This window comes from Pezoporus occidentalis, unplaced genomic scaffold (assembly GCF_034315485.1).
Source record: "Pezoporus occidentalis ecotype Australia unplaced genomic scaffold, CSIRO_AGI_Poc_V1 ctg54, whole genome shotgun sequence".
Taxonomy (NCBI): Eukaryota; Metazoa; Chordata; class Aves; order Psittaciformes; family Psittacidae; genus Pezoporus; species Pezoporus occidentalis.
Genome location: NW_026915877.1, coordinates 4109054 through 4397411, shown reverse-complemented (window position 1 = coordinate 4397411; position 288358 = coordinate 4109054). Strand labels below are relative to the sequence as shown.

The 288358-nt window shown below is 43.4% G+C and overlaps 2 protein-coding genes and 2 long non-coding RNA genes across 21 annotated transcripts; 2 read left to right on the top strand and 2 right to left on the bottom strand.

Annotated features, from left to right (window-relative positions):
* Positions 1–38131: 38131 nt before the first annotated feature.
* On the bottom strand, positions 38132–52663 carry LOC134173627 (uncharacterized). Of its 2 annotated transcripts, none has more exons than XR_009968322.1 (3): positions 52469–52663; positions 40387–40589; positions 38132–38356 (listed from the first exon to the last, which is right to left on the bottom strand). It is a non-coding gene; the product is annotated as an uncharacterized LOC134173627 (long non-coding RNA). The 2 variants fall into 2 exon arrangements; XR_009968323.1 differs by having other exon boundaries at positions 40392–40589.
* A 34971-nt stretch (positions 52664–87634) lies between these two features.
* PRPF40A (pre-mRNA processing factor 40 homolog A) lies at positions 87635–114340 on the top strand. 9 transcript variants are annotated; one of them, XM_062637785.1, is made up of 26 exons: positions 87653–88338; positions 89667–89804; positions 92655–92735; positions 96202–96232; positions 96491–96513; positions 98536–98637; positions 98741–98854; positions 99303–99423; positions 100860–100884; positions 101252–101557; positions 102412–102520; positions 103446–103510; positions 104139–104303; positions 105020–105128; positions 105849–105999; positions 106746–106879; positions 107260–107374; positions 107521–107624; positions 107805–107921; positions 108429–108566; positions 109250–109345; positions 110325–110411; positions 110498–110594; positions 110694–110755; positions 112398–112532; positions 113376–114340. In XM_062637785.1, exons 1-26 carry the CDS (start codon positions 87976–87978, stop codon positions 113466–113468), a joined length of 3081 nt encoding a protein of 1026 aa, XP_062493769.1. In that variant the 5' UTR covers positions 87653–87975; the 3' UTR covers positions 113469–114340. The 9 variants fall into 9 exon arrangements, with proteins under 9 accessions (XP_062493768.1, XP_062493775.1, XP_062493772.1 ...); XM_062637787.1 differs by having other exon boundaries at positions 87654–88338; positions 107533–107624; XM_062637790.1 differs by having other exon boundaries at positions 87655–88338; positions 98560–98637; positions 107533–107624.
* A 1757-nt stretch (positions 114341–116097) lies between these two features.
* FMNL2 (formin like 2) lies at positions 116098–262927 on the bottom strand. Of its 9 annotated transcripts, none has more exons than XM_062637797.1 (28): positions 262666–262927; positions 184514–184597; positions 175565–175645; positions 171894–171970; positions 170471–170554; positions 168484–168636; positions 158343–158451; positions 157031–157107; positions 154165–154258; positions 141763–141837; positions 137811–137921; positions 136356–136505; positions 134324–134425; positions 133043–133358; positions 132390–132593; positions 131136–131156; positions 128690–128814; positions 127848–128050; positions 126515–126749; positions 125823–125891; positions 125577–125657; positions 125100–125229; positions 124779–124942; positions 124410–124511; positions 123824–123922; positions 122794–122917; positions 121032–121165; positions 116098–118223 (listed from the first exon to the last, which is right to left on the bottom strand). In XM_062637797.1, exons 1-27 carry the CDS (start codon positions 262780–262782, stop codon positions 121074–121076), a joined length of 3279 nt encoding a protein of 1092 aa, XP_062493781.1. In that variant the 5' UTR covers positions 262783–262927; the 3' UTR covers positions 116098–118223; positions 121032–121073. The 9 variants fall into 9 exon arrangements, with proteins under 9 accessions (XP_062493781.1, XP_062493780.1, XP_062493783.1 ...); XM_062637796.1 differs by lacking the exon at positions 121032–121165 and adding an exon at positions 119630–119723; XM_062637799.1 differs by lacking the exon at positions 121032–121165 and adding an exon at positions 119677–119723.
* On the top strand, positions 225022–225680 carry LOC134173584 (uncharacterized). The gene is made up of 2 exons (XR_009968304.1): positions 225022–225485; positions 225613–225680. It is a non-coding gene; the product is annotated as an uncharacterized LOC134173584 (long non-coding RNA).
* Positions 262928–288358: the final 25431 nt, after the last annotated feature.

Sequence of the window (288358 nt, the reverse complement as noted above, 5' to 3'; positions counted from 1 at the left end):
AGAGCAGACAGTGAAGCTGCTGAACATTACAAGACAAAGAAGGTGAAACATTTTTTCCCAAGAGATGGGGTTGATGCTGGGGAAGCGACCTCAGCCTGAGATCTGCTCCAGGTAGCCCATGGCACGCAAACCTGGTGCCTGAAGTTGCCACTTTTCAGTGGCACACCTGCAGGTGAAAAAGTGAGTGCCAAACACCTCACATCCACCTTCCTGGCATGATCTTTGAGCAATCTACCCAGCAGAGCTGAAGTACCAGAAATCAGTCAAACAAGGAAGTATTTCCGGGAGCATCTCTTGTTACTTTCAAATGTAATTATAGAACCCTAGAATAGTCCTGGTTGGTAGGGACACCTGCCATGGGCAGGGACACCTTCCACTAGACCAGGTTTCGCAAAACCCTCTCCAACCTGACCTTGAACACTGGCAGGGATGGGGCAGCCACAGCTTCTCTGGGCAACCTGTGCTAGGGCCTCACCACCCTCACAGGGAAGAACTTCTTAGTATCTAACCTAAATCTCCCCTCTGTCAGTTTAAAGCTATTCCTCCTTGTCCTGTCACTACCTGCCCTTGTCAGAAGCCCCTCTCCAGCTTTTTTATTGGCCTCCTTACAGTACCAGAAACCTGCTCTAAGGTCTCCCCGGAGTCTTCTCTCTCTCTGGGCTGAACAAGCCCAGCTCTCTCCGCCTGCCTACACAAGAGAGGTGCCCCAGCCCTTTGAGCATCTCTGTGGCTGTCTCTGGACTCACTCCAACAGGTCCATGTCCTTCTCATGTTGGGGACACCAGAACTGGACACAGCACTGCAGAGGGTCTCACCACAGAGGAGCAGAGGGGGTGAATCCCTTCCTTTGACCTGCTGGTTACACTGGTGGTGATTCAGCTAAGGATACATTTAGCTTTCTGAGCTGCAAGTGCACACTGACAGCTCATGATGAGCTTAAAGAAAGCATTTGAGTACCTGAGACTCATCCCACTGCAATTCAGAGCTATAGGTGCTTAAGGGGCATTTCTACACAACACCAAGAGACAAAATAGCATGTGCACAACCTTGCTCGCCCAGGTCAGAGTGCAAGCATGGTTGGCCGAGTCTGACTTCTGCAAAGCTTGTAAATCCCTAAATCTCTTGGCTCAGCTCCTCTGAGGCACTTAAGAGCTCAGCTCCAGCGACTGCAACAGATCCATTTAAAAGCAGACATTTACCCTCTTCAGAAGATGTTATTCTGTGTGGGGTGTTCACAAGCTAATGCAACCTCTCTAGTGGCTCTCCAGGAGGCAAGAGCTGCTCTGCCCCCAGGCTCCCTGGGGGTTTTCACCTAATGGAAGTCTGGGCTCAGGCCAAGCTCCACTTTTCTAGTAATTCTTCTGCAGAAACCAGAAATAAAAAGTGACAGCAACGGAAGAAGACCGGACGTTGATGAGAGGACCAGAGCAGCTATTCAGAACAGTTCACCTCCACATTCAAACACAAGCCTTTCATGCTACAGTTAGCTAGGATCCCATGAATTACTCATCTTGAACCTGCCTACTACAATGAAAATTATGTTTCAAATGACCCCATGCTGTGACCTGCTCCTTTCGACACAAATCATTAAAAAAACAACCCCTGTCAAGACATGGGCAGGACAAATGCAGTCACCACAGCTCTGCTAGCCCTGGCTTTGTGCTCCCACCCGCCCAAACACCAGCAACCTTGCATATCATCAAGGGAAGGAAAAGTCCATGAGATCTCAAAACCTCAAGTAAAGCTAGCTTTTACCCAAAATGCCTATTTTTCAGCCAGGAGTTGTAAATACAGCGTTGTACCTATTAATCATCATGCAAACATACCTGCAAAGACTTGATTTTAATACTTGCATTCAAACTGGGAAAAATCTTGCTTCAGATGACATACTTTGCTAACTGGGCATTAATTTCAGAAGCCCTGCTTCAGCACTTTATTAAGCTATCTGCTTATATCATCATCAAAGCAAGGTGAGAAATGCAAAATATTGCTTCAAACCATCTACCTCTAACTGACGCCAGCTGTTCTTGTCTCAAACACAAGTTTTAATGAATGTCAGCCCCACTGGGGAGCCCAGGGATTTCATCATTTCCAAACACACAAGTCCCCTCAACAAGAATATGTATTACTTATTTTTTAGGTCCTAAACACTATCTTGCACATGCCTCACTGTAGAGAACTAATTCATTCTGGCAGAAAGTGGGTTGAAAGGCCAAAATAGTACTCTTACTTTCATATTTATACACAGTATATTTTTTTGTTGTTCTTAGATGCCAAAAAGATAACTAATTGCACAGCAAAATCGTATTCAGCATGAATAAGGAGTTTAATATTTGACTTGATTGCAAAACTTTGGTGAAAACTAAATGGAAGTGGCACATGGCAAGATGGGTTCTGAATCCTTAGGCAAACCAAACTGAGGGCACTGCTGAGGTAACACATTTGTCTGGTTTTTATAGAGTAATAACCTAACATTATTGACTCCCATGCTAATCCCAGATGAATTATTTCACCAGACGTACCTTGCAAAAAAAAAAAAACAAAAAAAAAACAAACACACCAACAATCTTTCAGATGGCAAAATTTAGATTTCCAATGAAACCTCAGCAGTGCATTTTTGCTAGAGAACTCCCTGGAAGCTGATTCAGTGGGATGAAACTCAATCTTGTGGCAGGCACTCAATCTTGGTGCTGCTAAACCAAACCCAGAACCCATTTTGTCATGGCTCCTGCCACTCAGAGAGGACGTGTTTGTGTTGAAAGCTAGCACAGCTACACTGGGGTGAGCCTCTGCCAACCTGGCTGGGTTTCCTCAACTTTTTTTGACAGTGAGCAATGAAACTCAAGCCAGCTCAAATTAAAATATTTATACTTTGATATGAAATGTAACAGCTTTCCTATAATGTTTTATTGTTTTATGTTCCCCTGTATGTTTAAAGGCAGAAGTCTAAATACCTGTCACCAGGAATGGCAACTTGCTATATATTATAACCACTAATGTTTTGTCCTTTCCGCAGCATAGTCAAGTTTTAAGCGTGCTGCCCTCCCTGAGCTCTGCAGTTAAATGCAATTTATAAGTTTACAGGTGACATCACGATTTCCCAGTGTTTCAGAAAAACAACCCTGCGGTGTTGCTGACCCATCCAGCTTCTTAAAACCCCAGTCCTGAGCAGGTAGACTAACCTGTTCATGGCAGCAGGGAAAACCACATCCCAGAGAGACCCTGCTATCACCCTGCCCTCCATCATGGCACTGCATGGACCAGACACTGAGCCTAGCTTATGGTAAGGCTTGGGTTTAGGCAGATATCACCTTTCAGACACATTTTCTGCATGTTACTTAGAGCTAGCAGGGCTAAGATGAATAAGAAGATGGTGCTGCCTGTACCTCATGCAAGGATACACCTCCCTCCTGACCATGCCCCTTGTGAAATAGTGAATTATTGAGTCAGTGTGGGATTTCTGGCACACCACTATTGATCCTGCATCAGGCCCCCACACCAGCAAGCCCCGCCTGCCACAGCAGCCCTATTGATCTGGCCGTGGTGAGATAACTGCTGCCCCTCAGCTGCCCTTCCCTGCCCCTCCATTAAAAGCTATGCTTCAAAACCAAGGCATCTTCCACCTCCAGTGGCAACTTCCAGGTTTCCCCTGCCAGCTACAAAAACTGCACCAGGATTACACAAAGGAAAACATGATGCAGCAGCACAAGCCGCCTCCAAGCATGGAATGCAGAGATTTCCTGGGACAGGGGCTCCCCATCACAGGGAACCAGAACCGGAGAGGGCAAAACAGCAAAAATATACTTGCCCTGATCCATGTGAGCATCCAATCCCACCCTGTATTCCAGACAGAGTACTGGGGAGTTATAAACAGCCTTTCTCTCTGACCTAGCATAATAAATGAGATGTTTCAAGGCTGCAGGATTGATTTAGAGGATGGTCACAGTGAGCCTGCAGACTGCAACCAGACAGGAGGAGACGGAGGTTTGGTGCCTCCGGGTGATAATGCGGATCAATGATGCTCCGGTTTCTGGAGTACATCCTGGGTCCTGGCTGTCAACTGCAGCTGATTTATGGTAAATAAGTGTCATCTGTAAGAGCTCATATTGAAAATGAAATGAAACACAGGATGAAGTAGTGAGAGGAGGAGGGTTTCTGAAATAAAGTGGGCAAAGATAGTGTCAAAGGTGTTTCTGGAATATGCAACATTTGTTTTACATGTATATTCTTTAAGCAATTAATTCAGCTGCAGAATAGTATTTACTGACCTCATTCATCTCCTGCATGTTATGTTTCTGTATAAGCAATATTTTCAGGTTTTTTGTCTTGTTTCCCTTTGCAGGGCAGGTTAGGGGCCAGCCGTTGCTTCCTGATGATGCACAGAGCCCCAGCAAGCAGGCAGAGGTAACCTGACCCTCCTGCTTCCTTTGGCCAGCTTTCACTTGGAGATTTGCCTTCTCATTCTCTTTGGCTTATTTGGATGCCTCCCCATCCACCCCCTCGAACCTCCTCCCACACCAGCTGCCCCAGCATGATGGGTGTCCCTTGGGATTTCTGTCCAGTGGCTCCTGAAAATGCTGCCCCACTAGGATGGGGGGCACCAGCTTCCTCTTCAAGCTGCACTCCTCCCATACACGCTGGCAGAATAAAGTTTAATGTTAGTATCAGCAACCCATAAGCTTGCAAAAGCTGAGATGGCCAAGCATTTGTGTCCTCCCTGCACTGGCCAGGTTTTCCCTCTCCAATTTAAGCTCATATTGCCCTGCATCATGTCTTTGCCTGGAAGGAGTAAAACATCTCTGGGTGTTCCTAGAGTCACTGCTGCAAATGAGGTTGTTATCGCCAGACAGCAAGGAAGCATGCCTGAACAAATGTCCAACCAACCTGTTTCAAAACAGTTACACACATGCAGGAGAACCAGCATGCAGCTCTTAATATTACCATCAAACTTAAGGGTTTATATTTCATGTACTGTAACACTCAGTTGGAAATAAAATCACTTGGTAGATGGTCTGAACATAAAGACAGTACAGTATAAAATATTTCAATGTTTGCTCCTTTTCACAAAGTAGCTATTTCTATTATTAATTGTTAAGCAATTGAAACACCATTTCTCTGGGAAAAAAAATACGTAAGAAATGCAATTCTCCTTGAGTGATGCCCATGGAAAAAAATAAATAGTGTTATGGAAGGCAGAAGTAACAGATGTCACTCAAGCTCCCCTGTTCCCATCTCTAATGAAGTTAGGAACCAATCAGCTTTTCTTAACACAATTTGTTTTTCAGTAATTTTTCCTCTGGTTTAAGACCCCCACATTGCCCACATTACACCAGCACTGACTGCTCAGCACTGTTCAATTGTCAGGACTATCTATTTGCATACTTTATATATTTTGTTAAATGATTTTGTACGGTTTTGCTACACACTGCAGAATGAACCACCAGAAACAAGGAGCAGGCAGCAGCAGTGCAGCATCTCCACCCCCAAGCAGCAGCCTCACCCAGGGGAAGCCTCCGTGAGTCATCCTCAGGCATGGGGGAAGAGCTCAAGTAACCCTCTTGTTGCGGCCATATGCTTGCATATGCTTGGATCAGTTGTCATGAGAGAGTGGGTTTAGCTGTCTTTTTTTTTCCTAGGAAGGTTGAGGGGAAGCAGACTTGTTTGCATGAACGCTGTGATCATACCTTTGGGAAGGGTCACATCTACCTGATGGTTTCTACTGTCTGAACTTACTCCAGCAGGATTCCACCTAACTCCCGTAAGGAGTCAGTGGAAAACTAGCTGGTGGGTGCCAAATACTTGGTGATGTGAATGCCATAATCAGGGAAACAGGAGGAGAAGGATGAAGCCATTCTTTAGGAAGAGGAAAAATCTGCATATAAAATCTCATTATATACCTCCTGGGATAGACAAAGGGAGCTCAGCACCACAAACCAAGGAGAAAAACTCTCCAGGAGCCCAGTCCACTGCATGCAAAGATACGTTTCCGTTTTGTGAATACTCATCATATGTTATCCCATAGTTCAGATGGAACCTCGAGACACTGCTAAGCAGAGCAATAAAGCCCACTGCAGCACAGAGCTGGCTTGGACAGCCACATATATTGTTAGCTTCCCATATTATTTTTTCACACCCCTTTTACTCCTCAGCCACATTGATTGCAGTTATACATGTGCATGGCTTTGCAATTAGTGACAGGCAAACAATCACAGGTTGGAATGAAAAGTTAACGGTATTCTGACATCCATCCAAAGGAAGCAACAAGGGTCAGCAAGTTTTTGACATGCCTTCTTACAGCATTTGAGAAGCCGTGTGCTGCAGAAGCTATGACAACGCAGACAAGATCCACAGGAGAGAAAATCATCTCCAGAGGCTATGCTTCCAAAGATCACAAATACAGCTGCTGGAAGCAATCTGATTTTACTGCTAAATTAAACATGGTTACTGCCTCAGGGACATCTCTGTAAGAGCAAGGTAAAACTGTCATGTTTCTCAAAACCAAGTATATATGCAGATTTGAAACAATACTGCAGAAATTAAATATTTCTCCCCCCAAAAAGAAGAATGCTCAAAAAAACAACGAAGCTGGGCTCCTCCTTTTTTTTTTTTTTGTAGCTGAGAGCACCTGTATTCGGAGCCAAAACTGACATCACCAGTACCAAGATATCACCCAAACCCCATCACCTCACCACCTGCCCAGCCCACAGCCACGATGGGAACAGTTCCCACACTTTTCTGGCTGCAAAACAGGGGCAGCAGGAACCCCACATCCCCTCTACATCTCTGCTGGTGCTTGTTTTGTTGCTGTGAAGTTTACCTCAGGGATGATGGATATTTGGTGGTTCCCCCCACTGCTATTGGAGACCATGCATGTGCTGACACATTACCAACCAGGTCTTTATGGCAAAGGGGCTGCAAGGGAGAGAAAGCACCAAACATGAAGATGTGTTATTTATTAAAACATAGACCCTTCTCCCCCAGCATTCTGCAGGCTGAAGAAGAGCCACAGAAACCACTTTTCTGCCGAGTGCTGGATGATTGCTGCTGAAGGACCTTAAGTGAAATTTCATTGCTCTGCTTCCCAGGGGGAGCAAAGAAATTAAGTCACTACAAAATTATGCATGTTCCTAAGGTGAAACTGAATTAAAATGAGATCTCCAAATTGAATAAAAACCCAAGTAAGGCAGAAAAAAATGAGCAAACCTTTCCAGAAGCTTTCTGAAGTCCTTGTCAAGATGGTCAAAAGAAGCAATAATGAACAAAGGAACTGCAGTTTATGGATTATGCCTGAAAAAATTGACATGCACAAATGCAATAAGCAAATGACAAGAAGAAAAGGATGATTAACAAGAAGCAATGACAAAACTAGCTAGAAGTGCAACACTCAAACAATAATGTGGTTCTTCTGGGAAAAGTAATTTATAAACAGCAGAGAGGAAAAAGGTGAAACCCCTCCATCATTCTCCACTTCTCTCAGCCAAAACATTTGCAAACAAGTGCCGAGAATGCATGTTGTTGGCATGCCTAGCTACCCAGAGCAAAGAGTAGCATGTTCCAAGCCCATGTTATAGAGAGTAAACTTCTTGTTAGTGGGGAACAGCAACAACAGGCTGCTGTGGGCACAGCTAGAGCCCAACCCTGCTCCTGCATCCAGCGCTGGCCAGCAGCTGCTTGCATGCACCCACTGTGGAAAGGTGTAGAATGCAACTGGTTTTGCAGATGCTGGCATAGAGAGAAGACTTACAGTTGGGAAAAAATGGGATAAACATTGCACATAATCAAGAAATTAAAGTGCCATAAAATGCTTTCCCTTGAGAACAGTAAAACTACCAGCAAAACTCTCCATTGGGCAGAGATCATTATTAGCTTACTTTTTGCAGCTGAAAATGTCCAGATGTAACGAAAGCAACACAAATATCTTGCTTTAAAATTATAACCTTTTCATAGTCATTACTGACTGCATAAAATCTGTGGGAGGCATGCCAGCAAAGTACAAAACGGCTACAAAAACCTTCATATTTATGTAAACAGATAGATCAGTGGATTCAGCAGGAGGATTTGCAAGTAGTTCTATTAATAAGCCTATAATACAGAGTTATTTGGTTTTGGATAGTATCATTAAATGTTATTACATGGATCTGTAATACCAATTTAATGGTATTATTCAATTCATGAAACACAGACCTAGCAGCCAATAAATAGAGCCGGGACCCACAGGAGAGAGGCACAATGCTTAGAAAAGCAGCTGGCACCATGGTGAGGAGGACTCCACACAGGGATGAGGCACACAGGAGTAAGATCCCACACAACAGCACTCCTTAACTGCATCCCCAGTACCTGTTAGTACTGCTGCTGTTAGTACTGCTGCTGCATCCCATCCGTCAAGAGGAGATGGTGGATGGGAGATGATGGAGAGGAGGGTGCTTTCAGCCATGCTTGCTATCAGGGGCAGCCCTGCTCAGTACAGGAATCCATCTACCACAGAACATCAAAATGCCATTTTTAAGTGTCTGTCTTATTTAAATCCCATTTTTCAAGTTCCCCCATACTTGATAAGGGAACATTTCAGCTTTGTCTTCCAGTTGGTGTTAGGGCTGGCCAGTGTTGTGCACAAGCTGCACAGCAATATATTCTAAAACATGGAAGTACTAGATTCATTCAGGTCAGTGGCTTATACTAGAAGGTGGCTTTCTAATGAGAGGGTATTACTGAAAGATCCATTTCTCCTATTTCAAGACAAAACACTTTTCAACAGATATTAAGATTTCCTACTTAGTATTTTGAGTTGTATTTCCTTTTAAAATATTGTTTGTTTGGAAAAGTCTTAGGAAAATCTTGCAAATCCCACTTCTGCTAATGTGTAATTAGACAGGCTGATTTGAGAAGAAATGTTGCCCAGATCGAGTTCCTCATAACATAATGGATCGTATGGCAATTTACTGTAGCATAGTATAATTGCTTGTGACAAAGTGCTTCCATGTGTCAGCACATAATGCTGTATCCCAGGACAATTGATTTTAGATAGGGAGAGAACCTGAGTTTATGTAACAGTCGGATACAGTAGTGTTTCCTACACTATTCAAATATCCCAGATTTTCCTCTGCTCTTTTACATACCAGTTTTAGCTTAAAAGAAACACAGAACTTGCTTTATCATGCAAGCATTTTATATTACCATACAGTCACTACAGCAGAGCCTCATGCAAGAAATATGACACTATTTTGTGCCCAGTGAAATAAGCAGATTTTTCTCCCTTGCCTGCCTTGGAGTTGCACAGAAAAATCCATTAGGTTTCAATATTGCTGCAGGGCAATTACTTTTTCCAGGGTGCTCTTTGGTGATGCCCTGTCACTGTGGAGCATCCTTGTTTCACTTGGACATTTTGCACAGTTGCTGATGCATACTTAAAAAAACCCAAGTGACCAAACACTGACCTGCCCCCCAGTCTGTGCACTAAACCTCCCGAGACCGCTGAGGCTGCAGACAAAAATGCCTCCATAGATACACAGCTTCTGAGCTCCATCAGGACTTGAATCATTAGCCCTTTCCTGAGCTGCCCCCCCCCCCCCCCCCCCCCCCCGAATTAGGGTGTGCCAAGCAAATTGCTCTAAACATTATTGATAAGCCCTTGATTATTTTTGTTAAGTAGTCAGGTTACTTTAATATTATCATTCTTATGTGAAGTCTCATTTCATGGTCCTCAACCCAGTCACTTCAACCATTTACAGTATGGTCTCTGCTGTGTACTGCACTCCCTTCCCAACCACATTTCAACACCCCAGACATAACAGTGATAGACATCAGCAAGAGGAAAACCAGGTTCCTGACTTTTTTATTAGGTTCCAGATGCCTGGGTCCAGCTTGATTTTGAAAGTAGACTGTCACCACCTTGCATTTCTTGTGTCCAGCTCTCTACACCAGACTTTTTCCTTAATTATTTGAAGAAAATATCGAAGTTCAGTAAGGATCTGACAGCCATTCCAGTGCCCTGATGGGAAAGCCTCAAGATGACCATGTTAAAACTTAGATACCTCCATGCATCGGCTGGTACTGCCCAATCTGTATTCCTTCACCAAAGACAACTGAGGAAGTGAAAATCACCTTCATTTAGGTGGGAAACAGTCCTTCTTGAACAAGGATCTACATCTTGGCAGCTATCAGCTTTCAGGGCTGCAGCACCATCTGCCAGTGGGGGCATTTGGGTGCTTCCCGTACCCCCAAATGAGGCAGCCACAGGAAAGCAAAACAATCCTGGCCCAAGATGCAGCTCCTGAATCAATCAATGAAGCATTTTAAAGACACACACAAGAGCAATATTTTGACTAGTGAATCAGAGGCCACCCAAGGATACCTGAGAGTTTTTTAAAACAAATCCCCTGGCTGTTACTGCTAAAGATAATTCCTTTAGTGGCATTTGAGATGTACAGTATTCATTAAAAAAGGCCATCAGCCTTAGGAAATGTATAACAGTCATCCACAACCTGACTTCTTTATCTTTTAAATTATTTAACCTGTGTTACCAGTGGGGTTCAGTCATCTGATGGTCCCAGACTGCTTTTTCCATGACAAACTCATGTTCTGACAGATTAACAATTTGGAAGTCCAACTCTTCAACAAAGAGCAACAAAATCAATAGCAAACAGCATACTGAAAAAGACCATAACTAAATAAAAAGAGACTGCAAATTCAGTAATTTTCACATTCCAGAGAAAAAGAAGTCAGTTTCCAAGAAAGATGTCATTGTCACTGCCAGAGGTTTGCTTTAAGAGATGGATAATGCCACTGGCAACCTCTCATTGCCCCAGGTCTTTGCTTGTTCCCCATAGACAATAAGGAAAAGAAAAACAAGTCTAACCACAGACAGTTTACAATCTGCACTTTAATAATAAAGTTTGCTGTTCCCTCTTATTGCAGGATCTGCCTTTGACAACTCTTTCTGCTATCAGTTAAATGCCAGAGCCCCATGTTGCACAAGAACAGCAGGAACCAGCGACAGGGATCTTGGTACAAGTTTAAATTCATATTGATTTATTTTCACCTATATTCCATGACTGTAACAGCAACAGGCACAGACAGTGCAGATGAAGGTTTCCCAAACTTGAAGCCTGCACACACTGAGCAAGGTGCAGCATCCTGGGTCAGAGGAGCTTACACAGAGAACAACCATCTTTCTTTGCTAATGCAATGGGTTTTGCCATCAGCAGAGACATAAACCACAAGTAACCAGGCTTCTCCGAGACACTCACAACTTAGGCACACAAGACAGATGGTTTGCTAACAAGGTTGCTAACTACTTCAAAATTTCTGCTCATAATCTTGCTTTTAATACGCAATATCTGCATAAAATGTTAAAAAGACTCTCACAGCTATGTATGTTGTGATGCAGATTTAATGAACCTAATTTGATAAATATAAGCAAAACATTATTTTTTTCATCATTTCTATTTTTTATTTTGCTTCGCAAATTTAAAGTATTAGAATATATTTAAATATTGTTTAGATCAAGATACATGGGTAATTTGGAAAACTGTTTCCCCTCATTTTGGGGCTGAAGTTCAAAAAGCGTTTGGCCTAGTGTTTGCCTGTAGAAAAGACCAGTTCTTTGCTAGCTTTGAAAAATCTGACCTTTCCTCCCAATCACAAAATGAGAAGCATGAGTACTTATCACATAAATGGGTCTTAAAAGATATCCACAGAATAGAAACCTCAAAATGATGAATATTAACACTGATTTCTGCCTCAATTCAACGATAGCATGAAGAAAGCGACATGGGAAATTAAAAGATGTTTTATATAAATTATCTAAATACATCCAAAAAGGGCTTATTCTGCCAGCAAAAATACAGGCATTATCCCGGCAAGGAACAGCGAGACCTCTGGCAGCTGCTGAATATTGAAATTAATTTTCTAGAGGTGACAAATTATTCAGATAGCAGTCTTTTGCTGAGCATGGGAGCATCATATTAGCCTCATTAGAGCTTCAAAATTAATTTGAAATCCTGCAGTTATGACAGGTTTACTGCTCGCCCATGGAATTCGGAACAAAACCGGCAAACAGAGCATAACACAACAACAAACAGGCTAAGCATACACCATGCGTACATGGGCAGCAGTGGCTGGGGAGCAGATTGTACGTTAACCTGCCTTGTCCTTTGTGGACAAGGCTCCGTTGTCCATACAGACTAATTTCTGGTGGTGGAAAACACTGTTACTGTGGAGCCCTGTTTTCCTTTGCTTCTTACAGAAAAAGTTTGTGACCTGTTGCCTCTTTGCCTCTGCTAAAACAAAATGGGAACATGCACCCAGAGCTGGAGAGAAGCTGGACCTGAGGGGAAAGCAATGAGCCTGAGCAGGACCAGGCTTGGGAGAGGAGCAACAGCCAGAGGCTGAGGAGAACAAACAGAAGAGCAAGCACATGTTTTTGATTGCATTGGACACCCGCAACACTTGAGCACCTGCCAAGAGTGAATCTAGAGGTTGGTGGGATAGAGCAAAGTGATCACCAATCTTTTTACAAAATTATCCTACATTAAGCAAGCAAAAAAAAAATAAATTTCTACATATCTGGTTTGCCCCAGTAGAGCTTCATGCTTTGCTTGGTTGTCTGGAGCAGTGCTCATACCACCAGTGACCTCACCACTAAGCACAGGTGAACACCCTGGTGCCTCCTGCTTTGTGTAAAACAAAGAGAGCAAATGGCATTGGCATAATACAATAGAAATCCGACAATGTGAAAGATGGTTTCACAGAGTTTCCAATAACGTCCTTTATTTAATGGCATTTTATGAAATAAACAGTGAAGAGCAGCGCTGCAGTGCTCGGTCTCATACTCGTAGTCTTATGAGCCAAGGTCAGATTTTCTCAGAAAATTCACAGGAACAGTCCCCATTTGAGCACATTCAAAGAGAAAACAAACCAGACTTACTGCTCTAGTTGCATGTCCAGAACCCCAAAATGCTGTTTAAGAAAGGACTGGAGAAGCCATAAGGTGAATTTTTTTTAATGTTTCTTATAATAGTTCTTTCCCATAAAAAATTGCATATCCAAAGCTAGATGCAGCAGGCTCATTCCTTTGTCATTTGAGGCTAGTAACAAATGCCCAGTTTATCACCATTTTGTGATAAACAAGGCAACACATCGAGCCCAAATTCCCCAGTTTCGCTTTGCTTGAGGAGTAGCATAAAAACATTACTTTTGTTTGGAAAAAATGTAGCACCAAGATCCTGAGTTGTCTATCGCCCTCACCCCCTTTTCAGCATTTGCTTTTCTTCATATGTTCATATTCCTGCTGCAAAGATGTGAAGATACTGCAACTCTGCCTACCTTCAACTGATACAGCTCTCATTTACTTTCTGTAACACCCTAGAGAAGTCCCACTCTCCTTTGGTAAATTTGATCTAAATGCTGATTAATTTAACAATAGAAATGAAAAAAAATACAGCTGCTTCTAGAGCTTGTTCAGTGTAAGACCAGAGGGATCAGGCTGTGGCAAGTCTCCATTAGATTAATCTATGGAGAATGTCAACAAAGAAAATTAAAAAAAAATGTCCTGCTTGGAGTGTTCACTGCGGGGGAAAAAAACATTCAACTGCTATGCAAAAAACCTCTGGTGTGAAAACAACTATTTATCATGCTTATCCTCTAGCAAACTAGAATCAGAAATGGTTGATGGAATGGGGAAGTGTTCTGCCCACCGCCATCCTCAACCTCCCTCCTGCCCCTGCAGGTGAAAATGCAGGAAGGCTGCCAAGTTCATTCCTGGAGTTATACCCAGCACGAAGACAAATTTGGTGGGAAAGATCCTATCCCCTCTTTAATGCAGAAGGTACCACAAGGCAGCTATGCTTGTTACTCAAGAAGACTAAAGACTCTTCTCAGTGATGGAGCGGGAGCTTCCATTGCACATAAAGGGACTGGAGGACTCTAGAATGAAACTCAGTTTTACAGACAGCTGTGTGAATATAGCTGCACCTCCATAAAATAGACCACGCCGACATAAAAAATAATTTAAGACTTCTGAAAGCAGAATATTAACACACCAACACCAACTACTGCCCCACGACAATGCTACCCATGGTGCTGACATTAGCAGGGTATTTCACACCCAGTATGAGCTTTCCCCTTAGTTAAATGTTGTTAGCTGTGGAGATACCATGGGTCCATCAAGTGCTAATCTCCAAATATGGATGCTTGGAAGAACACTGAAAGTAGAGCAAAAAAGAACATGTTTACATGACATTAAAAAAATCCCCAGTATCTTAAAAATAAAATGTATTTTTAGAAAGTCTTTACATTTGCATAGTGCAATAATAGTCATTACTGAAAAAAAATAGCCAAAAACCCAACATACTTCTAAAGTGGTTGTGTTCAGCTTCTCAGCAGATCTCTGAATAGCATAAGGCTTTAACCTTGACTTCAGTTGTTTCTACAAAATTTGCTAGAGAATTATTTGTGTACTCTCAGTAAGTTTCTGAGCTGTTAGATAGGGCGACTTGGGGTTATTTGAGTTTTTTGAATGATTGTTTGGGGTTTTTAATCCAGTATTAGTTTTTTGTTTATAAGAGTGTTGAGTGTAATAATAAAACTGAAAAAATCCATCACTAGGCTCAGAAGGTGAAAAAAAGTCTAACATCCCTTTCTACAATTGTTGTAATTGACTAAAAGTAATATCCCTTTGTGTCTTTTATTCAGCAGCAGCTATTGTTTGTGGGGTTGAAGACAACGAATTAAAGTTTTAGTGCTATATTCAGATAAGCTCATTTCTGCTTAAAATGATTGAATTTATTTTAAGGTCTGGAGGAATCGCTACAATAATGTTATGAGGCTTCTTGCTGGCTGACATCACAGTAACTCATCCAGCATCTGCCCCAGCAAGACCATGATTTTGTTAGAGCTCATGTTTATTACAGAGGGTTATCTAGTCCTCATTTAGGTACTTGGAAGGTTTACATAAGTCACCACATGGTGGAGGCTAATTATACTGACTCCTAAATGTTGACACTGCTTTTAATGATGAATTTTCCATTTCCCTTAATTTCCAAACAGAATTGCTTCCTGAACACCCAAAGCCTTTTATGCCAGTATTTTCTCATTTTACCTGAGTCTGTCTTTAAGGAAAATATTCATATTTAAAATAAGATAAAGTTAAATGAATATTCCTTAAATAGAAATAATTTGGGCAGCTAAACAGCAGTTTAGCAGCTTCAAAAATGAACAAGCAGGAGGAAAAAATGTGCTATTTTAAGAACCGCTCTCTGTGCTTCGATTAAGGCATAATTTAGTCTTATTATAAGACCAAGTTCTTATCATACTTCATGAAGATTTTGAGAAATAGTTGGATGACCCTACCAATTTCCATTCTAGCCTAATTGCTAAGCCAACTGTGTTTATTTCAAAGACTTCATTTAAATAGTCATAACAATTAGTTGAATAGGAGTGAATCAGACGTCCAACTCTGTGCTGACACACTAAATAACAGCTAAACCAAGAGCAGGTCCCCATGTCACACTGCACACTACCTTCTGGCACCAGCTGTTGAAGGCAGCCAGAAAAAACTCGTTACCAGTGAGGTCTGGGCCTCAGTTTCCATTTGTACAATAGCAGAAAGAATAACATCAGCCACCTCTGCAAAATGAGAATAGTGAAAACACTGAGAGATTAGAGGTAAAAATATTATTATTTAAATGAGTTAAGCACAAAAATATACATGGTAGTGTTGTACTTAATTTACATCTCAGTTTAGATACAAGAGGAAGCAGACTGCAGTAGACTGGCAGCGTTCAAGACCAGGTTGGACAAGGCCTTGGGTGATACGGTTTAGTGTGAGGTGTCCCTGCCCATGGCAGGGGGGTTGGAACTAGATGATCTTAAGGTCCTTTCCAACCCTAACTATTCTGTTCTAATTCTATTCTAGTCTAGTCTAGTCTAGTCTAGTCTATTCTGTTCTATTCCTATTCTCTTCAAAAGACAAGAACAAAAAAAATGGTTTTGTCCTGGCACGGATTAACTTTTTTACCTGTTTTATTTGATCTGAATACATTTTGTTTGGAAAATAAACATTTGAGTTTAGATTAAAATGTTCATACTCTCTATCTTAAAGAACCAATTGCCAGTGTATATCAGGCCAAAGTTTTCAATATGGCAAGCCTTCTGAAACCCTCTTTTATTCTTTAAATCAGTACATTATTTGTTGAAATAAATGGAATAGATTTAGTTCTATTTTTGATTAATTTATATTTAATCCCATGACTAAACCAAAATTGTCTGGTCAATGGAAGCCAAGTTTCCATGAGGAAATTTAATGCATTTGTACACAAGTTAATACTCACTCAACTCGTGCCCAAAAGCACATAGTTGCTTCTCTTCTTTTGGCAAATATATTCTTATAAAAAGACAATTACTACACAAAGGTGACCTTCATCTCTAGAAGAACAGCTAGCAGTGAGTTTGAACGTCATAGAGCTCCCAAAACCATGCAAAGTGCAGCTAAGCAGCCTCTGCAATTGCAGCAAGACCTGTTCCCACACCCCACCACAAGCTCAGCCCACCTGGTGTGACGCATCCGCTTTGCAAGCACACCTTGCACAGCCCTTTCTTCACACTTGCTATGGCAACATTGCACCCACTGTGCAAAAAATATGGTTTTATTTCTTTCTGTGGATTTGTGATACAGGAAAAAAATCAAAGACAAGGGGGCCAGAAAGACCAGCATCTCTGCACACCTTGCAGACAAATACTGTTCACCCTCCCAAACATTATTTCCTTTCGGGGAAGAAGCTTGCCAAAACCCCATCTTCCCCCTCCACTTGCAGTTCCTGGCAGCCCACAGGCTCTTTTGGGACAAGCCTTTAATTTAATTTCCATAGTCAGTGCCAAGCTGAAATGATGTAATAAGACATAAGAGCCCCAAAACTGTACCCTGTTTTGCAAGGCCTGAGGCAGCAGAGCCCTGGGAAAGTCAAATGTCAGTCCCACCTCTTCTCTCCATCCTTCTTTGTTATAACCCAGTAACAGGGCTTCACACAGGTAAGTTGGAAAGCAATTTATGCAGCTCTTCTGCCGGTCTATTATTCATTGCTTATTGGATAGAGGGTTATACAACTCCGTAGCCTCAGGTAGCTTGCAATACAATAATAAAATACAATAAACTCTGTAAAGTACTTTTCCTGTCTCACATCCCAAGGCACCATACAAATAAGATTTAAGAGATAAGGTCCATCATGGCTTTATGAGGAGAAAGTACAGTAAACCGAGATTAAAATAAGAACCATGACACCAGCCATATTTTAGTCTATCTCTATATGGAACAAAGATTGGGTTGTGTTCTAAAATACGTTTCAAGTTGTTTTGTTTTTTTTTTCTGCTCTTTTTTCTTTAAATATATAATCCTGGGAAAAATTAGGAATCCAGGCTAACCAGCGCGAGATTGCATCAACACACAGACAGCATAAGTATCTGACCACATAAGAAACTGCTCAAAACTGGCAACATTCCCAGGTATAAAAATAAATTCTTCAAAAATTGTCAGTCAAGTCTGAGGGCAGAGAGGGGCTGATAGGACAATAGCTAAGATGCTAACTAGAAAAAACAGCTTTATTGAATTGATCTCCATTAAAGAGAAAATGACACCTCAAGGGCAGCAGATGTGCAGCACCGTCTGCAGCATGGCTTTTTTCAGAATTAGCCTTACCCAGTTTTGAAACATACAGCTCCAAATGTCCTTGAGCAGACTTTCAGTGTTTTGATGCCACCATGCAGATTAGCCAGGAAGGTTGGACAAACTGAATTGTTAGGGCTTAAAAGTCCATACATGGGTTACAATGGGTTTCCTTTGCAGGGGACTAGAGCAAAGGAGTAAAAAAAAAATCCCTCAGCCTCCAGTGGATAGGAGCTTTGTAAGTATTGTTTTGAAATAGCTGTCCAAGTGAGGTGGGAAGGAGTTATAAGTGTGGCTTGGTACATGGTGGATAAGCAAAGCCAGGTGCCAGGGGCAGAGTCCCAGGGACATGGAACAGCTCCAGCATGAGCATGCAGGGTATGCTGCAAACAGTAGCACAAATAACCAAGCCTTAATTAAGAGCAGTACCAATGGAAGTATCAGTTTTACAGATTCATCCCACAGCAGATACTTAGATAGAGCTCTGAGCAAAATCCCTACATGGAGTAACAGACCAAGCTGGGCCACAAGAAGACACCTCCCTAACTTTAGAACTGCCGCAGTGTATATATGAGGAGCATGGCACAGGGATGGATGCCAGCAGGTACACAGGAATCACACCATGAGGATCAAAACACAAATAACAGCACAAGAGATTTAGGGCAGTAAGAGATCTAACCTTAGCACAAGTAGCTCCAGCACACAGAGTAGCATGTGTAGCAGGGCTTCTATCACCTGGCAGTTAGCCAGCTTTCATTTTTAATAAAAACTATTATCTTTGAGAAATGCACATCTTTTTAAAATGGGTCTAAATTTGGACTATGTATCCAAATTAGAGAATGAAGCACTGAGACAATATTATCCTACTTTAAGTTCATCTGAAAAGTCATTAATTTACAAGACACAGTACAAAAGAACTGGGCTGGTTTCATGATATCAAAAATGCTGCACTACAGTTTTCAATGTAGGTTGTTTATTTTCAAGTTGAACTTAATGCGTGTTCAATTTTAATAAAACATAATGCAAAAACAAACAAACAAAAAAATCACATGTGAAAACACTGCTCACCTGATGCCTCCAACGCAAGGCATTTCTGTTTTCACCAGATGCAGACATATTTTACATCTATTACTATCTCTTCCACGGGGTGGCTTGGATGCTCTGTGTACCCCATTTATATAATTAAGGGTGAAAGTATTAGCAGGATCCTTCTGTCAGAGGAAGAAGGAATTGCCTCTCAGCATGGAAATGCACAGCACATCTCCCAAACAGGTACAACTCAAAGCTTTTGCCATTTATCTCCCTCCCCTCATGCTGCTCACTACAACTCCACACACACGTTTTTTTTTAAAAACAAACATCTATGCCCTTGCTGACATGGCCGCACTGTAAACTAGGTTGCTAAAGTGACCCGATCAAGGATAATAATAGAAATAAAGGAGTGAGAGGATCAGTTCCAGCCACTGGACAAGATGCTTCTCCTCACTGCACACCATCATGCTCCATGGCTACAAAGCTGTTGTAAACTGTGGAACACAAAGGGACCAAACTGGGGACAAGGAGACAGGACTGATCTGATGAAAATATCCTCATCTACATTTACGACCACAGAAAATAACGAGCTTCATGTTTGTTCACATAATTTCACATTTAGGAGCAGATTCAAAAGCAAATTTAATAAATCAGAGCTCTAATTCAGGATTAATGATTTTGAGCATAGTGCTAATAAAACATGCAGAATTGTGAAAGATGCCCAGAGAGATTTAAGTCAGAAATGGAGACTGGCCTTCAGCCCCCATGCTCTGACCACTCAACATATCTCTTGAATGGACTTTTTAACCAAATGAGCCCAGCCTCAAGTCTTTTTTAGGTGTTTTTTGTAAGTATGGAGGTGCCAGCACCAGGGCAGAGCACACCTCATCACTCCTTGTCTCCCACCTCAGAAGAGCAGGTTTCTGAACCCCCTCTTCTAACAAAACCAAACCCCACAGCCAGGGACTGTGCTTTTTTGCAAGGGACTGTATTTGAAAGTGATACTTTTCCCCACACACTCTAGCACAGGAGACTGAAATAAGAATAACAAAAGCAGCAGAGTAGTAGGCTTTCATTGCACTCATAGGATTTGATTTATATTGCAAGGTTATTATGTACATTGCTCAGAAATATGTGTAAATACAACTTAGTATTGCACTGCAAAACTAACTGAGCAAGAAAAAAAAACCAAGCACATTATCAGAGCTGCAATGCATGCTGGCATTACACCACTGAGAGCAACTTAAAGATTGATACTTATTTCTGTCAGTAAATAAATTACATCTTGGGAGCAAAAAAGCTTTATTACTTGGGAGCAAAAAAGTTTATTACAAAGACATTGTAATAAACTGCATTTTGTTCTGACTACTTTATTACCTTTAGAGGTGAATAAAACCAGAAAGCCATGTTTTATTTTCTGTATTATAATTTGACTTTTTTCTCAAGAAAAAAAAAAAATCAGATCAGTTGATACACTTAAGAGCTATTCCCCTCCTACAGTGATTTCTCTTTTAATAACATTCACAAACATTACTCATGTCTGGCTGCAGGAGCATAGTATGGTAATGTTCCTGCTGTCCTGTTTAAATGGCAAGGTTATCTTTGATCTGTGTTCTTCAAATTTAGCAAATCAACAATAAATACCAGATCAAGTAGTGTACTGTTACTACAGGCTGCCTCTTGCACCTCTGCTGAACATCACATTTCAGGATCTTTAGAAATTACGGGAAGTTAAACATGAACCAATATATTTAAACCCTAATACAAGTCTGGTTTGACTCTTCTGAGTCACCTTCAAAGTAAGAAGTCTCCAACGAAACCCTTTGCAGCGATATTTACTTCCAGTCAAAACTCTCTCAGCCCTTCAAAAATGACTTGGCACCATCTTAGCCAACTTTTTAACAATAGCTACTAGACAGTAAGAACAGGATGAAGTATATTTGCCCAACGAGGTGCTAACAGACTCTCCAGGCAGCCAAGGCACATCAGAAGAAACATTTATGGTGAGTTGTAATTGGAGCAATTTGGTCTCAGCCCCCCCAGCTCTCTCTTGCCCGTTTTCCCAGGCAGCTTTGTATTAAAAGAAGTTAAGAACCTTCAGGGATTAGGATCAAAACTCCACTTCATGCATGCAGCTAGTGAAGGACTCTGAGACAAGATCATAACAAGCAGACAGTAAGCACTGAACAGGACAGCCACCTTTTTTAGTGCCATCAACCATTTCTGATGAATAAGGAGTCACAAATATTAACTTCTCTTCTGTGAGAATATACTGAACATTAGCTTCAGAGAAGACAAATCGCACAGACCAGCACTCACATGCAGCAAGAGGCATGAAGTAAATTTTCCTCCACATATGTCAGTGAACATATCAGTGCTACCTGATACGGGTTTGTAACAGGTGTTTGTAAGGGATCAGAAACCAGCTCAAATGAGCACTCTGCATGGGGTTTTGAGTCTGGAAGAGGGAGGAGGAGACAGGAGGGCCATCTGCCACCAAGCACCTGGCTGACCTTGGACCAACTCCAGCTGTGAGAGCTCCCACTTTGATATAAACCAGTATCTAACGATGAAATTATCCATCCATCAGGCTTCCCCCACTAGTTTCCTCATTTCAAATACTTTCTTTATTCCACTTTTATAACACTTTTGGAGTCTGCCTTAGACAATGCCAATCATCTGTCTAAAGAACTTCTGCCACAGTTCTGCTTCTCATGCTGGCAAACCAAAGCCTTGCTAACAGACAGAGCTGCCAATGTCACAGCCATAGCGTGACAGCTTCCAAACCACCATTGCTGCAGCTGACTACAGGCAATTTACCTCAGCATAAATCAGAACAAAACTGTACAACTTACAACTATCTGATGAGAAACATCATATTCCAGTTTTACATCTAAAGCAGTCACTCATCCATTCAAAGTCTCCCAGGAGCTCCAGTTCACCTGCTGAAAAGCCATCTTAAAGCTCACAAAACTGACATATTTTGGTTTATTAAGCAAATTAATTTGCGTTTTTTCTACCACCAGGTCCAGAGGGTTTTAGCCTAGGAATGATGAAAATTTAGTTCAAAAACTTTGTTATGAACCACTTGTATTTGAATTAAATCTTTCTGATACATAACATTTTCAGTCAGAAGAAACAGATGTGTCAAATTTGACATATTTAGGGAGAGTTCAAAAGACAGAAAAAAACAAATCATGACAGCTCAAAATCTGCCTTTCTTAGAAGCTGAGAGTTAAGGCTACAGGTTATTTCAAAGGCCACATTTTAAAGTAGAAGTCTCAAATTTGCATCTTTATTTGACTTTTTGGTCACAGAATGGTGAAATAAAGACAATAAATCCAAAATGAAAGGCATATGAAGATTAAAACATACTGAGGTACTACACTTTGACATAAAAAATGGCTGACTGCATAATATTGGTACATTCACCAAATCAGCCTTGCTTCATGAGGACTTCACCACATGATTTTACTCCTAGCATGGTTCAGGAGGTTGGTGTTCGGCTACATGCACAGACAGCACTGTGTCCTGAAATAAGTAATTTTATTAAGTTGTTAATTAGCCTGAGAAACTTGATACACTGTTGCTACACACCTAAAAGAGGCAGGAGGTATCCGAGGGGATACCACGCAGTGAGGGGCAAGGCAAGCAGCTGCTGGAAGCACTCAGGAAGAGCTGGGTGTGCTCACCCAGTTCAGAAACACCCAGCCCTTCTGCAGCATACTAGTGTCAAACAGCTCACAAACACAATCAGCACAAGCCATCTAATACAGCCCCCACTTAGGAGCCTGGTTAACACTCTAAAGACATTCATTAGAAAGGCTCATTACATTCACTCTTGTCCTAACCTGATTTTTCCATGTCCACATTTACTTCAGATACAGACACATCAGTTGAGGGTTTTGTGCTCAGCTCAGATGCTGGAGGATAAAAAGCTGCCATGCTTGTAGGGGCATCACCTGGTAATCAGCATCATCTGAAGGGGAAAAACGCTGGGTCTCCTGAACCCAGGGCAGATGGGGAGGGAAAGCCTGGGTTTGTCAGCATCTGCTGCCACTGCATTCCCACAGAGCTGGCAGTGATAGAAAGCAGTAATGGAGTATTTAAAGCCTGATTTATATTACAAACTGCCAAACCCCTAGAAGCAGGGATGCAAGCCTACCAAAGCATGCTTTGTTTGGACCAACACTATACATTACTGCATCCTCTGACATTTTTCATCTATTCTCTGCCAGGTCATTGTTTACCAGCATTTATTATAGTTGCTGGTCATGGTAAAGGGTCACACTGAATAGAGGCAGAGATTCTGCAAGCAGTTGAGAAAGGAATTCTTTGGGTACTCTAAATCAGGCATTCCAGCCCTTCTCCCACACACTGCAGCCTTCCAACCCCAGCCCACATGACCCATCACTAACCAGGCACAGTCATAACTTCCTTGGGACAGAGGCTTAAATCACCTATTTTGCAGCAAATCAAAGTTACACAAGGTGTAAGAGCACATGGACTTTTTTCCTACTGATGTGAAATAATTTACAAACACATTAAACTAATTTCTTAGTCAAAAATCATTACAGCACTTGAGCACCCATCTCTAAGGTGGTCCAAACACACTCTCTAACTGCAAGGAGGCCCCGGAGAAGTCACTTCAGTTTTCAAAGCTTCTTCTTAAAGCAAGTGACTTAATTAACACCTATTAAGTATCCAACATCAAATTGACTAACAGGAGCTGTTCTCTCCCCACACAAGCCTGCAGTGCACTGTCCAAGTACACCTGTGCACATCCCTTGGTTGCTCAGCAGACAGCACAGTGACAACATTTGCAGGGGAAGCAAAACCCACAGAAAAGGCATGGAGGAAATAAATCCCTCCCTGTAGCTCACCGGGACACTTTGCACAAAGCTTTACGTTTATGTTGAGCAACACATTATTGTTTAAATAGCCATTTTTCTCTGAAATCAAGGATGCTGCTCAAAGTAAAAATATTGCCCAGCGCAAGGAAGCATAGTGAAATCTTGTCCAAGCTCAGCAAATGGGGCTGTGTGAACTAAGACACCATCCGTCAACACTGTGTGGTATCACACATCACCTGTTAATAGGGTGTCAGGGTCCTAGTGACTACCTGGATACACAACAAGAGGCAAAAGCAGCAAAACATTTCCAGCTTCATTTCAGTCTTAGTGTTTCTATTGGAAGGAGCCCTTGATGCCCCTTCCATGGAGAGGAAAGCTGTCACAGGTGGGGCTGAGGGGAAGAGCAGTCTGGGGAGCAGAGATTAAACAGCAGAGGCTATTTAAAAGTGCAGTTTTCAGCTGGTGCAGATGCCAAGGGGTGATCCAAAGTCGACTTCATTTTTAGAAGATACAAGAAGGAGGAGAGAGGAGGCGATAGCTGTTGACTCATTTTCACAGTTTAATTAAAACGAGAATACAATTCTTCAGAGCTCAAGTCATCTGGTCCATTTAATTAATCTCTTTGGTCCTACCTTGCAAATGAGCAATCATTACAGCAATTCCAGATTTCAGTCTGAAGAGTTGCCAGCTAGGTTATTCCTGCATTGTATCTCAATGAACAGAAGGGTTATGTTTGTAAAATGGGAGCCCTTGCAAAAATGTGACCTACAGAACATAAAGATGACTGAAGTTATTTAAAAAGTTGAATTGTTTTTATCTGACAGGGACACATCTTCGTTGCCAAGATTATGGAGGAAAAAGGGCTTCCAATCATTTTAATTATGGTACTTCTTACAATCTATTTTTGCAGTACCAGAAGTATTTCAAATACTTAAAAAAAAATCACCCTCTATCATTTCAATGAAATCCAATTTTACAAAGCAAATGCAACAGCAAAATGCTAGGTGCTATATAAAAGAAGCTGCAATAGTAGAAAACTGCTAATTATATTGTGTCAGTGCCTAAAGGCTCAGATCTGCAAGGTCTGCTCCACTGTGCTAGGTGCTGTACAAATACACCAAAACAAGCTCATGAAGAAGCTATAATTAAAAATAAAAAAAATCTTGGGGTGAACCTCACTGGTTTGTAGTTAGAAGTACAAAGCAACTGCAAAATTAACTTTGGTATCACAAGATTCTGCCTGTTTAACAGCTTGAGGGGGGTTACAGGCTTTCTGGGAATTGTAAATGGGAGGGGAAAGGGGAATGATTGGGAATATGCACAGCCTAGCTCTTCCAAGCGGAAGAAAGTACAGGAGCACATGTACAAAGTGCATGCTGCAAGAGATGCTCTGGGGATTACCACCATAAGCAGGGGCAGGCACAGCAGTAACAAGGTAAGGGGGGGAAAGAAGCAGGCCCAGCAGGACCCCAGTAGTAAAAAAGGAGCATGAATCCACATAGTGCAAGCGTTCAGACTGCTGCTGCTGGTCGTTTGCAGAGACAGCAGGAAGATGTGCTGAAGCTCAGCTTGGGCAGGAATCATGTTTGCCACTGACACAGACTAAACCATTTTGCAGCTGGGAGATGTATCCATTTTTCACCATTGCTAAGACAAGCCTGGAGCCCAGTAATCTGGCATAGAGCAGTGTGCATAACTAGTACCCTGGAAAAACTCCATTAATTACCAAAAACTTTCAGCTCCAACAGCAAACACCAGTTTGCATACCAAGTTGCCATGGGATTTTCTGGAAGCCACTGCTGTCAAATTTCCCACTTACTGCAAATGTAGTGCTAAGGAAAAGGATCATCAATCCTGACCTGTTTTTGCAACATAAGTCATTTTTCATCAGACACAATGGGACAGGAGTACTACACAGAAGCGTGAAGAACCTGAAAAATGGTGTTTCATCTTCATGGCCAGCAAAGAGCCATGGAGCTTCCTTGCCCCTTGGCTGGAAACAGCCCCCTTTTCTTCCCTGGAGTGCTGCATGGTCTTCCAACACAAGCACATGAGAGCTGGATGGGGTGGGCATAAAAATACACTCAGCATGCTCAGATGAGGCTGTATGCATTTGGCTAATTTTAGTTTCATAGAGCACTTTAAATCCCTGCTGGGTTCAGCATAACACACCAGCGGTCTTTCAAACCAGCTCAGTCATTGCATCTTATCAACAATTACCAAAGGCCCCACAGGACCCTGGCCAGCCCTCTGCAGCTCAAGCACCCCGCTCACAGCAGGACCCACATCCCACCAAGTCACTTCAGATCCTGGCCTCACACACCCCACCCTGCAATTGCAGCCATAAGAAAGGAAGTGCAGGAGTGTGCTGGTCTCATTTTCATCTAATGATCTTGGTCACGTTAGGTAATTTTGTTTCTGGCTTGAGACAGAGCTTCCCCATGCAGAGGATGCCTTGAGGAAACTTTTGCTATCATCAGAAATTATTATTTAAAAAAAAAACCCAATCCTACTTAACCTGTATTATTCCTGCCTATTAACATTTATCTCTAAGGATGAATGATGGAAATAATGCAAGAGTCCATGCCTTGAAGTCATTTCCTACAAGGACACTTGGACATAGGAAAGCTTGTTGTTTTGGAAAGATACTCTCAAGAGAATATTTCAAGTTAATATTAACAGAACAGAAAACCCTACTTGAAAGGCAAGTTCTGTTCCCTCCTTTTCAAGAATAAGCCAGTCAACACTACTTTTTTTTTCATCCCTGTTTCTTGAGATTCTTGGGTAATTTGAAACATTAAATAATTTCAGATAAATTCATAGAATCACAGAATGGATTGGGTTGGAAAGGACCTTAAAGATTATCTACTCCTAACCCCCTGCCGCGGGCAGGGCACCTTCCACTAGACGAGGTTTCTCAAAACCCTCTCCAACCTGACCTTGAACACTGCCAGGGATGGGGCAGCCACAGCTTCTCTGGGCAACCTGTGCCAGGGCCTCACCACCCTCACAGGGAAGAACTTCTTCCTAATATCTAATTTAAATCTCCCCTCTGCCAGTTTAAAGCCATTCCCCCTTGTCCTTTCACTACTTGCTCTTATAAAAATTCCTGATGCCTTGAGAGAGTCTTCCCTTTCCTTACGCCCTTCTTTTTGTCCCCAGACACCTGGGAATAGAAATCACAGGATTAGGACCAGAAAATTAGTGTTATATTGTTCTGAGAGTTTCTAGTCATTAATGCCCAGCTAGCCTTCAGGAAGGATTTGAGTAAGCCTGCCCCAGATGTTGCCCTTTCCCCTGCTCTGCTCCTGCCTATGCATAGGCAAAGCTGAGGACAGTGACATTCATATTACACCAAGAAATCATTGACACATCCAAAACCCATTTCCAAGGGGGCAGAAGCAGAACAATACTCTCTATATTAAAGCAGGATTTTGGCGGTATCCAGCCAAAGTGAAAATGTCAACTATTTAAGGATGTGAAAATTAATAGATGAGTTTAACGTGAACTTCTGAGTTGCTGAGATGGATTTCTCTGTTCATCCCAGCTTAAAGGCTCAGAGAGGTCTGGCTGAGGCATCACACAGGAGACATCAAGCAGAAACGGAAAGAACAAAACAACCTCAAATCAAGGGACTAACATCTCAACTTGCTATATAAGCAAACCTTGTGTATAAAAGACAAACTACACAAAACCAGATCTATGCTCTACATCTTCATCTAGAGCTGATGTATTCATTATTCCAAAGGGGAGGAGAAGAGGCAAAGGCTTCATGGTGACAGCACTAGGCACTGCTTTTCTTTTTGGCTTCATTTTTCTCCCCGCATTCTGCAAAAGGATCTGCTGAATCCACAGCTGCCGTGTTGCCATCCACAGAAATGCTAATATCAAGTAATTTGTGAGTGCTGATGATGCTATAATTTATTGTAATTCAGTGTTAGAGGAGGGGGAGAAAAGGCAAAACAATGAAATCACACAAGGAAAACAGCAAGCAGAAGTCTTAAATATACTGAATATTTTAAACACACCTGCCTGCTGGTCCTGAACCCTTCTGCTCCTCTGTGTCCATGACAGAGCTGCAGAGGAGTTCAGGGCTTTACACAGATAAACCAGCAGGTCAAGAGTATGGACAACTGCTGTGCAGGGAGGGCACAATCTGCCCACATCCAGCAGAAGCTATTGATTGATGTTCATACATAACCAGTGATACTGGTTAATGACTTCAGGGCCCATTGTCCATTGCAAGGGGGAAATTCATTAATGGTTAGGACATTACAACTCCAAACAGTGCTGCCCTCTGTTGAAGTACAAATGAAATAGCTCCGCATTTGATAGCCCTCATAACAAAGAAAATCTTCCCCTGGCCAATAACCCACATTTTGGCCCCTGCAGGGACCCTCCTGAAGGTTTCTGTTGCAATGGACTCGGAGTCACCTTGTGCCCCAGTATGAGGCCCCTTTTGTTACCCAACAGACAGGGACATGTAAGAAGAATCCGAGATGTGGGGCTGCCCGCCAGTTGGCACTTAGAGGGACGTGAAGAAAATGTGCTCTTTCATAGCAGATCTGTGTAACATCACCACTGAAAGATATTTAGTGAACATAAACATAAGGAAGTGTCCACACTTCTGAAATGTACCTGGCAAAACAACTAGATTTAAGAAAAAGAAATCCTTCCCCCCGCCCCCAACCTGCAGATTAATGAACAGAGCACTGCAGGGCCAGCTCCAGGGCATGCTCCTGGTTCCTGGCTTGTGCTCCCCACCCACCTCCCCTCTTCCAAGCATGGCTTGGGAGAAACAGTAAGAAACATGATGTGTAGATGACTTGAAATCAATATAATTCACCAGTAAAGAAGGGGAAAGACAAGGGAAATCAGCTGTCACAAAAAGCTTGCAGAGAAGTGCCAAACAAAATCAGTGGTTTGGCATGCTATAGATGAACTAAATATACCACTGCTGACCTGAAAACAACAGATTTCTGAATATAAATGTTTACCTTATGTTGAAGGATGCAAATGGTGACCATTAACGGAGATTTCACAGATGCCACTAAAGAAAATAAGCTTGAACAATACTTGTTACAGCACCCAAATAAAGGAGTGCAAGCACCCACAATACACTTACAGGCAGGGAGGGCTCATGGCCTGGGCTGGCAAGTTATTTGGTCATACCATAGGGCCCATGAACCACCAAAGGGACAGGGACTCAGGGCAACCATGCTTACCATTCACAGCGTGAAAAGTCAGCTTGCCACAGCAGCACATGTAGGGATGTGTGGAGACAATATTACTTCTCCTCAGTGATTTCAATACCAGTATTTTTCCTCCTGTATTATGTGTTCTTCTACCTGGTTTGCTTCGGAGTTTCAAGGACAGCAATGACTATGTAACACCATGGAAACTATTATTTTATGACCATACGTTCCAGAATACTATTTGGATAAATTAAGATTCATCAGTCAAATGGACATTTTAGTTACAGAAGTGAAGATAGGTAAACCGACCAGTACATCCTGCTGTTTTAGAGCATCTAGAAATTATTTCCACATATTCTCATTTCAGAGACTATATTGCAATTTGTGCCTTGAAAATAAATTTATTCAGAGCATTCTTTTAACAAAATTCATATTTGACAGTGAGTTGTCCATCAAAAAATGTTTTCGGCTGCAACAATATCATGAGTCACGCAGCAGCCCAGAGATCCTGACTTATATGTGTTTGTTTTTCAGTCTAGTCAGCTAGCAACCAGCTCATTCGATGGTCTGCAACAATTTCTAACAGGAAGGCAAATATTTTTTTAGATTGCTCGGAAGAAAAGTTTTTAATCAAGACGTAGCATAAAAATATTTCCTCACTCCTCCCCATCATTGCTTAGTTTTGATTTTTTACAAATTAGTTGAGATCTAGGCAATGTCAAATCAAACAACTAAACTGAACATGAAGCAACACATTCTTGGGTAATTTGTTCTGTGAAGGGAAGGAAAAATCCCTTTTACACTGGAGTCAAATGCAGTGATCATGAGTTTTCTTAACCGAGACTGAGGAAAGACTGGGTAGGATCAGATAAAAACCCACTAGACTTTCATTTGGCAGAACTTCATTTGACAACCCTTAAGAAATACTGACCAAGTATGAACTGAAAGGCAAAGGGTGTAAAATGCTAAAGTGACCTATCCAAGTTTAAAAGTAAAAATAAGGCTTAAGTCAAAAAGTCTTAGCTGGATGGAGAAGGGTAACTCCCCATTAGATTAGAGGTAGGTATAGGTGAGTTATTGATATGATAATCTGACTTTTTCAGTATGCAGCTCTGATGGCTGGGGCTTATCCCCACATTTATTATAGAAAGAAAAGAAAATGAAAGAAGAAAATACATATCACACCCCAAAACATTCAGTCAGTCAGGAATATTAAATGCCAAGCTTTTAAGCCTTAAGTAAAAGGCAGCTATTATCTTCCTCTTTATTGATCTGGAAGTTTTCAGTATAAATTTAGTTCCCAGAGGTTTGATTATGATGATTGGACACAAAATCCCTTTGAAGCTGGTGACAATCTCTGTGTGGTTGTAGAAAATATGAGAGCATACCTATGTAATGTAAAACTCACCATTTTGAAAGTTTCACTTTTCTACATACAGACTGTCTTATTCTTCATTTCTATCAAGTCTGAAAAGAAAGTGACTTTTTAACTTTACAGACAGGACATTTCATTTGGTGAGCAACAGTTTGTGTGTATGTGTGAGATTGTCAATTAAGTTGAAGACACTATTAAGGAATTCACAAAATTGACAAGTCATTGCCTCTGCAAGGCTGACATGAATAGAGGTCTCGGGTCTCAGATGAGCAGCGCCAGTGGGATATCACTGAAGGTGCTCATTTCTAATCGGTTCCGTAAGACTCATTTGCAGAGGAAATTTTCCACTTTGGTAACCATACAAAATGTCACATCTTTCAAGAGAGCCTTCTCAGAATAAAAGCAACAAATGAAATGCCGAATTCTGACACTGTGAAAGTTCACTGAATTGAAAGCTGTATTTCATCACTACCTCCGAAAGTAACTATACCCAGACCTTTAATTATAATCAGCTACAAACAAAAAAAGGAGACCACTGTCAACGAAAAAGCTGTCATGGGAATACGCAGATGTGATCCCAGAGTTCAATATCCATATCCAGGGGTGGAGTACGCATGTGCACAGCCGAAGATTTATTTATTTATTTTATTTATTTTGAGTTCTGCCAGCCCAATAGGTTTAAATTGTTTAGGTATAAGAGAGGCACTTGGGAAAAGGTCATACTGACAACAGGTTGGTTTCCCCAGTAAGGGCATAGAGAAGTAAGGACAAGAAGACCATGATCAACTAAACCAGCTCAAGGTCAATAAAGTAGTTACAGAAGTTAAGGAGTCCTGGTCCTGCCACAAGCGAGGCTGAGGAGCCCTTACCTGCCCAGCCTGCTGAATCACACCCAGCCTTCAGCCCCTGGTACTTTATTGTTCTAATTCAATTAGACCAGAAGAATTGTTTATTCTGAAGCCTGCAGGCATTAAAAAAAAAAACAACAAAAAACCAACCAAAAGACCCAAATAAAACCCAACAAACAAGCAAAACAAAAACAACACAAAACCAACAGAACGCAACCCACGCTAATAAAATAGCTTAATGCTGTGAACATCTTAGTAGCCAAAACTAATAATTATTAAAAAAAAAATAAAACCCTTTCTACAAACTACTGAGGAATCTAAAATACTGCCTAACAAGATTTACCAAACACTAGGGAAAATGAGAATTATGTAGTTTGCCAAATTGTGTCCTCTAACCTTTGACAAGACCATTCTGCTTTTATTCCTCAGCACAAAAATAAGCCTGCGACATAACAGCAGAACATTTCCTTGAAATGAGCAATTGCCATCATCTCATTAGGGTCATTCAACAAAGCTATTTATCTCCTGAAACATATAATGAGGCATCTTTGCATTTTGGCTCAAAACAGAGAACTAATGATGATACACAGATCAAAAAACCTGCCCCTGCAACAACCAGCAGACACTTCACAACCCCTCTTCAGCAAAGCCATGGCAACAGAATCCATCACGGTTTACAGAGACTGAGAGGATCATTTGAAAAAGGAAAAGCCTGAAGAAATTTTTATTTTACTGGCATCTGTTGTCCCTATCCAAGGAAGTCTTTATGCTAAAGGCTGAAGCCACAGTCTGTAGTATCTCATAAACTGAGAGGACTGGTGGACTCATTGTTTACATAAGTAATGAAAAAAGTGATAACTGCATATAAAATGTCACTGAGGACCTACCTTTGCTGATCTTTGCAGGGGGATTGGAACTGGATGATCTTAAGGTCCTCCCCAATCCTAACTATTCTATGATTCTATGATAAAAACAGAGGCTGACAAAAACCTGTCCCATACAGTTGCATGTCTTGCTAAACCCCTCTGTCTATTGTTTCCTATCTATCAACTTTTATTAACTTTGTTACTATTTATTCATTTAAAAAAATGAGACATGGATCACAGAGAGCAATAACATGTACGTAAGTCCACTTTTCCCCATGCATACAAAGTAGATTTGTGCAATTTTAACATTATGCTTGTTGATGATAAGTACAGCTGCACACCCAGCATCACATAGAGGACACACCCTTGGATCACCCAAGCTGCTTCCCTTTTCTTTAGAAACAGCACAGTAAGTGGTTTAACATGCATATGAAAATATAACATTGGAAAACAAACCTAGCAGCAAAATATCCACTCACTATAATATGCCTAGAAGCCTTGAAAAAATATAACGACATTGAAACCATCACTGTCACAGATGGGAGCCCAGCAGGGTCAGACTTCCAGAACCAACATCCAGCTGCACCACAGCAAACACCTCCTTGGCATCCTCTTGCAGCACAGCTTTAGCTGCAAGTTATTGAGGTATCCACACTAACATCTTGTTTTTATCAAAATCCTACCTTCAGCAACACACTGAGGATAGCAAGGCCTTTTGTCATTTCAGCATGGATAAGAAGTCTTCTTTCTTGGCGCTCACAGAAAACCAATGTTTCTCTTATGCTTTGTTAAGTAACTGAACCTTTTCCAATTTTATTACAATTACGTTTTGCTCAAATTAGAGCTAGGTAGAGCCCCGCATGCCTTTTGAGCATCTTGTCAGAGGCTGGTGCTCCATTTGTACACAACAAACAAGGCAGAGATCTAAAGTTCATTTCTCAGGCTGTGTTCTCTCATTTAAAGCCTCACCTCAGTTACATATGTGTCCCCTCCCAGGCCTCAGCCAGATCTTTCTCACAGTTAGGTTAATCAATAGCACCAGGTTTAATAAATTCTTAATTATGACTAAAGCCATAAGAGGTCTACACATCTTGGATAGGAATCGTGTCATTGTATTTAACTGTTATTTACAGCCTGTTCCTGCTGGCAGGCACCCAGCCTTGCATCATGCACAGCTCTGCCCACATCCAATGGAAATAGGCATCACCACCTCATAACTGCAAACGTTACACCAACACATACAAATTTTATTCTTACTCAGCTATAAGGAAGTGTCTTTGCTCTTAAATCCCCGTAATGCTACTATCATCATGAGACATTGGAGAGAGTAAACCAAGACTGTGCCCTGCAGTATTTATAGCCCTTGCTCCCTTCAGAGAGCACATATACCTAATTCGGCTACAACATTTGGACAGTTAATGAAAAATAACACTCTTTACTGCCTTAATTCTGAAAGTTAGGATTTATCTTACTATTTGGTTTAGTCTGTAATATGTCTGGCTCTGTTAGTTTTATCAGGCTATATGACGCTAAGAGAGCTGAGTAAGTACAATTTACCCACAGCACATGCTGATGATAAACTGTATCCTGTGTAGCTTATTCAGACAAATTCTCATGAATTTCAGATCAAGTTTTGACCAAATAAGGTGTTTGAATCCCAGCGACAGCTAGCCTGTAAACCTTATGATGCCATCTTCTCATCCCATTTTCCAGTAATTAAAAGATGACACACAAAGTTAGTCTGCTGCCGATTTATAAGGACTACTGTGCACTTCACCAGTGGAAGAGTTGTTTCTCGTGAATAGATGGAACAGCTAAAACATCTGCTGTGGCAGCAGTATTTATCAGTGGAGCCCACAGGTGCTGTAACCCTCCTCTCACCAGGACCCCTCCCTCACAGGCAGGGCTACACTTTCTTAACTGCATCCTTACCAAGCAATTAGCACACAAACAATTTTAAGGAAAAGAGTATCACCTTCCTAAATCAAACCAGAAAAAACACCAAAACCAGACAAACCGTAAATCAGAGATTGCTACAGATGTACTTAGTGTTGCAAGTAAGGACAGCTCAAACTGAAGGTCTCTTTTTTGGCATGTTGAACTTAGAGTCATGTCTAGCTCAGGCACACCCATTAGACTTGCATACAACACATCTCTATTTGTAGCCTACAAATTCAATTAGCAAGATAGCTGACATACGTGCCTTAATTGCACTTTCCATCAGATGCAGCAACTCTCTCTTTTCTGGCAGCACAGTCAAGAGCTGTGCCCACTCCCTGTGATGTTCGTTAGCTAAAAGCCCATGTGCCAAACACTGGTACCGTTAGTTTTTAAACAGCTGGGCCCATGGCTAGTGCCCTGCTAGTCATCCACGTGTCTGCAGCCTCTGTCAGCCAAGGAGCTCCAGGCTGCAAGTTTCCCTGTGACCTGACCACACATAGGCACTCCAACCCCAACAGCAGAGGTTTACAGACTCTACCTACTACTTAACATTGCTCATTCCCCAGATAAGCTGCTGTAAGAAAAATCCCATTAACTCCCCCCTCTCCCCCTGTAATCCTCAGTATAAATTCAAAACAGCCTGGAGGAGTGAGAGGCAAAGCATCTTTTAATTACCTGGGAGCAGTCCCTAAAGCAATTTGCCCAAAACTCTCCCACAACAGCAAGTCAGAGCAGCTGAAGCTTGTCAGGAGCTGTTTAATAAGCCTGGATTGCAATAAGAACAGCAAAGTGCATCATCTCCTTCCATTTCTAAGCCATATTTTGAAAGGGAAGCAAGAGAGCCAGTTTCTAGAGGATAAACACAGAAGAACTTTAGATCAGAGTAATCACTTTAAATGGTGTGATTTTGCTCCATTAGAATACTTATATATATATATTTCAATGCACATAAACACAGTGAGCCCACAAAAATAACCCTCTTTCACACCTTTATTAGCTGCACCAGCTGCCACCAGGCAGCATGATGGGCCCCAGAACCCCAAGCAAAAAGCCACCTTCACACAGTCATTTATTCAGCTCATCATTTGACACCACAAGGTGACAATTCAGTTTCTTATTATACCACCGTGCAATTCCTCCAAAGACAGTGCAGCTACATGGCTGAAGGATGGGTTTGTCCCAGTGACTTGCAATTAGTTTGTCCCACATAACTGATGCTGAGGGGTCATGTTGTACCCAACGTACATGGGGCTTCTCCAATGTACCATTTTGTGCTTGCTAAGCCCAGATGTTGCTTTCCCTTGAACCTGAAGTCTCCCCAGCCACAGGCACACCTCTGCTTCCCAGAAACTGCTCCAAAGCCACTCAAGGAAACTTGATCCTTTGCTCTGCAGTGAGACAACTGAAAACCATTGCTGTTCATGAGGAAACAGAACCAACTAATTGCGTGTCACCACACTAAGATGCTGATTCATAGTGAATGTAAACACACAAGAATCCCCTTTAAAGCAGGTGAGTTGCCAGAGGTGGGGGAGATGGGTAGGACAGGTTGGATTCCCAAATCACCATCAGGTCTCCCTGCTCAACAGGCTCTGGCTCCTCTAAGTGTCACATGTGCTGCTGACCTTGGGATATCATGCTCAGTTATAGATGCTACTGATCTTGGTTTTCAGAGTGCCAGAAACTAACCTGACTAAAATCAAATCATAATAATCAAAAGAAACAAAAGAAGGAGAGATCTGGAAAGCAGTGAAATATTTGAATTTGAGCAGGCCTCAAGGAAAGAAAGAAATTAAAGTTATGCATCAAGAAGAAAAGCACTGCATAAAAACAAGTGACCTATTAAAGCAGGAAAAGAAAGTTAAATTGAAAGGTTTTATAGGCAATGCACAATAGATTACACCATATTCCTTTTGTGCATTTTAAGAAGTGCTCAAATTCTGGTGAATTTTAATAAGCACCCTTATAACTTTCATTAGGGTGTGACAGAAAAGTCATATGCAGCCCCACATGCAGGTGTACCCATAGGGAGGACACACTTCACCATGCAAGCATCACCCCAAAAATAATTAAAAAAAATAATATTACAATACACAGCCCACTCCCACCTGAAGTCATCTTTGCCAACATCAGTCCACTATTTCTGAAGCAAAGGAGTTAAAGAGCAACCACAGAGCAGCTCCAGTAAATTACCCTAAGTTGATCAGGACTGACAAGCAATCATGAAATAAGGCTTATGTTCTGGTCACACATTGAGTTCCAACACTGCCAGATACATCCCTCAGTTAAAACTGATGGAAGTATGTGCACTGTTGTCTTGCAGAAGAGTTTACTGGTAGAGTGTTGGTTAAAAACATTGACTAAGCAGATATTGTTCTCTAAAAAACAAACAAAAAAAAAACCCACACACACAGTTTACTCATAATTTCATTGAATAAATTTTCAAATAAAAACACATGAGTTTGATGTGTTTAATGGTTTCAACAGAGAGGAGTTTGGGATTGAGCACACAGTAATGCTCAAAAAAAAATGATGTGAATATAGAATTGAAATATAATCCACTGAATTAGTTTGTAATGTTCTCCAGGCATTTTGTCCTTTAAATGTTAGTTTTGGCCATTAAATGATGTTACAGTGCTCACATGGAGTGCTTGGCTGTGGCAGGCTCTTGTTTGACCAGGGTCCATGGAGCCCTTCAGGTGGAAAGTAAGCACCAAGGGTCTTCTTGTTCATTATCCAGGAACAGGCTGAACAGTATAATGGAAGGATTCAGAGACTTTGTGTTAAGGAAGAGGTAAGTTTTAGAAAAATAAACTAAGCAAGCATCAAAAATTTCTGCTCTTAATACCATGTTTAAGTTGGCATTCCTATGGCAAATGTTGATGTATTTGATAACTTTTACATTTTAGGTAGTCTCATTTAAATGTAATTTTCACAGCAAAGCATCATGGTGCTCCAAAGTGGAGTACCATGCAGAAACATCCATGTGATAGTTATTTAAACTGGCAGTGCTTTGCTGTTGTGTCTCATGTTCTGGTAAGTTCTTCTGTTACTAAAGTCCTAATTCATTTAGCATTGATGCTAAGAAGTGATCCCTCTCAACAGCACAGCCTCAGGTCTAATAATTCCCAGCAGGAAAAGTTAATTGAACAGCTTTCAGGCCAAGACAACATTTGATTTACCTTTTTTAAAACCCATCACCATCAGCAGGTGTTTTGGTCACTTTCTGGGAACAAGTAAAGGGAAAAGTGATTCCATTTCAGAAAGACACATTATCTCTGATGAAGAACAATTTGTAAAATGATGGCAAGCTTTCGGCTAGAGCAGGAAGTAAGGAAAAGTGTGATAATAAAAGCCTGGTAACCTGCAGGCTGTTCAAGTAGACCAAATGTTATTGGCCAAAGGAAGTAGGCTCAATAAGCTAAAGACAGAGTGGAAAAAAAAAAGTGAATCTGCTTCCAGATGAGACAAAATGCAAACTCACTACATTGAAAAGCACACAGATCTTAATATCTGATTTTTTTATTCCTGCTATATCCTTTATTTAACACCAATTCAGAGCTGATGGTGTTAGTTCCACTTCCATGGCACCCATATAAACAATGTCCATGCAGCAAAGTAGAAGCAAAATAATATATTCAGAGGTGATGATCTGAGAGGTTTTGAAGAGCAATTAACTCAGTTCAGGGATGTATTTGTGTATGTTAGCATATTACGATTTTCTTTCTACATGTTTTTTGGAAGATCACATGATGTTGATTATTACTCCTAACATAGAGCAAAGAACCCTGATCATTAAGCTGAGAAAGTTCATTTGCAGCAAAATAAGAAATATTACATATAAAGTAGTTGAAGCTGTTTCATTAAGGATATTAAAAATATGCAAACTGGAAAGATAAAATACTCTTCTGTCTTACAGAGAAATTACCTGAGGATCAGTGATTTACTTTTCCCCACACACACCTCTTGCCCCATCTTGGTTTACAGACTTGGATCACTTAGATCCTAATGTCCCTTAAAAAATTGCATTATTTCTCATGGCAACAGTGAATAGTCAAGATAAATAGCCTTTGCAACGAGTATTTTAGCTACATAATAAATAACAAAGTAAAAAAGGTGCTTTGGGGATCCAGCACAACATACACCATATAGATAGGCTCTTCCTCTCTTTGCAAAGAGCCATCACAGATGAATATAGGATCACCCAATCAATCTCCACAGCTCCACATGTCAAATGAGACAGATCCTCAGGACAGAGGAGCTCCATTACTGCAGGACCAATGCTTCAAAACTAACTCTTATCAAGCTCAGATGCCTGTGGCATCATGATGCTTCAAGCCATGACCCAGCACACACACACACCCCCACCTCCACACTGAGCTTTTCTGGGTACCAGATGGCTTATCTTAAGTATCCAGACTACTCAGCTCTCTGCCCTCATACTCAAAAAGAAAAATGCATGACTTATTCTTGGTATTTATTTTTCATCTGTAAGTATCTTCTGTTTTGTCATAAAATAAATTCCACATTAGACTCAGACATTTCAAAGCTTTGCATCTTCTGGGGAACATATGAGATTAGATGCTTTTCCTGGGGAAAACAAAAAACTGCTTAAGAACTGAATTAACTTGTGAAACTTACTGTCATTAGAGATGATCAAACATAAAACTGACAAGACTCAAACAAATGCATACTGTCATATGACTAAGAAAAGTCTTCTCAAAGTGCTTGAAGCATGTAATGCATCATCCTGTAATAATCATAATGCACACATATATGGTGCCAAAGCAGATTTACAAAAATAAGATTATTCCTGATATTTTCCAGAGAAATTTCTGTGTCACCCCACACAACCCAAGCCCATAATGCCCAGGTGCTCCATGGCCAGGTTCACTTCCACCCAAGTCCTGCTGCTTTCAACAAGGACTTCAGAACATAGGTACTCCTGCAACATGTTTTTATGTCAACTGACCAAACTCTAATAAAACCCCATTTCAGCCAGAATTGTTATGGCTGCCTCTGATCTGATATCTAAACAGGATGTCCTTGTCCATGCTTACTTTTTCCATTGATTCAGATTTGATTTTATTGCTCACAGTAAGTGCCAAATGGATTCCTGAGACAATGTGAGACTGCTTCCTTGTCCTGGAACAGAAACATGCAGAGGGAATCGAAGAATGCAGCTTTCCAAGTTTTTAAAAGAGAAAGCTGCATTTGGTATGCAGTTTGTTTCCATGGTCCATTTATCCTTGGGCCTTTCCAAGTACAAAAGTCCCAGCAGACACAGTGAAGGATAGTTCAACTAAGACTAATTCACAGCTTCTGGCATTACACAAAACTTGGGTTGTTACAAGAGAGCACAGGAGTAAAAAGCAGCAGTTTCTCTTGTTGAGTAACATCTTCCTTACAGATGTTAATACCCAGGACTTCAGGGGAATCCTAAAGAAGTCACAAAAAGTTATGTGAATTTGAAACATCAGCAGGTTTTGCCTAAAGCTGTTGAACCACAAATACTGAATCAAAGCCAACCAACATCAGGTAGAGCCTGTGTGTTAGGATTAGTTTACACAAGGATCAATTCATGCCAACATTTATATTGTGTTCTAGAAGTTTCTGTAACCTTATCTTCCTCACCCACATCCAGATGGTCATTAGATGTTTCCCAGTGTTCCCCAAATGAACACCAAGGTACCCTGGGAGGACACATCCAAAGGCTGCACTGCTGCTGAACAGACAGCAGGAGCATTGGGCAAAGGAGACTAACCAGTAGAGATACGATTGATTGTAAGATTTATTTGGTTGTAAAGATACAGGGCACCCACAGCTTCCCTTCTGCACCATTTTGCTGCCAACGGGTGCGGGCATTCCCAAAGGCAGAGCATGAATTCAGACTCCCTGCACAGACATATCCATCTGCAGTTTGCCAGCTTTACTGCTTTCCCTCTCCTGTGTTGAGCAGAGAGTTTAGAAGAGAAAACAAAGCTTCTGGGAGTATTCTTATAATTTAGGCTTCTCTAGAAACCTGGTATCAGTTACATCTGCTCACTAAAATATAAAAATAAAAGATGCCTGTTACTCACATAGACTGAGTAGATAGATTAAGCACTATGTCCCCTCAATCATGGAAAATTCACATTGCTAAGGCTCAAAGCATCCATCTCAAATTACTCTGAATCATTTTTCCTTCTGGGAAAGAAGAAAGAAAAGGCAGCAACAAAAGTAACTATGCAATTATTTTCCATTTCTTTTTTATCATTTCACCCTTGCCACCTGCTATACAATATTTTATGCTCCATTTCTTCCAGTTAGGCTATTTTAGGTGGAAAAAAAGCAACTTATTTTGTTCAGGTATGACAGGTATTTGTGTTTCATTCTACAGTGATGGACACCTATGAAATCTGAAGAATAAGAACACTAGTCTAGCATGAGGGACATCAGCCCTATAGGCAGAAGAAGCTTTAAGGAAGCTATAACCATTCTCACCCCGTTTCACTCCAAGAACAAGGATCACCTTTATGATTTCAGGTAAACAGTATGAAGACTGAGACTATGTGAACCAACACAGAGGAGCATGCATTGATCTGTAGCTATTCCAAAACAATGTCTTTCAAAGACGTTACCAGACCATGATGCTCCTCTGACCCAGGACCAGCTGCAGCTGAGGACTCATTTTCCCTTTTTGGTGGAAGAAAGGCTGGCAGTTGCAAGACTTTCCCCTGCTATTACATTGAGCAAAGCTTCAGGGCTGCACTGACTTTCCTTCATTTCCAGCCCCAGTGATGAATCTGATGCCTGAAGCCCAATTTTCTTCTTTTTTGGACTCCTACCAAAACAAACTCCAGAAATCCTGTTACTTTCCTCATAACCTCAGAAGAATTATTACAGCAGCTGCTAACTATTCTGGGACACTGATACAGTTCCTCAAAACTACACATTAATCTTTCCAAGAGAAACCTAATGACTTTTTTTAATCTAAGCAAGTCTCAGATTCAAAAAGCTTTTTATTTAACAACAGATATGTAAAATGATAACCAGCCCCCTCATCACACTTCATGTTTCTAAAAATAGAGGCTGTAGAGGCACCCTGCCTCTAGGATGGCACTATTAGACAAGTCCACTCCTGCTCATAAGGCTAATGCAGATGCCCCCCACAACAGTCCACACCACAAACGTGATGCAGAGGAAGGGAGTCTCAGCCTTGGCATGACATTTTACAGAGAAGCAGATGAACTCACTTGGAGTATTGTGTACAGTTCTGGCATCCTCAACATAAAAAGGACATGGAACTGTTGGAACAAGTCCAGAGGAGGGACACAAGAATGATCAGGGGACTGGAACACCTCCCATATGAAGATAGGCTGAGAAAGTTGGGGCTGTTCAGCATGGAGAAGAGAAGGCTGCATGGAGACCTCACAGCAGCCTTCCAGTATCTGAAGGGGGCCTATAAGGGTGCTGAGGAGGGACTCTTCATTAGGGACTGTAGTGACAAGACAAAGGGCAACAGGTTCAAACTTAAACAGGGGGAGTTTAGATTGGATATAAGGAGGAAGTTCTTTACTGTAAGGGTGGTGAGGCACTGGAATGGGTTGCCCAAGGAAGCTGTGAATGCTCCATCCCTGGCAGTGTTCAAAGTCAGGTTGGATAGAGCCTTGTGTGACATGGTTTAGTGTGAGGTGTCCCTGCCCACAGCAGGTGGGTTGGAACTAGATGATCTTAAGGTTCTATTCTATGGTTCTATAACTGTCAATTGCTTTGCAGTCATTTAATTAAATCCCTGAAAGGGGATAGGTTTTCTCTTTACATACTTTACACAGGGACCACATTGTTGTAAACATTTGTACTTATTTCTCTAGAGACAACAGTATTCCAAGTAACAAAAGACCATTTTACTGGCTAATTTCTGATGCTGTGATGTTCACTCAATATTATCCAATCCCTAACTCTTCCAGGATGTGGTAGTTAATGTAGCAACAAAAGAGTTAAGTGAACAAGACAAGCTATCTCTAATGCTTTCTTATTGACACTTCTGATGCTTAAACTAGTCAGCCTTCCCTTCTGCTTGCACCAAGAAACACTGTACAGGAAGCACCAGTCTTTGACTATTTTTGTTATTACTGCCTAGATAACCATCTTCACACAGTAGTTAATACTAATTACTCCCCTGGGTTTTTCTAGCAAGGTGCTGGGTAACCCTGCAGAATGTCAGTCTTACCTTTCTGGTACTCCAACAGCAGGCTCCGAGACCTAGTCTCCCTGGTTAACCAGAGGGAGAAATGTTCACACCAGCCCTGGCACTCGTAAGGTTGAAAACAAAGTCCACTGATTTGCAGATTGGAAGCAAGGGATATTCAAAAACCTTTGTTTTTGGAGATCAGACTCAAAACAAAAAGACTTTGGGAAAAGGCACTTATCCCTCAAAAAAATCCCTGTAAATTCACTTAGGCTATAGGTAAGGGTATGAGTTACACTGAGCATATGAACTGAGTCTAACTAAAAATTTTACATTCATATACCCTAAAGCAAGTAACTCACAGCAGGTGAGAGCTAATGCTTGATCAAAGTAGTAAAGGCATAGCCTACATCCCAAAGTGATAAAGAAATGAGAACTTGAGATATCTCAAATAGGATGAAATACATATGTTATACCGGATTTGACATACCCTGTTCTTACTGAAAAGAAACTCTCCCAAGGAACTGATATTTTCTGTGATGTACTTAATTTCACCTTCTGTTTGGAATCGATCAGCAGCCTCTAATATTTTGGACTAAATGAAATGTTATTGTGCAAAACCTCTGTGACCAATTTTTCTTTAAACTTTTGCTTATAAAGGTGGATCTTTTATTTTGCACAACTCCATTTTTGCTGTCTCCTGTGACCTAAACTTAGCTAAACAAAACCTTTTACGCATTCCTTTTGCTTTTCTTCAGACTGTTACAAACATTTAAAGGTCACTTATAGCTGTGATTTAGAAATAACACCACTCTCCAGCTTTCCGGCCCCTTTGTCATGTGCCTGACATTTCTCAGATGGATTTTGTCTTTTGTGCCCTCTGCTCATTTTCTTTGCCATGTTGCCTCCTTTGGTGAAGCAACCTGTGTGTTAAAGCCAAAGCACTTCCCCAGGAGTGACTGTGGTGATCTTTGCAGGCACTGAAGGAGCAGCTTTGGAGTGCCAGTTTTGCTGAGCCACAAGCCAGCAGAGTACCAAAGGAACTACAAAACCCCCTCTGAAGGTTACTGAAATACCTTGGGTAGCACACCAGTTGTCCTGGGTTCAGCAGTAGCAGTCATTTTTCTCCTTCTTAGTAGCTGCTGCAGTGCAGTGTTTTTGACTTTCGGCCTGGGAACAACGCTGATAACACCGATGTTTTTAGTTGCTGGTCAGAATGTTTACTCTGACCAAGGACTTTCTGAGTCTCCTGCTCTGCAAGGGAGGAGGGGAAGCCGGGAGGAAGCAGAGACAGGACACCTGACCCAAACTAACCAGAGGTATTCCATACCACAGCACGTCATGCCCACTGGATAAACTGGGGGCAGTTACCCAGAAGGGTTAGATCACTGCTTGGGTCAGGCTGGGTATTGGTCGGCAGGTGGTGAGGTGTTGTATTCTCTCCCTTGTTATTTCCCTTATCATTATTATTATTGGTGGCAGCAGTAGTGATTTGTGTTATACCTTAGTTACTGGATTGTTCTTATCTCAACCCGTGGGAGTTACATTCTTTTGATTCTCCTCCCCATCCCTCCGGGAGCAGGGGGGGAGGAAGGGGGGGAGTGAGAGAGCAGCTGCTTGGTTCTGATTTACGGCTGGGCTTAAGCCACAACACCAGTGAAGCTAGAAGTAAGCAATAAACCACCAACAGGGCCAGCAGAAAACAGCAGTGCAAACAGTTACTGAGCTTGCAGTGGGGTCTTGCAAAACCATACTGCAGCTCACCAGCCCCAATAGTGCCTCTGCCATGCCAGTATCTTCCAGCAGGCTCCATGCCAGCCTTTAGTCTCAGCACACACACAGACACATGGCAGGCAATCCATCTTCTGGCATCCTCTCAGCTTCCCTAGCAAGCTACCCATTTTTGATTTTTGCCACAAGTGGGACACTTGAGGTCTCTGTGGGTTGACAGGAATATTCCTGACGTCTCGGGTATAATTTATAAGCAGCCCTGTTCTAAAGATAAACCCAGCCTTTGAGCAAGAATGACTTTTGACACTTTTTTTTAAGGTAGTTAGAAGGTTCTATTTTCATTCTTACATGGAAGGAAATAATGATTTTCAAAATCTAGGTGGTCACTGTGAAACCACACTACTGTCCTTCAGTTAAAGGTGCATTTTACCCTTGTCTGTGGGCACAAACCACTTACAGACCCTTTAACACACGCCTAACAGCTCCTGCCACCTTTCTGACTATTCATTCTTTCTCTTCTATTTATTGTTTCTGAAATCTGGTTGCTTTATATTACAGGCACAGTAAGGATAAATACTGAGAGTTTATTTTTGTGGGAGATAAAGGAAAATAACAGGAAATTGGCTTCTATGCAGCAGGAACTAGGCTGCAAGAATGCAGAAAAAAAAATAATCAATAAATAAAACTGAACATTTCCATCACTACCTTGATACACAGTTGACCAAATTACTTAGTCTCACTCTCCCCCAGTTTTCCCTAGATCAAAATGGGAATAGTCATCTATCCGACCATGGTTAGCACACCCTAAGACAGTATTTAACTTAGTGGCCCAGATGATAGCAATACCAACTTTTCCTTGGATAAAATGTGAGAAAGTAGATAGAAGTTATTGATTTGGACAGAGCAGAACACAACAGCAATTAACCATTCATCCCCCAGGGACCTACCCAGAAGAAACACTTCATTTTTCCTTGCCTAGTTAGGAGCACTATAAAGATCAGCTGTGCTGTTTGGCACTGCCGTGTAACTTTTTCATCCTTCCAGTCAGTGCCTTTATCCCAGTCACTACCACCACGAGACTTCTGGGATAATCATCTTGGAAAGCATCCCAAGGTGCATGACATGATGTCTGCAAGAGTCCTGCATGACCTAAGAAGAGCAGAAGCCAGGCAGACCCCCACCACCACTGGCCATCAATCTAAGTTTTATGACAAGAGCAGGATATCAGGCAGTTTTACATCCATCAGCTCATCAGTTACAGACCTGAAATCACAAATTTATTCCGGGGAGTGGGGAAGACAGTTCAAGAGCTCTCTGCCTTCTCTGCCTTTTCCTTTCAGGTTTTAAAAAATTTCCACTGAGACCATCACAGCATCTTCTCTTAGGCTTATTTTTAAACAGCTCTGACAGTACACGCTAACTTGACACTGGTGTTTCTCAACAGAAAGAAGTATCACAAATTGATGTGAATACAATTTTTTAAATTGGAAGCTAATACAGATTTCACATCTCCAGCAATTCAGTTACCCAGTGATGAGCAGTTAGCTCACCACAGCCAACCTGCTACTTCTCTGCAGCTTCCCTAACAAGAAGTAAAAGGGAAAATAAGTCTGGTCTCACCTTGTAAACTCAAAGTAGAGATATTTAGCACAACCAAGTGACATTTGGGGTGCTTTGCCACAGCAGGCTGTAGTCAAGAACAACAGCTGGATATTAAAAAGATGCAAACTAATTTTACAGACAATAATGAAGCATATATTCATGCATGCTAAATTGCAATTAAACAGAAGAAAATCACATCTCATTTCCGTGCGATAATTTACCATAAGGGTGTAAGGGTGAAGAATGAAATTTTATTTCTAATTCACTGGTTAAGTAGTCATTGCTGGAAACAGGTACCCACATACAATTGACAGATCACAGAATGGGTTGGGAGGGACATTAAAGATAATCTAGTCTTAGCCCCTGTCGTGGTTTAAATCCAGTCAGGTAACTCGTTCACTCACTCCCCCCCTTCTTTCCCTCCCCTTACTCCCAGAGGGACAGAGAGGAGAATCGAAAAGAATGCAACTCCCACAGGTTGAGATAAGAACAGTTTAGTAACTAAGGTATAACACAAATCACTACTGCTACCACCAATAATAATAATGATAAAGGAAATAACAAGGGAAGAGAATACAACACCTCACCACCAGCCGACCGATAACTCGCCCCCCAGCCCGACCAAGCTCTGGCCCATACCTCCTCCAACCCCGCAGTCTCCCAGCCCTTCCGGCTAACTCCCAGTTACATCCTGGGCATGACGTGCTGTGGTATGGAATACCTCTTTGGTTAGTTTGGGTCGGGTGTCCTGTCTCTGCTTCCTCCCAGCTCCCCCTCCTCCCTGGCAGAGCATGAGGCTCACAAAATCCTTGGCCAAACCAAAACATCATTGTTATCAGCTCTGTTCCCAGGCCGAAAGTCAAAACACTGCACTGCACCAGCTACCAAGAAGGAGAAACATGACTGCTACTGCTGAACCCAGGACAGCCCCACTGCTGCAGGCAGGGACACATTCCATTAAACCAAGTTGCTCAAAGCCCTGTCCAACCTGGCCTTGAACATTTCAAGGGATGGAGCATCCACAGCTTCTCTGGACAACCTGTGCCAGTGCCTCACCAGCCTCGCAGGGAAGAGCTTCTTCCTAATATCATTACAGCTACACACACCTCAACTCCTTCAGCCCCCCAACATTTCAGGCTGACAGTAAGGTACTGACACACTTGCCAAATCCCTGTGCCTCAGCAATACTGGTATTTGAATAACTTGGATAGCGGAAGCAGGGGCTTATGAAGCAACAATAATCAGCAGCAAAAGGTAGTAGCAAGTAGGAGAGCTGACCTTTTAGACATGTGAGGGAAAAAAGCCATGAAATCAATTAAATGATTCCCAACAAGTTCAATGGGATTCACACCAGTCCCAATCTGAAAACAAGTTATCCAAATGCCATTAAAACAATTATAATCTGCCCATGCTGTGTCCCCCAGGCAACAAATGAAAAATAAAACGGTAATTCACAGAAAGCTGTTTTTCTCTGTGTATTTCAGCTTCAAAGGTGTTCAGGTTGGACAGAGCTTTGGATAACATGGTCTAGTGTGAGGTGTACCTGCCTCACACCACACCCTGTGATATCACAGATGGTTAAAATAGAAATTAATTGTGCCCCAAGCACTGAACTTGCTTGGAAGTATTCAAGAGCAGTGGCAATATTTGTATGACTGATCTTAAGCTATTTAATCTAAAGGCTGGCAATGTGTGGAAGTTCAGGGAATCTAATGGTATCAAGATGAGCCTTTCCTCGTCATAAAAAGGAGGCATTTAAGTGCTGAGACTTTTTTTTAAAGCACTGTTTAGGTGAAGCCCAAGTCCTTGCCTCTGCATAGAAATCATCAAAATAATTTGTCCCTGCCCAAGGCAGGGGGTTAGAACTAGATGATCTTTAAGGTCCCTTCCAACCTAAACTATTCTAGGATTCTATGAAAATAGAATCATGCAAGTATTACAGTTAGAGTGATTCGGAGAAAACTCCAGGAACAAACTTGCCAGCAGAGTTTCAAGTTGACAAGCAGGTATTCTTTATTGCGGCGCCGGGAGACACGGGGGATAGCTCCTCCTAACGTGTGTCCCCGAATTGCTCTACAGGTCATCCTTATGTGGTCACTGAGCATATTACATCATTTTCCAAAAAGTTTCCGGCATGCATACAAAAATGTGGTGGTCTTTAAGGGTCGTTTACTTTCCCCAACAAGCTTAATTAACATTACAGACATAGCGATCATCCTGGCCTCTACTTATCAGTTCGTTTAACTGCTCTCATCCTAGGCATCTGCTAGTCCAGGATACTCCCTAGTAGATGCTTACACCAGTTTAATGGGTTTATTAACACCCCAAGCATAGCGATCATCCTGGCCTTTTACTTATCAGTTAGTTTATCTGTGCCCACCCTGGACATCTGCTAGTCCCAGGTACTCCCCATCCCCAGGTCCTGTCCTTCTATTCTGCTTTTCTCACACCTTTTGTACTGAGGGCCTGAAACTATGTCAATTACCTTCAAGCACCGCAGCTGTTTTCCATTACAAAGCCATCAAACTTAACATTACTTAGAACTAATTACATTTTGTACTTTTGTGCCTCCTTGTCAGGAAGAGCAACTCACCCACTGAAAAAGAGCAAAGCCAGATACCGTATTTGCGGAGCAGACTCCACAGGCTGTTAGCAATCTGCAGATGATTTACACAGCATGCCAGACTAGGACCTCTGCTTTGCTAGAATTCAACGCAGCCACAAGGGAACTCAAACGACCTTTTGCTCTGCACAGAGAGGAACAGCAACGCAGCATCGTCATGTCTGCATCCTCAGATCACCCAGTAGAAAGCCTTGTGTGCTACAGCCAATCAGGTTCTGCCACCATTATGAAGCACCCAAGGGAAACACATTTTTGTAAGCACCTATTGACAAGAATGTTGGTTGTAATAAGTAAACAAAATAATACATCTCATTTGCACGTACCTGATGCCCAAGAATGCCCCTGTAGAGTTGTAGCCTATTGAGTGAATAACATAATAGGCTAGAATTTCTAATAAATATCCACATTTTTGGTTAAAGAAAAGCAGTATTATAGAAAATAGTTTATCTTAACTAGAAGCAAAAGTTGCTGATCAAAACAAATGCTCTCACCACTGATGTAGAGTCTTGACCAATGTACAAGGGGGTCTTACAAGGGGGGATAAAGGAATTTTGCCTGTTTAACAGAAAGCATTGTTTGCAAATACCTGTCAAGCTTGACATGCAGTACCAGGACAATAGGCTATTGATAAGGGGAAGAGATAGACTGATAAGGGGGAGGAACAGTTACTTGGTTACAGTGAAGATCAGCTTTGTGGTTTGGACTTTGACCAGATTCCTAAAGAGCATGTGTGAGGGCAGCTAGAGGTGAAAAGCTCAGGCTCAAGGAAGATTCATTTACTTCATCTTGAAGACCCCTACTCACAAGAGGAAGACTCATAAGACTCATTTACTTCATCTTGAGACCCTTGCCCATGACCGGGGGAGGGGGGGGACGACGGACACTGCGCAGGCACAAAGGACCTTCTAGCTCATTATAATACGAAGTGGGGATAGGACATGAATATGTATAGGCATACTGTGCAACCTTATGAATATATATAACTTTAGAGAATAAATGTAGAGGGAAACAACACTGAGGCATGCATGCCTTTAGAGGAGCTATCCCTCATGTGTCTCAGCGCTGAATAAAAGCATACCTACTTTACAACTTTGACCAGTTGTGGAGTCTATCCGCGTATCACCACCAGCCAAAGCACCTGCTACATCTACACTTCTCTAGTGTTCTGGGATAGGAATCTTAGATCTCTATCTCTTCCAATATGAAAGATACATGGAAATTTTGACAAATGTTATGGAATGGAAGAAATCACTTTTGCCACACAGAAATGCATTTACCATGTAGAGTTAAATTGGTATCTAAAAAAAATGATAACCTTATTACATGGACAAAGTGCTATTTAAATAACATTTCTGTAAACATCAATTGGCAGCCCACTCAGAGAAAAGTTTTCTATTTTTTCACAAGATCTTTATTTTCCTAATTTCTTTTTTTTTCTACTTCATAGTGACCTCTTGCATAAGTACACCTCATTTTAGAGAAATGGGTGCTGAATTAGCCTCTAGTTTTATCTTCTGGAACATCAAATCTTGTTTTACAGACCTAGTACTCTACAGAGGCATGACAGTTTAAGAAGGTTAGCAACAGAAAGACAAAGTGATAATGCATTGGCAGTTAAATAGTAGAAATGAAGAGAAACTCTGTATCAAGAGATACATCTAAGCAGATTTTCTCTGAAGAGTTTGATGTGTACTTTAAAAAAATCTTGCCTTATTATAAGCTAAACTTAATTGGTAGGTAATCTTTAAATTACTGCAAATGAGTAGAATAAAGTCATACATGAAAACCAAGGAGCACATTGTAAATGCCATGTGTCTTTGCTCCAAAGACAATTAATATTCATGTGTGGCCTCTTAAAACAGACCAAATCCTCCTGCACTGAAATCACAAAATCTTTATGGATTAATACCACTCACAATAGCTGAAGGGTGCTGTTAAATGTGAGAATTGTAGAGTGCATGAAGGCTTTTATCCCTTTTGTGCACCTGAGCACCTCAGCCACAAAGCTGTCAGGGACTGTTTAGATTCAACTAAGAAAATGGTCTAAAACCAATCCTTTCCCTTGCAGATAACCAATGCTTCAGCCTCTCAATCTGAGCTATCAGAGCCCTGAATCTCCACTTGGACAATGGAGCCAGGCTGGTTAAAAGGAAGCCTTCAATGGCAGGATTAGCACTTGACTCACTCATTTCAACAGTTTGTCCTTTACAATGGGGCTTACAGTGTCCACTTTAAATTCTGATGTTGTTTGTGTCACCATGTTACTTCTCTTTTCTTGACTGAAGGCTATGACCACCTCCATAATAGAGCAAGAAACCAGAGCTTTGCTTTGGAGAGGACACTTTGGGAGCAGAGATGCAGAAAGGATGATGGCACACAGACACACATTTACGTCTTTTCTGCATGTGTCTCCTCATTCATAGCCATTTCTATCCTATCATGCCATAGGCAAGAACCTTTGCAATTGCTCTAACTTGAAACATTTTTAAACACCTTCCCATAACCTATGCTACCAGGCAAAAATCAGATGATGGTTATGGGCATGCAGTCACTCCTCTCAAACTGAGCTTGCACAAGAGAAAGCACAAAATTTTTAACCAGACCATACTAGGAGAAGGACACACCAAGTGGTATTTGCATATATGACAGTGTGACCCAGCCTACTAATAGTCATCTCCACTTGTAGCCTTACTTTTTTGTTTTAGCCTAGCAGAACTAATCAAGCACATCTCTTGGAGATCATTTACCCCCACTGATGCATAGAGGCATTCCTTGTTAAGGCATTTAGGAAAAAAATTTGCAACAACTTTGGGTCTAAGACCACTTGTCATCCATACACCCCTTCACCTAGCACAGGAAACCAGTACCAGACTACAAACTGCATTTCTTAACCTAAGTTTGTGGTTGCATGCTGGAAATAACACCTGATAGTTTCAGCTATTGGGTAGACAGTATTGTTAATTCCCTAGCTCACAGTGCAAGAACACAGTAGGTAGTTATTTTTCATGAGTCCAGACATACCAGATTAGCCATGGTTAGCCGAGATATGCACTGGTAACAGAATAATGAAAAATTAACCAAACAAGAACTCCCTCCTGCCATACATGCACTCTCATTACTGTCAATTCAGCATTTTGCCTCCAGTGGAGGTTATACTTTGAAATACACCATTTCCAGTAATCCTTAAATCGTTCACAAATTCAGCTGCTATTGGCCTGTCAAAAAAGCAAATAAAAGTCTGCTTGAGGGAGCAGAAGCTCCTGTGCCAGCATTCGAGAACAGCTATAGATGAAGCAAAGTAGAGAGAGCTCCTTGCACACCAGGTTCATACTCCATGCCTCTTCTATGCAAGGTTAAATGCCAAGCTCCCATCTCCAGAGATAGGCTACCAATCAACATGAGGACCATACTGTGGAGCAATCAATTCCTTGCCTTCAAGGGGATTCAGATACTCCTGCTTCTCCTGAAGACAGTTACTAATGTGACTTCTTCTTCTAAATATTTCCTAATTACATTCCCTGAAATATTGCACTTATTTCACAAAACCTCCTTTAAATCTATTTCTTCAATATTTTGGCATTATAATTCCTTCCACGAGAGGCACAGTAATATAAACCAGCAGAATACATATAAATCATCTCAACACCTCCTCAGCACTCAAGAGATCAGCTTCAATATTAACAATCTAATAATAAAAGGAGTTAACAGACTGCTGAAAATGATCTGGTTATGAACAGCATATGAGCTTTACACAGAGCATCCATGAAGGCTATCAAGGATGACACAGGTTTTTCTACCTTTATCAACATCAAAAATCTTCATACAAACAAATGAAGCCACAGAGTACTTCATAATTTAAAACAGTGAATTAAATCTTAATGACACACTCTAGCAGGAACAATTTCCAACCTCTGGCTTTGTTACCAGAAAGGAAGATATTGCATTACAGAAATAAATCATTACAAGCTGTAGAGCAGACAGTTTATCTCCAATGAACTTCCCCATAAATTTGTCAGTGACAGGAATATTTGCAGGTTTTGCTCTGTGAAAGCAAGAGGTCCCATTGCCCACGAGGAATGGTGCAAAAACAAGCAAACACCAAAAAAAAAAAACAACAAAAACAAACAAAACAACCCAACCAAACAAAAAAAAAAAGGGAAGAAAACCCCAAAACAACCACATCCCAAAAACATCAAACAAAAAACAACACCACACCCAACTTGATTTTGTGGCAAGTGTATTTTGATTTTGCTGCTTTCAGCAGCTTTCAAGTCACCAACACAATCCCATTCTATATGAGAGACTTAGTGCTGTACAACAAAAACATAGTAATGTTAAGGCTAAAAGTAACCCCCAGAGCCAAAAAAGGTTACCAAATTCATGCCAAACTAGTCAGAACAGTAACAGCCTACCTCAAACTGCAATTCTCATTCTTACTAAGCAGTCTAAGCTACTATCATACCTTGTTAGACCGAATTAAACTCAGAAACAAAGGAGCCACAAGGCAACATTATTCAGGGAAAGAGTGCCTAATAATGGAATGAATTGGACACATCCCAGAAGCTTAAGCACTTACATACACTTCCTCCAACTCTTGATGCCTCCTTTCCACCTTGATTTCTAACTTCTTATCTCTTATCCAGTGCATGTCCTAACCTGACGATTTTCTATCCTAGACATCTTCATTCTCTAAGCCCCCCACAAATACAGAACAAACCTTTAAGAGTGCTGATTTTAAAAACCTGTTTCAAAAGCCACATCCAACCTAACCTCCCAAGAGCCACACCAGCCCACCTACGTACGTACCTACCTAACTTATATACAGAGGAGCTACTAACAGAGGTAGATAATGACCATTCCAACCTGCTCCCTGCAAAACTGAGTCTGGGAGAACAATATTAAAAACATTATAGCAATTACCAAAGCCTGACAAGTAACATCTGTGTTTCTGCAAAAGATACCTTTCACCACTTCAACCAGGCTTTCCTACTTTGTATTTAGAAAACACACAGTCCTGCTTCTCTATGTTCCCAGCTCAAGCACTCAAAAGGACATGAACATCATCATCATCTTCAGTCATGGTGAAAAAAAACAACATCCAAGATGCCTGTAACTTCAGAACTGACAAATCCACATAGTATTTGTGCAGGTGATTAATCATTAGCAAACAACTTGTTAATTAAGATTTCTGATTAAAAGATGCAAACATCAAAGCTGCACCTGCTTTCTAAATTGATCTCTGTTAGAGTGTAAATATTTTATCTATACAAGATGGGAAAACAGAATGTCACCAGTGTTTAATCTGTACCATTCATTACAGATTCATATTAACCTTTAAAAAAACAGTGATTATATCCCAGCATTCAAGATGAACCACTGTTAAGAATAAGACCCAAGTCAATTAAAAATTGAAGGATGGTGCTTTACTCAAGGACAGCTGATGCGGACGATAATGATTATAGCATTGCAACAATCCTAAAACTACAGTTGGAGCAGGACTTTCCTCTGGTGTTATATTGTCATGTAGATATAACTTTAAGTTAAAAGGTAAAGCTTTAAATCTAAATAATAACATTTGGGTTTAGCACACAGGGAAGAAGTTTGGTCAAACTATGATCATTTTAGACCACCCCAAACAGAAATCCCTTTACTCTGGTGAGTTTAACAAATCTTTAAAACTTTACAATAGTAGGATGTAACAGTACATAGAAAATACCTAAAGCCAGGGGATCATATTAAAATAAGTATTAATGCACAGAAACAGCACTGGTGTATTTTGATCCTTTTTTTCACATCCATATCAAGCTGATTCCCGAAATAACTGATGGAAACCAAGGAGGCAGAGAGACACAAATAATATTTGCCAAAAAGAAAAACGAAGAACCAATAAGGCAGACTTTTCTGAGTTTGTCAGTATTTCTAGTCATGAAGTCAAGATTGAGCCACAGGAACTAGGACATTTTTCAAAATCAAACAGAAATCATAGTTTATAACATCTATATAATTGTGCTATTACATGAGGTGTGGAGGAAGCTGGTAAAAAATACTTCATGCACAATTTCTAGATTTCACATGGCAAAGCAAAACAAAGTTAAGGACCAGTGTGACTGCACAGGATTTGGGGATTTGACATTGTTCTGATGCTACACTTCAGTACACATAAAAATGAAAAGATGCAGGAATGAGAGAGTAGTATGTAATTATTATGTCAGAGGTTAAAAAATGCCTAAAAACACAGGCTAAAATGAGTACTATTGCCTAGTACATTATCGTCAAAACTCAAAATGACAGTAATTTTACTGCATAATTGCATTTTTTTTTGTTTTATTGCACTCATTAAGACGAGCAGCCTTTCTCTCTGTATTCCTTTCTGACTACTTGTCTCCATTGCTCCTGGCTGCTGGCCTAAATCACTCATCCAAACTTATCTGCAGAACTGGCAATGGTCTGGAAATAGCTGGTTGGTCCCATGGTGCATCCCTTCCCACTGCCCAGATGTTAACGCTTTTCAGAGTTGGCTTAGCAGTCTCTGACAGAGGCCTTGGCACTGGTTTCCCATGGAGCTCCCGTAACTGGCATGAGGAGGTCATTCCTGTACTAAAAGGAAGGGAAACGGACCGTGCAATGAAGAAGGTAGGAGGCTGTAACCATGGGACTATCACAGGTGCAAGGCTTTCACCACTTGAAAGTTTATTTTTGCTTGACACTACAAACTTCAAGATATGTGCATGCAAATTGTTATTAATCTCTGTATGTCCGTAAATCCAGTGGGTCAGCTCAGTTCGTGACTTTCCTCTTAATTTATTTTCTTCCAGGGCATATTCCCTTTGGTATTAGCCATGTACAGCTAACTCCAGCACATGTAGTATCGGATGGTGTAAATGGCATGGTATTCATGCACCTAATTTGGAGTAAGTATCTGCTAGGACTAAAGTATTCTTGCCTGTACAAAGGTAAAATGTAAACATAACCTTTGAAAACAGATATATCAAAGACAAAGCTGACTTGCTGTACCAGACTGGTAAGAAAGAAAAGCAATCACGGGGAAAAAATAAAACAGCTCTCACCCTCACGTCTTTGGATAACATCACAGACTAAAGCCCCTAACCCTGCATTCAGTGAGTGGGATTTCAATCAAAATCAGTGGGATTTTGCTCAGTTTTGGCAAAATTAGCTGATCCTTCCTGAAAGGCCATGTACCAAACAAGCAGGAATCACTGCAGGCAATAATAACTGAAGTTGCAACACACTGGCAGAAGCATGTGAAACACGTGCTGATCAGAAGAATGGCTGCCACATAATTAAGCATCATTTTAAATGAGACCCAGACCAAATCTGGATGCACTAATGAATAAAAAAATGACGGACACTAAGTGCATGGCTGCACTTGTTCCACTAGTCTTGAGGGTAAGGTTGCCAGAGGGGATGAAGAATCACAGTTTGTCTTTTGAGGGCCCATTATATGAGATGCAATGCAGTTATTTAAGTGCAGGTCACACTGACTTTGATTGCACTGTTTACTGGGGAGTTACGTACATGCATAAGGAACTCATAAAGTTAGACCCACAGGCTGCCCACTTTTAAAGGTGAAGCATGACCTCTTTTTAGAAAGTTCTCCACACGCACAGTGGAGAATATTTCCCATAAAAGATGGTGTCTTTAAACTCTTGATGATCTCCAAGTTCTTGTGTGTTGGCAGGGTTTGAAGAATGAATGGCAGAATAAACAGACTGGTCACCTAACACTTCCAATCTCAGGGTCCCAAATTGCTTTGCAGGGTAACTGGGTAGTGTTAACTACCCAGCTGCACAGATGGGGAAGCAGGAAGGAGGTCAAGCAGCCACACCAAGATACTGCAGTGAGTCAGTGAGGCAGCTGAAAGGACCTCCTGACTCCCAGCCAGGGTACTGTGCCCTAATATACTTGGTCTTGCAATATAATATTTAAAAAGAGTCACTCCAACGTGCTTGAGAGTAGGGAAGTTGATATTAGGGACATCAGCCAGGGAAGCAGCAATACATTATTCAAACAGTTTCTTCATCATTCAGATCTCTGCTAGATGCCAAGACAGCTCTCCAGATTTTATTTTTTCAATTTAGTACAGGAGCTGCAAGAAAGAAAAAAAAATAAAATGACTGGAATCAATAATCCAAAGCTATGCTCTCTGCTATTACAATGAGAAGTCAGAATATTCAGAATACCAAACTTGTAAGTCATTTCAGGCCCTTTTGTTAAGTTTTGTCTTAGATTTCAGGTTCTCTAAATGGTGTGCAGCTCTCCCAAGAGCTCAATAATTCATTAAGAACTGGTACGGACTTTCAAGACTAGTAATTCATATTTGACAGCCCAAAGCCCTCAGAGACAGTCCTCAAGAAACATGGGCAGGTGGAACTACAAGGCAGTGTTAAATCCCAAAATTTTTAATAACTAATTGAATGTAATAGCTTTTTTTGCTGATGTCAATATATTCAAAGCTTTCCAATTAAGTGTAAAAGAAGTCAAAATCAAACCCAAAACAAATAGCTCACTAAAAGCCAGCAATGAAAAAGACTACAGATGGAAAATAAGCAGTCATAAGCCGATCAATACCATAGAGTTACTTTCTGAGATCGTGGATATTCTTGCATAACTTTGTCAAAATGTATTCAGTAGATCATTTTACTCACTTCATTTGCATGAATTGCTGAAACCAAACCAGACATTCACCTTCTTCCCACATATCTCAAGCACAGACCTGTGGCTGATGTCCCTATGGCAGCAGGCTTCAGGCATGGCTTCCCAGTTAGGCAGTTTGGCTATTGGGAACTCCTCCATCATCAGGAACTGGGCACAGGATGGGGACACACATACACTGCATGCCATGCCCAGTTTGGTTGCTGTGCCAGCACCAGGTCAGGATGCAGTGGGGTCAGTTTGCCGTCAGCTCTGCTTCCCATAGCATTTCTTGTGGTTTAAAAGAGCTGCAGGAGAACATGATCTGGGCAGGGAGTCAGATTTAGCAGGCTGTTTAAGTCAACATCCATTGATTGCAAAGACTTTTAAATTTTCCCATCTGAAGGGAGAACTTAATCCAAACTCTCTTATTAATGTAGCTATATTGTATATTAAACATTATGATATTTACATATACCATGCATATATTGTATTCTCATATAAACGTATATTCATGTAACTATACGAAATTCTTCATTATGAATCTGGAAGATTAAAAAAGTACAAGCACATGCCTAAAATTAACTGAAGCATTTGTTTTCACCATTAAGTCAGTTGGCAATGTAAGCAAGAACCAGGCTGTACAAAGGCACATGGGAACACATTAGTCCCACAAATAATAAAACATAATGATAATGGTGCTCTGAATAGAAATGATTGTGAAAGCAGGGCAAGCACTTAGATAATTTCATGCCAGACAAATAGCCTGCCCACAATAAGATATTTTCACACCCAAATACTAATTGAATCAGTCAGCCAACAGAGAGTGGCCTAAAATATTTGTTCTGCCAATTTTTCAAGTTTCTAATTTTCAATACAGCTCTTCAAATCCAAACATTTCATTGAGCAGGATCCTGCGCTTCTGCAGGCAATGAGAGATGGCAGGAGAAGAAAAGCTGGGAGACTGATAGCAGATTAGGAAGCGGTGAGCCAACACCACCCAAAAATGTGTCATGGCCAGCTTCGCTTTCAGCAGGAATTAGACTTCCCTTGTTGGGTCTTTTTTTTCTCATTTCTTTGTTTCTTTTTGTCCCAGAACTGCAGGCATGGCACACCCTGGCTTCTGGGAGGGGGCTGAAGGCATGCATTAAATGCTATGAGAACAGATAAAAGAAAATGCTATTATCAGTTTGCATTTCAAGGCAGGTTAGTCTTGGCAGAAGGAGACGTTTCTTTCTGTGTTTAAAAGGCTTGGATTCCTCCTATTTCTGAGTGGGATGTGGTTATGCCTAAAGCTCCTTCCTCTCCTCACTGGAGATAAGCTAACCCTCAAAAATTTGGACAATGAGCAAAAGAGCAATGATGATTTTTTTTTCACTTGGTTTCTCTCTCACTGACAGGTTTCTCTGCTGCTGCTTCATGACAGAAATCCCAGCTGTCTGCTTGCAGCATGTGTGCACAGAGAATTCCTTGGACTGAAGGATGGAAGGAAGAAACTGCATGGAAGGAAATCCCAGTGTAGCCATCCTGGCCCCATTTCTTATAATTCCCATGAGCTGAGCTAACTCTGCTCCAAGCAGAACTGCCCGTAACTTCCCCATGCCCAGGACCAGGTTCCATTTTTCCGTTCAGTGGTTGTCAGTGCTAATGCAATTTAAAGGCATTTTTGTTATGTTCACAGGATTTTTAGCCGTGTTTTCACTGGGGTTTGTGAAAAGGCAAGATAGCATTCTTGCAAAGGTGGATGCTAGCAGTCACCTGCGGCAGGCAGGTTTTTCAGCACCAAGGAAGGAAAAGACAGCTAATGAGCTCTGATGAAGCTCAAGTCCCCATGCATGGCTCTCAGTGGGCTCCGGGAGTGTGTCAGCTGCTCAGAGGAGCAGGAGTAGCCTGAGCCTGTCCTTCAGATCCCTGACTTGTGAGTACAGCACCGCAGTGTGTGCTCAGCCATGAACACTTCACTGGCAGTTTATCTCCCAGTGCTAATCAGGGAGTGAATAGTGTCCAAGATGTTATTTCCTTTTGTCCTCCTCCAAAGTCAGGATGCAAAGAGCTCCAAACCCCCTCTTCTGCCAGACACAGCCTTCAGACCTTGATCTTCATCTCATCTAAGAAGAGGCAACTGCCAGAACAGCATTTATTTCTCTTTCATGTGTGGTGGCATCAACATCTGACAGGAGCTGAAATCTTTGCCTGAGCAAAGCAAGTCCTTGGCAGAAGCTGCACATCTAGTGACAATTCATTCTGCTACCCTAGGACACACACACAGGAAATGTGGGATAAGAGGAGCACATACAAACCTGCCATAGAGCGGGACAAAAACCAAGGAGACAAAAAGTGAACAGTGGGACACCAGCAAAGACCTTAATTTGGGAAACACCTTCCTGAGGACTAACAGAGAGCAACCAGCATCACCACCTGCTCTCCAGAAATGCTGTTTGGGACCAGGGTGGTCAAAAGGAAGTGGGATTGTAGACTACTCCATGCCCAGGGCCTGACCTCACAGTGGGCACTGGTGGCTTTGACCCTTATGTCTTTTAGGCTGGCAATGGACAAAAGGCCATTACGACCACTGTCATGTGAAGAAGAATTTGATACAGGCAGTACATGTTGATAAAATCGAATCACACCTTGGGAACTGCAAGGGACCCAGTGTGAAAGGCCATTAGTTTTCTGAATGTTGTGCACTATCAGTGAATATATGAGCCTAAATGCTCAAACTAGTATGAGAATGTACAATAGAAGAACTTGAAGGTGCCCAATGACATGTTTCTCAGAAAATTGCTTATGGCATCTACCATCTGCCAGGTTTCTTGGATCACGTTCTTGAACTTAGCTGTGTAAACTCCAGTCAAATTGCACTTCCTGGATCTCATTCCAGAAGATTCCAATCAGTGAAGAATTTAAACTTGGTGTGCAAGAGCCAGAGACAGAAGGATCACATCACTGGTGGTTTTCTTGCTTTCCTGCCATTGTTATGTAAAAGCAGCATTACTCTCCCATAAATGGGCTTTCCAGATACAATATTTAATTTCCTCCTAAAGATTCCATCTGATCAAAGTGCTAGAGATGGATTAGCTGGAGGAGAGTGGCTGTGCACTCGGCCCTGATGTCCCAGCTACCACACAGGGATGCAGTGAGCCCAGGTTCTTTGCCTTTGTTCTCACACACCTGCATATTTACACAGCATCTAAGTCCCAGCTAACAAAGTTGGCATCTAATGCTATTTTAATTAATATCCTTGCTCATAAGGCTGACAGTGTGGCTAAAGCGAACTTGGAATATGCCTTTAAGGGTATATTTGTACCAGACCATGGGTGATAACCAAAGCTGAATATGCAGCAAGAGCAGAGAAAGACATGACTCGTGGCACACCAGATGCTCTGCTGATGGACTTGCTGTGTCTTTTGACCACTTTGACATGAGAACTAGCAAAGTGACAAAAACCCCATCCCCAACATCACAATTGTCCTTGAAGATGTGAATTGCTGATACTCGTTTAAATTAGGACACAATTCAGGTTATCAGTAATAAATTATGCACAGTAATGAATGCTATGAACCACAACAGCACTCTTTGGACAACTCAGCTGCTCCAGATGAGAACTGTTTAACATGGGCTATGGACAATCTGTTTTATTCTTTAGATAATCTTCAAATAAAGCCCAGATTTGACTGAGAGTACTTTCGTTTTGTAGCATAGGCTCCTAATTTGTACATAAACCACTTTCTGAGAGATATTCATCAGTAAATGGATTATCTCTACATTTATCCCTATAACCATTTGCAGTTCTGACTGAATTGTCAACATGTTTAAGAACAGTGTGAGAAAAATTCTCCAGCCCATCCATTGTAATATGGGAAATGACAGGATGCTATTCATCCACCTTCTCTTGAATATCACACAGAGGATCTTCCTGACAGCTTGGAGGAAGACAAAAAAGAAAAATATGGAAGAGGAGAGGGGAAAAAAATCTCCCCATGAAAAATATTTTTTAAGAAAGATGGTAGGCTGAGTTCTTCTGCCAGGACCCAGCATTCAAATCCTTACTCACCAGCATACACTGAGCTACTCTAACAAGCAAGAGTGGCACAACCAGAGAAACATGGACCCAAGTCCACTGCATTGCCTGAGAACCCACTAGAACTCTGCAGCCCACATTTTTAAGCCCTATTCTGGAGGGATGTAAAAAGTTGTTCACCACAGCAAAGTGCCCCAAACATCAGGCTGTGGAGGAACCTGCAGTACCTTCTGCCAGCCACTTCTCATACAGTTGCACTCCACAGAAATACTAAGCAGCAGTTTGAGCCCAGCTCTCTCAGCATCTGTCACTTCCAGATTGCAAATTGCTCTTTACAAGTCAAATCAGACAAGACAATCACAACAAAGAAAGACAGACATCCTGCCACCAAATTCCCCAGCATGTGGGAATTCCTTCATTTCCATCTACCAAAAATTAACATTTGGAAATCTCACCTCTGGTTCTCCTAACTCCTGCCATGATGGATCTTTCTATGGCTGTCGCTTGTTTTTACAGGTGGTTCATGGTCTGCTCCAACAGACATACTCCAGATTCCCAGTCCAGCTCCAAAGCTCTGCAGGCATAACCCTCAAGCATCAGGAGCCTAAGAGGCAGTGGAAAGCAACTACAAATTCTTGAAATGCAACCAGCTTTTTGCCTTATGTAATTATAACAAGTTACATTTTGTCAGAAAACAAGTCTATGAGGAACTTTAAAATCCATTCTCATTTAAAAATTACTCATTTCCACCATAAATTCCATTTATGTGTTGCATTCTGAGAAGACTGAAACCCAGCAAGTGATTGTCACTGGGCTATCTAGGTCTGAAAAAACATCAGCAGCATTTGCCCCAGAAAAGTCCTTACTTTTCATATCAAAAAGTCTGCTGCAGTCTGCTGCTGAAGGCTATTTTACAAGAGCCACTTCCCTACATCTTAATCAATGTTTAAGAGACCACGTTAATATCAGCCCAGGTAATTAAATTAGACATCACAAGAAGTGCAGGAGATGCTCACAGTGATGGGAGGATGATCCCCATTTCAAAGTAACTCACTTGAACAGTTAAAGGGGATTTTTTGTGATTTGGAAACATGAAATTCAGCAATACTTGGGTAAAACTGAAGCACTGTTTTTACTAATGATTAGCTGCTTCTTTTAAAGCAACTGCACTTTAGGTGGACAGCACATTAAACTTTGCCATGAGTGTTTTCACCTCCCTCATTTTCTACTTGTGGTTTGCTTCTGTTACTTTCAAATATATTTTATGGTTTATTATACAATTGGATATACTGACAGTGTTTTACTTGTGGCTTTTTAATTTCTTTTGTTTAGATTATACGGAAGAAAATCTATGAAGAGTAACAGTAAATTTTATAAGAAGAATAAAATTTTAGGGCTTTTATAAATGAGATAGATAAAAATAAAAGAAACAGATAGGTTTCTTTTGCTAAGGACTATAGCCAAGCCTGAGTATGAAGTTCTTCAATAATAAATCTCTATTGTTTCCTCCTGGTATTTACAGCAACAGAAATGTGGAATAAGTGAGAAAATCTGCTTATTATTGTGTTACCTTACGTTATTGTCTATGCGAAGAAAAGGATTAAACAACTTTTGATGATTATCCCTCCTATGAGTATTTTTTCCCAGGATCAAGTGATTTGGCTTGCTCTAATCATTTGATACTGTTACAGTCAATTAGGGAGGCATTAAGACATGCATCATCCACCTGTAAAGTGAGATTTATTTTGGACCCTTTATGTTCTCCATAGCCCAAAAGCTTGCTGTACATGCTAAACAAGTTCCAGGGCTATTAATGGGAAACTTTTGGGAGCTTGTTTTAAAATGCAAGTATTGTGCATGAGCAGCAGCCATGCAATTAAAAATAAATAACTACTTTGCAGGCTATGTAAAAAATTTTAGAGGTGCTCAGTAGAGCGTCATGGACAACACCCTCATGCCATATAAATCAGCAGCAATATTCCCAGACATTTCAACAGCTGTAATAATTGCTTCTATTTTCAGGAATTTCTTAAGTATTTTTTTTTCCCATGCAATTCATAAATCTCTAGTGGTTTAGGCTGGAGCTGCTGTTAGCAAAGATGTTGTACACCAGGAGACATCAGTTCTGACCACAGAGTCATTTTCATAGAATCATAGAATAGTTAGGATTGGAAAGGACCTTAAGATCATCTAGTTCCAAAAACCCTGCCATGGGCAGGGACACCTCACACTAAACCATATCACCCAAGGCTCTGTCCAACCTGGCCTTGACCACCAGGGATGGAGCATTCATAACTTTCCTGGGCAACCCATTCCAGTGCCTCACCACCCTTACAGTAAAGAACTTCCTCCTTATATCCAATCTAAACTTCCCCTGTTTAAGTTTTAACCCGTTACCCCTTGTCCTGTTACTACAGTCTCTAATGAAGAGTCCCTCCCCAGCATCCCTACAGGCCCCCTTCAGACACTGGAAGGCTGCTATGAGGTCTCCACGCAGCCTTCTCTTCTCCAGGCTGAACAGCCCCAGCTTCCTCAGCCTGTCTTCATACAGGAGGTGCTCCAGTCTCCTGATCATCCTCATGGCCCTCCTCTGGACTTGTTCCAACATTTCCATGTCCTTTTTATGTTGAGGACACCAGAACCGCACACAATACTCCAGGTGAGGTCTCACAAGAGCAGAGTAGAGGGGCAGGATCACCTCCTTTGACCTGCTGGTCACGCTCCTTTTGATGCAGCCCAGGATACGGTTGGCTTTCTGGGCTGTGAGCACACACTGAAGCCGGCTCACGTTCATTTTCTCATCGATCAACACCCCCAAGTCCTTCTCTGCAGGGCTGCTCTGAATCTCTTCTCTACAGATTTTCAGAGTACATTCAGACTCCCCCGTTAGATGAAGCTGTACCAGTTCACAGTATAACACTACTCCTGGTACATTTTGTAGACATACACCAAGTATGATGCCCATGTTAACAGCCTGGCCTAAACTACGATGCTATGGCTTAAAATGGGTGCAAGCATGATGCAAATATTGAAGATGTGCCTCGGCTCATCACTAGGGGAAACAAGGACTCATACAAGCATTGCTGCGTCCTTCAGCATCTCCCCTGCCACAGATGTTGCTTCTCACCCCTGCCCTCCCTCAGTCTGCTTGGATTATTTTTGCTTTCTCTATTTACCCCTTGCCCTTCTCTGCTCTTGTGATCAGTACAACATTTTTTCCTGAGTTTTGAATGATGAGATCCCAGCTGTGTATATTCTGGGGCTGGTATCTGAATGGAATATACCTTCAACAAACAAGCACACCCAGCCCTGCCTGCCATCTGTCCCCAGCTCTAGAGGTGTGAGAGAAATTATAATTGTTATTCTCTGCAACGAGTATTTGGTATTTAATAATGATATTCTACACTCCTTGTGATAAAATAGCATAAGCCAAAAACAGAACCTGTATTCTCTGATTTAAAAGCCCAAGCATACAGGTACCATCTCTGCAGCTTAGCAAACCAAGAATGCACAAAAAGCCACTGAGCAATTCATTACAGAAAGCCTTGTCAAACACAGTTTGGGGCACTTTGGATGCCTCATTTTCATCAGAGGTTAACCCTGCGGCTAATTGAGGGATCATAACTCGACTTTCTGATTGTTCTCTGTAGGACTTAACAACCCTGAGAATATCCACTTGCATCATTTTGATGACACTGAGCCTTTTAATCAGGCACCACAGTTTGTAAGAGCTACAGTGTTAGTTAAATAGTTCACTGCCAAAAAATATCAGATCGTTTCTGCAATATTTATGGTAAGAAGACTTAATGAAATGAACATTCTGGCATTAGCAGAGGAGCTATTTCAAAAAGGGTGATCTTCAGAAAGGTTCAAGGTGCTGTAAACTGTATGATATGCTACTTAAAAATATATAATCATTATTTTCCATGTGTAGCAATGCCTCTGATGCTAATAGAAGCAAAAATCCCTTGATTTTTCTGCCCTACTGTCATTTCTTAATTCTGGAGTTGCCCTGTGGGAGTCCCTGCCAGGGGGAGGGCTGAACCAGAGAAGAAGGTGATGGTGTGGCAGCTGCAAGGGCACTAATGCACAGGGGAGAGTATGCAGGCATGGCTTTCATAGCAAACTTTACTGCCAAATTACTTGGATCTTTTTCAGGGTTTTTATTTGGATTCAGAGGTACTGCAATTGAGACAATCACATCTGTCCAGCTCAGTGGGTAAGATACAGTCTTCTTTGAACTGATTGAGAGAAATTACCATTAATATTGATATTTGCTGTTGACTTCATATATTTCACATGCAGCTTATACTTTTGGGAAACAGGCTTGTGCTTTATCACTCAAGTAGACAAAATTAGTTTGGCTATACATCTTAGGAAATTCTGCTTAGGAAATAACACTGACCAGATGACAAAAGATGTAAAAGATGAGTATATGAATAAAAAATGCCAATCTGCAAGATAAAATATTCCTAACTATAAATAAATAATATTAATCCAGCAAAAATGGAAGACATAAGTGGGAAGCATTATTAAAAAGATGGCTATTAGTCTTTATTTATCTCCTTTAGCATGATAAACACTCTTATTGTCTCCTCAGTCTACCTAATTGCAACTGGAAAATTGTTGCCATGGATGCCACCAAGGTATGCAGATTGATAGTTTCTATTTTTTTAATGTTTCAATGGTTCTTTGTACGATACGAGTGGAAGCACTGCCAGAATTCAGATCAAAACATGCAGTTAGCTGAGTGATGAGACTCAGCCACTTCCCAAGTGGACAAAAGCAGAACACAATTGGTTTATATCACTTGCAAACCCTTTCATAAGACTTCAGCTGCTCAATTAGCACACAATGCTCTAGGGAAGGGACAGGGAGCTTTGACGAGCTCACCTCTGGGGCAAGCGGCATTGCGGATGAGGGGTGACCTGCCTGCACCCTACGGCAGTGGCTGCCGCAATAGGATAGCATCTTGTTTCACCATGCTCTGCCACCAGCCCACAAATCTGGGCTAAGGAAAAGCAGGCAAGTATTGTAAGCAGCAATCAAATTGTGTATTTAGCAAAATCACCACAGGTTCAGCTCTTGAACTAAAACTCAGCGCTGGACAGCAGTCATTGTCTAGAACTGTGTCAGTCCTCAATTTTCCCAGTGATGTGCCAAATGAAACTCTTGCTTCACCATCCACCTAAGGTCTGCAAATGCCATTGACTCATAGTAACCAACCGTCCAACCACAAAAAAGGAGGGACTTTTAACAAGGGCAGGTAGTGACAGGACAAGGGGGAATGGCTTTGAACTGACAGAGGGCAAACTTAGGTTAGATATTAGGAAGAAGTTCTTCACCGTAAGGGTCTGGCACAGGTTGCCCAGAGAAGCTGTGGCTGCCCCATCCCTGCAATGTTTAAGGCCAGGTTGGATGGGGCTTTGAGCAACCTGGTCTAGTGGAAGGAGTCCCAGCCCATGGCAGGGGGGTTGGAACTGGATGATCTTTAAGGTCCCTTCCAACACAAACCATTCAAGGATTCTATGCAACCAGTCAACAAACTTTTCAAAAGTAACATTATTACAAGCAGTTTAGTTTGTCAGAGAAGGAGAGAGAGAGAAAGAATGGGAGAAAAAAGAGTGGGTTTGTATTTTGCTTCACCACCTGCTTCTCATGCCTTTCCCACAAACTGTTTACCTTTTCACAGAAGAACATGCTGCACAGACCTCCCCAAACTAATATTTTTAAAAGATTCCTAAGAAATCAGATTATGATCACAATAATCAGACACACCACTCCCTCACAGTCCTCTTTTACAGATTTGCAAAGAAGAAAAACTACGTGTCCTGGCACATCAAGGGATGTTTCCCTGTAAAATGATGCTCTTCATCTCAGTTACAAAATCTATTTCTGTTACTCCATTCAGGACCAAAGAGGAACAAAATAAAACTCCATTTCCCAAGAAAATCGGTAGTCACGCTGGTGACACACACTTGGTTTACTCTCCCACCCAGGCTTTTCTGAGCCTGTCAGCCCCACCAGGAGTGAGCAGGGCTGTGGATGGCAGCTTGGGCTACTAGGGACCTGTTGGGGTTTCTGCATGTGAGCCAGCAGCCGCAACAGCACTTACAAGGTATTTCACAAGCCTGTTGTGACCATTAATTATGCCCTATTTGCAGAGAGCTTGGAAGATACTATTATGTGAGGAGCAGCCTTTAGGAAATCATTTAATACCTATATAAACTTCCACACAAAGTATTAGTTAACGTTGATCTACAAGCGTCAGTACTAAAATCTATTAAATGCCAGTGGCACAAACTAATCGCTTTCTCACATTCAAAAATGCTAATATATTTAGATAAAAGCCCAGAATAATAGAATTTTCTATTTATTTATGTCAAAAGCGTAACAAACTCAGCAAGTCATATTTTAACTACTGAGTTAGATCATTTTTAAATCATTTCAGATTAATAATCCTCCAAGTTGAATTCAGGCTTTCAGCAACCTGGTATAGTGGAAGGTGCCTCTGCCCATGGCAGGGAGTTTGGAACTAGATGGTCTTTAAGGTCCCTTCTGACCCAAACCATTCTGTCATTCTATGAATAGTAGAATTCTCTTAGCTGACATTAAAAAGATGAGAAGAAAGTATTTTAGTAGGGCTTCTTTAACCTCTTTTTACTTACTATTTCAGTCTCTGTCTTTGATAAAATAAGTAAAAAAATACAAAATTAGTGCCACTGCAGGCTGTGGTTGAAGGTGCATGGTTTCTTTACAGAGCTTTCCCCACTACTGTCCCAAAGGTAAGTAAAACAGTAGGAAAATGCATGTTGCAACACAGAGACTGCCTCTAGGTCCTGATGTGACCAAAGTCTGCATTGACAAAAGGGCATTCAATAACATATGTACACATTATTTTAGTCTAGCAATCTATAGTTAATACAATAAAATTTGGCAATAGAATTATATGTTGGCGCCTAGCAAGAACAAAGACTAAAGCTCTCTGGGAAAAGAACTGTATTTAAGCTGAGTCTCTCCTAGCCTGTGTTAGCTCTCTTGCCCCAAGGAGTATCAGCAGTGGCAGATCGACAGCTGGTGTTTGACCACTCTCAGAGTATCAAATGGGTGGCATACTGCTCAGAGCAGCAACAGTGCAGAAAACATAATCAGTGTCATAAAAACAAGACTAATTTCTTTAGTGCGAGGCTGAACTGAGCAGTTACACTCCTTGCAGTGATGCTAATCCTGTCGCCTGAGTGTCTAATGCCAAAGGTAGTTCCAGTAACATCAGCTGGCATTCTCATGCCTTTTGGCTTTCTACCATCCATCCATCCCCAAGCACAGCATAGAAAGGACTGCCAGGTTCATGACTAACAGCTGGTCACAGCACCAGTCAGGAGGCCTATACTACTGGCAAAAACCTGTGACAGCAGTAGTATTCATTTTCTAACAAGAGCAGAAAGAGAGCAATGGGGTTTGACAAGTGGTTCTCACTGCCAGATACCTGTATCACCCTGTCAGGAGGAAAGTAAGACTTCATTTGGTTGATCAGCACTGCTGCCTTCTCCCATCTAGAACTATGTTTATAGATTCCTAGACTGGTTTGGGTTGGAAGGGAACATAAAGGTCATCCAGTTCCAACTCCCCTGCCAGAGGCAGGGACACCTTCCACCAGACCAGGTTGCTCTAAGCCCCGTCCAACCTGACCTTAAACACTGCCAGGGACAGTGCAGCCACAGCTTCTCTGGGCAACCTGTTCAGTGCTCTTGTTTTGTTCCCAAGATTTTGCACTAGATGCACTGGGTATTTTTGTAATGCATCTTTATTGCTAAAAAAAAAAAATCAGCAAGCATCTCAAAATAGACATGCACAATATTTCACTGCTGAGAAAGCAGGACAGCAAAGACCTGTTTCGAATGGCTGAAAGAACAAGAAATTTTCATCTAGCTTGCAGTAAATTTGCAAAGAGCTATTTGATGACTAAATTAGCTAAAACAGCATCACTTGCTTTACCTGCATCTTTTGAGGGCAACTTGTTTGTTCCCACGTGGTGTAGTCAATTATAAAAATGCAAATCAAAACAAGTAATAGGCTCTGTTTCCAAAAGAAAAAGAAAAGTCGAGTAACATTTAAAAGTCCTACAAGACCCAAACAAATAGTACCTGTAATGGTAATGGTCTATTTAAAGAAATATTTTACTAGAAAGGCATTTGCTTCCCTTCCATTCTCAGTCCTTTGCACAGGCTCCATCAAAGCAGACTGACCACTAGCTTGCCAAGTTAGAAACTCATAGGTGAGCCCATTTCACAACAGTTAAGCTCATGGTTCCCACAGTCTGTATAAATTGCTGTACCAATTCAGTATCTCTAGGAAAATGCAGACATCTGCAGCAGTAATGGCTACAGGGACTAATGCTTTGGAAATCCCTGCTTTGCCGCTGGCTGGTGAGGAAGACCACTAATGAACCCAGCATTTCTGGGGCTCCAGGAAGAGTTAGGAGTATCTGGAATGCTGCATTAGGAGCTGAGGCTGCCCAGGACCAGTGTTCCCAGCAGGTGCACACACATCACCAAGGGTGAGATGGGATTCTCATGGATACTCCATGTTTCTTAATGGTGGGGTTGATCAAGGTGTCTTGTTTAAAACACCTTGCCTAGTTTAGCTCCTCTTTCTCATCAGGTTTATTCTTTTAAATTAGTGAAACAAGCTAAAGTAAAAATCTCTCATCTCCATTACGAAACACATAAACCAATGCCTCAGGAACAAATGTGTTATCCTCACATAAAGCCAACACAGTCCTTGGACTGAACCATTCTCCCTCAAAATCATAACAGCTTAGTCTGAGATGTATACTTATAACTCTTCTAGTTTTGTAACATATATTAATATTTCACCAGTAAAGAACTGGTCCTCAGGCATAAAGTTTGATCCTGTTTTATGTACTCATTCCACTAGTGGCTGAAAACTTAGATACATAAATGCTGCAGCATCAACCTCTTTTCCAGTTGCTATTCTTTTATTCCTTCTGAAAAAAACTTCTTTCCCATGTCCATTATAATCTGAGGCAGAAAGCAGAGACTCCATATGCAACATCTTTGTGCATCATTCAGTTATGGTAACCATTTTACCTTTACTGCCTTTTCTCCATCTTCTGTGGTTTATTTCACGTGATTTTATCTGGCCTCCAGTAGCCCTTTCCCCTACCATAGCACAGGTCAAGTGCCAGAAGGGGAGGAACGATGGGATCAAAAGCTCAGTCTGGATTTCCGAAGCCACTCTTGCATCTACAGTGTGTGTGAGCATCTGAATAATTCATTGCTTAGGATATTATAGCACTGTTTTTGTAGGTCATGGTTTTCAGCGACAGACGTTTAGCATACAGCAACTGCTTTAAATTGCTACACAGAGTGAAATTTAATCCAAATCTGTGAATTATTTGGAAATGCTAAAAATAAGCTTAAAAAAACCCTAGTGAATGTTATGTGTGCTCTAGGAAGCACAGGCAATGATTTCACACACTATATAATAAAGAAATAGCAAATCTTCTGCAAATGCTAAAGATGTTTTGGACACATTCAGGGGGATGACACTGTGTGGAATGACTAGGGCTGAAAGATTATGTTTCAAACCACAAAAGAGTAAAAAAGAAGCCATAAGGTATAATGCCACCCAAGCACAATTGCATTAACTCTCAACACTCAGTGACATGGAATTGGACTGTATTGACCATCATTGCTATGAGCTCCCTGAAAGCTGAGTGGTGAGAGAAATCCTAAAACTATAGCAAAAATCTGACACTGCTCGGAAGGAAGGGTGTATGCCAGGGACAGGCAGTCTCTATCAAATGCAGCCACTGACCACACAGCAACCTTCCAGTCACTCTGTAAAAAGATCCAAACTCTCTACTTGTGTGCTTCAAGAAAACTTGATTGAAAACCACCATGCAGCATACTACCCTAGCGAGCAGAGACATACCACGTGTCACCTGCTTGCCAGCCTCACATGCACACAGAGGGGACTTGTCTCCATTCTCCATGAGAGCACTGCTCCCTTCCTCCCCACAGCAGAGCAGCTCTTTCCCCACCAACTGGGCAGGACTCTGCACCAACAGCCCTTCCAAGTTTCAAAATGCATTTTATTTAATATTAATATTTCCTGAAATATCTTAACCAGACCCTGTGGAACCCTATTAACCATAGATGGTAGGGTTTTTTTCCCTAATTCTTCAAATCAGTGATAGTTAAAAGAGACTTGGAAAGGGAGCAGCAGTTTGCTTTCCCACCCAACAGCTGGAGGAGGAACAGGACAGACCTTGTTTGAGTGCTTTGTATAACAAGTATAAAAACTTGGCATAAGATTTCACAGATGTTGCATGCATTACTAAAAATGTATTTTTATTCATTTTTAATTTGAGTTGTCAGTCATAAAATACCTGCTGTGACTATGGCTGCTTTTCATTCACGTATTTGAAGAAACCTGCTTTGACAGGCACATTTTTATGGTTATGCTGCAAAGCACAAAGTGTAGCTTGGATGACAAGCTGGATGGCCAAGCTGACAGGCAGGGTAAATGATTACAACACCTTTCTCAGTGGGATCTGGTGCAAGGGAAGGGTACTACCAGCCTAATTCAAAGAAAGCTCACCTTTTCAGTGAGCTTGTACTCAATACAACTGTGATCCATTCCTAGGCACTTTAATAAAAGCAAAAAATCCAGCACACTCTTTTGATAGAAATTTACCCTCTCATGCAGCTGCACTTTAAACAAGGCTTCTTTTCCAGATCAACCACCTTATTACACAGTGATACTCATGAAGTCCACTTCATCCATGTACTTTTCTTTTTCCTTCTTTCTTGAACTGTAATAAAGTAGCATGTAAAGAAGGACAAACATGTAAAGGATTGCTCTATGACAGGGCACTTTTGGCTAAAGCTGTCTCTGCCGACCAGATTTTTGCCACTGCTCACCTTTTGAAGGAACTGTTCTTCACTGGACAGCGACAACAGGAATGCAAGAGGACACTGAGAAGCACAAAAGGAAGGATCAAACCTATTTCATGTGACAGTAGAAGGATGTGGATGGTTCGAGAGGAGGAAAGTGTAACTTACAGAGATCTCGCTTCCTTCTGAGCTTTTCACAAGACAAGAAAAGGCCTGACTCTCAAAGAGCGAGTATTTCTGTGTGAAATACATTGGAGAGCAGGATCTGGAGTGTGCCCAGGCTCCCAACACCGGTGGGATCTCAAAAAGAGCTGTCTGCACCATGTCCAGACAGTTGTGAGAAGAGGCCTCATCTGTGTTCACATCAGCATTTCAGGTAGGCACCACACTTCGCTGAACAGGCTGGGGGTCTCAAATACAGGTTCTGAGTGTTACAGGCTTTACCAGAGCTCATGCTTGGTCTCTCCCTTACATGTGCAACAGACAGCACATACCAACAGCAACAGATAAGGTCCCTTTCCTGCTGCTTGCATTGGGCATTCCAAAGGGCTTTGCAGGTCATGCCTCCCACATCCAAAAGGATCTTCTTACTGGAGTTTTTTAATACCAAACTGGGTAAACACTGAACTTTTAGATGCTGACAAGCAGATCAGAGAAGCAACAATGAGTTATCTTGCCTTTACTCCAGGCTGTGGGCAAATTAAGGGGTATGTTTTACTCGTACCTGGATTTCAGCTGCTGTACTCAGCTATGAAGTCACTGGCAAGCTGGCACCTGGCAATCATCCATGCCAGCTAGTCCATCAGTAGCTGCACCAGCTACAGCACACAGAAGGAAGCACTAAAACAAACACAAAGTCTTCCAGACCCACTCACCCCCATACATACATAACGTATCACAGACATATTTATCCTATTTTATACAGACATTTTAATCAAGTGTAATACAACTGAGGAAGACCACTTTACATGCACCAGCTGAAGAGAATTGTGTTAGACTTTCCAGAACCAAAGACAAACACTACCTCAATTAGAATATGCTGCATTCATAGACCCTAATTCTGCCTTAAGCAGAGAACGTAAGAATTATGGGCTTAAATAATTGAGACAAATGAGTTTTGAACTGAGGAAAGGTTCACATGGTTAAAGAACACAGGTGAATCGTTCCACCTGCCACCAGTGTTTGAAAAAGTATGCACAAACAGGCCAATAATATGCTGCAACAACACAGGTAATAAAATATAGGTTAAATGTAGTAGATTAAAATGTAGTATTTTAATCTACAGTATTTTCTGTGCAGTGCAAAGTGAAAAAAGGAAGACACTGCATTTGATGACAGCTATATGTATAGGTGTACATAATGAAAATTCAACTGCAAATACATGTGTTTTCATACAGAAGCAGGTTTTAGAGTATAGTCAGCTACTGTGGCATTTATCAAATCAAATATCAAGACTATAAGTCCTTAAGGATATGGACTTTAAAAGTGTATACATTTATTAAAAGTGAATGTTTCATCACAATTTTAGTTATGACATAAAACCACTTCACATTTTTCTAAACCAAACTTTTTTCCTGATAAATTATATTAAGCAAATTAAGTGAGACAAACCAAACTCCATAATCTGTTGCTTAACCATATGTGACTGCAGGCCCAGTCTTCTCTAAACACAGAAGAAATACTGCAGAAAAAGAAAGCAGCTTTATATATTTTGTAAAGACAAAATCCCGCATAATATTTCCTTCTGCAGTTCTTCTATGTGTACATCTGCAACACTAATATAGATCAGAGGGAAGTGTATAAGAACACAGCAGCATTTTAATCTTTCATTTTCTGTCAAAGTTTTTTATATTCCTAGTGAAATTACTTTTGTATAATCAGTAATGGCAGCACATAGCTGCATTTCTTGAGGGTAAACACCAATTAGTTTACACACAAGACTGAGATAGCTTATAAAAAACCTAGGAAACAGTAACATCTAAAATCAGATATAAAAGAAATCATGTTTTCTCCAAATCAAATAAAAATGCTTAAATAACTTATTCCCCACACTGTTAGAAAATAAAACAGTGCCGTACAAAGAGAGCCCAAGTATTCCATCCACTATATGAACTAGAAACTGCTGATTTTTATTAGGTGTAAGTTAAACGGCAAGAGCAGTGGTAGAAAAAAAAAAAAAGGTTACTGGACTTTGTTCCATTTTTAACTGCACCTTAGTTCTGTCTCCTTTTACCTTTGCCCCTAAGGCACAGACAAAAATACTACAAAAAAAAATATTAAATCAGAAAATATCCCATGGATTTGAAACATTGTTTTTCCAGAAGACAGTCACATCTTGTATGTAAGCACATGTCACCTTTCCTTTTTCCTTACACATAACACCCACCAACTGTAAGGCTTCCCTGTAGATCTGAAACACAGAGGGAACAGCAAACTATTAAAACCTGAACCACCACCAGTCTCTAAAGTGTTAAGACCTCAAACTCTACCAGTAGGCTCTAGGTGCATCTTCAAGGAAGCATTACCAAACACCATTGATCACCATGCCAGCCACAGCAGGTACCATAAAAACACAAGAGTAGCCACCACATTATTTGGGGCTGCCACTGTACAAACAATACAGAAAGAATGTCCTGTTGGTCCTTGCAGAAGGAAATTAGAATGCTGATTAATAGAGCAAAATTCCTGAAATTAACTCCAAGTTTTACCTGTGGCAGACTCCTCCTCCTTCTTGAGAAGACTAAGGTAAAAGGTAAAGCCATAAGTAAGCAGTCATATCACTCTGTATAGTGTTACAGAACCCAGCAGGTTGAGGGAGGAGATTCTCCCCATCTACTCCACTCTCGTAAGACCTCACCTGGAGTACTGTGTCCAGCTCTGGGACCCCCACCCATTCTGTGACTGTATGACTCCTACAAGAATGTATGATGTGAGATGCTCTTCTGAGATACATATCTATGCATAACAGAGGGCAGACTCTGATGTTTTCCATGGGCATTCATACTGTTTCTCTTATGAATTTTTTGTTCTGCAATAAGGGCTAAGATCACCTAACAGTTTTCCCTTTGAGCTGGGGAAAAACACTGGCTCTTCCACTGTTCCCTTTTCTTTCCCACCCCTTTTTTCTGTCCTTCCAGTTTTGACAAAGGTGCCCAGCAGGCTCCAAGGGTCCCTTCTGGGTGGTGATGGGGAACTAAACACGGAAGAAACAGACAGCATATGCCCTCATCTCACAAGCTCCACTTTACCAGAAATGAAGCTAAAATAACCATTATCTAAAGGCTTTGTAGGATTAGGAGTTCAGAAATCAATTCGGTTGCTCCAGCTTACAGGGGACTTGCTGGCTGCAGCCACCAAACCGTGATTGCTGCCCAAGTGCAGCCAATCAGAGGGGCACAAAGGACCAAATGGGCAAAGGCACTTCGGACAGTAAACACCTTGGATTATTGTTTTAAAGCATTCCATAGCAACAGCAGAAAACCCACAAAACATTTTTATCCAAACAGAAAAACGTTCTCAGATTTCTACAACATGCCCTAAATTCAAACTCCCTGTTAGTGGATGCTATGTTTCCACTGGAGCTACTGTGTAGCATAGCAAATAAATCTAAAATAAAATTTGAGCAAAAAAGCACCAAGAGAACCTTGCATGCCAACGTGATCAGTACGTTGACAAGAACAAACATTAACTAAGCTCTCCTTCCACTATCTTCCAGACAGCTGTAGGATCCATACTGAGACAATTTGCAATCATTTCAGCTTTACAATTTAGAGACTATATTGCCAAAAGCCATTAGCAGCAATCTTTATATAACATGGTCAGGATCCAGTCTTCCATACGATCATATGCTGAAACTTCAGAAGAATTTTAGATGTTTATTTATAACATATTATCTTCAAGGTCCTGCAGTGTACTTGCACTCTCCACTCCTTCCCAGTCTCTGCTAGAAATAATAGTTCTGATATGCAATCAGCGCTGCTCGCACTCGCCAGAGCCCTGATGGGGATGTATGATGATGACAATAATTCAGAAGTAATCTTTGCAGAAAACACATTTAAGCTGCAAACTCTTCGCTATGGGATTCAGGGAGACGTTCTGGTCAGGAAAAACTTTTGGCTTTTGAAAAAAAAAAAAAAGTGTGATTGGTGCAAAAGGAGGAAGGAGGAGTCCTAAAACTGGAACACAATTATGAACAACAAGCTTGTCCCTGCCTCTGCAAGCACCTGAGCCCACACATCACTATCAGGTAAGTGCTACAACTGCTGTCAGCTTTGCTCTGATCTAAAACAGCTATTTTAATGCTATAAAGCATGAGAAAAGGCACCATTCCCACATTAGCTGTCCATAGTGATGAAATAGCTATGCATCAACATCCTGCTGTTGTAGAAAGTGTCAGTTATCACAGTACTAGCTCCCTGTGCAGCATCTCCATGGAAGAAGGCAGCTAACTGCCAGTTGCAAGACCTCCACCCTGGTAGATGCTGGAACTCCGTGGGACAAAATCCCCAGTATGGGAAGCTGATCCTCAAGGGCAAACCCACAGCTGGCTCTGCTCCAGTGCTGGCTTGGACCAGGCAGCCTAAAGGGACTCCTTCCTTCCTCAGAGATAGATTCAAAGGTGTTCATGAACACAACCAATCACATGATTGCTTTCTGAAGATATGCAAGAACTGTCTCCAATTAAGATTATTTAAGAAGTGAGAGGGAAACAATGAAAATGGACAGCAGAACTTAGGCCCAGCTCAATACAGTAGACACTGCCAGAATTAAAATACAACATACTTTATTTGCATTTTGTATACAAACTGAAAATAAAACTGACCATATCCAACATCTTTAAACATACTTAAAAATATGCAGAAATTCTTCAAGAACTCTCTCATAATCATGGCCAACTCCATAAGCATATGAAACCGATTAATTACATTTTTTAATGATGACAGTAGGCTTTGATCTGTCAGGATTGCCCATCTGCAGAATCAGCCAGTCATCAGGACATCCCCCTCCTCTAACTCATCTTCAAACGCTTCTTCAAAACCAGATATTGGACAAGGTGGTGGCCCTGTGGACTTCTGCTCCCCATGAAAACGCACCATCAGCAGAAAGCGTTGGCTGTAGGACACACTGTTCTGCTCTCTACACTGCCTGTGCTGTGAGCACACCCGGTGGGAAGCAGTGTACCATCAGGAAAATGTGAAAATTTGACTAAAACTTTTAATTGTTGGCATTATTAAAAACGTTGCCTTACCAGACTTTCCCATTGCGCATAAGGAAGAACAGTAAAGCTGCTGAACGGTGCCAAAAGCAAGCAGGTGTACAGATAACATTTGGTACTGTCAAACTGATTTCATTTTCCATTAAACACCATGCAGGTTGCCAGTACATTTGAGCAGGATGGAAAAAATAAGCAAAAACACTTTACAGCAAGGCAGGCTGAACTTTTCTCTTTATAAAAAGGCCTCCAGAGCAAGAGGCAGCGGTTGCAAATATTTAAGTCAAAGTCAAATGAAACACTAAAAAGTTCAGTCATTGTAAAAGCCATTTTAAGCTGAATAGAAACATGTCGGGATGACCAGCCAGGAAGTGCTGGATTTTTTCAAATGGATTACTGAAAGAGACATTTTCAATTTCTCCATTATTTCATCCTGTGAGCATTTGCCAGTGTAATTAAAAAGCTTTTTTAAGTGACTATAGAGAACATCACTTTGGAGATGTGCTCCTAACACCTCTGTGACAGGGCACTTCAGGTGTGTGACAATTAGAAAAGGAACCACTTTCCCTATGTGCCTATACCTCTGCCCACATTCAGCTCATTTCCCACGTTCAGCATCAGCTTAACATATTTATTTTAGTTCTTTTGTTCCTCTCATACAATTATTTGCAGGGTTAAGAGACAGATTAGAAAACACCCATTCAACAGGATGGTTTCTTTTAAACATTTAATCATGTGTAGTCTTGGTAACTTTTGTTACCAAAGGTACTCCTGGACCTTTCCTTACAATGAGCTCAGAACAGGATGTGCTGCAAAGTAACACCAGAAGATTTAGCTAAGGCAATCCAAGCAAACCCTCCCTGCTAAGCATTACCTCATTTTTGAAACACTCCAATTTTACACCCTTAAGGAATTCATCTCAACCTCCATGAAAAGCTCTTCAACAACCAATGACTTTCACATTGACTGTCACGGTAAATCGCCATCCTACGAAGCAAATAAAACTAACAATAAGATTAAGCTTGGTTTTATGCAACAGTATTACAGATAGTAAAGCCTACTTCCTGTGACCCATTAGACCAAAATTTAACTATCTATTCACTTATACCAATAATACTCATACCATGTTTAGGCATGTAAGTACAAATCAAGGCCACCAGAAACAAGGAAATACATTTTCATCAGAAAACTGATGAACAACATTCTTCTGTGTGGCCAAGCTCCATTTACCCAGATCTTCAAGCTTAAATTCACAGAAAACAATTAACTGCAGAGACAACTTCCTGGATCACAACAAATTGACTCATTTCTCAATCAATCAAGAAGTTTCCCTAAGAAATAAACTCCAGAAGCATAATAAAGTATGTAAGACTTACTTACACTTGGGGGTGGAAGGAAAAAAAATAGCATTCAGGAATATTACCAAAGATTTCATTTGCCTTCCTGAAGGAGAGGCCACAGTGGTGTAATAGAGCAAGCTGCACCTCCACAGCTAATTCAAAATATAACCTTCTAGTGGTTTTGCTCTGACTTTTCCATCACAATTGACATTAAGTTGAAAGGCTGTCCTTGTTCTTCTCTCAACTAAAAACCCCTCCTGCTGACAGGTGCCCTGAAATGAAAAAAAAAAGCACCTTCAGAAAGAGGAAGAATACCTAGGCATTATAAGATTTTTCTTCCTACTGCTAACGTTGTGAATTAAATGTAGCTCTATTGCCCTTTAAGCTTTAGCCCTACGCTTTTATCTTTACCTTCATTAGTCTCTTTAGAACACATTTCAGACAGGCTTCAAAGCTTTCCCATGTAGAGAATAAACATTTCCAATAGCCTGGACTACTATTTTATTCTAATTTTTCTCACACACTGCTTCACTCTCACCATCCCCCCTTTCATTTCCCATACTTAAAGGTTTTGAAGATTCATAACTGCTGGTTTAGAGGGCTGGATGCTATTAAGCAGATGTCATTACTCTCTTTGTTTTTTAACATTTCGCTCAAGAGATTTTTTCCCCCCCCAACTTTAATCCTCTCTTACGACTTCAGGATTTGTTTCTCAACCAATAGTCCAGAGCACATTTTTATTTCTAGCACTTGCTGGTAATGAAATACGGATTATTTGTCTTAAATCCATGAATTCATCAGCTATACAGCAGTAGGATCAAGCAACAAGCATTACTGATCCATGTTTCAGTGAACGATTTTATGAACCAAAACAAGCATATGAAAACAATGAAGTGGGATACGCAATTATTTAGCATAAAACGCCTTATTAGCTTTATCAAAATCAATAATTAGTCACTTGCAGCAAATTTTAACTAAGACTCTGCTGAAAAGCAAATCAAGTGGAAAAAGTCTAACATTTACCATACAAGACCTGCAAACATACAAATTATCCAGCTCAGAGTGAGATTTCCCTTGGGCATAACACGCAGCCACAGAGCCATAAGCTACCCAAGGTGAACATTAATTTCTTTTTAATTGTCACATACTTTTGCTTTGCATTTTGCCTTAACTTTCTACAGCTGCCTCACACCCTTCCTTCAGCACTGGTTTTAGGATGCTGCTTCTCACAGCACCTGACACTCAAACTCTAATCTTCCTGGGATGACTGAGAAGTAAGGGCTCAAATGATTTCCCCAAAACCTGAGTTTCTCAAGCTCCCAAATTCCCAAAAAGGATCTCAGGAAATGGACACCTCCACGATCGAGATGCTCAGAGGAAGTTTCAGACCCCCCCCCAGAGGTGACACCTCATTTACATTTCTTCTGCTATCTATGACTGTAAGCATGCCCTAGAAATAATGCTGTATTCATTCTTAGCTTTAGACTTATTTCAGGGAAAAAAAGTCAAACATGCTGCTGTTACTCTTCCCAATATTGGACTGATCTGAATCCAGCCTGCTCCTGGTCTGACGTTTTCCATTATGACAGTGCAAGTAGAAACAGAACACCATCACAATAATATGCCACAGTAATGTAGCACCCAGCATAAAACACAATCCCACTCTTTATAAAGCCAAGTATATAATTGGAAATTTTAAATTCATTTTTCATAGACTAAAGAGAAAAATTAAGTAAAATTATTCAGAGGAAGAAATAAGCTGCTAAGAATACATTCGAGCATGGGAAAAAGCTCCTCACAACTCTTTTCAAAAGAGACCAGGGATATGTGCTGAATACATCTAACTGGAATATCTTGGACTTCCCTGGGACTCCTTGCAAGAAGAAAAAACAAGCCAAACTCACCCTTACTACAACATCAAAACTGCATTTTTAAAAAATAAAATCAATTCTTGAATAACTGATAAAACTCTAATGAGAAAAAAAAACATAATCCTTCAGTATAACTTAAAGCACATCTGTTGTGAAATAATCAGACACACCAGCAAACCGGAAACACAGCTATCGTCACACACAACAGGATTTCATCTGTTTGCCTTTATTTTTTAATGCCCATAGAGATTTCTCTAACTCAGTGTGTTAGAAACCAACAGTTCTAATCTATCCAGAAACTAACACCACAGTTGCTAAGGCAACACTGCATTTTAGACCTGCTTGCTCTTGCTTAATATGCCAACATCTGAAAATATTTTACCAGAGCATATGAAGCAGGATAGAATTCTAAATGGCACTCCAAAATAAATACTAATTTAAAAGAAAATAATCTTACAAAGTTTGTTTTCTTCCATAACAAGCTGCTCCTGTTTTATTAACTGAATCTCAAGACAGACAAGCAGGAAGGTTCGCTGATACTTCCTTTTAGATTTCCAGTCTTAAAGCTTATTCTGTGTACAAGCACTCTCCCTGCTGGCCAGACAACAGAGCGCCTGTCTCGGAAACCACCATGTTTCCAGAAAGTAACCATCCCCACAGAAAATGACAGACATCTAGAAGACACTGGAGAGTAATTTTTAGTTCATACATAGCAAATGTAAGCACATTTCTAAGAGCAAAAATAAAAGACCACGGTGTATTTAAATATACTCTAACTAGTAGTGCTGTCATGCCATTGTAAACTTAAGCATTCCTCCTCCCTCTAGCTGCCTATGAATTCTGTATTTCAAAATATAGACAGGGGACCTTGAGATAGGACCAGAAAGGAAGGAAGGGTGAAAGATACGTGCTCTATTCAAACATATGAAAACCATTGCAAAAAGCTAAAAACTTCAGGGAGGGTGGGAATCACTTCACTTAAGACTTCTTTTAGGCAGCAATGCTTAATAACAACAAAAAAAAAAAAGACTGGGTTGGAACTAGATGATCTTTAAGACGATATTACAACCCAAACCATTCTGTGACTTACGACTGTAAATAGCAACCTTACACCTCAGGATAACAAAGCAGCTTTAACCCTCTCTTGAAGCTATGCTCGAAGTGCAAAACCCAAAGCAGACAAACTCACCTCCTCTGAACACCAGTGTAAAACCTATCTCATCAGTCCTTGGACAACTCGGGCTTTGAAATCAGCCCAGGTTGGGTGGTTTCTGTAGCAAACTGGGGAGTCTCACTTCACATGCATTTGAGTGTGCACCCGAACAGCAGAGAAGGCGAAGAGCCACAGGGTGAAGGAGTGCAGCAGCCACTGGGAGAGTTACAGCCAGAGGATGCAAAAGCACACAAAAGGGGTGAAGGACTCACATGAGAGGAGCAGGGTGTCTTTCAGGTGTCCTCATCTGGGAAGATGCAGCCAAGAAATGAGGAACTGCACCTACAGCTTATAGTGACCAGTGCCTGAACCAATTGTCAGTCATAAGGCTAAGAAGAGTGACTCAGGGAGGGCTGGCAGAACCAGAAGATGAAGCATGCACCTTTGGATTTAGAACAGGACCCCTTCTTTTCCTCTACAAGGTGAGGAGATCTCCTTTGGACAGGAAGACACTTCAGGTTAATTTTGATGATTAAGAAGCACTGCTAATTCTAGACAACAAATACACAATTTTAAAATTTAATTTCACCATGGCAGAAAAATCTGACACAGGACTTCTAATGTTTATATAGAGAGAGATGGTTAATTTGAATTCTGCCAGAGGAGCAAGGATTATGATTTACAGTTTTAACTCTGATTTCAAGATATGTATGAATTTCATAAAATAGTGATCGAGGAGCTATTTCACACAGATCGGTATCTTAACCCTGAAATGGCAGAATGGGCTTAGTGTGACACTGGAAACAGGAAAAGCACTGCCTGTTCAATTTTAATACTGTTACAACATTTGGGTTAACTGCCCCCTGTTTATAACAAATCTTAAAAGCTGAAGAAGCAATGTCTACAAATGGGGTAAAATTTGTTTTCTTCTACAGCACTGAAGGGTAACACCTAGTTCAACAGCAAACATTAACACCCACATCAGAGATACCACATAAATTCCTCACCAGAATACCATTAATTCATATACTGAACAATGTGAAATCATAAAATCACAGAATGGTTTGTGTTGGAAGGGACCTTAAAGATCATTCAGTTCCAACCCCCTGCCACAGGCAGGGACACCTTCCACTAGACCAGGTTGCTCCAACCCCCATCCAACCTGGCCTTGAACACTGCCAGGGACAGTGCAGCCACAGCTTCTCTGGGCAGCCTGTGCCAGCACCTGACCACCCTCAGAGTAAAGAGCTTCTTCCTAACATTTCATGTAAATCTCCCCTCTGTCAGTTTAAAACCATTTGCCCTTGTCCTGTCACTACCTACTCTTGTCTGAAGCTCCTCTCCAGCTTTCTTGTTGACCCCTTTAGACACTGGAAGATGCTCTAAGGTTTCCCTGAAGCCTTCACTTCTCCAGGCTGAACAAGCCCACTTCTCTCAGCCTGCCTCCATAGGACAAGTGCTCCAGCCCTCAGAGCATCTCTGTGGCCTCCTCTGGACTTGCTCCAACAGGTTCATGTCCTACTTATGTCGGGGAGACAGAGCTGGATGCAGCATTGCAGGTGGAGTCTCACAAGAGTGGAGCAGAGGGGGAGAATCACCTCCCCTGACTGGCTGGTCACACTGCTGGTGATGCAGCCCAGTATATGGTTGGCTTTCTGGGCTGCGAGGGCACACTGCCAGCTCATGTTGAGCTTTTCATCAACCAACACCCCCAGGTCCTTCTCCTCAAGCCTGCTCTCAATCCAGTCTCTGCCCAGCCTGATTCTGTGCAACATATAACACATTCTGTCAACGCATATACACACGTGCACAGAATTGAGTGAAAATTTTACAAGCTGGCTTCATTTTTAATCTCTTATCCACAACTTAAGAACTACAGTGGGTATTCACAAAGAAATTTTCCTTGACCCCACAATCCAAGAAAGATTAAAATGGCACTCACAGTACCCTCCTACTTGGTTCTGGCTGGGTCATCCAGAACTGATGAGCTGCAGAGCCATGCTAACAAGCCGGCTCATTTCCCCATTTGTGGTGGCTCAAAGCTGCTGTCTCAGTATCTTAGCTAAAGAAGCTCAAGTCTGACTGCAGAAAAGGGGTTTAAATATCTATACCCCCAAAGTGCAATATGAATAGTGTTTGACCATAATGGTGGAAATCATTATACAAGCACAAAAATAAAAACCACATCCCTGAGTATCTATTCTCAATGGAGAAGACAACGTAACATGAGATACGCAATGGGAGGCTATTAACTGTGAAACATTAAAGTTTGGCAATTAGAGGAAGTACATTCCAGTTACAACGGTAACACCACACAGGGATTACTCCCAGGATATCTTTAACTGTGTTCTTGTGAATTTCAGGACAGCACTCTACAGTTCTGCAGCACCATGCCACTGTTAACTCACTGCACTCAACATCCTCAGCCCTGTCCTACATCACTGCTGCATCAGCTGTTTCCATGGCTGGACCTTATATCACAGCTAAACCTGCTGTTTCAATTAAATGTCACAAAACAAAATTATAAACTATTTGGAATTTTTCTACCTTTATCACCCCTCCAGCCCTTCTCCTGCTCTTTTCAAGTATCTATCCCACTGACTAAATTCAGACATTACTTTTAGTATTAAGGTCATATGAAATTATTTCTTACACGTGCAGTTTTGCCAGTACATTCCTATCAGATTCCCGTTTTCTCTAAAACCAGAGCATTTTGTCCAAGTTTAATGAGCACATCATATTTTAAACAATACACACTGCAGCAATAATCATTTGAAAGGCTGCCAGTTATTCAGTGAGCCCACATGGACAGCTCTACATCACGTCAAATCAACAGGGCTTGTTTCTTCTGAGACCCCTTCTCAGTGGTTTGCTACTCAAGCTGTCTGGTGAATGGAGTGTATTGCTGTCATCAGCAAGGAAGAAATCCACTCACTTGCCCTCTGCAGAGACTGAGAACACAGAACAGCTGCTACACAGCTGGCCCTGTCCTAACAAACTGCTCAACTCCCTGCCATGTTTTTAAACAAGAGATTAGGTAAATTCTTCAGGCAAAACTCTCAGCTTCATTGTCTATTGGACACTGTCCCCATCTCTTACAGGCATCCACCACTGTTGTCAGCTTTGAGTAAAAACTGTTAGTTTTTTTTACCGTGAGTTCCTGTAACTGCCACAAAACTTGCCGGAACAAACAGCTGTTGCCTTTGCCAAGGGCACAGCACAAGTTCAACTCTCTCTGGAACAAAGAGAAATCATCCAGGAATCCATTCACAAACACAAACCTGTAAAACTCAAACTTTGTTTCCTATCTTGCTTGCTCCCCCCATAAAAAAAAAATAAAAAATATCATAAACCAAAACTCATGTCTGAAATTGTTTTGCCAGAGGATTAAAGCCAAACATCATGTTTACTGAAGGCAACAGTGCACTAACAACGCTGAGCTTTCCGTGTGGAAAGCAGGAGAGTCTCCTCTTCCAGCTGCTGCCACCTCAAGGGGGACACATGGCAAAGTCAAGCCGACCACAAAACCCATGGGCCCCGCCAGGGTGCAGATCTACCCCACTGTTAGCACCTCCCTCTTCACAGTTGTTATAACCACATCTTTAAGACAAACCTGGTTATAAAGGAGCAGGATTTCCACCGCTTTTCTGACACAGACAGTAGCTTTTCATTCATTGTTTTATCACAGGGGCAAATCAGGTGAACAGCACTGATAATCCATCCGGTGAGACCCAGGATTTTGCAGACAGCAGCAATTCCTTCGCAGGATGAACGCCAGAGATCTTTTGCCAAGCAGTGTGCTGCCTGCAGCTGCATTTATGCCATGCAACACAGCTGCACCTATACCCTATTTATACAGAATCTGGCTAGAAAAGCATACATGGGTCATTGTGCAAAATACACAAATTCCAAAATAATCGATCTTCAAATTTACATCTGCCAAAATGGCAGTGATTGAGATACATAATTTTGCATTTGAAAACATACTGAAGCCTAAGAATCAAATCTTAAGTCATGCAGACAGACACAATGAACTGTTAGGAAAGGATGCCAATTTTATAGACCAATGAAGATAAAGCAATTTTTTGTAAGACGGAAATCAATAACCTCTCCATAAGCTGCCCTGCTTTATGACATGGCAACACACCTGTCCAGAACTTTGACTTGTTAAAAATACACATTAAAGAAAAGCGCTGCTATAAATCAGTAACTCAATTCTTCCGCATTATCACTCCTGCTTTTTAATTTTCTCTTTTGGTCCTGGTAAAAATTAACATCAGCTTGAGCTAATTTAGCAAGTTTCTTCACAAAAGAATAACTAAGAGGCAATCAAAAAGATGCTGCAAGTTAGAAGTAAGGTATGTAGTTCAATTACTTGCCTAGTGCTTTTGTCTCCTTGAAGACACAAATGTGAAGGTTTGTTTAATGTGATTAACTTTCTCATAATTCACCTACAAAACCAGCTGAAAGCATCAAGATAGTGCTTATCTACAGTCATCTGACAGAGAAGCACATTCTGCTCTCATTGGAGAACTAGTTGAGAATACCTTATTCAGGTAAGAACTCTTAATTAGAGCCTCTCACACAAGCCCAGTGACATCAGACACACATTCTTTTTGCCTGGATATAGTATTTTATTATAGTATATATTATAGTACAATATAGCACATATCGTAGTAATTACAGAGTTCTAAATCTGTGCACGTCACACAAAAGAAATTAAGTTTCAATATGTGTTTTGCTCTTTATTAAGGGACAACAAATGGATTTGACAGGCACATTTGGTATAGAGTGAAACCAGTGGCAGAACTAGAAATTATTTCTATCAGCAAATTCTAAGTTCCACTCCAAGCGTATCACTAAGGTAGGATGATCCCATTGTACGGTCACACAGACCAGAACTTTGGATCTTTGTAGGATCACAACTTACACAGATCCTACTAGTCATTACATGAAAGTTATGATTGCTACTAAACAGACTTGTGAAGCTACAGGAGTACAAAACACTTCCTCCATTTAGAAGATGGCACACCTATTCCCAGGATCAAAAAAAAAACCAAGCCAAAACCACCTTCCACACTATTGCATCTAAGGATCCATATAGGCTTTAAAAACTTAAAAAAATATGTACCTTGTGGTCACCTCTAAGTTACAGATACTGAGGCATAAAACACTGAGTTAATGTTACATAAAAGAAACATACAATTTTTACTACAACAAATTAACTTCTCTCTCCACACCGGAAACTTTTCAGTAGGTGTACATATTCTTATCAAAAGCTAGCTAAATACCACATGCGAAAAAAAAAAAACAAAACCAAACCCAGATCAATGCAGTTTTTACCGTTTTATTGAAAAATTAAATTACATTTCATACTTAATTTCAGTTCAAGATACAATGAGTTTTAACACTGGGTCAATTTTCAGCTCGCCTTTTCTGGCCTCTCCTCCCTGACCCCCCTCCCCTCCTCCCCTCCCGATTTCCAGCATTGAACATCATCACAAACTACAAGGGAGGCAGAAGGACCAGGACAGTTTCTGCTGCAGGACTGAAGTGGTAAAACACCTTCTGATCAGAAGCAAGGCAGAAGTTAGGAGAGAGAAAACACAAAACACAGCATGAAACTGATGCCTAAGAGAATCTGTTGGTTAAAAGTCAAGCTCTATCTAACCCAGATTACCTAAATAAATAGCATGAAATAGAGGTTTTTCGTAATTAAGATTACTTTGAATCCATATAAATACCCATCATACTATCTCTAAGAGCGTTTTACAAAAGTTTCCCATTTACAGTATAGGGAGTTAATGAAAAAGCTGCACAGGACCCATGAAACACGGACACTTGCAACATCACACCTTGTCCAGCTGAGCTTATTAATTCTCATGTGAGGCGGCTGAACAGTACCCCTAAAAAGGACAAAACCTTTCATTTTTTTTCCACAAGTGTTCTTGGAAAAGGTCAAAGGCTTTAATACTCAGAAAAGCCCTAACTTAAACAGCGTTCGACAAGATTTTTAAAGGCCGTCTACCACAACAGCGGTTACCTCAACTTAAAGACTAAACGAACTAGCGATAGGAGCTTAAGGCAAGACACTTTTCTCCTATGATGAGCTGCAGAGCTGCCAGCGCAGGGCTTTTCCAGGGCGACAAAGCTCCACCGCACCGTACGGGACAGCGCTATCAGTTCCTCTAGCCACACAACTCCTCCGGCGGCCTACAGCTACCCTCCGGCCCGGAGCGGCGCCGCGGGCCCACCTCAGCCTTCCGGCCGAGCAGTCCAAGGCTCCCGCTCCCAACTGCGGCCTTCCCCTCAGGCGGCGCCCACCACCACGGCTCGGGGCGGCGGGACGAACGCTGCCGCCGCGCGCCTCCTGCAGCCCGCTCCGCACGCACCAACCCGGATCTGCTTAAGGGGGGACTGCTGGGGAGGAGAACAATGAAGTCAAACCTCCAGGAGGGCGCGTACCATCTGCCGCAGGATGGAGGGGAGCACGCCTTCCACCTCCCGGCGTACTTGAACGAGCGGTGAAGAACGCGGTGGGCGCCTTCCCCCCCTTTTCTTTAGGCTCCCCTGGTGCCGCCCGGCTCCTAGCTCCCGCCCCCGAACCACGTGAGCCCTTTCCCAGCATCCCCTCTGCTCTGCCCCCGCGGCAGCCACTTCCCCCCGCGCGAGCTCTTCGGCCCGTTGGGCCTGAGCCCCTTTCCCCGTCGACAGCGGCCCGTTCTCTCCGGGAGGCGTCTCTGCTCGCCGCCGCCGTGCTCCCGGCCTGTCGAGCCGCCTTTTCTTTGCGGCTCCCCCGCCCCAGCGCGGGGCCTTTCTCTATCCGCCGGGTTTTTGCCGCCACCAGCGGTTCCGGTCGCTGACGCTAAGAGAGGCGGAGAAGAGCTTCTCACGGCTGGGCCGGCAGCCAGGATGTCAGGTGGGGACTCAGCGGCGGCGGCGGCGACCGCCTCCCCGCAACCGCTCCCGTTTTCCTTGCCGAAGCCCCCTCCCCTCATGCAGCTGACGCCGGGGGACGCCGTCCGCCCTGTAGCTTCCGCTGCGGACCAATCGCCGAAGAGCGCCCGACTGGCGGGCCGCCCGGATTGGCCGGCTGGGAAGCCAGTCAGCCTGCTGGCCCCGCTACTCCCGCCCCGCGGGGAGCCCGAGCCGCTCATGCCCTTTGGCCCTTCGTCGCGGCAGCCACTCAGAGGACGGCTTCTTGGCAGGTGCAGTGGGGGCAGCCTGCTGAGCCCCTCGATGCGGCCCGGTGGCGTCGACCGCAGCTCCCTCATGGTGAGTGCGGGACGGTGGAGAGAGTCGGGTGGGCGCCGCCGAGCTTTGTGGTGTAAACGGGGCAGAGCTGCGGGGGCACCCGGCGCGGGCTGGCTTCCGCCTCCGGAGGCGGCGCGTTGCTGTGGAGCCCTGCGAATGGGTGTGCGGCTGTGGGGTGTGGAGGCTTAGCCCTTCCCCCAGTAAGAGCCCTCGCTGCAGCGACCGATGGGGAACGGCGCTTCGTTGGCGGGTTCTTCAGAAAGTAAAAAGAAAACGTGGTTACACTTAGTGGAGCGGCTGAGTGGATTCTAAGGTTGTTTTTCTTCACCATGAGTTACTTGGGCAGTGCCTGAGACTCAGTAAAGGGGCGACCTGCCTCTGCGTGTCTTGTGAGACTCAAGGATGTGGTAGGGAGGTCAAGTGCTAGGTTCAGAAGCTTCAAACATTTTTAGTTGATTGTGATTTAGGTGAACCAGCTTTAGGAAGTTTTTTGGTATTTCAAAAAAAGAAAAATTCCTTTTAAACATAAAAAAAGTATTCCCTTTTTTATCTGCTAAGGACCATTTTAAAGTAGTATTTTTGCTTAAAAATAGTTCTCAAATTATTAAATTTGTGCACTTCTCTGACCTACTTCTTTCTGTGTGTGTATTACGTTCTTTGAAGTAAAATGGTTTGCAGGGTTTATTTTAAGGTAAAATCTGTCTAGAATAGCAAACTCTTAATGTTTAATGTGTTATGGTAATAAAAAGGTAGGGAAAAGTAGGAAAAACAGTCCATCTCCATTTTCATACTAGCAGTGACTGTGCCAAACATTAAAACAGCATCAGGATTCATGTTTTTAGGAGAATATGGACACAGGGGTGGTAGTTATTGTAGAAACTCTTTCAAAGTTAGACATCGGTAATAGAAAGTGGTGTGTTTATCTGATTGACTTCTGTGCCACAGGATTACTTGAGTTAATTGTCCTTGTTTGTAAGAGTGTTCCTGATTTTTTTTTTTTGTGACAAACCATAAGATGAAATAGTTTGAGGGTTGGGTTTGTTGTGGTTTTGGGTTGGGTTGGGTTTGGGGGGGGGGGGGGGGGGGGGAGTTAGGTTTGTTTGGTTTTGTTTTTTTACTTGGATGATGGTTTTGAAATTTTCAAATGGTTGTGTTAATTAGGATTAACTCTGGCTTTAGAGGATCTAGAAGAGTGAAGAGGATCTTGCTTGCTGAGTTGTGATACCAGTCTAAAATTGCCTAAATAACTTTCAATTCAGTGTTGAGCACTGCTTTGTTACTAATGCTTCTGTGGGGGGTGCAGGTGGTTGGCTTCATGCTGATTTTTCTTGCTGGTTGCTGTCTTGCAGATGGGACACCCAGGCATGCCACATTATCCTCCCATGGGGATGCACCCCATGGGTCAGAGACCACCAAATATGCCGCCAGTTCCACACGGAATGATGCCTCAGATGATGCCTCCCATGGGAGGACCACCAATGGGGCAGGTAGGGCAGCTTTACAAAAAGTTTTTGTACTTACTTCCATAATGATGTCAGGTAATCCTTGAGGGAGGTGAGTCTCATGCAGTAGCTTACAAATGGTAAGGTTAACGATTTGGGGTTCCTATCCATGCAAAGTCTTCTCATTTCTAACCTCTTATGTAACTTTAATTGTAAATAGCTGTTAACACAGTTCCATAATTTGTTTTTTTATTAAAGCTTTTTGGTAGTTTTCTTTAGATTTTGAAGAAGTAAGATCTTACTAATGCATACTAGAAGCAAAAGTAGTGTTTTTTTTCCAGAGGTGGTAACAGTAGAGAACTTCATGTTTCTTTAATTCTTGTTTCAATTCTTCTTTAATTCTTGTAATTAAGTTCTGAATTTCTGCAGAATTCCTTCTTGAATCCTATGGAGTGGTGTATAATTCTTCATACACAGTTGTTGCTAGAGCCATGTGATTGAAAAATGGACTTGGCCATTTAGATTGACAGGTGGCAGCCTGGGTTGACAGGTAGAGTAGCCCTAATCATATCTGTGTTTTTTGCAGCTTTAAAGCTTTTATTTTCAGAGGTCATTTCACGTGTGGTTTCTAGTTAAATTCTGAACTTCTAAAAGAAGCAATTATCTTTCTGGATGTAACTAAACATTTTGGTAATGCTGCTTGTGAATGATGATTTACATAAGCAGAAATGGAGTGTCATCAGCTAGATCAGGAGGATGGAGTAGACCAGAGCAGACAGAGGATGGCAAGAAGGATAAACCCTTTGAGAAGAGCCCACTAGGTTATGCTTGACAACTCAGTGTCTTTCTTTGCAGTACCATGGGTAGAGCATGTGTCTCTTTAAACTGGTGTATAAAGCCTTGGTAGGAGTCTATTCAGCATGTTTTTTTCAGCCTGTTAGAACTGCTGGTGTAAAAATAACACAATTGTAAAACATGAGGATTGTTAATAGCCGAAGCTTTTGTGTTTACTAGGAACTTAAGTAGCAATTCTATTTTATTCCTCTACTTAACAGTTCTTTTGTGTCTTCTGTTCCACTGTTCTCACTCTCATGCATCGAATATGTCAATATTTAATATTTTAGTGTGCAGTATAGAGAACTCGGGACTTTTTGGCAGATGTAGAACAAAATAAATGGTATGATAGGGAGTCAGAGGCTCAGTTACCCGACAGCTTCATGGATGAGGTAGGATGGTGACCAGACCTATTGTGCTGGAATTACCAGCCCGTGTTGGTTTGTTTCCTTGATCAATAAGTTTTTTCTTCCAGCAGATACCAGAGGTTTATCTGTGAACCTTTGCTGGGCAGGATGTTTTGTAGCTTGTTTTTCTCCCTTCTCAAGTGAACCCCTATAAGACAAGTACTTTTCACAGATAATAGCAACAGCATCATTCAGAGGAAGGTCTTTTGGAAAAGAATTCACTCTCATCCCCATTGTTTTTTCCTTTGCTGACTGGCTTAGTGTTACGCAGAAGCTGAGCAGTGCTCGGGGTTTCTTCAGTACCTGAGTCAGGGCTTTTAAGGAGTTTCACAATCTCAGAGCCCCCTTAGTCACAAGTAGAGGTGGGGCAAGAGTGCTTTCTTCTCCTGCTTCTACAGGATGGCGAGAAATAGGAGGGGCCGCCTTCCAGTCTTTCCTTCCTCCCTTGCTCTCCCAAGAAAACCTTGTGGATTTGAGGGTGGAGCAGTAGCCCTACCACATATCCCTCTCTCCGCATGAGATGCAAGATGAGAGTGGTAACCTGATGCTCCCTGAAGATACAGGGGGATGGGGTCACTTGGCCAGCCTGCCAAGGACAATAAAGGTAAAGGGGCATAATGGAAAGGTTGAAGGGGGTTGGCTAACCTCTTTGGGATGAGTGGCCAAAAATTTATGTTCATAATTACCTAAATTATATATTTGCTTATTTCACTACCTTTTAATGTTAGTTCTTAAAAGCCAGGATCAGCAAAATGTAGTGTGAAACGGGCAAGGTATTAAACACTTTAAGTAGCGTTTTTAACATCTTTTCAGTGCGTTGCTTCAGTGATGCATAACTTGTGCATAACTGTCCCTTTGAGACTATAAGCATAAATATTTGAGCAAAAGCTGCCTTATCTGAGCAGCAGTTCTGTGGTTTTTTGGTCTCATCTGACCACGCAAACTCAGATACAAGTCTAGACTCAGACATTTCACTTTTGTAGCATGGTATGTCCCCATTTACCAAGTTCTCACTGTACATACTTTGTTAATATAGTAAGTCTATGTTAAGTTTCTTCCAGTCCTTTTTAAAAAAGTTCAGAACTGGTTTAAAGGTTTGATTATTTAAATTGAATTGAATAGCTCTCTTTACCTTGAAGTTGTTTGCAGAACTTCATTTTTTCTAGTGTCCCCGTAAAGTGTTTCTTCCTATTTGCAGAGGTAAGAAGAAAGGGAGACATGTTGGAAGTTGTCAAAAAATGTGAGCAGAAGTAATCTTGGGCTTTAAGTTTAACTTTCCTTTGTTCACTTTGTTCCATGTGGTCTTGGAATTTTGCAGAAATCTTTCCCAAGCTTTATTTTTCCTGCTTTAACTCAGGATTTTGGTAATAGCTTATTAACAGATCATGCATGGTGTCTTTTATAGTTTAAATGGTTGGCTTATTAATAGATTTCATATCAGAATTTGGAATGCTGTAGATGTGTTATTCCTAATGTCACTTTTGTGGAGTGTAGCGAAGGGAATCAGAATTCTACAAACCTGTCTTTCTTTGCCAAGGGCTTTTTTGGATTAAAACCTAGTACCAGATAATAAATAAAAACAACAAAAAATAAAAGAATCTTCACATTTGTTTAAAATATCATAAAATATATCTAAAATACTTCTTAATTATAGATGCCTGGAATGATGCAGTCAGTAATGCCTGGAATGATGATGTCTCACATGTCTCAAGCTGCTATGCAGCCTACAGTTCCGGTGAGCTTAACTTCACTTTCCTGGTTTTTGAAATTTCTTTGTGTCAGTTGCTGTCATTAATTCAGTCTGGGGATGCCTTTGCTTGCTTGAACTGGATTATGAAAAAGATACTGCTAATTGCAATGAAGTATCCAGTTCCTGAATTACTGTAAAAAAAGAAAGAAATTATGTGAGAAGAACTAGTGATACTTGGTATCTTGTGGATTTTCAACAGTCTTTAAACTCTTCTCTGTATGTCTTTGTTTTTCCCTTCTGTTTTCTGTAAGGATTCTGCTGGCTACTTCCCTTGTCCCTCACCTGCTTATAGTTTGGCAGGAGCCCAGTGTGGACTCTGGCTGTTTGGAGCAATAGCTGACTCTAATACCACTCTGTATCTGATTTTTCATAAATGCTTCTGAAATTCAGCATATTTGAGACCTTGAGTAAAGTTTGCTGAAATCTTCAGAGGTATAGAGAAGTTATTTGGGTGGAAATAGAGAGGGTGGAGTTAACAAATTACGGATGAAGTCTCTAAAGTGGAAAAAGCTACTTTTCTGTGAACATAATCTTTTAGGAGATTTAAAATAGCTATAGGAGACCCACTTGAAAACAGTTCTAGCAGCTTAAATTTAGAAATAAATTAGTTTCTTTATTTTCTTGCCATGCAGATACTATATCCCCAAGTTCATCCTTGTAGAACTTTGAATTTTTCTGTAGCACTAAGCACAAAACTTTTGCTACTGCATTTGTTGATTATTTTTAAAAATAAATTGGTTAATACTCCACTTTTTTTTCTTTGTTTAAGGGTTTGCTGGAAGAGTTCTTTAATTCATCTACTAAATAGTTTGTGTGTAGCCAAATGTATTCTGCTAAACAGTCCATCTGCCCTCTGGACTAACAAGAGAAAGGTCACAAAGATACAAAGTTTCTGTGAAATAAATGGGGAAGGGACTGTTACGAAAAGGATGTAATGTCATGTCAAACGTTGGCACATGCTAAATGGCCAAGAATTCATACCAGAGAAGGGACATTGTCTTAACAGTGGAGGAGAACTTAAATTTAGTGCTTGGGCTTTATCAGACAGTAGAGAATCTTCCTGCTGGTTACAAGTTTGTTTCTCAGTGCTGGTCTCTGTTTAATGAGATGTGAGCATATGTTGCAACCTTAATGAAATTGAAGTTAGTAACTCCTTAGGGCAAATTCTTGGGAAGTGAGGTTCATTAGTTTTTGTGCTCACATAGCTACTTTCTAATGCACTGAGTAGTTTAGAAGCTACTGAGTAGATGGTAGTGATTTTCCTCCACTTCTCATACAGAAGTTGTTACGAATTTCTGCCATGTGATGCTCATAAAAAATTTTGAGATCATTTTAGACCTTAAGAGGAAAATCTTAAAAGTGCTATGGCCAATTGAGACTTAAAAGGTGAGGGAAACAGTCTAATCTTGAATTTTACTGTATATTTTAATGTATTTTGGTAAGAAGGCAGATAATTTGGCTTTCTAATACTGGATTAGGAATAATTTTTGAACTGAATCTGTGGATATTTAGTATTTGGGAGGCAAAGTTAGCACAGTGGAGGGCTCCAGCTTTTAACTTTGCCCTTAAACCTTTTTGTAGTGATGCCAGGACTTCACACATTCGCTCATGTGTAGAAGGCATTTGTCTGTCATGGCAGCATCCTTGTACCTCTCTGGCACATGTGTACCACAGCCTGGAAAGTGCTTTAGGAAGAAAAGAAGGATTTTACCAATTCCTAATATAAAATTTGTAGATGTGTAAAAATTATTGTGATCAGCTTTGCATCCATGATTATTTGCTTGATAAACCTCATGAGATTATTGGCTTGTTATAAATTTGGCTGCCTGATGGAATATATGTTCTCAAGTGAAAAATGTAATATACAGCTCACTGAGGCCAAGTGGATGATTTGTACTGGTGATAGGGATCTTCGGTCTAGGCCGTTTCGTCCAAGAGCTGTGGTCTTTCAAACCACTCCTGTGCAGGTTCACTACCTGTTGTGATCTACAAAGTGTTTACTTCCAGAAAGCTGATTAGAATCGGTGTAATTCCTAAAAATGCTTATTTCAGTTAGTGTTCTTGTGCTACACAAATGAGAATGGAATTTGGAGAAGTAAACATAGGCACAAGTAAAGAAATGTGTTGGAAGTATTAGTTACTGGAGACACAAAATTAACTATGGCCTTACTTAGCTGACGTTATGCTCACAGGCGTATGTGCACACAGAGTTGCTGAAATATTTAATATACAAAATGCATTTTAAAGGTGTAAAGTTTGTTGACAATTCATCTGGTTTAGTCCTATTGCATAATATCACATATGATTGATCCAAGATAATTTCTATTTTTAACAAATTCTGCTTTTTTTTTACTCCTCAAGGAGTTTTCAATTAATAGCTTATAGAAGAGAGCTGAAAGACTAAACCCTAGCAAGAGATAAACCTGTAAGGTATATTCTTGCTTACAGAAGAAGAAATTGGGAAAACTATTTGAATTCTGTTAATCTTTTTCCTTAGGTTGAAAGAATTTCAAGAAGGGCATCTCTAAGAGCTTTGGTTATTTGCTAGAAGCCTTATGAATGCAACACCAATACATTCAAAGGCTTAAGCCACATGATTATAACAGAAGCCTACTAAGCTACTTGAGCAGAAATTCAGAATCTTTTTTCCTCCTAACCTGCTCATTTGGACTCATAGAATAGTTAGGGTTGGAAAGGACCTTAAGATCATCTAGTTCCAACCACCCTGCCATGGGCAGGGACACCTCGCACTAAACCATGTCACCCAAGGCTCTGTCCAACCTGGCCTTGAACACTGCCAGGGATGGAGCATTCACAACTTCCCTGGGCAACCCATTCCAGTGCCTCACCACCCTTACAGTTAAGAACTTCCTCCTTATATCCAGTCTAAACTTCCCCTGTTTAAGTTTTAACCTGTTATCCCTTGTCCTATCACTACAGTCCCTAGTGAAGAGTCCCTCCCTAGCATCCCTATAAGCCCCCTTCGGATACTGAAGGCTGCTATGAGGTTTCCACGCAGCCTTCTCTTTTCCAGGCTGAACAGCCCCAGCTTTCTCAGCCCGTCTTCATACAGGAGGTGCTCCAGTCCTCTGATCATCTTCAATGGCCCTCCTCTGGACTTGTTCCAACAGTTCCATGTCCTTTTTATGTTGAGGACACTGGAACTGTACACAGTACTCCAGGTGAGGTTTTGGAGATGAAGATGGGTACCGCACGCATGGCAGAGGACTCCCTGGTGTAGTTTGTTTTTATTGCCTTTTTGAAAAGTAGCTTAATGTTTTAATCACCTGTTTAAGAAGCAGTGATAATTGACAAGAAGCTAGAAATCCAAATAGAAGACTATAGAGCATTTTGTTGCTAAAAGCACTCAGTTGAGTATGTGCATTGTTTATTGATGATTTAACTACAGTTGCTCTCAATACTTAAATGTTGATTTTTATTTTTTCTACAGCCAGGAGTGAACAGCATGGATGCACAAGTAGGTAAGTAGAAACAATTTGTTACTATTTCAAAATACGCTACCAGAATTAGGTGAAGTATTTAAAAAAAAACAAAACACAAAAACCCCAACCAGATGAAAAATAAAAACCCTTTTCTGTAAATTGTCATTTAGTGTTTCAGTAGCTGACATCTTCATTAATTCCCAGATTTTTTTCTTGCAAACATTGGTTAATTTGAGACTTTGTATAGAAAAATAAAGCAACCAAACCCTTTTAATTTCATTTGTTTGTTTTCTTTAGGTGTAGCACCTCCTGGAACTCAGGTATGTGAAAACCAAGATTCTACAAGATTGTAATGGCAGTGTGGTGGTATGACTTTAGAGGTTTAAAAGAAAACCCTATATCTTGGTTTTCTTCTCATATAGAGCTTCTCTGCTTGTTTGACTGTTACTCTGTAAGTAATGTTAATAGTTAAAGTAGATGTGTTTTCTGTGCATTGAAATCTATTTGTTTCTAGTTCTTCCAGTATGCAGGTCAGCAATATGGGATGTTTCTTGTAATGTTTGTAGGTCTTTTTGTCCTGCCTGAGAAGCAAGTGAGTTGTAGCCTAGAGACCTCTGTTACTCTTAACACTGACTGTTTTCAGATTCAGATCTTTGCAGGTGTTGGGCTAGAGTTACTCAGGGTGGATCTGGGGTGTTACATGCGCTGAAGAAGACTGAAGGTTGTTCCTCTTACTATGTTCGTACTTTTTACTATTTTTTTCACCTTCCATACCAGTGACCAATTCATAAACAGACTTTTATTCTACTTAAATTTGGGTAACTTTTCACCTGTTATAAATATGAGGTTTTGCTTTGGCAGTTCTGATGTGTATAGCAGAATTTGGCAGCCAATGATTAAGTCTGCCTTGCTTTTCCTTAACTCACCTGCACTTAGTAGGAGAAACAGGTCAAAGTTCTGCTCAAAACTTTGTTGAGTCTCATGAGGCCTACTGGAACCTCTGTTAGCGTTTCCAGCTTACTGAGAATTTTATTACCAAACACTTTAGCAATAAAATGAGTAGTCTATCTAGTTATCTCCATAATAATTCTGAAAGCCTTGTGTTTTGTGAAGAATATAAATTACTAACCTCAAAAGAATGGTTATTACCACCTCATCTGTTTTAAGCTAAATTGCCAACAAGCAGTAACTCTCTTCCTTCTACCTCAATGTCTTGATATTATTTGAAATTTGCCTCTCTTAGTGTCTGTGTCCATGTTTGTGAAACATGTTATGTTTGTTAACATCTATCAGTAGCTTAAATAGGAAAAAAAATATTGGCTAGGTTGCATGAAAGGTGATTCAACATAGAATGAACTTGTAAACAGGATGGTGGTATGCAGGCCAGACTTACTTCCTTTGGTGATTTTTCAGTAGTTTTTCACCTTTCCACCAAATGGATGGGAAAAATCTGATGGAACAGAACTGATGCTATGTATCTTAATAGTGAAATTTTTGGATCATGAAGCAAGGTAACTTTGTATTGAGGTAGGCACGTCATCTGGAAGTAATCTCGAATTTGTCTTTCATTAAATGATGACAAATAACTTTCAGTCACTATCAAAATTCTATTTAAAATTTTGTAAATATTTAATTACTTCCCTAGAAGATATCCCAGAAATTTATCTTTGAGATTTTAAGATGAGGAAGAAAATAGTTTAAATAACTAAGAGGCAGAAATCTGAGAAAATAAATCATATGGCCTCAAAGATACCCTGCTGTAAGTTTTTGGTTGTTGCTTTGAAATTTGAGGATCTTGTATCTAGCTTAATTATTAAATATTGGTGAATATCAGTTGACCTTTTATTGTATGCTGTGTAATTGAAAAAGGCAGTTGAACTTATAGGAAAGTTGTTTCTCCTCAGCCATATCCAGTAACTGACATGGGGTAGATGGCTAAAGCTGCATTCTGCCAGTCCTTATTTCAGTGAGTTTATATAAGCTGTCACTGAAAAGCAGTAGGAGGGTGCTCCCAAGTTCAGGCCAAACTCTTGAAGTCAGAATCTTCAGACAATTTTTTCTTAGTTTTGAGGACAGGGTGTGCTTCTGAGACTTTCACTTGCAGTTGTCAGGACCTGACTGCATTCACTTTTGCTTTCTTTTCTGATGGTAATTATCTGCCTTGGATTGCTGAATGAGGGGGGAGAGACTCTTAACTCTTTGTCACAGTTTCTTGAAAACAATACTGGATTAAATGTGTTCAGATTTTTGTATTGCTGTCTTTCCTTTGCTGGTAAATTACTTAGTATGTTTAATATACACATGCAAACGAAAAACAAATATTAACAAGAATGTCTTTTCAGAGCTCTGTTTTGTTTCGCCCTCAGACAACACATCCTGTAGTTTGTGCAGCCCAGCAAACCACCACAACCAACAGTTCTGTTAGTGAAGAGCACTCTAAACAGGTTTATCTGCTTTCCACTTATATTTAACCTTTTAGTGGCTTTTGATAACATTTTGGTCAGCAATTATTGTTCATCATTAATGATGTCTTTTATTTTTTCCTAGAAATCTTCTACGTGGACAGAACACAAATCGCCTGATGGAAGAACGTATTATTATAATACTGAAACTAAGCAGTCTACGTGGGAGAAGCCAGATGATCTCAAAACACCTGCTGAGGTAAAGTAAATTCAGATGAAGATTGCTGTACTGTGAGTATGTGAACGCCAGAATTTGGTAGCATAGGTATCATGCGTGAGGATAGCTGTGCCACTAGATCTTTTTCTAATGGAAACAAACTCTTCAAATAAGAAATGCTGCAGAAATGTTTATATCATGATTCTTATGTTGCCAGTACTTGAGGCTGCAAAATGGACAAAACTCTCAACCATTTTCCTCAATCTTTTGATAAATTTTCCTTATGAAAAATATGCTGTTCTTCAATTTTTACGTAATTAATGTGTGCATTTACCACTGGCAATGATTTTCTTTGGAAAGTACATGCCTCGTATTCATTGGTCCTTAAGTTATTTCTTGGTGTAGTGTTTGTGTCTCACTTCTGGCTATCCTTTTAATTTTAGAACACCTTTTCAAGTTTGATTTTATGTATTTATTTTCTCTCCGTTAGCAATTGTTGTCTAAGTGTCCCTGGAAAGAATATAAATCTGATTCTGGAAAACCCTACTATTATAATTCCCAAACAAAGGAATCACGCTGGGCAAAACCGAAGGAGCTTGAGGATCTTGAAGGTAACACTAGCAAAAATGAGTAGGGAGGGTGGCAGTTTGCTGCAGGCTGTGCATATCAAAGCATATCAGTCAATAAATCTGCTGAAATAAACTGTATATAATAGAGTTAATGCAGCCTGGGATTTTAATAGAGTACTCATGTCTCTTGTGTCGTCATCACCATCCCTTTTTCCATTATACCCTTAGTTCTTCCTTATGTGGCAGCAGCATCGTTCCCCCTCATGTCCCTTAAGCAGGAACAGGGTTATGATGTAACCTGTTGTGGCTTGTTCCAGGGCTTCATGTATGCTCTCCCTCTGTTAGCAGTAGGTAATGCTTCAAGTCTTCATTTTAGGGCTGTTGTGGAGTTTGGTTCATACATAGCCGCCAGTCCTTTGGAAACTTGCAAGAACTTAGTAGGGTTTGTGATGTGGTTAGGGTCAATCAGGGAAGACAAGAGGCAGAGGAGCAGCTGTACTAATCCTCAGTCACCTCGGATAGTAGGGTAAAAGGTTGATGGACTTCTGTGATCCAGTATAGCTTGCAATAGAGTAAGAATTGCTCTTTGTTTTGGTGTCTTGAAATAATTTTGGAAACAGCAATGTATTTTATACTCTAAGCAGTAGAGATACTGCTGCCCAGGTGCAGAACCTGGTGGTGAAGGTATGCCATGTAGATGCTCATGTACCCAAGTCGGGCCACTGAGGAACACCAGAACAACCAACAAGTGGATAAAGCTGCTAAGATTGAAGTGGCTAAGATGGACTTAAATTTGCAACATAAGGATGAATTATTTTTGGCTTGGTGGGCCCATGATGTGTCAGGCCATCAGTGCTGGCTGGCTGCTGAAAGGCAAAAAGTTGTGTGTAAGGCTTTGCTTGGGTATCAGTTCACTTTTAATTTTTTACAGTAGTTATTTGAGAAACTATGGTGTGGCACAGATATTAGTAATTTTTTATTGCCCTTCTGTATGATAAAGGCAGTGTCCCCTTTCGTACAAACTTCATTCGATGTTCTGGTCCTGGTTTTCCCTTTTTGAATGGTTTTGTTTGGTATTGTAAGGTGATGAAAAGTCTACAATGTCAGCTGGGGTAAGAAATTAGTATTTTTAGAAAAGTACTACAAAAAATAAGCACCAGTGACTGTTAGAATGAAAAAGGAGAGGTCTGATTCAGTGAGCCTGACTTTGTTCTTTAAACTAGTCTTTTAAAGTTGAAATAATTATTCTAAACCAAGAAGTTGTTCATTGTATATCCTGATCTTTCTTCAGTGGGATTTGTGTGAATTTATTTCAGTCTTTAAAGGGTGCAAATATTAAAATTATTAATAGTAACAAAACTATTTAAAGCTATGCTTTTATTAAATAATGTTAACAGTAATTTTTTACCATGCATATATAAACTGTTTTAGAAGCTATATTTTGATTGTTTTCTCCCCCCCTCCCCTTTCTCCTCTAGCAATGATAAAAGCTGAAGAAAACAGGTATGTTTTTAATGGTATGCTAACGTTTTTTACATTAAGCTGCCTTTTGCTTAAAAACAGAATTGCGTCCTTGAACCTTATAACATTCTTCTTGCAACTTTTCATTCCAAATAGTGGCTTAATATATAAAACCTCAAACAATGTATTCTAGGTTTCTTTGAACTGACTCATCTGCGTATGTGCAGTTTCAGTAAAGCATTTACTTCCTCTGAGTCAAGATTGTTTTGTGTTCTTCTGAGAAAACTTTGTCACTAGACCTAAACCTCTCTTCTTGTGCTTAATTAAATTACTTAAACTATGCACTTCCCTAAGCCGTTAAGCTGTCCCATGCTCATATGTGACTGTTCCTGTTTTTTGATACCCATAGCACAAAGACTGAAGAATCAACTCCGGTAATATCCACTCCAGCTGCTGCAGCAGAAGTGACAACCACCACAGCCACAACTGCTGCTGAAACTGCTGCAGCCGTTGCTACCACCACTGCTGCTTCTGCAGCAACAGCAGCCCCTGAAGCAGAAACTGCTGCATCTTCCTCTGGGGTAGAAAATGAGAGTACTGGTACAGGCACAGCTGAGGAACAGGGACAAGCAACTTCTACACCTGCTGTGCAGGAGCAGAGTGCAGAAAGTGCAGCTAACACAGATGACTCTATCAAGCAGGAGGCCTCAGCAGAGTAAGCATGTGGCTTTGCTGCAGTTCCATATTTTTTAATAGGCTCTCATTAGTCTTCAGTTGTAGGTGGCCAGGCTTCTTTGACAGTTGGCATTTCTGCAGCAAAATGTGAGCATGAATCAGTGGTAGCAGAAAAGAATAATCAGTAACAAAGAGAGGAAGAAGTATTAAATATGCTTTTAGAAAAATGAATGCCCTCCCCTTGCCAACAGTCTCCCAAAATTCTTAAACCCTGCAGAGAACAGTAACATTTGCTAGATTTTTGATAGCTCTAATAGTTTCTCAGGGTAACATAATATGCTTAAATGTTTCTTCTTCCTGTGCAACTGGCTGTTGGTAGAAGAAAATGCAATACTAAATAGATCTGTATCTGTTCCAGCAGAAGCGAGATCCTTTGTTATTTAATAATGGAGAATTAATTATGTGGAGAGTTAAGCTTATGATTTTTATCATTCAAGCAAAAAGAAATGTGCTTTGGGGGATTATAACCAGCAGGAGATAATTAAGGGCGAAAGGCATATTTTTAGGAACTCCCCTTTATAGTTTTGTGTAATACATATATAAGTATTCCCGCTAAATTTAGTTTTGTGAATCCTTTCTAGATAACTTGAGCAGGTAGCTAATTGCATAAGTGGTAATAACTTTTCTGAGTGAGTTTGTTTGGGTTTTTTTTTCAGTTGTGTATGGTGTCTGTAAGGAAAAATCTTGTACATATTGTGCTCTTAGATGTCGCATTATTATTTTCCTTTGTGTTGCTGTATAAAAAACATACTCTGATTATGATGGTTTGTGACTCTTCAGTGTCTCTAATTGAAATAATACTTAAATGTTAAAATTATTGATTTCTGTATATAGTGCTGCTTTAAAGAAGGAGGATGATGATGCCCAACCAGTTAAAAAAACCTACACATGGAATACAAAGGAAGAAGCAAAGCAAGCATTTAAAGAACTGTTAAAAGAAAAGGTATTTTGGTCAACTATTCTTATTGCATTACTGAACTGCAAAAACTGCATTTGTCAGAATGTTTTTTTGGTGAAGAATTCTTCACTGTTGTGGAAGAGGACTTTTGTACTAGACAAGAAATGAGGGAAAGAATACTACAGTGAAAAAATACACAGTTTAAACTTTTTTCCAGCTCTTTGGGTGAGTGGGGAAGTGCTGAATTTTCATCAGGGCTCTCAGTTCATTTTTTTCTTATTTTCTTCCTTTTACATGATCCCCATAGTCATGCAAACTTGTAATCTGGTCTTTGTCAAAAATTCAAACTGGAACAGGGAGTGATTTGATGGACAGCTTCACTAGATGCTTCAGGGACAGGCAGTGTATAGGTCCATATAGAAGAAGGATGAAGTGTTAGATTTAGTTTCCATGGCTAGCCTGACTTTGAGACATATTTTTTTATTCCTATGAAGTAGTAATTCTAAAACTGTATTTAAAGTGTTGCGGAAATTATGGTTCTTAATATTTTTGCCTGACAGTGAGGTACGTTTCTAATAGAAGTGTCATCTGATCGCTCGAGACCTCAATTTCTTACCTTTGTTCTAAAGATGGAGATGAAGTGAGAGTAAAAAGAAACTGGGCTTAGGTTTTCCCTCAGGTGTATGGGGTCTGTTTGTGTTCTGTACAGTGAGTCAACATGGTTTTATAGTAGACAAAATTCCAGAAAAAATTATTGTGGAAGTAGCAGTAATCCCAGAAGTGCCATGTTTCATTTCCATGTTTGCTGTTAATAAAATCAAAAAAAAAAAAAAAAAATTTTCCAGAGTATTGTTTTAACCTCAACTGTATAGTGCTTTTTTTTTCCCCTGAGGGATTTTTTTTAAAGGAATTGATCATTGTTGGATGTTCATTTCAGATGTAATTAGTTAATGATTTTATGTCTTCACAGCGGGTACCATCCAATGCTTCTTGGGAGCAAGCTATGAAAATGATCATTAATGATCCTAGATACAGGTACTGCTTGATTCTTTCCTCCTTAGATTTCTGACAAATACTATTTTAGGTAGTTTGACTTCAGTGACATAACTCCTGATTGTTTTAATAGGTATTTGTGCATTTGTGAATGTGTACCATTGGCAGGGAATTTTGTTCCTTTCCTGTGTAAAGAAATGCAAGTCCCAGGCTTAATTTTTCATCTGGAAAAGATGTGGCAGTTGTTGGTTGTGTTTTATATGTATTATTTTCATTGGAATAAAAGCATATGTTTACAAGGATGGAGCTGAAGAGTTTCTAGGTTACTTTTGGAAATGAGTGACTGCTATAAAAATTGGCAGAAAAGTGGTTGATAATCAATGGTAAAAATAGTAATGTGTAAATGTAACCTGAAAGCATGATAGTAGCTTGTGTTTTATTATTAACTGCTTTTATTAGTAAGTACTGGTTTTATTGTTTTTTTTTTTTTTAAATGATTTTCCAGTAATCTTGAGGGAGAGACAGGATGATGACTGGCTATTTAGGTTCTGTTTTGTTTTGTCTCAAAAATCTGGTTTATTAGAATCTGTTATTTCTTGGTTCTTTGGTTTTGCTTTTCTAATTTAATTCCATTTTGTATTATTGACATTGTTTTCCTTTTCACATGAAGTGCTTTGGCAAAATTAAGTGAAAAAAAGCAAGCATTTAATGCATACAAAGTACAAACAGAAAAGGAAGAGAAAGAAGAAGCAAGATCAAAATACAAAGAAGCTAAAGAATCCTTCCAGCGTTTTCTTGAAAACCATGAAAAGATGACATCCACAACAAGATACAAGTAAGACCAGTATTAAATGAAGTTCTAGCCTTTCCTAGCTTGCCAAGTTAATAATCAAATCTTGCTGGCTTGCTCTTAGTGAATGTTAACCTTAGTATGTGTTTAGCCTGGAAAAGGCTGTAACTGAAATTCTTATATGAGCACAAAAAGTCTTAATTTTCATAAAATGTGTTTTAAGACCCAGGCAAAAAAAAAAAACAATTCATGAGTGGTGTGCTGATGAATAGTGAGTTGGGCTTCTCGTAAGTAGAAATGAAAGATGCATAAGAGATGAGTTTTGTATTACACCTGCCATTAAGAATGAAGTAGTTCTGATAACTTCTTCATGGAAGTTCATGACCAAATGGATATATATCTAATAAGCTTGCTGCTGAAGATTCTGTAGCTCTGATCTCATAGGATGCTTGCTAGGACAGTAACCTGAATATGTGCTCCCCCTCAGAAAAGGTTCTAGTGCAATGCACTGCAGGTGAACTTCCACTGCTGTGGAGAGGTGTGTATAGTGGCATTGGCTTTAATTTTTAGCTGTTACCTTTGTTAGTAAGAGATAAAAAGGTGTCACAGAAAAAGTTTCCCAAGAGAGAAAATTGGAGAGGTGTCATACAAAAGTATTACTGCTTAGAACAGAGTTGATTAACCTTATTGTAAGCTGATGGGACAGTTTAAGTTGGTGTTTACCAGTAAATGATTGTATGCTTTTTCTTCGTTTTGCACAGAAAAGCTGAGCAAATGTTTGGGGAGATGGAAGTCTGGAATGCGATATCTGAGCGTGATCGTCTTGAAATTTATGAAGATGTCTTGTTTTTTCTGTCTAAGAAAGAGAAGGTAACTTTCAAAATTGTTATCTGTAAGATAATTTATACCTCTTAGTAAAGAAATCTTGCAAGCACTGCAGTTCTGAATGTTGTTCAGAGACAGTCAAAATGCTCACAGCAGGGGAGGAATCTAGGAAAGGCTTGGAGAGCCAAATGAGAATGTTTCCGTGTTGGTATGAACCAGGTGCTGCTCACAAGTTCCAGGGTCTGTTTACTCTCTCTCCAAAGGATGTGAGAGAGAAAAGAACTTTAGCAAGATGTGATGGGGCAAGGGCACAAGTCAAAAAGCACTGGTGGGCTCTTGGAAGCTATGACTTATTTTGTAGGTGTGAATTTAAAGACAGATGTGCCATATTATTATACAGTATAAAAGGGGTGTTCAGTAGAGTTCGCAGGCAGGTGATGAATCCTTACCTAAGCAAGCTGCTGGAAGTCCTGTTCTTGCACAGTACACAACTGAAGATGAGCTCCATTTCACGAGCTTTTCACATGTTTCAGGAACAGTCAGAGGTAACAGTACTGAAACAGTCTGAAACAGTTTATCTCTGGATGCAAGCAGTCATAGCATGTAAAAATTCCATGTAGATCCAATTAGTATATGTTGCTTTACATATAAATGAAAGGTTATTATTCTTTTGTTTTCTTGGAGAACAGACTTGAGGGGTCATGTATTTTTGCCTACACAACCTCATATTTAACAATAAAAAAAAAAATCATGTTTTCTCTTCAGGAACAAGCCAAACAGTTACGAAAGAGGAATTGGGAAGCTTTGAAGAATATACTAGATAACATGGCTAATGTCACTTACTGTACCACTTGGTCAGAGGCGCAGCAGTATCTGATGGACAATCCTACATTTGCAGAAGATGAGGAACTTCAGAGTATGTAGAAAGTCTTACATGTTTCTTTTAAAAGGGGGAATGAATTTGTCTTTAGCAGTAAGGACTCCTGACTGGGTATGGCTTGCTCTTGCCTGCTTCATAACTGCTCTGAGCAGCCTCTGTAAAGGACCCTGTCTTGTTCCATTCCTAGGAAACAGATGTCAGCTTCAAAAATCCTTACTGATTAATCTCAATGACTAAACAAAGGATACCTTTCTTCAGGAGGGAATTGAATTGCCCTAGTAGTTGTTAGCCTTTGAAATTTGAAGTATTATTTGACAATGTAATCTGTGTTACAGGTACTTGACTGAGTGAGGTTTCTGAGAAAAGTAATTGCTTTTACTCCTCTAGAGTAAGAAGGCAGTTTTTCCATTATGAGCACATTTTCTCAAAAATGAATTGATCCTGTATTTTAAGAGCAGCATAGCTGTTTACAGAGCTGCTAAAGCATTTGGCAAAGATGCTCTGTGTTCTGTGTTTAAGATGTCTGTGGTAATGTGGGGAGATAAACAAGATCTCCGATACTTTTCTTATAAATTACCTTCTGTGTTCTTTATTGGCAATGTAAATTTGTCCATGTTGGGGGAGGCTTAGTTTTGCTACTGCACAGATATTCATGCATTTCAGTGCTCAGTGAAGCTTCTATTCACAGCAGCAATCAGCAACCGTTGTAGTAAGAAACTCTTTACAGTTAGAGGGAAGAAATGCCTAATTTTTATTCTCATCACTCTTGTTATCTTTTCTAGACATGGATAAGGAGGATGCACTGATCTGTTTTGAGGAACATATCAGAGCATTGGAAAAAGAGGAGGAAGAAGAAAAACAGAAGAGTTTGCTTAGAGAAAGAAGGCGGCAGCGTAAAAATAGAGAATCTTTTCAGGTTGGTGGACTTTGTTGTGTCCTAGAGGTGTTATGTGGTTAGATATTCTGTGCAAGCTTTTAATTTCTTAGGGTGGGCTGACAGGTGCATATATGTCTTTTATCAACATTGTAGCATTTTGTCTGCTGTGTAATACAGTTGCTTGCCAGAAAACTACAAGTTTAGGGGAAAGGAAAGTAGGTTAGAATGGAAAACAAATGCAATTGGAACATTGTAAATGGTGGAGGAAGGCCGGAAGAAATGATGATGTATAGAACGATTTTTTAATTGCATTTTTAACAAAAATGGAATTCTAGTTATTAATAGGATCTATTCCAGCTGCTAGCCAAGTAAAAGGATGATAAGTGACTACAAATTTCCATTTCATTTGTATTTTGTAGCTATTTTTAGATGAACTGCACGAGCATGGACAATTACATTCAATGTCTTCTTGGATGGAGTTGTACCCAACAATAAGCTCAGACATCAGATTCACTAATATGCTTGGTCAGCCTGGTAAGAGTACTGTCTCTTGCAGCCCTGTAGAAAGTAAGGTAAAGGTCTTGGATTTGGGGTAGTCTAGAGCAGGGTTATTTGTATATTTTTCTAAGTGTCTAAAAAAATGCAGCTCTTGTATTAGAGCTAGCTTTTGACTTATCTAGTTTTTTCATCAGGATCCACAGCACTTGATCTTTTCAAGTTCTATGTTGAAGACTTGAAAGCACGTTACCATGATGAAAAGAAGATAATAAAAGATATCCTAAAGGTGAGAGGGGAAAATGCTCCTTTAATGTGGTTTCTTCTTTTAATGTCCAGTTCATGATTCAGATGAGCTCTTTGCTGTTCATTTGGGATGTGATTTCACATTGCATCAATGTCACCTGCATTAGCACTGAAGTGAGAGTTCCTGACTTGCCTGATGCCAAAGAAGTGCTTTTTCTTACAGGATAAAGGATTTGTGGTTGAAGTGAATACTTCCTTTGAAGATTTTGTTACGGTCATCAGCTCAACTAAAAGAGCTACTACTTTAGATGCAGGAAATATCAAGCTGGCTTTCAACAGTGTAAGTACTAATATATAGGAATGTTCAAAAACTTGCAGTACAAAATCTCTTGTTAAAACAAGAATTGGCACTTACTTTTACTTAGACTTCTTTCATAATACTTGAGAGATGCTGTGCTTTGGAGTTCCTTATCCTCATATGAGTTCCCAAAATAAGGATTGCAGAGGTATATCTTTATTCAAAACATAGCATTACTTAATTCCTACTATGGAATTTCTCAAGTTGAAATGTTTATCTCATTTACTTTCCTCATGAGGGAATATTTTTGTCTGTGTGTTTCTGTAGTTCTTGTTTGCATGATGGGTTAACTCTGAGATTCTGTTTGAGAAACAGCAGTTGCATGCTTTAAAAATAAATAATTGGTTAATTTTCCTGTGAGCCCAAGTGACTAATAGAAAATTCTAAAGGCGATCTGTCACCGGGCTTTCCAAACCTTGCATGGAACTGAATTACTCATCTTTCATTTTGGTATCTTTCAAGCAATCTTATGACTTTTGTTTGATACAGCTGCTAGAAAAGGCAGAAGCTCGTGAAAGAGAGAGGGAAAAGGAAGAAGCTCGCAAAATGAAGCGGAAAGAGTCAGCCTTCAAGAGTATGTTGAAGCAAGCTACTCCTCCAATTGAATTGGATGCTGTCTGGGAAGATGTATGTATTGTCACTGAGTTCTGCAAGTCTTTCCAAATAGATCTAACAGGCTGTTGCATCCTAATGCTTTTACAAGTAAACCTGGGTTCTCTAAGCTCAAGGTGCAGCTCAGACTCTCGTAAAAATTGTCTTGCTGTTTATTCAGTAAAAATTGAGATTTGATGGGAATAACTTTATTGACTGATACTTTCGTTTGGATACAATTTATAACAAAACCCCTCAAAAGAACTAAACCCAAACAAAAACCCCCAAGCAAACAAGCACCCCGAACAACAGCAAACAACCCAAAAATTAAACCCAAACAAACCCTTAAAAAAAGGAAAAAAAAAAATCACACAATGTCCCAAACTTAAATTAAATGGAGATAAAGCACTCTGCTTGCTTAGAAATCTGTAATCTTGTTCCGGTTAAGATAACTTTTAAAAACCTCTCCTCTCAAAGTGTACGCTGTATAGAAAATACATGCTGTAACAAGCGTGTGGCTTAAATGGCACATGCCAAAAGAACAGTCTAATTCTGGCTACAGTCTCATAAAGACTGGTTTTGAAGCTGGCATAAAACCCCCAGTGTTTAGCCTTGTAACAGTACAGTGGCTTTTTCAACTGGTGAACTTGTGTCTCTGTTATTTTTATTTCTGACTGGGTGTATTTCATATTAGTATTTCATTGCTGCTCTTCTTACAGATCAGAGATAGATTTGTGAAGGAACCAGCATTTGAAGACATCACTCTGGAGTCTGAAAGAAAAAGAATATTTAAAGATTTCATTCATGTACTAGAGGTAATTTTTATTTTATCATGATCAGAGGGTATACAAAAAGATTCTTGATTGGTTGACTCTTAAATGGTGTAGGAAGGGAGAGGGATTTAACAGAATTGTACTGATTTCTGTTTCAGTGGACATGGTGTATTACCTAAAAGTAACAGATATTAAAACATCATTGTAAAAGGAAGGAACTGAAGAAATGTGTTAAGAGTTACTTGATATTCTTTAATACTTTAAATCTGCTTCCCTACAAGAATTTTCAGAAGTTAACATCAAGATTTCCTGGTTTATTTTTAGAAATATTGTTCAGTGCTGTGATTTTGTACAAAACCTGATGAAATAGGAAATAGAACTTCTGCAGTATTTTGTTCACTGCATATCTGGAACTTCAAGAGCATACTAAGCACTGCAGATGTACTTTATTTTAGCAAATTTTTGCTGATGTCCAAAATGGGTGATGTAGTTCAGTTTCATTATTAATTTTTGGGTAGCCACAGTAAGAGTTAAGGTGCAGAAGATTTGACAAGCCATTCTTGTTAAATAAGGTGCAGTTTTCTCCTAGATAATGCTAGATTTGGTTTTGCGGCAGGTGCTCTGTGGGTTTTTTGTTCCAGTTCCTGGGGTTTGTAAGAGGGTTTTTTAAATGGCTTAATTTCAGAATTTCAAACTTGGCAGAGCAAGGCATGCGGTGTGTTCTAGGCCATCTTGAGCAGTGGTTTTAAATGGGAAACATTGAACAGGCTTCTAGGTAATAGAAGCTGTGTGCATCTGTGCCTGTACGTTTCCTTATTCCTGGATGCTTGTTCAGACAGCTTTAACGTGGGAATACTGGTACCTCTTCATGGGGTTTGTCACAATAAATGTGTTATTGTGTGGGAGTTTTTTAACCACTCCTAGCCATGGATGCGTTTGTGGATGATGAGAAACATCGTTAAATTTATTACTGTGTCCTGTAGACAGAGAATGATAACATTTCTCTTCTCTTGTCCTCTAGCATGAATGTCAGCATCATCATTCAAAGAACAAGAAGCATTCTAAAAAGTCTAAAAAACATCACAGGAAGCGATCGCGCTCTCGCTCGGTAAGATGCTACACAGCTTAAAATCTGCTTCTGTAACCATCTGTAATGCTGTGTTCTTACTGATCGCGTTGGGTTCATGTCTCAAGGGCTCAGAGACTGAGGATGATGACAGCCATTCAAAGAAGAAAAGGCAGCGTTCAGAATCCAGATCAGTTTCTGAGCGCTCTTCCAGTGCAGAATCTGGTATGAGATTTTTCTTGTTCATTTTGAAATTAATTTTACTTTTATTCTGAGTCCTTATAATTTTGCTAATTGTGATTGTGCTTATTTCTGTGTCTGCAGAGAGAAGTTACAAGAAGTCAAAAAAACACAAGAAGAAGAGCAAGAAGAGAAGACATAAGTCTGTAAGTACAATTGACTTCAGTTGGCTAATGGACAATATGACACCTTATGGTTTCAGTCATCATTTTTGGGTATCCAGTCAACTCTGGTGAGACCCCCATTTGGAGTACTGCATCCAGCTCTGGGGTCCCCAACATAAGAAGAATGTGGACCTGATGGAGCAAGTCCAGATGAGTCCACAAAGATGCTCTGAGGGCTGGAAAACCTCTCTCTCCTATGGTTACAGGCTGAGAGAGGTGGGCTTGTTCAGCCTGGAGAAGGCTCCAGGGAGACCTTAGAGCAGTTTCCAGTGCCTAAAGGGTCTGACAAGAAAGCTGGAGAGGGCCTTTTGACAAGGGCAGGTAGTGATAAGACAAGGGGGAATGGCTTTAAACTGACAGAGGGCAAATTTAGATCAGATACTAGGAAGAAGTTCTTCCCTGTGAGAGTGCTGAGGCACTGGCACAGGTTGCCCAAAGAAGCTGCGGCTGCCCCATCCCTGGCAGTGTTCAAGCCCAGGTTGGATGGGGCTTTGAGCAGCCTGGTCTGGTAGAATGTGTCCCTATCTGCGGCAGGGGGGGTTGGAACTGGGTGGTCTTTAATGTCCCTTCCAGCCCAAACCATTCTGTGATCTGTAATCATCCAGCTGCCTTTGTAATAGAGACTTTGTGAGATCAGGCTGGAGGGGAGGGTAACTTAGTAGCTTTCTGTTATATATACCTTAATATTAAGCCATTTAAGATTATTAAATTGGGGTCTTAACTGCAACCGTGCAAGCAAGGTGTAAAGGATTGCACTAGCAGCCTGATATTTGCAGTTTATCATGGCAAATCTTGGTGTTCACTTCTACTGTGGAGACCTGTGAAGGTACCCAGCCGTCTTTACCTTCTGCCTAATGCTGGGCTTCATTCCTTTTGTCTGCTTGTGTGTCAGGGTCACATTAGAAGTTCTGGATCATCAAAACAATGTGAAGAGCAATTGAGGGCAAAGAATGTATTTTTTTCCTCAGTAAAGAAACCAACTTGGGTCTCTGCTCTCACGTTGGCTGCAGAACTCTTTAGAACTGGTCAGTTCTTTTGTGCCTTTCACTTACAAGCAGTTAGCTGTACCTTTCAGCAGACAGTGTCCATAGCGAGAGGGGACATTAATAGTTACCTGTTGAGTAAGATATTAGTACTGAAGGGTTCTGAGACAAACAGGTTCACATAAGCTTAGCGACACTGGGATGAAATGTGGAATAAAGCCACCGTTGTGCCACCTGATCCCTCCCAGTATGGTTAATATCCAGAAAAAACCAATCAGCTGTGTGACAGAAAAGCGTTTACCCAATTTCACCTTTCCTGGAGATCTTGCTGAACAGATGACAGTTGTGCCCAGGAGAAATGTGGCTGTACCTACCGTATGGCATCCAGCATGCCCCGATGCTACACTGCACTGGGAATGTGAACATTCTTTGGTATTGAACAAACTTCTCTCCTTTTCAGATCACTTCAGTGACCTTTCTAGTATTACTTATTTCTATGATGGTTAATAAGATGTACTTAATTAGTAATCACACAGTTTTCCTAATATGGTCTATACTGATATGAAGTCAGCCAGTTTAGAGGTGTGGTTATTCTACAAATAAATATAAATGTATTTAATATTTCCTCCTTGTTTACACAGGATTCACCAGAATCAGACATTGAACGAGAAAAGGACAAAAAAGAAAGAGAGAGGGAGAGCGAAAAGGATAGAGTTAGGCAAAGATCTGAATCAAAACATAAATCTCCTACTAAAAAGCGACCTGGAAAAGATTCTGTAAGCTTTCCTGTTTCTTTTTCATCTGGTGCTTTACAGGCATAATGTAAGGTGCTAGAGCTTTATTCATGTCCTGCTTCCATTTATATATATAAAAAGTGCCAAATGCAACACCTGCCCTCTAGAATTTTAGTAGCTGCAGTGCTGGGCTAACACTGGGAGGAAATCTCAGTGGAAGAGAGTTCTGCAGCCCTTGCACTTTTCAAGCTGGCAAGTCCTGTGGGAGCATGTTTGTGATTGCAGTCCTGCCTTTGGCTGCCATGCTGTGCTCTCTGGCTTGTTTTGGAGGGGTTTACAAGAGTGTTTGAGAAGATGCATACAAGTGTTTGAATGAAAAAGGCAAACTGCTTGTGGTTCAACATTTTTTGGGTCTCTTGGAGGGGGAGTTTTTTGCCTCTGGTTGTTTAGATTGTGGTGGTGGTGGCCTCCTCCTGGGTAAAAACCCATATATTCCACCTTCAAGTTGAGATGTCAGGGCAGGTGTCTACTTCTTACGTTATTGTCTTAAAATAAGCTGCTTGGGCCTCCAGCTGCCTTTGGAAAGTGCAATGACTTGGCCTAATGTGGGCATTTCCTGAGAACTTGGGTTTGAGCTTGGGTGTGATAGAGCAGAGTCTACAGGAGGACCAGAGCTTAGCTTGCTGTGCCTCCTATGCCCTCCCCACTTGTTCTGGCTGCCACTGTCGGGGCTCCTGAGCATGATACGAGCAGCCTCCTGTACCTTGTGTTCCTGTATTGCTGCCATGGCACTGGGATAATGTCTGGGCACAGGTGGCACCACTGATGACCAACATGGCCTGGAAGCCCCATCGTTCCAGCCACTAACTTTGCTTCTTTCTGCAGGGGAACTGGGATACTTCTGGCAGTGAACTGAGTGAAGGGGAGTTGGAAAAACAGAGGAGGACTCTTTTGGAACAACTGGATGAAGATCAATGAGAGCATTATTTATACCAAATATGTTTACATTGTGGCATAATAAAAGAAACCAATGTCTAATTCAGGACGCGGGTTCTGATATCCTGAGTTCCATTGCTGAAATAACAGTGGGTTTTAATTTTACCACATAAATGTATTTGAGTACTACTATTATGGGCTGGCATCAAATCTAGAGAAGCAAATGAAATTCCAAGTGCAAAGCCGAGTGTCCGTCCTGGAGCTGCCAGGCAGCGTGGGTGCTCTGCTCACCACGGAGGGAGTGCTCCGCAGGGAACACTGCCAAGGAAGGCGGCGCGGTGCTCACTGGATCTTGTCTGCAGGCCCAGGGAAGTGTTGGCTCCTTCCTAGCAAAGCATCGCCTCAGTCCGGTCCTTCCTAGAAAGGTAGTAACACTGGTCGTCTGGTCCGTGTAGGCAGGTAAAATTTCATTTGTAGAAAGAGATTCTTAATATAGTTTCTTGTGGTTTAATTTGTTTGATGGATTTGTGCTTATTTTGGGGAGGGGAAGGCAATGGGAGTAAAGGATCCAGTTCTTGACCTGTACCGCTAAAACGTACCCGCTGTCACAATTGCTCTTTTGTGAACTGCGTCACTGGCCAAGCCACATGTAAGCTTTTGTACAGACACCTGACATCTGGCTCAGGCTTGAGTCTAATACTGTCTGAGTGAGTTTTTCCTGTAGATTTTCAAAGCCCTAGACCTGCAGTTGATGGGGATGTTGACTGACCCTCCCTTGCGGTGCCAGCAGGGGGGTGCATGCCTCACAACTGCCTTGGGTTCCCCTAACACCCCATTCCAAGCAGCCATGGGCATTACATCAGTGTTTATCTCCACATGAACAAGATCTAGTAATAAAAATCACTGTAAATTAATCTCAATGTGTTGCCTTAAGAACCTGCTGAGGAATGTGCCACCACCTTGGGCTGCTGCCCGGCCCCCTTGTGCTCATCCCTGGCCAGCTGCTTGAGGGGGGAGGATTCCCAGCCATACCAGGGGAGTGGTGGCTACCAGGTCAGACCAAGGTCAGAAGCTGTTCCCATTGGTCTATTTTTGTACATTTTTATTGATGATTAAACCTTCTCTTCCAGTGTGTACTAGTACTCATTTCTACTTTTAAAGGCTCTGTACAGCTCTGATAGGTTATTACCGTCTTCCACATTTTGGATTTAAGCAACATAGTCGCTCACACCAACAAGGGGAAGACGAGTTGGAGTTCAGCTTCCTTCACTGCATTTTTTTAACCCTGTTACCAGACAGCAGTTACTAGTGCATAAATCCCTGAAAGGCCTGATTTGTACAGCATGCTTTCCTGGGCCGGTTCTGATTCAAACTAAGAATGCTACTGCACTGAAATTACTAATTTGCAATAGGAAATTCTGGTGATGGATGATCCCTGTGGATTGGCAGAGTAACTGATAACTTTGGGCTTCTCAGGAGGCTCCATGTGCCAATATCGGCGTTTCCCCTGGAGTGAAGAATACCTGAGTTTGGTCAAACAGGACTTGAGTAACTGTTATTGTGTGGCATAAAGCTGGTGGTGGCAGCTTTTCCAAGTTCCCCCACTGCAGAGCAAGTGGCTCTCCTGTGCTGGGGAGGGTGGGTAGCACTTGATCCTCCCAGGTCTGCCACCATTTCATAAGTGTGTGTTTTGTGAACTGTGTAAATTCCCTTTCCTAGGTAGAGATTTAAAATGGAAACACACAGCTTGTGTAGCCCACAGCACTGCCTGGGTGCAGAACAGCTCCACAGGGGGGTAATGGCGTGACGCAGGTGACACAGCACTGGGCTGCAAGGAACAGCAGCTGAGTGCTGAAGCTGTCAGCTGTAAGAGTTCGCAAATGTGTTAGAACTTCTGCACAGTATTTTGTTACTGCCTTGCATTTGTGTAACCACCCTAAGGAAAAAGTGTTTCTGAGTAAATACTGCTTTTAAAAGGTTTGCCTTTATTTTTCCATTAAAAATAAAAAAAACCCACAACTATGACTTTAAATTACTCTAATGGGTTTTTTTTTTGTATGTCTTTAGCAAAATCCAGTTAAGAAATGCATCTTAAAACAAGACTGCTTTTAAATAATCCTAGCAAGGCCTAGTTTAGTTTTTTAAGGGAAATGAGTTTGGACTTTTGTGTAGGTTGTTCTCTTCAAGTTCAGGCCTTCTGTTTGTCCAGTTGGGGTTTGTTTCTTTATGGCAAACTACTTACTCGTTGTCACTCACTTTCACAAGGAGGGGTGGCACCTGCAGCTGTGCTGGGCCTGCAGGGCTGTGTTCCAGTGCCTGTTGTCTCACAGTGCAGGCTTTGACCAGGGATCCAGAATTCATCCCTTCTGCCTCCTGTGAGTCAGGCTGTGCTGTAGCCAAGGGTGAACTAATGGTGTGAATGACCTGGAGAATTATTTCCAGCATTTACCATTGGTAGTGGAGCTCAGGAAGTGAACTCTTGGATCCCAGTGCGTGGGGGCACTGCTGGGGGATGTCTTCCTCTCCCAACTCCAACAGCCCCAAAGAATCACACTGCACTGCCAGCACAGTCACTTCTGCCCTGCTGCTGGCTCCCAGCCATCACCTGGCACATGCCACCCTTTGTTAAAACATGAAAGTGGCCCAAAAACCACCCCTCTGGATTACTGTGTAGTAGTGTAAATAGTTTATTTGATCTTATGCCAGGAACAGACCAGGAAAGTAACATGAACTGCTTTTATAAAACACTTCTAATATTGCTAAGAAGCAGGTCTATTACTAGAAAAATATGAAAGAGAACATGCCAGCATTATATTCAAGCTGTATGATAAATTTTGCCTTCAATTAAAAAATGACCTTTGAGCTTAAGCCTGTGAGAACAAGTGCTTTTAACCCTTTGTCTAACGATTGATTAAATTAATGGTCAAATTTTCTTATGCAGATTAAAATACTCTTCTGTCACTGCCCGTGAAGAAGGAGGTGGGTTGGCATGTTCTCTTTAGCTTGTCAAGTACACGTTGCTGTAAATGCAAGAAGGTGGCAGTTTTCAAAGTAAACTTCCTGTAAATAGGTAAGCAGAGGTCAATGTGGTAACTCTGAGCCCCAAACTGTCCATTTAGTTAAATATAAAAACAAAAACTATAAGTTAAAATAACATTCAGATTGTATAGCACAGGCTGATGCATTTCTTTTTAAACAATATTTACAGTATTACCCAGAGGCTAAAGTGGGAATAAAAGAGAAGTGTAAAAACCATACAAAACTGCACCAATTTTGTAGCAAAATATCTGTACATTTAAAAACAGATTATCATATAACTACACATTATCCAAGAAAAAAAATGGGACCTTCACCAGTGGTTCACATAAGCACAACATAAAAGAAAAAGAAATTCAGTGGTTAAATACTATACAATAAATTTTACAATTAACATGTTGATGCGATGAGACCAGGCAAGGTAAGCTGTAAGCAAAATGTATCTTGGGAAGTTCAGTTCAGTCCAGTTCTTTACGTGTGAGAAGATCGCGTGCCCTGCCAGCACGAGCTCAGCTTTGTCTTGCTGCTCAGGGATTCTGGTGCAGACCAGCAGTGCGGGGCGCAGCATGTGGCTACAGTCACTCTCACGTCCCTTTTCTCTTTAAAAAGCAATGTAGAACCTACAACCTAACAAGATTTTTAGGCTGGGCTTCCATTTGCTGACCAATGGTCTGGAATTTGAACCAGCCTGTCCAAGGAACTTTGCATTGGAGCAGGGTGTTAATCCAACAGAGCAGGGCAGAGGATGGTTCTCTGCACAAGGAACTGAGCCACGACCGTCCTCAGAATCCTAATGCTGATTATTGAGATGTTAATACCTTAGTGCTAATTAATAAATACACTGTTATTCCAAAGCTGATGCTAGCTGGAGAGCCTTTGCCACCCTCCTCACCCTGTGCATTCACCAACGCATTTGCCCCCAGCACCTCCAAGGCCTCAGCCCCGCACTGCACACCACAACCACCGCAGCTGAGGGGTGAAAATTCGTGTCCGTTTGCTGCACACCTGATGCTCACTGATGTACCTGGTAGCACAGCCTAGCTACAGTGGCACGGACTCTGGGTGGTGGAAAAAGGTACGGGTCTCTTCCTGGAACAATTCTGTATTACCTATAGAAAGCCCTTAAATGTCTTCCCTTTTTTTTTGTTGTTTGGTTTTTTGTTATAAAAAGGAAAAAGCCAGTAAGTGTGGCTGAAGCCAAGGTTCACCCCTCGGTGGACAGCACAGGAATGCATTCGAAAGCAGAGCAAGTCCAGGTATTCCCTGTTTACAACTGGTCGGGATGCAGGTCAGGTCCACAGGAGACCAGTCACTAAACTTTTTTATAACCAAACCAAACTAAACACCCAAACCAACACGGTATTTTACATTTTGGTTAAAAATACTGAATAATGTATTGGTGTAAAAAGATACCCAATCAAATCAAGTCCTATTGCTTTGATCAATTTGAGCAGGTACTTTAGGCACTTGTTAGCTACAGTTGACTGGAGAGCCCATTACTGACGGTCCTATGCATTTTCTAGGTCTTGGAGCCCTTTAGAAAGGAAATTTTACCATTCCCCAGGCTGTAAAGGAGTGGCAGAACATAGAGCTGACACGGACAAGGTATCATGCAAGCACCCCCTTTCCTTGACACCTGCAGGCCTCCAGCTCACATGGTTATCTCAGCACCGTTTGCAGAGCGCAAGTTCTGATCATCGAAGCGCCGCCTGACACTTCTCCTCACCGCGTCGGCCCGTCGGTACGGCTGGTTTCTAAGATCTGCAGAGAGGAAAGCGGCGTTCGTGAGCACGCACGGCTCACCCCACCACACACACACACACACACACCACACACACACACACACACGCAGTCTAGACAAGGAAAAGTCCTGCTGGAAGCCAATCAAAGCAGCTTGTGTAGGAACAGGAGAAAGGACTTCACCCCAACCAGAGCAGAAGTGAGCAAATACTGACGTGCCCTTTTACTACGCCCCCAAGCAGCGGGTAATACTGGTGAAATGTGCCAAAATGCTGGCAAACTAACTGGAGTTAGGCTGACAGGTTGGTCTGACCGTCTCCCCGCCCAGGGGCCATTACTGTTTGTTAATGTCAGTCAGAAAGGCAACATCAACTGAAATCAGTTTGCATGATACACATCTTGGTCCTTCACACAGCTTCTCAAACACCAGGGTGCGGTGAAGGGGATTTCTAGGGCAGGATGACATGTGACACACTGGAGACGTGTGACCCATTGTACAGTGGTGCAAGTCACAGAGTAGATCTACAATCCCTATGTACCCATTTATCTAAAAGAGGGTGCCCTGAGATAAAGCAGCTGCAACTGGCTTGCAGAGCTCCAGCTGCCATCCTGCCCCACTGGCACAATCCTGCCAGGCTGCAGCGGAAGAGCCAACCCCCTCCCTCCTCCTGGACCCAGCCTGCTGCTGCTGCTGTTGCTGCTGCTGCTGCTGCTGCTGCTGTTGGGAGGTGGGAGCTCAGAGGGAAGAATAGGTGACATGAAACATGCAATGGACTGAAGAGTGGAGGAAGCTGGAGATGGACATATTGATGAAAGCCTGTTACATGTGCTGTTACATGGCTGGCTAGGCTATAATAAGCACATCTGGGACACCTTAAGACTAACTCAAGCTGGAAAAGAAATTTGTGTTGGACTTGGAAAAGCCCTTAAATGTTTTGGTTTTTTTTTTTTGCATTAGACTGGGCAAACCCTCCCTCCAATTTCCTGGATGACTTATGCCTTGCCTAAAATACAGCTCCCAAACTTGTCAGCTCTTGGTGTACCTAGCAGACAGTGCCTCTTTTCGAGGCTGCCCTCTCCAGTCTCCATGCTCCAAGCTGCTGGCTGTCCATCTCTCCTGCCCTGTTCAGTGGCTGTAGTAGGGCCAAGACAGGGGCAGCAGAGTATTCAGGGCTAATGTGGGTCTGAAACAACCTGGGGACAAGACTGCCTACCTCAGGCTAAACTAGGAAGGGCCAAAATGGAAAGAGCGTGAAGACGGTCCGCAGCCAATGGCCTGTGGAATCCCTGCACCACAGAGGGTGAAAATAAAAGCCTCGGTCTCCACTGGCCCTTAGGCTCTCACCAGTATTACGCTTAGCCACATCTACCAACAGGCTGTCTGGCAGACAGAGAGAGGAGGAAGCTAAGTAAAAAGTGATGCTTGCCAGCTCTGTGTATCCTCCACCACCGGTGTGCTAGAAGAAATCCTTACCCTCGAGTGAACATTTGGAAATTTAGTGATATTATTCTTCTTTAGGGCTAAACAGAAAAAAAAACAAAACAAAAAAAAACAAAACAAAACACAAAATGATGGTTAAGTAAAAAATGGGATGGAAAATGAAGAGCAAGTCAACTCAGCATTCAAAACTCCCAGGCACATTAGCCAACAGAGCAAGAGGGGGGAGGCCAAGGCTATAAGAGGAGGTTAGACACAGAGAGGAAAGGACAGGAGGGCCACCCTCGCCTTTCACTAACCAAATTCCAAGCTGCTTTGAAGATTGGCTCCAGGAAGATAATACTGCAATTAACTTGAAAGAGCAAGTAACTGTTGAGCTGATAATAGTTTGCAATTTTATTAGAAGCATTCATAAAAATACATATCATAGAAGTGAAACACTGTTGTCTTCTTAAGCCACAGAGTCCTTAATTCAAGACAACAGTGTTAAGAGACATGCTGGGTTAAACACACCCTTCTTACACTTTACACCACATGATGTAAACTGCTCAGTTCCATGTCAAGTTTTTCATTGTCACCATTTCTGCAGTTCTGGCATGTACCAAAGTGTTTTCCCAGCTCTGCTCCTTCTCTCTCCCCCCTGGATCACATACCGAGCCCAATGCCAGCACTGCCAAAAGTCCAAGTGAATTGGAACTGGTTAGCACTCAGTGCACACTTCTGATTTTCTTTAGATCAAGTTGGCATGGAACTGAAAAGAGTTAATTATGGATGTGACCAAATGAGAGAAGATTTCATGCTGTTTATTTTATCCTATATCTCACATGCAGACAAACATGCAGGTGTTGGTTAAGAAGTCTAAAATGTGATACTCCTCACAGAGGACGCAGGTTATTGCAGACAACCCTTCCAAGACAGAAAGCCAACCCCAAGAAAGTCCCACTTAGTTCATGCCACTTGTAATTTTGCTTTGGCATATAGCTGATGTATTGCATGCATTTTACATTGGTAGACTGGCAGACAGAGAAAGATCTGTAGGCCAGAAGAGATGACATAGAAAAGCCAAGGGAACTGTCACTTCTTGACTGCATTTGATCTCCTAAGTCTTGTGAACTGTAGGAAACCTGCACCACATCTACTGTGACTTCTGCCACTTGCTGTTCTATGGTATTTGTAATGAGGGTGAGAGATGCCTTTGAAACGCAAGGATGGCCAAAAGCATCAAGTGCAAAGTTGATGGGATGGAATAAAAAGTTACTGAAACACAGACATGCAACAGAGGTGATATAAATACAATTTCAGGTGACGCTGGACATTACTATACACTCAACATTCACATGATCCTGGCTGAGATCCGTACAAATGGAGAAGTGTCAAAAATCTACAGCAACCTTTCTTTTTTCTAAGAGCATCAGATGTGAAAGAGGAATAGTTTAGTAATGGAATTCCTCAGTGAGAACAGGTTCGCAGAAAAACCGAGAGCCCCGCTTGGCGGTTCGAGCGGTAAAGGGCACAGTCTTCAGCACTGCATGGGAATAACAGCCAAACAGACAAACAGAGCCATGAGAAGCAGATCTATTGCATTAGTACAGTGTTAGTGCTCAGTTACGGACACCCAGGGAGAGTTTCACATGTTCCTAATAGTTCACATGCCTAATAGCACTGCACTTCAGTGGGCTTTCAACGAGGCAGTTGCAAATCTTTGAATAAGCATTTCTTATATTACATCATTTTCAACTAGTTTGAGAGACTACTGCTAAATGTGCCCCAGAAAAGGGTGTGGTGCTAGACAGAGCTCTGCTGTGAATCAGCAGAGCTTTCTTGTGTATCCTATGCACAACACTTTTGATCATTTCCATACCATTGACAGGGATCTCACAGGCAGTATTCACCTGACCTCAGTCCTACCTGACTTTTTGTGCCTTTTAGTATTACTTTATTATTAGTCTGGCACTCCCCCCACTGGACTGCCTTTAGAATGTGGATGGTCTTGTGCCACACAACCTGTTTCTCCCACAAAGCAGAACACTTTACCAATTAAACAAGCTTCCAGGAGTCTGCAGGAGTTGTAGAAGCAGTAACAGATTAGATATTATAGCAACTCTGCCCCTTAAATTAAGAATAGGATCTTAGGAAGCTATTAATCAAGGTTAGAAAGAGTTGTGAAAGCTTCAAGCATTTCAGCCCTGTCATCCAGTTGGGCAAGAATTCCCTGGGTTTCCTTAGTCAGTGGTAAAACAGCTCTCCTGTCCTCCTACAAGAAAAACTTTCAGGAGCAGTAGCCAAGGAAATCCTACCCAGTGAACTTTTTTTGAGCTTCTGTGGCAACAAATGACTGTTAAGCTACAGAAATATTAAAATCCTGCTCCTTCCACACCACAGGTAAAGAACACGCAGCAAAATCATTGCAATACAGTACTGCAATCAGAGCAGCTGTACAAACTAAAAATTATCTGATTCCTAGGCAAAATGCAGTTCAGAAGGTGTCTCTTTTTATCAGCAAATACTTGCACCGAAGTCCTGACTGTGTTGGGCTCCAACAGTGGGTTCTGTACCTCTCCCTCCAACCCTGGGTTGGGATCAGTGCAGACTTTGCCTACCAGTCTGAGAAGCAGTAAAACCAGAAGCAGTTTAGGGTCATAAATCATTCAGGTTTGACTAAATGATTCGCTGTAACTGTGCAATAATGCGGTGCAATTACTGTTAGTACATTTTAATGAAAATGTAGGCTCTTAATAATGTTAAACATCTGTCATTCGTTCCATTTATGGGGAAAAAAGGTTTCTGGGAAAGATCTGCACGGCATGCATATCCCCATCGGAGCATCTGCTGAGATCAGGCACTGAGCTGGCTACTGTAAAGATCAGTGAATGAGTATGACCCACATGCTAAAAGAGAAGAACTAAGAAACCAAGTGTGTGTCTGAGGTGTGTGCACTGGCATCGGATACCTGAGGGCAGGTTATTGGGGTTTGTTTGTTATGTACCATTAGCAAAGGTTTCTATGCTTGCTTCACATCATATAAACACTCTCCTAAGCTCAAGTAATGGTTTTTCAGGAAGTAGAAGAAGCACTTACAATAGTGACTAGGCAAATACACATTTTTATCCACTGTGAAAGGGCCTCTGAGATTACAGAACAAAAGGCAGTTACCTGTTATAATATCTTCAATAGCACCATCCTTCCCTTCATATACATGTCTGTTATCCTTGACTTGCCGCCGCCTGAGCTCTGCAATCAGCTCTTGCTGCTGTCTCTTTGTTTTATGTGAAGGAGACTGAAAGAAAAGAAGAGAGGATTTGTAAGGCCTGACCTCCAGCTATCCTGTTTCTCTTTTGCTGAGTGTGAAACACCAGGTGATTGCACTGGTAGCAACAGAAACTGCCAGTTTTCTGCCCAATTTTGCAAGACCGGGAGAACATGGCAGTTAGCTCACATCCCATGAAGAGGATGGACAGAGTCACAAGTTAACCTGGCTGCCAAGCTTCTTATATTTGTAGCCTATTTCCAAGCCTTCTCAGCTTGGAACTGGAGCTTCAAGCTGTCACCCCTGAAAAGCATTAGGGGAATAAGGAGAACCATCTTTCCTTCTGAGGGAAAAAGCGTGGCTGGAATTAAAGATCCCAACAACAGCTGCTGGAAGCAGCACCAGCTGATAAAATGTCTGTTTTAGAGCCATGGGAACCTCCAGCAAATCTGAAATGTTAACTCAAAAAAAAAAAAAAGAGGAAAGTCAGGAAAATACCTACAAAACAGTAATGTGGAGCTCACTCCTGCCACCAAGCCCTGACAGGTTAGGACTGGGGAGGATTGTTCCTTGTCCCAGTAAGCGATGGGAAGCTCTGCACACTGAACACCCGCTGGATTTAACAAATATAAGGCCAGAGAAGAATGAAGTTTAGTTAATGGCAGTGTGGACGAGATGACTTTCTCAGTCATTTAATTTTATTTCATTCAGTTTTTCTTAATTTTGCAGACTTCAAAAGTAGCAGAACCATACACCATAACGCTTCCATCTTATTTCAGTTCTCTCTATGTAAGAAGAAAAAGTCCACAGACCCTATTTCTAGGGAGCTGTAAATTGGGCAACTAAATTTCTTACACAGAGATGAAGTTTCTGAACTTTCTAAGAAAAAAAATGAGATGGCTCCTGCCAGTTAAGATGTATCTATCTGTTTCTTACCTTTTGGTCCTGTTGCTCCATCAATGCTTCCTGCTCCATAAGTTTTTCCATTAAGGCCTGTTCCTGCTTTTTTCTCAATTCATTCTCTTCTTCTGCTTGCTATTTATCACAAAAAAACCCAGAGGTTATAGCTTTCAATTGCTACAGGGAACCTAAAAATTACAAATTAGTAGCACTATCACTTGCTACCATGGGGCTTTCCAAGGAAGAAAGATCAGGCACAGCAACTTAGCTGCCTTTCAACACAGTCTGAAATCACTAGGCTGGGAGAGACCTTCCTAGGTTGCACAAACCATCCTCTCCCAGTCTCAAAAGATACGTATTCAGTGTTAAAGGTGTAAGCTGCAGCCACTCAGACATTCTGAGGATTCCTCCAGTATCCCAGACAGCCCTGTTGTCTTTCAGCCCTGAAAATAATCCCAAAACAACTACTTGTGATGCCTCTGGCTGTTGCTGCCGTGCTGTCAGGAATAGTTTACACTGCGTCAAAGCTAGAGGGAGCCATAAGGTGGCTTGTTGGGAGTCTGGAGCCGTGCAGGTACCAAATTGGGTTTGGAGGGACCGAAGAGGACGATGCTCCATTTACCTTGTAGGCCTTCACAAACCGGACAAACACCGGGAAGAAGACAGAGGGGGGTGTCGTCTTGGGATTCTCCCCGAAATACTTCACAGCATCATCAAAAGCGTCCTACAAAAAGCACAGATTTACTGCATAGCATGTATTTCCAGATAAACTCCCCATCCATTACTGCAGTATTCAGTATAAAGCATCCAGATTTCATCTGCATATGAAACCCCTGGCTCAAACTAGCACATCTACATCTAGCACTTGAACACAAACCATTCTACAATTCTAACATTGCTGCACCTTCTCATCCCTGCTGTATATATAAAGCACTTCCAGTGACATGCTACTATTCACTGTGTCACTTGCACACTAAGAATAAGTAAATACCTGGGCTATTTTGGCGTCATCCTGCAGTTTCTTTAGCTTCCCTTCATTGTTCTGAATGAACTCCTTCAGCATCGTGTTGTGGTCATGCATGGTGTACTCACGCTTTGTCAGATCCAGGCCCCTCTGCAGCTCCTTCACATCCAAGAGGACATTTTCAAGAGACACTGGGAAATGAAATAAAAATGCTGCATCATTCCTGCTGTGCAACTGCCTGAAGCTTGAACAATTCCCCACCAAGAAGAGCTCCCATAGTATGAGGTGAAGTCCCTTGCATGGCATGCATGCCACCACCACTCATCAGGGACAGAAGGGTCACAGTACCTGCAGCAGCCTTCTCCACGTAATGAAGCTCATTGTAAAAGAGGGATACGTGTTGGTACTTCTCCTTGACCACATTAGAAATATAGTGCAGCAGAGTCTGCTTTCGGTCTGTTGACTTCGTTTCTAGAAGCTGGGGAGAAAAGGCAAAGAGATTGTTGGGTGGAGGCACAGGAGGCTCCAAGCAAAGGGACTCAGCCAGAGCTTCTCCATCTGATAGGCATGGCTACAAAAGCTCATTCAGCTGTTTAGGAGGTAGCTTTCAAGCTGTGGTCTGCAGGGCCTCTGAAGACATGCGCCTTCTCCTAAGCAGCCCCCCAAAATAACAATAAGCAAAGCAAACTTACACCCCCTGTCAGGGAGTGCTTTGCCCGCTGCCACGGTCTTGTCTTCACCATGTGCCCCCAGAAGCCACTCTTGCCATGTACATGAAACGTGTTGCCACACCCAGTGCCCAAAAGGCACCTCTGGTTTACTTACCAGGTCTAAACTCTGTAGCTTAAATCCATACACAGCTCCTCGTTTACTGCTGTTCATGTAGTTTCCAAGAGCCAAGATTATCTGCCAAGATAGAACAGAGGATGAATTTTCAGGACAAATGCATGGTGCTTTAAAAACCTCTGGAAGGAGAGCTTCAGTGTCAGCACTCATGTACTGTTTCAGTACATGTAAGGGGACACACCAGTGAGTGATGGAGCCATTGAACATATCTAACATCACACCTACCTCCAGTATTTTCTTAAGCTTTTGGGATGATTTTATGGAGACAGATGCAGCTATTACTGCATGAAGTTGCTGCAGGTAAAGACAGGAAGTGCTTTGGTTAATGCATGTCCAACCCAAGAGTAAAATTAAAATCTAAAAAACTCTGAAAAAAAAACCTCTTGTTTTTCATGCATCCTGTGGGCCCTAGCATGAATGTTCTCCTGCCCTGACACATCAGGATTTCCAACAATTCATTTGCACCGCAGATTTACCACACTCAGATGCAGTTGGGTAAACCCATATTTACATTTCAATCCTCATGACTGTGAAAGATGCATCAGGCTGGGTGGTACACACTTCAAAGAGCCCACGGGCCAGCACTGATGATAACTTTCCCTAACAGCCCAGGCTATAAGCTGCTGTACAAACAGCCCCTGGGATACTAGAGTCACTGCTCTATGAAAATAGAGCTAGAAAACCACTTTTTCATGACTGTGTTTCTCATTCTGTCCCTGTCAGAGCTCGCAACTGCCCCACAACACTTGGAACAATCTCCATGTCTTAGAAAAATTAAAATCTCTATAATTCTCTCTGACCACTCTACACCCTGTAACGCTCCCCACAAGCTGACCCATGCTGCACAGCACAGCTTTCAGGCAGTGGCTGAACCCCATGCATCACCCCGGTGTCCCCAAGGGTTGCCCCTCACTCACTGGGGTCAGCATCTGGATGCTTTCTGCAAAGTTGCCTATGAACGCCATGATGGTCATCTTCTGCATCAGCCTCTCAATCTTGCTGAACTGCATCATGAACCGGTCTTCGTCAGACAGGTTCTCGATGGGTTTCCTTTCCCGCTCATAGAGCCGCAACACTTTCACTTCGTTCTCGGTGGGCAGGAACCGCATGAGGCATTCAACAAAATCCACCGGCAACGTTTTCAGGTCAAACCTGCGTGATAACAAACCGAAAAAAGTGGTGATAGGACAAAGCTCTACATAAAATGATGGAAAAGTAAAAGAAGAGAGAAAGCTGCCAAAGGCAGCTCAGCTTCCTACACTGCTCAGCTGCACATCAGCCTGAGTCAGTAAAGCAATAGGAAACTATGAAGATGCTGTGAAGTGACTCTTGCTCTTGTTGCCCTGGCTGGGTCTGGGGACACAGTCCTGCATGTGAAGCTCTCTGCACATGAAGATGTGAACAAGATCACTGTGCTGATGTGAATGGTGCTACTGGGCACCCTGTTTCTGTTTCCAAAGAATTTTCATCAGAGAAGATAGGCAGGGAGGAGCAAACAGCTGTTTTATTCAATTGGGCCAGAGCCCTGTAAACCTCAACAGCCAAACTGCATCAATCTGCAGCAGGTTTGGGTCACCCTCCTCACCAGATCAAATTTAACAATTGTGCATCCAAACTTTGAAGATATTCCTCACTGGAGAAATGGCAGATGTTTGTCATGGCCACAAGTACTAAATGCTTTTGGATGGATTCAGGATCAGCCCCACAGAGCAGGTATACCTGAGACCTACTGGAGTCAGCTGGCAACAGTCCATATCAGCATGGGATGAGACACACCTGTATTACATTGGGGTTTGGCACTGCCTGCAGCCATTACATAAACCTAATTCTATGAAAAACCTTCTTCTGCACTTGGACTAAACTCGTGCTTCATGGAGCAAAACTAAAATAATTGCCTCTTCCTGATACTCTGGCTTTTGAGTGTTCACTGTAACAGAAAATACCGTGCAAACAGAACAAGAGATGCGGTATGTAGTGGCATACTCTGTATATATATGAATTTGCTTCTTTAATAAGAGAAGTGTTAATTTGATAAGCCTCAATAGTGATACAGTGACATAAAGCTGCAAGTTTTAACTTTTAGTTCAAGGGAATCTGATTTCTGGGAACTCAGAATGGTTCCATCCTTACTCCTGGATTTTCTCCAGATGCAAAAACATTTACATCAACTGCCGGTTCAAAACCATTCCACTTACCAAAATCACAGTAAATCTTGAATATGATTTCTTTGCTGACAAGTGTTTTACTTACACGTGAATAGCTTTGCATATTTCATCTGCTGTCTTTCCAGCTTTTCTTAAAGTAATAGCAAGATTTTTTGCCCTGTTGGCATCCAGTAATGTGACTTTGTTTGACCCTTTCTGAGTTATCTTTTGCTTGCTTGAAGTAAGATCAATGGCTGGACCTTGGGCTTTTGTTTTAAATATTTCTTCAAATTCATCCACATTTAAATCCTAAAAAGGAAAGAAAATGATTTATCCCTCCTGCAGCGAACACTAAAACCCATGCTGCCTAATATTGTGCCAAAACTACAATAAAAACCTTGCGGTGGCTGAGACTATAGCAGAGTATTTCAGTCAGGGGCTGCAGATGAAACCACCATGCGTTCCTGAGTTACTGATCAGGAAATGTGGCCTCTTCCCCCAACAGCCCTATACACGTTCAAAAGTTCAGGAAAACACTCATGTTAGCACTTGTGCTTTATCCAGCCACGTGGATCTTCAGGGCACAAGGAGCATGCAAGACCTGCATGCTCAGCTCTGCTCTCTGCTGCTTTAGGCTTCGTTCCCTGGCATGCAGCCACCACCCAAGCCTAACTCCTACAGACTGATCAGCAATTTTAGGCTGGGAAAAAATAAATCATTCTCATCTTGGATCATCTGTTTTAAACAAATGCACACAACAGGTATGCACCCTTTACTATCAGTACCACTAGCTACCATCCCTAATTCTCAACCAAGGCACTCATGCTGACCCATGGGGCACCAGGGCCTACTGGATGAGCCATCTGGCAACACAATTGCTGGAATCACCGATATTCACTTGTGTTATGGACACAAGTAGGAGCAGAAGGCAGCAAGTAGCATTCATACCTCCAGAATCCTTTCGTCATCTATTTCATTGAAGACCGTCCCATTAATCTGGTTGGGTTTGAGGGCAACCCAGTTGAACACTGGCATGCGGAATTTGGTCTTGATTGGCTTCTTGATTTTCACAGCTAAAGATACCAGAGGAGAGGAAATGACAAATTCTCCCAGCAAAAACACCCCACATGCCTAGACTGCACCTTTTGAGTCGGGATTTCAGCACTGGAGGAAGAACCGGCCAGAGCTAAATTTTCACACTCAAAACCTGGAGAGATCTTGCTGCCTGGATAGGCAAACAGTGCCGAAAGGCTTTCATCCAGCCCTTCATCTCTTTCAGGCCCAGGCTCTGCAGAACAGGACTAAATGCCAGACACTGTGACAACTTCACTAAACGAGATGTGTTATTAATTTATTACTGCATGATGATGGATTGATTTAAAAGCCTGGGCTATATTTAAACACTACAGAAAATGGAAAGAGTGGTCCAATTTAACCCTGTCCTGCTTGTTGCAGAGCCCACCCCCATGTGAACTGATGCACAGGCATGCGCAGCTGATCTGTCACCTCTGTCACAAAACTCAATGCAGAATAGGTGCCAAGAAGGAAAGAAAAGCCCCTTTCCTAAGGTTTCGGCATAGGGAGCAGCCCCTCCCATTGCCTGTTGCAATGGGGCATTACTGCTTCTCACCAGGTTTGTCTTTTCAAGCAAAAAGAGGTAGGCTGCAGCACACATGAGCTTTAACATGGTTGAAATAACTGGTTTAATAATCTTCCTGTGCTGTGCAGAACCAGTAAACTATTTAGTAAGTTACACAGATAAGCTATGAATACTGACTACTCATCAAGAGTACAGAAAAGTGATGTCACAGCAACACGTTTCTATTTCTATTGCAAACAGGTCTGGAAGGCACATGAATAATTTCTGTAACTGAGTTCTCATTTCTTTGTATCTTGATGTAAACATGAAGTTGGTAGTTGCTACAAAACCAGGTTGCTCATTAAAGTCATCAATCAATGTTTTGCTTCTGAAGTACTGAGAAAATAAACTGTTTCTTTCCAAGCTGCAAACATGAAACAGAAACCCTGGTTCTTCCTCTCCATTGCTGGAAAAAAACAGCCATTTGGTTGGTGGCAGAGGGGAGGCAGAGGTACCCCTGCCGGGGATGCCCAGCCCCGCAGCACACCTAAACAGGTTCACCGCTACCCCCAGGTGAGGATGGATCATGTCTGGTTTTGTGCAGTCCAGTGTTTGCTCCTCACTTATGCCTACCCTGCACTTGTAGCATGAGTGATCCTGCCAAGTATTCCATGCTTTGTAGGGTTGCCAGATTTTTGTCCCTCCATTTCAGAAGATTCCAGGTTCTCAGGTTGCAAAGCACTTGAGCAAGTAATCATTTTACTTTTCCATAATGATTCTGTGTGCATGTTTTCGCCAGGACAGAAACAACCTACTTCAGGACACAGTCCCGTTGTGCACTGGAGTCTGGTGAATGCTGAAAACATTTCTCTTGCTTTGTCATTCCACTTTAAAAACAAGAATCAAGTTGTGTGTCCATGTCCCTTTCATGCTCATGCTCATTTTGCAGGGACATCACAAAAAATAAATTACTGGCAAGAGTATTTGCTTGAAACAAAGAACCATAAGTGAACAACAGGGAACATACACAATATTCAGCTGTGTATTTTGGGAATTATGCTTATTCAACTGGAAGACACGAACACACGTGATCGACTTCTGCTCATCTAAACTAAACAGAATTTTACTCTTTAATTAATGTGGTTACTTCAGAATAATCCCTAAAATGAAAAAAACCTTGCTTTTTCCATCTGAAACAACCATTGAAAAAAAAAACAGAATTTCCGCTTGCACATGTATTAGAATAGATTATTAACTGCTTCTGGGTTATTTTAGGACAGGAAAGGAAGCTAACTGCCTCATGGGCCAGTTCCTGATATAGCTAATCAAAACCTCTTAAAATTTCCCTTCCTCCTCCACTATAGAGCCCTGGCAAGGTGACATTCCCAGGAATCGTGCTGCTGCCAGCCATGCAGTGGGAATACGGTCATGCTGGGGACCAGGCCCTGCAGAGGGTACTCGCCACTGGCAAGAGCTGCTGCAGCTTCACACTTGGCCTCCCTGGGAAAAGCCCATCCTTGGTGTGACCAGTACAGACAGCTTAGCTTGAGTGTGGCTCAAAAGAAACCATGTGTCTTAATTACTTGCTGAAGTGCTTTGATGAATCAGGGTCTCCTCGGTGCCAAATCCTGATGGTTGGCAGCATATCCAAAGCTAACACATGCTCTGGCTTTGGCCAGCAAACCCCTGCATCAGCCTCCCCCCGCCCCTCCACTCCCTCCCCATTGCAGGACGCAAGTCCACAGGCACACACACGGGCACAGCACAGAGGGAAAAGTGGAGAGGTAGGTAAATACTTAGCAGAAAGCAACCTACAGAAGAGCTTGATTGGCCCGTCTTACCAGGAAGCAGAAAGAACAGAGAAAAAAATGTTAGCAATGGTCAAAAAAAGCAAATTTGTTCTTTCACTGACTCCCCTCTGACCCAGACAAAGTTCCTGCCCTGGTTTCTGTCAACGCTCCTTTCTGTGCAGCCATTGGATCAAGACAAGGCACTTTCCATCTCCTTCTTTCTCCTAACCCACTGAAGAACAAAATATCCATCCCACCTGGCTTTGGGCATCTCACTCAAGCACCTAAGAGAGAAGCTCTTGCTTCAGGGCTTGCCACTCGCCACTGGTGCAGCTCACAGGAGCCGTGTGCAGAAGCAAGGTTTGTCCCAGTGCTCCCATACCCAACTAATGCCACAAGGATGTGGGGCTAAAGCTTGACATCTGGGCACCTGGTGGCACAACCCCTGTTGCATGCAGCAGCTCCTGTGCCCCCGGTAGCTGAGTCCCGAGCCCCACCATGGCCACGTCCAAGCACCCCCTGCCACTGTGCACTGCTTGCCAAACAATCACTGCCTGCTCTGCCAAACCCACCAGGGAGGATCAGCCTGTAACCTCAGCTGTGTTGTGCCTTCTGTGGTTTTTCCTTTTTGTAATACACTCTGGGACCCTGGAGTTCCATGATGCTTCTAGCTTTCAGAGGAAACTTGAAAGGCTGGAATACTTAATCAGTTTAAAAATTAAAAAAATCCCCACCCTATTAATCAGAGCTCCTCAGTCTCTCTTTCTGGGCTCAATAACATGCTCTTGCGAGGGGGAGTGGCGTGATGCCAGTTAGCATTCACTTGCTGCCTGAGATGCTTGGCATACGTCAGAGTGCATAAAAACATGATCAAAGATGGTCAAGTAAGTTCTTCCTTCCTTTCAAAAAAATTCCCGTTTGCTTGCACAGATATTTCTTCACAAAATTCTCAGAAGAAATCAAAACCATGAAGCTTTGTGTTTCTTTCAAAACCATGTTTTGTTTCCTTAAAGCCAAAAATGATCATGTTTGAAAAATATTTCTGGCAATAGCTTTAGTTTCACTGAAGAAGGCATCTCTTCCAGACCAAACCAAAACTGTCTTCTTGATATATGCTCTTTCCTTTTATAAATCCTTTCTGCTATAATACCAGTAAGAGATAACGGGTGACTAAGTCCCACCTTGGCACCCTGTCCACTCTAGCTGATGTGCCCTGACTTGCCTTTGCTTACTTTGCCAGTGACCCACAGCATACCAGGAAAATGGATGGGTGTTTTACCTGCAAGCCCTGAGTTGAACACCACAGTGGGAGAGGCTGTCCCGGGCAGCGGGGGTGCTGATGGCGGGGGCGGTGGAGGCAGCGGAGCTGCAGGAGCTGTCTCCAAAGCTGGACCTGGGAGAGGAGGTGGTGGTGGTGGTGGTGGAGGCGGTGGTGGAGGTGGTGGTGGAGGTGGCATCAGCACTGACACAGGACCATTTTGCACTACGAGATCAAGGAAAAATTAGGCATTTCAATGAACACAGACTGAAGTAGTACAAGAATGCTTACAAAATGTCACAACATCCACCTTACCCCCCTATACATCTCCTCCTTCACCAGACTGGCCCAAGCACTAGCGGACCCTTCCCCAAAGTACTTCAGTGCATTAACATGGGAGGAAACTACCCTAATGAAAGAAACCAGCATTTTTTAATGTTGACTGAAGGGCTCAGAAATGGATCAGACAAACACGGGAGCTACCCAGAGAGTGAGAGTGCAAACACAGCTGGGGACCTCAGCATCCTCAGCTCCTGCAAGGTGTCATGACCTGCAGGCTCATTACAACTGAAGGTGGTTTTATCGGCACAAGGCTGCTGTGACTGTCCCCAGCACAACAAACTCCACTTTCAGCTCCCAACCAGCCCACATCTCAGGGACAAAAGGCTTCTTACCTGCCTCAGATGCCGCTGCTAAGGTGGGTAATGGTGGTGGAGGTGGTGGCAATGGTACTGAAGATGTAGCTCCAGCAACTGGTGCAACACATGTTCCAGACCCAGCCTCTGACCCTGCTGGCACCATCCCAGAGGCCAGAGCAACAGGAAGGATAGAGATGTCACCATCACCTTTCTTTTGGATCTTAATGGTTCCCTGCTTCTCCAGTTCATGGATCTTTTTCTCCAGTGTTGACTGTCGCTGGATGGCTTCTTCTTTTTCTTTCACCATTTTTCTCAAGGTATGAACCTGGGTATTTGCATCTTTGTAGATTTCCTGAGAATGCCACAGAAACAAGGAATTTGCACTTGTATTCACAGAACAGAATACCAATGTCAGAAACAGAAGAATAGCCTGACACTGGATGGTCACTGCGCCAGGCTGTATCTAACACTGAGCTCTGATGCAAAGCAAGTCTTCAATGGTGAGGAAGCATTCATTTTGTGTTTTTCCCAAGGTAGCAGCAAGGCTGTGTACAATACTGAGTCCTGGGAGAAATCTCACCCGTAGCCACCAACACCTGGGGGTGCAGAATTTCTCATTTTTCCATGATGTCTCTCATTTCTTATGCTAGTCTTGAACATGTACTGTAGGTACACCACCTCAGTTTTGACTTCAGCAGATTATTTGCCACCTTGTTGGTTGTTCTACCTATAAGCAGATGTTGGGCCATACAGGGAAACAGGAACAGAGCTCCTGATCTAGAGAGGAGACTATGCCTGCACAAACCCAGGGCAGACCCTCTGAAGGAATCCTAGAAGCAGCCACACTTTCAGATGGCATTTAGGCTGAAGTTAGTTAATATTATATCAATATTTTTGTTACTAAGTTTGTATACCAAGAAGTAATGTCTGGATTGTTCACAGAAAGCTGGCTGTGCTTGACAGCACAGACACAGGGCACTTGCTCCTGTGCTGCAGCTGCACAGCCCAAAAAGGACTTCAAGTCTACCTTGAATGCCCCTCCACAGCCAACCACGTGCAAAGCTCCAAATAGCGATGTTACAGACCAGAGCAATAGGATGTACCATACTCACTGATGTGCTGGCATATTCAAAAAGCTTTTATGTTCATCTTCGAGTTCATGCACAAGTAACTCTACTTGAAATCTGTCCCAGGTTCAGAATCAGGAAGCTACCAGAGGTCACTTGTGCCAGAATCATTACCTCCCATACACCAAGTGCTAAGAAGATTGCTCCCCTGAAGCATGGCATCCAGCCAGAGCTTTCCCACTGCACTTACCCGAATCACATCCAGTTCTTTGTTTCTTTGCATAAGCTGTTTTTCCAGTTCCACAATCTTTGCCATGGCTTCATTCTCCGTATCTTGGAGTTTTTCAGATAACTATCATTCAAAAAGAGAAACAGATTATATAAGTGGGTAACAGTAGCTTTCTCAACCAAAATGTCAGGAACAGTTGGAGCAGGGGTAGATGGTAAATTACTGATCTTCCACCAAATCCTCTGCATGCGGTCAGAGGGCGCTGAGTGTCCTGCTGAAGGTTCTTCTGATGAAGAACCCTATCCTTCAGGTATTACCAGCAAAAAACCTGGCTGGAATGCAGCTATGAAACTGTCCAGGTTAAGAAAGCCTATTCTATAATAAAGCACTTAAAATGCAATTATTTCCATACACACTAAGTCTAATCTGAAACCCCAAAACCTCACAGAATGTCACAATGGCACTGTTGCAAAACGAATAGACGCTGAAATGGTGGAATGTGTAAATATCACCTCTCACAAGGAAGTTAATTTGATTATTTATGAATTTATTTTCTTTTTTACTTCCACTGTCTTCTGGTTCATTTTCATTTTCTGCCAGCCCCACAACCCTGAGATCTGAAAGCCTCACAGTTCTTGTTGGCTTTTCCATCACCACCATTATCACACTTCCTCAGGCGAAGCTGCAGTGGTGAGGTGGCACCAGTTGCTGTGTTTTTGAAATAAAACTTCTATAATTCTATTACTAGCATTTCTGTCAACACATGACAGAAAATGATGTCCATGGGTCCTGGGATGAGTACAGTTTATGTAACTAGATCAAAACCAAACCCCTAAAAATGTGCCACCAGAGTAAGCCATTAAGTTTCCAAAGAGCTAGAAGGAGATCTATGAAGCCAACACTGCCATTTCTACTGAATTATCTCTCACAGAGAGGCACCTCAAAGGGGTAAGTGCTGAATAGCAAGTTGTTTTAAGAACATTTATTCTAAGTGATGGCAATATAAGAATCGTAAGAGAATGATGAACCATTTATGATTTTTTAATGTATGGAAAAACATTTTGACTTTAAAAAAGCCAAGCCATGTTTTCTGGACTACAGTAACTGACAATAAGAAGGTATGGGACAGAAAAGCCGTGAACAAACAATGAACTGAGCAAGCACTAGCATCTCTTTTTCAGTCCCTTCCCGCTTAAGCCCACTAATGTGTTTTAAGACACTGATGGGGGGGGGGGGGGGGTGTTATCTGCTCTATTTACCAGTACTGCATTACTAATGAATTTGCAGTTTCTATGTAAATTAGCTTCCCCAGCTTATGAAATAACCTTGCACAGAGGCTCTGTGTGCCAACTGACTCCACCTGGAACTGCAACCAAACTGAAGCTGAAGCCTCTGAAGCTGCAAACCTGCTGCACCAGGGCCTTGGGGACCTCTGCTCCGCTGGCCCCCAGGCACAGGGGGTCATCACCTCCCAGCTCATAGCAGCTTTTGGGGATAAACTGGCTGATGCTAATGAGGTGTGCAAGCACTTCAGCTGTGTCCATGTGAGCAGTCATACAGGCAGACACTGCGGAGCACAGGCTAAACTATCCCTTGATGTACACAGAAATGCTGTGTCAAGCCCCACATTAACAAGGCAATGCCATCCTTTGTAAGAAGCTAGGGGTTGCATCAGATAGGATAGTAAATAAAATGACAGAATAAGACATTTTCTCATCAGGCCAATAAACAGTTTGTGAACAAGCCTTCGTAGCAAGTGGAGCACACAGAAAATTAAACACACAGAATACGAGGTCCAAAATACAGCTTGAAAGCACCCAGGAAGTTTACCTGCCCGACATCTCCCAGGTTCCTTCATTTGCCAAATACCTGATTATTCCCCCAGTGCAGAAGCATAGTAGTCCTAAGGCTTTTTCTAAGTGAACCTGACCCGAAAGGCGGTAGCCCTGCTGTGTCTGTGCTTCCACCTCCCAAAATAGGCCATAGCAAAGCCCATGTGCAGAGCGGGTTCCAAACTACTTCAGAGGCAAAGGTGATAAAGTGTGGTACTAACATGGGAAATGTTTTCTTCCAGTTCTTCAACTCTTTCCAGGGCTGCATTCTTGGTTTCAGCATCCTCCAGTAAAGCTCCTACATCAAAAACGTTATCCAGGTAAGCTTGAATTTGCACCTGCAGTTTATCACTCTCCGTGTGTTTCAGTTTCTGCAAATCCAAGAAGACAAGCGTGTCACTCAGCATTGGCAGCCATTCGCAGCAAGAGGGATGCAGACAGCAAATGGGGTGGGGAGAGCAGTGGGAGCTCAGGCCGCTTCCATCACCCAGAACACCACAATCTAATGTTAGCTGGGGTCATAAATAAAAAAGTCATTTTTTTTAAACCAAAAATCCAGACCTTTCAAATAAAGCTAAGCAGCATCTTATCTTGTGCTACTACAGAGGATGTTACTGCTTTCTTCTGTGCTTGCTCATTGACTGTGGCAAGCTCTGAATGCCATGTCCCAGCTCTGAGAGAGTGCAAGGCCAGGGAGGCATGCAGCCGGTGGGGCTGGCCCTGCTGCTGCCCATGGTGGTCACCAGCTCAGTGTCCAGTAGGCAGAGATGAGGCCTGTGTTTGGGTTCAAAGCAGCCACATGGCCTGGAGCAAACCGTCCAATTGCTCCCACTGACCTTGCGTTGGAGTTTGCTGTGTTCAAAGTGATCATGCTTTATCTCCAAAGATAACACCAGAGCACCAGTTTTGAAGTGCTCTGCCTGTTCCCAGGGGACTGCAGGGTTTGTGCCACACTGGGTCCCCAAACAGACCTGTGTTCAGTCTTGCAGACAGCAGAAAACCTCTCTCCTGGTTACTGCTGAGCAGAAGTCAACAGGGACAACTCAATCCCTCGTCAATACGAGTACCATGTTCATGTGCACTCCCAAGGGCAGGAACAGGGAGAGAAAGAAAAATACAAGAATGGGAAATACAAAAGCAGCTTTCTTCTGAAAGCAAGCATTTCCCTGAGGACACAAGAAAACACCTGGCTAACAAGAGAAAACTCAAAGGAGGATTTTTTTCATGCAGAGATGGAGGGGGCCCTGGCAGTATCTGAGCTGGAGTCAACACAAGGCTTGTAGCCCACAGCTAGAGGTCAGGGACGTGGCATGGGCGAGGACGACTGCGGTTCATCCTCCCTTTGTTATAAGGCAAAGCTAAAAATTTAGCTCCCAGTCTGTAATTGCAGTTAGTTGCAGCTGATTTTTCTTCTGCAGGGTTGGCTCCAGGCCACAGCCCCCAGTCAGCAGCCAAGGCATGGCATTTTTAGCAGAGACCATGGGACAACCGCGCTCTGCCCTCCTAAAAGCTCTCGGGTGAGGGCTTTAAGGAGGTTTAAGGCTAGGCCGGGCAGTGGCAGAGCTGAGGGATGTGGTTGGGACCCACCATGGCTGTAGGTGGGCCTAGCTCACATGTGCCCAGCCGTGGGGAACAGATCTGCGCTGCGAGGTGGTGGAGACCCAGATCATACTCACATCCAAGTACTCATCCAGGCCAAGCTTTGTAAATTCGTACTGCAGGTGGACTCTGAAGTTCATGTCCTCCACTGAGTGGACAACGATGTTGATGAATTGCATGCAGGCCACCTGTAAGGAAAACCACTGCACGTGAGAGGAGGCGTCAGAGGATCAGACACAACAAATGACAACATTTCCTTGCAGAAAGTACAAGGGGAAACTGTGATCTGCTGTTCTGCAGGTCTTTTCCAAGTTGGTGCTGGACTTGGGCTTACAGAGCGTTCATCTGCTGTGATAAAGGGAAACATGGGTTCCAGAAATTAGTCATGTCTGCAGTCTACCTTTCCTGTGTGGTGGTGAACACAAATGCTTTCCATGCCAGCTTGCATAGCCAGACATTGTACAAGCACACAAGCTCTTTAAGAAAATAACGCCATTTCTACAACAGCTTGTAAAAGTGAGATTAATTTTGCAACTGGAATCCCTAGTTTAGGAAATGGGACTTTCACAAAAGGCACTTTGTTGTTTGCAAAAAGAATATTTCCAAAGCTGTGGTTTGGTAACTGAACCAGATCATAGGAGTCGGCATCCAAACATGTCCCAAACAAAGAAGGAAAGGAAAAGAATGAAGCAGGTTGCCAGTGGTACAAGCAGTGAGGGAAACCTCCTGCACAATGGCAGGAACTGGGCTACAAATCCCAAAAGGTTTGCCCTTTACTTGAATGTATGGCACAGCCAAATCCTGCTCTGCACAAGTTTCCCCAGCCCTCTTTCAGCTCACAGATCATGTCTATGACCCTCTGAGCTGCTTTAAGAGAGGGTTTGCCTGGTCCTTCCTGGGCTTCTCAAGGGCATAACCCTACCCTACTAACAACACTGCAACTGAGGTAGTAATGTAGCTTTTCAACATCTACTGAGATACTTCCCAGATTTCCAGAATGAACCTGAGAAGATAAAATAGAAGCAACCTGATTTTACCTGCAGGAAAAGTCTCCAGGAGAGGAGACCCCACATCTCTGGATCACTTTTTGGGAAGAATAAACTGAAGGCTACTTGCTGGATCACCAGTTTGATACAGGAAACTGGCCAGTTTTCTGTGATCTCTTGCAGGGCCCAGAGGATAAACTCATAGGCAGGCATCTGCTCTACTGGGACCTTTGACTGCAACTCTGGCTGGGATGCCCAGAGCTGCTCCTTCCAGCCAGAGGTCCCAGCAGCTGCTGAGCTGCCACAGAAACTTTCCCAGCCAAACTGTCCAGTACCACCCAGCTTTGGAGGAACTGGGACCACAAGGACCCAACAAAGGTCAGTCAGAATATTTCGGTTACATCTTCCCATGTAGAACTGACTAACTTAAACCATTCTGTTTCCAAAAAGACTTCAGTTCTAGATAATGCAAAGCTGTGAGACTCATAACACAGATAATTAAGATAATGGTCTAGAGACTCATTGAAGAACCCCTGTGATATCCCACCCCCACCTCTCAGTGTGTATGCATCTCTTAAATGAACAATCCAGTCCATGCAGTTGGAAACCTAGCTCCAGGTTTCAAGTCTTTGCAGGACCTTTTCCAGTTCTTGTGGTGAACTCTATTTCCTCCCAGTGCTGGTACTGGCTTTAGCCAGCTGAACCTTGCTGTCCTGTCGTATCACCCAGAGCCAAATTTCCCTATTTCAAAAGTGCTTTTGTTATACTTGCTTTGGCTCTCACAACGTTTGGGCCAAATTCTCATTTCCCTTCTCAGATCCTTACATACACAACTAAGGAATGTATCAAGTGAAAGAAAACTAATCTAAGAAAGTTGCTTTTAAAATGAAGTAAGTCAATGTCAACAACAGGAACCTTCTCTAGAATACTTTTGCCTTTTTGCCGCTCTTCCCTCCCTCTCGATCCATGCAATTAACCGCAGCGCCCTCCAGCTCCAGTTTCCCAGACAGCTCTTGCCTTCTCCATTTAGGGCAGCATGAAAGACAGGTCCTGAGAGAACAGGTCTTTGTTTATGTTCAGTCGCTGCAACTCCTTGAATTACTTGAACTTTAATTTAACATCTGGGAGCCTGGGCTACAGCACCCATTTTACCCTGACCTGCGTAAAGGCATGATGCCTGCCCTGGGCACAGCTGGTGTGACCCGCAGGCTCCCGCAGCGCCAGGGCCTGCAGTGCTCCCTGTGTGCCCCTGAAGTGCGCCCGCCGGCTAGTGCCTGCCGAGCACAGCATGTGGAGCTCATTAGGGCCAGATGGCGACAAGAACGAGAGGACCTGCCAAATCGCTTGTCATGAGCCCTCTCTTCTAGCTTTAAGCTTGTCACAGAGTCAAGCCCCATAGCTGGTGGAAGCAGCCCAAAGATGCAGATTTTATTAGTATTTGGGCAAGACCTAAAAAACCTGTATTTATTCTTTTTCAAGCAAATTTCATCACTACTTTCAACCTATGGCCTAAGAGAACCAGGAAATTTTCTTAAATGCTGTCTGGATGCTGACTATTTACAGGCTTGTACAGACACACACTCACATGCATATTGCCTTGTATAGCCTTACAATACTCTAATTAATATTTTAAACAACAAGGAAGGATTATTTTATTTTTTAAAAGGCTCACAGCAAGGTAGCTGGCTGCAGGCTGCTGCCATCCTCTTGCTTCCAGGCTGCTCCAAGCTGTACTATTCTCCCACTCACCAAATATGATTACCCCTCTCTGTGAGCATGGGAGAAATGACTAAGAGTGGATGTTGAGAACTGACAAATCTTTCTGCTACATTATAGACTAAACTGTATGCACATCTGGGAATACTTAATGTATACTGTGACTACCAACATGTCCTTACTGGGACTGTGGTAACAAGGAACAAAACCAACTGTAATGTGTCAGAATTACTGACAGCAGCTTGCTAAATTGAGTAAAATTGCAAGGACCACTAACTTTTTTTTTTTTTTTTTTAATAGAAGAAAGAGACCATTCTATCTTACTCATACCATCTCCTTTTTATTCTGCTGTCCCTTCAAGGGTGTGAGCCTGCCCTGGCCATCAGGGCTGCAAGACACTGACACTGGAGTGTACAAAGCCTGTAGGAAGCACCACACTGGACGCTTTAATGCCTAATTTCTGGCAGAAGGAGGTCTTTAACACAAAGCTCAGCAGTAAAACAGGATGAAGTGTCACACATGTTTAACAGAGGCTTCCGGGTGGAAAGCCTTCCTGCTTTGCTCTCACCTCAGAAGAGGATCACATCAAATCTGAGGCACTGAGCATGAGCAGCATAAGGGAGGTTGCACTGACTATGCCAGCATTTGTTTTCTAATTAAGAATAGGACTTAAATTTCTCACACTTCTGACATGACTTAGACTTTAAAAAAAATGGATACAGAAGTATTTTTGATACCAGACACATAAGCAGCTGGCTCATCCTCACTGTCACAACCTGTGCTTTTCACGCAATGCCAACATGCAAGCTGGCACTGGTGTTTGTGGGTGCCAGGCAGAGCTTCCTCTCTCGCTGTTCCCTCTTGTGCTCCAGGGGAAGTGGATTTGGTGAATAATCATGCATATGAACACTGAAGAACTAAAAGTGGTGCAAACTAATGCTATATTTATCAGCAGATAAGGACAGACAGCAGCTGCAGTGAGTCTCTCCCACACTTCCCTGTCTGTGACTCTGAAGATGTTGGCACACAGACAGAATACATATCTTGATATTGCAGAAGCTGCTGCTTTGCCACAGAGAAATAGCACACATGACCAAGAGGCTGCTCTCCTCTTACCTTCAGTATGGTACAAGGCATGTCTTGAAGACAATTAAATTGAACAGAAGCTAAAAATGAAACGTACATTATATAGGTTGGAATATAAAAACATTTTACTGTGTTAATTTTAGGCTAAGGACAAGAAGACAGATACATCTCTGCCTATGACAGCATGACCAGACATAGTACACACTAAAACCAAAGTTTGCTGGTGATAAATAGCGCTCACCATGAAGTCTATATTGTTGTCTTCATTTCGGAAGTGCTCCATCAGCTTCTCAAAGCGCTGTTTCTCTCCACACACCTACAAAAGAATCACCATGTGTTAAACTACAGCTTGCAAGAGAGACCACGAAAAATGTTTAAAAAGCAAACACCATCTCCTTGCTCAAAATCTCTCTAACAGGTCAGGTACAATTATAAACCTTTGTATCTTTTCCTCTACAAAATTTAATCATACTCATTGATGGTACAAACATAGAGTTGCACTAGGCTATGTCACAGGAAGACTTGGCCTCTCTCACACTTCAGACTGTCTTTCCACTGCAATATATTTTAAGAAGATGACCAAACTACTGGGAGGAAAACCAGAAAATTTTCACCAGCTAAACAGGGAGTGAAATACATCAGCGTAACTATCAGCTGGTCAGAATTACAGAGCTGTAATACAGGGGTGTTGGCAGGAAACACAAGCAATTGGAGGGAGAAATAAGATCTAAGATAAAGCAGGATATTGTTAAATCTTACTACTTCCCAGTAGCTTCTCTGGCTCAGTCCTACTTTTCTCAGCACACAATTGACCTAGAGTAATCCACACCAAAATCACAAGACATTAAGTCAGAAAGCAGAAGGGAGCAGAGATGAGCACCAGGAGATGCATCCATCCCCCATTCTCTCTACTTAGCAACTGCAACTCCTCCCTCTGTGGTGCATCATTTGGGATATTTTTTCTGTCCAGACACAAACGGACTACTCCAAACACCTAAGCTGTAGGTCTAGGAGCCAGTGCAGGGAGCTACCCCACACACAGCTGCCCCAGCATGGCCAGATGCAACACAATGGGAGAAATGTGAAGTGTTCCACATGTTCCCAAATTCACTGAGAGCTCCCTCATACCCTGCACCATGAGTTGACTTTTCTCACCTGCTGGATTTTCCTGTCAAACTGAGCAATGAATTCAGGAAGAGCACAGGCATGCTCTTCTGAACAAAGTGGTAACTGCCTGGGTAGGCACATCCGTGCACTAACAGTGTTCAATGCTGCTCCCAGCTTCACCCTCCTTAGATGCTGGCTGCTTACAGACAGACAGAAGGAGCTCTGAAAGAAGCCATTTTGCTCTTAAGGGTCCTGAAAAAGTCATCTGGAGAACTGAGACTTCCCTTCTACTTAGGAACAAAACCCTCAGTGAGCCCAAGGGGCTCCTTCCTTCCTCAACCAGATTTCACTGAAATGTCCCAGGAGCACTGGGAGATACTGACCAGGAGCAAGGGACACAGCAGTGAGACCTCCAACCCAGGCTGTCTAGTTAGGGTTGACTGGCCTCTGAGCAGCACACCCCTCTAGACATCAGCTGCTGTTTTCCTTAACAACCAGATCGTGGCCCAGTTGTTATATATTAGACAGTGGATGGTAATTAGGGATAAGAGAAAGCACTGTTTGCTGCTTCTTTAGAAGCTATCCTCTCTGGGGCAGGTACCAGTTCTTTGTACATATTTCTATGTTTGTGCCCTCCACAAGGAAACCAAATTCCCAACTAGGGTTTCTACATACTCCCAAAACTTTACAAAGTACGCATTATTATTACTATTCCTGTATCACCTTCCTCCTTGTAACTATATCTATCCTACAGTTCACAAAGTTTAAGGCACCGAGCAGACCTCACTGAAGTCAGAGTTTAGCAGCACCTAAACTGAGCTAATCACAAGATTTGCAAAGTCCTGCAAGAAATGGCTTGTTGAGTGACTTCTTGCCATGCTTCTGCTGTTACAACCGAATAAAACATACTTGTGGTGTATGTGATACAACTTCTGTCGTTCCTAAGCAAAATTGCCACAACTGTGTTATTATTCAGGTATTTGTGGTCAGTACCTGACGTCAATGGGAATTCTGCCACTGGATCTCTGTGAGAGGACAGGGAAACTGGTTATGATGAACTATCTGATAACATTACCATCAATATTCATGGCTATAATCCCACAAATTGCAACTAATGGGCTCTGTGTGGGCTCCACAACCCCTACTCACATAGCTCCTGCTAGGAGGGTGCTGAAGTCGCACACAAACACTTGCTGAAGTTGTGTTTAAATGTGTCCAACTTAACCTTAAAGACACACAATGTAGAATCAACACAAATAACAAAGCATGCACCCTCATGAAAAACAGATTACACTTGCTGATCAAGCAAATTATCATGATCTTAAACCCAAAGGACTCAGGTCTCTCTGCAGTCTATGCCATGAAAGTGGTTTTGAAAGTTTAAACACCTTCACAGGGGCTGTTCTTCATGGCTCATAAAACACACATTAAGGTCTAAGAGTAAAATGGAGCCAAGAGAGACCCACTCTTGGATGGAGCAAGTCTCTTTTGTATTACCTAGCCTGCAGTTGTGCAAGGGGTGAAGCATGCACGACCTGTCTCTGCCTAACAGAGATGGGGGGCCCGGGACATGGAAAGGATGGGGGAGTTTGGAGAGCCACTGCCATTCAGTTTCGGGATGTAAATTTTCAGTTTAATCTCGAGCTTTTCCTCTTAATGCTTGCAAAGCCTCCCTGTAGGGTCAGGAATCACCTCGCTGGGATATCAAAGCCCAAACACTGCATGCAGACTCCCAACAGAGCAACTTCAGCAGAAACTGAGAGCAAGCGAGCCAGCCCTTGCCCCAGCCTTCCAGTGTGCTGCGCTTTTCAGCAGGTAGCTTAAGACTCTGGTGAAGAGTCTTAGGCTCTGCAAAGCTACCAAATGTCCAAACTCAAATCCAAAGTGGCCAGGAGCACCCTTGGAAAAACAGGGAGAAGGGAGACCATCATGAGCATTTTGGCATGGCTACCCTGGTTTCACAAGCATGCAGTTAAAAGCATGAGGTGGGATGAGTGCACTTAGCTCATCCAGAGCATCTCCACACCAGACATCACCAGTGCCTGTTGGCATCCCATCCGTCTCCCCTGCTCTCTGCATCCATGACCGGGAATCATTTTGTCTTGAAGAAACTCAAGTTCCTTGAACACGCAGCAATGTGACCTACTCCCACCACGAATGCCCTACCAGCCACATTCTTACTCAGGGCCCACCAAAAGTGATCCAGGCAGGGTATAGCCTGCAGGCATGCAGCTGCATACAGCTCTGCTGTGGCATATGTCCCTGCCAAGACACACATGCTTCCATGCAGGAGCAACACACTCTTCAGGAGGGAAAGAGACGAAACTCTGAGAAAAGACCAGCCTCTGTCAGCAAGAGCCAGAGAAAACTAGAATCTGGCTGGGTTTCAGGAACCTACTGGCACTGTAGGGATCAAAGGCAGCAGCTGCCCACTGATATAATTTGATTTTGGAGGCATACGCTGGGCTTGATCCAACCCTTGCTCAAAGCAAACCCCAGCAACCATCTCCCCTTGCATCATGGGCTGCTTAGGTGCACTTATCCTTACGTTATCATCCCAGGCCACTTTTTTTCCTACCATAGTAAATGGAATGCTATTTCAGTTAGACCCACTGCAAGCTCTGCCAGCACTCTCCATACTCTCCCCTCCCCACAAAACAGTTAAAAATCAACATCACGAAAGAATAAAGTAGGTTCATCTCAACTTTGAGCTCTAAACAATAGCATCTCTCTTGTACCCATTTCAGAGAAAATTATTTGAACAAAATCATGTATTGTGGAAAGAAACATAACAATGGTGCACGCAATCACTTAACAATAAAAGCCAAAAGGACTGATTTCTAATGTAAACCATTCCACATGGATGAGGAAAGCTGATATAAACAACTACAAGCCATTTATGGCTGATTAATTAAATCAGGGAGCAACCTGAAGTGATACAGCCTCAGCAGAGAACTGCTGATCCAGGAATGCAAGCAGCCCTGGCTAGCTGGAATACAGGAGCTTATTGCAAGAAGAAAAGCAACAACAACCTGCGGCTTTCAGTGGCTACTTGCAGCTATTTCACACTATCATCAGATGAGTCAGTGCATTTCCAGAGACAGGGAACTGCCTTTCATGAAATGATATAATTTATCCTGGAAGATTAAAGAGAGTGAGACTATAGATGAAGCCTACAGCCTGAAAATTGGCCAAAATCCAAGATGAATGCTGAAATCAAATCCCACCACATAAAACCATATGTTGCCATTTATATTTGAATTAATTTCCAGGGTCTGTCATTTGAAAGCATGGCTGGGACTAAGAAAGGCTGATCTTTCTTTTATTAGCATTATTCGGTGAAGAAGCAAGATTAAATGGGTTACCACAGCTATAAAAAAACCTTCTGTCTCTACTTACACTGTGAAAAAACTTTTTAGGTTGCATTAAGCCCATGTCATTCTAGAAGAACAATGTGGCCTTATGGAAAACCACCCACGATGGGTCCTTTCTCTGGAAAGGCTTTGGGTGCTAACAAAGTAAACCCATCACAAATCTATTACGAAGGTAAAATACAATCCTATAAGAAGGTAAAAAGAACCATTACAAAAATTTAGTGACAATTATATCCATATCCACCTGGCATGCAGCTCAGGTCATATACCTCACATCCAGACCACCCAAAAGCAAAGTTCAACTATGACAATCCTTGCATTGCTCCTGCTCACATGGCTGTGTTACTGTAAGATGCTCCAAAAAGGCAACGTGGACAGACAGCAAAAGACAAGAAGGGTATTTTGGAAAAACTGAAGATGTTTTCATGTGCAGTGTCAGGCAGAAAGTGAAAATGCAGGCTGACCAAAGCATGTCCATTGTCCTCCTACCTCAAACAGCTATCTAACAACACAAAGCACCACTTCATCTTGCTGGAGAGTGCAGCTCCTAACTAACCTCACCACAAGCAAAGACAGCATGCTCAATACGGAGATGGCAGCAAACACCAGCAGTATTTAAGGCTTTGGAGCTGCAGCCTGCTGGCCAACAGTACAGAACGCACACTACGAGATGCAGCTGCCAGACTGCTCTCTTCTCCACATCCCAAATTCCATACAGAAAATTAAATCATTTTGGCTGTATTTACACTTGAGGTGAATGTGTTCTGGCATGGCAAAGGCAGTTAACAGTGATCTCAAGGCAGGGAAAACAAACCCCTTAAAATACCTAGACCTTAGGAAAGGCTTTGCTACACAGGACATTTTCTGTCAGTGCAGATGTTAAAATGACTATCTATGTGTTGCCCAAAGGTTATTTTAAGCTGCTCTCTCCTCCTTCAATAACTTTTGAGTTCTGTAACAGCAAGAAGTACCAGCACAATTTCATAGCAAATATGCACTGTGTAGATGAACATGGCCCATACTGGCTGTGGTGTTATAAACAGGCTGATGTATACACAACCCAAAAATATTCATGGGACCCTTTGTGAACCTTTTCTCCTGTCTGTGCTCCTTTGTCTGGAGGGACAATGCTGTCTTTCTCTCCCCCACAACAGCCCACTGTGATCAGCAGATCCCACCACCGCCAAGCAGCACTCCACAGGAACACTTTGTTTGGGCTGACCATGCTGACATTTTTGCAGTTTGCTGAAGAACAAAAAATGAGTTTTCCCGTAAGTTACTGGTTAAGTAAACAGTTATTTAATACTTACTAGGTTAAAATACCCTTTACTTCTCTACCAGCAGGGTTAAGACACTCTCAAAATACTGCAGCGCAGAAGATAACAAATGCATTTACATTTTCCAGCACTTACAGTTTCTTCTAGTACTGAGTTATTGTAATGGCTGGTAAGAATAATTCAGAACTGCTGTTTTCAGTGCTGCCATTCATCATTCAAATAAGATAAATCTGACTTTGAATTAAGCATTGTGAAAATTAAGGGGTGAACAATATTGTCTCACTTTGCCAGAGTGAAAACAGGCGGAGGTAAACAATGAGGTTCATTTGCCACGCCTTCAGGGTGTTGCCCAGCAATTCAGATGAACCCTCTGAATTGGCTTACAGATGACCTCTGTAAATTCATCATTAATAGTCACAACTGGGTGATGTGTGATGGGATCACAGTTCTTCTCACCTGTCAGATATTTTAGAGCAGCAAACATGCAAGTCAATTAAACTGATGTGAGAACAAGAGGGAGCACCATCGTGCCAGACCCAGCTCCTCTCTCATCCCCTGGTCTCCAACAAGTTAGGTCAGCTCTTCTCTCCCCAGCACCTAGGGAAGTTCAGATGCTGGAATAACCACCAGATGATGAGATTTCCCAAAATTTTTTGATTGCCTGAATTCCAATGTATTTTTTTGGCATTTCTTTTAGTCTTGGAGCAAAAACAGTGCTTACACTCACCTTACTGAATTCAATTATTCTGGTATATGCTTGTATAATAAGCAATTTAACTCTTTTGCTGGACAAGAGCCAAAGTAAGGAAGTGTTTGCTGCAGACAGCCAAGATTATTTCTGACTGGATGTCTCACTACAGATCTCAGTCAATTCTTTTGCCTCCTCAGTTTGGATTCATTTTAAAACTACTATTGTGCTTATTAAAAAAAAAAAAAAGGAAGTGGAAGAGTCCTCTGGTCTTCTCCCAGAAATACTGAGTTGTAGTGAAAGTAAACTTTGCTATATCTAAAATGGAGATTAACAAAAAGCTGCCTAAGGATCTAAGATTGTCCTCCTTTAAATGTTAGTCCAGAGTGCTGTGAAGTATATTCAGAAACTGTCATTTTCAGATCTTAACTAAAGATGAGGAAATAAATATTTGCAAAACAACCCAAAACTTCTTTGTTTTCATTATGCAACTGCATTAGTGCTGTTGGGTTATGATTTTTTTCAACATATCTGTAAACCTATTGAAGCTATTCATTTATTGGCTGCTATGCTTCCAGTAAATGAAAACCATGTAAATCATGTAAATAAAACAGCTAACTAGAAATGCCACAAAAAAATTCAATTTTGAAGCAAGGCTGTAAGTGAGTTGGAAAACACTCATAGCCTCAACAAGCCTTAATTCTGTTGAACTAAAACTTTTGTGTTACTTCTATTTCTGGATGTTCTCACCTACTTCATAACCTGTCCACATGATTTCTGTGCCTCAGGAGACACCCGCCTATGGGGATTCCTCCCCTGCCTTGCAGATGGGGACAGCCAGTAATCAACCATTTATTATCCCACTGATGAAGTCAAGCCACACACATCTGCAGTGTGCTGAAACTTCCCCCTTCAGCAGCTTGTTACATTTTTATTTTCCCCCAATTCAAAATGCCAGCCAGGTAGAAAGATGAATTTTCCCATACATTGTTTCCTGGACCAAGACCTGGCAGGGTTCAGCTGACTGGGATTACAGCTGCACTCTCGGATGGGAAGTGCCTGGGTTTTCAACCTACGGCAGACACCTTTATCTCACCACAGAAATTTTGACACAAGAATAGCAGGTCTTTTTTGTCAGCTCTGTAAAATACACTTTTTTGTCAGCTCTGTAAAATCTTTTTTATCTTCCAACCAATATCAATTTCAGTAAAACATTTCCTGAGTATTTTGCTCTTGGCATACAAGTTACATATTAGAAGTATCCAGTCCATGGCAGTGGTGATTAAAAGATCTTCTCAACCTGTAGCATCTCATCAACACAAAAACATCCTTCCTTGACAAGGCAGCTATGAACAAAAGCAGTTTGATTATGGCAAGATGTCAGTAAACAGGCACCAAGGGCAGCTTTGAACAATGCTCATTCTGGGTTCTGAGTGAGTTACCACCTCATGGTTATGCTGTGGTTTAAGCAGCACTGTCTCTATGCCACATCTATGTGAAGTAAGCAGAAGGGAGTGTGAGAAACCACACACTTGCATCATGCTGGCTCTCGCCATTTCTGATGGCCACGGACAGATTTACCAGGACACAATCATGTCTAAGCTCCAGTAGTGCACCTCTGCAAATTCCAAGCAGCATTTCCAGGAAACAGTAAGGGGAGTAAGCAATGAAATAATGGTAAAACAAAGGTTTATTCTTGGTGGTAAAAGACCAGCTTAATTCTCTGTGTTCCCACACAAGCAATCACACTATTAAAATGAATTAACCACTCTGAATAAGCATTAGGAAAATACATTTTATTTTCCAACAGTGCCCTGAGCCTGTTTCAATTTAAGTGGGGCACAAGCTCTTAGCATCTGGTCTGTGACTCTTGGAGCTCCTCTAAAGCTGTCTTGCAGCTAACTCTGCTCTCCTTTCTTCCCCTGGCATTCTGCTGAAATGCATCTGCTTGTCCTGTGACACAAATCTGAGGTAACTTGGATAAAAACGTGTAGCCAGTTCTCACAAATCCATGGAAACAAGCACAAAGGACCAAGACACTGCTGAGGAAGCCCGCTGGCAAGTGGGTAAAGGCAGGGGTTGTGGCTATGCTGAGGAGCTCAGCCCGTCAAGGCTGCAATACCCCACCTCAAGCAGTGTTTGCCTTCAGCGCAAGGTGCTGGGAATAAGAGGTGGCTGCAAACAGAACCAACAGCAGGCCACAAAGGGTCAAAAAGATAAGGGAATAGCAAACACCTGCAAGTTATGCGTTACCTGTGGCACAGTAACTTCAACTATTTGCAATAAATACAGGAGAATTCAGTCCAGCATCACTCCAAAAAAGGAAGTTTCCCAGGTGCAGAGTGCAGGCAGCTGGAGCACGCTCAAAGCCACTTGCAGTAGTCAAAGGCAGTCCTGCTCCTGGCAATGGGGCTGAGCAACAGCCTCCAGCACCACCCCAATGCTCTGGAACAGCTCAGAAGCTGTTTGAGGCCTGATGACACCCAGAACAGCTGCAGCTAACCCAAAACTTCTACTGGCTTCCTGGCTAATCAAGCTCCTCACAAGCAAGACCTGACCATCCCACAAGTACAAACTTAGCCAAGCAGCTGAGGCTTATTGTCACATAATAGACAATAGCTAAGAAGAGGCTAAGAAGCACCTAGACTTCAAAAATGATGAGAGTTATGAAAATAACATCTTCAAAAGAGAAACATGGGATAGTGTAAAAATCCACCTTGCTCAGGGACACATAGTGTCAGGGTCTTTGCAGGTTAATTTGAACTTTCTTTCCCATATAGCAGAAGACTTCCTGAAAATGGATAGAGCTGAATTCAAGCTGGAAACTGAGCATGATTCAACCAACGTCAGCACTGCTCTGCAAGGAACAACCAAACCCAGAAGGTGTGAGTACATTTGGGGCATCTCTCTCTCATAGATCTGGAAGCTGCTTATCTGTTAATGACAAATACTTCCAAAACGTGGAGCAGAAAGCAGACATGTGCACTAGGAAAGAATGAGCTGAACCATCCTCTGCTTGTACTATCCACATGCAAACTCCTTCAACATTACACAACACAATACAAAGACAGATGAGAACTGGTATGTCCCTTAAAACTCTCAATTCATTCTGTACAGCAGACATAGATTTCATTGTAACTGCTTCCTGCCTTTTGGCAAAATTAATAAAAAAATGTATTCAACAGCTCTGCCACTCACTGGCCTGAAACACAGGTCTCACTTTTCCTGCCACCAGTGCAACTACGTGAAGCTCCTTCCCTAACCTGGTCTCTATTTCCTGTCAGTAACAATGGTTCTGTATTTTTTTTCCCCTGTTGAATTCAGCTTTATTCAATTCCATCTCAAGCTTCTTGTTTGTTGTACCTTCTTGGTGGCTTCCTAATAGCCCCATGTCTCTGTTTTCAGAAATGACTTGTACAACATGATCTTAACCCTGTACTGAAAAGCGAGCACCAAGCTACATCTGTAATGTGCAGAGCCAAGTCCCCTGCAAAGAGAAACAACCCGAGCACAAGAATCAGTGATTTCAGGTGAAGGAACTGGACAAAAACAATTTTCAAGAGACAGCTTAACAAAACAAACCGTCCTCCATTTGGGCCCAAGTAGAACAAGACTGGCCTGTAAAAACATTTTCAAATGAAAAGTCATTTTCAAAAAGAATTCTTGACAAGATTCATATCAACTGTGGTTTTCCAGCTCAGACCCTGAGAACCACATTCTGTTCTCATTTACATCAGAGCAAAGCTCAAAGCTTGATGAAATATTTGATGTTCAACCTAATGTAAATGAGAGCAGAATTTGGTCCAAAATATCCTGTTTTCCCTACTGACTTTATTACAGGGTAAGTGTAAGGCAGGAGTTCAGGTTTCTTTTGAAGTTATTTTATGGCAAGGAGATAGAGTGGCACAGATCTAGTTCAACAAGTCTAATCTGTCCTAAATACTCACACAGTGCCTGATGAAAGACCACAGAAAAGTTATGCAGCCCTGCAACGCATAGTTACAGAAGCCACACAAATATTACTGAGCTTACAGCAATTTAAATTGGAAGTATACTGCTAGAAATCTAACCCTGAGTACTTTATATGTCAGCAACTGAGAGATTCTCAATATACCAGTTGAACGAGTTATAAACATGAAAACTTGAAACCATTACTGAAAACTTGCCTAGGAGGAAACTGGAAAACAACAGCACAATTAGATACAAAGAACAGCTAAATGCAGAATTGAGAAAAGTGAAATCCCCTTCTTGCATACTCGCTTCACCTGCAACATCCAACAACAGCATAATTAGATACAAAGAACAGCTAAATGCAGAATTAAGAAAAGTGAAATCCCCTTCTTGCAAACTCACTTCACCTGCAATATGCAACAGTTCTGCTATAGCAAACAACTCGATCAAGCACAAACAGGAATGGAATAAGTAAATAATGGCAGATAAACTGAATGTTTTACATAGGAACTTTTGAATGTCAGGAGGAGAAAAGAGAGATGACAGAGAAAAACTTCACTAAAGATATCAGGAAGGCAGGAAAGTAAATGGGACTGTATACATCCTTCCCTGTGATATGTGAAGGGCCTATTTAATGAGGCTTACAGACCATCTCAAGCAGTGGTGTTTTGCCCAGTTTATCAGTAACCCCTCACACCATCCTCCCTAATGAGTCATATTTCTTCTATAGTATATTGCCAGAAGAATTTAAGACTGGAATAACAGCATTGTACCTTGCATATTTACAGCACTTTCCCCATTTAAAGCGCTTCTCTCATATTACCCAGTTGTTCTTCTTAACAACCTCATCTGCATTTGCTTCCGTGATTCCTTCATTTCAGAAAGGTGCAAAGAATAAGATACTGGCAGCTTGCCCAAGGCTACAGATGAATAAACTAAAGAACCAAACTACAAGTTCCAGTTCTCTGCTGCACTACAGGACTGAAGACCTTTCCCCAGCTGGAAGCAGAATGTCTTATTTCCATGTTCTGACCATCCCTCCCACTGGTATAGCCCAGAAGCAAAATTTTGTCCATGGTCACACAACGAACACTTCCAGCTCGACTTCTGCTTCACAGCTGGGGAAGCCTCCCCAGCAGCTGTGCCATTCCCATTTATCTCTCTCCTTCAGTAGCTCTGCACACACAACACAGCTAGGACAGGTTTAGTCTTGCAAAGCTGAGGTTTCTACAACAGGCCTGCACTGGAGATTACTTCAGACCTTTTGTTCTGGCTCTGTATAATGATGAGCACCTCAGAAACACAGCTAATTGTCTACAACATGCAATTATTTACAGGGAATGTAAATCAGAGATTGGTATCTCCCAACCAGAAATAATTCCCCAAACAAAAAAAAAGCAAAAAAAATGACAACTTGGCTTGTTGATCATCTGCATTAACCCACTTAAAGGAACAGCGGCATTAAGGAAAAACATGCTACATGTTTATACACAGTCCAGTCAGGACTCATCAAGTCTTAACAATTTTTGAGCTGGAAAGTCTAGATCCATTTTTTTCTTTGATAATATATTCACACATATAACCAATATCCAAAATAAACTATAACAGCAGCTTTCTAGGGCTTGATTCCCCCACTAGTGCTTCTGAACCTTCATACAATGTTCTCAAATCCCACCAACTACTGTATGCAAACGTGATACACTTGAACATATACACCTATGAATGACACATTTCTGTCCCACTTGAGCGAACTGGAATACCTGTATTGATTTCAGCAGTCAGTGTTCCATCACAGAGACTTGATTTTGTAGTTTATTCACAAATAAAATTCCTACTGATAGTAAAACCAGGAGGTTTGGGTTTCAAGAGCTTCTGTAAACACCTCTGAAAATGGGAGACCTTATACACCAGTCCTGGTTGTTTCAGAGACATAAGAATTGGAGTAAAACTCTCAAGACCTTCATCAATTTTTCACTTCAGGAACACAGCTTGACTGACCAAAATGTAAAGGGAGCAATTCACAGTCTGGATTCATCTTGTTGGGATTATGGCTCTTACACCCAAACATGAACAAAATGATGGCACTGACACCACTGTCTACTTCTTTGCAAATCAAAGTGACTTAAGGAAAATCTACGGTATTGGAAAGTCTTTACTCTAGGAAATCTAGCTGAATGAGAAAACCATAGCCAATAGTAAGAGGACTATCAACACACACCAAATTCTAATAAAGCAGAATAAAGTACCTCCTTAAAGTTATCGAACGCCGATAAAATGATTTCATGTCCTCCTCTGACAAGGCAAACAGCTGCTAGAAGTTCTAAGACAAGGGCCTTTGTCCTGTGAAGAAACAAAACAGTAACCGTCAATGATCATCATGTGCTGAACCACCTTCTTTCTACCTGCTGGAAACAGATGTGGAGATATAGGGAGACATGATTTACATCCTGTGTATTTTTAAATCTCCAAAAACTAGTAAACCTGCAAGATGCATCATCCAGGGCATTTTGACTCTCCCAGGATCATGCAGCTTTGCCCCAGTTTAATGCTACTAAAAACATGCAAAACTTTAAATCACAAACTGCATTTGTGGAAATTCAAGCAAACCAAAGGCAGTTGCATAACTCTGGTAAAGGCAAACAACATCAGCCTTTGATAGCTTGTTCTCCCAGAGAGTTCGCCTGCACAAACCCAAAGAGAAGGCAGTTTTACACAAGCCAGGATCACCACACATCAGCCATTAGTCTTCACGGCAACACAGCCCATTTCACTAAGCCCAGTTTTTAATGAATGTGCTTATAATTCAAATCTGTATTTCTCCTGATACAAATCTGAATTATTTTCTACAATTCGTATTATTGATAGCCATTAAAAAAAAAAAGACATGGTTCACTGCAGTAAATATAGGATGCCTTAGCATGTCTTTCCCCTCTTGAATGAGAAATCTGGGCAACTCATTGACTGCAGCACTATTAATGAGGGAAAACAACACAGGCATATTAATGAGGGAAGACAACAGAGTACTGAGAGAAAAGCATGCAACAGACTCAGTGTAACCCTAATATAAACCATCCCCAGTATTTTCTTACAGGGTTCACGTAAGGTAAAAGCACCAACTGGACTTTATGGCCAGATGAGCTTTGAGCAGGTAGTAAAATCATGCAGACACATGAAATTAGTCTCATGCTAAAGCATTTACTCAAACCAGATGTTACAGAAAAAGAAATACCTTTTGGCTCTCAAAGTGTCAAGGTTATCTTTGGAAACCAGATAAAATGTTCATTTTCCTAGGAAATTTTAAATGTATAGTTTTCAATTCTTACTCATCCTTTTTTTTTTTTTCCTGCCACAAGAAGAAAACTCAAGCTCTTTCAGATAGCATCAAGGAGCTCTTACTACAGATCTTATCCCCTCCAACGGCAGGCTAGGAGCTGTGTGTGTGGAGAGAGGGGAGGGTGATATCTGTGGGCAGTGCACTCAGGGGATGCCCAGGTCTCTGGTGCTGCCCAGAGCACTCACTCACCAGCTGCCCACACATCTGGGGTGGAGACAGGGAGTGGACAGGTACAGCTGTGTCTGTGGCATCCATATGGGCACAACCAGAGAAGAGGGAGTCCCTACAGTCATCATTCACCTGGCCTGCTAAATCCTGCAGCACTCAGCTAGCAGCATGAATGGTCTGGGAATGGGATCACCTCTGCAGCATCTCTCAGAGCTGCTGCGTCCCTTTTTGCATACCCCAACCAACCCTAAGCAATCAAACCTCAGGTTTCTTCAAGAATTATGATGGGGCTAAAACAAAAAAGAAATCAGTTTGGAACAGCAATAACATTACGTTTTGTCTTCAGCCAGATTTGAAAGTAATTTTTCTTTTATAAATAGAAATTTATATAACCCACTTCTTCGAAAAATTAAAACTCCGGCTCTCTTGATCATGATTTCCAGGCACAGGACACCAAAATTGATAAAAACAATAAATTTCCTATACCCTTCCCATTTATCCCATGCCTAGGCTCCTAGGCTTGCTGACTTAGGGCTAAATGAAAGAAAGGAAGGAAGTACCTACTTCCATCAGGACAAAATTTCAAGCAGTGAAAGACAAGCAGACAACCAATGCAAAGGATATATAGATACACACACACATATATAGTGCTCTTTAGTTTTGTTTCATCTTCTAGTTTTACCTTTCCTTGCAAACATCAGTACGTCAGATTTGGTTTCATTAGACATGCAAGAGGTTCTTGGCTCCAGGCTTTGCTGGAAGTGGCTGCCAGGGTCACAGATGTGTGGGGGAAAAGAGGGGACATAGCTTCGCAGCCATCATTTCCCCTGCACAATTACAACATCACTGCTGTGGCTGAACAGCAACCCAATACAGAACGAAAAATTTCAAACCTAAGGAACTTTTAGACAAAATTCTGTAAAGATTTTCCTACTCTTCAGGAAAATCCCATGCTAAGCTGCTCATTATCAGCAGGGTCTGCTTTGCACTGCAATATTGCTGGAATGCTTAAGCACCAAACTTTCACCTGATGATCTTAAGGTCCTTTCCAACCCTAACTATTCTGATTCTGTGATTCTATGAGTCATAGAACCATACAAAGGTTTAGACTGGAAGGGACCTTAAAGATCACCCAGTTCTAAACACCCTGCCACGGGCAGGGACACCTTTCACTAAACCAGGTTGCTCAAAGCCCTGTCCAACCTGGCCTTGAACACTTCCAGCAATGGGGCAGTGACAGCTTCTCTGGGCAGCCTGTGCCAGTGTCTCATCTTCTCTCTGCCATTTTAAAGCCATTCTGCCTTGTCATCTCCCTACAGGCCCTTGTTACAAGTCCCTCTCCAGCCTTCTCACTGGCTCCTTTAGGCACTGGAAGCTGCTCTAAGGTCTCCCTGAAGCCTTCTCTTCTCCAGGCTGAATGAGCCCAGCTCTCTCAGACTGTGAAACTAGATGGCAACTGCTCATCTATTTGCACAATTACACAGATTTAAGCCAATTCAGAATGAATTCTGATTTTTGCTATGGGTTTATTCATAAACATACCCCTGCAAAACTTTAGGTACTCTTTATTTGCCTACTTCTTAAACTTTCTAAAAGCAAGTGCAGCGTACCTGGGATTCTTGTTGTTCAAACTTAGTGCAATTTCATTAACAGCATGTGGATGCGACATGACCATATTGAATCCATACTGAAAAGAGAAGGGTAAAATATTATTTCAGTTTTGAGACTGAAATTATTACTTTTAAAATCCAACACATTACATATCTCTGACCATATCTGAAGGCAGTCTATCACAACACTGTAAGCCAAACAAAATGTTGTAGAGTTTACTAAATCAGCCAGAACATTTCCATATACCACCGTGCCTAACAACTGCTCTGCCACAGTGTCAAAAGTACTTGGTTTAGCCATGTCAGCCAACTAAAAGGGGTCCCAGAGCTGCTCCTACACCATTAACAACCCCTCTGCTGCTCCTTTCCTCCTCTCCAGCTCCTTTTAAATTTTGACAGCAAACTATATAATTAACTCTCTAAAGAGGATTTTGCAATTCAGCGGCCAAAATCTCTTCTTTTCCAGGACACATGCTGCCATACAGCAACTGCATCATGCAGTTTTTGCACAAGTACTGCTGGCTCTGCTCTTAAAAAATGAAAAAAGAATTCCTTTGGAAAACACAGTATTGGTTATTAGCACAAGACCATTGTTGGCATCCTTCCCATCAGAGGTAAGATACCCTGTAAATCCCAAGGAGCTGGTATCCCCAAGGGCAGAGTTAACATACACAGCAGTATTACAAATACCTTGTATGACTGTACAATTTGTAATAAAAGTGTTCACCACAGGCTTTCTTTGAAGCACATACTTTTAGCTACTACTGTTTTAGCAAAAAATCCCAAGTCTCTGAAGCTACGTGGGCAGGCCATATGATCACAGCATCCCTCTAAAGAGAAAAAAAAACCTCTTGAAAATAAGATTAGCTTTGGTCTGTTTTATTCTTTGACTTGCAGTTACTGCAATTACCTTGCCATAAAAATGTAACAAAAGTAAAAGCTTGCACCTTCAATCAGTGTATAGCTCTTCTGAAAAATTTACGCATTTCCTGTTAGTACTAAATGCTGAGACAAACTGTAACTTCAATTGTGTAGCTGCATGTCTAATCAGTTAGTGCAAACTGCGCCCATCACTGCAAACAGGAATTGGCCCAGCATGCACATGCTCTTGTCTATATGTATCTTTACACCTGTACTAAATCATCTGCATGGGTACACAAGGACTGTGTTATATTGCTTCCCAGCCATACTGCCTGAGTAGGAATTTAAACCTTTGCATTAGTTTTTCTTCAACAATCAGCCACTAATCTTTTCCTCCCCCCTCCCAACAACAAAACAGTTATGTGATCCAAAAGAACAAAAAGGGAAATACCTGGTAATTCATTATGGCCCGTAAACACATGATGCAGACATGAACATCATCTTTTTTACTCACTAATCTGGAATTTTTTAGCGTTCTTCGGCTTGGCAAGGTGTTATACCTGCAAACAAAACCAGCTCTCATCAATCACAAGACTATTTTTAAGGTGGTAAGGATAAAGGAATATGAAAATGCAGACATCTTTAAGTTCTGCAGAGCAGACAACCATCGGACAATTGCAAATAAAGCGCAAAAAAGGTCGTGTGCTGTTTACACACTGGCAGTGTAGGGAGCTCAGGATGCACAGCTCCACGACAGGCTGCTAGCCACCCAGCCCCAGGCCAGCACAGACCACGAGATGCCAGTCCCAGCCCTTCCGCCCAGAGCTGCCCATGCCACCAGCCACAGTGTGACTTGTCTGGAGCCAGGTACCTCCGTCTCTCACAGCATGCAACATGGAAAAAATTATCCACCCACAAGGAGAGGTATTCCGGATTTTTTTCCCATGCAGTTTACTTCGCATGAGCAATGGCACAGGCTTTTAATGGAACTGAACATTTGTAGGCATCAGCAAATGTATTAATTCCTGCTGCATTCCATTTAAGAATGGTGCCTCTCTTCTATTCTGCAGCTGAGCTTCCTGAAAGTCCTCCAAATTATTTGAGGAAAATACAGCCCTTAGGAACTTTCCTCAGAACAGAGGCATTAATTATTTTAATGGTAACTCCCAACTAGTAAATCAACCTTGAATTCAATTAAATAAGTATACAGAATAAACACAAAGGGAAATCTTTAAATCTGTTGTTTCTATAGCATAGTAAATGAAAACCACATTTCATCTCTTCTTCAGATACTGCTTATTTTCTTTAAGAAAAAAACATGTTTCATGAGCTGAGCACAGGAAATTGGAGACAAAGAGACAGACTGCCATAGGAAATACGTGTCTGTTCTTATGTATTTGAAACTGAATAAGCAATGAGAAAATTATGCTTATGGTCAAAACCTTGTTTGACAGTGATGCTCTAACTGCTGCAATTGGCTGATGGTGTTCCTGGTGCCACCGGCAAGCCCCAGGACCAGCACAAGCCCCAGGACCAGCACAAGCCCCATCCAAGCTGCATGGATCTGCAGGGCCACCACAGCTATGGCAGGGACATGGAGGATGTCTGCAAAGCTGTGTAGGCTGCCCTAAGCAGCCCCAGCCAGCAGCATCATAGGTAATGCTGACAGCAAAGGCAAGGAGTGGTGTTTGGGCTTGGAAAAACACATTGATCCTGCTCCCCCCATTTACAGTGTAAAAACAGCCCAGAGAGAAGGTGCAGGCAGGTTCTCAATTAGTCACATGGCTGCAGAATACAGTTTTCTCCCGATTTAGACCAATGCAGGTGAGAGGAGAGACCAAAAGGGCATTGGCTCGCCAGCTAACAAAACCTCTAGGCAGGCACAGTAAGCCTTTTGCATTTCCAGTTATCACACTTGGACAGAGGAAGAAAGTATAAAATTTGCTGATAGAAAGACAAAAAAACAATGAGATGCATGTGCAGTGATGTGCAAATTCTGACATTTCTTACGCAAAAAGCAACTCCACTGGGGAAGGAAAGAAATTCGTAGACAAAGCTTGACCGCTGAAATAAAATACAACCTCCAGTAAAAACAAGGCTTCTTCAGACAACTGCAGTATTGCCTCACGCTCACCAACGCCACCTTTGGAGCCTGAAGAACATACAAGGGAAGGCTTCACTTCTGTTTGATTTGGGAAAACAACTGCACTGGGGGAAGCTGATGGGTTAAAGCATCCTTAGCTCTCACCACAGCCCCTAACCAGGAGTTAAATGTATCAGTGCTGATACCCAGCAATGACTCAAAGTATAACTGCAAACACAGACCGAGGCAGGACAAGAAGTGAGGTGGAGAAAAAGAGAGCTTCCAGGTGCCTTCCAGACCCAGGCTCTTCTGAGAACTATCCCAACACTCCAAGAAAGCATGGGTGTCACAGAAGAAGTCAGTGGGGAATGATCTGTAATTATGTGGCATCACACATAATTATCAGGTGACAGGATCAAAAGCAAACCTGGTAATTTTTGTGCTCTGGAGAGCAGGAGTTCAGCACCACCACTGCAGAGCCCAGAGCCTGGCACAGGCTCCAGAAGCACACCAATTCACAGAGGAAAAAAGTTCCATCAAGAACTATTAAACACAACATGCAAACCTTAGATCAGGATGCTTAAATCTCCAGAATGCTGGAAGCATACCTGCAGGAGTATGAACCAGGAGAAACATCTCTGGGTATCTGCCTTGCTAGTACTAAGCAAGTGCTCTAAGCATCTTCTGCACTAAGCATCTGCTCCTCAGCAATATGACAGAGGGGTGTTAGATACAGCTTTGTTGTTATCGCACTTCACTGTTTTCCTCTTTCCTCTCCATATTTTAAGTGCATCTTGGCAGCTACCCTGTTTATTGCTGATGCTGCTGTGCAGTTACTTGTCTAATCTGTGCTACTCATCTTGTTTAAAAGAGGTGTAACTTTTAAAATCCGTGATTAACATTATTATATTAATAACAGCAATTAATAATAACATATAACATTAATGATTAATAGTAATACATGAACAATAACAGACTTGTTTTATTCTGACTCACTAGCTCATTCTCTGACACAAAGAACATACTTGCAAATTTTCTAACTAAATACACAAACCAAACCAAATGAGGTAGCTCATAGCAGGGTCTGGGCACACAGTGTGCTGGGCAGTGATCACAGCTCAGCAGCACCCATGCCGTGTCTGCCTTCCTGGCTGCAGGAGCCCTCCCCACCCTGCAGCTCCAGCACAGGACAAAAGCAGAACACACAGCAAGCTCAGAAGCGCAATGCCAAACCATCCTGCCCATGGACAGCCAGTGACTCTCGGGCTTCAGCAATTACTTCCCTTTGCTTCATTTTCCAAGAGTGCCAAGATGAAATAAACCCCAAAATTCAAAGCAGAATTCAGCCAAACTACTTTTTTTTTTTTCCATAGATATGAATGCATAAATCAGCTCAGGGTGCTCCAGACGGTTTTCAGGTTTGCAGGAAACATGACCTGCTTTTGCCTGAGAACAGTGAGTGGTTAATGCATGGGAGCTGTGTTTCGGGAACCAGACCTGAGGAGGAATGCAGGATGTGCCTTGGAGGACCAGGACAGGACAAGGTTGTTCCCTGCACTGCAGGGCCATCGCAGCTGCCCCGAAGCCACCATGAGCACTTGGGATGGGTGCTGCACTGTACCTCACACCTTGGCTCCAGGGCACTTTGTCCAGCTGCTCCTGGTGGGAATGGGACAGGTCAAGGAGCTCCAGCCAGGCTGTACTGCCTGTGTCCCCATGGATAGGCTGAGTGCCCACACACAGACCCTGTGCTTGGAGACTCATTTGTTCCCCAAATCTCCCTTATCAAGACAAAAGAGGAGTACTTCAACTTTTAACTGGGAACCCTATGCTGAGTCTGAACTGCGAAGCATGGAAGCACCGCCAGTGTTGTCTGGAGAATGTATAACTAGCATATTTCCATACATTCATTCACTAAATATGAAAAACACTGCAGTCAGAAGATTTAAAAGTCATTTCTAGTCATACAGAGATAGTTCCTAAAATTATTTATCTCTCTTTTAAACTACTAAAGGCTGCATACATTATTTTCCTTCAAATTGTAAATAAACAGAATTAGATCGTTATCGTGCCACTGCAGAAGAGAAAAAAAATCTTCCTCAGGGCCTGGTGTATAAACTCCTTCAATTTCAGAATGCCTTTAACCATCTGACAAAGTTTTGTCAACTGTACAAAATGGGAGAAAGTCTTCTTAAACTAATAAAAAATGACCATAAAACCAGAATTCGGCATTTCCAGCTGCTTGGGGAGTGAGGAGAAACTGAATCATGGAGCAAGCATACTCTGCAATGCAGCAGAACCCTGAAGCATGCTGAGTTTGAGCTCCCTGGGCACTCAGCTTGATGACTCAGTTTGGGATCCAGCCACCCAGATGGAATCTTCTCAGGCTGGGAGATGGAGATACTCCCCTCCACACTGCTCACTACCTTTTTAGGCACCTTATCAAAAGCCCTGCACTGCTGACTAATGCAGGCACCAAAACGAAGGACTGAGGTGAAAACAGTATTCACTTCTTTTGAAGAGATGGAAAAGACTTGATGAGGTCTGCAAACATCCTGTATAGCAGTACCTGCCTGCAGGAAAACTGCTATTTTGAAGCCTGGATATGTTCACTTGGAGGAGTCTTATGACCAGCCATATAGGCAGAGCCAGAGGTAGCTGTTGTGTTCTCTTCCCAAAACTAAGACAACCTTCACCTCTGGGACTCTGCTCCAGCCTCAAGCTGCACATCATGCTCTCTCTGCAGCAGTCCTCCTGCCCTCCCCACCATCCTGTACACTCCTAATTGGCAGTGTGCTACTCAACGATATCACCAGTGATATTCAGAGCCCGCAGCCTCCGGCTTGCAGAGATTCCACCTGTGTTAGTTTACGATTAGGCTGAGAAATGAGTATGGAATACACAATTGAGAGCTGCAGTGCAGAGAAGATATCTCTGGCACAGATGGGATTCTGCCCTAGATTTAGATTGCTTCCCTTCAACAGATGCAAATTTCTTCACAGAGACATGAATGCCAAGAATTAATAGGGATTTTTTTTTTTTTTTTTTACAGAAACTCTTCTACAACGACTCTGCACACTGGAACTAAGAAGGCTCAAGATGCTTTGCCTGAATTAGCAGCAACTGCAACGACCCCTAATGTTATTTGTTTCCTTCATAAAGGCAAGACAGACCAGCAGTAGCTCTAACACCTCCCTTTATGCGACATGAGCCAAACCAAGGTGGATGATCTTCATTTGCTTTTATTTCATTTCTTGTTACTAAACATTAGGCTGATCCGAGCATCGGGATGAGTCGTCGGTTTTGATTTCCTGTCTGCTGCAGGTCAAAGATTATGTCACCAAGAGTATATTTATCCTGATAATTAAACTCAGATGGTTCCGCTTTTATTTCTTCTGCCCCTCCTACATAAGAACTATAAAACCTTACTTCTGAAAACAGCAGAAACAGAAAACCTGACCACGTGCAAGCTCCTGCAGTGTGACATGCTTTCCTCCTGCCATCCACCAGCAGTGGGTATGGGATGTCACACGTGGAGAGAGAGCTGCTCCACAACTTCATGCCTTTGATGCTGGAGGCCGAGGGGGAGTACGCAGGATTCAGCGTCTCCACAGCTCGGACACTGCACCTGGGTGGGAAAACCAACCACTGTTAAAATCAAGGCTAAATCTGTGCTGAAACAGTATAGTTTAAGGTTCTTTTTCTCTCCCAGCTGTAACAGAAGTACATTTCTGTTCAAGAACAATTCATTTATCATTTTTATTCAATTTGTTAACAATTTAGTTAATGCAGTGCTTGTAAAGGCACTGCTGTGATGTCTCTGGAGACTAGGCTGGGCTTTTACCCACCAGCCTCCTACAGGAAGGTGAAAAGGACCATTCAGCCCAGCCAGCCTGAAGAAATTAATTTTGCTAAACTGCTCCTGCCTCCATGTCCCACTTACTTTGTTAACATTATCAGTGAGAACTGGTGAAAATATGAAGCGTGTCCCAGACTCAAACAGAACTTTATATAACCAAGACCTGAAAAACACAACATGCAAGGGCATCTTCTGGTACAAAACAGCTCACACTGACACTGAAGGCCCACAAATGAATAATCAAAACACCTACGCAACAAACTGGGATACTCAAAGTAAGTAAAAGCCCTTTCCACCATGGTAAGTGAGAACAAATCTCAATACAAGCTCCTGCCACCTCCACCAATGACAACAGGAGAACTAACATACTTAAAATGAGGACATGTGCCCAGTACAACAGTGCAGACTTCTAATGCACTGCATTAATAATGAATATAAATCATAGATGGTTATTCCCATCATTTTTGTCTCATTATCTGCTAAAGACTATCATGCCCTCATTTGCCTATACCAGCTCCCTCTGAGTAGGAGCAACAAGAGCAAAGGACAGAGATCCAGGGTGGACCAGCAGCTCACCCAACACTATGTGGGCAGGGACTGCTGATTTGCACCAGGGTTTAGTGGGGTTTGGATTGCCTTTCTGTAGTTTTGTTGTTGTTTGGAAGTGGTGGTGTTTGTATTATGAATGTACTTCTGACAGCAGAAAGGGACTTTGGATGGGGAAGGTCTTGGTGCTTCCTACTAATTTTGGATTTGTCTCATCTCGTAGAGGAAGTTACAAGCTGGGTCTGCTGGCCATGGGGACCCTGAACTTGCACCCTTCTGCAGGGAATGATGCCCAGAGAGGGAATGACCATGAGCCTGTGTTCAGTGGCCCCAGAAGCTTTAAAACCAGTGAGGAACAATCAACTCCTTCATTTGTGCAAGGGAAAAGAGAGCAGATAGCTGTGCTGCCCAAAAATGCTTCCTTTCTGCCACTTCAAACAGGGCAGGAAACCTGGGTTGGTCCCACACATGTAAAGAGAATAAATGACTTCAAGCCTGCTGTTTTTATCTTCATCTAACGGAATCTGGGAAAACTATTAATCCTTAAATCTGAGGACATATCTGCTACTTAAAAAAGATGAGAAAAGAAATGGAAACAGCCAGGTTCAGTCTTCCTTCCTCCTCCCATGCTACATAGCCAGTGTGCGTCTACAGATGCCAATGCACACCCAGGTGGCACTTAGCTCTGCTGTGTCATGTTCATCCCATGTAACCTCCTGCAAGGGAACAAGCGTGTTTCTTCACTTCCATAAACACACACAGGTGGGAATTCTCCCCCAGTTTGACCAGAAAAGTCACCTACAAATGTCCCATAACAAAACCAAGCAGGCTACATGAAAACAGGTACACGCTGCATTGGAGTTACCCTCAGCTGCCAGGGACACGGCTGCCTGTCTATGGTCTGTGAAAATCCTGGTCTTCAGACAGAGGAACCAGAAGAATTACAAGACCAACAACTGGCTGCTCGAAAATATACTCTGCTAAAGTAGCAAGTATCTGACACAAATTACGACGACAAAGTCAGCTGATCCCTGAACAGTGAATGTGCTAATGGCAAAGTCCAAATTAAATCTTTGTAGCATACAAAGTCAGTGTCAAATTTAAGTCCAATTGTTGAATGCTTTCAAAGCCCATTTATAGGTTAAGATACGTTTGCCTAGATTGCCCTCATTATGGACTCCACAGATTCTGAAGAATAAAGTAAGTTTCCCAGTTCCATCCATACAAAACATGAAGTATTTGCCTCAGAAGAAAGGGAATTTCTAATGGGTTGGGACATTACAAAGTCTGCATTAATATTTATCTGACAGGAGAGTATAACTCTCATATGAAAGTAATACTCCTCCTCCCCCAAAAAAGCAGCAATAAAACCCCCAAAGGTTCATCCCTGCTTTTATTCTTCTGCCCTCATTTTGGTGGTTGCTTCTCAAATCCCTGTCCCTCCTCCTAAAAAAAAAAACAAACCTCAGTTGCCAAGGAAACCCAGTGAGCAGGGAATTGGCAGGGTTTAACACTACTAAAAAAGACCTACTGGAAGCTAGTGAAAGTCACAATTAGAAATGGATAGCCTAAGCCACGCAAACGAAGAGAAAGCCTCCATGCCCACGTCACCGCTGGGGGAGTTCACACCACAGCAAGCTTGCCCATAACTGCTCACTACAATGGAGCCACACCGTTTGAAAGCATGCATGGGGTATAACCTTGCCAGCACTTCCTAGTGTTGCTTTGTGCTTACCTCCTGTTTGTTTTGTATAATTAAATCTCAGGGTTCTGAGGACTACAGCAGGTTTACTACTATTGAACCCTGAGGAGAGGCAGGAGAGTTGGTGCAATGACACTGCCATACAGACACCAAAAATGAAAAAACATTGTGTTAAAGCTGACAAGTTAAACAGTGTCTCCCCAAATCTTCTTGCTATTTTAATAAAAAGGAATCCAGGCCAAATCTGTTCTCATTTTTCATACTGGTAGGGCATTGAAGGGATGAGTCCAGCTCCTGAATTTTAAATTACCCTGTTAAGATTATCAGCCTACTCCTTCTTTATCCAAGAGGGAGGACCACTTCTTCTTTTCTCTCTATTTGAATGGGTTTCAATGCAAAGATAGAAGAGGAGCTTCCACACAGAAGAACCTATGGCTTGAGTCTCCATGTGCCCACAAATGCTAATTCCATGTAAATGTTGGACAGTTTTTACCTGCTGTCCAGGTAAAAAGATGGCTCTGCAGACAGGAGGCAGCACTTTGCTGAAAAACACTGTATTAGGTTACATTTTTGTGTCTGTCTGGATATGAGTGAAGTCTCTATTTGTAATAAAAAAGAAGAAATAAAACGGACAATGACTAAGGGCTCTATGTCTCAGGTATGAAAGTAATAATATTATCTGCAATATGATAAAGGAAATTTTACTTTTTTCCAAAGTAAAACACATTTTCTTTTAGAAAATCCCACTCTACAGAAGCAAACTACACTTTGAAGTTATAATGTGATAACCGCACGTTTTGGAACTGAAAACTCCCCCTGATGCTCAGGTGGTTGTTTTACCAAGACGTACTATTACCAGATTATAAGGCATGGGGAGCAGTGCTGGCCACATGGGTCCCATGCCCTGCACAGCCCATGTTGTGGGTAACCTTGCACCTGGGACTTACGAGGTTTTCCAGCTCGAAGCCTCATCAGCAGAGCACAAAGTGAAGCTGCTCCAGAGGCAGTTGGTTGAAAAGCAGTTATGGCAGCATTTGAACTGAAGTTGCTCAGGGAGAGAAACCAATCTGATGGTATGTGAAAGGCGGATGAGAGCAGAGGAAGGAAGGATGTGAGAGAAAGAGAATTGGAGAAAAAGATTTGAAAGAGGAAGGGGAATGAAGTGTGCAAGAAAGGAGACAGTGACATGGAAAAAAAAGAAGGTAAGGAATCAAGGAGGATGTAAAAAAAGGAAAAAAGGATGGAAGGAAACGAAGAGAAAAAAATGTAAGAGACATTTAACATATACCTGACACGCATTTCTACTGCAACTAATCACAAGCACGCCTCCCAAAGAGAGCAGAATCAGATATTCTCCTGCAAGACTCTACCATTTCTCTGTCACAGTAATTAAAGACCAAAGAAAACCAAAATCACTAAGAACACCTTTGTAATATTAAAAAAAATAATAATCAACTGGTCAAATGATTTTGTTGCACTCATAGGCTGTATTTCTTTACCAGAACTGTCTCCTTCTCTCTACTGCCTGATGTCTGTGAACAACATCTTCCAGGTATCATATCCACGACCACTCAGGCTGTAGACAGAAGACACCCAACATCATCTAAAGAGCTAATGTTACCATTGACTGACAAAATAAAACTGAACCTCTTGTCCAAGATGCAGGAAAAAGGTCCTCTTACTGGCTCCATCTTTTTTGGACTCTTCTATGCTCACAGTACTATGTAATAAAACTCCATAAAAGTCAAAAAGCATTCAGCACTCTGAGCTGCGCCCCTAGGTAACAGCACTGCCAGTTTAAAGGTAGTATTCAGTATGTTTTATAATGGTAAAGCATCAAAAGAATATAACAGAGTTGACTGTCATTCAGTCCTTTTCCACAAACTGGGTTAAAAAATCCCCAACAGTATTTCGAAAGAGACTTCACAGTAAAGCCCAGGGTGGTGCGAGAATTAACAGCAGGTTTGAAGACAAGTCTTGCTAATAGCAGCATGGAAGGAATGTGCTGCTAGAAGAGACCTTTTTGGATGAGACACCAGATCAGGGCACCAGACTGGCCAAGACCATGGAAATCTTGAGATACATTTTGGAGAAGAGGAATTGCTTCCTCTGTGCAAGCCACATTGTACCTGATGGAAATGTAACATACATCCTTAGACCATTCTGCCCTTGGAAAGGGAGGCAGAGTTATTCTTGTCTCTTCCTCAACTGCCCTGTGCTACTAGCTTAGCATTTCTTTCCACCTCAAAACCGTCACTACAATGACATGTTTCCAACATATGTCAAGCCTATACTGTGAAAAGAGGGAAGATGAAAATACTCTAATTGGAAAACCATACTAACTTTTCTCACTCTGGCTCTCGTTATTTGCAGATTACCCACTGCCTGATTAAAAGCCCTACCTTAAAGTCGAGTGTCTGCCAGAACGGGAAATGCTGTTGCCAACTGGTGAGGGTAAATTACTTCCTCTGTGCAGGTCCTCAATAGATCGGCTCCAAGGTTTGGACTTGTCCATTGAGTTTTCCACATTGTTCTCCAAACTTTCAAAGTCAAACCTGAAAGGAAATAGAAATTCCATCTCCAGGTTAGACAGAAAAAATGCACATAGTATTTTCCTTCCTGTTCGACATCTGCATATTTTAGTAGAATCAGAAACAAATAATTGTTTAGCTTTGGAAGAGACCTTCCAGGTCATCAAGTCCATCTGTTAATCCACCAAGTCTACCACTAAACTATGTCCTTAAGTGCCACATCTACGTGTCTCTTAAACATGGGTAGGTCCCAAAAGATATCAAAAAAGAAAGGAAGAAAGCAATGCAGGCTAACTTCCATTCGGCTGCAATTAAGTGTGAGCTTCAAATGCACAGTGCAACAAATTTGGACCTTGACAAAGGGAGCAGCTAACCACATGAGCATCCAATTTCAGAGGGATCAAACAGCTACGTATTATTCTACTTCAATGTAAAATAAATACAACATTGACTGCTTTGCTGATGAACAGGCTCTGCCTTGAAGAGTGGGAATGCTTAAAGCTGTCTCCATTTTATTTCAATAAATCAATACACTGTGCAAGTACTAATTCATTTTCCTCCACCAATATGTGACCCAGCATTCACACAGCGTTGTTGGCCCTCATGTATCTCCCAGCATATGTACTATATTATCATAATCATTACAGATTTTCTTTGATTTCTGACTCGTTGCCCATTGTACTGCTATTTCAAGCAAAAACTGCTTGTTCCCTTTACAGCTTTTGAGGTTATTACTCATGTTTACCACGTTAGAGAGAGGAAAAATGCAGCAAGCTAACTTGCATACATTCATATAATTTTAGGAAGAAAGCCTTTATACAAACGGCTCTTTTTTGCTATGCACAGTTTTTTCCAGTGTTAGCAACATTTTAAAACGTGTAATTTTCCTCCATTAACTTTACTGCAACCCCACTAAAAATCTCTCTTCTGTGCAACGATATACATACATCTTGATGGCATCTTTTCTAAAAATAAAATATCAACTCTACTCAGCTTGAGTTCCTAACTATATCTTTAACGTACTGCTTCTTTTCACACTTTCATGCCAAATTGTACTGCTGCAATATCCTGAATGAAAGCCTGTGGATATACAAAAACAGAACCTCAGCCGAACATCTATTTCCAATTGTATGATATAACAACTAATGAAAGCTGATTTTTTTCCCCGTGATTTCTTTTGAGTGTGTTTAATGATTTATTATCTAAATGACTAAATCTGACTCCCAGCTAGCCAGACATCAAACTGAAAAAGCTGTCTTGAAATTCCTTGAAATTGCTGTCCTACAACACATCTACTGCACAGGATGTCAACTGCTTTGCTTGTCAGGAGCCTTGTGAGAAGTAGTTTGCATGTGGATGTTACCTTGAACATGGTAGACAGTATTATAATGCCTTGGAGTTGGGTACTAATTACAAACTGATTCTTGCCTGCTTCCAGACATCTGCTGAGGTTTTTTTCACTGTGCTCCTAAGACAGTCAGAGGCCAAAGCTCAGTATGGTCTTAGAAATAATCTCAAGGCTTAAACTTTTTTTTTCTCTGCAAAATGTTATCACAGAATCATAGAATCAACTAGGTTGGGAAAGACCTTTAAGATCATCAAATCTGACTGTTACCCCAGGACTGCCTATGGTGCAATAGGTTTGCATAGGACCTCTGTAAGGCAATAGGTTTGCACTACTAGCATTTTCCCTGTTCTAATATGCATACTTAGTATTGTACCAAGCTACCAGCAGGAGAGCTCTGCTGCAGAGACAGCTGTGCCTCTGCCCTGGCATATCCTCCTCTTGTTCTGTATAGATGGCAGGGTTCTTGCTCTGCCTTGCAAGCCCAGAGAGTACGAGGCAAGTCTTACTTACGTGACTGCATACTGTGCAAATGACAAGTACTCCACCAGAACATCCAGGCCTTTGTTTTCTTCATTCAGGAACTCCCTGACCCATCTGTTAGAAAAATCATCAGACATCAGACCATTTAGTGATCTATGTGAAGTTACTGGAATTCTTGTCATATAAACTAGAGACAGAACCATTGCAGGAAAGGCAGCACTTCTGAGTAGACTTTTGCTTTCTCAATCAGGAGAATAGGGCTTTTTAAAAATGCTCTTTATTATTTAGAAGACTTTAAAACAGTCCTTTAGAGAACTTTACAAATATACTGAAACAAGCTTTTTTTGCAACACTATGATTGGAAAAATGCCACAAAATAAAAAAAAATAAAAAAAAACCATAACCCCCGTCCTATGCATACTCTGCATTGCTCAGAAACTAGGCATTTCCTCTTCCAAGTACTGAGCTCCAGAACTGGTAAGTGCCTTTCCCATCACAGTCGTGGTGCTGGAAGAGGCCATGGGTGCTGTGAGGAGTTCAGCTGCTACCCACCTTCACTCCAAACCTAGGCTCACCTCCAGCACACACTGCTGTGCAAACCACGAGGCAGTGACTACAGCCACCTTCTAATGCATGAGTCACAGGGACCTGGCTTATTTTTTATCACATTCTTATCTCTAGCAGTCTTTGAAAGCATACAGACAGCACACCAGCAAAAGAGTGACATCTTGGATGTACATTTAACAGTAACTTTGCCTTCTGTTTTTTTTTTTTTTTAAAGGTATTAAACTGTTACTGCAAATTTGGGCTACTAAGAGTTATGCAAAATAATCTGCAATTTGGAAAAGTCTGTTACCTTCCAAAGCTTTCAAAACCTCAAAAACATGATGTAAAGTTTGAACCAGTCCTGAATCAGCTTCTGGTCCCAAGACGCAGAGGTAAGACCAGTGGCAATGCAGATGGGAACGACATGTTTGATAAGGAACTAAGTCTCTGGTGATTCCTTTAGTTTTGCTATTTGAGAGGAAGCTATTTGTGGAAGTAAAACCCTGGTAACATTACTCACAGTCAGGCTTCATGAACTGCATCATGTAAAAGCTATAAAACAGCATGGGGGTGTTTTTCATACATGTACTTATAGCTGCAGTACTGTTATTTTTCTAGATACATAATGCCCACTCTTGCTCTGACTGACTTAGGAAGAGCAGAAGTTAACTGCAATCATTTTGCAGCCTTCACAGAGATGTGGATGAACCTCATCATGAAAGAATTAGAGTTGAATTATTCTCCTGAGATGCCCAGTTATCCCTTAACTGAGCCGTTCAGGCTTTAATAATCAATCAAGTGGTATCACTGCTTCACATGCAAAGAGGTATTTCCTCAAAGACATCCATCAATAGATGTAAAAAAAAATTTAAAAATTCTTAAACCAGATGTCATCACAAATTCTTACCCGATGTGATTTGTTCTTAAAGAAATTTCCAGTTCTCGGAGTACCTGAGTAGACTCTTGGACTCGTCTTCTGAATTTCTGTAATTGCGCAAGCAGGCAAAAAAAAAACATTTAGATTCATGCGATGCTATTAAAAATATCAACACCTCATGAAGCACAGATTGAATAAATAAAATATTAAGGTAGAGTGAGAACCCCTTTAAATCCTTAAGAATGCAACAGCAACAGTCTGGCAGTCAACAAAAACATGCACCAAAAAAAAAATAATTTCCGTTCCCATGCACATTTTTGAGTTTCTAGTATTAAAACAATTAAAAGCCTGTAGATAGACATGTCTTTATAATACAAGCTTATTATTATATATTATATATGTAATATATATTATCTATTTTATATATATAGATACTAAACCGGTACATAGATACCGTTTTACTGTTGAACTCTCCATTGAGAGCTACAGTGTTTGGGCTTCATTTCCAGTCTGGTGCTTTAATCTTGCTCTCGTGACTTTACACCCACACCATAAAACCTGCCATCCTTTCTGTAAAATTACCAGATCTGTGGGTGTGAGCCAATAATGAAATACACATGTGCTGCCATCTGCATGCTGTAATAATCTGTGCACACTAAATTGTATTTCCAAAAACAGATGCTGGGGAAAGGCCATAAAATGGCAGAAGTAAGACACTGCAGTAGAAAGGAGACAAGGTTTTTTGTCATCTCCATATGGGAGGAGAAAGAGCAACCTAGGAAAACCTCACTGGGGGACAGTGAGAGACCCACTTCACTCCACATCTCAAAGCAGGCACTGGTCACAGCAGAAGATCTCTAAATGCACACTGACTCATCCTGAGTCAGGTCAAGCAGCTCATCTTCATTGTCTGCAAAACCAGCTTGCAGTAGGGCTGCAGTAGGGCTTTTGGTAAGCAGGCAGAGTGAGCCAGCAATGCATTCTCCTCTCCCAGTCAGAGAAAGACTGTCCCCTTCTCTCTTTCCTTCTGTTTCTTGTCCATGGAAAAGTACTAAAACAGCTGGATAAATTATCCTGGAGCAGTTATTCTGGTAAATTCTCATTTGTGAACAAGGTAAATGAGAGCAGAAGTGGATGGGCAATCGTATCTTAGAACTGCAGTACTTAACAACCAACCTGGTCATCCTTTACCACGCACACAGAGTTGGTGTGTTTGGAAAGACTTTATAAAAGCTTAGGATGCAAGCAATGCGGCTGTGCAAGTAGGACTGCTCTGAATACAAGGGAAAAAAGGATTTGTTCTCAGTGCAACACAATAAAATCAAGGGTACTACTTGTCAGTTAATAATTCTCTTGACTTCATTTGCTGAGGTGAATATGATGAAAGGACAGGATTTACCTTGCCTTGCTGACCTATGTGAAAATTATCAGCTGCCTTTTTCACCAGTCTTCTATCACATGCTAGTTAGCACCACTGGCTTTCTTGAGGCAAGACTAAATCCCACCTTAGAAAGCCACTGGCAGACTGAAAAAAGAGGTCTCCCTGTAAAGTCCTAGTAGACAGAAGGTGCTATTAATTTTTACTTTGAAACAGGTCATTGAGAGCAGTAGAGTTTCTCTGGACCCTGGTTAATTATCTCAGTACAAAAACACAGTACCTTGTCTCTCAAGATAGTTTACACAATGTAATTGCAAGCAATATAAAACCTTAGCTCTCTAGAAGTAAAGGTAAAATACTGATGTAGCAAGACACAGGCAGCAGGCTGGGGTGAGAGGGCACAGCAGAAATAAGCAGCACGTTTCCACATGCCCCATGTGGGGCCGCCATTCCCCTAGGGGGGCCAGGCTGCTCTTGGCAACCATGGCAGAGAGCAATGAAAAGGCTCCATGCTTTACAGGACTCCAATAGCCACCAAACTGCAATTCCTTTAAAGATGCATACTTTCAACACTTCCATTTTCCTGTTTCAAAATTCAGCTCAGACGAAAAGCAACTGTTTTCCCAGGAAGAGCCACTATGACCCCAATTACAAGCCAAAAGGTACATTTTTCAGCAGCATTTGGAGCCACCTTCACTTGGCCACACTGCGGATCATCAGCCAAAATGCTGACACCACTTCAATTACAGCAATAATCCTGGTAAGATGAGCTCTCCCCACAATATCACGCATCCGTCCAGAAGCCCATTTGTAAATCTTTCCGCCTCACAGCGCAGGCTGAGGAAAGGCTGCTGGTGATACAGAATAACAAAACAAAAGAGAGGAACTCAATGGAGTTATTTTTAGGCTCCTTCAGTTTTGTCATTTGTCATGGGACTCTTATAGTGGTATTAGGATAAGAAAGGCTCCAATGTGTGCCCATGGAGTAACCACAGAGCAAAGCCAAACACTAAATGAATTTCAAAAACCCTTCAGGAGAAAACACACAAAGACCCCTGTTCACCATTATTTTATTTTTTCTTTAAACTACACTCGGCTACAGGCAAATTTAAGGGTTTCCTACCAAATGGTTTCCTACTCCTTGTCAGAGCCTGCAACAAGAGAAGCACTGTCAGAAGACATTACTGCAGCCCTGAAGACAGGAGCTAGTGACAGCACACTGGAGCACAGGGTGCCCAGTGTTTGCCCCTCGCCTGTTGCAGGGATGGAGGTGCACCTCCACCACAGCTGGAGCTGGCCCCAGCCTGGAAGCTTTGTGTCAAGATACATATTTTACCGCAGGGCACCAACCTCAGTTCATTGTACAGCCACACAAAGCAGCGATTGTGGAGGACAAGGCACAGCCAGTGAATGGCAGGATCTGTTATGCTTGTGCTGCCTTTTCTTGGTTTTGTTTTTTAAAGGCTATTACAACTATCAACACAGGATATGAGCCGATATCCAAAGTGGTTAAATACCAAAGGTTCAGCAATGGTCCTCTAAATGGGATGTAGGTTTACTGTCACCCTAGAATCCAAGAGGCTATTACTAAGCCCATCAAAGCAGTGCAGAAATATCAGAACCAGCCACAAATACAAGCAGGTACAGAAACTATATTCAGGGATGTACAACATTCACATGAAGTCATTGTATGGCTATGATTATGAAAGGCCAAGTGAAGTTCCCAAGTCTTTCACAACTGATTATCCAACTATTTTGGAAAAACAATACATAGAAGGATGGATGAGACTCTGCCATGTAAATACACCCCAGGTTATACCTTTACTTCACAACCCTGAAACTGCAGATGAGACTGCAAGTGAGAGGGGAGCTGTGCCAGCTGTATTTAACTGCTGTCACGCAAATGTCCAGAGAAAAGGACCCAAAACTTCAACATCCCCTTCACATGGGTGATAAAAGTGTCATCTGACAGAGGTTTCATCCACTAGCACTGCTCACATGAAAAGTCAGACTTGGAGTACAGCACAGTGATAATTTGTCAGACCATTTATTGAAGCTAAAGTTATTAAAATAAGTTGTTTCATGTGTCAGATGGTCCTTTTCTTTGCAACATCTGTTCTCCTTGCTGAGCTGTGAAAACTGCAGGGTCTTTCCCACTTCTCTCTGCTTCTCTCTGCAGTTTGTTGCATCTCTCAGATTCTTCTGAGACTTTTACTGGGCTTTTTACACAAAGGCAGGAAGGAACCCAGACTCCAGGACCATCCTCGCCAGGGAATGAGGGACAGAATGAGGGATGGGCAAAAGGAAACAGGACACTCCTCACCTTCCTGGTTACAGCTGGATCCAGATAGCCCTTCAACTTCTGGATGTATGTGTGTGGAGGATTCTTCACCTGAAATCTTTCCTGCAGGGGATACAAGAATAAACATCAGCCATTTTAAAACATCTGTATTTACTTACTACATAAATGAATGCACACACATATATATTTAAAAATATAGCTTTGTAATATCATTTTAGAAGTCCATACCTTATAGAATCATAGCAGCAACCTGGTTGGAAAAGACCTTTAAGATCATCAAGACCAAACGTTACCCCAGGACTGTCAAGCCCACCACTAAACCGTGTCACTAAAGGCAAACTGATCTCCCTCATGGCTGCCCCTCATGATCTCCAGTCACAGCAACCCCTCATTTGCCCCCTTCACAGTGCCCCATACTATATAGCTGCCACCTATACCCCCCATGGCCACCCTTCATCTCCCCTCATTATCTCCCCACGTGGCCACCCCTCACGGCCCATGGCTGCCCCGGCTCTCACCTCATGATCTTCCCTCATGGCGGTCCCTACTCTCCCCTCATGGTTTTCCCTCATGGCTGTCCCTGCTCTCCTCTCATGATCATCCCTCATGGCTGCCCCTGCTCTCCCCTCAGTATCTCCTTTCACCCCTCATGGCTGTCCCTCCTCTCCCATCATGGCCATCCCTGTTCTCCTCTCATGATCTTCCTTCATGGCCATCCCTGCTCTCCCCTCGCTATCTCCCTTCACCCCTCATGGTTGTCCCTGTTCTCCCCTCATGGTCTCCCCTCATGGCTATCCCTGCTCTCCCTCATGATCTTCCCTCATGGACATCCCTGCTCTCCTCTCAGTATCACCCCTCACTCCCCATGGCCACCTCCCCTGTCCGCTCAGGATCTCCTCTCGCCCCTCATGGCCACCCCTGCTCCCCCTCATAACAACCTATGTCCCCTGATGTGCCCTGGAGCTAGTGGGAATATTTGTAAGTATACACTTTATGTATTTGTATGCACACAAACAAAATACATTTACATGTATTTTGATATTCTGATATATATATATATTCTTGATATATAAAATATACCTTACATATTCAGTGACAATTCTGAATGTTAATTACACACATCTGAAATAACAGGGTTTCTGCTAGCCAGGAGTACCAAGAAGAAAGACAAAGGTTAGAAGAGCAGATGTGTACCTATGTTTGACTGAAAGCCATGACCACAAAAGCCAGACACCTTTTTTATCACTTGGAACAAGTCTAAAACCACATTGCATGGTCTAGTCTCATTTTATTGTTTGGATTCCAGAAAAACGAATGCAAGAGCAATATGTCAGTAATAAACAAGTAGTATTTTAACTCCAGGATATTAAATTGGATTGCCTTTGTAAGGCAATTCTGTGAGAATACACCCAATCCCAGCAGCATCCTGCTTCCTATGCCAACACAATGCCTGAGCACCATCATGCTCCTTGTGCCTTGGGATCAGCTCCCTGCACCACGTCTGCCAGCACCACTAGGATGGAGAGCATATCAATACTTGAGCTTGTCCCTTCCACCCACAGTTCCCAGGATTTCTTTCCACATCTGTGTCACATGAAGGCCAAGCTGAGGGATCTCCAACATGGTGGGAAGCAAGCTGGCAAACGCTACTGAGGCCATCAACACACTTACAAGTGAAATTATGGGCGAGATGCCCATCCCTGTCCCACTGGGAAAGCCCAGGAAACACCATGTGCCTCTGCTTAGCTTGGAATCTGATCAACCTCTGGACACAGAGGAAGGTAGGCTGCCTGCAATGGTGGGCTTTACCCAAGTAAAACATCTAATCATGCACGCGCACATTCCTGCTTTCTGTCATATGCCAGCAGCATCCCTGATACCCTATCCTTATTTTGCTCACCTGCTGCTATTCCAGTGAAGAAAAATTCCTACCTGCCTTTGAGACTCATTTCTCACTGAAGGTTTCCAAATGCCTAACAGTACAAGGGGACACTTGATCTGCAACCCACCATCAGCCACATTCAGAAGTGAATTAAAGATTTTGATGACAAATACAAGGTCTGCAAATTTTGTATTCTGGGAGCTGCTTGATTTTTGCTTGCTTTACCAGTTGCACAGCCAGCCTGAAATTTATCCTACAAAAACTGCTGTGAAACACGAGTTGTTCTGCAAGGAGTATGCTGTGTCCAAACCTCTTAAGAGCACTACTGAAAGTTCTGATACTATTTGTATCTTGAAGAATTTTAAACTATTCTGCCTTTTCCCCTGAGGAAAGATCTCATAACAATTTCCTCCTGAAATTTTGCATTTTACAACTGATATCTGAAACCTCCCTTTATTAGGTCAGGATGCAATTTTGACTACATTATCTGAAAGTTATTTCATAATGAATAGGACACTGCTGCCCAGTTACCAGAATGTACTGTCAGAACACCAAAAGTCATTCCTGTTATTATCTTGCTGCTTGTTGTAATAAAAGTAATTCATCATGGTGAGAAGGAAAAAATGAACTAAAAAGTCTGACAGTCTGTGGTCCCTTGGCCCCAGGCGAGAGCTCTGTAAGACAGTGCAGACATTTCTTTCCTCTTTTACAACCAGATTTTTTTTCCATGCACCTTCACATATATGGGCCAAACACAGTCCTGGAATTGGCATTTCCTTTTTATCTAAAAAACAGTTCAGAAAACACAAAGTTCCTCATTGCCAGTCCCTTTCACACTCTTGTAGTTCGATTTGCTGCTAACTGGAACTGCTATTGCTGTGTTAAGGAGGACAGAGACACAAGACAGATGCATGGAGTTACAGGCAGGTTTTGGAATGATATGCCAGGGCTCCATCACACAGCTCCACTGGCACAAGCAGAAATCATCTGCCACATCCCAAGAGGTGCACAACAGTCCGCTCAAGCATCCAACTCTCACATCCAATAAATGGGAGCAGGCACACCCACAGATGTTGACAGGGGCTTTAAAGGAAACAGAAAAATTAAAACCAAAAACCAGAAGCACATAAAATAAATCAGTCAAAACATGAAGATGTCAATATGCAAAGTACCCCAACTGTTTGCTTAATTTTTGCATTTTTTTACAGGACACTGTTAGACCAGTTTCTCTGTCAGACTTACAGCCCCCTCAGGATACTGTGGCTTTCCAGTGAGCATAAATGTAAGTTATTTAGAAGCAATTTCCACCCATTAACCCATTTTAAAACTTCTTCACACTGGCATACCGACAAAAAAGCACTTTGCAGTAAATGAGAATCTGGCCCACTGCAGACTAGTAAAGAGTCACAGAGGTATCTGGACCTTGGAGACCACCACTGTTTCTCATTTTGCCGCTCAATAGTTCAGTATCAGCTCCAGAGACATTACAGCATTTGAATAGCCATGTCTTTCTCTACAAAAGCAAGCCCACAAAAGTAGAAGCATTTTCATTGTGCCACTTGACAGCTATGTCCAAATATTATTCTCTGCATTTGCATGTGGTGGAGCTCAATCTGAAAGTCCGCTCTTGAGGAAAAGTAGGCGATGTGAGCAGCAAGCAGCAGGCACAGCAGGAGCCTGCTCCTGACTGCAGTCTCAGACTACCAAGACTCCACATCAGCTCTCATATTTATTCCTCCCCTTTTTGGGGATTTTCTCATGCTGATGTGTAGCTCTGCTGTATTTAGTCTAATCCCCCAGGGAAGCTATTTTGCTCTTATGGGTTTATTTCTCTTACAAACTAATCAGCCATCATCTGCTAAAGCAACAGGAGCTTTTCCTAACTGCAAGTTTTAATATCAGGAGACTTCAAAATTAAATGCTTAAAGAGACTTAACAAGCACATTTAGTAGACTGCGACGCAGATACTATACTGTTTTGTTTGTTTTCTTAAAACCTAGCTGTAATTATGTATTTATGTAATAATCTTTTCAGTGATTTAGGTTACATATAAGGAAGAAGTTCTTTACTGCAAGGGTGGTGAGGCACTGGAACAGGCTGCCCAAGCAAGTTGTGAATGCTCCATCCCTGGCAGTGTTCAAGGCCAGGATGGACAGGGGTTTGAGCAACCTGGTCTAGTGGAAGGTGTCCCTGCCCATGGCAGGTGGGTTGGAACTGGATGATCTTAAGGTCTTTTTCTAACCTAAACCATTCTAGGATTCTAAGGTTCTTCATATGGTGACTTCATTAAAAAAAAAGATGCTGAACATTACTGGATAGTGGAATTATTTGGGCTGAGGGATTTTAAAGGCATTATCCATGAACACCAGACACCAGAAGTGCTTTTCTCTAACTAGCGACCAACATTCACTTGTGGTAGACATCTACTAGTCCTGGAAATATTTACAGCCTTTAAAGTGTTTTTGCTGCTTTGGAAAGCCATGAGGGATTAGCCTTTAGAACTGCCTTTCCCCAGCTATTATTACTGTCTCAATTTATCCAGCTTTGACTGTTTTATATTAGAGTCTGGTACGTCGCAAGCTGCAAGAACCAGGGCTCAGTGCTGTGCAGTGATAGCAGCCTGAAGCTCCCTGACGCCTCTGGGACACTCTGAATGTCTGCTTGCAGCCATCGTCCTCTCAAAAACCTGATGCTCTGCCAGAGCTCACACAGGGTGGGAAGGCACAGGGCTCATTGGACCAGCATGACTGCAGTCTGGTACTTCATTTGCTGTGAATGCTGCAAGTGACTGTGCAGGTTGGCCAGTGTGGGGTCCTCTCAAGGTCCTCTGGTACTTCTTCAGAGCATTTACTTCCCCATAGCTCCTCCCGTAGAGACAAACATGATTCTTGGCTAACAATGAGGCACTGCTGTTCGCACACAACTCACTTGCCCCGGATACTGTAAACAAGGAGTTAAAAATCATTGCTTTTTCCTGTCTGTTCCTCCTCTCCACTTCCAGCAATTCCCACTCACTCACTGACCAAATCTGCTCTCAAAATAAGAATTTATATGGCATGGGGTTTAACGCTGTTTGAATGTCGAGGCTGGGGATTTTTACCACACACATATAGAATTTAAAATCCGTATCTGAGTCTCCAAAGTTCGAAAGCGTAAGCTGGTGGGTGACATCATGACTGGGACATGGTGGCTTTCTCTCCCAGTCGCCCCAGGACTGGGCTATTCAGACACAACAAAGTTAATAAATCCCGATGAAACCTATTTTATCTCCACTACGTGACTCATATAAGCACCAATGCTATCTACAGCCCTGAAAGGAGAAAGGCACAGACCAGCAGTAACTCAACCCTGCCTTTGTCAGCCACCTAGAAAGCAAATTAACTGACTTCCCAAGGATAAAAGGCTCTCTCTTACTTGAAAAATTGCTGAGGAGCAGTGCCAGAACAATAGCTAAGCGCAGAGAAGTGCATGAAAGGAGCCAGCGGCACTGGACCACAGAGCAGTGAGATGACCTGGTCCTCAAGATCTTCCTTTTTACGAGTATTCAGGTAAAAAGCTTGGATGAGGAACCACAATACCACCCCTGTGCTTCTTTTACCATCAATCGCAAGAATTAGCACTTTATTTCCTTATGGATTTTAAAAAAAAAAGGGGGGGAGGGGGGAAGAGGGGGCCTGGAGGGGGCTTTACTTCAGCATCAAAGAGGAACTGCTGGATTTCTACATTTCCTTTTTCATGAGCTCCTACAAATAACACATCTCTTGTTCACCCAAATCCAGAAAATGTATTAATTCTGTAACCAGGAAATTGTGGCTTTTCCAAAGATCTTTTGCTTCCAAAAACATTCAGGACATTTTCTGCATTAGTGACACATGTTGTTGCTATTATTATGACTACTCCCACTAACTTTTTCATTCTTAGGATTCATACATGTTAGGTAAGGACACAGCACATCCGACGCGGTATCCCAGCTTGACAGAAATCCCAACAGGCAGGCAGTAACTGCTAGGAGCGCATGAAGCACATGGATGGTGAAGGCTGGTGAAAGGAGGTGGACAAGCAGGGCTGAAGACCAGTGTCTTCTCACACCAGGTCATAAATGCGGTGCAGATTTCTACCACCTGGACCCCACCCCACCCAGACCTGGAGAGTAGCTCAGTCCTGGCTCCAGCAATCCAGCCAGCTCACCAGCAGGACAGTATGTAACTTTATAGATGACTTACTACATTATATATGACATGTCTTATTACAGAATGAGATGATAACAGCCATTTGTCCCTGCACTAAGTAGACCAAGTGGCCATGCTTCAGGCAAAATTACCCCCAACACAGGCAGTCCCTGGAAGCAAAGCTGAGGGGCAGCAGAGGACCCTCACCCAAGAGGCTGCTAGAGAAACTTACTGCCATCCTGGTAAGCCCTGGAAGCCAGCAGCTGCCTTCACTCAGTTCCACTAGGAAAGGGAGAGAGTTCTACAAATACCTCAGTGATGATATTTTGGATGTAAACCACATGACTTTCATCTTTGGTCTCTTAATTCATTATTCCGCACACACACCTCCAGTGTCTCCAAAGCTGAGGACATGGTGATGCCCCTGCCATAATTTGCCATTAGAGGGCAATGAAGAACTTTGTTAAAATGTCCCCAACCTCTTCCCTCAACATCTGTGCCCCCTCTGTATGCCTCATGGCAAGCAACTGGATAGAGGCCTAGACTACACTAAAAGGGTGGCTCACCATGCCAGAAAATGGTATCCTCTTGCCTACCTGGATCCTTCCCAACACTCACCCCCCAGATGACCCTCAGCCTTCTCCAGGATGGGCAACAGGTTTACTGGCTTTGCTCTTCTCCTCATAAGGTAAGCAGGAGACATACAGAGCAAGCTTTCAAGACACCAGCAGCAACATCTAAATGACTTGCAAGGTTTACAGACAAAGGAGTAGAAAATACCCCACAGGATGAGTCCTCCGCAACCAGCCCAGCAACCCTTACAATGATTCACAACATGCACAATCCTACTTACGGCAGATTATTATTCTTATTGCTGTTGTTATTACCATCACCATGAGGCTGGTAGCTCCCCACTTTTGCAAGTCCCACTTCTGCAAAAGTGACAGTTCCTTTTCAGAGTGGAACTCTCTCCCCCAATAGTTTCAAAATATTTCACAGATCAGGGTCTGCTTTACACAGTGTTTAGAAAATATCATTTAAAAGCAACCTCTGGACATGTTTTCCTTTCAGATGTAAGTTGAAAACCAGCCCAGAAGGGTAAGAGTTAATTTTCTCAAGCTGTTACATTAATTAACATCCTCAGTTCTTCATTAAGCAAAACAGGGTAAAATGGTGCAACGGGTGATACCGATAGAAAAATTTACATCTTCACTAAAAACACTGTACAAAATCTATTCCTGGAAGTACTTTTAGCTATGCACCATAATTATGTGGACAGATATAAATATTTCAGACCCCATATGCTGTATTATCATAGTTTACAGACACCTGCTTCACAATGCTCTAATTTACAGCGGCTGGTGAGTACCCATGAGGAATGCCAGAGAGGCTATGGAGCTGTGACAGATCACAGATATACAGCCCTTAACTGCCCAAGCACCTCCCCTCAGATGGCCAGACCCTGGAAGCATGGCACACGGTCATCTCCCACTCTTTCGGGATGCTCGCAGTGTTGAGCTTCGCACTGCTGGTTACAACAGTCCTGTGCTGCTTCCCTGCCTACCCTCTCCAAGCAACGGCAAGCAGACTCATCCCAGCCCGGGGGTGGACTTAGTGTTGTGCAAAGAGCTATTAAGATATGTGATTACTCCAGATTGCAAATTTCCTTCCCTTCATTTCCATTTGCTCATCCCTCCTATCTCGCTCCAGAGTTCAGGAGTGAATCAGCAGCAGCTGCATGCTACAAAGGGTGGGTCAGCTCTGAGGTGGGAGCTTGCACATTGAGGCTGTGATCTAACTGCTTCTGCCTGCCCCACTGCCAACTCCAGCACAAAGCTCACACTTACTTGTACATGCTCCGAGTATGCATGCTCTAAGCAAACATTCATGAAACAAATCACAGTAGATGAAGCAATTTGTTCAGTGTCTCATTAAACTGAAACTTTAAATAGGTCAACGCTTTACACAGAAAACTCATAGAAAAAAAAGCTAGTAACTCTTTATTCAGCTTTACTTTAACGTAGCTGGATTTTTTCAGAAGCTCCACCACAGGAACAGCTAAATAGGAAATGTCCCAAAAACCCATTATAATGTTCCTGACCTCACAGCATGACTGTACCTTCTGCCAAACTCTCATCCTGGTACCACTGTGTTTACATTTCAAGGAAACATCCTACTTTCATAGTCTTGGATCAATTATTTTCATTAGTGATTACTTTTGAAGTTTATGGCAGAACCTTATTTTGCTACTGGCTCACAAATGCAGCTCCTACCTTTAGTATGCTTCACTTTCTCTAAATAATAATGTTTCTCCTCATTTGCCATGTCAGAGCTAACCTGTTAATTGTTCTATACTGCTGCCAAGTGTGCATGCCACAGCAGAGCTCATACACAGAAGATCCCTCAGCATCTGTGGCTGCTTAATCCCAGGTTGTTGTTCAGCCTCTAAGGCAAAGAGGAGTACATCACCGTTCACCTCTCTCTGAAGGCAACAGCCACTACCACCTGTGGCTCACGGCCTGAAAAGCCAAATACTCACTGGATAGAGACCCTTCATTCATTCATGTTTCACAGGTCAAGACAGACTAAACTCAAAGCCCTCTCTGAGAGGTCAGTCTTTCTGAGTCTGTGCCAGGTAAAATACTCAACATTCATCACTCAAGAGGAAACAGGCACAGGGGTGATGGCATCATGAGAGGGGAAAGAGATACTGCTCTGCTGCAAAATAATGAATTCTTATTGCAAGACTTCTATGAGTTGTTTCCAATAATGGAGCATAAGGCCAAAGAAATGAGTGTTTGAAACTACTGAAATACTTGTCCTCTCTAAGGTCCCTTTTCTAAGCCCAGGGATGCCACTGATGAAACCCAGTTGGTGCTCTCGATGAGATGTGCCAAAAGCCCTCCAGACCTCCCTTACCTGGTCACAGATCAGCTCCCACTTCTTCTCATTGTCATACTGCCGCAGAAGCCGGGCTTTGTCAGGCGGCAAGTTCATCGCATTCTGTGGAGAAAGAGAAAGCAAACGTGAGGGACCGCAGAGGGCTCAGGCTCCAGTGGAGTCAGACATGAGCAAACCAAGGCAACGTGGCTGCGGTTGCTTTAGTTGTTTTATGTGGATTCCTGTTGAGAGGGTTATTCAGAAACATTCCCTCTAAATGTCGTATTTGGCCCCAAAAGCGCCAGTGAATCACAAGGCACCAACAGACAAAGCTTGGTGCTGGGACACAGGAGGAAGGGAGTGACTGGAGCTCTTGACCAGCCACCTCCATCAGAGGAAAGGACGGGGCTTCCTTCTGTTGCCATGGCACAGGAGCCACCTTCCAGCCCAGATGGGTCCCTGTGGCACAACACATCCCCTCTTCCCTTTGCCAGCCCTGGCCTGAGGTTTTTCATAAGGGAAACATAAACTCCAGCTGCAGGCTGGGGACTGCAGAAGGCCAGTTCTCTCCAAACAAGATCTTGAAATGCCATTTCATTTTATTTCAACAGTGGGATGCTATTCAGGTTTTTAAATGTCACTGCATGCAGTCTTATCTGAATAATACAGATCCCAGAGGTAAGACTGCCGCTGCCCATCCTGACGTTGTGCTACTCGCATAAGCAAAGATAACAATCATAACAATCCTGAGACTGAATGACAACCTGCAGTAACGAGTCAGAAGGCATGGGAGAGGCAGCAATTAAATGATGCCTATCATTTGCTGGCTCCTTTGATGTCAGTTGAGATACCTCTCTATGGGCAGTTGTCTGGGGTAGGGCAGCACAGGCTGGCTACTCACTCCCAAGGCAGTTTTCCTAAGAGCCGTATCTCTAAATGTGCAGCATAACTGTCATGCTTATGCTGCTGGAGAATCCAGGAACGCCTTGAGAGCTTTGCAAACACCAGGGGTGGAGCGCCTCCCTATCAGCACAGCAAGGTGAAGCGGCTGAATGAAAACCAGCCAAGCACCTTTTCATTTCCAGCACTTGCTGGTCTCCAGCTTGGATTCCCAGACCGGCCAGTTATCCCCTGTTAAGCCTCAGGACCACAGTCTCTGGTGGTCCATCTGGACTGCTGCAGGGACAGGAGCAAAGTGTCGGTCAGTCCCTGCAGCACACCAGAGGCAGGCAGGCCAGCGATGTGCACATCTCCAGTACCAGCAGGCGCTACGCTTCTGCATTTAATTTTTAAAAGGCTGTGGGAGGCATAAAAAGAGGCAAGAACCAAAGGCTGTTAAATAAGCCTGTAATGAAGCAGTAATCGATACACTGGCAGTTAGGTACTGAAACACTCTGCTCTAAAAGCATACATCTTCACAAGCTGTGCAATAGGAAGATTTACAGATTTATTAAAAGCAGGCTGTCCTGGAAGTCTTCAGAAACACTCCCAGACACCAACAAGAGCATCTGTTATGATCAGCCCAGCCTGCTGACCCCCCCGTCTGCCTACCCTGAATGGCACACCATAAAATCAAAATTCACTTAAGTCCCCAGACAGGGACTGCAGGAGCCAAGGGCAATCCCTGTCCTGCTGGGACAGTGTGCACAGTGCTGACCACACTGACAGGCACTGCACCTACCAGGTGAGCTTTGGCTGATGAGGGGCTTTGAAGGAAAGCCAAGAGGTTCACTGGTAGCAGCTGGCCATCAATGGCAAAGCTTTCCAACAGTTTCTGGGTGACTGAGCACTATATGTCCCCACTGCAAAGATAAGGATTTCCCTGCTCTTATTGCAGGGGTCGCATATGACGCAGGACTACCTTGCCCTGCAGCTCCCGCAGGGCTTACACATCCCAGCTGCCCTGCTAACTCACAGGCCAGCCTGTCAGTCTGCTCCCAACCCAGCTCAGCCCTGGTGGGGGGCAGACCCATGGGCCAGGGCTGCTCCCTCCCAGTTTCAGATTTCCTTCTCCCTCAGCTTACTTGTGCAGCCTGAGCTGAAAACAGGGGGGCTTGGGCATGACGCAGGAGCAGATGTGGCACTCCTGCTGGCAGGCAGAGGAGTGGAGGCTGCTGCAGCCATCTGTGTTCCTCCTGCATGAGGCTGCATGTAGTGGTCCCCCTCATCCGAGGGCAATCCCAGGCTCCCTGGCATGATGTAACCACTGTTATTTCCTCCACTGCTGCACCCCACCAGCACACTCCCTAAAAGCACGGGAGCACAGGCAGGAACAGTGACACATGCACCAAACACTGTCCTTCCAAATCTTCAGTGGGACAGCAAATGCCTCTTCTTTGCCGGGAATACTGCAGACCCTTGAGGGCCTCCCTCTGGTGCACTTGTACCTCCTGGTCCACACAGAACCATCGAGGCAGGCAAGGACAGCATGGGTCTCCAATGCACCTGTCTGCATGTCACAGTTGTATCTGCTATTGTCCCACAAGACCTTATCTCCATCCATCCTGGCTGATTAGTGTCACCCACTCCTGGGGATCCCCTCCACCAGCCTGCTGCTGTGATGACTGCTCTTCCTAAAGCTTGTTTTCCATTAGATAACAAATACTCTTCCTTTTGCTCATCTGTGCTGTCATGTTGACAGTATTTATAGGCTGTGATCATATCTGCACTTGATTCTCCTCTCAGTCTCTCACCATGTAACTTATCAGTTCTACTTATCAATTTAATGCACTACTTGGTATTTTTCCTGGGGCTTCTTCAAGCACCATTCCTTACCTCTGAGGATGCAACGTATTTCATTGCTATGCTAAATCTCAGCTGTAGGAAAAGCGTCACTGTTTACCTGCAATACACCCCTTGTCAAACTCTGATCTTCTTATAGCTCATCAGCTTACCCAATCAGGCTGGCACTCAGACCAGAAACCTGCCTGGAAACCTTTGCAGGATTCAGTCATGGCAGAAGTTCAGTGTGGATGAAAGCCTGAAACAGGGAAAACAAGACCCAGGCAGCAGGCTCCAGTGATCTCATTTCAAACTGAATTATACCAGATCTCATTCTGAAATGTGAACTCCTTTGCTCCGCATCATTGTGCTGCACACAACCATTCAATGTATTTCAATAAATACTGCAGTTCACTTCAGATACCCCCCACCTTGGTCTGACAAGCAAAATTATTTATGAATACATTGTGTGCAACCAGGTTCAATCCCGTGTGTAAGCACTGGATGATTTACACCTACTCACCTCTCAATAAGAGATTTAAAGCAGTTTTAAAACCTGTGTGTGTGCAAGTCCATTACCGTGCTCTAGACAGGACCCTCCACTGTGGCAAACAACGGCAAGTCACCCTGAAGTCCTTCTAGCTTCTTCCTTCATGTCTTCTGTAGGAAACTGGGAAGGAAACTACTACTTCTGCTGTCTGCATCCCCTCTGGCCTCATCACTCATGTGGTAAGGAGGGAATGCACTTGGACTAGGAGGGAATGCACTTGGACCAGAGCTTTTCATGCTGGCAGAGTCAGTTTGACATTAACTTTTATGTCTTATACATAAATCAGTTTGAATGGCCTTCTTAGCAACTACCATCAGATTGCAGTCACTTACTGGAAACCGTTGCAAGACATTCTCACTCACAATTTGAGGCTATAACCTGAGGCTCCCTGCTTGTTGCGCAGGCTTATTTCTGCACCACACATGCCCTTTTCCCCATCCAAGACACCTGGTGAATTGGATCTGTTGCTCCCCTGGAGCTCCCCATCCTTTAGCCTGTCTCTCCTGCAGCCTCCAGGCTGATGCCCCAGCACACATGACCCCACTCAACATCCACCTTCATCGAGGCCATCAGCCTTGATGAATGAACCAAATAAACCTTGTTTTGTTGTATAAAATAATGCAGGTGTAGATCGTACCTTCTCTAAATGCTGGACTAATGGTGGTCTTCATGTCTTCCTGTTAACAACTGCTCCCTGCTGGAAAACTACTTTCTAAACCATGGCATTTTTACTTAATTGGGAAACAATATATTTTCCTTATGTCTATGCACGGCACTGTACCAATTGGCTTTCTGAAATCAAAGTATACTACATCTAATTGCATAACCTTTAGCTGTTGCATCAGTAACTATGGCAAAGAAGGCTACTGAATTTGCTGGCTTAACCTCACCGATTGCAATAGTTTTGACTCTAGTCATAACTAACCAGATGCATTAGCAGTCTGGATTTCTTGTTCTCTGTGGATCAGTGAAATGACTCACAAACATCTCCTGGCCACTTCCAGCTCTTATGACTATGGGCTTCACACATACCAGCATTTTTTAGTTAACTACAGGTCTATGACCTGCGACTTCTCTTTCCTTCGTCACCCTAATTAAGAGTTCATGCTTTGAAGGCTTTCGATAGCATAACTATTCCACTCCTGATACAACCTAAACCCTTCCTGTTGCCAGAAGGAGTGGCACTCTACTCCCTTCCCTGTGTCCCCAGCCAGACTGCCCCTTACCTCCCCCCCCCATATCACCACCAGCACTGATGCATGGAGGCCCTTTGCCAGAAGCGCAGACTTTGACCAGTTCAGGAAGAACTGTACTTTAATACTAGCTACCCATCTTCCATTAGGATCCCATCGCGGGCCATAGAAGATCATTTCTTTTAGTGGCAACAGCAGTTAAAGCAGCCCCACTGCCTTGTACGCCACTGCTCTGCATCCCCATCCCCAGATGGGCCTGCACACACACCTGCATGTGTTATACTAAACATGACCTAGATTAAAAATAACCATTTGTGGTCAAGCTCTTCTTAATTCAAGTCAGTGCCATAAGTCCAACAAATTTCGCTGTGATACAAACTGAGAGGCTGCCAGGGCCATGCCACAGCTCTGTGCTGGACCCCATAGCAGCTGTGGTACCACCTTCCTGTGTTTGGGTTTTTGCCCCTTACACCCTGTCATTGCCCCAGGTCACACAGCCCAGCGCAAAACACTGGCACCCACCAGCCCTGGCTGAGCATCTGTGCCAAGGTGAGCTCTGCAGCTTTGCTCCACTCCTTGCTCCCACAGACTCACAGCCTTAGGAAATGACTCCCACCTTCCCCGCCATACTGCAAGTTTCCATTACATCACACCACTGCTAGTACTGAGGAGGGGGAAACAAAAAGCCTCTCTGGCACATCATTCTGCCTTGCTGTCTGTGAGGCAATAGGAAATTGGTGCGTACCACTACTTTACAGCCTCTGAGTAAGGTTTCCAACTCCTCAGAAACACCTACAAACACAAATCTGGAGCACTGCACCCAAGAATAATTGCAATGAGATCCTACACAGCATTGTGCTGTCTGCAAGGGCTGGTTTCCAATCATATTTTGGCTCCAAAACCACATAACTTCTCTTTTTCCCCACAAATTCCAAGTTATTCATGTCTACTTCTACATGCCAAATAATATAGGTAAGGTTTCCATTCCGTTTGCTCTGGGTTGGCATTATAAAGCTAGAACTTAAATTAATCACAGTAGCAGATGGAAAACTGGGTGAAATACTAGCAGACCTACAAAATATTAAATTGCTTAAGAGTTAAAAATAAAACCAGCAGCACATCAAGGAAATATATGTATTTTTAACCTATGAAACAAAGCCCAGCTCTGTCCAACCTGGCAGTCCCAACAGCGTCTCTGAAGCACGGGGCCAGATGGCTTGGTAACTGTGCTGTGCACCAGCACACATCCATACTAAGCCTCATCCCGAGGAAGTGATTCCACCCATCCCAGGGTGACAATGAGACCTGTGGCCCAGCACAGGGCCGGAAAACGCTGTTTCCCATACAGCAGCATTATCTTCTGGCTGTGAACAGATGGAGGAAAGCAGAACGCTACTGCAAGTATCTCAGCTTTGCACTTCACATGCCACCCCCCAGAAAGAGAAGAGCGACTGTAATTACAGCTTCATCACTGCAAAATACTCCATAACTCAAAGTAAAAGCTGTGGGTTGCCCTTTGCTGCCCTGTTTAAAATTGAACAAATTTTGTGCCATCTACTATGACGGGCTGGCTTGCTGATTGTAACCTTCTTACCTCTTTCTCCAGAAGTCTCGACAGAAAAACGGTTTCAACTTAGGTTTTGAGTCAACAGAGCATCTGAATTTGCTACAGAAACTTTTTGACACTAAAATCTATTTTTCTAAGATGATTTCCAAGACGTGGGTACCAATGCCACGGCACTTGGCTTCGCTCTTTGCTTTGAACCTGGCCCTTGGGATGTGCACACCATCCCCTTCAACAGAAAAGGAAGGTACCAGCTTGGCCCATGAAGCCACTAAGTGGCCATACATGGTGGCTCCAGGCCTCAGGGGCAACGCACTTGCACAGCACCATTCATTATCAGCATTATCCAGAAAAAATTCTAAAGAAGTAGCCCATGTGCTGCAGAGGGATAAAGCACCCAACCTCTGAGTTTATCCATATCACAGAAACATCAAAATGTTCAGCAGCATCTGTGGTTTAGGTAAGGAAAGGGCCAGCATATAACTACAGGTCTGAACTGCAGACCAGGTCATGCCGGCATCAGCACTACACGCTAGATGCTGGTGGTGGGATGACTGAGCTGTATTCTTTCTAAGTTATTCATCATTTTAATGTCAATTAAAGGCTCAATGTTTTGGAAAACAAGTGTAGCAGCAACCTGACTGACTCAAAAGCCTAAGGATTGCTAATTAATAACATTAGGCTGATGCTCACTCTTATTAATCTTATCATCTTCAAGTCTAAATCACTTCTATTTATGAATCATGACATTAATGTACTAGCAACAAACACAACAGAGTTGTCCTGATCCATTTGTTCCCATGCATGGCCCTGCATGTGTTAATAAGACAACTGGAGGACAGGTATCCCTAAATTAAGAGATGTTTCTACCAGCCGACTCCTATCCGCCAGATGGTGATGGAAAAAGCAACCCTGCATCACTCCAGGCACTGGTACAGCAGCAAACTTCAGCCTGGCAAGGCAAGGCAAGACAAGCCAGACAATGCTGAGAACTTCAGAGCTGGAGGAAGGCAATATTTAAGGCCGTTTCTGCAAAGAGTTAAGCCTCCCACTTCCATAATGGCACAGTTAACTTTGAATGAAATGAAGGTATCCCTTATTTGCAACTATAGCACCTCCAGTATGGCAGGGAACGTAGGTTAACATCCACTCCTCTGTGAGACCTGGCAGAGCAGTTTATATTCCTGAAACCCAATTCCCAGTTCGCGTTCCCCTCCTGCCCTTCCTCTGACTGCGTTAATTCCTGCCTTCCACTACTACCAGAGAGACGGAAAAACAAACCTGGGTACTTTTTTGGCTTCACAACAGCACTGCTGAAAAAGGTCACGGCTTTGATACTTTAAAAATATTCCTGCTCCTTGTAAATTAGATTCAGATTCATGTACCAACATTCAAAGCTTTTCTCATTACACCAGCAATTGCAGACTTCATAGACCCCCTGTCCTCATCTCAGAATAATCAGAGTTTACTCTTCAGCTCATTAGTTACATTTCTCAATTCCCTGCAGAGTTTCATAACAGCCATGCCTGCTGCATTTTGCCTCCAGCTCTCCTGGTTTTATCTCCACTGTCTCCATCATGATAAGCTGCAATCTTCATTTTTTCTGCATTACCATCAGGGCTGTTTTAAGGCACAATCTAAGCTATTTTAAACTTTTATTAATATCTAGTGAGTTCTTACAAAGTAGATCCGAATTTGGTCCATAAGTCAAATCCACACCTCCCACCTTTGTAAAACTGAGACAGAGCAGCCCTCTTCCCTAGATACAGCAAGCCTGAGAACAGAACACAAGCTCCTGAGTGGATCCAGGTTTACTTCTGGCCCCATCTTCTCAGAAACCAGGATCCAAAAATAATAAAGATAATTGAAAGCAACATAACATGCAGTTTGGATCTGTTCATGTATATTCTTAAAGACAATGACATTGTCACCCTTCGCTGTCAGATACGTACGGTTCCTGAGTTTGCAAATGTTTTATCACATTTTCTAAATTTAGTCGATGTGGAAAGAAACCAGTTCATAATATTACAAAGAGAAAACATCTTTATCGAACAGAGGATGCACAGGCAGCAGCACCAAGCCAGGGTTTTGTACTCCTGCTTTAAGGCTTGAGTGATGAAGGATGGCTCAAATCTACTCAGCTCTTGTCCTCTGCTGGCATAGCCAACTCAAGAGGAGACAGTGGCTGCTTGGTATTTACCTGGGGCCATCAAGCCATCACAAGACCTCCTTACTCACCCCCCTCACTTAAGTTACTTCTGACATGAGGTCTACTAAAGCTCTACAACATCTAAAGCCTTGGTACAGCACTCTTCATCTGAAAGGACTTCCCAGGTGAAACATACACTGACCAGATCACCCAGTGCCGCAGGTTGTTTAGCCCTGGGTAAAATTCTGTAAGAACTACACTCAGCCCCAAACTCACCTCACTTCCTATTGCAGGGGGTCAGCTCACAGCACTGCCGCACCGCACTGCCCAGGAGGAGACCCCTTGTCCCATTCCTCACCCTGCCCCTCACTCTGACCCTTTCTGAAAGGGAAAGAAAGAAAGAAGCCTATTGCTAACTTCAGTAGCTGCCTACTAAAACAACCCTCACTACTTTTGTTCAGTATTAAAATTAATTCCAGGAGCTGGCCCATAAAACAGCCCTTAATATTCTACAATACTAAAATTTAGCTTTTTACAATTTGCTGTGCTACTTAACTTCTCAGTCCTGCTACGGTGTGTTTATTTAGGAAAGCTAGAGGCAAGTGAAGCAATGTCAAAGCTCGCTGACTTTATGAGGAATCCAAGCTAGGCCAAAATTAAATGTATTTATTGTTCTAATCCTTTTTTTTTTTTTTTTTTTGTTAAGCTGGTGTTTGGTATAAAAATATCAATGCTCTTGCTGCACGAGTCCTTTCTCCTCCTAAACACACCCCAGCTCTACAGGGAGAGCACTGGAAGAGCAGCATCAGACTTGCCAGCACAAGGTGACTTGCTGCAGACTGCAGCATCTCCTCTCAGAGGACACAGCATGTGGGGAGTCATCACAGCTCAGGGCTGCAGGGGCAAAGACACTTGCATGAATCTTATCCTCAGAAACATGGATGGAACAAAACAAGGCAAACTCTTGAACTCTGCATCTGTGATTTCCCCCATACATCTCAGTGGGCCTGACGAGGTCATCCAGCAATGTCTGCTTTACACGTTGAAGCAGAAAGCTGGGATCCAGGAAACTGCTGTGAGTACCTGCAGCTCCCCAGCAGGCAAGGAGGGACTAAACCATGCAGAAATCCAGCGGCAGGGAAGGATAAACACTTCTTGGGAGGCCAATCACCTCTTGGGTGTTTACAGACAAACAGCCCCACTAGCAGCAGTTCCGCTGGCAGTACACCAGCCCTGAATCCTGATGGAGCACAGCCCAGAGACATTTCCAGTGAGAAAGCCAAGGGGTCCCTGCCCCACACAGTGCCAGTGGACAACGTCCATGTGCAAGGCCGATGTTCAGATGCCAAGACGATTGTTTTGATGCCTGTGTTTTACCATCACTGTGGTGCTCCATGACTTCCCAAGCCCCTCCACGTCTGGCCACACTCATCAGCTCTCCACTCAGCTTCCATGCTCTGCTTTTCACTTTGCTTCTCTACTTCATTTTATCAGCACTGACATTTGCATATTTATAATAAATTAGCATTCAACTTCAAAGCTCTTCACAGAGGTTAATCCACACACTATAAATACTAGCATAGGCGCTGTACAGATGAAAGCACTGACAAGGAGACGTTCAACACTGCTGCAGATGAAGTGGCAGGTGCAAGAGACATCTCAGCATTTCCTGCTGCTGCTGTGGACTTGTTCCCATGCAGACACAGCCACAGCTCGTGGTCTGAGTCAGAACCCCTTTGCCTCAGCAACTGGGTCCTCGCTGAGCAGTCACCGTGCCTCTGATGCTGCCGCTGAAACTTCATCTGAGAAACCTGTTGAAGGTTTAGGTGGCCAAGGTCAGCTGCTGGTACCAGAGAGCTGCTTGCTCCTGTCAGAAACTCAGCCTTGGCCTAATGCATTTCACATTTTGGAAAAGCAGAAACCTCATTAATTCATCACTGAAAAATAGTTTCATGCTACAAGAGCTTCAAAGCCCAACTCACCACTGACTCACCCCGCCTGGAAGACTGCTCCAAACAAGCCCTGCAGCTTTATTAAATCATTCAAAGGCACTCACTACTGATAAGGCAAACCACAAAATCCAAAATTAAAGCTGTTTTAGTGAAAAGTCTGAGAAAGTGTCTTACAAAAAACCAAAATAAATACATCAAAGACTGTGCTTGGACTTACACAGACTGTGGTCAGTCTGCATGACCTCAGGAACTTGGGATGAGAAGCGTCCTTGCCACACTCAGCCTGGCTGCAGGAGGCTGCAGGACAGGGAAATAGTGAAAGACATACAGACAGGGGCTTTCAGCAATTTTTACATCTTTTCCAACCCTGCGCTGGCACAGAGGGGTAAAGTCATAGAACCATAGAATCATAGAATAGTTAGGATTGGAAAGGACCTCAAAATCATCTACTTCCAACCCCCCTGCCATGGGCAGGGACACCTCACACTAAACCATGTCACCCAATGCTCTGTCCAACCTGGCCTTGAACACCACCAGGGATGGAGCATTCACAACTTCCCTGGGCAACCCATTCCAGTGCCTCACCACCCTCACAGTAAAGAACTTCCTCCTTATATCCAGTCTAAACTTCTCCTGTTTACGTTTTAACTCGTTACCCGTTGTCCTATCACTACAGTCAGTAATGAGGAGTCCCTCCCCAGCATCCCTATAGGCCCCCTTCAGATACTGGAAGGCTGCTATGAGGTCTCCACGCAGCCTTCTCTTCTCCAGGCTGAACAGCCCCAACTTTCTCAGCCTGTCTTCATACAGGAGGTGTTCCAGTCCCCTGATCATCCTCATGGCCCTCCTCTGGACTTGTTCCAACAGTTCCATGTCCTTTTCATGTTGAAGACACCAGAACTGCACACAATACTCCAGGTGAGGTCTCACAAGAGCAGAGGGGCAGGATCACCTCCTTCGACCTGCTGGTCATGCTCCTTTTGATGCAGCCCAGGATACGGTTGGCTTTCTGGGCTGTGAGTGCACACTGAAGCCGGCTCATGTTCATTTTCTTATCGACCAACACCCCAAAGTCCTTCTCCACAGGGCTGCTCTGAATCTCTTCTCTACAGTTTAAGCATCCCAACAATTATCCCAAATTTGCTGATGGTTTTTGGCTGTTCTCCTAAACTACAGATCTCACTGGAAAAAAAAATGCTTTACTGTACATCAGAGGATCCCATCCCCTTGTGATGCTGCTCACTACACACCCTATGGAAATAACAGCAAATGTTACAGAGCTACCTGTGTAACCAGACTGCTGTTCATCAATCACTCCGTTGAAAAGAAAAATGAAAACCAAAGGCAGCAGCACGTATCAGCAGCTGCCAAAACCCATCTGCCATCTGTGCATGCAAGACAACTGCAGAATCTTGGCATTAAAGCAGCTGCAAAGAACAGTCAGTTCAAAGGCCATGTTCTTTCCAAAGGGGTAAATCTCACCTGCGAAATGAAGCGGTACTGTGTAACAGGCCCTTGATTTCAAGAGGAGCAGTCACCCTCGAGTACCCTGCAGTGAGCACGCTCCTCAGCCTGTGACAGAGGAGGGAACAGAGGCATTTTGCCTCAGTGCTTCTCCACTTCTCCACTGTACCTTCTGTCACCCCAGGAAGAGCTCAGGTAGTGAGAGGATGCCCTGGGGTGGGAGTCAACCAGATGGCCCAGCAACAAGGCAAGAAGGATTCACACCCTGTATGTTCTGGAGCACCATTTTAGATTAAATCCCTGAGGAAGAGAGAAGTGATTTGAAGAGGGTGGGTGGAACACAGTAACTCTGATCCCCCCCCCCCCCTCCAGCTCCTAACTTCCCCAGGACCTAAAGCAGTGACCTGGTCACAGTCTGCAAAGTCAACCTCACTGGGTAAAAGCTGCAAGCTCCCATAAAAAGAGCAGTTAAACTTCACATAACTGCAATTTTGAAAGCAGCTGATGATCACAAATTATCCTACATGCAGTTCTTCAATAGAAAAAAACAAGACTTTTCCCACAACAAATACACAGGTGCTGTAGGGTCAGCCCACAAGGTTCAAAGAGCAGCAATATGCCGCTTCAACGGTGACAGAGGGACTATTTGCTTATCCAGAAACAAGAGAGGAGCCATCCTGCCCATGCTCAGCTGTGCTCAGAGATTACCACTTTTCACACATACAAGTGGAAAACTTCCCTGGTGAAAGCCGGGGGAAGCAACAATCCTGCTTTTTGGGCAGAGGTGGGCGAAATGGCCAAGTCCACACTGCCTTGGCAGGTATCACTGCCCCCATGCATTCAAGGGCAAGCTGCTGCTCACAAACACTTCAATTTAGCACTGGGCCTGCACTAGAAGTGTTTGGCAAAAATACACTGCAACATCACTGAAGCTTTTTCCCTGCAAAAATATGCTGAAAGAAGTGCTTTGGAATTAGATGTCAAGAGTAAGAAAAAAGGAGTTTGTGTTATTGCATGTACTTTCTTTTTCCCCTCGTGCTTTGTGTTATTGCTCTACTAAATGTCTATACAGGAAGGAAAACATAGCTATTTCTGTCAGGTAAGAACGTTTCTAAAACACAGACGAACTTGCGTTTTTCACACTAGTGTACATTAAATGCAAAAAGAAAGCACTCCCTTTCTCAATCTACCATTTTAAGAACATATATCACACTGAAGATGCTAATTGCACAGCTAAATTTGTGTGGTAGCACAGCTCAAAAAGCCTGAATTCAGCAAAAGCTTGAACAGTTTCATATATATGAATACACCTTTCCCCTACACACATACACAGATAAATACATGTAATTTATTCAGAGTGAATTTTTAATGCAAATGCACACTGGTATTTGAACTATTCTATTTTAAAGTGCCCTAAAAAAAAAAAAACACAACAAAACTACAACAAAATCCAAACAGCACCAACACACAAAAATACGTATAAAAGACCTCTTAAACCATACTAAAAATACAGTGACACATACAGTGGGCACAAATTGAAATATAGGGAATTTCACTTAAAATGTGAGACCAGACCCTTTCGCATAGAGGGCGGGTGGGCAGTTACTCCCCAGCCACCTCCATCTCCTCTGCTTCTCCGTCACTCACAGGCTGCAACAAGAACCCTGCAGGGACACTCGCCCGGCACTCCTCGCCCAGTGAGGTACCCATACAAGCGGTAGAGAGGCTGCTGGCCTGCCCCAACCCACCCTTCTGCTTAAGTTGATACACATACAAAACAGACAACAACTAAAAGCTAAAAGCAAATAAAACCCACACAGCCACCACATTTTAGTCCTAAGGACACAGAAAAAAACAGTGTAGGTTGGCAGCTTCCCTGATTTATGTTGGTCTAGAAACAAAATCTTCATTTGAACAATATTAAGGGCTGAATAAACCAAGAAAAATAAATGAACTCAGGGATAAAAAGCCTGGCCCTCACCCCGGGCCCAGGTTTTATGTCTCTGACGGATGTCAGCATGAGCCCTCCTTGTAAAACCACGTCTCAGACAAAACTCTTCTGCTTCTGAAGCAGACGTGAACTCAGTGATCAGGTGTTCAGAGCCACTTAAGCAAAAGCAGCCTTTAGTGCCTATTTTATATTTTCCCTGTACACAGATGAGCTCTCTTCTCTGCCTAATAGTCTTTTCGTATAGCCGGTGAGTTCAGGTCCTTGTGGCTTGCTCCACACTGCCCAGAAGAGAGTAGTGATAAGCACTTCTTTAAAACTGCAAATAATTTATGTCCCTCTCTTATTCACTCAAGTACCTGATGAACAGTGAAAGGAATTCATCTGAAAGTTTGTTGCGCGTAAAAACGTAAACACAAGGAAAGGCACTCATATCCAAACTTCAATCCCAAGAGAATTTTTAAAGGCAAGTTATAAACTTTGGTTTATGTTGGAAATATTTACAGATCTAACTACTGCAGGCACCACCGCAACCCCACAGAAGAGGTGTGCAGGAAGCCAAAGTAAACCACAGATGTGTGACTTTCTAGCTGCAATTACGAATACTTCATACAGCAGGGCTGCTTTGTCTTTGACTCTGGTGTAACTGCCCCCCAAGGCTCTCTTACATTATGTCTGCTAGGGCTGACAATGAAAGAGTCAGTAAAAATCTGACACACAAGCACGCACATATACGCATGCACATCATACAGATGTGCCTAAAAATTACGCATGTTCAAACTACTAGCCCTGATATTTGCTGTTTCACCAGTCAGTTTCACTTAACTTTCTTAGAGTGATTTTTTTTCCCCATTGCATTTCAGTGTTCAAGTGTTAGGCTCCGAGTATTTGCCAAGTATGAGGCATCAGGATTTGACTGAATAATCACATGTGGCCGCTGAGCAAACACCTCTCTTTACTCTCTTTGTTCCTTTCCTAGAAAACCTGTCCTTGATGGGCACTGGCAGCCCTTGCTCTGTGCTCATTCTGAATGTGTCCACGTGTCTAGCCTGAGTAGCTCACTCCTCCTCATCCTCTATGCTCGAGAGGGACATTTTACAGCACTACAGATGTCAAACTGAACAATACATTAGCGTTTGTGCAGCACACGCCCTGCCAGACAACTTGGCATGAAATATAAATGCAGAGTTGCTGCAAGCAGGGAAATGGCCTCAAGCATTGTACACAGGTTTGCTGAAGTGCAGACTTGCCATGCACAGCTCCTTGCACAAGGGCACACACAACACTGTCTTAAACACAACCACAACACTACACGTGTTGCAAAAATACTCCCCTGCCTCTCGCAGAACCAGAAATCACTACTGCAGCCTGATTTCGTACTAACCAAGCTGAAACTGCACAGGGAATTCAGATACATGCATTATTACATCAATCTCCATCATTTTTCCTACAAGTATTTATAGCCACACTAAAAGCCCCAATGGCAGGCAAGCAGACCTCATATAGTGACCCAAGATGCTACAATGCCACAGCTCTTTGGTTAAGTAAATGAATTTTTACAAGTATAAACTTTTCTCACTCATCCCACACGGGTTTTAACCCTGTAGCCTCAGGAAGCTCAATATAAGGAGCATTAAGGATCGGTGTGGATGCAGCTGACCCCCTTCAAACCAGCAGTGCTTCCCAACATCTGTGATCAAAGACCCACAGTCTGGCACACGGAGCTGGCTGTGCAGTACCAAGAGGGTCAGAGCCTTACAGAAACCCTGCTGAGCTCCCAGGCTGCAGGGGGACAAAACCCTCCTCAGGAAAGCTCCACTTTGGGAACACACTTGGGTTATGCTTTAAGCACTTTTACTGTGGCCATCCCAAAACCAGTCCTAAAGGTAGATGCTAGACCAATAAATGTTTGAACTCTCCCATAAAAGTTTCTACTAAGTTACTTTTTCCAAATAAAGCCCTAACCGCATTTTCCGGGCTCCTGCTTATGATCAACATGCTGAAGTTTCCAGCACACACCAGGCACTGGCACTTCACAGACTTCAGCTTTCCTTGCATGGTTTCTAATTCACTTCTAATAAACTTTCACAGCAAGTCAGCAAGTCATCACAATGCACATTACCTAACACCACGCTCAGACATGAACCAAATAAAGAGGCTTAATGCAGAGGTTTGTGCCCTAAACTTAACTTGCTTAAAATGCGTGTGTTGGAAAATGATGAGGCAATTCTGGATACTATTTTTATACTCTGTAAGAAGATGTACACCAAATTTCTTGAAACTTCCTATCTGTACCACACACACATGGATACCTATAGACAGAAATACAGGCTTAATTCTTTATACATGCTATGTACAAACAGCTAAAAGTGCTTTGTGTATTCAATTAGGTCTTAACTCTGTGCAGGTGCTGCACACAAACCAAACATACAGCACACGCACTGCAATGGAAATATTTCCTTTCTTTTTCTTTACTGCAGGACAAAAGTTACCACCTGATTCTTCACTGATAAGATGTGCCAGGACACCAGAAGGAAAGTCATTGCCCACAGGGCTTACTACAACATGCCAGCTGATGGGCTTCTCTCTAGCTCCAGTCATGCTCCCAGGGTCGTCATTATTACCGATTCCTACAGTATTTCTTACCTGATGATAACACATACTACAATGGCCTTTGTTTATCCACAAATATGTTCCTAATTTAATCTTTTCACCTTGGAGACACTTCACCTGTTCACACTCCAAGATATTCACCTCGTGATTTTTCTGTTGCGTGAAGACTGTAAACAGATGAAACTTGTATTTCATCAAAAATCCCTTTGATGAATGTTTATAAACTACACAGCAATCAGAAATGTAACACAGTATCACACTGCAGCACTGTATACTTAACATCTCCTGCCTGGAGCACACCAAGGATGGTGGCTGTTGAGGGCAGAATTTAATTGCCTAATCATTGGTGTCTCTTTGACGATGTCTATTAAGGATATCTCCTGAGTTGCAAGACACCAGCATGGGGTGGGGAGGGGGTGGGGCAAGTAGGAAACAGTACTCACTCAACACTTGTGGAGCTGGAAGCCAAGCAGGTTACCCACGGTGCTTAAAAAGACGTTTAGGTGACTGAACATCTGAATCACAAAATCCTAGAATGGTTTTGGTTGGAAGGGACCTTAAAGATCATCCAGTTCCAACACCCTGCCATGGGCAGGGACACCTTCCACTAGACCAGGTTGCTCCAAGCCATGTCCAGCCTGGCCCTGAACACTTCCAGGGATGGGGCATCCTCCTAAAATCCCACCCTCACTGCCAAAGAGATGGAGAAAATCTACAGGTGTTCACAAAATACAGATCACATTGGTATTAGAAGAATATACACACATTTTATCACTGTCTAGCTTACACTTTGGAAGCTGCCTGCTACTTGAACTTAAACTTCTCTCCCTGAGTTAACCAGAGTATTTTCCATTTAACAGGGGAGATGCTGTGAAGCCCAGGGTGCAACCAGAGAGGCACATGGATTCAGTGGTCCTTCACCCTGCTCCAGCACTGGAGCACAGTGAGGCAGCTTGGCTGGCACAGGTTATTGGTGCAGAGCTCATTGCTCAGGAGAGGCCAGCACCTACTATCCTGGCCATGGTAGATACCGATCGCCCTCCCTTTGTGAAGACAGAGCTGTAGGTGAGCTTTGCCTGGACTCCCTATAGCTCCCAGCATCACTGGAAGAGCACGCTTCCAGCAAGCACTACAGCTTTGCTCCTCCAGGCTCTGGGCTCTGGCAAGGGGACAGCATCAGATCACACCAGCTGAAAATCCAACTCACTGCTTTATAAGCCTTTCATGCTTTGTCATTGTGGTGAAAACTTGTATCGGGTAACAGGGTGCGGGAGGCTGTTGCACAACCATCCAGACAGGATGTCCTGGGAGAACCAGACTGGGTTTCCTGGGAAATACTGCCAGGCAAAATGGCAAATACCTCACCCCTATGAAAGAAAGCTCAGACCACACAGCCCTCCCATGTGCCTCCTGTAATTCTCTTCTTATGACCTTGACACTGTAAATATCAATAAACAAAGAGGAAAGGGAAAAAAAAATAAAAGGAGACTAAGCTATCTAATTCCTTTCCAGAAGGCTCTGCTGCTCTTTGAGAGCCCCAAATTAAGCAGTGATACTCTTCTGATCAACCCCATTAACAAGTGAAGGCTGTTTGCAGAGGTTTTTAAGTGTCTCTAAACTTGAGGACAGCAAACTCAGCAGGAGGGCAAGGGGCTGATGTGTGCCACCCACTGTCACTGCCCCTAGCCCAGGGAGAGGGCAGCTGCCTCCTCACCACTTGCTCCACTGAAGTGCCACTTGGGCACAGACAGCATTTTCAGATGCTGCTTGAAGCATAGCCAATGATCACTTCCCTGAATCTGACATTCCTTTTGGGACAGGACCTTAGTTCAGCTGTGCTCCTAATCAGAAAAGGGGTCACAGACCTGCAAACTGTGCAAATGGGCTTTGATTTTACTGCCAAGGTATCTGCATTATTGATTTTTGCAAAAGGGGCTTGGGGGTTCTGTAAGTTCTCTCCAGTCCATAGGTAGGTTCTGCCCATGCAACATACACCCAAGCACGCAGACCCAGCAAAATCCCTACTCCTAGAAAAAAGCGTCCCATCTTTTTAGCACATCTCCTCGCCTGCTGCTTCTGTGCAGCATTCACGCAGCTGCAATCATTACACACAGGAGCACACTTCAAAACAAGTCAGGCAAACCCAAGCTAATGCCTCTCCTGTCTTTATCTCCAACATGTAACTAGCATTTCCTCTCTAAATCATCCTTAAATAAGTTATCCAGTACAGCACTGCCAGGATGAGGTCTACCAGCAGAGACCTCAAGCCAATTTAGCTGTCACCATTTAACAGCCCAGCTCTTCCTGAACAGCAAAGAAGTCTCCAGGCACTTCACAAGTGATTAAAAAGCTGAACTCCGCTTGAGGAGGTTGCATGGGTTTGTGTCCCGCAAATCTGGATACTGAATGGAGAAAAAAGTAGAATCATAGAATAGTTAGGGTTGAAAAGGACCTCAACATCATCAAGTTCCAACCCCCCTGCCATGGGCAGGGACACATCACGCTAAATCATGTCATCCAAGGCTCTGTCCAACCTGGACCTGAACACTGCCAGGGATGGAGCATTCACAGCTTTCTTGGGCAACCCATTCCAGTGGCTCACCACCCTTAAAGAACTTCCTCCTTATATCCAGTCTAAACTTCCCCCGTTTAAGTTTTAACCCGTTACCCCTTGTCCTATCACTACAGTCCCTAATGAAGAGTCCTTCCCCAGCATCCCTATAGGCCCCCTTCAGATACTGGAAGGCTGCTATGAGGTCTCCAGGCAGCCTTCTCTTCTCCAGGCTGAACAGCCCCAACTTTCTCAGCCTGACCCAGGTGTAGGACTTTGCACATGGCATGGTTAAACTTCGTAAGGTTGGCACCAGCCCATCTCACAAGTGTGTCAAGGTCCCTCTGGATGGCATTCCTTCCCTCCAGCATATCAACCGAACCACACAGCTTGGTGTCATCAGCAAACTTACTGAGGGCACACTCAATCCCACTGTCCATGTCACCGACAAAGATGTTGAACAAGACCGGTCCCAACACCAATCCCTGAGGGACACCACTCGTTACTGGTCTCCAGCCGGACATTGAGCCATTGACCACAACTCTTTGCGTGCAGCCATCCAGACAGTTCTTTATCCACCAAGTGGTCCACCTATCAAACTGATGTCACTCCTTAGAGACAAGGATGTCGTGTGGGACAGTGTCAAATGCTTTACACAAGTCCAGGTAGATGACATCAACTGCTCTACCCCTGTCCATCAGTTCTGTAGCCCCATCATAGAAGACCACCAAATTGGTGAGGCAGAATTTCCCCTTAGTGAAGCCATGCTGGCTGTCACCAACCACCTTGTTGTTTTTCATGTGCCTTAGCATGCCTTCCAGGAGAATCTGCTCCAAGATTTTACCAGGCAGAAGTGAGACTGGTCTGTATTTCCTGGGTCATCTATTTTCCCCTTCTTGAAAATGGGGGTTATATTTCCCTTTTTCCAGGCATCAGGAACTTCACCTGACTGCCACGATTTTTCAAATATGATGGACTTAGCTGTTTAAGCTTAAGCTTAAAGCTTAAGCTTAGTTCAAGCTTAGTAGCTTGAGCACATTTCCTAACTGCCACTGAAATACCAGCAGGGATCAGGGACAGTATTGTCAGTGGAAACCTGACCAGTAAGGCTCTGCCTCACCACAGCCCCAGCCCACGGCATAGAAATGGCAAACTTACTCCACATACCTGCTCTCCATCAGCTTCTTTAAACCAGAGCTGCTGTCCTTAATTGCTGATTATAAACTGCCTCTTAATTACTTAAGAGAGTCAAGATGGTTACAGAGGAGGAAGCTGGATTCAATTATGCTTCACAGGCTTTGACTAAATAACCAAGGACCTTGACTTGCAGATCCCAGGCAGAAGGAGCTGGAATGGCTGTCAGCAAAATCAGTAAACTGAACAGATTTGAGCTTAAAAGTATCAAAAGAGAGAAACAGCTGAAAACAGCTATTTATAAGGAGACTCTTTTTTGGAAACATGTTTGTCCCTGTTGCATCCTGCATAATTCCTTCACCTGGAGGCACAGGTATGCATTACCTGTACAGGCTGCTACACACCCTGAGTAGCACCTACATGCTATGGCATCGTCACACACAAGTGAAAATCTGGGTTTTAATGTTTTCAGTCACTTGGGGATGCACTGCAGTCAGAACTCTTCAGAAGTGCTGAAATGAATATATCTTTCTTATATTGAGCTCCAGCTTCCCTCAGCTTCCCTGGGAAGCTCAGGCCATCCTTCCCTGGGATGGTAATTAAGTGAAACAGCTCACAGGCTCATACCAAAGCAGAGCATGGTACTGAATGAAAACAAGCCTGTGTGTGAGCAAAAGCCCCTGTCCAGCATATGACTGAGATGACAAGCAGAATTAATCCCACACCAGCAGCAACTAATGTGCACCCCAACATGGTGTCAGGAAAAGAAGCAATGGCACAGGCTGAAATACCTCAAATTCCACTTAGGCAAAAAACAAACAATAAAAAGCCCAAGCTTTTATACAGTAAGTATGATCTAAAATTGGCACAGCTGCCTAGAGAGGCTGTGCAGCCCCATCCTCAGAGGCTAAATGGGACCCAGCCCTGAGCAACCTGCCTTGCGACAGCTAGGCCTGTCTCAGCCCATCATTGACTCAAATGAACCAGCACAGAGAACTCACAAGATCTGCTGGCAACAGGACAATCAGCACCAACCTCACAGCAAAGCACACTTTCTCTGACAGACAAAACCAAAGGAAGTTTTGTGCTCTGGATCACAGCCTTTACCCTTAGTTGGACTTGGCAAGGAAAACAGATCCTTCCCAGCAATCATACATCCTTATCATACTCACACTTCATTATCCTCATCTGCAAAAACCTGAAGATGCTATCGGACGAATCCTTACTATGCAATTCCATGGCTGATGTTCCCTCAAGGAAGAAATGTCAAAAAAACCATCAAATTCACATGTATGAATTCAGATATACTTGCTTTATACAGTGTACTGGAAAGCAGCCAGGTCAGCTCCCTTTCCAAGCCTTGGCCTGTCCCACTGCCAACAAAAGCTCATGACCCACGATGGAGATGATTCCTGCCCAGGAGCACTGTGCTCCCTGGAGCTGCTGTGCTTCCACTGGGATGGGGCGTCAGCTCGAGTGCTTCAACAGAAGACAAGCCTGTGAGTTCTGCAGCTCTTAAAACCAAGTGATGCTGTCTGGAAGCGTTATGTGAAGTATTCCTATGGGACCTGAATTTTGGGCCCACACACAACATGCACCTGGAGAGCTTTGGGAAATCTCATCTCAGTGCCTCCCTCCTTCCCATCCTCCCCCACACTCCTCACTTGTCCTTACAGCTCTTCGTCACTTGTCCTTACAGCTCTTCGGGACCTCTAAGAGACAGCCAGCATGACTTTAGGGCCTCTAAGAGACATACAGCATAACTTCGGAAACCTCTAAGAGATGACCAGTATGATGTGTGGGTTAATCGCACAAACTCCTCAGCACAGAGCCATAGGAAAGAAGAGAGAACCAGAAACAAATGCAGAGCTGTGGGTTTGGCCAGCACCCACTACACTAGCCCTCATTGCCACTGATTTGGAGTAGCGACACTGATTGAGTGACAGCACTCTCGGTATAGCAGCTGCCTTCATAATAATTGCAAATGCAGCAGTGGATGGTAACGGCTCTCCTGGGTGGTGTTTCAGCACGATACAGAGCAGGGTGGCACCACCAGCCCCCTGCCAGGTCCTAGCTATCCGGGTGCCACCAGCAGACTGATCCCAGTTTAGAGACAGATGGGCATCAGCCAGACGCAACCTTTCAGGCTTCAATTCCTGAGCCACCTTCAGCAGAGTATTCTCAACCCTGATGGGCACCCAGGATTACTGGAGGACTGTAAACCTCAGTATTACCAAGGTTGCAACTAATTGCTCCTAATAATGCCTCTTACAAACATATGCTCAGCCTTCTGTCTCAAACACAAAGTAGGCTTTGAAAGCAGATGAAGCAGAACAGCACCAGCAGCAGCCCCACAAACAGGATTTCACACTCCTGATGTGAAACCCTTCTTTTGATGAGAGGTGCTGGGGTTGCTGCACAGCAGTGCCTCACAGCATCCTTGGGATATCCCCATCCTTGATTTTCTGCTCCACAAAGTACAAAACAGGCACAAAAAGACTGGAATGAAAATTTTCAAAACTTAGCTACTTCAAATGAAACACCTAAATTCAGGTTTCAGTGACGTAAACTTTCAGAGGCACAACAGGGCAGGCAATTCATAACTGACTTGCTACACTGGCTGCAGACAGTTATGGAGAGCTGAGACTGAATACCTGACTTCAAAACTGAAGAGAGGTGAGACAAATCCCATCATAACATTTAATCAATCAAGTATTCAAAAATAACATCAGTGAAGAATGAAGCTGAGGACAACACGTTGGGGGATGCAACTTCAAAAGGAACCTCAGCTTTTCCAATTATGTGGTCTCCTGCCTATCTACTGTGTACACTTATTTATGCATCAGTTGAAATTCATACCTTACAGGAATGTGTTTGGGTTGTACGTTGCTAGCATAAGTTACAGTCTTCTTGTGGCCAAGCTAACTTTCCATATTATGCATGGCACTGGAAACTGAAGCAAGCATCTTAAAGTATGCTTTAAATAGCAACTGTGTGCCTTTATAAAAGATAACGACTCCTGGTCTTCATGAGGAGTAGCAGGACCTACCAGATCACTATTTGGGCTATTTTCATTAACAAGGAGGGTATGGAGGCATGTCTTACAGGCAGGTGTAAAGGAAAACCCTTTCTTAACCCCCCATGCAGCCCTCCCCACATCCTTCACAGATACTGCTTGGAATTCAGAAGTGCAGAGAGAGCTTTCAAGCACCTGCAGTCCCACAACTGCTGCATTGTGCTGGGCTGACAATTTCCTCCTCAGAAAAGCTGAGGAACCAGCTTTCCTGCCAGTCAGCCCTCCAAAACACACAGGGGCACAACCTGCAGGGCAAAATTGGGGCAGGTGGAAGTGTGGGACCACCACCACAAAGCAGAGAAAATGCACTCGATGGGAGCTGCAGCACTGTGGCTGGGCAGGATGGGTGCGCAGGCAGCTCAGGGCAGCCTGCCCGAACATCCCCAGACAGACACACAGTGGAGGGCAATGCCGATGAGGGAGGCTGGCTCCACTCCTAGGAACAGCACACAGCAGACACACACTAAGCACAGCGCAGGCTAATTAGTCTTCCTTTCCTGCTAAGCTAATGAGGGTGGGAAATGAGCACCGCACTGTCACTGTGATGTCTGTATTTCAGGAGGCTGACACAAAAGTTTTCCTGGCTTGAGCTGCTCAGCTGAGGAAAGGACTGGGATAAGCTTCTTCTGTACGATGAGAGACGACATGTCCTCACACCTCCACGGACAGCTGTGGGAGTGAAGCAAACCTTTCTCCTTGTGTTTCAAACGATGACAGTAGCGAAGTGCAACTAAACACACTGTTCCTACATACACAGAGCTTTGCTTAACCCCAGCAGGGATGCAAAGTCCTGAATCAGAGGCATCATTTCTTCTTTACCATGCATGGATGCATGCCCAATAGACAAAGGTGCCCCAACTAAGCTGGCACACCATGACGGGATTTGGGGCTATCAGGATGTAAATCCATTAAATACAGCCAAACCAAACCTCACATAAAAGCAGCAGTCAATTTTATAACACACATCTTCACATTTCTGGAAACTCTTCTGAGACACATGGACAATAAGGAGGTGACTAGTGACAGCCATGTCACTATGATGGGGCCATGCCATTGGTGGATAAGGGAACAGTGACTGATGTCATACACCTGGCAAAGCATTTGACATTGTCCCATATGGCATCCTTGTCTCTAAATTGGAAAGGCACAGATTTGACAGGTGGACCACTCAGCGGAAAAGGAACTGGCTGTATGGTCACACTCAAAGAGTTGTGTTCAGCAGCTCGATGTCCAAGTGATGATCTTTAAGGTCCCTTCCAAACACAACCACACATTATATTCCAGTCAAAATATATACTGACAGCTAAGTTTGGTGGGAAGGATAGAAGTGGGGGCTGAGAACATGGTGTACGAAGTAAGGGGGGCAAGATGGGGCACCAGGCACAGCACATTTTGACAAGGGATGGTCAGAACTCTCTGCCTTTTAAATTTAAGCAGAATTCAGGGAATTCAACCCAAAACCACAGACTCAAAGTTACCTTAGCACTAGGGAAGCTCAGCTGCATCTCAAAATGCAGCAGTCACGTTTTATTTCTCTAACAAACTGAAGTGCTGTGAGTTACATAGGATCAGCTAAGGAAATGGCTGAGTCTGGCTGCTGAACATTACACCACAGGCCCATCTTCCCAAATGTCTGACATATCAGAACATGCATGCAGTGCCATCTGACACCTACCCTGCTAACGCTCCCAGGCTGAGCGCAGGGAAGCCAGTGTACCAGCAATGCAAAGGACTTTGCCACAACTACTGCTAATGCTTGAAAAGCAAGTTTTCACCCACCCCCTAAAGTGAAACAGTGATGTATACAAATCTATACTTGCTTGACATAAGAGCTGTCAGTCTGCAGAAGATCCACAGAGGGAGAACAGGAGCAGCTGTTCCCAGCTCCAGCTGGGAAATGGGTCACTAAAACAGGACTTAGTTCACAGTTAAAACCTCTGCATTAATCAGTCTCCTCAGAAGGATAGGAACCACCAGTAGTAGCTGCTAAACTGCAGAACAGCCACCCTTCCTGCCAGCAAGGCAAAACATGAGCAGAACTCATGTCTGCATCCAGAAAATAATTTGGTATGAATGCTGCTGATGGGACCCAGCCACCTCAAAGACCAGGAAACACCTTCACTGCCCAACAAGCTCCAGCTACTGGAGGTCCTGCCTCTGACACACACCAGCACCAAAAGGAGGATGTATGGCACTTTGCAGAAGGTGGACAGGAGCCCTCACCCTCAGGCAATGTTTACATCTCACAGTCATTAGTCAGGAGTTTGGCTCATGCCTTGAAACAAGACTGACATTCCCCGAAAGAAATACCAGCTTCAAAGGAGCCATAGTCAGAGCACCGACCTCAGCAATCCCCTCTGCATAGGAATTTCTCCCTGCAGCTGGCATATGTATTTACTTCCATGCTCTGCTAATGGATGAATGAGACTGTTCTTAATGGGGACTGGGAAAATTCTGCATGGACAGAAGATAAAATACTGCACGGTCTAGGGGCTTAGCATGCATCCAGGCTGATGCATACAACAGCAAATATAAGGAGGTGTATTCAGCGTATTGTTCTGCACTCCCATCAGTTAATGAACCCTTCATTTTGCAGATCTAATATTCTGATTTTGGCTATAACATTATCATACAAGCATGACAGCATGTCAGGGGCCTAAATAACTGGCCACTTTCTCTTTAAGGCAGCAAACTAAAACAAATCTAGCACTTACAGAAGAATTTTGCTCTTAGATGCCCACCTCCACTGCCCCAGCCCGCTGCCAGCAGGCACAGTTCTGGGAAGTGGGGACAGAGCCCTGTGCACTCCATCAGAGCTGGTGGCGTGCCCTGGCTGGAGGACCTCTGCAGTCCAGGCATGCCAAATCTGCTCTGCCTCCTCACCTGCCTCTCAGCTTCCCCAGCTTCCTCCCCAGCTCGCACTTTTGGGTGGAAAACAATCATCCCTGCCAGGATGGGGCCAGGGGAATGCTCCCAGCTTCAGGCTAACAGAACAAGAAGTTTCACTTCAGAGAAGACTGAGGCAAAAGCCTTATTTTTATAAATATTTGCAGCAAAGCCTAATAACAGAAATATTCAAAACACTTTTTTCCTTCTAGAAAGTACCAATTGAAACCTGTTGCTTCAGATTCCCTTGTAGCACTTGAAACCCAAACAACTGGAGCACTGCACACACCATAGGCTGAAATGCACACCCTCTGTAAACAAGTCAAAGCAAAAAGCTGAAGCTGAAACAGCTTCTCTGTCCAAACACAGACAGGAAAACAAGCACAGATGAAAGAAAAAATTAGGACAGAGAACAAGGAGCGGTGAAACTGCTTTGTGATGTTCAGAGGCCGCTGGGTGGCTGGAGCACTGCTGTTCTTGGGCCATAGCCAGCAGCTTTGGGAGGCAGATGGGAACACCTTTGGACACACAGTGTACCCAGTCAGACACACACCTCCACTGGACCATCGAGCAGGAGGCTGTGTGGACGTGACAACAGCCCTCAGGCACCGCACCCTGGGCAGGTGGAGGTTGCTAGCAAACTGCAAGAGACCCATTCCACTGGCAGCTACATCATTCACACGTGAGGGACCTTGACTGTCTTCAAAACATTGTGTTTCTCCTCATCCTGGTATGCTGTTATCTGGGAGCAGTCTCCAACACCACCTCTGTTCCCAAAACAAGCCTCAATGAGGCCCTGGATGCTGCATCCAGGGTGGCGCTGGCCTGGAGCATCCCTGGTGCCCCGGGATGCCAGGTGTCCTCAGCTCACTCCGTAGCCAATGCTGTGCATGGGGCTGACATGGGCTCAGAGCCACTGGGGCACAGTCAGGATGCAGGTAATTTGTTTCACTTCAAAACCAAACAAACACAGAATTTCAGGATATTTTTTTTTTTATTTTCAGGAATTCAAAAATGTGCTGGATGCTCACAAGGGTTTATTTAATTTTACATGACAAAAATCCCTTTCCCAGCTTATACCTTGCCCATCAGCTTTCAGCCAAGAGCAGGCCAACAGGGCGAAGCTTCAAAACCTTGAAGATCCAGGGTTACTATACTGTCACCACAGCCAGCCACATAGCAGAAGCATGGCTGGCACCACAAGGGCTAGGAGAGGCAAGACTGTGCCAGGGAAAATGGCAGCAGAAAAGAACAACATGAAATCCTGCTTTCCGAATGCCTGTTAAAGAAGAGTAAAAAAAAAATCAGCTTCTAAAAGAAGTGCATGAGTCAAGTCCTCCTTCAAGCCACTCCTTAGGAAAGGAGCATGGAAGGAGCGAGATATCAGAACCAACCAGGTTTACACTGATTTCAGGCCAGTTTGTGCACTGATACTGAATATCCAACAGCCATTAAACATCCACCACTACTGGTCAGGGGCAAACATACACTTTTCCACAGGCACTGGGGTCTGCTTCCCCTAGTTCACAATTTCTTAAATGAACTGGTACCATCCGCAAAGGTATGCCCAGGAGCAAAGCTCAGCCCCCTGAGGCGAAGCATCAGTACCACACCACAGATCTCCACCAGTCTTCACAAACAAACACCAGTGGGGCACAGGAGACACTTCTTCCTCAGTAGTTCCTCCAAAATGACAAATGCTGTCTCTGCTTCAGTGCCATGAAAACTAATGCTTTTCTTTATTTCTTGCCTTGGCTTTATTTCCCAGTGGAGCTGGAGTTGCAAGGCATGTTCACCTCTGTGCAGGCTGCAGCACTTCCCTTGCAAAACTGGGTTGGTGATACTAGGCTGTGTAGACACTGAGTACCAGGCAGCTAAACAGGAATACCACCCATCCTCTGCAAACAAGTGGTACCTCACTACTTCTTGGCCTGAAGGACCATTGATTTCAAGCCATTTGCTCACTGCAGCTAAGACTGCATGTCCCTGGGGCACACAAGAAGGAACTCCTATCACTTTGCCCAAAAAAAGCCCAGTAGTTGGGTTGTTAGGAAAAGGGAACGTTAATATTTGGAGGTAAGTGGTGTGATTTCACAGACAGTATTTCCATTAACTGCTATTCATACTATTAAAATGGGTTGTTTTACTGCTCAGTGACACAATTCATACCAGTTAGAATTATGGGCTGATGGTTTAAAATCAGACAGAGAGTATTATGAAGCCAGCATGAAACCCTCTGAACACCATATCCATCTTAATTCCTCTCTGCAGGAATAAACGCAGGATCTGGCTGGGTAATGCCCATCCTAACACTTTTCCAAGAAAAACACAAAGCACTAGATATGCTATAGCACTATGGGATTAGAAAAGATGATCAATTCCCAAATCACATAACTCAAAACATCATAATTAATGCTTCTTCCAGGCAGATACATTCACTCCCAAGTCACTGGGCAGCTAATGGTCAACAGTGCAGCAAATGACTTTTGGAGCAGCAGCAGACCTGCCTAAGCAGCCCTCTCCTGACCAGGGGAACCCCTGGTTTGCTAACGCTTAAGTATTCTTAATGTTATCTGAGATGTGGCTACACTCATTTGCACTAGGAAATTCCTTCTTCTAGAACTGCAGCATAGCAACCCAGAGAAGATATGCCAAGAAAGAACAGTTTCCAGCTTCCAGTCTGTGCTGCAGAGTAAAAGCTGTGGTTGCAGCTGAAAAAGGACATGCACATGCAAAAGAATTACTAAACAAAAAAGCAATACCACAGGACACACAGGATCAGACACAAAAGGTCATGGTGGACAAAAAAATAACCATCTTTGAAAGAGGAAAACAATACAACACTGTAATGTATTTCTTGCATCTCCCTTTGTGCCTGTAACAGGACTGTGAAAACACCTCTCTGGTTCATTAATGCATTTTTAGCAAGTGCTCCAAGATCGCAGGTTAAAGGTAATCTTTATTATTGATACCAGAAAAGAAGCAATCAGATCACCTCTGGAAACACACTGCAAGGGACCATGCTTCAGAACACATCTCAGTTTAACTGGAAAGGAACTGGGTACTGCTGGACCCAGCAGCCATCAGCCCCAAGCAAGCACAGCCCTGCACCCTGAAATGGCTCATCGGGTCTCTGCTGCTGGTGGTGATGAATCAGCTTGTGCAATCAGTTCTCCACCACCCTGAGAAACACACGCCTTTGTCCAAAAGCATTTGTCAGAAGAAAAACAGAACCACCCAAAATTGAACATCACTCAACTACTTAAAAAAAAGGACTTAGAAAAGGGAAAGGGTAAGCACGCAGCAGAAGGCAGGGATGGAAGTCTTCATTAACAGCCGTCTGAGATGCCTGCAAACTAACGAATGAAAAAGCCAGGAGGAGGATTTAAGCCATGGTTGCTGCAGTTTGACAATACTTATACTAGTGAGAGTTTCCCAACAAGCAGAGGCTGAGCTAACAGTGAGAGTTATGCTACCCCTGATACCTTCTGTGGAAAGAAAAACCAGAGAAAACACCTTTATGCTAAAAAGCACCTAATACAAACCGACTGTGACACTCCTCCAAACCACTCCAAAAGTAGGATTGTGAGTACTTATGTTTATAAGGATAAAGACAACTGTTGCACGAAAAAAATATTTTTACGTGAAGTAACGTAAACAGCAGAATTGCATTTGAATCTCTAAATCTGACTTTGTTTTCCCTTCCCAACCACAGATCACCAGTGAGATTCCTGGCCATTTACATGATTATTGGATCCCTGAAGGACAAGAGGCTGAGGACCCCCAGGCCCTGCCATAAATACAAAAAGCAAAGAATGCCCCAGCCTGTGCTGTTACACCAGGTGCCCAGGAAGACACCTATTCTGCCAGTTGAGCAGGACCAGGCAGAGACGAGGTCATTAGTGTGTTTAAGGGATCCAGCACTCCCGGCATAGCCAAATGCCAAAACTCCAGCCTCAGCCTTGCTACCTGCCTCACCTCCTGGTGCTGCCCGCAAAGGACGTGATTTTGCAAGTGTGAGAAAAACCCAGTGGAGCTTTCACAGCCTATTAGTTAAGACTGCCTGTGGCTTGCAAACGAAGCGGGGCAAGCGGCATAGCAGCCAGCTGGGACTCCAGCCTGGAGTCCAGCTGGACCCAAGCTCCTCACAGATACACCCATGCAAACCTCACGCCAGTGAAACAGGGGTGTAGCCCTACGGGGATTTCAGCATTCCTGCACTTCCCATCTTTTCTGACAAACACTGTCTCTGCAAAGAGCCAAGCATGAGGGCAGAGGGCCATTTTCATAAAACATGTTTTACCAATTAGGATCTCATGGTATCCATCAAAACATCTAACACAACAGAGCAAAGCCATTAATAAATCTCAACACATGTACTGGGGTTTTACAGGTACCACCTCAAGCTGTGGGTCCTTTCTTCTCCTGGCTACACCATTGTCCATCAGAACCCTGTGAAGTCTGCCTAAGTGGGTTTAATTAATTACAGTCCCTTGTCATCCAAGTCAGACTATTTCCCCCTTTAGGCATGTTTAAAACTTTATTACTCAATTCCATCCCAGGATTTTCTTCCATTGCAGATTTCTATACACATGCTTTGCCATGGCCATTTTCTGCTTCAAGAGGTATAAAAATCTCTGGGTCCTCAGAGCTGCCAAGGGAGGGAGATGGCTGGCTTCTGTACCAAACACCTACGCGGGCGCCTGGCAAACCCTGTTAGGGAAGGAATGCTGGGGAATTATGAATAATGCAGAGATATTAGCATTGATCAAGGCCTGTTATGATTTCGTTTAGCAGAAAACAGGAACCATTCTGCCTATTATTAAAATGAAAACTCCTTCCCACCCTGTACTGTTCAATCAAACATAACAAGCTCATGGAGTCTGACACCATGCTGGCAGTCACAGCTGCTTCTGCCTGGTACAAGAACAACTGTAGTTATTCAGTGTATAAATATGTCAGAGCACAGGATGCTCCTTGCTTCCACACCCCAGGTATGCCAGGGATCATTTATGAATGCTGTGATAGTACCTCAGTAAAAATTACTAAAATGCAAATGTCCTTAGGGATGCAGCATATAAACGAGGTCAAGACACAAGAGCACTCGGGTTTCTCCCGAAGTCAGAAGGCACTTCTAATGGCATTACCAAGCAGATTTTAGAACTGATTTTTTTTTTTATTTTTTTTTATTTACTATCAGATTTCAACTGGGTGAAAAAACACCAAGTGGTGCGAGAGCAAAGTGGACATCCTGCCTGTAGTGATGAATGGCACAACCCATGACTGGAGCACAAGCAGCACCAGTGCTCAGGTGGTCACACAGGAAGACACCAGAGCAGCTCCTGACAGAGAGGAACAGCAACAGGGTGCAAACACACCCTTAAAACGGCAGCAAAACAAGCTCCATAAACCCTGATGTACTGAGCTAGGCTCAGTGATCCTCAGCCTCTCAAAGAACGGGAACACAAGGAGGATTCCCAGAATGGTTCCTGAGGCAGGGCTCGGCCTGGGGAGGGACTGCATCCCAAGGACCCATCCTGTGCACCAAAACTAACCCAGAGGGAGCTCTGGTGGTGTGTTCAGTTATTTTAATGCAGTACTAATGAAAACACAAGCAGCTTTCTCAGGATTCAGTAAACAATCTTCTTCTGCCAGTTATGCAAATTTCATATATATTTATCTTAATAAACTTGGCCAGTCTTCCCAACCAAAAAAAAACAGCACAGCATCTTGATCGTATCTCTCCTGTCTCGGCTGCTCCGTAAGAGGGGATCCTGAGCCAAAGCCACACAGACGCCTCAACATGCCCAGGAAGCACTCCCCTTCCTGCCCCCCACCCCTGCAAAGCAAAAACAAGGTGCCTATCGCACCCCAAATTTCCAGTACCATACTGCACCCTGACATCTTTATCACCTTTAGTTTGCATTTCAAAGCTTTCACTTGCTTTTCCCTAAAGCTCACCCAGAAGGGACATGCGTGTACAGACCCTTCCGTCTCCATCCGCTACCTATGGAGTTGGAGCATCTACAAACAGAGGGGGAGAAGACATTCCTCAAAACAAAATCCCCACTTCAGCCCCAAAATCCAATGGGGTTTGGTTCTTGAAGGTTAAGCATAGGACTGACAGCTTCTTTAATGGGAGCCCAAAGCACGAGTTTACATCCCTGCAAACTTGTTACTGCTGTCGTGATGTCCACGAGCTCCTGGCAGCAGGCAAAAATCTGGCACTAGCTAGTGCTGAGACAAAGCTGAGTGTAGAAGGTATATGTAACAATCCTGGGTCAAGAAAGAGGACTGCCACCCAATACCCTGAGGATATTTAAGTGTGATTTCTCTGATCAACAATAAGACTATTCTGTGCCCAGAGTGATCCATAGGAGATACATCCAATCCTCCCCGAGGCGCAGCTCCCAGCAGGCTCTTCCTCCCATCCCAGGACAGGGAATTGCACATTCAGACAAAATGCCAGTGGTGGGAGCAATGTGACACAGCATTTAGGGGAGGTGGGGACCAAGCACGAAGTCTGTCACCTTCAGCACCTTCCATGTAAACACCAGTGTGATCTATTCTTCCCAATGGCAAATAATTCACACTTTTGAAGGGCTCCAACACTGTACGTGTGCTAAGTCATAATTTCATTACTCAGTTCTCGTGGAGAACGTGTCTCTTATTTGGAAATGTATTATATTGATTTCCTGGCACACGACATCTGTTGAAATGGGTGTTGGTATTAGTTTCCTGTATGAGTTGCTGTAAGTCAAAGTCTCATAGTTTTGCTGAGGTTCATGTTGCTAATATGTACTTGGCACAATTTAAATGTAGTGGGTTTATTTTTATTTTAATAATAACAACCAAAAAACACACTAACAAAATCAGAATAATTTGATTACTTTTCTTAGAGTCAAGACCTATTTGGCAAACAGTACATGCCAAAAACTCCTATGCAAGTCAGTAGGAAGTCTTCACCATCCTGGTCATTTTCCCAAGTAACATTTGTTCATTTTCGAATGAACACCATTCCCTACCCCTACACAGAACAACTCACTCTGCTGTAATTCACTTTAAAAACTCACATTCACACGTACATTGGAAAATCTGACTTGTAAGCTATTCCAGATGAGCCCTTTTGGAGACCAACACCACCACTCCCAGGGTCACATCTGCAGAAGACAGGACCTGGGGACTCAGGGTTCCCCCTCTCTTCCTGCTCAGGGGAACTTTGCAAAACTCACTTGAACATGCTCCAGGGACAGGACAAGGACCAGGATGCCCTCAAAGGAGGGCTGAGCCCAGCTTTCAAAGTTGGCTGCTCACCAGATGTGTGCTTAAGAACTGAAAAGACACACCCTTGGGACAGGAATATGCTTATTTAAGTGATCACATTACGATTAGATTTAGGAACCTACCTTTAGATCGCAGCAAGCTTTCTTAATCACTTACGATGTAGTGGCTAAACTGTTAGTAAGAGTGACAGGACTGACAGAAGAACAACCCATGGACACACAGCAACAGCAGATCAACCTGACAAGATGTATCTGGGCAGTCTCGACATCACTGCTTTGAGGCTGGGAGCTTGGATAACTGCACCCATCCTCAATCCCTGCCAGCTAGTTTCTCTTAGTCCCAGGGCACCGGGGACCAGATCAGGAGAGCACAGAGGATTCCACCACCACCATATGTGCCAAATGCAGTCTTAATATTCCTAATATTATTTCCCATTTTGGCGGCCTAATCTCTTAAATTATTCTCTGTGTCCAAAAAAAAATAAAAATTTAAAAAAGCAAGAACACAAAACCCTAAAATTGAAATCATCAGCATATTTTTCACCTCTTGAGAAAGCACCAAAGTGTAAAACTCTGCATAGGCAATGTGTGATGTAGGTTACTAATTAAAACATTACCAGGGGAAGAAAAAAAACAAACCTTCTTAAGATTCCTGTTTAATTAGATTTGTTTTCAATAGCAATAGTATCGTTTGGGAGATATTCTGGGAAGCCTCCTGACAGAAGTGATTTACCTTCATCAGCGGTAAAGGTCAGGCAGGGTGCAGATTTAGCACTTTCATGGACATCTGCTGATACATCCGGAAAACAAAAGGAGGAGGCAGGAAACGCCGGAGTCAGCCAAACCCTCCAAAATACGTTATTGTACAAACAATTTTTTTTTGTGTATCCCAAGAACAATAAAGTAAACTTGGCTGGGCGTGTTTCAGGGCTTATTAAAACTGGCAGCTCGCTCTCTAAATCCTGCTTTTTATGATTGCGAAATCAGGCCGGGGCTGAACGGTGATGTCAAGCTTTAACATGCTCGGTGAGCCCAGGCGAGCAGACGGTGTGGGTGTATGGGAGAGGTGCAGCAAGGCCAGACGCGCATTTCAGACTCAAGCGCTCAAGAGAGCCTGAACTAGACAGGAGTCATCTGTGAACTAGGAAATATCATCTCCATCAGCGCTTGTGTGTGAAGAACACAAATTAATTACCACAAAACTAGGGAGTACCTCCAAATAAAGGTAACTGTCACCTGAAATTGGTCACATCTCTTGAATGCCTTTCATTCCTGGATCAAAGTTCTTTATGAACCTGAATCAATTAAGATTCACAAAGCCTATGTGAATCACATACCATTTCATTAATGTTTCTTCAGAGCCTTCTGCAAACTGAGTTTGAAAGGAGACACACTAATGTTCCTTTGAAGATCATTTAAGTTATTCAGGATCACTGACAGTTCTGCAGGATACTGCAAAAAGTCATAAATTTATGCTGAAAACTATGCAAACACAGGATATAGTTGCAATATAGCCTCATGCCCTGACACCATCCCAAGAAGGTGTATTTCTCTCGTTTTCTTTCTCATAGTATGACCCTCACCTTAACTGTATTTGCATAACTAATTACCACAGTAGGTTTTTGCCTTCAAAGTATAACAATCCTTCAGGCCCTGAAAAGAGCTTTAAAAGCTAGTGCACCAGGATGGCTCTGGTGCAAAGCGGTGCTGTATCCCTTCTGGATGCCAAAAGCTGCATCAGGCATCCTAGCTAGGCTGGCCCCAGTGCGCAGCCTGGGTGACAGTCTCTTGACAGCCACTGCTCAGCTGCTGGTGTCTGAAGTCTCTACGCCAGCAGTCACAAAGAACAGCACTGGAACACCCAACTGCAGCATCCTGCACCTCCAGCAAGAGAGACACAAATAAAAACTGTAGGGACCTTGTGGGACAAGAAAAAAACGAGCACTGTAAATATACACTCGCAATAGTCTTGTGTGGTCCTCTAAGAAATGCTAATGAAATTCTTCCCTGTGAGGGTGGTGGGGCACTGGCACAGGTTGCCCAGAGAAGCTGCGTCTGCCCCATCCCTGGCAGTGTTCAAGGCCAGGCTGGATGGGGCTTTGAGCAACCTGGTCTAGTGGAAGGAGTCCCTGCCTGTGGCAGGGGGTTGGAAGTAAAAGGGCTTTAAGGTCCCTTCCAACCCACACCATTCTGTGATACGATTCTGTGAAATATAGTCTCCTTGGAAGGCAAGGGACTAGTGCTTGTTGGCTGCCTGCAGCACACACACAGTTCACCTCAGATACTAGCTACTACAGCACTACTTATCCAAGTACCTCTAGACTATAACCGGGCTCCAAGAGTAACACCTGGCATGCATATAAATGTGCTCAGGAGGAAAGTATTCATCATAAGTCTTAAACAAGCAAAACCACTATTCTGGAGTACTCCAAATCCACCACCAGCTTTCACTCACAGAGTGCATTTTCTCACTCCCATCACAACAAACCTCCATTACTTGTTTCTCTCCTCTTCAAGAGAAATGCAAGGAAAGTATTTCAATTTTCATGCTGTTGATTCCTGTATGCCGTGTGGAGAACACAGAGTACACATGCTGCATCCCAGTTGCTCCATCAGATAAATCCTCTACACTTCCCGACCTTCTCTGGCAGCCCAAAAAACAAACCCATTCGATCCAGGGATTTGGGTCAAAGAGAAGACAGAGGGCGGGGATTTTGTGTCTGCCTACAGGATTCTTATTTTGTTCTAGTTTCCAACGAAGTATCAGCAGAACACTGACAAACCCATTTAAAGTGTGAACAAAATATTTTGCTGGTTTCCCATATACTAACACAGATTTTGTCTCTACACACAACACACACCAGCCATACCCTCCACAGCCATGGGTTCACGGCCTTTGTCCATCGAGAATCCAGCTGAAGGGACTATTTTGAAATTACACCACTTTCGATGAATCTGGCCCAAAAATCATTTCAGCCAGCCGCTGGTGCCATGTGTACATATTGCAATGGTAAAGTAAACAATTACATTTTGGACAGAAATCAGAATAACAACTTTAAATTAAGCTTTTGGCATCATTCTATTTTGCTATTCATGCAGCAAACACACAACTCTGTGCTTAAAAAACTACTGTGGAAATGAAAGGGAGCACAACTAGGAAAAAAAAAAGGTAACAGAAGCTTTTCTAAGTAAACCTGTTCCTGTAATTATAAGAATATGGCATAGGACTACTGAGCTCTGCCCACCCCTTGGCTGCGCCTGTGAACTCTCTTCAGCAGGTAGGTAGGGTCTTTATAGCAGCACCTGAAGACATCCAAGTAGGCTGCACTGGTTAGATCCGTTATAAATGTAACCCTGAAATCTTGCCGCAGTCTTGCTGCTATTTCAAGACATGGAGTAGCCGGCACTGCTCACCCCACCATTACTTTCTGCCCGCTGGATCAGGAAACAGGCCTGATGCCAAGCTGTTCTGTCATGCCTCTCCCAGCACAGAGCACTGCAGAATCTCTTAACTCGTGACTCAAGACGAAGCTCTCAGCAAGAAGCTGTTTACTCTTCCGTGCTACCTTGGCTCCACCAAATCCTGTTCCAGGTGCCGTGCTGCCCTGACAGTGACTCACAGCACATGGCACTCACAAGAGCACTTTTCATCTTGAGAGCTCAAAACTCTCCGTGTGCATCCACTACAAGAGGGGCATAACCCCAAAAGCAGAACAGGTGATGCTCGTGCTCCTGGAAGCTCAAGGCTTAAAAAGTTTCAAAGCAACTTGCAGCTGAGCAGCTTTACTCATCTGTACATGTCATTTGTGCTCTGCAAGAACCAAACTGCCAGGGCACAACCAATGCAATGTGATGCAAATTCACCAGGAATTAATCTGCCATTTTGTTACGGCTGCTGCTGCTGCTTGAGCTCACTGCTGCCCCAGCTAAGACAAAAATATAGTTCCCGACCCAATTAAACTGCCATCTAAGACAACAAAAGGTGAGGGGAGGGTAGGCTCTTTTAATTTGAAACACAGCCCTCCTTCCAGGCTGGTGAGCCACCAACAAAATAAACACATGCAATATGCAAAAAGAGTATTTAGCCAGCTTGTTGCTTCTAGGTGTTTCAGTGGATCATCAGAATGGATTTACATAAACAATTATAATCTCTTGGGTTTGATCCTGTGTTCCCTGCTCCCCATATACTTCCTTTTGATGTCACTGGGAACTTTCCCTGCGTGGGATTGCCAGTCAGGCTCATCACCCAACAGGACCGCTTCCTGCAAGATGCCGAACAGCTCACACAGGCTCAAGGACTGCTCCACAAAGTTATGACTGGTCTTACACAAGATGGGAAGTGGCCCTCAAATTATAACCAAGCCCGGAGATTTCTAACAAGTCTGAGCAGAGAACTGAAATCCTGGCCACTGAGAAGGAAACAGCAAAAATCCCTCTTAGCTTAAAGTTTCACTGCCTAGATTTAACATTTTATCTTCTTATTTTCCTTATCAGATACAAAAAAAATCTCCCGACAGTTTGTTTTGTGACTGTTTTTAATAACAGCTATTTTTGTGATAACTTCTCTTTTATTATCTATGGAAAACTCCCAGTGCTTCAATACTCCAGGCATCACTTCACTCTTGGACGCATCAGCTCTGCCTTCAAAACACACATTACCTTCAGAAATCCTCCTCCAATTTAAAACCTGAAAATGAGTGTTCTGCCAGTGACTGTATAGAAAGCAAAGACAAATAACCACTGAAGAGCAGGAAGCTGGACGCTGCTGCTGCTATGCGCTCCAATTCACACAAGCCCATCCTACACCCACAAGAGCTTTGGGTCATGAGTTCAGACCAAGAACCCTTTCCGTAACTGCAGCTATCATGCAGGCAAGGATTGTGCACAGTATCTAGCCAAGGAGAACAAGTAAATGTTTCATGCTAAAAAGCACAGAGCTGCAAAGGGCTCCCCTTCAGGTCATAGCACTATGGAGGAAGGCAAGATCAGGCACACGGGATCTAGAGATGCTGCAGAGACAACGCACGCTGTGGCAGCCAGAGTAGAGGTTAACAAGGCTGCAGTGGCCACCTACTTCATTTAGAGGGTGCCTGGAAAGGTGCTGGCTACTGGTTCTGCACTGTAGACTGGATGGACCAGTCTAAATTAGAGTAAAGGAGACAGAGCAAGAGTAGGATCTGCCTTTACGCATCACAGCCAGTCAGACTGGTTTGGCCCGCGCTAATGCATCTGGTATGATACCATTCCAGAGCAGCTCTCCTGCAGCAGCAGCACCCACAACCCTATGCAGGGGGTGAGCTGGTGGGAGATGAGCCTTCGCCAGTGACATTGAACCTGACGCTCCTGATGAGCACCAAATCACTGACTCCCTTCCTCACACAAAGGCAAGAGTAGGCAGTAGTGAAGGGATTTTCACCCTTTCCCACTGACACCAAGTCTCTTCCAGACATACCACTCTGGCTACAGGCACTTCAAGCAGAAGTTAATTAGCAATGTGTAACAGCACAGCCAGGGTGGCAGAAGCCCTGGCCATGTGCTGCAGGAATAGCCATGGGGCTGGGCAGCGGGGCTTCCACCCACTTTCAGAAAGGCCACATACTGCTGCACACAAACACATCCTCTGCTCCCGGCTACAAGCTTCGTCCCATTAACACTCCACTGCTACACAGCATGCTCCACTAGCCTCTTGGCCACAGCGGTTCAGGTAGACAGCTCTAGGGTGGGCTGATATCTCTCACCCCACATGGACTGACACAGGTCCTCTGACTCCCCCAGCTCCAAATCCAGACTAATGAAAACAGTACTGCGGTGCTGAACCTGCTCAAGTGACTGTGCAAGTCAGTCTAAATACAAAGGCAAATATTGTCATATTGCTATTTTCTTTAACACAGCTTTATTTCAGGGGTTCAGATCCCTTCCACCTTTGTGCTGGGCTCCTGCTGGTTGTGAACCTGCATAAAATAAAAGGTTGGTATCGATAAGGTTGAGAGAGGAAAACAAAATGCATGAAAAAGGCTCTCCTTCCTGATCTTGCTTCTGACAGGTCTGCAATAACTTGCCATTAACTTCCGGTTAGAAAATTTCCTCTTTTCCTTGGCCCTCCACTCTTTGAAGGGTTGGCTGAGATCACCATCTAGCTTGTTCTGTCACTTACCCAGAAGAGTGGGTTATGCATGTTCAGGAGCAAACCAGCAGCAATCTATGGTACTTGTACCTCTCAAAACAGCAATGCTCCAGGCTGTACGGCCCTGGGGAGATACATCTCCACCAGGTAGTAAAACAGAAATTATATAAAAATAATATGTTCTTCAGAGAGGTTTTCTTGTGCATCATGGAATACAGGGGGAAAAAGGTCCCCCCCTCTCTGGGGCAGGGAGCTGGCATGCCATGCTGTGCTTGCCCCTAGCCCTGGCCCCCCTGGCTGGACGCCGTTGCACAGTGAAGGCGGCGTTGTTCCTTGCAGCCCTCGCACTGCAGTGAGGTCAGACCAGCTAATTCTTGGAGGCGGCCAGAAAAATAGTGATTGGAAACATATGGCAAGCAATGCGGTGGGTTACCTCAGCTTCCCTGGCCTCGGGCTGGCCTTGGACGGCTGAACACACAGCTCTCCAGCAGCGCACGATGGTCATGCTTTCCACCAGAGGAGCTCAGCTCATCCAAACACTGCTTCACTCAAACCCCCTCTGCTACCGCCCTGTCAACCCCCCCCAAAAGTATCCTTCCACAAGTAGCATACACTTTTCCTTCTTGTTTGAAAATAGAGGGGCAATAATGCCATTCTCAGCACTGCAACACCCAACTGCACAAGGTGGCACAGACTGCTACCTGGATGAACCAAGGCAGCTCTGTTTTTCAGTTTGCCCCATAAATGATGTGTGCACAGAGCACTGTGCCATGTCCCTCTCAGAGGGTGAGCTGCCAGTGGAGACAGTCCTGCTCACTTCCACACAAGGCAACTAACTTTCAGGGCAGGAGAAGTTTTGCTGCACTTGGGCTGGTGATGACTGGCATGCTACAGAGCTGCAGGCCACAGGCTCTGCTCCATGGATGGGAAATGCAGCACAGCATGTCCCTTGGGATGGAAAGTACGAGAGTAATGCAGGCTTCCTCCCTCAATTTCTTGTTATTTAGAATGCATGCACAGAAAAGAATACAAACAAATAAAAAAAACTGCAGAGAAAAAAAGGGGGGGAAAATGAAAATAGCAAAAAAGGGAAAACATTCTCAAAGTGCTGAGTGCGTGTGTGCCTGCACTAAGCTACACAGCAGAACTACTGCTGGCATCTGTGCCAAAACAGGCAACCCCAAGATTTCATTTTATGATTTTAAGAAAGGCCAGGGAGGGAAATTGGCAACTTCCATGGGCATCTTTCATGTGCTTTTTAACAACAAAGCCACACTGCTCGTTAGTGGAGCTGATGGAAGCCATCTGAAGACACCCACATCAAGCGAGGATGGCTGCAGCTGGCGGAGTGTGTGGCACAGCCCCGGGAAAGGGCCATAAGAATTAAGATGGAGGAACTTCACTTCCTACTTCTGGGGAGCACACTGGGGCACGACGGAGCTACCTGAGCGGTACCACTGATGCAGAGCAGCCTCCACACAGCTGCTCTGAATGACTGATGGACATGAGGGAGAGGCAGGGACCACCATGTCCCCCTACCACCCTGAAACGAATGCAGGACATGGATGCAAGTTCTGAGCACAGTGGCAAAATTTCCCTTATTTATCATTCCCTTTTGACATGGAGCTTCCTGCAGCAGCCTTTCACGCAAACACAGCATGAGCTTAAGCATCTCCACAGGAAAATATATTTTCTTTAATTTCCTACACATTTTTTCCTAGAATATAAAAGGACAATACACACTACATTCCTCCTTCCTTCCTTGGGCAGTCCTGCCCCACTGGGACCTCCATTCAAAACTAGGTAATTACTGGAGAAGAAAAGCTTTCACGACAGTTCAGTTTTTTCTGATGTTCAGACTCAGTATTCTTAACAGCAATAATCTGGCACACCAGTTGCAGGCTCTTTCATGTCCTTTTATTTTTAACAGAATTCAATAGCTTTCAGGGAAAGCAGAAAACATTTCCAGTGGCAATTCAAGAAAGGCACCAAACTACATTACAGCATCTTGAATAATTTTAGTATCTTCTTTCATAGATGATTGGTTTAAGCATCTGCTTACAACTACCCACACGACCCTCTCGCTCAGGAAGCATGTTGATGTTGAACTTCTCCGTAAATGATGTTGAAGCTGACAGAGCACAACAGAAACAATGGGGGTTCACCTTGCACATAGACATGTCCCTCTGAGGTCATGGTCCTTTGTGACAAACAGCAGAATGAGCGCATCCAATATCCACCTCCCCTGTGCAAAACTAACACAGTCAAACCTCTCACAGCCCCGAGCACCTGTTTCTCCCCACGGTGCAAGGGGCTAGGCTCAGATGTAAACAACTCCACTACTGACTACAGTGGGAGAGGAACACCCTCCCTTTGCCTGGGGTGGGCGGTTCCCACTGACAATTACAGCCGAGCTTAGAAGAGCTCAGCATCCAACATGATCAGATGCTTTGAAAATCCAGTTGTTCATTTACTACTTCAATAGGAGCTGAGCTCTTTTGAAAAATCTAGTCCCGACTAGCCACAGAGCTTCTTTAGAAAACTGGTCCTTAATCTCTCCACATCTCGGTTTCCTCACCTTTAATTAAAAGGTACTTTATAAACCTCCTCCACCGAGGCTCTGTCAGGCAAACTGCACTCTCCCTTCCTGGGAAGGACTGTGAAAGTATTACCTTCAGTGATACACACAATAGCATGGCTCAGAAACTGTATGCTCCCCAAGAAAAGAGCCAAGAGGTACACCTTACAACAGAAAGCATACCACTGTGTCTACAGGCCTCCTCTTATTTCGTGGACATTGCACAGTAAAACCATAGGCAGCAAGGTTTCTCATCCCTATTCCCATAGTATTTCCTCAACTATTCATCACATCTGATGACAGACAGGGAGCAGGAGAAAGTCCACACCATTGGTATTGGTCACCAACCGTTGCACCAGTTCTCCAGCAGTCTCCTACTGCAGAGCTGCCAGGAGAAGAAAGCACGACTGAGTTAGGAGGCATTGGCCAGGGAAATGGATTCAGATACGGATTAGGTCACTAATAAAACAAGTCTTAAATTAATCCCAGGGAGGATATGCATCCCAAACACAAAATCCCTGCAGGTTCTGACACAGATGAAAATCTCTTCCCAAGGACTGTGCAGGAAAAAGCAGGGATGGGGAGGGAGCAGGGACTGGGGAGACTTGGCTAGCCCTGGATTCCATACTGCAGTCATGCAAGGTCACCTGCGCCAACGCTTATGGTCTTCCACTTTCGCAGGCATAAAAATCACTACATATTTTAACTAGAAAAAGAAGAAATTATAAACAAACAGAAACTCACACACACAACTAACTTACCAGCATGTGAAAAGGCACCCCTGACTGAAGGTTGTGCCCTTGTCTGGGGAAAGACTGCCGCTGCTTTTGTCAGCAGTGACCGCATCCACTTGGCAGGAGCCACAGCACTGAAATCACTTTCCCCCAAATGGGGCTCCACTGGCATCCCTCAGCAGAGACTGCTATTGCAACACTCCCACAGCTAGGTGTTCTCATACAGCATACAACTTTCCTGTCACCCTTTTCTTACCTTCAGTACCATACCCTCCTTCCAGATACTGAGCAGCTCCTCAGGCACGGAAGCTTCTCCTGCTACAGAAGCTGACCCCAACCACATTCCCTCAGTGCTGCCCAGCAGGTCCCCAACACCAGGATAACCCCACTCCAGGGACAGAAACATGATGGGTCTATGCCAGGAGCTGGGGCAATACAAGGGGTTCATAAACTAGTAATTAACTGTTACAATGCTACAGCTACACTAATTAAATGTGCTGTGTGACCATCACACAGATCCCCAGAGGTAATGATGCACTGGAATTAATGCAGCTACACCAATTCCCACCAAACAGTGGTTTGTCCCAGAGAGCAGCCCGTATTTTGCCTTAGGAAATTCAATGCACACTGGGGGACCTACTGTGTACCTTTTCAGCCCACTCCCATCTTCAAGCCCCAGCTCCACAGAGCAGTGACTCCAAAAAACAGAAGAGTTGAGCAGCAAGCAGGCACGGAGGAGATAGTGATGATTAAGGGGATTCTGCCTTCATGCAAAGCCCACTAAAGCTATTTATATGAAAACACAAGTTTAAGCCAAACACAGAATTGCATTACAAACACAAATAAACAGATATATATGCTTGGTTCATCCTCTCCCTTGTAGCTGGCAGCCACCAGCCTATCAAGGCTGTCCCATGCCTCACCCAGCGTGGGTCCCCATCTTTCACAACTTATTTTCCCGCTCATGTGTGTCAGGAAAGCCAATAACTTCCTTGGAGTTTTCCATAGCAAAAGGCTGCACACGGGTTGATCCTTGCCTAGCGCACCCTCCACCATGTCTGTGTTAACCCATGGTTGTCCTCTTATTTGCTGATCCACAGCAAGGCAGAGCAGGGACACCTCCAGGACTGAGCCTGGGCTGCCCGCCCTGCCCCTGCTGCCAGACTACCCCCCTTGGAGAAGTAACACGCGCACTGTTTGGCCAACCACAGCGTGCTTGGAAAAGACATTCAAGGAGCATTTCACAGGGAATAACTATTGTTTGCCACAGGCACTTCAGGGCACCAGCCAGCCCTGGGGAGGGCTCTTCACAGGAACACCAGAACTGCCCTGGGCAGGGTCCCACAAAGCCACCCCTGCCAAGTGTAACCAACGCAAGGGAACAGCCCTCATCTCCTGCCTTCACACCTGCTTTGGATTAGCCCCACAGTCAGGAAGCTCACTGAGGTCCAGACTGCAATCCCCAGCACCCACAGCAACCTTACTGCTGTCCTGTGAAACAGCTGGTGCTCCACACACTCACTGAGGCTGAGGCAAGCAAGAGGAGGAGTGGGGAATAAGCCTCCTTCCCAGTCCTAGCAGCCAAAAGATAAAATTGCCTCTGGCGCCACACAGATCTCAGCTGATGGAAGACACCGCACCCAGCTCCCCACAGGCAGGATGGCACTGCAGATCTGGCCAAGAATTTCTATGCATGAGGGCAACAGCATCCCCCTTTGCAAAACAGATCCTTGTTACTTATAAAACAGTATTTTCACTGCTCTCATTCTTCCCATAAAGTCACTTCAGTTCTCATCTATTTCAAAAGGAGTGATTATTGCCATTGCTTCAAGGTGAATAATACTCCTATTAAAAGTGAAGAAACGGTGCAGGGTTTTTCCTCAAATGTTACAAGTGGTGACAGAACCACCATCAAGTCATAGCCTGTCTTGTCTTAAATGCAAGGCAGAATAAAATGTGAACCTACAGCTACAGTTTATAGGAAGAACGTGACAGTTTCCAAAAAACACCCAATAAACCAATGAGATAATTTACTGATTCTTTTTAACACTAGTTTAAACTAGCGTTTGCAGGCTATGAGTAGGGATGCTTGCCTAGGATGGTGAGGGGCTTCCCTGCAGCTCTCCCTGGGCTGCCTGGAGAGAGCCTGCATACTTCCCAACTTCTTGGGGTGTCCAGATGGCATCACTTGGCCCAATTTGCTAGTCCCAGGTATTGGGGAGGGGTGGGCATGGCAGGCGCTGAGCAGGCTGGACAGCAGTGTGCACTGCCGGCTGACTGGCATTTCATTCCTCCCATCGAAATATGCGTGGGGACCATAGCATCAATACTCCTTTTGTCATCTCCTCAGCTGACTTCATTCCTAACATATATCCAAATGGAATAAATTGAATTATATGACAAATCCATGACATTTTACATCTGATGAATGCTGAGGAGAAGTATACTCACTCACTGGGATGAATTACGTTTCACTGCTGCCAAGCATGTATCTTAAGGAAACTGATAGTTATTCTGCCAAAGGGTGGGGGGAGACCAGATTCCCTTCCTGTCTATAAATATTTTTCTGCTGCTCTGCTGCCTTCAACAGAGTTCTTCCAGATTTCTGTCGGAGGAAAGGAGAGCTGGGGCCGACTCTGACGCAAGTCTGGAGCAACTCCAGCGAGATCAAACACAAGAGCAACACAAGAGTGAAGGAAGAATCAGGCATAACCCACGCATATCATCTCCCACCACTCCTCTAGTCCCAAAGACTTCAGCCAAATCCCTCTGCCTCTATCACCGGGCTGCCAGCAGGCAGCCCCACAGGCCTCCCAGGTGGCTGGGTCACACTAGGATGATGCTCTGTCATCCAGCATCCCAAAGGTCTCCCGAGGATGCTTCCAGAGGCTCTTTGGTCCCTTGCCCAGGGCTGGACTTGCAGAACAGTGTGACAGGTGGTTGGTAATCCGAAAATAGGAAGCCTCAATTTGCCTCTGCATTTCTGGAGCCTCCACAGGCACTTCTGCAATGTGCAAGTAGAAGAAGCTCAGCAAGATTCTCAAACATTTTCACCAAAAGGGAGGTCTCCGGGTCATGTGTTTAGAGAGCAAGCAAAGAAACTACTATGCAAACACTGAAGGCTCATACCTTAAATCTGCTCACCAGATGTGAACTTCAAAAAGTCTCTAAGTACAATTTAGCTGTAGAAAATAGCCTTTAAAGTCCTGTGCTGTGTGCATCTGACCTACATCTCGGCCTCATTCTCTACTTCTTCAGCAAAACTCTTTCCTTTTCACTTGACCTCTGATTGTTTCCCGTTTTATCCCAAAGGCTTAAAAGCCATAAGAAAGTGCATCACCAGCAATTTACCAGCAAGGAGGAGAGGCGTACGGCTCAAATGAAAACCCTTCATTTCTGTTATACCCTCGAGGGCCAAGCACTTCCCGGGCAGACATCTAGAAACCCTCTACAAACAAACCCAAGAGGGTCATCTGGGCACAGAGGTAGCCAGACAAAGGCATCGCTCACTTTGTGGAAGTGCTAGGCTGAAATTTTCTCCCCAGGTACTCTAAGCAACATCTAATGGCAGGAGCGTTAATGGCTGGTCCATTTCCAGCTTTCAGTATGGCTGACTGCTTGCTCTCGTCAGATGGCAAGTCGCACAGCCTTTTGATCTGCCCCACCACCACCTCCAGCATGCACACCTGCTGCAGGACTTCCTCATGTACTGCACTTGAAGCTACAATGCACACAAGCATTATCAAGGGACATGCACATGTGAACCCAGGGATGTGACCCCCTGTCCCATGCACACCTCCCCGGTCCTTCTGCACATACTGCCAGAAGTTGTTAGTGCTCAGAAAGAGCTCCCCGATGCTGCGCAACGGAGAGCATGGAAAAAACATGGTATGATGCCACACAGCTGGTCCAAAACAATCTTAAAACTCTGCAGCACAGTGCTTGGGGCCAGCTGAGGATATAGATGTGCCACTAACCCAGAAACACACTAACTGCAGGCAGCCACACGTGCAGCCCCAGTACTGACATGAAACAAGCACCTCCAGCAACACCAGACCTCGTAAAGGAATGCGTAAGGTGCTCCCGCAGGTAAAACCAAAGGATGAATGAAGAGAGGCTGTGCTGGCTAATGCTCCTACATGCCAAGAAAAGACTCCTGCAACATAACCAGAAGGGCGGGGGGGGAGGGGGAAGGAAGTTTCTGTCCACTGTGGAGCTGTACTCCAAAGCTCTTTACACCCCCACATTTTCAACACTTAAAAGGAAATGTGCTCACTGGCTCACCTGCAATAAAGGTTTTCACTCAAGCAATACTCTGCAGCCAGGTAAACCACCCAGTCACAACTGAGAACAAACATCACCAAGCCCACATGCAGCTGTACCAAAGAGAAAAAAAAATAATAAAGTGCTAGGAAAGCCTTCCCTGTTTGCAATCTTTCTTCAGTATCACCAAATACAGCAGCAGCAGAAAGGCAGTGTTCTTCCCATGCTCAATAATATCCCATGGTCCAATGTTAGCCTTGACCCCCGCTTTGAGCAGGAGGACCAGAGACGTCCTTGGGTCCCTTCCAGTCCCAGGGCCACTGCAAGTCCCTGAGCCTCTTCAGTCTCCTAACACACAGCAAACGTCATGGGGTGGGATTCTGCATCCTTCTACACATCACCAGAATCAGCAGCACAAGGACACAAGGGGTGCACTGCATCACTGGAGCTTAAATCACATATCTGATTTGAGAGAGATGTCAGACATGGGTCTTAGCCGTGCAATTCCCACCCTGTATTTGATTTGGTTGCAATCCTCACTGAACACTGCTGAGTATCCAGCCTGCGCAGGATGTTAGCAAGGTTTGGGTACGTAGTCTTTATCAAGCTAAGACAATGACATTTCCCCTTATTTGCTGACATAATCTTTAAAAATAGGAGACTTGCTCATAATGAAAACAGACACACCCACATATACAAAACTGTCTCCAGAACAGCATCAACACTAACCTGCTTTCTCTCTTACTTTCCTACAGTAATTGATTTGCATCACAAGCATAGACGCATGCTTCAGGCCTTTGACTTTTTTCTTGCATTTTATGATGACAAAATCCTGCAGACACAGGCCTTTCACCGCAAACTCTCCAAACTGACCAGAGTTTATTTCACAATATAGAAGCAAACATTCAAATACTACCAGGAAGGGTCTTGTATTTTTTAGAGGCTATATCTTTAAAGACACAATTTTGTCATTTGCCAAAAATCAACTGCATGGAAATGGATCAAAGCACTTGCCAAGATTATGACCTATAAAGACAGGGAGAGGTGTCCTCCGATGAGGCAGGCCTAAGGCAGTCCAGCAAAGCCCTAACAGATCATGTAGCAATGCCAAAGCAGCACACGATGCCCAGCATGCCTGCTCAAGCTCTGGCCCAGTGGTGGACACTGTCCCTGTGTTTCCTTGGGCATTTAGGAAGAAACAAGGAAGGGATAAAACTTTATTCAAGACACCTTGACAGGAGCAGCCCAATAGCTGTCACACTTGCTCACAAAGTCCCCTGGGGGGGAGAGCAGCACTTACTGCCAGGTTGTGAGGAGGCATTTTTACACAGCCGGAACCCAGCACAGGTTCCTGGGAGGACAGGTTTGACAGACAAAGCAAAACCTTGTTCCCATGTTACACACTGCTTCTGGAAATCAACTACAAGGTGTGTTTCACCTCATTTGATAGCCTGAGCCAGACCCAGCAAGGAGGTGGCACCACTGCCCCATGTGTCTGTCATCTCCCCCACATCTTATTTTAAAAGAGTGATATTAGTGATAACACATACAAAAAACAGGAGCAGCAACGCTCAACAGAGTGCAAATAAGCACAAACACATGCTCAAGGGCTCGTGCCATCGTGTTTTCCTTGAAATCCTGGCCATGTTTCTGCTGAAGCCCTTGTCCGTCTGCCCACTTCTCCTCCCCTCTTAAAAGGATCCATAGCCCGTTCCCATAGGAACTGTCATCAAGTCACCAGCACATGGTGACTCAACGGCACAAAGACAGAAAGGAGCACAAGGACCCCAGGATATGCCAAGCTCTTACTGGAAACGCAGATGCAAACTCACCGGTCCATCATCATACAAAACCACAACAGAAGTGCTGGTTTGCAGGGGAATTTTTTTAATGAAAGAGCCCTTTCAACTCCAGAAGGTATGACAAGGAAGTAAACATGCACGTGGGTGTAAGAAAATAAAGCCTTTTCATTTAAGCAACACTTAACATAATGTCTAAAACAACAAGAAAACCCAGGCATGCTTCTGCCCTTTTGTACTTGGGCAGTCTGATGCTTCACAGCACGAGCAGGTAGTGGTGTCTCTGCCATGTGCACAAAGCTTGCACCCCTCAGTTACCCTCTTAAAACCTCCCTTCTGCTATCTTGGGAAGCTATCCTGAAGCCACTGGAGTTACATCTACTGACTGCAGCTCTGGCTGACTTTAAAGCATTACTGAAGCCTTACGGAAAATCTCGGGGAGAAAGTCCATGTTGCATTTCTTCCCCTGCCTCCATCTTACCCAGAGATATGAAGGAAAATAGCCTCAGCGGCTCCAAAGCGCAATGCTACTGCAAACCTGCAGCACTTCTAGTGAGTGTCAACATGGTGACCCAGCCTCTTCCTCATATCAACTCAAGAGGCCAGTTCTGTGTCTATTGATATTCTGGTATCTCCTGCAGCTCTAAAGAGGGTGCAGGATCACAGCCGAATCCATCTATGGTTCATAGCTCACAGCCAAACTATGACCCACCATAGTGTCTGAAATGGCAGGAATGCTGGTCATCCTAAAAATCTGCAAACATCTTTCATGAATCATCTCCCTCTCCCCTACCTTCTTGGGCCATGCTACATCCTCCACCTGCCGAGCCCCTGGAGGAGAGCGGGGGGTGCCGGTGGAAAGGCAGCACAAGAGGAAGCACCCAGTGCTCCCCAGCCCGCAGAGCCTGCTCCACCACAGCTCACAGGGGACTGACACTGAGCAAAGGTTAAAATCCTTCCTCAAACTCCAACTCTCTCAGATAATCAAACAAAGGATAGAAGGGAAAACATGAGGCTGGAAAACACCTTCTTCCTAAGGTGAGAATCCCTGCATCTCCCCCATCACCCAAATCCTCCTTGCCCTGACCTCCAGAGGGGAATTTCGTCTATGGAGCAGAAGGGCTCGTGGTTTTCTTTCAGTTTCCCAGCCCGCTACTGCAAATCTCCCTACTGTTTTTGGATCAAGACCATCAAATACCTTGGGCAGGAGCCAAAGGAACATCTCCTGGAGTCTTCACAACCAGGGCCAGCCCCATGCCAGGTGATCTACAGGCTCACCTCCACAAAGGAACATTTACTGACAAACCAGTGACACTTTTAAAAGGGTTTATCCAGACGTCCAATAGGAAATAAAACTGAACTGACTACATATCCCTCTAGTTGAAGTCCAGGCTCACTTTCCTTCTGTCACTTCACCTGGTAGAAAAGCAAACATCTATGCAACTCTATGCAAGAGAGCACGTGTTCGCACAACCACATCAAAGCCCATCAGAGCCTCATCCTCTTGGCACTGGAAGGGAGCAGCGTGCATCTAAAAGCACCAAAAAAAGCCAGCATCACAAAATCCTTTGAAGAAACAGGAGAATTCACAAAACTATTTTCAAGTCACTCAAAGAAATTCAAACCACTTTGCATTTAAGTCACTTAGAGGTCCTGCACTCTTGCAATGCATCTTTAAAAGCAGCTCATGCTTCAGCCAAACACCAAAGTCAGACTTCACTGCCCCTTTTCAAAAACACCCCCAGCTTTGATGCATTTTTATGCAGCTTAAATAAAACCAGAATTAGTGATCTCTACAGAAGCTCTGCTGTAGGCAGAGACTTGAACATGAGCCCTGCTGCCCATCTTGCAAAGGCCTCATTTCAGACTTTAAATCTGACTATGCTATTCTCATCAAGTTAAATCAGTGTGCTTGGGTGAACTGGGGCTAATATTATTTCTGCTCTTTGCTAGCATGTTTGGATGTGCAATCCACATAATTATTAGAGATAATACCCCTCATCTGTGACAATCACACAGAAATCAACATTCCTGAGTTCAGAGTTAATGGCTCCACAAAATGGCTGTTTTTTTCTACACCTACTTCACAGTAGTAATGTTTTGCACTCAGATTTTACTTTACAGCAGTGATTTTGTACTCACATTTTACTTTCATCCTTAGATATCTAAATGTTTTTAGATACGTACATTACAATATTTTCCAAATTTGAGGGAACCATGGAAGGTTAACTTGTTTTATCTTTACAGCTGAAATTTACTAATATCTTAATGCTCCAGACTTTTAACAGGTCCTCACTGTAACTGAGGCTTTCAGTGTTCACCTTCCTATGCGGATACTCACATACTTTCAGCTTTCCAATGTGCCCCGCAGCCCTTTGGTCCCCCCTCCCCATGGTTTTGCCTAAGCTGTGCACTGCACCATAGCACCCCAGCCACACGGCATCCCCCTTCCAAAGGCTTGGCGCCAGGGCTCCTCTGTCAGAGCAGCTCCGGGGACAAGAATCTGTTTAGGCAAGCCCAGCGCTGAAGCTGTAATGTTGCAGAAGGAAGAAGCTCCTGTGAAACACCTTCACATGAGTGCGGGCAGGTATTTACAGTTATCCCAGCACAAAAAATGCAAAAAACTGTTTGTTCAGACATGTGGTCTGACTTGGATGCACCAGCAGGTTTATGGTGTGAATCTGGAAAAGTAGTTCAGGAAAGATGTTACTGTGCTGGTATCAGTATCCTGTTTTGTTGTTATTTTTAATACAATCTTCCTTTGCTGATCCTTAATTTTTAGTTAGGATGCTATTTAATCAGTAAGTGTATCTGGTAAATGGCTCAGGATCACAGGCAGTTCAGAATAAAGCATTTTAATCACACTCTTGTTCGTTTGAAAGTTACTGACTTGTTAGGGTTTTTATTTCATTTCCAAGCATGGTAAACTCACTTCATTAAACTCAATGAGGCTTCAACAGGTAGCTTTTGTATCAGCATCTATAAATTACCCTAGTAATAAAGAGAAGAAGGGAAGGAGACTGCCTATTTCCACCTTGCTCCAGTCCCAGGATCCCTTTATAAGCACACGTCTGGACCAGAACAGGAGCAGAAATAAGGTGGCTGCAGCAGCCTGGGCTGTCCCACCACCACTGCAGCCTGGCACTGCTACAGCTCTGCTGCTTTCCCCAGACCCCAGCCCATCTCTTGCATAAGCCACACTAAATCACAGAACCACAGAATGGTTTGGGCTGGAAGAGACCTTAAAGCTCATTCAGTTCCAAACCCCTGTCACAGGTAAGGGCACCTTCCACTAGACCAGGTTGCTCAAAGCCCTGTCCAGTCTGGCCCTGGACACTGGAAGGGATGGGGCAGCCACAGCTTCTCTGGGCAACCTGTGCCAGTGTCTCACCACCCTCACAGGGAAGAGCTTCTTCCTAGTATCTAATCTCAGTATACCCTGTGTCATTTTAAAGCCATTCCCCCTTATCTTATCCCTACAGGCCCTTGTAAAAAGCCCCTCTCCAGCTTTCTTGTCGGCCCCTTTAGGCACTGGAAGCTGCTCTAAGGTCTCCCTGGAGCCTTCTCTTCTCCAGGCTGAACGAAGACCAGCTCTCTCAGCCTGTATCCATAGGAGAGGTGCTCCAGCCCTTGGAGCATCTGCCTGGCCTCCCCTGGACTCATTCCAACAGGTCCACATCCTTCTTACACTGGGAGCCCCAGAGCTGGGCACAGCACTGCAGGGGGGTTCTCACAAAAGTGGAGCAGAGAAGCAGAATCCCCTCCCTCAACCTGCTGGTGATGCAGCCCAAGACACAGTTGAATCTTCCATGTTCATCACGCTAAAGGGATGCAAGACTGCCTGAAGTGGCTACACCCATCCCAACTCCTCATGGCTCCCAAGACCGAATAGCTCCCTTTGCCATTGAACATTTTACAGTGCTAGTGTTAATACATCTTAACATTTGTCACTAATGGCTCCCAAGATGAGAGTGTTACTTTCCCCGAGACCCTCATTTTACTCATCTAAAGGCAAAAGCAGAGAGGTGCTTCAAGGGCACCAAGAAATGAAGAGCCCCATGCCAGCAGTGACAACTGCCATGAGGGGGCATGCAGTCTGCTCCTGCACAGTAACCTGCAAGAATGTGTGTTGAAATCAGCACAACAGATGGCACTAGCGCCATCTTTGCCAGCAGCTTCTGCAGGTGCCAAGAATCAAAGACCCACCAAGGGCGAGGGTCGACTCAGGTCAAAGCTCAAGAGACTCAGGCAGCTTTTTGGTGATCAAACAGGAACAGGACCACAATTGCCGCAAATCCCCTCCTGCGCTTTCCCAGAGACTCAGATAAAAATAAATAAATAAATAATGCTCTGCAAGTAGTAAGAAAAGTCTTCTTTTGGGAGGGGAGACTGGGGGTGTGCCATGGAGAACTGATGCTTAGCCCAGCCCTACCTGGTTTGGAAGGTGTAACCCTCATGCCAACTAAAGAGCTATTCCTTTTGGGCTTCCTCTTCACAGTTCAGAGCACCCCACCAGGAGAACCAATGCACCCACACCAGGCACCAGCAGGTTCAGAGACTGCACATCTGTAAGAGCAACTCAAGTATGAAGAGAAGGATCCCACAACTCCTGGCTCTGCGCAGTGCACATAAAATACCGACAGGGTACACAGGCAGTGCTCTCAGTTCACTCCGATGTGAACACACAGAAATGAGGTGTCAAAGAAGCAGAACAGCATCCAAGCCAAAAGATGGAATTCCAGATTCATTTACATCTGTGCAATTCTGTACCTATCCAGAGAGCAGAATTCAGTCCATGTCTGTACAGCCACTTGATTTCAAAGCAACAAATGTGTACCCCAGCACCCAAAACCATGTCCCTAAATACAAACACATACAAATTCACAAACGGGAACCAAGTCTCTAGCTTTCACTCAAGCATAAGAACCCCAACTGAAGAATGTGGAAAAAGCAAAGTAAGAAACTGTTAATGAGATTGTAAAATTTAAACATATAGCACTGTTTGTACTCGATTCCTTGACCTCCCGCTTCAAATGCATCTGTGCTGCATATAACAATAACAGGGCAAGAACACTAACCAGATCTGTGTGGGATAGGAATAAATTTGGGTCTGAAATGAGGGGCATCTGTTCTTTGTAATGGCAGACACCAGAGATCTGTATCTGTGAGCCAAAACGAAAGCAATAGATGCATAAAATCATGGAGAGCCATATTGTTACTTGCATCCAGCTTCTCTTGACGTCAATGAAATTGTCTATAAGTTAACTAAAAACAGAATTTGACCATGAACATATACAGAACTGAACACAAATTAAATGTAAAATGAACTCTTCTAAAAAGACTGTATTCTGCTAAAAAAGAAAACACAGGAAATACGAAGGATGAAACTGATTACTCAAGAGAAACTACCACAGGGACAAAATTTCCACCCTTCCTGAAAATAAATCATAAATTGCATATACACAAATCTAACTGTTATGCAATGGCTAGAAAATAGAAACCTTTCATATGCATCCTTAAGCTTCTTCTTATATAGTTCTACAATTATGAGCTATACAGTGATATTATGAAAAAAGTATTAACGCTATACCATTTTCTATCATGTCCTAAAAAATGGGATAGCACGTTGCAACAGCCTGGGCAAAAAGAGAGAGGCAAACCTCAAACCAGTGCTGACAGCCCCATCCCTGCTCACCCCCCCACCCCCCCCACTGAAAAATAAAGTGTGCCAGGATCCCCTGGGCAGTGTTAATTTATGCCTTGACGGTCACAAACAAAAGTGGCAAAACTGACCAAGGCACAGCTCATCCCATTGTGAAACTATTCCCAGCTAAAGGATCTCTAAGCCCAGGCTCACGTTTGCTTAACAGAATGGGAAATGCCTTTCACTCTCTCTCTTGAGTGTTAGCAAAAAGAAAAATCCCCACTGCTACTCCTGAAAATTGGAAATGACTCACTCTCCTGCAGCTTGCATATGCTCCAAGCTTGCACCACCACTTTTGCTTCCAAGCCCCATTCCCTCACAGTGCTGACAGGACCCCAAGGCACCAATTGAGGACCCCCAGGAACGTGTCTGCATAGATGGCTGATGATCACATAACTGGCTGCAAGGTAAGAGCAGGTGGCTGCTCCAGCTGGTGCCCACTACCAAGTCAGCGGGAAGACAGCTTGACCACTGACCCTGAGAGTTTTCCATAGAATCACAGAATCCTAGAACAGTTTGGGCTTGGAAGGGACCTTAAAGCTCATCCAGTTCCAACCCACTGCCACAGGCAGGGACACCTTCCACTACACCACGTTGCTCCAAGTCCCGTCCAACCTGGCCTTGAACACTGCCAGCGATGGGGCAGCCACAGCTTCTCTGGGCAACCTGTGCCAGTGCCTCATCACCCTCACAGGGAAGAACTTCTTTCTAACACCTAATCTGAATTTACCTTCCATCAGTTTAAAGCGATTTCCTCTTTCCGTGTGAGTTTTGAAAGTCACACGGCTGGCACAGCGACTCATCCAACCCTCTCCCAAGAGAGAAGATGCAGAAGCTATACGGCTACAAGGGACTTTTGGCCCACAAGCCACATATTTCACCTATGGGTGCCATAAAAGAAAATTAAAAGATGAGACACATTCATGTGTAGAAGTAGACTAAAAGCACACAAAACATTCTGGTGCACATTTACATGAAAAAAAGAGCAGCTCCACATGGAAAGCTACCCAGCAGCATTGTACAGGGCATGGTGTGAGCCAGAGGAGAGAAGAAGGTGCTCTGTTCTGGACACAGGAACAGTGCTTCCCACTGTGCACTCCAGTTGTCTCAACTGAACAAGCATTATGTCAGATTAACATTACTAGATAGAAACGTGTCTTCTAATCCAATGTCAAAAAAGGTTTATTTAGGGTTTTGTTTCTTTGTCAGATCTCTATTTCCTCTCTGATCTATTTTGAGAGAAGGTAACACCAGCTTTTAGTATCGTGATGTCTAATGACCTGCAAACCTTTTGGTACTCAACTATTTTTTCTGGTCTTTCATTTTGTATCTGCAGTGGAAAAAAAAAAAAAAAAAAGAGTTGGTAGAAAAAAGAAAAAAAAACAAAACACAAAAACAAAACAAAACCACTACAAGTTTGTCACGGGCCTTCAAGTGAGAAGTCCCTTTAAGACAGGGGGAGTGCTCACAGCAAAATTCACCCCCAAAGCAGCAGAGCTGCACTCACAACTGACTGGGCTGCCTTTGAAGGAAGGATTCACACCTTAGGATGTATTAATGCTAGCACTGCAAAACCTGCAAAGGAAACTATACAGATTTAAAAAAAAAAACAAACAGAATTATTATTAGATATATCTTGAACCCCAAGGCCAAAATGCAGACACATTCAGATCTAACAAGCTAGCTAAACTGGAAGGTTTCAGGTGAGAAACCTGGTGAGACCTGGTGAGGTGGGGTAATTGTGGAAGGTATCCTGTACCTCTGTACATAACCACAGGCTATGCACCCAAATAGAGCACATCTTAGGGAGCTGTGACACAAAACACAGATTAGGAAGGTGAAACCTTCCCAGATTTCTCATTTCTCTTTGTTAAGCAATCAGAGCAAAGAGATTTCCCACCGCGCTTACAGAAAGCTGATCAGCTGGCCTAATCTCCAGTGCACATACCATCTGCAAAATATATTGCAGTAGATATCCCAAAAGCACTAGTCTTACGAGAATTAAAAGAAGGTTTTGGAGAGAAAAATGGAGTTTAAAAGGGGAGCAGAGGGAGAGAAAAGAACCCTGGCATTTCACAAAAAGAAAAGAGAGCCAGAGAGACATGCAGTCTGAGGCTGGGAAAAAGGCCATTGTCTTCAATAGCTGTTTGTTAACTTGCTGTCATGTGTGTCTTTTGGGGCTTTTCTTGTCCAGATAGACTTATTTATTAAGTCCACCCAAAAACACTTCTAAAGCACAAGCTACTCACAAGTTCCGGGTATGAAGACTCAACATCAACCTGTTTCAGCTCAGCCTGTTTCACTTTACAAAGCAGCTGCGAGACGGCCAGAATCTCAATGCAGCCAGAGAGAGTTTGCAGCAGAGGAAGATTTAGAGAGGGTTCAATGAACAGATGGCCAGTTGAGAAATAAGGCCTAATTAGGATGAATTTTTTGTCCCAAAATGTTAATGGCTGAAGCACAAGAAAATACACACCAGACTACTGAAAGTCTTTGAACTAGGGTGCTCTCACTGCCCACCAAAAAGAGACATCTATCCATGTTGTGCTCCAGTTGAGTGAAATTACTTTGATTACTCCCTCTTTACACAGAAATCCTGAACTGTAATTAAATTAATCTTCCTTAAAATAACGCCCCATTTTCCTGATTAACACCTTCCACATCCAACAATGAGCATCTTTCAGTAAAGTCTCTCTTGCAGTGCTCCACTGGGCCATTTCCACAGCCAGGGCAAACCAGATAAAAGTTTCACACTGGTGAATGGGTGGGTAGTATTTAAATTGTCTTCCCTTTTCACTGTATCTCATGCATCTTCAATCCTTAATTTTTTCCTAGGCTGCCTTTAACCACCTGTGTCCCATCTTCCCCAAAAACTGCTTTCAGAAACAAGGCTGCAGCACTAACTCCAGGCTGCACAGCTGAGTCTAGGCAATGATTGCCAAAAAATGTGAAGAAAGATTTGTTACAGTGCAGAGCCAATAAACAGCCCTCAGTAAGGTTCATTTTGCACCAATAAGCCTGGGTTTGGGTTTGCTGTCAAGAAAGTTTAAGAAATTGAGAAGTTAAAATGACCTACATTAAAAACATTTGCTAGAACGATTTTCACAGGAACATCCTTTCAATTGTATTAACTATGCACCTCTACTAATTTTCTCAACTAATGCCATAATTAAAGTATTAGTCAATCAACTCTGAGTTATGTATGCTTATATTTATGCATGTATACCTACATCAGTCAAGGTCTATGAAGGCACTCTACCTTGAAGGCCAGGTGTTGCTTTGGTGACAGTCAAAAGCATCAGGCAAGCAGGAGGACTGACAGAGACTAGAAACATACCAGCTCTCAGGACTCTTAAGCTTTTCCAATGCATACCCTAAATTAATGCCAGAAAGGTTATTATTGCTGCTTTGGAGTTATTATATAGTTACTATATAGTTATAAGCATTATGTCATTAATGCTACTGCCTTCAAAGAAATTTATGGAGATTTATCACAAGAACTCTAGCAGGGAGGATTACTGTTGTGTTGTGCCACTTAGCTAATATATTATTGATTTCTGTAAGTTTTATCTTCTAGAAATCACAAAGAAGAGAAGCCCCTGTTCAGAAAATACACAGAGAAAACACAAACCTCTGTTGATCTATTTGCGATTCAATCACATCATCTCGCTGGACGGTAAACTGCATATTGCCTCACAATTGTATTGCTCTCTCAGTCAGCTGTTTGGTGCTACAGTATTTATCACCAAGCACCCATGGCATTAGCTCAACAATGCAGCCTCCGAAGCAATAAAAAGACCATTTTTATTTTCCATAGTCCAGGAGTTAACCCCAGCTGAGAAATAAAGACAAGCAGTGTGATTCATTTTAAACATCTGTGGGCCAGAGCCATGCTTCTTTACATTAGGCTGTGTTTAAGTTGGTTTCCAACCAGGTCTCTTGACAAAAGGCAAATGACGGCCAGGCCCAGTGCTTCATCCAGTGGGAACGGCGCAGCTGAGAACAGTTTCCCCCACTGCACTGTTCCTTGCTAACACTGCCAGCCACGCTGCAGCCCACTAACACCTCTGCATTGTGCCTCACTTTGAAAAGACAGACTAAGGCATTTCTATGAGCAGACAAAATATATTGCATTTTCTGCCCAGGCACACTTTCAGGAAGCCAAGCAAGTCACAACTGTCCCTTCATGAGCAGCACGTTCCTGCCAGGTACGTATGGTTGCTTCTTCCCCAACCAGGGTCTTACTCTTAGTGAGGTCAAGTACTCTGGGCTACAGTGAGACTCCACAACTGATTGTGCTATAAACAACCCTTGCACTGAACTACTGGAATAACTAAGTTTTAATTGGGTAGTCCAAGAAATTACTAGAAAGTTATCCTTATTTTTATATGTAAGCTACTTAAGGGACATACATTAAGGTATTCCACAGGTTAAGTAAACCTGTGGAATATTGAATAGAGACAACCAGAGGATAGTATTACCTGTGAAGAAAAAAAAGAAAAAAAAAAGGATTGATTTAGACAGATGAGGATTAAGATATAGAAAAGTAGCTCTTCTAGCTCAGCCCAGACGAAAGGAATCAAATGCAACAGAAAAAGCTACATAAGGAATAACAAGCTGTAAGCCTTGCAGCTAGCACAAAGGCAAAGCAAGTGCAGAACTGCCCTGGGGTAGACAGTACCACTGGAAAGCAGGCGGTTAGTCAGTCCCTCATGAATCTAAACATCCGGCTGCACCTTCAGTGGATTTCCAGCTCTAATATTCATTCACATGCTAAGATAAAAATAACTCTACGTGGAGAGCTGGAAGTCACTCTTTAAGTTATAGATTTTCAGAGACAAAATCTCATTTGATCTGGTGAGAAACATAACTGACTTAGGGCAGTATTACTTTCTGACCATCCCAAGTGGCTTTCAGGTTACTGCCCAATTACCAAAATCTACAAACTTCCTGCATTTTTAGCACTCTAAAAATGCTGTATTTGAATGGGAAAGTGCTTTGTTTCTCGCTGGATTTCCACTCCAAATGATTAAACTTCATCAAGCAGAATGTAAGACTGCCTACCCTTGATCTTTATTTAGAAAGTAGCTGATCCATTAGCTGTCAGTTAGCATAAATTCTCCTGTTCGACTCACTGTCTCCATCACACTCAACACTCCTAATTATTTTCAGGATACTAAGAAGAAATTGGAAAACATGGAACAAAGCTCTGCTTTTTGTTTTTCCCATCTTTCAATTAATCTTTTTTCTATTATTCTATTTTTTATAATTAATTCAGCATTCAATGCATATGACCAGTATTTATGCATAAATACAGGTAATAGATTTTATTAAATCTCATTCAAGGTTTTCCCAGCTTCCTGGTAATTAACAGAAACTACTTGATATTTACAAGAGCAGCTTTTAAGGAGTCAACATACGAAATTTGATAAAAACACGTCTTTGGCTGTAACAAAGTTCTAAGGAAAAGTGAAGTTCATGTGCAAAGTGATGAACTACTAATCTGCAACAAAAGTAATAAACCCATTGATAACCAAAATCAAGTTGCTGCCTGGATTACACTGAACTCAGGTATTATGTATAGGACAGCACATTACTTTTTTCTAACAATATGGCAAGAAAATATGGTTTTAAGTAATTTAAACTAAAATTCCTGTATGAGTAAATGGTTTCATCATTATTTAGAAAACTCTTCTACTGGTAACTGTTTCTGAGTAAACGCCCTTGGACCACACATCCAGATTAGTCTCGTGCAGAATTTTCTCTTGTATTTTTTAACCATAAAATTACACCAGGAGTGTGACTGCCATACACTTTGTCACTGCTTGCACAAGCAGGACACCCAGCCTGAAAAACTGCATTCGCAGTTACCAGACTGGTATTGAAACAGACCCTGAGGATCCCCTGGTACCAAGGTTGCTGCATCCTACAGCCCTTTAGCATCTTCTGTTCACACCATCCAGCTAACTCCCTGCCTGCCTTCCAGGACAGCAAAGGAAAAGCTGGGATGAGACTGTTATCCACGAGCACGGCAAGTTAGCGGCAGATGCAGAGCAGAATGCCAGGGAACAGGGCAGACTGAAACAGCGCCTCTGTATTCTGATGTAAAATTACTGCTCCTTGGCACATAAGCTTTAAAATAAAAAGCTGGGAATTTTTAATTTTCAATCCCCTGAAATAACATCTGCTTCTACTTCTCAGCTGCAGTATCTGTTTAAAAGAAAAGATAAAAACCTGTGCTGCATGCTTATTCTTGGGATTATTATAGTATTAGAGTCTTGAGAAAAGAAGCTTCGAGCAACTACACTCGGGGAGGGCAGTCTGCAAGCTTACTGGGTAAGGAGAATTTCTCATCATCTGGAATTTATGCACCAGATTTTAAAAACTATTAAGATGTTTCTGACATATCCCACTCTGATCACAGATGCTCTGCTGAGGTGGAACGCAATTCCTGGCTGCTCAGGGCTGCACACTGAGGAAAACTTTTGTTGACTTTTAGATTGGTTTAACATAAAAAAAAAAAAAGACAATGTAAAACTTAAGTATGTTTTCCAGATGATTTGACTATTAAAAGAACAGTAAAAACCTCTACAGATCCTAAATCGTGTATGACTAAGACTACAAGTGAAGTGGTTATTCATGTAATATAACCTTCACACATTACAGTGCTACCACAAGTCAGGGACTCCAGGAAATCTTTGTAAAATATGTTGCGTATTAAAATGGAAGTTTTGTATTTTCATGTAATATGAGGGTTTGAGTACGTTATTGAAAGAAGTAAAGAATCCATTGTAAAACACTACCCAAAGAAGTCTACACATAGATGTTTATAAGTACGGTTATTGTTTTATCTGAAGTAAAATAAAACCTTGTCATTTTACAGGAGCTCATATATAAGATGTTATATTCAGAAATAAACATATGCTATTCCTATTAGGCAAGAAGATAATATTGTAAACAGCCAGGAGTTAGTTTCCCTCTTAAACTTTCAATTAAATTTGTACTTAGAGTTATATGAAACTCTAAGTACAAAAGTCCATCTTGCTAGGCTAACAACATGATTTATTACTTTGTCCTTCCTGACAGCTTATCTCCAGATGCTTTTAACTGTGACAAGCATTGACTATTTCATTGAAGTCTCTCTGCTGGGTCTGTCTCAAGCTGATTATTCAACCCAAGACTTTTCTGTTCCTTACAAGAGCCAGGCAAGATAAAATAAGCAGTTTCACCCACATTAGAAATGCTTTGGGGACAGCAAAAGGCACAGCCCTGACACAAACCCCTTGATATGAAACCCAGCCATCCCATGACTCCCCACTCTAAGCTCAGGGTATTTCAAAATACTTATGGTCTGTATTTCTACTGCAAATCTTTTCCAATTTAGGAACGCAAAACACTGTAGATTAAAACTACAAAAATACAGGCCAAATTCAGCCCTCAACTGGATCAATAAAACTTTCAGAGAGACCTGTATTAATTTCATCCTGCACATCCAGACAAGAGAACAAAATCCATTTGTCCTATCTATCTCGTAACGCAGAGAATTACCACACTTGCAAGAAGACTTATTCCTGACCAAGAAGGAGGAGTTCATGAACTCCTCCTAAATTTGTCAGATTAGGATGAAGGATTTGCATCTACAGACACAATCAGCAACAGTCCATGCCAACCTTAGATACAAGGATTTCTTGCAAGTTAGTGGCTTTTGCTGCTGTTGCACCTCACCCCCAGCACGACCAGATGGTGTAATTTTAAATAAACCAAGGCCCTGATTTTTATCTGCCCAGCACACCCATGTATCACTTTAGAAGTGGAAGAGCCTCTAACACCAGCAAAATCAGGCCCCATGAATGTACTGAAAAGCATCTTTCAGAAACATCAATGGCATTCGAATTAAAAGTGGCATCCACCAGATGTTACCAACAAGCCATACATTTCAGAGGGCAAAGACCATCAGACTGGGAAATGATACTTGCTTCAGCAGACCTTCTTGCTTGCACATGGAGTGCTCCAATACATACAGACTCCAAAGAATTAAAAAGCCAAACTCATTAGTGTACTGAGACACCTGCAAAAGGCTGATCTTTTGATTATCATTTCTGAGCAAGCTGACGCCATGCGCTGCCATACCAGCCCAGGAAGTAGAGGATGTCCTCACTGCTGGGGGGAAAGGCTGTCCCCTCTCCTTGCCACTATCTCCTGCTCCCTGGGCTGTGTCTGCTCACCATAGCCTGATAAACAGCCACCCAGCTCTGCCCACCACTGCTTAGACCTGGGTCCAGTGGGGTGCGAAGAAGCGTCCAAGAGACACAAATCCTGCTTCTAGGACAAACACACTCCAGCATTAGCCTGTGGCCACGCCTGGTCACTTGCAGGTGACCTGAGGGACTATTTTAGCACCTGGATAAGCCTATGAGATACAGGCTTGCACTGAGCAGAGCCCAAAGACATACAAATGCTTCTGCTTCCTGGGGAAGGAGCACCAATGGCAGGCAATTATCCTAGAAAGAAAGGATTTGTCTTTTAATTTCTTACTCAATTGAAAAACTTGGTGATATTTTCAAGATATCATAATGTGACAGAAGAGTAGAAAAAAATGGCTTCTCAGTTACATATTTATATAAATGTGTTCTGCACTAGTACACACTATGAAGATGATGTGCAGCTGCCACTGGGTTCTCATGACAAAAACCCCAGGGACAGTGCGCAAAAAAACCCTGGTCATTTTCTAAGCTACAGGCTGCTTCGATCAAAAATAAAGAGAATGAAGAGTGTAATGGTAATCCTAACGGGATAAAAACGTGGCATAACAATTCACAACACTTATCACAGGACACACGTCTCTCAGCTGACAGACAAGATAACTGCAGCAGTGAAGGCACAGATAAACCCAACTTCCTTGAACTGTAGCAATCCCTGAAGAGGAGCACTGCTTACCGCAGCCGCAGCAGCCTCCTGTGCACCTCAGGGTGCCCAACAAGGGAAAGCTGTTCCAGCAAGACAGGGGCTGGTGTGGCAGCAAACCCAAGCCTTCTCCCCATTCCTCCCCCAGCTTTATCAGTAATTTTTATTATATACTGTCAAATTGCTCCGGGCTGCTCCAATGCACAGTGTATAAGAACCCTCCCTCAATCCACCACCAAGTACACAAATAAGACAGAAGAAACACAGTTCAGCCTCCTACTAATGCAAAAAATTTTAAACAGTGCTCCCTAATGAAGTGCATTTGCTCATGGCATGTTGATATTTCTTCAGCTGCATTCCCTCCCACAAAGTTAGAAATGCCTTCAAGATAACTAAAGGGAGGCGAAGCAGGCTGCTCCTAACTCAGTTCCTCAGCCGTGCATGAAGTGTTCTGTTCATGTGAAGTCGATGACTGCAATGAAGCTAGGGTGCCCCTTTGCTTTTCTAATAAACATACTGAATGCGCGAACTCACCACCCAGTTCCTCTTACTTTTCCCCATGCAAGACCACAACACTTACCCCATCATTGCATGGATCCACAGAAAAGCACAGCAACCCAAAGCAGAGACTGTGTCTAGGCCAGCACTCATGAAAGTGCTAAAATGCCTCCAAGGTTCCCACACAGGTAATAATGCTTGCAACCTCTCCAAAAGCCTGGTTGGGTCTCTGCTGCTCCACAAGCCGGGTGGTTCAACAGGAACAAAGCCAACCCCACCAGCAAGTACCGCTTGGTAGCTAGAAGATGCCACATGGTAAAATTGCCAGGGTGTGACATGTAAACACAAAGATATCCATCATTTTAAAGTCTGTCCTGCACTGGCAGTTAACATGGCAGAAAGAGTGACACAAATACCACCTTTGCTGAGGGCCAGACTCCACTCTCATCTGTGCACAACTTCGGAGAAGTACTTGCGGGAGGGGCCCACACAGACACCTCCACCAATGGAGTCTGGCCAAAAAAATTCCATGAAACTAATGATCCACTCTCTTTTAAGCAGATGCTGCAATAGCTGCTGATTCCCACTCCTATGAGGAAAGGGAAAGTTTCAACCCCAAAACTGCTAATCAAGGGAATAAGCAGAAGACTAAATATCTCTACTAACTGAAAGAAGAGGAAGCAGCCGACAACCAGGCCCCTGGCACCTTGAGTAAGTAGCAGTAACTGAGAAACCAAAATTAGGTCATTACTGAGCATTGGAGAGTCAATGTATGCAGCTTTCAGGGAGGTACAGCAGACATGTCCGTGGATGTGGTATCTATCCTACAGCACAAGGTCACCCACGCTAAAAGCCCAGCAGGCTAGGAGCAGCCACATTCAAGGCCTTAATCGGTGTTTTGGCTATGCTGCTCCACTGTTCAGGGAAACACTCCTTGTTTTTCACTAGCATCTTTGTGAGAAAAGTTCTCGCTGCAGTAAACCACAGTGCTAATGGTTCACCGTAGCATTAACACATGGCTCCCCCATGAGCCACCAGCTTGGCTGGAAGGCAGCACTGGGGCAAACACAATGCATGCACCTCCAATGCAGAGCTATCACACAAGGAGCATTTTCTTAACAAGTGATTCCTAAACCTATCATTTCTGAAAACTGAATAAACCCAAACAGGACTTTTTTCAGTGTTAAAAAGGAGGTTGTTTCCTCCTTACACATCTTTCTGTGGAACGCATTTTGGCACAGCAGTACCAACTGAGCGAATACACCCAAATAAGCTTATAGATTAACCTTAAAAATATTGTAACAGCTACTCTTTTTTATTTTCTGTTTTAATGTATAAATTTATATGCTTATTTATGTATACAGCCTGGATTATTTTAACACAAGAACTGTGCTTTGCACTAGAAACACAAGTATTACCCTGGTCTACACAGGCTATCTCACCTCAAGGACCACCACTTCCTCAGAGCACCTAAAACAATTTTAACAATTTACTGAATGCCTTACAAGTGCATCTGGGTAGTTTTCACTCCACTTGCTAAACAGAAGGAATAATTCACCTTTAACAAAGATTTGACATCAGACATAAAATAAACATTAGCAAAACCAAACAAACAATAGCTTTGAGCTAAGTAGAAGTCCTTTTCAGTTGTGCAACCTTTTGTCTCTGAGACAACCAAGAATCCACTGCCAGAAAAGAATTTCATGCTTAATCAATTTTTGCCTCACTCACATTTGTAGGTATCAGAGTTCCTCATCTTAACTGAAAATCCTGTGTGCTCATGATGCACAAACTGCCCTCTGCAATCACTGCAGTATCTGGGGATACAGCAGCAGTATCAGCATGCAAAAACTGTGAGGTGGTTTTCCTGCCCTGCCCGGTGAAACAACAAATTCATTTGCATCTCACTTGCTGATGAAGGATACTGCTGCTGCTGAACACAAGGACTCAGCTCATGTAAACTCTTGCACAATTTATTTTATATTCTAATTGAAGCACTTAATCTTCTGCCAAAATCTTTCTCTAGCACAGAGAAAGCCCACCTGCCTTCTACTCTGAACAAGTCTGAATTTACAGGCACAGCTTTATTTCTGGAAAACGTCTCTCTCTGTTGCTCACATACAAAGTGATGGCCCACAAACAGATAGCTGGACAACTGTGGTAAAGATAGCACAGCAACAATGTGCTGTACAAAGCTTTTGAAAACTCACCATGTGTGAAAGAGATACCTTGCTTAGGAGGAAAGGTCATCAGTCACATACCTGGACACATAAGCCTCCATGTGTGCCGATCTGAAAGGTCATTTAATTCCATACAGAAGATGACAGCTTCCTAAATTCCTCTTCTCCCATTCTTTTGCCATTTGATCCAGACAGCTGAATCTCTTACTTTTCATGAATACATTCAGCACAGCAAACACATGCAAGTAAAACACTGGTGTCTATCCCAGGTACTACAGGTTCTCATATAAAAGGATTTTAAAAATAGTATTAAAAGCATTTCCCCCAAGTGTTTTGTGTACACTATCCATCTGCTCAGACATCTCTACATTAAAGAAGAAAATTGCCTTTTTTCCTACTGCTAGAAAACACAGAATTAATTTCCAAGTCAAGACAATTCTTCAGAACCTCACAACCTCCTTTTATCTTCTCCCCCAAAACAAGCTCCACCACCGCTTTGATACTGCCATTACTTCTCCAAAAGAGGTCTTCTGCATGGCATCAGTGCCACAGCACTTAGCAGGGTGTGCTGGAGAGACTGCAGCACCAACCAGCTTTTTCAGACTGAAGCATCTGTGGATGAATATAATCTCTCTCACCTTCATCTGGGCTCAAAGGCCAATTATCTTTGAAATAAGCCTTGTGGTCAAAAAGAAAAGTTTCAATTCATACATATGTGTGTATGCAAAGAAGGACAAAAACCTCATCTCACCTCCAGAATACATCAGAAAATTAAACACTGGAAGAAGAAGCAAACAAAGCCATTAACTCTGTCGCAGACAAAACCAGTACAAAATGAGATTATTTTTTTAAATACATCAAAGAGAAAAGATGCCCTGAAACACCATAAAATAAACTAAAATGCTGCTCTTCAGCTTCCGTTTAACTGTGCTAGACAAATGAAAGACTTTAAAGGAAATGGATCTGCAAAGGTGACTTCAAAGAGCCAAATGGCAGCTGCCACATCCCAGATCCCCCTTCTAGCTGGAGAGACACAGCACAGGCTTCCCAATGTGTCAAACACATGTTCACAGGGGGAGGCAGCCAACATTCCTATTTTCTTTTCCTAGGAGTTACAACAAGTGCTGGGAAGTGAGGAAACATTTTTTCTAACTTCTGTCCTGTTACTCAGATTTTGGGGGCCTCATAGCAATTCAGGCTTCCTTTTTCCAAAGGTAACAAGTAGTATCTCTCTCTCCTTATCTCCCACTGCAGCACTGTGAAGCTTGTGAAAGATTCATGGATAAAAATTCTGTAAAGTTCTTGTTTTATTTACAAAAAAGAATTCTGTACATTTGTCACACTTAGATACTCATTTACATGATCAAGAGAACAGGTATTTGTACTGGAAGCCCTGCCACAGAGCAGAACTGTGATTTTGCAGACATGCTGCCACTTCCCTGTGTGGTGGGAAAGGATTGCTGAGAAGACAAGTCAACTTCAAGACAATTTTAAGAAGCTGCAGTTTTTAGAGAACAAGATTCACAACAATTCATAAGAGTTAGCTGTAAGCTAGATGCTATCACAGAAGTGTTATTACCAAAGGCTTCACGGCTCAACCCATGGTGCACTTTATTAATTATCATTAATTAAATTGACTTATTCAATTTACCTGAAGAGTGCTGTTGGCCACCAAGCAACATCTTATGCAAATGCAATGAAAAATAACCTTAGAGTCAATGCCCTTTATAGCACTGGCATGCCAACCAAGGCCACAGTCCTCAATGGTATCACTACACCAGTGATTTGCTTACCATTGGCTCCTCAGTAAAACTGTGAATGCTGCATTTCAGACTGATGGCAGGTAACATGCTTGCCTATGAAGGTGGAACGCAATTATTTAGATTTGCAGTTTCAGGCTTATTATGTCTGAGAGGAGACAAATACAACAATGACCTAACATATCTGGGAGAATGTACACATACACAGAGGCTCTCATACACACATGCAACATCAAAGTGCCTATCTGACAAAGCTTTAAGTTAAATATTTGTGATAGTTAATTTATTTGATCTTCTGTATTTGCAAGGCTCAGCGCTGGGCAGAAAGCCCTTTGAAGCACTCCCAAACACACTAAATTATTGGAAACGTTTGTCAGAAAACTGCTGTATAAACTCTGCGAAGCTATCGCCAATGCTTCACAGACCCTTTCAATAACGGTGCCACTCACCTCTGCTGAACAGCTGGCTTCAAACCATCAGAGGTAGGCATGCGTTGTTTGTTTGCCTCTCTTGTGGGACGGAAAGCAGGACAAGAGAAGTCAGTAAAGGGACATGCTAGAGCATCAGATGGATGTACAACCAGAATTTCTGGATTTAACAATTTGCTTCTTCATTTTAATTGCTGGCTTCTGAAAGACTTCAGAAACTTTGCCAATTTGTGCAACCCTCTATTCTTCACTTTTGGCCTCAACTATACAGTCATTTTGCAGACAAACAAGTAACAGATGTACAATCTATATTCACCCCAAATCCTTTTATAGTAAAATGATTTCTGGCCAAATAATACATGTTAAACAAACAAACAAAAAAAAGACACACCACTATTTCTTGTATTTTAATATATCTGCTACAACACCCACATACACACTAAAGAAAAAAAAAAACAAACAAGAAACAACCCAAGTGTTTTTCATATACTCCTCAAGAATCCAGGAGCAATTTTTGCCCTCAGCCAATACCCCACAGGGCAGAGTGGCCAGAACAGACTCCCGATACCGCAGAAGGCAAGGACAGCTTTCTGGGCTCCTGCTGCCATCACCAACCACTTCAGCCCGCTGGATCAAGATATGATTTCTGAAAGGGCAGGAGGACACCATTAACATTCTGTGCTGTTCAGGCAACATGAAAGAAGTTTCTACAGGTTTTTCCCAAGGATCTTTCCAACATGGGAGTTTTCTCTGGGGCACAGACCAGGCTGCACTGGCTGCCATCACCCCAGCAGTCCTAGCACATTACAGGTCAGTCACCAGGGCCAAGGGCCACAGGGTCCCCGTGCAGAGGCATCCCTGCTCGCCTCTCCAGCGCTTGAGCTGGGAAGCCGCTGGGCAAGTTTCCAGCTTATGATCAAGTACACACAGTTGGTCTCAAGAGTTGCAATGTAGAGTCCTGGAGGTCCACGCATTGCACAGCGCGCATCTGAGGACCATTCATGTCCAGTACAATGCAACTATTATGTTGCTTTATGAATATCCTCCCCAAATATATGCTTAACGCTGCACAGTTACAGAAGACAAGCACTTGTTTTGTTATAGATCCCATGGTAAACTGAAAACCAACATATGTCAAATTTCTATGGTATATTGGTTACAACAGAGTGTGGGCAAGTTAAACATCATCCAAACATTCACGCAATGAAACACTTGTAAAAAACAGTAAGACACTATTTTAGGAAGAGACAAAGCCTAGGAAAAAATTATGGCTATGTTTTTCAGTATATCTATATATATAATGCTGTGCATCTTGAGTTATTAAAACTACAGAACAGAGGATTAATGTCAAAACAATCAGCCCAAGTGAAACGATATTCATTTAAAGCAGGGGTGCATGTCATGTACCTTCTGCCACCTACAGACCTGGAAGTCCTTTGCAGAAGTAACTGGCAACACAGCCTTTCTCAGTGGCAATGTTATGACGGTAAAAGCACAGCCCTCGAGGGTTGACTGGAGGAATCGTATAGTCCAAGCACTAAAAACCTGCTCATTTTACTATACTGACCCTTCAGAACTGAAATTAGCAGGATGTAATAAATGGGAAATTACTGCTTTTTTAAGCAGCTGAAAGTGCTTTTACCTGACACACAGGCTGAGTGAGGCCTCCAGTTCCAGTGATGCTGCAGCTCCTAACTGCTGGAGGCTTGGGCTAGATTTTTTTTTTAACTCAAATATAAATCACATTGAGTAAGTTGGTGTCACTTATTTCCTATACCAAAATCCCCAATGGACTCTTCCAAACAAACAAAGAAGAAAACAAACAATAATTCAGCTCAGTTTGTGTAAAATGTGGCTGCACACTGCTCGCTGCAGAAGTCTTCCAGTGGCTGGAATGGCTGCTTCACTGCCTGCACATGCAATTTAAACTATTCCTTCTGGAACTAGCTTTTCCACAGCTAGTTTTCAGGCCTAATCTTTTGGGTACCAAAGGAAACCATGCTTACATCTCCCAGCAGTGAGAGAAAAACTTCCAGACTGGAGTATGTTGCATCCACAAGCACTCCAGGGGAACAACCACCACCCTGGAAACCCTGTCTGAAACAGCCATGCTTTCTGCTGTCACGCACACCTCCGAAGGACACGGCACCCAAAAGGAACAAGGAAAAACAACTACTTCCCTTGCAGTTTTCTTTATGGCTTCCTGAACTGGAAAATATTTTGATCCTGATCATGATGTGATTAAATCAAACTCAAGAGGCAGCCCAGATGCTTAAAAATAAACTGGTACCGTAGAGCACTGCTGCATTAGCATGTTTTGCATAATTCATTTCATCGTGCTGTGGAGAGCTCTTCAGTTCCTGCTCCGTGCAAGGTCACAATGGCAGCACACGCACGTGCTCCTCCTTGGCTTCCTCCAGGAGAGCCAGGCATCAGCATTCCCTGCCCAACCAAATCAAGCCGAGGAGAAGGTCTGCAAGCGATGCAGGGGGTGGCTGCAGTGATGATGGTATTACCTCCAGACCTATTTCACTGCTTCCCCTGGAGGATCACCCTTGAAAAACTGTGAGCAGGGTAAAAACCTGATCATTTTTTAAACAACTTTCAATTCCTGCTATAGAAGAACACTCTATTTAGGAGTACCCTATTAGCACCTTGATTTAAAAGGAGCTCAAGAAGAGTCAGGTTGATGACACCTTTTCACATGAAGCTTCACATCTGGTTAGGCACAAGCCAGCTCACCAACATCTGCCAGACACGTCCCCTCACACACAGGAGCACATCAGTGAGCTATGGTGTGAACAGCACTAAACTCCACTGAGGGACATCACTGACTCCTGACAACAGCTTATGCAGCAGAACCTGCAGCAGAACCAAAGAGGTTGATTTAACTTCCCCATGCTGCAAGTCAGCACTGGGCATCAGTGCTGACGTGGGACCATTTCATCTGGACATAAGTCGTGATGGTGCCCACTGGAGCAGAAACCGCCCCATGACACCCTTCCCCAGCCCCCTCCTGCTCACACCCCCTCAAGAAGCTGCAGCTCAGAAGCAAGTGTCACAGAAAGAACAGTAGTTGGGTCAGCACAGAAAAGCAAAAGCAAAACTGAAATCAGTCACAGGGATTTTCCACTTCTAAAAATTAACAGTAGGCTGTATTCATGCTTGCTTCTCTGCTATCGAGTTGGAAGAACACCACCACTGAAAAACAGCATAAACGCTGAAAGCTCAAGTCTAAAAAATGTATTTGGGGGGAGCAGGCAGGAACTGGCACTAAGTCTGCCTTTAGTAACACCCCAATGACTACACAAAAGATCAGAAAGAGAATGTCAAAGCTTGGTTTCACTTTAGGATGCATTCCAAGCTACAAATAATGAGGAAAAATTCCTGTAGGGCATCTTACTCCCTTAGCTAAGAACTGACAGACCCAGATGACAGATTTAAACCACCTTTTTGAACAGACTTGGGGGAAAAAAAAAAAATTTTATTCAGCAGGTGCCAGCCTCAATGCAAGAGCAAAAGACTGCCTGGACCCTGTTAAGTACAGATACGGCGTTGATCCAACACAAATCACCAGACCAGTCCCTTTTGCAACTGCAAGGAGCACCCAGCACCTAAAACCCCAGCAGGGGAAAACACCTCCTTCTTCTCTTAAGTAGCCATACAAGCATCAGAAATGGGTTGATAATTAGGACGTGCAGCTTCACACAGCTGGTTTGTTTTAAAAAGGATTTATTTTAAAAGTTGCCGGAACAATTTACAATCTTCGTCAAATGATGCAAAAACATAATAAAAATAGTAAGTACCACCATGAACTTTTGAACAAACACATGAGGGAAATCAAACATTTGTGTTTGGGTTTGTGTTTGTGCTGGGGTTTGCTATTTGGGGAGGGGGAGAGGGAGTTCCTGTAGACTTTAATACCTTTTCACACAGCATGGAAAGCTAGTGATTTGGGTTTTTTTAATGAAAGTCTAAAAACAGACTCCAGTGGCTCCAAGTCATTCACTTGTCAATCAAAAACAATTCAACAGCTACCGTTTTATTTAAGATCGTCTTGTAAATTCTGAATTTCACTTTGCACCTCTCTCAAGTTCTTTCTTCAGCAGCACCCATTACATCCCCATTACACACCATGGCAGAAGAGACCATTTAACACTTCAGGGCCAAGTTTTGCATGACCTTGCTTGTGAAGACAAAATAAAACAACTTAAAAACACACAAAACTTTACCTTGAACACAAGGTTAAGGAAGCTGACAGAAATGCCTGACAAAGCTTTAATGCACTGGAGGAAAGATGATGTTGCAGCCTAGGGAAAAAGACAGGGGAGCCTGCTAGCTCATGCTCAGCAGGAGGAATTCAACACCTGCAGAAGTGATCACTCCATGAGCCCAAGGGGCACTGAAAACAGCCATCCCAGAGGTGGTGAGCAACCAGGAACCATACCATAAGCTAACCCCACCAACAGTGCGCAGAGGCCTGTCCACTTCCCAGAAGAAACACGGGACTTCAGCCACCAAGCACAGCATCTATGGGGTCCTCCCCGGATTCCTGCACAGCAAAGGAGCTGCAGGTGGGAAGCAGGGTCTGTACTGCAAACAAACCCTGTGTACACTTAAAAGGGAGAAGAAAAAAAGAAAGCATCCTGCCGAGTTCATAGAAGCACAAGTTTCTCACCCCATTTGGTTTTCCACCTTAAGCAGTTGATTGACCCATTGTTATTCACCTTAGACAAAAGCACAGAATAATTTGGAATAAAATACAACATTATGATGATAGGCTTATAAAGCACACAGCACAAAAACACTTAGGAAACCTCTATGCCATCATTACCATAACTGGGTTTGCAGACTGAGGCTTTGACACCCACCCAAAGCCCCCCAGAACAGGCCAGGCCCTTTGGGGAGAGGGATCCAGCCCCACTGCTTGGGCATAAAATGGCTATCCCTTTCACCTGGGTCTTTTGATAAAAAGCTGAGTACTTTCTCTCAGGCTATTCAGAGCTTAAGACCAAGTGACACACACAGTTTGACAGAATGGGTTCATACCTCCATCACTGGAGCCCAATACATAAAGATTATTTTGTATGGAAAAACGGTACACAGAAAAATACATGCATCTACATCATCTTAGCTATTTTTTTAAGTCTTCCAGGTTTCCAGGATCTGAAATTAATTTTAGGAATGTGACTAACTTGCTAGTAGCTAAATACCCACTACAGTACCCTCATATTCCATTCAGAAAAAAAAACAGTTTGACAAAAAAATTCTCCTGTGATGGTAGGTGGAAAAACTTAAAAATGCCATCTACTGATTTACAAAGCAGCTTGACAAGATAGGTCACCACCAAGTAACACTTCTCTAAGTTTAACTCTTTAGAAATATATATACACAAAACAATGTGCTTTATTAGATTGTTTCTCAAGCAAAGGGTGTCACTGATTGAATCATTTAAATAATACCTTGAGGAAAGAGCCCAGTGGTAGAGTCTGTCAGAGATGAAGCCTGAACAAGAAAACACAACAGGTCTTTTCAATATCTGAATTTTAGAAACCCCCTTCTCCTGAAGATTGCTCCTAAATCTAATTTTAGTGTCTCCCAACTTCCATAGCATTGCTTTAAAATTCCACAAAACTAATTCAAGTTACCCTGACAGGAGAGTGAAGGATCTCAACTGAAATTCATTCCAGGAGAGTTCTGTTAAATTTAGGAATTACAATAAGGAATCCAGTGCTCCAGCATCTCCACTGAAGCAAGGGAACCAATACTACCTCACAGATATCTCCTGCGGTCATGTCATGCTCTTTAATGATTTGCAGACTCTAAACCATACATATTATAAAACAATGCATAATGTATTTGATAGACGATTAGGAAGACGAATGGAAAACAGCTGGAAAATGTTACAGAGTTTTCACAGTGAGCTTTCAAATTCTTCAGCAATAGACACTAAAACTTCCTTGACTGGTATGGAAAATGATGCTTAGACAAAATCTACAATGAAGAAGGAAATTCTAGTGAAACAAAGAAGCTCCTCTGAGCAAAGCCTCATGAGAATGCAACAGAAGCAGAGATGATGTCCTGCCTCTAAGTAGGTACCATTATGTCAAACTGAGGACAGAGCACAGCAGAGCTGGGAGCAGGGCAACAGAAACACCTCTTTCCTCCACATTCTCCTCACACTTCAGATGCCTCTCTCCATCCTCCAGGACCGGGCACAGAAGACTCCTTTGTAAAATAAAACAGCACTTGGTGGGGGTAGGAGGATATTTCCTGTTAACTTCACTGCAGATTTGTAATCCAGCAGTCAAATTATGTCAATCACAGCTCATTAGGCAACAGTTTACCCTGCCAACTCTTTCCTGGCTGCTTCCTCCAAACCACGTGTCATCTGCAAACGTGCAACTCTGTTACCAGTTCAGAGAAAGACCACCCTGCTGCAGGAGCTGGAAGCCTGCATTTTACCCCCGCATCTCCAAACACATGACTCCCTGCACGGGTGCCATAATGTCTACAGACACATTTGGCACACTTGGTTTGCAATGGAGCTCATGCATGCTGAGCAATGGTTCCCTATGCAATAAACCAGGGTTGGTTACCAGAATTCATGATTTACGCATTCTTCCCCCATGTGTCCCTACGTAAAGCCTGGAAAAGAATCCAACACAGCTGAGAAGGAAAAGCAAGCATGCTGGGGAAGGGGCAATGGTGGGGGGTTCCTGCAGGCTCGAACCCGAGTGCTGGCAAGCTCAAAGTCAGTGCTACAGCTGGGATTCTACTCTCAGCTTATCCAGCACCCCTCCTGGGCAAATTGGGAACTTGGTGGCAATAACAAGCCGTCTCTTTCCTGAACTTCACACTCTCAGGTAGACTTTAAGGGAGTTGTTTCACACATTCTACCAAAAGAGGAGACTTTTCATCAGTTTGAGAGGATGGAAGAAACACTTGGCTTACAGGCAGAAACCTGGATCTCTCTTGGGTTATCCCCAAAAATTTTCACCTTGAAGTACATCCCATCAAATACAATGTCTTCCTGAAACACACAGACAGACCCTGTTCCTCACTAGCAGAGACAAGCACAAACCTCAACACAACAAACAAGCCAGGGCAGCACATTCACTGCACCAGTCCCAAAACTAGTACCAGGCGACACAAATCCACAGGGAAAATCCTCTTGTCATCTGTCCAGAAGGCCAAGAGGTGTGACACAGCCAGACCTGGCATTGCTGCCCTTAAAGCCCAGCTGGGCACTGCCATACACAAGTTCAGTGCATCCTCAGTAATGCCAATAGCACCACTACAGACTGGAGGAGTGTATTAGCACAGTCAGATTTGAGAGCTTCACCAAAAAAGTGTGACCTGGAGCACTTCCCATCATCTCCTGCAATTTATGCACCTCAAACCTCAAAGAGCGAGGCTAACCAAGGAGGCAGTAAGGTGACTATGTATGTTTGAAGCGGACAAGCTACTTCACCAGAGACCTTCCTCAAGACTAAGTCTGCTAACATCCCAGCAAATGCAAGCTACCACACAAATGCCTCCTGCTGCTCATCCACCCCTTCGCTGAAGGGACCACAGAGATCCTGCAGATCAGGAGAGTATGTTCAAAGTGAAAAAAAGAAAAGTCAATTGTCATGGCATCTGCTGTAAAAACATGGCCAACCTGTGCTCCCCTCACGGACATGGATGTGTTTAAGAGGGCTATGGCTCACTGTGCTGGTTCTACACAAGGAGAAAAGAGTAAAACCTGAAAACAGTTTTGCGATGCTGCACAAGAGGAACCTTTCCCGCATAGCCCCACTCTTTACGCATAGAAACAAACCGTTCTACATGATGACTGTACCTGCATGCAGCTGCACCTCAACCAAGCTGCATGTTCATCAATGTCAAGAACAGTCTTGAAAACTTCATTAGTGGTGCAAAAATTGCTACTGTCAGCAAAGCCTTTCAGGACCTCAACAGGGCTCTCCAAGCGCATAAGCAATGCCTGTGCCAGGCTAATTTCTTAAGGCAGCATGTAAAGAAGGTAAGTTTTAGTCCTACAACCTTCAACATCTTCTTCATACTCTCATCTCCTGACTAATTGTTTCTCCCTGCAGAAAATATTCCTCATCTTTTTCCCCGACCATCATTCCTTTCTCATTAATCCCTACTCTTCCACTGCCTACCCCATTCTGGGGTTTGACCAGTGGCACAGTCATGCTCCCCTCAGAGCCACAGAGAAAACAAAGTAATAACAGCCTAGGAGTTCATTCTTTCATAAACTGGTCAGATATTTCCTGGAAGCTGCAACAAACCCCAGCCATCCTCAGCTGGCTTCAAGAACAGGCTGAAGGCAATTCTGGGCTGTTCCAGCAGTAGTGTTTCGGCCCCATCTCACAGCTCCTCCAGATGGGAGTACAGCATCCAACACCCCATTGGTACAGGCATGCATCTGCCTGGCCTGCCTCCCCCTCCAGCAAAGCCACAGCATTCATCCTCTGACCCTTCATTTAAATCCATCTTCTAAAAACAGATGCCATCCACTCAAGTACCTCAAGAAATTACAGACATGATCCTGTTATCTCCCATATTTACGTTATACATATCTAATGCACTGTGCTTTCCCAAATGATGTCTCTTCCTTGTACTGATCTCATCAATCGGTCCTAACTCAAAACCACTAATTTTCTCCCACAGACCATGCACACAGATTAAGCCAGCACCCTTTTGGTAGGCTTAGATGAATCAAAACTTGATTCTGAGCCATGGCACTGCTTGTGTGGGCATCTTCCACCTGCAAAACTATCACAGGTTTCCCCCACGAGAGCAAGGCAGGATCAGGCTTTTTCCACTGCGCCTAATAATCGTAACATCTCACTCACCATTTGGCTCATCAGTGGGGGTTCCTGACTGAATAGGCTTATTCTTTTCTTAGACATGATAATCTAATTGGGTCTAACCAGAAATAATCCCCAACACACACCAGTTTGTGAATCCTCACTCAGCACCAGGAGTATTTAAAATACCAGGGGGGTTGCTCCAGTATCTGATACAGGAATTACTCTTGCAACAGCTCGCCTTGCTGGGTTTCACATGGCATTAGAGGCAACGCAGGGCCCGGCATACACATGGGTTTTATTTGCTCTCCTGACCTAGCTTCTGTTTTTCATATAAACGTTGGTCAGAAGTAAGAAACACATAGAAAAACAGATGGGTCGCGATAATCTACTCACAACACTTAGATACCTAGAAAACAGGACGTTTGCCCAAAACACTCCCATGCAACACCAATGGAACCACTGTCTTTGCCTGGTAACGTCTCCTGTGGCTGTGATCTTAAACACCGAGTCCGTCGAGCTGCTCAGGAGAAGGGAAAGGAATGGAACGAAGACCAGAGCACGACAGGACCGCCTGCATCCCAGCCCCGGTGAACCTCACACACGTGCTGAGGACTTGTGGGCAGCAGGACCAGTGTGTCCACGGGACCCATCGCCCCACAGCCGGCCGGGGGGCGCGGGCTCCTCACAGCCCAGGCTCCTGGAAAGGGCCATGCCGAGGCGAGGCCGCACCACGGGCTCCGCATCTGTCCGCCCGCTGCTCTCCGCCGACGGTCCGGGCCGACACCGCCACAACTCGCCGCGGGCTTTGCTCTCTCGCCGGTTCCTCACAGGTTCGCCGCCCGCGAGGAGGGGCAGACCCGGGCGTGTGGGAGCCGCCTCGGCTCGGGGGAAGGCGGCTCTTCGGGGGCTCCAGAGACAAAGAGCCGTAGCCGGCACACACGCCTGGCCCCGCTCCGCTGCCCTCCCGCCCCCCTCCGCCGCGGCCCCGGCCCCGTCCCGCCGCCTCCGGCTGGGCCGCGGGATGCGGGAGACACCGTCCCGCAGAGCCCACCTGTGCCACCGGCCCCGGCGGAGACTGGGCGGCCGCGCCGCCGAGGGGAGAGCGCGGCGGGGCAGTTCCCGTCTCAGTCTCCAACTTTTCCCCGGCTCCCAACCACGCAGCAGCCGCACCCCGCTCACGGCCCCGGGCCAGGCGCGGGGCCCCCTACTCTTCATCAGCCCCTCCGTGGAGGCCCACGGGCGGGCGGCAGAACGCGGCGCCCTCTCCCAGGCGGCGCGACCCGCTCCCCACAGACAATGGGACCGGCACTCACCAGGACCACTGCGAAGCGCTCCTCCAGCTCACCGGGCTCGGGCATGGGCAGCTTGAGAGGTACGCTGTGCGCCCTGAACTCCGTCTGCTGAGAGTCCACGCTCCCCGCGTTGCCCATGGCGGCGGCGGCGGCGGCGGCCCCTCCGCGCTACCTCCGCGCTCCGCGCCGCCGAGCCAGGCGGGCTCCGCGCCCCGCGGTCGCCCTCTAGCACCGACGGCGAAACGCCGCGCTGCCGCCCGTCATGGCTCGCCGCCCTCGCCCTCCCCCCGGGGCGGGTTCGCTACGGCTGCGGCTCGGCGACGGCACCCCCTCATGCCGCCCCACGGCCGGCACGGCCCGCACAAAGCCCCGCTCCGCCCCCGGCCCGGGGCGCGCTGGGACTCGTAGTCCCACCGCCGTCCGGGGGAGGGCCGGCAGGGAAAGGGCTGGCTGCGGGGTTGGCGGGGGCCTTGAGGTTGGGTGGGGGCTGGGGCGACCCCTCGGCGTCCATTTTCCCTCGGCGGGTTGCTGTGTGCCCGCAAGCTCTCCGCAGTCAGCCAGCCTGTCGCCGGCTACCCCCGGCTTTGCCCGTGGGGGTCTGCGTGTGCGGGGCGGTCGGGCCCGCGGTGTGCACCTCCGGATGACTGAAGTGGTGTTGCACTGAGGGACACCGCTTCTGCGGCTCGGGGGCCTGTTGGCTTCGAATGGTGGGGAAGCCTTCTGTACACTGAGGGGTTTCCAGGAGCTGCAGCCCTGCTTGCTCCCCCACAGTCCGCACCTTGATTTAGTGATATCGGAACAGCAGGATGGTCAGTCTCAGTGTGACACCACCCAAATAAATCCGTAATCGGGACAACAGAGGGTAAACGTAATCGGGAGGATCACCTTCCTCCCAACCGTATCAAAGCTGCCTGGTCTTCAGATGCTATTTATCGTTTCTTTATTCCCTTCAAGTGCTCTCCAACATGGTGTTTTCGCATTGTGATGGTTAAACCCAGACCCCCCTAATGCTTTAACCTGGGCTGTGTGCAGAGGCTGAGTCAAAACACCAGCCCCAGTGGCATGGTACCTCAGTACCTAAATCCATGGAAATTCTGCCATGTAGCTTGAGATGCTACCAACCTATATGGTGACTGTGCTGCCGTGCACTTACTTCTGGTTTATTCTCCAGTGCAAGACCTAATTCCTGTCACCCCGCCCCCAATCCATATCCCATTGCCTTATATTAACATTCGATTATCCTTCCAGAGAAGAAGGATTTTCACTCAGCTTTCACCTTCACAATGACACTCCTACTGCTGTTACTCCTCCTGATCACCACTTCAGTCTATTCCTGCTTTGTCATCCCAGAGCAGGGGTGTGCGTGTGTGCCACTTTGGTGCTCTGCATTGTGCCCTCTCACAATTACAGATAAAGCTACAAACCCTGTTAAGGGCTCTCCATGATTATCTGTGAAGTTCTGCCTTTTGCTGCCAGGTAGTTCAGGGAACTCAGTAAATCTCATGAATGAAGGTACACGATGATGATTTACTAGTGCTGTTACCTGGCAGCCAGCAGTAAATGTACCAGTGCACTCTACAGTGGATTTGTATAAATTTCTGCTGTGATGTGGAGGTGTTTCTGATTTTGCCTGGTAGGAGATGGTAACTATCTACATGGAGATTAACTAGGGAGGGGGAAGGCAAAAAGATAAACATTATTGTTTAGAAAATGACCATTTCCTAATTTTCATTATCTGGTATGACAGTTGTCCTAGAGGCACAGCTTACAAAGCTGCCACAAAAGCAACATGCTGGGAGTCATGTGCTGCAACACACACTCCTGCAGTCAAAACCCAAGGAAGTGACAGTAGGCTTTTCCCTGTGTGTACTCTAAACCTCTAAATTCAGTGCACTAATTCTAATTAAACAAAGACATAATACATTCACAACTGGGATGGTGAGCAGCACACCCTGTCCCGGCTTGCAGCTCACCAGGGCACCTGGCCCATGGAGCATCAGCCAGCACAGGACTTGGCCCAGGACCCTGAGTGATGCTGAAGGTGTGGATTTCCGCTCCACAGGTGCCAGGGATGGTTACGTGAGGAACAGGTGAGAATTTCATATAACTCTTTTGTTAAACGCCTAAAATTCTTGCAGTGTCCTTATTAAACAAAGTTTTAAAATCCTGGACAGTTCTTGGGAGTTCATAACAATGTTACTGTCAATAGTGAAGGAATTAGTAACAGATACTTTGCCTGATGTCTTTTATCTAAGACTATCACAATTCTTTGAAAGATTAATCAGTTAATTAAGCTGTTGTGAGATAAAGGAGCATTGGACTATCACAGATAACAGATGAGGGTCAGGGCACTGAAGACAGTCTCTAGCCAGGGATCCTTCACTCTCCCAGCAGCAGACTGCCAGCTGTGCTAAGCAGTCACCCTTCCCCAGGCTCCTGTGGTGGAGCAGGATGCCTGAAGCTGAGCACTGCAAACCAGGAATCACCCACCATTAGCCCTCAGCTGCCTTTCAAACCCAGCAGCAAACGCAGCACTGAAGTGTCCCATCTACAGCAGTTACGTGGTATAGGGAAGCGTTACTTGCCTTACATTGCATATGGGAAAAGGAACATGACACAGCTTTACAGAGAAACCTGAGTGTCCTGTTAGTTACCTGCAACAACAAACTTTACTCCAATAATCAGGAGTCCTGGCATTTTCCGGTCAATACCTCCCACCATGGAAGCACTTGTGAGCCTTAGTTTTCTGAATCAATGGGATTTCTAAGTCACTCTGGACAAAGGGAGTTGTTCGGGGACTGGGAGTCCCTGCTAGCCATGCATACCTGGGAAAGGTTAGGATAATTGCAGGGCAAACTGGATTCTTTGGCTTACATTTAGGCAAAAAGCCAAAGGCAGCTCTAAGTTGTGCTATGAGGCATATTCAGTACAAAAACAGACTTGCAAAATTTTTAATGAAACTAACCATCATATATGGTGATGGTTTATGCAGTAGTGCAAAGGATTCTTTTAAAAGAACAAGATGATTTTTGAGCAATTTGTTGTAGTCTGTAACTGGGATGTTGACATTTGCAAATGTCAAAATTAGTGTGGCAGCATTGCTAAATAAAAAAGCTACCTACCTGTCTCACACTTAAGCTAAAGAGTCTATTCTGCGATCCACATTAATAAACAAAACCTTAATTTTTACATTTATTTAATAAGGAGATATACAATGTGTAATTTATAGAGCTCATCCCAGGCACCTTGGCAGCTCATGCTGGGGGATGGCCACTAGGGAAGTCGTTGGCTGCACCAGGATTAATGGCTGCAACCAGCTCTGCAAGGACCTTTGCCTTGTGCACATGTGGAATTTCACTGGGGAATGAGACAAATACTTCTCAACCTTTACTGAAGCTAACCAATACTTCTGTTTGTCACCAGCATCTCCACAGTGAAACAAAGATGGACATTTGGAGCCAAGTCCTCCTCTGAACCAGCGTTCTATGGAAGAAACTCCAAAAGTAAAATAAGATTGTTTTATGAACCCTCATGTTCCCCTATTGCTCAGCATTTCCAGACAGATCCTGAGCTGACAATTCAGTGAAGTTCCTGGTGATCCGATAAAATGTTCTTAAAGCTGGAGGATCAGGCTTTAATAAATAGCTAAATCCTAGCTCAGTAGCGGTAAAGGTAGTATGCATTCAGAATAAAGATGTAGTGCAACCATAAACTCCCATCATGAGAGCTGAGCAGTGTACACTTAAGAAGAGATTATTGATTGCAGCGCATGAGCAGCTGACCTTGCCTAGACAACTACAGAGGACTTCTTCTGCAATAAATGTAAAAAAAAAAATAGGCTGCTTTCTGAGACCAGTCTTTTCAAAGAAAATGAGCTGCTGCAAGGATTTTCTGATGATAGGAAATAAATACTTGATAGTCTTTATCCTTGTGCACATCCACTGTTAAGGAAGGTGAGGTTTCACTTCAGTTCATCATGTTTTACCTAGCACGACATATCTGCTATCTACTTCAGTGCCTATTAGTCTTTTATTTATAGCAGTTTCCGACAAGTACCAGAAACCTGCCTTATCTGACCTCAACAGATTGTAGAAATAAGTTGCAAAATAATGGTCAGGCCTGTTAGCCTTAGTGTTATTGTAGGTTATCTTAGAACAGCATGCTGCTTTCTTTTTTTTTTTTTTTTTTTGAGAATTAATGAAATACAAATCTAAAAACCACCTGGAAAGTTTGCAGTCATTCCAAAGGACCTTACCGATTGCCATATCGACACCTTTTCTACGGCATTTTCAGCACATAAAGCCTCACTGGCTTTGATCCTACCCTCTGCCACGTAGGTGGCCATGTGCATCAGTCTTCTACTGTCTCTTTCCATGCCTGTGTTCACATCCTCATTGGACAATTGCTGTTTCTGCGTCTTGTGCTGAGATCGGAGCTAGTGATAACAGATGGAAATGCTGAGTCCCAGTACACAGAGTTATTAGGTTCACACATTATTAGCCCTCTGGTTTTTCTCTGTCTCCTAGAAATCAAATTATTAACTTTGAATCTGATTTACTTGCAGCAGCTACGTTCTGGTTTAACTGTGCTGACGTCCACTTACTTCCAACACTTGCTTGTGCAGATCAGATGCAGCTTCATCAAAGTAAATTGTGATGTCAATAGTGATGAGATCAGCCTCCAGTTTCTGCTCAGGACCACTCCTCTACCACCGGCAAGCACTAAATATCACATCCAGATCTCCTGCAGGAAGGGTGCATACAGTTACACCCGCCTAATCCAAGACCAGTCGATCTTTTCAGTCTCACTGCTTTTTCCCAAGGCACAGGGACACCTCCCAGCCTATGGTACTGGACTGACAAGCCTGAAGCCAGGCTGTGTGCAAGCCCCACACCATGCGTGGAATGACACACAGCAACATGCAACAGGATCAAGTGCAACCCTGACAGTACTGCTTTTTCTCAGCTTTGAGGAGAAGTGCCATGTGGAAATACTTAGCATAATGATTTTGCATCTTCCTTCTGATTTTTGAGTTGTTGCTTGGCTTAATTGGAAATTGAGGGACATGTCTGCAAGGGCAGCATGGCAAGGGGAGTGGATCAGGGTTCACCAGTGAAAGCTCCTGCTAGTCCAGAGAGTGCTTTTCAGAGGAAGCCTGAGCAGATGTGTTTAACAGAAAAGCTGCAGTAGTGGCAAACAGCCCTGTTTCTGCCACTGCTGGTTTACTGACATGGATTTCTGAGATGTAAAGTAAGGCCCCCATACTCGTTTGCCATGTCTCTGTCAGGCGTATGCCTGGTTTTCTGCCCACTAACTAGACAGAAGGCAAGGCTGCAGAGTTAGCTCATCCCACCTGGCTGCTTTAATGCAGAGCCTGGAACACACGTGTTATCTGACTCTTCATGCAGGCACCTAGAGCCTGTTGTTGTCCTTAAATGCTTGCGCCTTGTCCTGGTCCATGCTACTGCCATCTGTTCAAACCAGTGGACAGCCCATAGCACTTCCTTTTTTTCTCTGTGCAAGGGAAGGGGGTGAGCTGTCTGTGATCCCTTCCCTCTCATTTGGAGAGAAGCCTGGTGAGAAGAGCAGACACAGGATCACAAGACCACGATGGAGGTCTGATTTTTGCAGCAGCTTTTGCATCAGCCCTGCCTGGACTGTCTCTCTCACAGCACCGTCCACCTTCACAAGCATCCTAGGGCTGCAGTGGTTGAGAGCTGCATTTCAGGGAGCAAGTCTCTTGCCTGAAGACCCAGGTGCCCTCAGTGGCACCATACAGGTGAGGTGAACCTTGGAGAAGGATGAGCACAGGACCCCCACCTTCCCCTGTCTGTAGTCCAGCATAGACCAGCAGCAGTCCAGCTCCAGATCAGCACTGGAATGGCTCCTGGGAAAACGCCTCCAGCAAGCCCGGCTCCCTCTGTCTCCAAGTCAGAGGCAAAGGAAGGGTGCTGCCCGCCACCCCGCTCAGGCCTGACAACCATAGCTCCAGGGTCTTGTCAGGTAGGAGCAGTGCAGGATCCTGTTAATTTTTAAAGGTGAGGCCAGACTGTTTTGGCAGAACTGGGGTTGTTCTTGGTCAAGTGCAAACCTGCCTGGCACCATGGGCTGCTGAGGACTCAGTCCAATTTATTTTTAGTAAAGCTCAGATTCTTCTTCTATGGACAGCTAGTCTGAATGATTTGCTACAGTTTGGAGAAAGAATCAGTTACAGAAAACAGCACGAGCATTTGTTCTGTGGGATGTAGTATAGAGAGTGTCTGCTTTTAAAACGTCCCCGAGAGAAGCACTAATGAAAACAGGGTACTTGCTCATCTGTTACAGTTCTTCAAGAAATCAACAAAAACTAAGGCTAAAACATTCCATGCACTGGAAATAAGAGGAAACAGATTTGTGATCCTCACTCAGCCTGTGTCTGTGCATGTCAGAGAAGCTCCCAGGATGTGCACTGACAAGGAGATGCTTGGTCAGTGTACATTAAGTTTGCTGCTAGGCTGGGCTGCCTGATGGAGGAGGTGAACTGCTGAGAAGGGTCTGAACACTGGCAGTGGCTCACAGCCTGCGAATGCAGTCACATTAAAGCAAATGACAAGCCAGCAAAGCAGAGCTAAGGGGACATGGGGGTCTCCCCAGCATGAGGAACCCAGCTGGCACAAAACCCACACACCCTGCCTCTTCCTTTCTCCCTCTTCCCAACACGTTGTAGATAATTTGAGCATCACACGTGGAAACAGTGCAAAGGCTGGGGCAGAGGATCCCCCAGAAGAGCAGTGGACAGTGAGAGGGCACCAAGCACTCCATTTGCCCCAAAGCCCTTGATAGCATCACAGCCTCCAGCCCACAGCCAGTGCTCACCAGAGGAGCCCCTGCATGTGCACCCACCCTGTACTGGGGTGGTGAGAAGAGCCTGTGATGGTGAAATCCAGAGCAAGACATGGGATTTCTGTGTTCAGCCTCATGCCATCTCACTCATGAGTAAATGTAACACAAGTGTTATTTTCTGGTATGAGGCACCCTGGCCAGGAGCTCATTCATGATTTATTGGCAGGGAGGCAAGCGGACAAAACACAACTTCTGAATTCCCAGAAAGGGGAAGAATTGTAAATGCTAATGAAACTGAGATAATGGAGCAGAAAATAATGGAAGAGAATGAGTCAAAATTTAATAACGCTTATATCTGAGTATAAAGCTGCACTTTCTGAACTCAGAGACAGAGGCTAGAGTAGATGTGTATCTGTGTGCCTGTCTGTCAGCTTTAAACTGTCTGTAAAAACCATAGCTAGGACAGAATAATTTAATACAGGGACATTTTCTAACCTTTGTGGACTGTTATTATTAAGTGCAAAAAGATTTTTTTCTTTTTTTTCCTGGGGCAGCTATCAGTGTGTGGAGTGGAGGGGCTGCATTCAGTCGTCTCCTCAGCCCTCAGCTGGCTCATCGCTCCAAACGACAGCCATGGGACAATGCCGGCCATTGTGCCCACAGGAGGAGGAAAGCTCTGTGTGCTTCCATGCAGGATTCGGACAGAAATGCCCCACAAGTTTCCATTGTTTTTCCACCAAAGGCTCTTGACAAAGAACTCCCAAGGATGGTTAGGCAAGAGGAATAAAATTAATCTTTTCAGCTGATAGAAGCTGTTTAGAAGCCTTAAATGGGTTTCAGAACTCATGAGAAAAAATATGGATTTCAATTTACAGGACTGATTAATAACATTTGTCTCCCAGCAAAGCAGGGGGAGGGGGAAGATTTCCAAGAGCAAGGTTTGTGCAGTCACTGGAAATACCTTTTCCAGACCTTGCACTTTAAAGCATGTTTTCTGATCTCACCAGCTCTCTGTCAACATCTCGCAGTGGTCGAAGGTCCCAGCAGTGCTGGGCCCTCCCTTCCCATGCAGACATCAGGGCAATGCAGGGCTGGCAGTGCTGCAGCCCTCTCTTTGCTGTTGTTTTAAATTTAGGGTCTCTTCTGCATTTCCCAAGCAAAAATGTTGCTTGCACCCATTTCCACATCCCTGAGAGCTGGAGTGTGAGCTTTCCTAGGAATGCTTTCCACTGCTCACCAAACAAGCAACCCTGTGAAGATGGGGATGGCTTCTCTGTGTGTAGCTGTAGCCTGTGAGGTCCCACCTGCTCCTATGATGTGTTCAAACTGGTGTGACTCTCTTTACCTCTAACACCCTATTTGTAGTGGATACTGATTTGAGATTCATCAGTCTCAGCTGATGGCTTTTCAGGGTAGCAAAACGCACTGCTGTGTGAGCTCAGGTACACAGGTCTGGAGTTCCTCAGCTGACCAGCAAGCTTGCTGGGAGCTGGACACTTGGACAAGTCACTGCCTTGCTCCTGCCCTGTGTCCAGGAGGTCTGTTTCCCTCCAGGTCCCACAGTGCAAGGTTTTGTTTTGATGCTAAATTGAACAAAAGATCAACCATGTGAGTTTTTCCATAAAAGAAAGATTTCCCCTTTCCAATGAACTCTAAACATCTCCACTTCTATTACAAGACAAGGATAACAGAAGTTCACACTGAATTATTTACTGCTTTAGTGAAACGGGACTGAAGGCAGACTGGCTCACTTTGGCTGAACCCAGGCAAGAGTGAAATGATGTTAGATGCAGGAAGCATGAAGACAACTTGCTGCATCTTTAATAGCTGTTTTAAGAAGCCAGCTGTGGGGGACTGGATAAACCATCTGGTATGACTTCTAACTTCCCTGTTGCTTTCTGGCCCACTGTACAGCTATGTCTGATGGTTGCAGTTGTGTGTGTCTTTTAACGCTGCCATGAGTACCAGCATTGTCTTTGAAAGGCTCATCCGAAACCCTCCTGCCTCTGGAGAGATGCTTGTGATGTTGGTCGGCCGGGGTTCAGGGACAGCATCAAGGTAACCCCTACCTCAGAGATCTTGTGCTCCCAGCCAGCAACAAGACACTTTGTCTGAGGAGCTTCGAAAAGTGTGATGGTGGTGTAGTCCTGTACCAGCTCACACCCAATTTGTTTCAGAACAAAGCAAGGAACAAACACTAAAGCACTGCTTCAGAGCCCACTGCATGCTCTCCTCTTGTTACCAACAGCAGCTGCACAGCTGGAAGGACTGCACCTCGTCCTTGACTGTCTGCACTTTCTGCTGACAAGGCGGAGGAGCTCGCAGCACCACCTCCCTGGGGATAAAGCCATATGACAGAGAGCGCTGTTTTCTGAATTGGTGGTAACACAATTAAAGCACGTTTCCTAGAAAACTGGATGAGGTGACAAACTGAGCCTCTTCTTCGCATGGCTCGAAACTCAGGCTAAACCAAGATGTGTGCATGTGAGTGCCTGCTGTATTTTTTTTAAGGCACGTGCCTGCATATGCGTGCATGTTAGAACTACAACCTTTTTAATGTTTCAAAGGAAATGAAGCTGTTGCTAGAGAAAATATTTACAGATGGATAGCAGTCGCTACATCCTTTTGGCTGGTTTTTGAATGCTTGCATTGCAAATCATATCATTCCACTGCAAAACCAGGCCAAGCTAGTAATTGTTTGGGATGTGAAATGGGAATTGAGTGTGACCAGTGGGCATGCAAAGTGCTAAAATGTGTGTCAGAGAAAATGCTTATTCAGAAGGATTTTAAACAGTGTCCTGAAATGGACTGCAACAACGTTTTCTAAAAGCCATTTAACGGAGCACTTTTCCATACATGATTGCTGTTTGATTCCTGCTGACTCAGCTCCTCTTTGTTTTGCTTCTCCTTGCTGGCTAGAACAGAGATACTGCAGTGCACGACTGGGTGGGTGACCTCAGTCTCAATGCCAAATGGATGACTAGAATGAACGCAGAAAACACAATCCATTGTCTTCTCCCTGAAATGCCAGCTTTGTTCCACGTGGAGCTGCTGGCTTATTGGTATAACCCCTTCGATGCTGCACTGAGATTTAAACTCTGCAGTCCAAGCCCTATCATTAATTTCAGCTTTAAATAAATGGTGGTATATAAAGGCTTATTTTGCACCTAGCAAATGGCACACCAAGTAGGATGACAGGGTGGTGCCGTGCCACTTACTGAAAGTAATTCATCCTCCGAATGCAGAGTATTCAATTTGGTGCATATTCACCCATAATCAGGTGTTTTCATCTCTGGTTGTGGCTTAATCTGTGGGTGTGGGCTGGAGAAAATTTTTTACATTTTCTCACAAAATTACAATCTTCACAGCCTTCACTGTTGCTGGGCCTGATCCCCTCCAGATAGCAGCTGGAGAAGCATATTGGATGTTTTATCCAATGTCCCAGTAGCAGATCACTTACTGTGGTGTGCAAGACACTCTCAGCTCTCTCCTCATTATCTCAATGACAGTAAAACATTCAGACTGTGAACCCCACACAACACTCAGAACTCCAGATTTAGGCACTCAGCCTGGGAGAAGGGTTAAGTCAAACCTCACCCTCTTTGTTTTTCCTTGCCCAACCTGGGCTGCTGTTTGCTGGGCTAGCAGCTTTCTTGGATCTGTACTGGACACTTTCATCTCTCCATGAGCTGCAGGGGACCCTGGCTTGGCTCTGTGTCAGAGAGGCTAGTGTGAGAGGTGAAGGCAGAGGGATGGGAGGGATGGCAAAAGCCTTGGAGCAGAGAGGTTGTAAAAGGTGGGATACCTCTGCAAGGGAGACAACAAAGAGGATGTGTGATGGAAGTTTGTACCATCGTGGGAGGTGGTTTACTAATTCTCAAAAAGTTAGTCAGTTGTGGGACTCAAAACTGGCTTGATTCATGGAGGAGGAGATTTATTCAACAGAGCAGTGCAGGTACAGCCTCAGAGTGAGAAGGTCCCATCTCTGGACTGAGGATGCTCCAGATAGCAAATGACCAGGGAAAGAACATTCTTTTTCATACATTTCTCAGTGTATCCTCTACTGGTAATTCTCCAGGATAGAAAGCTGTTTGGACCTTTGGTTCTCCTGTCGTTTAAATCTTCATCTCCTTTCCAGCTGAAGTTCCCAGATCTTAAGTGTGGACAGAAAATACAGCATATGCCAGGAGGTCAGCATGTCCTTCCTTGATGTGGCTGCTGGGTGGGACCCTCACAGTCCTCTTGGAGGAGCTGGAGCCAAAAGCTGCCAGTCTAGGGAGAGACCTTGCAATCACCATTTACCAGCAAACCAGTTCTATTATCACTGTTTGTAATCCAGTGACCCTCAGAATTAAAAAGAGCGTGTATCTCAGCCAGCCACAGAATTGGCTGATAAATGTTTTTGAAGAGGGGGCAAGAAAATGCTCCCTTCCTCCCACAGCCAGCCCCTGTCAGATTGGGTCCCTGCAGCCAGTGTAAGCAGCAGTCTTCGACTCCTGCTCCACCAAAGCTGATGCAAGTTTGCTTTTGAGGGCAGAAAGGTAGGATTTGATCAAAAACTCATCTGTGGGCTGGTTTTAGAAGCAGCATGAGGTAGCACAAGAGCCTGGTCTGTGCTGGGATGCTCAGTTCAGACAGGGATGTCTTTGGACAGAAGTCGGGTCCAGGTCCTCTATGCTTGCATGACGGAGAAGACCTTCATAGGTAAACGTCCTTCTCAGTGTCCACTTAATTGTCAGGCATCAAAAAAAGCTCTAGTTTTTGCTAAACATGGCAAGTGATATTTATGTCCTAAGTGGGTTGCTGTGACTTCCTGGCTGGTTGGGAGCTTCTCCAGCTTCATCACTTGGAAAAGCACAAGTGTACCTCCTGTGGTCAGATGCCGCTTATAAGGGTGGAGCTATGGGTTGGACTTGAATCACATGGAATCCCTTTCTTGTTTATCTGAAAGCTTGGTAACGTAACTGTCAGTTTGCTGTCGAATTTTCCAAGTGCTTTAACACATGTCTAGCAAGATTGCTACAGGGTCCCAAAGAGAGCACATTTACAGCAGCCTTTTAAATGAGTGTGATGTGGACAAGGGGGGGGGGACGGGGACTGAGCTCAGGGGTGACGATCTGCACGTCCATCTTGTGAAGGCTCGTGTGGCACTCAGTTACCAGATATACCAGATAAAGAGTCTTTACGTTAGATAAGCTGTCGCTGTGTTGACAAGGACAAGCACTGGATGAAAAGCAAGGAAGATACAAACCCTGTGGGAGCAGCATGACAGGGCATGGGACTCCCGCTCCTGGGGTGTGTTTCCAGTGCACCGCTGTCTCTCAGTCCATTCCTGCCGTGTTCAGGACAAATGTCTCTGTGCCCGTTCTGCCTGCTGAGCATTTGCCCCTGCAGCTCATTCCCTCACTTCTAGAGATCACCCAAAACCAGGCTAAAAGCAGCAGAGCTTTTTGTGCACCCCGATCAGTGAGGGCCAGGTAGGAAGTTTGCCAGTGCTCACCCACCTGGCTGCTCCCAGCCAGAAACATCTCTGCCCTCTGGCCATGCCAATCCATCCAGGTCCTCATTTGAGAAAAATGAGTAAATAAACAACCAGCCCACACCAGAATCCACCCTGGCCATCTCCTCACGTCCTCCCTCTGAAAAGGGGGTTCAGAAGAGTCAATGGTTTTTCACGATGTGGGTGTGATTAATTAACTTAATCACAGGATACTTTGATCCATCTCTTGTTTTTAAAGGATAGTCAAAAACAAGAAGAACTGCTACCTCCTTTGTGCTTTTGTAATTTTGTTAATCGTAGAAGCCAGTGAGACTTTTGCATAGTCAGCACTTGCATGCATTATAAAATATATTTGCAAAACACAACAACACTTACTTTTATATTCTGAAGGCAGTGAGCATATCCTAGTTGGCAGAAAGCTCAAAGGAAATTTATGAAGACCCAAAAAGTCTTGCAGGAATTTAATTAAATTTTAATCTGGATAACACACATACATACCTGCATACAGTGGCATTTTTAAGTAAAGCTGCTTCACTATTTATGTCTCTGGGTCTTCTTAATTCAGTTCACTGGACACTTGTCATCAGGCATGCTCACATTTCTCACCCAGCCCAGTTGGAGATGATCCTGCTTGAGCAAGTCCCTCTGCCCCCAGGTCCTTCAATCCCTTCCCACACACAAGCAGAGTGGGGAGAAACTGCCTCTTTGTGTGCACAGGGCCTGTGTGGTTCTGTGCAAAGCACTACTGAAAAAGCAGTCTGCAGTGGGAAATGAACCATTTTTAGTGAATTTGCAGTTTGGTGATGATGAAACAGGGACTGCATGGGCTGGTCATGGAGGGGCTGCATCTGTAACTTCCCCCGTGGCAGAGCCATTTGTCACACCTTGCTCAGCAGCACCCACCAGTGCCAGTGTCCCCACTGCCCCCATGGAAGATCTGACTGTCCCCAGAGTGGCCAAAATGCAGATCCACCACTGGCCACCACTTGTCCTTGGCCCCATCTGTTCAGAGAGTTTTAGCATCTTCCAAGACAATCACTATTCCAGCTGCCCCTGCCCTGCTTTCCCCCAGCTCTGAGCACATCCAAGCTCAGAGCTTTGTTCCCTGCATGGAGCCAGCCCCACTGTGTAAGCCTGTGTGCTTGCCAAGGCAAGACACTTGGGTGAACCCCAACTGAGGTTAGCAGGGACCCAGCAATGCCCAGAGAAAGCAGCCAGAACATTTATGTAAAGGGAGGAAATTTAGACTGAATTTAAACATTAAACTTTTTTAATTAGTAAATTCTTTACTGAAGAACACTTTCCATTGGTGAGTACATGATTCCTCATTGCTTGAGGGATTTAAAACCAGACTATTCTCTGCTCCAAAAAAAGTGCTATAAGCAACAGTTCTTTGCTTATAATGAACTGGAAATACTGGCAAGTCTCCATCTCCTTCAAATATTTTCACTTACATCTTCAGAGGTTAAAATAAATTATTCTGAGATGTAACAGATGTAGAATGCAGTCAGTGACATTCCTCCAGCTTTTTTAACTGAGTTTTCTTTCCTCTAAAATCATAGGAAGCAGCAGTGGTTAATGTCTGATCTCCAGAGCAGGCATCCCCTGGGATGGAGCTGTTCTTCCCAAAGCTTGCCCAGCATGATAAAGCTTCCTAAAGTGGTGCACGGCAGTAGACCACGGCACTGCCATCCTTGTGGGCTTGGGGAGACCTGCCTGGTGGCCAGAGCCAAGTCCCGTTGCAAACCCATCAAGCAGCACACTGAAACAAGGTAAATTTCATTGCCTGAACTGTCAATCATACAAATCACTCCTGCACGCCAGCACTAGCATTAATGAAGCTACTAGAAAACCCTGCTGTAATAGCAGAGTCCTCCCAGCAAACTTCCGTGAGTCATTAACAGCAATAATTGCAATCAGAAGGGTAAAAGTGATACTACTAACAACCCTGAGGAACCCATGACTGTTCACACTCCAATGCCAAGGCATAAGCTTTGCTGAGCCCTTGTTTCTAGGTGAGAAGCAGGACTCACGGAGCCATTCAAGCTATGGTGGCATGGTCTCCTGAGCTCAGTTGCTGCATACCAATGTGATCCATTAATGCAGTTTGGTGAGTGGATGGGACCAGATCCTGCCCAGACGTACACTGGAGCAGGTCAGTTGAAGCCTGCCGTGGGTCTTTGAAGCAGTGGGGGTGCAAATGAAAGAGGACCTGTAGTGCTCTAATAGCCAAGCTATTTTGTGCACAAGCTTTCGGACAAGATGATGTTCATTTCTGGGTAGCTATTAAACGTGCACTAGATCTCACACAGCCCAGCAGACACCACCAGCGCCTGCTCTCCTCTCCAGCCAAAGCGGCCAAACCCACGTAGTATCCCATAGTAAACGTCATCCAAGGCTGTTTCTGAAGGAGCAACAAAGTAACATCTTTTTAAACATAAACAAATCTTGTGTGACAGTATTTCAACTCATACACTCGTTTACTCATTGTACTCATTTTCTGAGATTTGGGCAAGACAGAATAGTTTGGGTTTCAACACAAATAAGAGACAGGGAGATGTGGGAGGAGGTATTCAAATGACCCACCTAGTATTTGATGGGGAAATGCAGCTAGTTAGAAGTAGTTAAACAGGAATTATTTGACAATACCAACATGTCTAGATCAGGCATTTACACATCCGCATGTTTCTCAGTATGGAGAAACCTCCTTCCCCTCTTCCTGGCCCAGCTTCATCACAGTCACAGGGCTGCAGGAGGCAAACCCTTACCTGGCTAGCCTGGCCAAGCAGGAGTTTTGCCAGCAGACATGATGCTTTTTCTGTTAATTAAATAACTCCTGATAAATCACTCTCTGGTGGAAGCTGTGCTGGCTTTGTCACATTTATCCTATGTATATAATCCAGCTTGGCTTTATTTAGAAATAAAGATAGAACACTAGATGGACTGCATGAATGCATTTTCTTGGAGCTGCTCACTGGCTGGAGATTAGAACAGGGAGAAATGAGGGATAACAGGGAAAATGAAGGATAAAATGATTTTCAAAGTCAATTAATTATTCCTAATAACTGGAGGCCTCAAATCAGGAGTATGAGCTTCAGTTACAGGCAAGATGGGTGACACTCCCCCCTGATTTGTGCTTTGTTGGATTTCCAGTAGCATTTCATAGACATAGGAGTGGGCTGTAGCACATGAAATGCTTTGCAGAAGGGAAATGTTAAGACCCTTGCCTGCTTCTTTTTCTATATTAAAACAAAAAAAATAATCAGTTAGCAGCCCTCGTGCAGAAGCAGGGGAGTGAGCACCCAGCCCGCTTGGATGCAGTCACCTGGAGAGAATCTCTTCTCTGGAAAGGTGAGCAAATCAGCAACACCACAGCTCTACTGCATTAAGTCAACTCTGTGGTTGCCCATAAGTAAGTTCAAAGCTGTAACCTTTTTTGATGACATAAGCAAAATGGGCAGCAGCAGCCTTTCTATTATTTAAACAAGTCCTCAAATCCCTTGCCCCTCTTCCTTTTTCTTTTTTTTTTTTTCTTTTTTAACAAATGCCAGAAGCCTTTTCTATATAAAAATTAAAATCGCCGGTGGCCAAACCACCAGATTTGTGCTTTTGGTCTGTGTCCTAATGGGGTGTTAGTGCTGGCTGCTGCTTTCGAAGTGGCAGATGGCTGTCCACGCTGTTTATTTTGCATTTACCCCCACTCAGCTGCAGCATCCGCATGTGCGCAGTGTCCCTGGCCATGGGTGGCCAGTTTTGACTTGCCAACTCATTGCTCCATACTGAGTGCCAAACACTAACTGCAGCACAAGTACTGAAGAGAAAATATCACAATGGTCTTACCAGGATTCATTAATTAGAGTAAGCTGTAATTATGTTGCCTTCTGTTAAAATATCAAATAGCACAACATTCATCACATGGAGGACAGCTTGTTTCTGGAAGGCAGTTCTACTGCCAATAACAGAATCACAGAATGGTTTGGGTTGGAAGGGACCTAAAAGACCATTCAGTTCCACCCCCCTGCCATGGGCAGGGACACTTTTCACTAGACCAGGTTGCTCAAAGCCCCATCCAGCCTGGCTTTAACCCCTCCAGTTGTCCACTGAAATGCCTGAGGAGCACCATGCCTTGTGTGGACTCCCCATCCTCTGCTTTTGGCCCCAGTGAGGAGTGCCCATGGGCAGGTGCCTCCCCGCAGGCATGCTGGATTCCCGCTGAATGCAAAAGGTTCCCTCTATGTGCTGGAAGGAGCCTCCAAAACACTCTGAAGGGAAACGCTCTACCTAGAGACTTACTCTATTCAGGGCTGAGGGGAGCTTCTGCCTTTACAGGTAGAAATACTCAGAAAGAACGAGCCTAGGGAGGGATCGCACATCCTTGAAGGAACTGGGGGGCTGAGATTGCCCATTCCCTGGGACAGGGAAGCCCAGGGAGGCTAGGTGAGCAGCTTGTGGCCACCAAGCCATGTAGAGGTCCAGCCCAGGCGCCCACTGCTGCCTCCAGTTAATGGTCAGCCCACTCTGCAGACTGGCCTGTGAATAACTCATAAACCTCCCCAATGTGTTCAGTGCTCACTAAGTGCCGTCCATGACTGGCAGGGTCCAGCCCTGCCCCAGGCAGCTTGCAGGCTGCCGGCACACAATTTCAGCTTTCCAATGGCAAGACCGTAAGCAAGAGAAATGGAGACATGGGTTCCCAACTCAGCTCACACAGTTTGAATTAGCTGTTTCAGTGAATGGTCCTACAACGAACACATTTGCTGTAGTTTATGTCACATAAAGGAATAAAGTCAAACTAAGCTGAATTGATGCCCATATTTCAGTTAATATTTACAGGAAGCTTTGTTCTAACACCGTGTCTGTACAGCACAAATAGAGAAACAAAAGAAGAAGGAGGCCAGCTGAAAACAAATGAGTTTTCCATTTTTAAAACTTAGAAATAAATTTAGAAAGGCTTTTCTCAATTTATGATAAAATGCTAGCTGGGTTTACAGCCACAGAGGGAATTCTGCATTTGGAGCTCTCAGGACAAGTAATGGAAACTGTTCCCAGACCGCTTGTGCGATCTTGTCCTCCCCAGTGTCTCCTTGAATTTAAAATTATCTGTTTATGAGGTTAGAAACAGTTTGGCAACTTACTATTTTGCACTCATAAATCCTTTTTCATCTGAAGATCTCAGAGTAGTTTATAAACATGAATAAAGCCACAAAACACCCATGCAGGGCCAATCCTCTCATACTTGTCCAACAAGTGTGTAATCAGTACACTGTGTAATCAGAAAGAGAGCTTGACCAGCTTTGCACAGGAGAGGCCATTTCCTTACAATTTGGGGAATTTCTCTGAGGTCTCACTGTGGCAGATTTTAAATGCATACAAAAAAAAAAACCAACACAGGACATGAAAACTGAGAAAAACATTTTTCTTAAAGGCACTATAAAAACTATTAAAATAGGAAATTCAGGCAATCCTCTCCGATGCAGTGCTGACTGCAAATTGTACCAGCACAACGTTGCTGGTCCTGAGGCAGAAGCACCCTGGCATTGCGTCTGGGTACCTGGGCAATCCTCTGCTCTTACTCATAGAAGTACAACAGGATCCCGCTGTAAGTGGGATACACACCTGGGAGCAAAGGATGTTTCTGCTCCTGATCACTTCCAAAGGCACTGTTAACCCTTTTGGAGCACCTCTCCTATGGGGCAAGGCTGAGAGAGTTGGTCAGCCTAGAGAAGAGGAGACTTCAGGGAGACCTTATTGTGGCCTTTCAGTTCTTAAAAGAGGTTTGTAAGAAGGATGGGGAGAGACTTTTTAGCAGTGCCTGTTGTAATAGGATGAGGGGTAATGGTTTTAAACTAAAAGAGGAGAGATTCAGATTAGATGTGAGGAAGAAAATTTTTACAATGAGGATGAAAAAATACTGGCTCAGGTTGCTAAGAGAGGTGGTGGATGCACCATCCCTGAAGACATTAAGCATTTGAAGGTCCCTTCCAAACCAAACTATTCTACAACTCTATGATTCTAACAGCAGAGAAAGCAGAATTATCTAGAAAACACTCCAAAAGGCAAGCTGCCAGAGGGAGCAGAGAGCATGGGCACCTCTGCCTCCCATCTCCATGAGGCCGGCTGCTACTCTGATCCTGGACAATGCCCCTGGACAGGAGAGGGTGTGCACTTGACTCTCCTCTGCGATGTGCTATTGTCAGTCTCAGGAGCATTCTTTCTTTTTCAGACTTCCTCTCTAGAGGTGTCTCCTGACCTGTCCTCAAGCTTTGCACCTAGAGCAGACCTTCAGGTGCCTCTGCTTTTAAACATACCATAGGTGCTGGGACTGGAGTAAGGACTGTGCAATTCTTCAAGTATCTCTCACTTTAATTGCTTTGACATTAGAAAAAAAATGGTATTTGATACCATTTAGGAGAGGAAGAGAGCTGATGGGGCAACACTTTAAAACAGTACAGGAAGTTACAGGTAAAACTCTGAATTGCCAGCAGTATTACACACCACTGTGCTAGGGGGAACAGCCTCCACCCAGTGAGGGAGAGGGCACTATGGCTGATGGTGTTATTGCTGCCCTCAGCATGGGCCCCAACTGTGGGACACACAATTTCAGCCTCCCTGTGCAGCCCTGTTCTAGACTATGTGTCGTGAGAAGCATTTAGAGGAAAAAATAACTGCTACGGCTGAACCCAGGACACTATGCTGGAGTCACGCTCAGGATTCTGCTGTTGAGTATTAGTCTGGATTTCTAAATCTTATTTGAAGCTGAAGGACATAATCCAGTGCTTAATTTATTGATTCCTTTTACTTCCCACTGCATCCATTTTTTGGACACATTTAATTTTTACCTGTGTTGCTTCTTACCTGCAGGGGTTAATTTTGTCATCTGCTAATGTGTCTGTCTACTGAGTTTCTCTTTGATGTGGTTCTGTTTTGATTTGTTGTGGTTTTCTGCTGAAGAACTGGAACAAGACTGGCAGCACAAACTGGACACAGGTTTTGTAATCTGTAATCAGTTGATTGCTGAGAATACATAAATGTATATGATGGAGTAGGCATCTCTGACACAGTGACTGGCTGTCTGGGGCATAGCTATGGTGCTCTGTCCTCTCCTCTACCTGTACATTCATACAGATGGTTGTATGTATTTAAAACTAATCAAAAATGTACATTTGCTTATCACAGAATCACGGAATGGTTTGGGTCGGAAAGGACCTTAAAGCTCATCCAGATGCAACCCCCCTTCCAGAGGCAGGGACACCTTGCACTGGACCAGGTTGCTCAAAGTCCCGTCCAACCTGGCCTTGAACACTGCCAGGGATGGGGCAGCCACAGCTTCTCTGGGCAACCTGTGTCAGTGCCTCACCCACCCTCACAGGGAAGAGCTTCTTCCTAATATCTAATCTCAATATACCCTGTGTCATTTTAAAGCCGTTCCCCCTTGTCTTATCCCTACAGGCCCTTGTTCAAAGCCCCTCTCCAGCTTACTTGTCGGCCCCTTCAGGTACTGGAAGCTGCTCTAAGGTCTCCCTGGAGCCTTCTCTTCTCCAGGCTGAATGAAGACCAGCTCTCTCAGCCTGTATCCATAGGAGAGGTGCTCCAGCCCTTGGAGCATCTTCCTGGCCTCCCCTGGACTCATTCCAACAGGTCCACATCCTTCTTATGTTGGGAGTCCCAGAGCTGGATGCAGCACTGCAAGGGGGCTGTCTCACGAGAGTGGAGGAAAGTGAGAGAATCCCCTCCTTTGACCTACTGGTCATGCTGCTGGTGATGCAGCCCAGGACATGGTTGCTTTTATGGGCTGCAAACACACACAGCCAGGTCATGTTGAAGTTCTCGTCAACCAACACCCCAAGTCCTTCTCTGCAGGGCAAATTCTCTTAATCCAGTCTCCACCCAGCCTATATTTGTGCTTGGAATTGTCTTGAGCCAGATGTAGGACCTTGCACTTTGCCTTGTTGAACTTCATGAGGTTCGCATGGATCCACCTCTCAAGTGTGTCAAGGTCCCTGTGGATGGCATCCCTTCCCTCCAGTGTGTTGACTGCACCACAGAGCTTAGTATCACCAGCAAACTTGCTCAGAACTGAGTTCTGAGTATTTGTAGCCACAGTTCTGAAAAGCATGAATCGCTCTCATAAGGGACTCTTAACAATTTATGTATTTTGGGATATGGCAGTTGTGAAGGAGTATAAAGCTAGGGTTGCCTCAGTACACTAAATGCAATCTCACTGGCAGAGATGCAGACAGATCCAAATCTGGTCCCTGGTCCTGCAGAAAGAATTGCTTACACACTGTCTGGGCACATGTTGTTATGGGATAATGAGATACAAAGCAGCGTGCGGCATTTTTCATTCAGAGCATAAATGCTTGCAGTGAAAGGACATTGAACTTTTGAGCTCATGAGAGGAAGCATCTGATCTGAAATTTGGCTTGCACTGTGAAACAAGTTGCCTGATGGCCGCATTCCTCCTGGAATACATTCACTCAGACACAAGGACATAGCTGGGAGGCCATATGGTACCAAAGTGAGGCAAATTTGTTAACAAAACCTGTGACTCTGGTTTAGTATCTCCTGCCATATAGGACAGGCACAGAAACTCTCCACATAACCCACCGCTGAGCAAAATCACTTCTTGCAGGCAAATTTACTAGGTTACTGGAGCACTTACCCACATGCCAAAACACCCATTTCCTCTTGACTGCTGGCTGGAGGGGATGGGTGGGTAGGAAAGATGGCCCCAGAATGACCCTAGTCTCCCTGCCTCTGCTGCCATGAAAGAGCAATAGATATAAGAAGAAGTTCTTCATTATGAGGGTCATGAGACACTGGCACAGGCTGCCCAGAGAAGCTGTGGCTGCCCCATCTCTGGCAGTGTTCAAGGCCAGGTTGCACGGCGCTTTGAGCAACCTGGTCTAAGTGGAAGGCCTGCCCATGTGTCCTGGGTTCAGCAGTAGCAGTCATTTTTCCTCTTCTTGGTAGCTGGTGCAGTGCAGTGTTTTGACTTTCAGCTCGGGAACAGAGCTGATAACAAGCGATGTTTTGGTTTGGCCAAGGACTTTGTGAGCCTCATGCTCTGCCAGGGAGGAGGGGGAGCCAGGAGGAAGCAGAGACAGGACACCTGACCCAAGTTAGCCAAAGAGGTATTCCATACCACAGCACGTCATGCCCAGGATGCAACTGGGAGTTAGCCGGAAGGGCTGGGAGACTGCAGGGTTGGAGGAGGTATCGGTCGGAGCTGGGTCGGGCTGGGGGGGGCGAGTTATCGGTCGGCTGGTGGTGAGATGATGTATTCTCTTCCCTTGTTATTTCCTTTATCATTATTATCATTGGTGGTAGCAGTAGTGATCTGTGTTATACCTTAGTTACTAAACTGTTCTTATCTCAACCCGTGGGAGTTGTATTCTTTTCGATTCTCCTCTCCATCCCTCCGAGAGCAGGGGGAGGGCAAGAAAAGGGGGGGAAGTGAGCGAACGAATTACCTGACTGGGTTTAAACCACGACACCATGGCAGGGAGGTTGGAACTAGATGATGGGCTCCCCAGTAGTGGTCATTCCACTGGCACAACCCCACCCTGGCTAAGGCTGTTTTTTGGAAGGAGGTGCTAAGACTCCAGGGCAAGGTCCATTAACCAGGTCCTTGGCCACTGAAATTGTCTCTGCATTTGGGTGGCTATTGGATTTAGACGCTGGCTGGGTGCTGTGCATGAAAAACGTGGTGAAAAGTGGGACGCATCAGTTTCAGCTGCCGAATCTCCCTCCCTCTTTCTCCTTCATGGCAGCTAATCTATGCTTAGAAAAATAAATGTATTCCAGTTAACATGAACATGTTTCCAAGTGTGCTGTAAGACCTACACATGAAAAAGTGTCTGAGATGCTTTTATGGGGAAACTGGGGAACTCAAGTGCCTGAGCTGAATAACAAAAGCCAAAGAAAACTTCACAATAATGAATCAAAGTCTTTAAACACCAAGTGTATGTTCCATTGAAGTGGCATCAGACTGTGTGTACAGTAAAATTTGTTATTAAAAACGCTCAAGCTTTTCTGTACTTGTTCAATGCAGTATCGTTTCACATGCAAGGGCATCATGGATACAAAGTTCATCTGCTGAGCAGAGAGCTGTAAAAACACAGAACGTTAACACTTTAAAGAATGCACTTCTCACTGACTTCCTTAATCACAAGCGTCACCTAACAGTAAACCCAGAACTCAGGGGGAGAGAGACCTTGCATACATCTTGAAATGCTTTATGCAGAATTCTTTTCAGCATTTCTCTGTTTAATCAGTCTCTCTGTCTGCGTGACTCCTACACAGAGCACAGGAGGAGTGAGACCATTATGAAAGGAGGGAAAAATATTTCAGTAAACCACAAAGTAAACTAAAGGGCAGCTGGAGAAATACAGAGAATCCAGTCAGCTAAAAAACAAAACTAGAAGCCTTAGCAAGCTGCTCCTGTGCACTAGGAAAAAGCTTCCCAAGAGTTACATGAGTTTTCTAAAAGCAAATACTCTGGACAATATAAATTGTCCTTTAAAACATCTGTTATTAAAACTAAGGCATGAGATTAAATATTATGACAACACATTGTTACAAAGCAAGTGGGAAAGCTCACAGTTGGCCCCTTTGCTTCATGACAGGGTGGTGAGGCAGGGAAAGTGCTGACTTCCACAAAGCCTGACTGATACGTCAGCAACAGGGACAACAGTGTCTGCAGGTAGCCCAAATGATGCTAAAATACCTGAGACGGGGGGCACACAGACTGCTCACTGCTCAGAGATGGATGCACAGATTGCCAGACCTAGAGTCTGGAGGAACGGGTTCAGAAATCACTTTTTTTGCTTGTTTTCTTTCTTTTTTAATAGTTTTTTTCTGTCCTCTCTAGTGCTGCCTAAAGATGTTCTAATGAACAGTTTGTTCCTGCAGGACTTGGGGTAACTGGCAGTGCCCTAGTATTTCCTTTTCTCTTCCCAGGTCTTATTCTTACTCTGCATTTTATCATTTACTGTGGTAATCAGGTTTTCCCACTGGGAAAACAACCCGTGGCCTTGGCTGTGGTGTTCTCTAGAGCAGAAGTTCTGTAGATGCCTCTGGACTGTTATGTTCTTCATGATTGCTTGAACCCAGAAGCTTACACTCAGTGGATGGTCCTTTGCAGTCCTTCATTTCTAGGAGGGACAGAGATCTCAAATGCGTTGTCCCACCATGACCAGGTAAAAAGCAGAGCCAACATACCTGAAGATGGGTGACATCTGATTCAATACCAAGGTAACAAAACCAACATCACAGGATCTGAAGGACTGGAGAAGCTATCCATTCATTTCCATGCACAGCTGCTGTGATTATCACACCACTTGCAATACTGTGGAGTTAATAGAAAATTCATTGTCTTGAATGATGCGGAACACATTACAATTTTCTGATTCAGCTAGACAACATTAATGTTTATTGTTACTGGACAAGTTGATTCATCCTTCCTTTTTTAAAGCAATTGAGCAAATTAGTGCCTTTTTTATTCTGTCTGATTCATTAAGTGAAATTATAAGTTTCAATATAATTACGAAATTTAAGACTGAGAAAACGACACTCCATTTTGCCTTAAATATCTGACGGGAAGAGTTCATTTCCAGCAATAGGTTCAGGATAGTCAATGATGGCCCTGAACGTGAAGCAACGGTGCCACCTGCAGACTGCCTCAAACCCTAGAAAACGGGAGCAAAATGCAAACTGCATCCAAGAGGCGAGACCGGCCGTACAGCAGAGCAAGGGATCAGCTGATGTAAGTTTGTAATCAGATAAAAACAACAGCACATTTGGTAATAGTGCACCATTGTAGACCCCAGATGATTTAAAATAAATGCTTCTGATGTAGAAAACGCATAAGAAATATGAACTCTGATATCATTTTGAAGAAATATCAGTTTATAATTTCTAACATATGATCTAAAACTCCTTACAAAATATGCTAAAAAATCCTGCCTAACCAATTTGGTGGCCTTCTATGATGGGGCCATGGAACTGATGGACAGGGGTAGAGCAGTTGATGTCATCTACCTGGACTTGTGCAAAGCATTTGACACTGTCCCACACAACATCCTTGTCTCTAAATTGGAGAGACATCAATTTGAAAGATGGACCCCACGGTGGATAAAGAACTGGCTGGATGGCTGCACGCAAAGAGTTGTGGTCAGTGGCTCAATCTCCGGCTGGAGACCAGTAACGAGTGGTGTCCCTCAGGAATCGGTGTTGGGACCGGTCTTGTTCAACATCTTTGTTGGTGACATGGACAGTGGGATTGAGTGCGCCCTCAGCAAGTTTGCCGATGACACCAAGCTGTGTGGTTCAGTTGATACACTGGAGGGAAGGAATGCCATCCAGGGGGACCTTGACACACTTGTGAGGTGGGCTGACGCCAACCTTATGGAGTTTAACCATGCTAAGTGCAAGGTCCTACACCTGGGTGGGAGCAATCCCAGGCACAGCTACAGGCTGGGCAGAGAAGAGATTCAGAGCAGCCCTGCAGAGAAGGACTTGGGGGTGTTGTTCAATGAGAAAATGAACATGAGCCGGCTTCAGTGTTCGCTTGCAGCCCAGAAAGCCAACTTGTCCTGGGCTGCATCAAAAGGAGCGTGACCAGCAGGTTGAAGGAGGTGATCCTGCCCCTCTACTCTGCTCTCGTGAGACCTCACCTGGAGTATTGTGTGCAGTTCTGGTGTCTTCAACATAAAAAGGACATGGAACTGTTGGAACAAGTCCAGAAGAGGGCCATGAGGATGATCAGGGGACTGGAGCACCTCCTGTATGAAGACAGGCTGAGGAAGTTGGGGCTGCTCAGCCTGGAGAAGAGAAGGCTGCATGGAGACCTCACAGCAGCCTTCCAGTATCTGAAGAGGGGCTATGGGGATGCTGGGGAGGGACTCTTCGCTAGGGACTGTAGTGACAGGACAAGGGGTAACGGGTTAAAACTTAAACAGGGGAAGTTTAGATTAGATATAAGGAGGAAGTTCTTTACTTGTAAGGGTGGTGAGGCACTGGAATGGGTTGCCCAGGGAAGTTGTGAATGCTCCATCCCTGGCGGTGTTCAAGGCCAGGCTGGACAAGGCCTTGGGTGATATGGTTTAGTGTGAGGTGTCCCTGCCCATGGCACAGGGGTTGGAACTTGATGATCTTAAGGTCCTTTCCAACCCTAACTATTCTATGATTCTATAAAATATTTTTTGTGTGTGTAAATGAAACCTAGATATCTTTAGGTTTTATACTTGCACATCACAGCTGAGGTAAGAGATGCGTCCTGTAATTTTGAGATGAGAGGGCAAGAAAATACCAGAGTCACAGTCATACAGGAAGCTTTCAGGAATCTTGCTCTCAGTACTTTCAAAGTCCTACTCTTCTAAAAGAAATACT

Bases quoted from the DNA above. Each gene is read 5' to 3' on its own strand.
- PRPF40A (XM_062637784.1), top strand. From the start codon at position 87,976: ATGTCAGGTGGGGACTCAGCGGCGGCGGCGGCGACCGCCTCCCCGCAA. The intron at 89,805-92,654 runs GTAGGGCAGCTT...TCTTAATTATAG, and splicing joins GAGGACCACCAATGGGGCAG to ATGCCTGGAATGATGCAGTC. The intron at 102,521-103,445 runs GTATTTTGGTCA...ATGTCTTCACAG, and splicing joins AAGAACTGTTAAAAGAAAAG to CGGGTACCATCCAATGCTTC.
- FMNL2 (XM_062637793.1), bottom strand. From the start codon at position 262,782: ATGGGCAACGCGGGGAGCGTGGACTCTCAGCAGACGGAGTTCAGGGCG. The intron at 136,506-137,810 runs GTGAGTATGATC...TTGGATTTGCAG, and splicing joins GCCTGGATGAGTACTTGGAT to AAACTGAAACACACGGAGAG. The intron at 128,051-128,689 runs GTATGAATGCTA...TTTCCTTTTTAG, and splicing joins ATGACGAAAGGATTCTGGAG to GATTTAAATGTGGATGAATT.